General features: G+C 46.8%; 10 protein-coding genes across 19 annotated transcripts; 5 read left to right on the top strand and 5 right to left on the bottom strand.

Annotated features, from left to right (window-relative positions):
• Positions 1-64,753: 64,753 nt before the first annotated feature.
• Positions 64,754-68,594, bottom strand: pasi1 (septate junction component pasiflora 1). The gene is made up of 6 exons (XM_011147744.3): positions 67,928-68,594; positions 67,177-67,271; positions 66,969-67,068; positions 66,121-66,308; positions 65,974-66,024; positions 64,754-65,378 (listed from the first exon to the last, which is right to left on the bottom strand). Exons 2-6 carry the CDS (start codon positions 67,261-67,263, stop codon positions 65,295-65,297), a joined length of 510 nt encoding a protein of 169 aa, XP_011146046.1. The 5' UTR covers positions 67,264-67,271; positions 67,928-68,594; the 3' UTR covers positions 64,754-65,294.
• Positions 68,595-76,769: 8,175 nt separating this feature from the next.
• Positions 76,770-147,753, top strand: LOC105187133 (rho guanine nucleotide exchange factor 17). Its single transcript, XM_025300757.1, has 27 exons — positions 76,770-78,101; positions 95,207-95,393; positions 98,086-98,299; positions 98,438-99,009; positions 100,901-101,137; positions 102,330-102,906; positions 106,088-106,507; positions 109,001-109,304; positions 109,811-110,111; positions 126,917-126,994; positions 132,050-132,127; positions 133,096-133,200; positions 134,196-134,312; positions 135,866-136,152; positions 137,902-138,039; positions 138,526-138,620; positions 138,692-138,914; positions 139,481-139,572; positions 140,351-140,618; positions 140,760-140,867; positions 141,492-141,731; positions 141,811-141,878; positions 142,224-142,550; positions 142,954-143,127; positions 143,904-144,187; positions 144,538-144,564; positions 145,297-147,753. Exons 2-25 carry the CDS (start codon positions 95,226-95,228, stop codon positions 144,164-144,166), a joined length of 5,454 nt encoding a protein of 1,817 aa, XP_025156542.1. The 5' UTR covers positions 76,770-78,101; positions 95,207-95,225; the 3' UTR covers positions 144,167-144,187; positions 144,538-144,564; positions 145,297-147,753.
• A 3,666-nt stretch (positions 147,754-151,419) lies between these two features.
• On the bottom strand, positions 151,420-161,259 carry LOC105187127 (prostaglandin E2 receptor EP2 subtype). 2 transcript variants are annotated; one of them, XM_011147743.3, is made up of 6 exons: positions 160,387-161,259; positions 159,607-159,846; positions 155,290-155,464; positions 154,667-154,911; positions 152,662-152,890; positions 151,420-152,054 (listed from the first exon to the last, which is right to left on the bottom strand). In XM_011147743.3, the coding sequence occupies exons 1-6, from the start codon at positions 160,597-160,599 to the stop codon at positions 151,942-151,944; spliced, it is 1,215 nt and encodes a 404-aa protein (XP_011146045.1). In that variant the 5' UTR covers positions 160,600-161,259; the 3' UTR covers positions 151,420-151,941. The 2 variants fall into 2 exon arrangements, with proteins under 2 accessions (XP_011146045.1, XP_011146044.1); XM_011147742.3 differs by having other exon boundaries at positions 151,421-152,054; positions 155,290-155,467.
• Positions 161,260-164,150: 2,891 nt separating this feature from the next.
• LOC105187126 (beta-taxilin) lies at positions 164,151-169,753 on the top strand. 3 transcript variants are annotated; one of them, XM_011147741.3, is made up of 4 exons: positions 164,151-164,334; positions 166,182-166,268; positions 166,564-169,005; positions 169,252-169,753. In XM_011147741.3, the coding sequence occupies exons 2-4, from the start codon at positions 166,203-166,205 to the stop codon at positions 169,267-169,269; spliced, it is 2,526 nt and encodes an 841-aa protein (XP_011146043.1). In that variant the 5' UTR covers positions 164,151-164,334; positions 166,182-166,202; the 3' UTR covers positions 169,270-169,753. The 3 variants fall into 3 exon arrangements, with proteins under 3 accessions (XP_011146043.1, XP_011146041.1, XP_011146042.1); XM_011147739.3 differs by having other exon boundaries at positions 166,106-166,268; XM_011147740.3 differs by having other exon boundaries at positions 164,191-164,334; positions 166,109-166,268.
• A 1,940-nt stretch (positions 169,754-171,693) lies between these two features.
• Positions 171,694-191,386, top strand: mtg (mind the gap). Of its 3 annotated transcripts, none has more exons than XM_011147737.3 (8): positions 171,694-171,971; positions 181,700-181,834; positions 184,957-185,075; positions 187,175-187,609; positions 188,016-188,270; positions 189,367-189,680; positions 189,810-189,990; positions 190,801-191,386. In XM_011147737.3, exons 1-8 carry the CDS (start codon positions 171,932-171,934, stop codon positions 191,065-191,067), a joined length of 1,746 nt encoding a protein of 581 aa, XP_011146039.1. In that variant the 5' UTR covers positions 171,694-171,931; the 3' UTR covers positions 191,068-191,386. The 3 variants fall into 3 exon arrangements, with proteins under 3 accessions (XP_011146039.1, XP_011146040.1, XP_019698732.1); XM_011147738.3 differs by having other exon boundaries at positions 189,813-189,990; positions 190,801-191,385; XM_019843173.2 differs by lacking the exon at positions 181,700-181,834 and having other exon boundaries at positions 171,695-171,971; positions 190,801-191,383.
• Positions 191,387-191,394: 8 nt separating this feature from the next.
• LOC105187123 (thrombospondin type-1 domain-containing protein 4) lies at positions 191,395-215,116 on the bottom strand. Of its 4 annotated transcripts, none has more exons than XM_011147734.3 (14): positions 214,640-215,116; positions 209,486-209,770; positions 200,906-201,053; positions 197,848-198,014; positions 196,440-196,536; positions 196,319-196,358; positions 196,073-196,197; positions 195,847-195,976; positions 194,552-194,801; positions 193,127-193,327; positions 192,762-192,923; positions 192,431-192,607; positions 192,146-192,362; positions 191,395-191,996 (listed from the first exon to the last, which is right to left on the bottom strand). In XM_011147734.3, exons 2-14 carry the CDS (start codon positions 209,528-209,530, stop codon positions 191,860-191,862), a joined length of 1,896 nt encoding a protein of 631 aa, XP_011146036.2. In that variant the 5' UTR covers positions 209,531-209,770; positions 214,640-215,116; the 3' UTR covers positions 191,395-191,859. The 4 variants fall into 4 exon arrangements, with proteins under 4 accessions (XP_011146036.2, XP_011146037.2, XP_011146038.2 ...); XM_011147735.3 differs by having other exon boundaries at positions 214,908-215,116; XM_011147736.3 differs by lacking the exon at positions 214,640-215,116 and adding an exon at positions 211,425-211,698.
• A 12,122-nt stretch (positions 215,117-227,238) lies between these two features.
• On the bottom strand, positions 227,239-228,316 carry LOC105187132 (malate dehydrogenase). The gene is made up of 3 exons (XM_011147746.2): positions 228,150-228,316; positions 227,678-227,696; positions 227,239-227,565 (listed from the first exon to the last, which is right to left on the bottom strand). Exons 1-3 carry the CDS (start codon positions 228,314-228,316, stop codon positions 227,239-227,241), a joined length of 513 nt encoding a protein of 170 aa, XP_011146048.2.
• An 837-nt stretch (positions 228,317-229,153) lies between these two features.
• Positions 229,154-230,083, top strand: LOC105187131 (adenylate kinase isoenzyme 1). The gene is made up of 2 exons (XM_011147745.1): positions 229,154-229,286; positions 229,527-230,083. The coding sequence occupies exons 1-2, from the start codon at positions 229,154-229,156 to the stop codon at positions 230,081-230,083; spliced, it is 690 nt and encodes a 229-aa protein (XP_011146047.1).
• Positions 230,084-234,474: 4,391 nt separating this feature from the next.
• Positions 234,475-267,599, top strand: LOC105187122 (photoreceptor-specific nuclear receptor). Of its 2 annotated transcripts, none has more exons than XM_025300735.1 (9): positions 234,475-235,009; positions 235,511-235,677; positions 244,688-245,102; positions 251,604-251,707; positions 258,120-258,312; positions 264,800-264,915; positions 265,870-266,081; positions 266,390-266,678; positions 266,964-267,599. In XM_025300735.1, exons 2-9 carry the CDS (start codon positions 235,557-235,559, stop codon positions 267,200-267,202), a joined length of 1,689 nt encoding a protein of 562 aa, XP_025156520.1. In that variant the 5' UTR covers positions 234,475-235,009; positions 235,511-235,556; the 3' UTR covers positions 267,203-267,599. The 2 variants fall into 2 exon arrangements, with proteins under 2 accessions (XP_025156520.1, XP_011146035.2); XM_011147733.2 differs by having other exon boundaries at positions 234,477-235,009; positions 258,198-258,312; positions 266,964-267,202.
• On the bottom strand, positions 260,372-264,793 carry LOC109504203 (protein Cep78 homolog). Its single transcript, XM_025300736.1, has 2 exons — positions 263,498-264,793; positions 260,372-262,933 (listed from the first exon to the last, which is right to left on the bottom strand). The coding sequence occupies exons 1-2, from the start codon at positions 263,830-263,832 to the stop codon at positions 261,028-261,030; spliced, it is 2,241 nt and encodes a 746-aa protein (XP_025156521.1). The 5' UTR covers positions 263,833-264,793; the 3' UTR covers positions 260,372-261,027.
• Positions 267,600-288,358: the final 20,759 nt, after the last annotated feature.

The following is a 288,358-nucleotide window of genomic DNA, read 5'->3' as shown; positions in this document are numbered from 1 at the left end:
AGGTCGAATGTAGCGTAAAACTGAACACTTTTTCAACAATGACGTCAGCCATTAGATCCGCCATTTTGAATTTTACAAAATGCTTCTGATTCATAATCGCCGACATGTGTCTGCAAGTTTCAACAAATCAGATATATATATTTTTAAGAAATATTGTTTTAAATATGTATAAAATAGTGTACTTGTGCAAAACCCCAAAAATTTCCAAAAAATTGAAAAAATTAATTTAAGCTAAAAATGATAACAAATTTTTTCATATTTTGACATAAAAAATAACAATAAAAAATTGGAAACAAATCGGCGTTTGACGTTTCTCAAGGTTCACTTGTAAGAAGCGCGCTTTTGTACTCTTGAACGATAAATCAAGGAACGTTTCGATTCAGATTGACGGTTTGGTATTTTTCCGACGTGTGAAACACATTTTGGAGGTTAATAGAAACATGAAACATTTATTTACTCACAATAACAGGGGTTTCGTGGATCAGGAAGAGATACACCTACTCGTGGTACATCCAACTCACAATTGACCGATTAGCGCTGACGCCTAGAATATATTAACGAAATTGTAGCAATTGACCATCTACACTGGGAAAAAATTGTATTAAAATTAAACAAATATTTGTTCAAATACGATTGTGAATACATTCATTTAAATTAAGCAATTATTTTCTAAAATTCAAGAAAAAAGTTTACATTCAGAGAACCTCTGTATTTCATTTTAGAAATTAGTCGCTTAATTTGAATAATAAATGTACGCGAACAAATATTTATTTAATTTTCATACAATTTTTTCTCAGTGTATTCCCTATGCTCATCTATCCCGGACTTACCCTTATTAGCACAAAGCAAATGACGGAAATACGCGGCAAGTGAGCCGTAGAGTGTCTCGAAGGAATATACTCGTCTGGTCGCGCCAGTTGCTTTGTTTCCAGCGAAATCCGATTCTCTCACGGATATATAAATGCATCCGCTGCGCGGGCGAAGAGGCGGAAAAAAAAAACGGTTTCTCACAGTCACGAGCGGCGGCCACATGCGTGCCAGCCCGGGGCTCGCAATTTCGCAATGAAACCCCATTAACGGCTACCACCGACTGATTAGCCGGCGCGATGGAAACTAGGAAGAAACTGCGGAAACGTTTTCCTCGGATACTCCACGGTGTCATGTCCGGCGGGAAGGTTGGGCGAAATTACGACTGTAAAACGGCCTTTTCGCGGGTCATTAGGGAAATTTCCGTGAAAGTCGCGATTGAGTGTCTCGCGGCTGAATTTGTCCGGATGAATATTCAGCGACCGTGCGATTTCCATTTGAATTGAATCGCGCGTTATATACACCGTCGGCATCAACGTAAGTCGGCCGACGCGTGACCCAAACGCGTCGCTCTCGGGAGTGTTTCTCCCGGGAGATTCGATGAATATTTTGAGAGCCTGGCATATCTGAAAGAGTTATGGGACCTCCTCACGACAGGAACGTGACCTAACCCGCCGCCGAACGTCACCTAACTCTTACGAGAGAGACGCGAGGCAAAGTTCTCTCCTTCGACCATGTGCAAGCTCCGCAGACCCGAGACGCGTACGACGCCCGTCGCTCGATGGAAGGTTCACGCGCGTGAAGAACCTTTCCGATGCACGCGATATCTCCCCCCCCCCTCCTCCCTATATAAAGCGTATTGCTTCGTAAAACTACATGTCATCACCTCGATCCCCGGGATTGTAGGGAAGACGCGAACACGGCCGGAGGATGCGCGGACGGAACTTTGTCGGTGACGAGATCGTCGCGGCTCGACTTGTTAGCCAGCCATTAAGGCCCATTGTCAGCCGGGCCAGCCTGATTTCCAGCTGACCCAGAACGCGGTGTGAGAAAAAGAACGTCTCTCCGGACGAGGAAGACCGTCTCTCTCCGTCCAGCCGGGCGCATATATCCTGATACGTTTCGCGCTGGCGCGGTTCCTGCCGCGCATCGTCCCTCCCTTGTTGACGTGACAGCCGTGACTCGCTTAGCATAAAACAACGTTGTTTGATCGTAATTAGCATACGCGGCGCGGCGCGGTAGCGTCGCTCGCTCGCATATAGTATACGACTCGTGTAAAACGCGCTCGCAGCGTGTCCTACCGTTGACATCACAATGATGATATTAATTATGCTCGTAAACGCGCGGGCAGAGAGAGAGAGAGAGAGAGAGAGAAGGAGAGAGAGAAGGAGAGAAAGAGATACGACACGCCGGGCCGGCCGAAGCCTCGCTTCCTCGCAATATATCGTCCGCTCCATCCGCCACATCGAACGCACTTGTTGTGCCGTTGCAGTTTGATGAATTGGCCATTCGCCAGTCACGGGACGCTCCGCCGATTCTGCATGTGCGTCGCATCTCTCTCTCTCTCTCTCTCTCTCTCTCTCTCTCTCTCTCTCTAATGGAACTCTCTCGGTTGTCGGTTCACGCGAAATGGTTATTGCTGGAATAATGCACGCGGAAGTAACGCGCTTGTTGCTCATTTGCTTCCGGGTTTATTTTCGGGACGAGGAGCTCCGCGGAAGTAACGCGCAAGTTACCCGGTTGGTGATCCGGGAGCTGACGAGATAATCGGGTCGATAATGATACGTTTCGAGAAATGTCGAAATTTTGCTCGCCGCGTGCCGCTTGACGCGCGTTCGCTCGACACGATCGTCGTGTCGTGTTAATAATCAAGTTCCTTCCTCCGTCGCTTCTTGTCGCCGACGCTCTCGCCTTGGCGCCTTCGTCGCCAAGACCGTCGTCGGGACGTTCTTGCTGTTGCTCGCGTGTTCTCTTCCTCGCCTCGCCGGCACCGTCGAAGCGTGAAAATCGCGATACGACGTGGAAATGTTCCCCTCCTGCCGACTGGAAAGCCGCTGGTCGCGCGGCGCGACGTCGATAACCCGCAGAATGGCTCCCTAACGAAGGCACAATATCGGCCAATTATGTAGCAGAAGATGCAAATTTGCATCGCTAATGGCGCGCACAAAGAGCGATGGATTTCTTGCCACGCTCGCGCTACCGGCGCTACTTCTTCTCCTTCGCGGTACCCTCTTCTTCTTACGCTTTCGACGAAGCTTCGGGGCTCGGAGCGAGCAGCTGGAGCTGCCCGAGAGCGTGTATTTTCGAGAAGAGAGCGCCATTGTTATCCACGTTATAAATAGCAAAAAGAGGTGACAATTATACGGCCGACCGTTAAATCACCCTTCGCCCAGCACTTCGTGTTATGTAAATTTTATAATTCCAGTAATTATCCCGTCGCTTTCTTCGCGAAGGCCACTGTCGTCATTATCATTATTATATGTCATCGCATCATCCTCACTATCACGTCGTTACGATCATTATTGTTATTAGCCTATCAGTCGTTATTATCGTCGTATTAAATGTGTGTTATATTAAGTGCCGTATACCTGAAAAACTTCGGACGAAATCGTTCAACGACGACGCGTCTGAAGTTAGAAATTCGCACGAAATTCGCACCACGCACGGGGCCGCGCGTATATTTGAGAAGATGAAACTCTCGCGCTCTCTAGGCAGAAATCGATTTCGTATTTTACGAGTCCGCGGCGGTCTGTTTTTTTCTCGTCTCCGCACCGCGGCGGTGCAGCGCGGTGTAATAAAGTAGGTTGTTCTTTTATAATGACCCTGCACTTTCACGAGGCGCGATCGGGCCAATTGCCGGCGCGAATTATGAATTTCCTGTAGCAATATAATCTCCACGGAGCCTTGGCAACAGGGTCATTCATCTCGGCACGTATTCGGTATTGCGCGCACGCCGTTATTAGACTCTCTTGCGCGCGCGTGCGTGCGAACGTACTAAAGGCACAAAGGCGTCGCGACTGCGAACGGTATACATTGATAGCTCATTGATAAGCGGGTTTACCCAGATGTGGTAGCCGCGGCGGTATCGTCGCGACACGCCGCAGCTTGTACGCTTTGCTCACTCGCCCGCCCGCCCGCTCGCTCGCTCGCTCGCTCGCTCATGCCGTGCAACGGGCGGCGGCACCTGCAAAAATAAATATTAACGTGATAAATGGTTTATCGAGTGACTTCCTGACTGCGTGGACGCGAGTCACCGCAGCGAAGCTCCTCTACCGCGCGATTCACATGCGACGTGCCTTGCGAGTGAGGAACGACGTCGTCGCTGCGTTTCGACCGTCAACTTTCCATTATCTAGTCTCTCGTTATTAAGGGGACTGGAGAGTCAGATTGCTGAAAAATCGTGCTTGTTTTTGACGAACTTTATATAATATTTTGTGACGAACTGAATAAATGTGCAAGAATGAAAATTTTAGGTATAGTTATACAACATATGAAGAATAGAAAAATTTTGTTTATTAACAAATACTTGTATAAATGAACGATATATATGTAGCTGAAATATATTCTCCTTTTTTTTTTTCAAGTTATCGTTTTTGCAGTAATATCTCGACTCTCGGTGGTCCGATCAAAGCGAATTTTAGCTAGAAATCTTGAGGAGGCTTATCATTATCCGGTGAAGCACTAGAAAAAAAAATCGAACAAAATTAACAAAATGGCAACTATTATTAGGAAAAAATTCAAATTTCAGTTCTTTTACATTAAAAAAATTAATATCTCGAAATGAAATATTTTGACGGAGTTGTCCATGGTTCACTTGAGAGTCGCATGAACAAATATTATTGCTTTAAAATTTCAAATCGATACGAAGCTCAGTTTCGGAGAATCACTGCAAAAAGTTGAACCCAAAAATTTTCGAGAAAAACGCGTTTAAAATTTAAGTGAACGTATATTTATATGAGTATTTGTTTAAAAACAAAATTTTCCTACTCCTCATATGTTGTATAAATATTATATGTGTAAAATTTTCATTCTTGCACATTTATTCAGTTCGTCACAAGATCATTATCAAAAACAAGCACGATTTTTCAGTAATTTGACCCTCCCAGTCCCGTTAAGGTAAATGTCTCAATAATCGGACGTTTAAGTGTAAACCGTCACAAAAAATGCAATATATAATATTAAGAATAGTTTTGATATAAATATTTGCATCTATTCAAAAACTGAAGATTCCCTTAACTCCTTGACATACAATGACGAGTTAGGGTCGTCTATTCATTTCATGTGCCACTGTAGACTTTGACGAGTCTGACTCGTCAAAAGCTGTTTCAGCGAACGCCGTGCAGTATATAAATAAACTACGTTACTTCACTCGTGCGTCGATAAATAAAATGTACTCTTTCTCACCTTCCACATCACTGTTCAGTTGAGCGAAATTAAATAGTATTTTTCGGACGCATCAAGTTCCGTTTTATTTGTATGTCAAGGGGTTAAGTAGAGAAAAATGATTTAAACCAATGTACATATCTATTATTAATGAAATATTTATACAAGTAACGAAGTGCATTAATGTACCAGTGACCGGGCAGTTGAAATAGGTTGTGGCCCAATGTTCGGATATAATTTATCCCAGTGACCGCAATTAGAAAATTAGTAATGCTAACGGGAAATAATATAGATGCTACCTCTTAATGAATTTATTAACGATCGACCATTATTTCGCCAAACCATAGGTGCATACTTATTTAATTAATTTTCATCTTAATACAAAAGTATCCAATTGAGTATATTTTTTTCCAACCAATCGTCAGATATTGGAGCTTTTTTACAATAATTATTATTTTCATTCATTATTGCTAAAATAAATGGTAAATATTTGTTTTTTAAAGCGGTCGGATACTGGAACGTGCCCGGTCCATTGGGATGTTTACCTTATAAATACTTTATTTTATGAAAAGTGGATCGAAGTAGAAATGGCGAACGTTCAAAACTGCATTCCTCGGGTTCCTCTTGATCGATGGCCGGGTGTCGCCATTGTCGATGTATGCATTTCAGCTAGATTCATTTGCAAATTTGCCGGACTGATTAACGACTCGCTCGAGAAGTATTTCGACATTTCCTGCGAGCGCTCGCTCGCAAGTATCACGGTGGGTCACGCGTTCCGAGTAGATGAAGCGAACGCGATGCATGCACTAGCAATGCTTCCGGTGCGTTATCTAACGCGCCGATTGCGCGAGAGCGCGCGCGTATAGCTGCCGCCCAAGCTCGACGGAGCAATTAATTAATCGCGATATAAAATAATTCTTAACGTAACGAGGAAGTACTAAAAGTAACTAGCTGGAAGGTAGCGGCCAATTATAGGCCGGCGTGCCCCGAGGTTCTCGATGCAACTCCCGCGTCGTCGCCATGGCGGCGCGTATAACGACATGCGAGGAAGAGAGAGAGAGAGAGAGAGAGAGAGAGAGAGAGAGAGAGAGGGGGGGGAAAGAGAGGGAGAAATATATATGTATCGACGCTATATAAAATAAAGAAATTTTACACGTTCAGATGGCACTTCCAGGCGCGTTTTATTATCGTGTTTGTATCCTCGCGAGCACGCGTGTCTGCCGACCGTCGAGCCCCGTGAATTTAATCGCGCCGTGTTCTTCCGGCTCGCTCGCGCAACGTTGTGCGCAATTTCACATCGACACGCACGCTCCTTCAAACGACTTTATTATTATTCAAAGAAAAAGGAAGGGGCGAGGGTGCTTGTTACGACCGGCTCTCTTGATCCGATTTGCGGTGAAGTGTCCCAAACCGGAGCTTCGACAGTCTCCGATCGTCCCGTCCGATGTCTGTCGTCAAATGCGATGCGAAGCAACTCGATTGGCTAGATGAAAGATGAATAATAACCCGTTATTAACTCAGCCGTTATTAACGTTACGCAGAGATCGAGAAATTTGTCCGGTGTCGGTTGCGGCTCTCCCATCCCGATCGCCGGCGGGTTTCGAGTCGCAATTAATTAGGATGTAAAGTAATTCTAAGAGCAACGAGGAAGCAATAAAGGTGGTCGACCTTAACAACGAACACCGATGCATCGATGCAGCCGATGACGTAACGAGCGCGCAGTTGGGCCGAGCCAACTTTATCGGCGCGCCGTCTCGCGCAGCGCGGTTGTCGAGAACGCGACGTGACGATGCGACTAATTTGTAAAAGACGACGGGAAAAAAATGAGAGAGAGAGAGAGAGAGAGAGAGAGAGAGCAAGGGAAAAAACGAACAAGTCGACGACACAGCTTTGCCATTAGCGAATGCGCCGGCGTATCGCCTATACCATTGTGATTATTATTCTAGAACACCATAACTCCGTGCTTGAGGTGTGTGCGCGACTCGCCCACGCGCTTTCCGCCGTCTCGCATGACGATCGCGATTTTTACGTCTCATTCATTAGCCGGGGGTACCGCTACGCGGGTTAATGAGCGACAGTTATCGTACACGCTGCACGTCGATCATCGCGATCGTCGAGCAAGGTCTCGGCAATTATACGGGGAGAAAAATGTCCGCTTGAATGAAACAATTTTCTGGTCAATTACGAGAGCGGCGCGGACATTCCCCGCTCGAGTTATCAGAATTCGGTCTAAATTGCCGGGATTTCCGATCAACTTCGACGGAACCTGTACCGTTTTCGCTCGTTCATATTTCCCCGGAAAATTGCCTCGTTCAAACGAGTTATTTCCCGTCTCGGCGAATTTCATTCCTACGTGCCAAACATTCAAAGTCTCTGCATCTTGCGGGAATGATGAGACACCGATTGATGACCCAGCGAGTACACCTGCACTAACAACAACGTTAAATCAACGTTCCAGTTTCCCATTCGCATCGTCGACTGGAATGTTATAACGTCGCTGTGTCACTCGATGTTTATCGGCCATTGCGCTCATCCGTTCGGCGCAATATCCAACGAGACCGCGAGAGCGTCGGTCAGTCCGCGGCGCGTATTAACCCGGCAAATAGCCCGCCAACTCGCTGCGCGGAAACGGCAGCTTTATTCCCATCGCATGAATAAATTCGCCGACTAGATCCGCACGCGCGCGCGTCAGTCGGGACGTGAGTTAAGGGTGATTTACACGATGCTGCTTTTATTCGCTTTGAGCAAGCTTCTTAAGTCGCCAGCGAATTTGCTGGTGAAAACTTCTTCTAGATGCTCGATTTTTATTCGTTAGCGTCTAAAATTTGGAAGATCCGCAGCGTCTATTAGTCGCTATGGCAAAGTTGAATATGTCCAACTTTTGCCGCTCTCGTCAAGCGACATTAAACTTTGTCTTTTTTCTGCATAAGCGGGTGCACCTTTTTCAAAAGTTCTTCAAATTTCTCGCACGTTAATCGCAATACTTTACGGTATGTGCGGTTGGATCCTCCAACGCCAATTCTTTGAAAAGATTATTTGATGCTCCATGAGTTAATCTTCTACACTAGGAAAAGAAATTTAGTATCTCTAACCAAACTATTTAGTTGAGGCATTTTTTAACAGCAACCAAATATCTTGTTTTATATAACAAAATATTTAGTTGTCCCAACTAAATATATTTTTCTGCTTTGTTCTCTGGACCAAATGATTTTGTTCTTAGACTTCATATATAAAAATTAAGCATTTTAGTTATTTTATTTCCATAAAAATTGCATAATAACGAAATATGATTTTGCATTAACTAAAACATTAAGAAAATATTATAGTATTTTTAACAAAATTCATGTAGTTAAAGCTTTTTGGTTGCTATAACAAAAGTATTACGTTATACGAACGAATCGTAAACAAACAAGATACTTGTTCACAGGAACTAAATAGTTTTGTTGGGCATATTTTAACCAAATTATTTTGTTGTTACAACAAAATTTTGATTCACGCAACAATACATTTTTTCTAGTGTACCTATCCATTTACGTACCCACATTCTTTTTTTTTTTCTTGATTTTGTTACCGGACCACGAATTTCTGCTTGAAGAGCTCGTGCGCAAAGCACGACAGCAGCTTCAACTATGTCATTCCTTGACGCCATGATCCTTTTAACTGACCGTTTCCGCAAAATTCTCCTTAAAACGCTACCGACTAACCGCTGTTTATCAGCATCGTGTAAATGCTCCGACGCAAGCGACTTTGTTAGCGAGAAATTCGCTCTAGGAAAACGAGAAGCTGGCGACAAAAGAAGCCAGCGTCAAGCGTCAAAAGTAGCATCGTGTAAATCACCCTTTACAGCGGCCGGCCGGCGAAATAAGGACGACCCAGCCGGCGCGCGCGCGCGCGGCTTAAAGTACACTTTCCTGATTTTCGTGGCAATTTACCGCAATTTGTCGCCCACGCGCGCGCCAAATGCAAAGCGCACGTAGGCCGCATAATGCGCACCGCCGCTCTTTATAACGCATCGCCCGGCCGGGACTCGTGTAACCTACAAATCAGACAGATTCGCGCGCGCGCGCGCGCGTTCGTGGGCGACGATCGGCGCGGGCTCGATATGGATCGCGCGCTCGCGCGCGCGCGCGCGCGGCGACTCGCTTTCCCGCTAATGAGTCGCTCGTACATAAGGTGAATCACGAGGCAGCCACGACGCTTCGGCAGTCGATCGTAAAAGTCTCTGATCCCGCGTAAAAAGGCCGAGCCGGCGCATTAACGTCGTTTGACGTCGAATCGCGAACGCCGCGTCGTGCTACCTACGCAGACTTCCGCAGGAAAGCAGAATGTCCGATATGCGTCCGCCATTTTTGGCCGCCGAGAGTGCATTGTTCTTCTCGCGGACTCTCGTGGATGTGGTCGATCGTTCGAGCGAGTGGACGATCCGCTTCCGCGGCTGGATTCTCACACTTTTCCTCGTGTTTCCTCGTGCGTCTCTCGCGCAAGATTCGGCAAGAGTGTTCGCGAGGAGCTGAGATTTCTTCGTCGCGCAGGGACGCGGTGTTTTCCGGCGAATCGATCGCGCTTGACTAATCCGACGATCGCGGATTTACGGCTTTCCAGAGAAGGCGGGTAGACCTTCTATGGAAGGTTGCGCGGCATGCGAGATGTCTTCTGGTGGAACACGACTCGCATTCCCATTATCCGAGTCGCCTTGAACTTGATTCGGTCGTCGGCTCTTGCCGCCGCCGCCGCCGCCGCCGCCACCGCCGCCGCCGCCGACGACGACGAGGATGTTGTCGACGGACGAATCGACGGTGATCGTGCGCCGTGTCTGATTCATCGATCGGGCTTCGCCTGCGATCGTCGCCAGGCGCAAAAAGCAACGTCGCGAGGGGACTGAATGGGACTACCTGCCGGCGCAGTTGAAACACGCGTACCGTCGATGGTCGTTGCTGTCGTGACAATGGTCACGCAGAGGAACTCGCAGAAAAAGAGAGAGGGAAGGGGGTTTCACATAGACCGGTGATCTTGTTCGCCGGATGCTAGGAAGTGCTACTAAATTAATTAATAACAAGCACACTCGTCGCGCGACTTTCCACAAAGTCCATTCCGCAGCGAGCGACTTGGCGATTAGAAGAGAGAGAGAGAGAGAGAGAGAGAGAGAGATCGCTACTCGTCGAATACGCACATGGTTAAAAAGCTCAATCGGTGCAGACACGCGTATCGCGATTACGGTACGTCGTAATTCGATAGCGTTCTCTTCTCTCAAGGCGCGCCGTTAAGGTTTAAGGGCGCGCCCGGGGTCCCCGGCTTTGGAGGTTTAACGCGAATAAAGGCGCCCTAGGCAGGCACTTAAAATTACCGGGACGTTAAAACTGTAACAAATTAGTCGCCGGCACGCCGTACGACGTCGTTACTTCGGCCTGCCCGCCTGTCATTATTCTCCCTTTCATCGTTTAATCGCCAGTTCAGTTTCGTGCTCGCCGCTGAGGAGACGCTCCTTCCCCGCCGTTGCCGCCGCCGCCGCCGCCGCCGCCGGTGGCCGCCGACTCGCGTCGTTGGTATGCGCCGGAGCGTGCGGCGACCGCCTTGGGCCGCGGAAAGTTCACTGCCGACTGTAAAATCGGACCCGTGTCATTTTTGCGCTTAACTGCCGCGCTGAAATAATGTTACGTACGAAATAATGTACGCGCGGATGAGGTTCCGCCGTGGCCCAGTCTGCCAGCGCGGGCCCGTTAAGAGCTTTGAGCGCGCCCACGAGCGCGCGGGGGGAGGGGGGAGTAGGACTTTTCAGCGAGCATCGCGGATATGGACTCGTTAAACCATGTCGAGGTTGTAAAAGAATCATATATACATATGCGTGTATGATGTGTATCGGCAAGCTTATTCCACGCTTATAGTAGAGAAGCGCATTTGTGTAAATTTACACAAAAAATTTCTGTAAATTTTTGTGTAATTGAAGAGTAACATATCTTTGGTAGTTGCGCAAAACTTTCGTAGTCTGGCCGTAGTTAATTTGATGACGCGGAGGCGCGTGTAAGAAAACACAAAAGTCCCTTCGGCATCCGGCGCGTTAACAACATCTTGCGCGCAACGACGTTTCAGTAATATAACGTTCCGGTAATAAAATAAGAAGCGATATGGATTCGCGAGGCTCGAGACGCATGCAGCCGCCGCACAGTTATTGCAGGATATGGCGAAACTAGCTGTATCACGGTCGCTCGTTACCGCGACGCGGAGAAGAGAGAGAGAGAGAGAGAGAGAGAGAGAGAGAGAGAGAGAGAGATCGTTATAACGAAACGACTAAATTGGACGGCTACCGTTTGGAGATTTCCTCAATCATTTCATCAGCCGTCATCATCAAGCGCTCTGCCGGGCTCTCTCATGGGCCAGATCGGTCCCACGCGGTCCCACGGAGTCGCGTCGCGGCAAAGGGGCGAAATTACGCCGTGGTCGTCGTGGTGCAATTCTCAACGCACAGTCGTGTGTATCGTCTCGCCGACCTGACGTCCTCGGCGAAAGAGAAACCCCCCCCATGAGTTGCAGCAATCGCGAGAAATTGCAGAGATGCGTCGACAAAGAGCCGAACGCGAGCAACGAACGCACGTGATTCCCAGCAGCGAAACAATCGCGCGCGATCATCCCGACGCGTTGCTTCGCGATTAATTATTGACTAGGCGCTGTCACGGGTTATCTCTCGCGGACGGACACCTACATAAATTCAATTAACCCTTTAACACCTACTGCACTGAGAGAAAAGTACATGATATTTGGAACAATATAATGATATAGTAACTAAATTATAGTCCGAAATATCATATTTATAGTAAGTATTACCATAATATCGGTAATAATTACGTGATAGGCATAGTATAACCAACCATATAATATTTTTACTAAGAATTATAGTGAGTTAAACTAAAATTATTGTATGGATAGAAATATAAGATGGTAGGTGAAAGTAACTCTTTTGTATAGTCAATATTACCAGAATATTTGCTAAATGATGACAGATGTAATGAATATGAATATTAAAATATTATTTTACATAAACTAAAATAATGCCCAATGGATACTACTTTGTTTTTCTGTGCACTAAAATTTAGATTTTATATATTAAGGAAAAATTATAATTTTCAACAAAATTCATATAGTTAAAGCTTTTTGGTTGCCATAACGAAAGTATTACGTTATACGAACAAACCGTACGAATCAAACAAGATATTTGTACAGGAACCAAGCAGTTTTGTTGGGCATATTTTAACCAAATTATTTTGTTGTTACAACAAAATTTTGGTTCACGCGATAATACATTTTTCCTGGTATAGTTAGCATTGTTACTGACATCTAGAAATGCACTTTAAATGAATAGATTGGTATCTGTTATAATTTTACACATTTGGAAGCTTTCTCAGATGCAAAGTGTGAAATTAAAAGAATACAAAAATTCAAAATGGCGAATCCAATTATGGTGGCCACGAAAATGAAGAAATCAACTTACTTTCGTGAGACTTGGTGACCTACAATTTTTTATGCGGCGAAAAATGAAGAGACGATTGACTATCTAAATGGTGATCTATTCTGGCAGATATTCTTCTGAAATAGTAAGCTTGACGCTCTGTATGATAAACTTCGCTCACAAATATACGTAGTAAAGTTTCAGCTCCAAAATGTCAAGCTGACTATCAGAGTTATGTCATATATTACAGATTACCCTTCATTTTTCTCTGTACAAGTTGCTCATTTCGTGCATGCTTTTAGGATCCAAGCCATATCTACCAATAAACAAAAAACGAACGATAAAGAAAACCAATATAAAATTCTGATATTTTTTTTGCTTATCACTACTTATAGTCTCAGTTGAAAAAATTCAAAATTTTATTCTTAAAACACTTAGAAAAAAGTCGGGCGTTAAAGGGTTAAAGACAATGTGCGCCACACTTCCGTGACCTTGCTCGCGCACACGCCCCTTCGCTACGCCGCTCCGTGCATCTCGTCGTTTATCTCGTCGCTCACTCTGCGCATAATATACACCGACACGGCGAAGACACGCGTCTTGAGTTTGTTTTATGAAACTTTCGTAAATCTCGGACGGCCGCGGCCGCGCCGATCTCGTCGCCGGACGCGTTCGACTTTCGTGAATAGCGAAATGATTTCGCGTCCGGGGGCCGAGCAGCTCTCGCCCATTAATCTAATCGATAAAATCGCCGGTAATCGATAGCCGCGCGTAAGCCGCTCGCAGTCACGCTGCAACTCGCGGCGGATACTCTAATACACACGAGCGTGTCTTTAGGCATAAGTAACTGTTACTTATGGCGTCGCTTACGACCAGTGGCGTAGAGAGGATTGCGGTCTTCATCGCGACTTTTCCATATACAGGGTGCCTCGGGAAGCAAGGTCAACCGGCGAGGAAGTCGTTAGCCACGCGTGTAAAATCGTAAAACCGCGCATCGGCCTCGCGACGGCGACGCTACAATTCTATCGGACGTACGCTGACGGCGTCTGACAGATATATAAGGTAATTTCAAGTGATGGATTCAAGTGAGTTTCCGACATTTTCGCACTATTCGTACCGGGGCCGATCCACGAAACATTACATGTGAAAATGTTACACACACTAGGAAAAATGTATTGTTGCGTGAACCAAAATTTTGTTGTAACAACAGAATAATTTGGTTAAAATATGCCCAACAAAACTGTTTAGTTCCTGTAAACAAGTATCTCGTTTGTTTACGATTCGTTATTTACGTATAACGTAATACTTTTGTTATAGCAACCAAAAAGTTTTTAACAAAAAGCTCTTTAACTATATGAATTTTGTTAAAAATACTATAATGTTTTCTTAATATTTTAATTAATGTAAAATAATATTTCGTTATTATGTAATTTTTATGGATGAAATAACTAAAATGCTTAATTTTTACATATGAAGTCCAAGAACAAAATCATTTGGTCCCGAGAACAAAGCAGAAATATATATATTCAGTTGAGACAACTAAATATTTTCTTATATAAAACAAGATATTTGGTTGCTATTAAAAAATGCCTCAACTAAACAGTTTGGTTAGAGATACTAAATTTCTTTTCCTAGTGCATGCGTTAAACATCATATGCGTACATAGACGTGGACACTTAATAACCATACTTGTGAAAAAAATGCATCTCTGCGACCCGCAACGACCAGCTGCGATGGGAAAAGAGCGCTTATCGGCAGTTGAACAAGCCGCTTGACCGTTATCTCGTCTGTTCGTTATCAGTGCGATCTTCGAAAGTCGCTTCCTCCGGGAAAGCTTCTCTTTTCGCCTTCACGAGATCTCCTCACGCGACGATCGCGTAATTTACGCAACGCGACACGTCGAGTTTTCTCGATCGCATCTGGCGAGTTATTATTCTCACGACGGCGTGCACGATCCCCGCGACACGAACAAGTCTCGCGGCGAAGACGTTTCGCAAAAGCTTCGCCTTCGATAGTTTGCGAAATCGCGGCGCGACTGCGGAATCGAGACGCAACGTTAACACCCTCGACGAGAGCGCTCTCGACGAGAATTCCGAGGCTTTGACTCTGCGAGCGAGCGCTGATTGATCTTCCAATTGAACCAGCGCTCGGCGTTGCGAAACGCCGGCCGTGATTTCGCATCATTTCGCTCGGTCCGCGCGAGCCGTAATTCCGTTCTCCATACGGCGCGCGAATGAAATGCCGCATTGACAAGTCGAAGCGAAGATTGAGCGCTCCGCGATTATCGCCTCTTCAACACGAATCTTCGACGTTCCTCGGACGATCTGGTTTAATCCGCGGGAAAAACGATACATATCTGTATATTGCAGCGAATTCGTAATTAGTAATACAGTCAGGAAGATAACACGGCGATCTTTCATTGGAAGTGATAAAATCGTTTTCATAATCGCGAAATGAATAGTTCTAGTCTCCCCCCTCCCCTCTCTCTCTCTCTCTCTCTCTCTCTCTCTCTCGCCGCTGTTCGCGCCCGCGAGCTCTTCCCGACCCGGAGAGATATTATTAAAAGATCGAAATCGACTCGATCATCGTGGAATGCCGCTCGTGACGGAAATCGATAAGGAGACGCGGCGTACAGGATTTTCCAGGAAAAGCGCGTCGTTTAATTTTGTTATATCACGTCCGCGAACGGACGAGTTCGCGCGGGTTTCGATGATTACGTTGTAGCGATGATTAACGAGTGGCTTTCGGACCGCGTGTATCCCATTAATCGTCCGTCCCGAGCACGGAAGTTAAGAACTTACCGGTCATTACGAGGGGACATAGTAACCAAGTGGCTAATGCGGAATCCCCGAGGTGATTAATGTCGCGGTCGCGCTATTACCCGCCACGATGGAGATGCACTTTTGCGCGCTCAATGTGGGCCTCCGTGCGTGATGGCACACTTTCTTGCTGTCGGCCCGCGAGTTTACCTTACCCACTTTGTCGCTCCCCACGCTCCATCGCTTCACGCTCCACGCGATTCGCGAAACTGCGAGGAAATTGGAAATAACGCGCAGGCACCCCTTTGAAGAACGGCGATCGTCGGGAGACGAATCCTTGACAAAGAAACGAGCGACGAGTGCGCAAACTGGACGTTAAAACATCAACCTTTGATATCGGAACTTCGTGTTAGTCAGTCAGAGGCGACCTTTCGACATTGACGTGTATTCGCATCCTTCTCGCCGAGCGCGTCTTCGTGGCAGCGCGCAAAAACGACGCGAATCCTCCTCGGGTTGCGCAGCAACGAAGCAACGAAGGACGATACCGAAATCGCGATCAAACAGGACACGAACGGCATTTTATCGTCCGTCCGTCTGTCGGTCGGTCGGGCAAACGTGACATTCGTTGCTGGACTCGGCGTCCCTGACAACGGAAGTCTCGGAGGAACGGCGGCAAGTTTTTTGTGAAATTCTTGGGCCGCATAACGAGTGCGGAGTGTTCTGCGAAGCAGTCGCGGTCGAAGACGGCCGCCGGGCCGAAAGAAAGGGAAAGAGAGAGAGAGAGAGAGAGAGAAAGAGATCGCCCAGCCGGCGATATAAATTTTCATCGGCGCGAAAATTCCGCGAGATAGCCTGGAAGCTCGACGGGCCCCACTCGACGTGGGCACGCACGTCCGCGATTCCATCGGGAGTCCATTAAGTCCCATCGCCGTGTGGGCACGCGTGCACGCGCCCACGCGCGGCTGCGCGATTCTCGCAAACTTGGCGGATTACGCGGCGAGATAAAGCGGGAATCGCAAAATTTCGCTCCGCGAAATTCGTAACGCGCATTTTTGTTCCCTCAACTGAACGAAGCGGGAACGTTGCATTAAGGGGACTGGAGGGTCAGATTGCTGAAAACTCGTGCTTATGTTTGATAATATTTTGTGACGAACTGAATAAATGTGCAAGAATCAGAAATTTTAGGTATAGTTATACAACATGTGAAGAAGAGTAGAAAAATTTTGTTTATTAACAAATACTCGTATAAATATACGATATATATAGCTGAAATATACTCTCCTTTTTTTGTTCAAGTTATCGTTTTTGCAGTAATATCTCGGCTCTCGGTGGTTCGACCGAGAGCGAATTTTAGCTAGAAATCTTGAGGAACCACTTATCATTATCCGCGGTGAACCATTAGAAAAAAAAATCGAACAAAATTAACAAAATGGCAGCTACTATTAGGAAAAAATTCAAATTTTTCAGTTCTTTTACAATAAAAAATTAATATCTGGAAATGAAATATTTTGACGGAGTTGTCCATGGTTCACCTGAGAGCCACATGAACAAATATTATTGCTGTAAAATTTCAAATCGATACGAAATCGATACAATTTCGGAGAAATCACTACGAAGAGTTGAACAATAAATTTTCGAGAAAAACGCATTTAAAATTTAAGTGAACGTATATTTATATGAGTATTGTTTAAAAGCAAAATTTTTCTACTGTTCATATGTTATATAAATATATGTAAAATGTTCATTCTTGCACATTTATTCAATTCGTCACAAAATCATTATCAAAAACAAGCACGATTTTTCAGTAATCTGACACTTCAGTCCCCTCAAGAGGAAATTACAAGCGGGATGGTTGTTTTCAAGGCTACGAATTTTTATACAAAAGCGGTAAGATCAATGGGCTTGAAATTTTCACAGCGTATTCGTTATGTTCAAAGTATAAAATGAATTTTATTGAATCACAAGAACCTGAATTCAATTTGTAATTATAGATAAAAATGCTTTCAGCCGTTTGCGAACTTTATGTTTGCTGTCGACATAATTCCGGGCCTCTCATTACTCTGAAACCAAAAAATGAGAAAGATTTTTAAAATATATGGTTGCCAAATTATAGCCCGTACCAAAATAAAAGCAACGAAACCAAGTTTGGAAAAATAATGACTGCACGAAAGAAAAGTATCGGAAATGAAACTTCTCTCAACTTGTAATCATGTTTAAAAAAAAAATGAATAAAATAAAATATAACTGTGTTTGAAGTAGGGGCGAAAACCATATATTGTGCAAAAGTTTCAAGTTATTCGGTTCAGTAGTTTTTGCATAATCGTGTCGACAGTTTAAGAAAATGGTGTTTCCAAATAAACGCGTTTAAAATTTCATGTGTACTTTCCATATAGATGGTAAGAAATTTATTTTATACTTTGAACACTACACTGATAGAAAAATATAGTTGAATTAACTATAATCTCACTATATTTTATAGTTCATTTTGGCGTCAACCATATTTTTATAGTTGATGGAACCTGCAAAATATAGTGGAATAAACACAAATATATAGTCAATGATTGTCTTAAATAATTGTTTAGTTACTTTTACCACATATATAGTAATTTCTCATTCACAAATATAGTGAGATTTAATATTCATACAGATTACATCTGTCATCATTTAGCAAATATTCTGGCAAATATTGACTGTATAAAAGAGTTACTTTACCTATCATTTTATATTTGCATCCATACAATAATTTTAGTTTAACTTACTGGAATTCTTGGTAAAAATATTATATGGTTGGTTATACTATGCCTATATCGTAATTATTACCGATATACTTTTCTCTCAGTGTGATGAATACACTGTGAAAATTTCAAGTCCGTTGATCCTACCGTTTCTGTTAAAAGAGCCTTCGTTAAAAGCAGCCCTGAAAACGACCTGCTCCGCATGTAATTCCCCCCTTAAGACTTGAATTCTAATCGCGACCGCTCGCGTCTCGTCCGCGATCGCGCGGCTCCGCCGATGATCGAGCACCCGGTATACTCGCGCATCAAACGTCGATAGTCGGCAGTATCAATAAACACACCTGGCTATCTCCGCGTTCGTTTACTCATCGCTCGATCACCGCGGGATTTCGCGCTTATCGCGCTCGCGCGTCCCTCCCGCCGCTCGCTGCCGATTCCTCTCCGCCGCGGCTGCGCGTTTAATTAAACATCAGCTGCGTCCGTCCTGCCCTTATCAGGGGCGCACTTTGCTCCCCCTCCGATAAGGCCGCTTTGCGCTATTTCGCACGGCCGCTCGCTCGCAGCCAATGACAATGAACATCGCGAGCAGCGTGCGCGTCGGAGCATCGCGCGCGCGGCCTCTCAATACGCCAGGCCGCCGGCCTCGCGATTCTAATCGCGGACAGTGAATTATTGACGGACGATCGTGTTAGGTATCGCGCGCGCGTGCGAATGAAAGGCCGGATTGTCGATGGCAGCATTTCCCGAGTCCGAGCGGCGTGCCAGATGCGTGCCGGTCGGAATGCGGGCGAATTAACGACGACAAATTCCTGCCGGCCACCAGCAGCGTTCGCCTCGGTTTCGAGCGGACTTAGCTCGATCTCCGAGCTGCAGGAGGCTCGAGGTGACCCGATTTCTTATTATTCTCCGGTTTCACGTGACATCCGTCGTTCACCCTCGTCGCGTGCGTCGGGAAAATTAGGATCGCAGCGTGGACGGCGGACGGCGGACGGCTGTCCCCGAACAATGGAAAATGGGTCACGACGAGCGAGCGAGTGCGCCGATCGGATTTTTCAGGCCCCCGCGAGCGCGCGCGCGCGACTCTAATGTTGTGTTTAGTTATTACCCTCAATGAGCGACATACAGTCGCCCTCGGACAGGTTCCGTACAAGTCGTAAAGAGTTCGCTGGCCCCTCGGCTTGAGTGTCGCTCAAGCGGTGCATCAGGATGAATCACCCAGGGTCGGATGAGAAGGTGCGTCGGGTCCTGCGTCAGGATATAATCGTTTCACGCACTCGGCCGCTGATCGGCTCGTGCGTTCAGTTGCTCGCTAGAATCCATTCCTGGCTTCTTTTCCTCGCGATGTCGACGAATACGTTGACGAACCTCGTGATTACGTGGGAACACCGATAATCGAAGCTGTGTTTGGATCTGCAGGGAAAATATTATGTAGCGACGCGACAAAGTTTGGCAGAATTGTGCTATAAAATTAGCGCGCTAGAGAGAAGATAGAGAGAGATGATCGCGCATCACGCTAACGTGCAAGCGTTTGCAATAACGCATCGGTGCCGTGCGGCAAGGTGTAATAAATGGAATAAGGAAGATGATCGGGCGCGTGCATTAATCCGACCCTGAAATCACCTGGGCGAAGACTGTTTTATTATGCAAATACGCGGTGGTTTCGCGCGAGCCACGCCACGAGGATACTAAATGCACTCGGTGGATGCACACGTCGACGAAGCAGATGCGTTCATATCGGCAACGAGTCGATCGAGAGAGATTCGGAGCCGCGTCTTGTGGACTGCGCGGCGCAATGTACGATAAACTGCTTCAAATTACAGCATCGTGCGTCAAACAGCCGCGTGATAAGACGAATCTCTCCGAGAGAGTTTCTACAATTGATCGCCTCGTCGGATTTCTTACATTATCGTTCGTCGAACGACAAATTCGATCGCGCCAACGCAATTGTATGATTTCCGTGGCTGCACGGCGGTTTGCAAATGATCGACAAGTCTCCTGTTGATATACTGATAGAAAAATATAGTTGAATCAACTATAATCTCACTATATTTTATAGTTCATTTTGGCGTCAACCATATTTTTATATTTTATATATTGGTGGAACCTGCAAAATATAGTGGAATAAACACAAATATATAGTCAATGATTGTCTTAAATAATTGCTTAGTTATTTTTACCACATATATCGTAATTTCTCATTCACAAATATAGTGAGATTTAATATTCATATTACAGTTACATCTGTCACCATTTAGCAAATATTCTGCACCATTTAGCAATATTAGCAAATATTGACTATATAAAAGAGTTACTTTACCTACCATTTTATATTTGTATCCATACAATAATTTTAGTTTAACTTACTATAATTCTTAGTAAAAATATTATATGGTTGGTTATACTATGCCTATATCTGAATTATTACCGATATCATGGTATTACTTACTATAAATACGATATTTCAGACTATAATTTAGTTACTGTATCATTATAGTTCCAAATATCATATACTTTTCTCTCAGTGTATATATTCGTCTCTCGATAGAGAACCACCTCTGTCAACCAAGTCTCGTTATTAGCAACACTTTTTAAGGTGTTGCTCCGATTTTTATCCGATTTACTCGAGCTAAAGAACAATTAATTCAGGAGAAATGTCTCTGAATTTCCAGCCGCGGATAGACGAAGAGGAGCGAACGTGAGAAAAATAGCGCGCGCGTTTTAGCGGTCGTACGAACGCATTACGCGGACGTGAAAGCGCGAAAATGCCAAAGCGCTAATATAATCCGCGGTGTTTACAGCCAATTATCATTATCGCCGTCGCGCGCACAGGACGCGAGGACGTAATCTCCGGCGACTCGCGCCGGACGCGCGATCCGGCGTTGCGCGGCTGCGCGCATCCGTTCGAGTATCGACACGTCGTCGGCAGGTAACCGCAGCCAATCGAAACATGGCACCGTGCGGTTTACGGACACGCCACACCACGCGAATAATATTAAATGCACTTTGTGAATACTTAATGCCGTCGCGCATAAGCCGCCATGCCGCGGCGCGCGCGGATTCCTCGCGCTTTCACGCCGGAGATCGCCTGATCGATGTTTCATCTTTAATATTCGTCGACGGCTGACGTTTCTTTCCGGCGGAGCTCCCGCCCCCCCCCTCCCCCCAACGTGAGAACCCGAGGAATGCGGGATGGCTGTTAAGTGGTCGAGCGCTAAATGTGGGGAATATCGCAGATACTCTTTTCCCATCGCGCCGCGCGGCGCATTTGCATGACATCGCGCGCACTTCTCGCGTCTCCCTCGCTCCTCTCCGCTTTTCTTCTTCCCCCTTTTCGCCGTCAATCCATTCCAGCGATTTAAACTTGTATTCGCGGAAACTCCTTCGTGGCCGTGCGACGCAGAAGCGTAATTACGCTCTCCCAATGTCGAGACACACGTGCGAAATATATATTTATTCCAGAATAAGAAATTCGCCATTTGTAGAAATCTATTTTTTTATTTGTAATTTATCATTGTGTGTTATTTTCATTTTTTATTTGTAAAGAAATACTTTTAACGAGACTCGGAAGATATTCTTAGTGTACTGGGGGAAGAAACGCGTCTAAAGAATGAAAAATATTTAAATATTTCGATGAGTACGAATAACATATTTACTCAACAAAAGCCACAGATATGAGAAAGTGTAAATCTTTTTCTAAAAAAATCTTTCCTCGACGTAAAAATATACAGTACATTGGTACGAAGTAAATGTGTTATTAATATCCACCGACGAAATCGGTTTAATCGTTTGGTATTTTCTCCCTCGACGTAAGTAGTCGATCGAATTTTCACGAGCCTCGCCGAGAAATTTACGGCACAGAAGCGTCCGATTTCGAGCCGAGAGTAAGCTATCGACATACTCTTTTATGCGAAATAACGAAAAGTTATTGGACAACTCGACGAAAAAGTGTCAGCGACCCGACATTCGGCCGCCGGCGCGGGCGAGGGGACAGCTAATGCTGCGAATCGCACTCGTGCAACAAGTGCACAGTGGCTCTCTCTCTCTCTCTCTCCTCTCCCCCTCTCTCTGTCACCGCGGAATATATCGGCGCTGACTGCCCCATCGTCGCACTCGTCGTACTCGAATATTGACACATCGTCGATAGGCAAGCGAGAGGCCCATCGAGAAAGGCAGTTTCCGCGCTCATCGCGGTATCATCGAGTCCCCGGATGACAATGGTGCGCGTAGGCGTCAATGACGAAGTAGTTGTTCTTCGAAGGTGTTTAGAAATCGAAGGGGGGCGAGCAGCACCGGACGTGCGCTATTGTCTCTCAGCCGTTGCATCGGTGACGAAGCACCGACCGACGATTCCGCTGCGACCTATTGCGCAACGACGAGACGAGAAGGTAGCGTTAGACCGCAGAGACCGCCGAAAAAGGGCGAAGAAAGAGCTGGATGGAAGGGGAAGGGTCGGGGGTAAAAGTCGGTTGAGGCTCACTGCGGATCTTAATGCGAAGGAAGCCACTTTCCGAATCATCGACGGTCGTAACGATAAAACCCTGTTTTTTACGAGGATTCGCGAGAGGGTCCCGCTGATCTCCGCGCTCGTTCCGCGAAACCGTTTTGTTTGTCCGCGACGGGGTAATCGCGCGGATAAATTCCGCGCCGTTGATTCGCCTCCGCCCGCGCCGGATTTCGAGCGCCGTATTCGCCGGATTAAGCGAGGGAATCCGAATGGCCGCGATTTAATTTCATTTTTCCTTCTATCTCTCTCTCTCTCTCTCTTTCTTTCATCCCAGCCTCTTTGCATTTCTCCTCTCCGAGAGCTTGAGATACTTTCTAAGAAGGGTGGTGGACAGGAATTTAAAGAACCTTTGTACACACACACACACACACACGCATCCAAGCATGCATATGCACGCACCACGGAGAGATACGATAATTATGACGGAGGCAGAGAGGGAGATTTTCGTAGAGATAGGTAACAAAAGCCCTGTCGAAATTTCGTCTCGTTGTAATCAGCTCGGCATCGTAGCCGCGCGCCGTGCCACCTCGTAGAATTTCTACGCGATAGAAACGCTCGATACGCGCAGCGTCCTACAAGACACTTTATCGAAGTGACGCGCGCCCCGAGTGGACTGCCTATCGAGAGAGTCCATCGAGGGGAGAATTAAACGGCGGCAAGCGGCGGCACGACGATAGTCTATCAATATAGATCAGCACATAGCCGTGATTGCATATTATATCCGCGGCTATCGCTCCTTAACGATCGCGGAATCATTCCGGAGCTCATTGACGAGCACCATTGTCGAGTTCGCTGAACGATTCCGCTCTCGTTCCGCCGCGAGGTTTTCCTCGCCGCGCGCTGCTTTCAGGCGGACTGGTTTTTGTGACGCGCGAGCGCGCGGATCTCGTTAAATTCCATCTCGCTCTATCGATCGGCGAACGAGATCCACCGCGCGAACGGAGATCCCGCTCTCTGCGTGATGCGCGAGAGCGAGCGCGCGCGCGCGCACACGTGTGTGTGTGTGTGTGTGTGTGTGTGTGTGCCGCGTGTATATATGTACGCACATATATACATATGTACACGCAACCTCTCGCCGTTTGTACCCTCGCGTATATCGCAGGTGTGGCTTGCGACAGGATGTGTCAACGCTTGTGGAAGCCGGTCACGTAGGTGCGCGCGCCGCGATTGTGGCCGGTGCATTAACCCCACGAGGATGTAATGAACAAGACGACCTGTCGAAACCTCTTTCTTTCCTTCGGCGAGATACCTCGCCTTTCGGGCACCGCGAACCAGAGGGAGGGACAAACGGCGAGAGAGAGAGAGAGAGAGAGAGAGAGAGAGAGAGAGAGCGAGAGAGAGAGAGAGAGAGAGAGAGAGAGAGAGAGAGAGAGAGAGAGAGAGAGAGAGAGAGAGAGAGAGAGACGAGCCTCGCGTACGATAAATCTCCCAGGCGCGGTGCCCGGAGTGTGTCCTTCGGCCAACCGGCGGAAACCGCACGTCGCGGGACCAGACGAGTCGTGACGTCCACAGAGAAATCCCTCGCGCGCGTCTCAAATCCTGCCCCGTGTGCAATTTCCTCCGCGAGCCGGCATTTCATTTTCATCCTGCGCCTCTATCGACGCCGCCGCGGCCACGACGGCCGCCGCCTGTCTCCCGCTCGGACGTGATCGCGCAGAATTTTGCCTAATTATTCGTCACCGATGAGCGAGCACTGTGCGGTTCGCGCGAAAAGCTTCACTTGACACGTATAATAATTGGAAATTATTATTGCAATTTCATTACGATAATGTAACTATGCCAGATTGCCTTTGTTGCGAGGAGTCTGGCATTCTCTTTCTCTCTCTCTCTCTCTCTCTCTCTCTCTAGCTCTTTCTCTCTCTGTGTGTCTGAGAGGTAAGGTCCGTAAGGAGAGCGCTTTGTTCCTCTCCGGTCAATTCTGTAGGCCCTCCTCCCCCTCCCCCGTTTTCTTCAGCGCGGCAGACTCGCAGCTTCCCACGTTCCCTCTTTCGCCGGGGCGAGGAACGAATTTACGAATCGACGACGCGAGACCGTTTCGACGACAGTAGCTTATGAATGAAGCCGATCCGTTTATGGGCGCGAACGAGGCGGTACCCGAACGCGCGCGCACCGTCGATCAGGGTTTCGTTTAAATGCCTCCGAGCAGTCGCAAGATCTACGGCGGCTTTAAGCGAAGTCCGAGGTGCGAAGGTGCGAGGATGCAAATTGTGAGTATGCGCGAAGAGAAACGACGGCGGCCGCGCGATGATCGAGGGCTTTATTATGCGCTTCATTTGTCCTCCGCGGAAACCGATCGGCCGAAGTTTGTCCACGGCACTAAATCAGACGGGAGAGCTATTAAGGCGGAGCGATTAATTAATCTAGCCTTTTAAGCACGAATTTTAATGGGTTAAACGCGCGCACATGAGCTCAAGGCCGGCAATTAATTTCGTATTTAAATACGCCGTGCGCGCGCTCCGGGCGTTAAAACGAGACGAGAAATTACGAAATGAATTTTGCGACGCTGGAGGACGAAGAGGAGAAGGAGGAGGAGGAGGAGAAGGAAGAGGAGGAGGAGGTGGCGGTGGCGATGGAGAAGAAGGTGAAAAGTGCGTAGACTACTAACCCAAAGGGGTTACAGACGAGAGAGAGAGAGAGAGAGAGAGAGAGAGAGAGAGAGAGAGAGAGAGAGACGAGATTTCAGCACTGAGACCAATTTCGTCGCGAACACTTTGTGCGATTCGTCACGGCGCTACGACGATGGAACGTTAACCTTCCCACGACTAGATTGCGAGCTTTTCTTAATGGCCTACCCTTTCTGAGAAGCCGGTCTAATTCGGTCCCCTGTGTCGCGATAATAGAAACGCGCCGCTGTCTCGCACCTCTCTCTACTCTACTCTACTCTACATTGCATCCGTAGCAGTGTTGGGCATAATTAAATCATATTGACAATTAACAATTAACAATCGATTAATTGTTAATTGTAATCATGTAAGGACAATTAACAATTAATTATTTGATTATTTATCAATTTTAATTGTCAGTACAACATTAACAATTGATTTTTATCCTGATGGTGATTTAATGTCCAGATAAACAAAAAAATCTATGTAAACAGATTTCGAGCGAAGCCTGGTACAAATTTTTGGTACCAGGAAGGCAACAAATTTGACACACAGGGTGTGTTATATCGAATTATGTTGCCAAACTATCTCCGCAAATGCAACAGAGTCCGTTGACAGGCATTTCCGACAGGCATTTCCGACTGAATCTCGCTAGATTTAGATTTAATTGCAACTTTAATTGCAAACTGCAACTAAAAGCGTTAGTTGCGATTGAATTTAATTGCAACCTGCAGTCAAATTTCCCTGCAATTAAATTTAATGGCAATTAACATTTTAATTAACGGAGGTTACAATTAAATTTAATCGCAATTAACATTTTAATTGCAGGTTGCAACTAAATTTAATCAATTCAATTTAACAATTGAAATGCCACAATAAGATATTTAATCGATTAATTAATTGATTCAAAATTTAATTGATTAATGCCCAACGCTGATCCGTAGTAATCGCAAGTCCAATTCTCGGGCGACGATTTCGAGGCGACGAATTATCCGAGCGGTGAATCTTACTGCGACAAGATTGACATTTGCCCGAATCCGAATTTTTTCGAACGAGATTTTTTTTCTCCTTCACTTTTTTCATCCAATTAATAATCAACTTATCGCCTTTGCCTGCGGTGCGGTTTAATCGATAGTAAATTGGCATGTATATGTGCTAATGCGATCACGTGATCGTCATATAATGTAATCCGCTTGTAAATGCATCTACGAGCGCGCGTTCTCCTGCAATTCCCTCGAAGAAGGAGGCGTTGGGCGTGCCCGGCTCCTAGTCGGCTCGCGACGAATATACTTCGTAGGACATCGAATATCGTTGTTCGTTGCTTCGAGATAACGCGTTCGCCGTCAGATCTGACACTGAATCGTATAACGTTTCTGTTCTGTTTCCTCCGACGGACCTGGCGTTAATCGTCGATCGTGTGACTCTTTTGTCTTCTTCCGGTCCGGAAATGGAAAAAAATATAAAATCGCGTAGGATTTTTCTTTTCAGACATTTGCTGTTCATGTATAATTTGGAAGAAGTTTAACGACATCTCACTGTCGTAGCGATTACAGTATTTCCTCATCTCCATTCTGAGGATTCCGATTTTTCGAGATTTCGCTGAACGAAATCATAAAGACCAGCACGAACGCTTCAGTAACGCCAGCCTGCCGTCGAAGGTCAGTGTCTGATTGCGGGAGCCAAGAATATTCAAATTACGAGTCAGAATCCGACGTTGATGAGATTCAAGTGTCTCCGAGCATAATTAAATGAGACAGAAACATTGAGGGAAACACCTTCTCTCCTTTCGCACGTAGTTTCAAATATCTGAAGATATGACTGAGAAAAAAAGTATTGACGAATATTTCGGAGCGATATTATTCCGCAAGAAGCGGCATCAGGAAGAGCCCAAGGTTGGAGCTCCATTAATTCCCACGTCGAGCGCCTCCGGCGAGGACGCGGCGACTTGAACTCATTCGAACGACACACCAGGACCACCTGGTCACACACCAGAGTGTCCGGGGCCTTACGGCGGACGTATGTCGCGCGTAAAGGCTACTAAGGATCGTGATTGCAGTGCCGGCCGTGTATGAAGCTTCCCACGAGAGCGCGAACAACTCTCTCTCTCTCTCTCTCTCTCTCTCTGTCTTTGGCACGCTCCTCCGCGGAGGTGATCCGTGCGTCTCCGGAGGCCCAGTTCGCCGCGATACGAAACACGTTGCATTTGTCCGCGTGACAGATTTAGCACTGAACGTGGCAGTGAGTTTCGCTCGTTTATCCGCGGCACGACGTGAACGAGAGAGATGAGAAACGACTGACCGCGCGCGCGAGCGCGCGGTACCAAACGCCCGACGTCTCTAACGAAGTAAGACAAAAGCACCGATGTCGAGACACGTGCCCGTACAATTTCAACAATCTTATCTGGTCAGTAAATTTGTGTATTAAAAATTCCAACATGCATAGGATATTGAACACATGTACATTTTTTTTTAATATAAATATTTTTGAAATATTATTCTTAATATGAATTACTTAATATGAATATTTTAAAATATTTTTCATAATATTTAAGAATCAAAATAATAATGTCCCGGCGTTGCTACTTTTATCTTACACGCGTGAGTTGACGTCGGAACGAGGAGAGATGAACTCGATGGACTTTCATGTTCGTATCGTAAAGTTGCAGCAAAACGAGGCTCTTACCGTCCCTCTAATTCTATCCGAGCAGTTGCTCGGCCTCCCGTAAATAAACCCCGTAATTTTTCCGGCCCCCGCTAGAAAAGACAGTCAAGCAACAAATGTCAAGCAACGCCACATCGACGTTCTCGGAATGACAGAAAAGTGGCGAATGTAATTTCTGGAAACGCGCGCGGCATCTTCGTGTCGTTCGCCTTTCGCGCTCGCTCGTCGCTCGAAGCTCGAGGGGGGAATCCTCTTACCTCCCGCGATCACGGATAGACGAGCTAACGGCCTTTATTATTGCAATCGCTCGGACATACGCAGTGCCGTAAAACGCGCGTGATGGAATATAAGGCGTAAGCGCAATCTTACGGCCGGATAACAACGTGAGAGTCCGCGGGCCGATAAAGTTAAATACGGCGCGCGCGCGCGCGCGCGCGCTCGGCGATATCTAAACGGTTCTAAATCTCGCGCCGTGAGTTCCTATCCGGTGCTCACGAGAGAGGAACTGATATTCGGTGCTTTCCGCGGCAGAGGGTGGGTGGTCGCGGCCGATGTACGCTTTTATATAGCCTTGATATACTTTGTTATAGGCGCCTATCCGCCGGCGTAATGCCGATCGATGAGGAAACGGCGGGCACATTTGTTTTCGCAACGAATAGGGACCACCTTTGTCGCCGGCTTGCGAACGTCAACTCCCGCCGTCGCTCTCGTGTCGTGTATGAGGGATCATAAACAGCGCTACTTCAGTGCGATCGGTCGTATTAAATCACCACCGCGGGTGACAAACCGTCTCGCGACCGCCCCGGCGACGACGTTCCGCGCGAAGATAACGCGGCATAATTATTTCATTCGCGCGAGAAGAAAGTGCGCGTTAAGGGGACTGGAGGCGACAGATTGCTGAAAAATCGTGTTTATGTTTGATAATATTTTGTGGCGAACTGTATAAGTGTGCAAGAATCAGAAATTTTAGGTTTAGTTATATGAACATGTGAAGAGTAGAAAAATATTGTTTATTAACAAATACCTGTATAAATATACGATATATATAGCTGAAATATACTCTCCTTTTTTTTTCAAGTTATCGTTTTTGCAGTAATATCTCGGCTCTCGGTGGTCCGATCAGAGCGAATTTTAGCTAGAAATCTTGAGGAACTACTTATCATTATCCGCGGTGAACCACTAGGAAAAAAAATCGAACAAAATTAACAAAATGGCAGCTATTATTAGGAAAAAGTTCAGATTTTTCAGTTCTTTTACAATAAAAAAATTAATATCTCGAAATGAAATATTTTGACGGAGTTGTCCATGGTTCACCTGAGAGCCACATGAACAAATATTATTGCTGTAAAATTTCAAAATCGATACGAAGCTCAGTTTCGGAGAAATCACTGCGAAAAGTTGAACAATAAATTTTCGAGAAAAACGCGTTTAAAATTTAAGTGGACGTATATCTATATGAGTATTTGTTTAAAAACAAAATTTTTCTACTCCTCATATGTTACATAAATATATGTAAAATGTTCATTCTTGCACATTTATTCAGTTCGTCACAAATTCATTATCAAAAACAAGCATGATTTTTCAGTAATCTGACCCTCCAGTCCCCTTAAAGCGCCAAGTGACTTCCCGATCGACTGATGTCCGTTTCTATCGACGCCGATTAAACTTTAACCCGAGTTCAAATTCCTCTCGGACAAGAATTTGAACTCTGATCAGAATCCCATTGACGCTGATGGAACTGGCGTCTCGAAAATCGCGAAGCACTTGTTGTGCATAACCGGAAAAATGAGAAGGATGTGAAAGAAGATGAGAAGAACGTCTTAAGGACGATTAACGGAAAAATGCAAAGTACGAAATGAAGTAAAGTTTCATGTTTAGTCTAGAAGTTTGGTTAAATCTCGGAGAAAATGTAAACAATGATTCTTGAAAATGTTTTCGATGAAAAGCAAAAATTGGCGATTTGATTATGTTAGAAATTAACAAGGTATACGCGAAATTTATCTTACCGACTTTATATTTGTATCCTTCCGAAAGGTACAAAGTTACGTCGTTATCGTTGCTTTATACCTATAGAAATTGCAGTTTGGGGGGAGAGGGAGGGGGTAGCATAAAATGAGGTCCGCCATTAATCCGCGGAATCGGCTTTAATATGCGCGTAAACTGTAATTACTCCGCAATTCAGCACAGTGGTCCTTTAACCAGTTGCTCAGTCGCCGACGCGAGGATGCGCGTTCGGCTGTGATCCTCGTTTTTTTCGCGATCACGCGAGAGACTATAAGGGGTATTTGTCGGTCGGTAAATTGGTCGGCATGCGAAGGAGCCCAGAAAGCTGGCGCTGCTTATCGGGAATACCGGCGTTCATTCAACAATGGGCCACTTCGCCGAGAAAAATCGCCACACACGAAGCCGTGCGCGTCTCTCGTGCGGCGGAGCGGGGAGAAAGAGCGGGAAGAAGAGGTCGAAGGGACATTAACAAACAATGGTCCTGCTGGTTCGCATATATGCGAGGACTGTGACATTCGCTCTAGACGAATCCGGGACGTGGAGACGGGAGGATTAAGAAAAGAGGGGCAGGAAAGGATTAAGAAACGGAAGCGCAGACTCGTGTTCCGAGGGAGATAAGCACCGAAAAGGTCGATTCTTTATCTCGTCAAATACTCGCAATTGTTGTCTCCTGTGTTGTGAAATTATCTCGCAGTATTTCCGCTTGTTTCAATACGGCGTCGAATCAACTAAGTCGAAACAGCTAAGATGAAATTGATCTTCAAGTTTCTCTGATGTGCGTCGCAGGTATCTAAAAATTATTACCGAGAGTTGCTTATTAGAAAAGTAATTCCTGAAAGACAAAAGCATGGAGCCGCTTGAGTAATGAGAAGCACCTTTCGGATTCATCAGTTCCCTCCGACTCTGATCAGAGTTTATACAATGGCCTAAAAAGCGACGAGACAATATGCGCATATAAGACTTTGGAAGGGTATCTGTATGTGCGCGCTCGGATGCGTTCGACGAGGATAAAAAGGGACGCGCTGTCGCGTATGTGTAACGTCTAAGCGTGTGTGGAAGGAGCACTTAATCATCCCACGGTACGCAATTATTCTAATGAAGGGACCAGACGCGACTCACATATGAAGGGAGGAATCTTCGCCGAGACCGTCAGAGAGAGAGAGAGAGAGAGAGAGAGAGAGAGAGAGAGAGAGAGAGAGCCAGAGGCGGCGTCGCGGACGGACCCCCAGTGCTTTTTAATATGGCTCTTTACTTTGGACGCTTCTCGTACTTGTCACAAAAATAATGGCGGACTACAAGCAACAAGTCGCGCCGACTTTTTTACTTTGGCGGCCGCTCCCCGCGAAATTTTCGAGAGATCTACATTTCCGCGCTCGGTCGTCTCATCACTGGCAACACAATGTAACCTCGGCTATAAGAAATTTTACACGTTCATTACCACCGCGCTCAAAGGGGGAATTACATGCGGAGCAGGCCGTTTACATTTTTACGAATCTATCTGACAGAAACGGTAAGATCAGTAGACTTGAAATTTTCACAGTGTATTCATTAAAAAAAGTATACAATTTAGTTCAAAGTTCAAAGTATAAAATAAATTTTATTGAATCACAAGAACCGAATCACAAAGCTTACTGTTACGCTGATAGAGAAATATAGTTGAATTAACTATAATCTCACTATATTTTATAGTTCATTCTGGCGTCAACCATATTTTCATAGTTGGTGGAACCTGCAAAATATAATAGAATAAACACAAATATATAATCAATGATTGTCTGAAATAATTGTTTAGTTACTTTTACCACATATATGGTAATTTCTCGTTCACAAATATAAATATAGTGAGATTTAATATTCATATAATTACATCTGTCATCATTTAGCAAATATTCTGGTAATATTGACTATATAAAAGAGTTACTTTTACCTACCATCTTATATTTGTATCTATACAATAATTTTAGAGTAACTTACTAGAATTCTTAATTAAAATATTATATGGTTGGTTATACTATGCCTATATCGTAATTATTACCGATATTATGGTAATACTTACTATAAATATGATATTTCGAACTATAATTAGTTAGTTACGATATCATTATAGTTCCAAATATCATATACTTTTCTCTCAGTGTATAGATATAGGTAAAAATGCAATCATCCGTTTGCGAGCTCTATGTTTGCTGTCGACATAATTCCGGGCTTCTCACTACTCGGAAGGTAAAAAATGAGAAAGATTTTTAAAATATGCGGTTGCCATTGTAGCCCGTATTAAAATTGCCGAATGCGATGATCGACGACTCACAAATATTCAAGCTGTCTTTCGAGGATCGCTCGTCTCTTTCTCATACTCGCCTCCGGTGAAGACGCTTGTACGACCGATTACTCAGTCGACGCAGAAGCATTCGTCCCATTAATTTCCGCGATACAAAGGCGCTCGCATCCTCTTGGCTTCTGCTTTTCCTCCTCGTCCCTCCCCCCGTGGTTATTTGCGCGGTATTTGTCGTATTGTTGGCTGGCGTCGTCGTTTCGTTTCCGCGATAATTGCGACAACGAGGGGGCCACTTGACTCGTGCCACCGGGCCCTTAAAGCGAGGCCTCACTCCATTGCCCTTCCGCTCTAACTTAATGATACTGCGCGCATGGGAATCGTTATAAACAACATAATAATGAGCAAAAAACGTCAAATAGGCGCGTAAACGTGACTAACATCTGCGCGTAAAAGTGGCTGTGAGAAAGTGACAACTCGCGTAACAATCTCCATTATGTTTTTCACGTTAGAACTACCAGAGGAGTCAGAGAGAGACCTCTTTGTCACTTCTTGTAAGAAAAAGACCCAAGATACATATATAATTACATTAGATATTTTTGACGTTGAATGGAGGCAAAAAATAAGCAAACATTTTCCTCTCGCGGCTACGAGTACTTTGTCGAATACTCTCTCGCTATTTCTGCTGCTTCGGTAGGTCGTTAATCATCAGTAGTTGTACATATTCTCATTCTCCGGTTCATGTAGAACGAAAGAGGAAAAGCCGCAGGAGGAGCATCGAGACGGAGATATCGTAAGAGACAAGAAAGAGAAAAGAAACGGCGAGGGGGTGAGGGTCGGTGGACAAGAGCGAAGAAGGTCAAAAAGAACGAGGCGGCAAGAGAAATGTGACAGACGACGGAGAAGAAGGATGCGGCAAGAATACCGGACACATCAAACGCACCGCTGCACGGTAGGAGACTGCATTTCGGACGCGAATGGTAATGCGGGGGAAACGAGTTTTCGTCCCCGTCATCGTCAACATAATCGCGTTTCCTTCCGTTATTGCGGCTGATCCGACCGTGAGATAAGGAGAGACGCTTCGCGTCTCTTCGGCACGAAACAATCAGCCGCGGATTCAATCTTGAACCGTCGCATCTGACGCGCACCTATCAAGAGAGAGAGAGAGAGAGAGAGAGAGAGAGAGAGAGAGAGAGAGAGAGAGAGAGAGACAGAGAGAGGGAGAGAGAGAGAGAGAGAGAACAGCTGACATTCGCGAGTCGAGCGGATAATCCACGCGCTCGCTTTAACAGAGTTCTAACGCGAGCTCGAATATTCCCCGCTGAAGTACGGCAAGTTCTGCCGTGCAAGCGCTCGCTAGCGGTCGATTGCCAAGAATTCAGCCTGTATGGCGACGTTATTCTCGGCGCTCCGTCGCGCTGACAGGCATCCGAATAGGCAGAGAGACCGGCCGTGTAACTTTTCAGGCCCGCTCTCTCTCTCTCTCTCTCTCTCTCTCTCTCTCTCTCTCTCTCTCTCTTTCATGTCACGCATGTTTCGTTTCGCCATGTACGTATGTTGCACTTGTTTTCGCAGAGATTGAAAGACGAGAAACCGACAAGAATACCGATCCCTCTTCTTCGTCGCGCTTCCTTCCTCAGTTCGCGCTCGAGACCGAGCGCGTCCCGATTGAGGGATATTCCCGAGGAGGAGCAATCGCGGAGCCATCGTGATTGTCCGTTGTCGCGGCATTACGATGCGCCACGGCGACGTAATCTCCCGTGTCGCGGCTTATCAGTATCCCGTCGCTGCTCCGTCCTCGTCGGCCCGCCAGTCCTCGTCGCTTTGTGTGGCTCTTTACGCCGCAGGAGAGACCGCAAACGGGGTGTCAGTGTCCCATTGCGTGAGATAATGCATTGGCTTGCGCCGCGTTGCACTCTTACGCACAATGGCCTCGCCAGCTTTCGTGCCTTTGTAGGGCCCCCTCCGCCGCTCGCGACCGCCTCGCCCCCGCCCCCTCCCCCGCCCCCGCCCCCGCTGCTCCTCCGGCCTCGGTTCGCTCGTCCCGATGCAAACGCTGCATAACAATGTCATTCGGCGTGACCGGCCGCTGAATCACGAGAGGGGACGACGCGCGGCGGACGTGTTTCTATGATCGAGCTGGTCGTCGACTCCGCCGACGCGCGTAACACACCGCGACGGGTTCGCGCTCGTCGACGCTCGTTAATCACCGCGGCGCAACGCGTCATTATGCGCATCCTGCTCGGACATTAACGTAAGTGGACGTCGTGGAGGCGCCGCCACCGCCGCGACGAACTCCTGGCCCTTTTTCACGAGCTAAATATTATAGGTGACGTTTCATCTTGCTTTGCTCGCCGATCGATATCGCGTCCCGTGCCGTTTCCTTTATCTCGTGGCTGGCTCTGTGTGCGTGATTTAGCGGTCTTCTAGGCCGTTTTGTAGGCATGTATGGGCGAGAGAGAGAGAGAGAGAGAGAGAGAGAAAGAGGGAGAGAGAGAGAGAGGGAGAGAGAGAGGGAGAGAGAGAGAGAAAGAGAGAAAGGCCGATTAAGTGAAATTGTGCCTGAACATTCTCAGACGCGAGTCGAGCAAATTGTGAGGAAATCGGATGTAACATAAAAAAAAAGTATTCTATTTGTAAAGTGATTTTTCCCATAGCCTCATATTTTAAGCGAAGCCTCTCACAGGGAAAAGATCCTCTTTCGATAAAGCGATTAAAGTGAACCATTCATCTAAAATTTATCAGATATTATTCTGTTTTCCTCTTATTATTTCAGAAGGATTTCCTCTTATATTAATTAATTTTCCTTTTATATGAAGAGGACCATGTTGACTTGAATATCGGCTGTTTTTGTTCAGTCAGATTAAATAATCTGTGTATAAGAGGAAATTTATATTAAAATCAATAAGATTTGCGTTATACACATAACATATAATCCCTCTAACTTTAAGAATAATGTGTTTATATTTTCCTTTTAATCTCAAGAGGAATCCTCTTGAGACCATATAAAATCGTCTAAAATTTAGATAATTCCGCTTCCGTTCTGAAATTATTTTCTTTTTTGGGTGAACGTTTCATGTGCAAAATCGAAGAATGCAAAAAACAACTTGATCCATTGGATCGAGCGGTCCAGAGAAAAACAAAAGTAGATCGACTCGTACTTGCGATATTTACCGATCACATTTTGCCAATTTTGCATCACAATAATACAAAACGCCACGAAATTCCGCTCTTAGAATTACAAACTGAGGCTCCTTCGTTCGAACGAACACGCTCGCGCTCCTTAACTCTCCGCTCCCGAGGAAAATAATAACCGACGTATTTTGTCGCTCGGGAGAAAGAGAGAGAGAGGGAGAGAGAGAGAGAGAGGGGGGGGGGAAGAGAGGCGCGATAATAATTCATAATGAACGCGCGGTCAGTGGCTAGCGTGTTATTATTCAGATGTATACCGCGTTAGCTCTGTCGCGCGTGATTAGTCCGGCGAAGATGATTAAACGAGGAGTAACTTCCCGTCTGGGGGGAGGCCGCAATAGCGAAAGGGGCCGCGGGGGGCAGGAGGGGGCAGATAGAGGGAGAGACAGGGGAAAAAGAAAGCCGTGAATATTACGTCACGGGTGCGGGTTAAATTCCAGTCGGGGAGCTCGCGCGCGGGTTACATAAACCTACGTATCCCGCCGCCGCCGCCGTCGGATCGTCGACGTCAGTCAATCCCGCTCTCGCACCTCGTTGCGCGCGGTTAATTACGGTGTATTTCCGCGTGACGCGTGGGACTAAATGAAGTGTCTAACGGTGCCTCCTCTCGCTCGAGCCGACAATCCCGTGCGCGACGCGATTTCGTAAGCGAGCCGCCGCGCGATTGATGTTTCGGGGCTTAGATCGCGCGCGAGAGCGTGCGATCGAGAAAAGCGCTCGCGCTATTAATCCCGCGGCCGACGTGGCCGATGTCCATACGTCATGGGCCCACGTGTAAGGAATATTTAAACTTTCACCCGAGCGTTGCGCGTGTAACTTAAGTAAACAGACGATAAATACCGGCTGCGTACGGCTACTTTTAATCACGCGCGCGCGCGAGCTGTCTGAGTGGAATCGTACAAAGTTCCGCTAAAATATTAGAAAAGCGTAAACGACGTAGGTGGCTGATTCGAGACGTTCGCACACCGAAAAAATTGTGTTCTTATTTTAAGAATTTCCCACGTTTACGTTAGGATAATTTCTTCTAAAATAGGCACCGAGAACATTTTCTTAACTTAAGAGGAGAATCTTCTTAAGAATGTGTTAGTACTAGATATTCTTAAGAAATAATCTCAACGGATATTCTTAATGTATACTGATAGAAAAATATAGTTGAATTAACTATAATCTCACTATATTTTATAGTTCATTTCGGCGTCAACCATATTTTTATAGTTGGTGGAATCTGCAAAGTATAGTAGAATAAACACAAATATATAGTCAATGATTGTCTTAAATAATTGTTTAGTTACTTTTACCACATATATGCTAATTTCTCATTCACAAATATAATGAGATTTAATATTCATATAGTTACATCTGTCATTTAGCAAATATTCTGGTAATATTCACTATATAAAAGAGTTACTTTCTCTACCATTTTATATTTGTATCCATACAATAATTTTAGTTTAACTTACTATAATTCTTAGTAAAAATATTATATGGTTGTGTGTGCGTGTGTGCGTGACGGTCCAGAGCATCTTGAGCAAAGCAGTGTTTTATGATCTTTAAAGGTTTATTGATTAACTTGATTAAGTTGAAGAAGCTAATTTGTAGTCTCGAGTCTTCGTACTCTTGGTGCGGGGCGCATTTGTCGCTGTAATACTGATGAGGAAACTCGTTTTTTGTTACAGATCTGCTGGAGTTTGCAGCCACGCGATAACTGCGGTTATCGGGATGTAGTTTCGACGGACGCCGATGCCGCGCCGGAGGATCCGGTTCGGGCCGAGCAGAGTCGGCTTGAAGGTGAGGTTCACCGATCGTTTGTACATTTCTTCTTGATTTATTGCGATCGAAAACCGAGCGATTGGAATAAAAGCCGTTGAATTACAATGGCAAAGAGCCAACGTTTGTATCTGCGCGCGCGCGCGCGCGCGCGAATTAAACTCAACTTAATCCAACTTTTAACCTAACGGTTTAACTAACGAAACTATATTTTTTGTTACAGATCCGCAGCAGAACGCGGCTGACTCTGTCTACTGTGTATCGGTGAGTCAGAGAAAAAAAGACATTTTTATGGTGATGGGTGTTTGCGACATCTCGAGAAAATCAATGCGATTTAATTATACTTTTTTCACGCGTTGCTCGAAATAATCAGGAGATCGTGTTTTTCAATAACCGTATTACACAGACCGTATTAAACCGTATTAAACAGAATTTTTGAGATATAATATATAATTCTCTCTTTTATATTTACCCTCAATCATTAGAAGATACAGATATAAATGCTTTAGTTTGTTATTGTATTGAAATCAAGATATGGAATTATTTGCTGCGATTCGATCAATATAACTCCTGCTTCGAGTAGTGTGTGATGTTCAAATTTGATCAGAATTGCGTGCATCGCACGTGAAATTCACCATTATTTATCTTATTTGGCTTGATAAATTTTATGTCTGTCGGGTTTATCAATTTTCTACATTTTTCACGCGTGTCAGAAGCGATAATATCTCATTTGAAATTACCGATAAATTCGGTACGCGCGTTTATTTACATTACAACTTAGTCCTTACGAAAGACGTTACAAGACGTGCGTTTCTTTCGAATTATCGTTCGCGAAACAAAACATTTTCGTTTTTTCACCCTTGTCTAAACGTCGTAATTTTCATTCGCGATTGATTCTACGCGAGTCGCGTCTCACGTACACGTTCTCGGAACGTTGCAATTTATCGTGTTTGCTTCTTTTTGGGATAATAAATATGATATTTCGGACTATAATTTAGTTACTATATCATTATAGTAGTCCAAATATCATATACTTTTCTCTCAGTGTATATAAATATTAATACAACCATATACGATAGATCAGCAATAAGTAAAAGCCAACGCTGCTATCAGATCGCAACTTTAAAATGAAATTAAAAAATTTAGTGTCGCACAAAATTAAGGGGGGTTAATTAATTTAATATTAAAAATTAGGAATCAGAGTCTGCTCGACGCAGAAAGTTGATGAAAGACCGTGTATACACTCTCTGCGTCGAACTGATTCTAATTCCCAGTTTGTAATATTTAATTAATTAACCTCTTGCACTATTAACCCTCTTGTAATGCTACATCTTTTAATGCAATTTTAAAGTTGCAATCCGATTTCAATGTTGGTCTTTATTTGCCTTTGATCTATTGCATATAATTATACTGCGAAAGCTGTTTTTGAGATAAAAATAAAGCATACGCTTTTGCATAAAAGCATAATGCACAACGCATAAGGAAATTAACTAATCAGTCTTTCATTTCAAACGTGGCAACAGAAATGAGGATTCTGCTTGGTTCCCTTCCTTATTGTGTATTATACCTTTATGTAAGGGTGTGTGCTTCCTTCTTAATGACCGATCGACGACTTGTTTCTCGCTAGGCAGTTATTCTAAAGAGTATATTCTTAATTTTAGTATGTATTCTAGACATATCGATAAAAGGAAGAAAATATTCTTACAGATTAAGAATATCTGTTAAGAAGGCTTAAAAAGTATAACATTTTCTCATATTAAGAATACAAATTTTTCGGTGCACGCGCGCGCATTGACCTCTACGTTGACTAGACAAATTCGTACGATAAAGCTTCGAGCTTGAGTAGAAAGCACAGAGTACGTCGGCCTAACGAGCACCGCGGTAAATCGAGAGTCGAAAGGCGTTCTCGCAGCGGAAAAATGCGCGGCGGTTCTCCCGGCTCTCTGTCGGCCAGCGTACAAACGTGGGCGAATTTTATTTTCTCAACATACCCACGTCATTGAATTAACATCGAGCGTACGAGAGATAACGAATGACGAACAGCAGCCCGTGTTCTCTCTTTCTCACCGGGACGAGAGGTGACTCAAGTTTCGCAAGAGCGTGTGTGCCCCATCGCTCTCGCTTCTGCCTTCAATCACATCGCGCTCTCGGGATTCTAACTGTTTTTTAATAAAGATCTTTGTCATCTCTCGTGGCGTCTCCGAAGCGTCGGATCACGCGCCGGGGCCCGCTCTCGTCGTCATCGCGGTATACGCGCCGCTAATCGTCCCTCCATTGTCCGCGCGACAGGCGTGAATAAGTCGAGGGAGCGGCGGGCATTTTGAAAATATTTCTTTGTGCCTGTGTCCACGAACAGAGGGGAGTCGGGCCGCGCGCGCGCGCGCTTAAAGAGCGTCACAATGGGAATCGGAGTCGGTTACGGAGTGTAACTTAAGCGAGGGGCCACGGAGAAGACAGTTGTCGGCCATTGCGAGGCACTCGAGCACAGCTCGTCTGCATCATAAAGAACCAGTGTTATATAAACTTCAGGGGCACGCTGTGTGTGTGTGTGTGTGTAAGTCCGGAATCGCCGACGTCAATCCGCCATCACTCCTTCGCGCCGGAGTAGTTAATTACGGCGCATTATGCGTTATCCATTAGGTCGGCCGATTCTCATGCCGTGTACGGTATTAAAAGCCAGCACCGAAAGCGCGGCGGTCGCTGTGTGAACGCCATTTCGCCATACGAAGGTCGAGTAATGACTCTCACGGTGTTGTGTATCATTACTCAATCCGACGTGTCTGTTACGATATGCGCGAATTAATATCACAGACCGGTTGACATGTGAAAATTGGGATGAGGATAAACTCACGGAGAGCAGAGCGCTGTTATACGGTTTGAGCGGCGTAGTTGCGTGTTCACCTTCAATAACATCTGTCGATAATCTGCGCTAAAATTCTCGGAACTTTCGGTTTTCGGTTTCGAGGAACTACTCGAGACGATTCGAATTTTTCGTCGGAAACTTACGATAAGATAAGAAGAAACTTTATGTGAGGAGCGTGCAGAGTCTGTATACCGCGGTATACAGATTAATAATACATCTCGGGGAGAAATATTTAATCCGAAGCGAGAGATCACACGCGGTGATGGCCGACGAGGGACGAGTGAAGAAGCAGTCGCGGTCGGGCGAATCCCGATTTGTTATTGCGCTCACGTTCGCGCGAACACGACGCGATCTCTCGCGAGCTGTCGCAATACCGTCTTATAGATAAAGCCTCGGAAGAGCCTTGTCCCTTTTTTTCCTCGCCGATATTGCGTGAGCATAAAGTAATTACGGGCGGCATGCCGATCGGCAAGAAAATCGCCGTGCACGCGCGCGGTCGTTAACTGCAGGTGCACCTCGAGTAAGCTCGATCTGATCCCGAGGCGCCCGGTTCACTTTCGACGATCGGCATTCCGCGGATGCCGATGACGATCGTCGGATCGGCCGGACCCCGACGCCCCGTCGGATTATAAATCACACGAGTGTGTTTCCGAATTAAACGCGGCCGGAATGCCATAATTCGAGTTCAGAGGCCCGGCGAGGATCGTCGACGAGTGTCGGGCTCGGGCGCGGATTAACGCCGGAGACGGACTCGAAATCGTTCGAGGCTCGTCGCTTCTAAGCTCGCTTCAGCTTCGGGGGCAGGGGCAGGGGGGGGAGGATTTGAAGAAGGAAACTTTTATAGACCCTGCGATCCCGCCTTATATTTACACTGAGAGAAAAGTATATGATATTTGGAACTGTAATGATATAGTAACTAAATTATAGTCCGAAACATTATATTTATAATAAGTATTACCATAATATCGGTAATAATTCAGATATAGGCATAGTATAACCGACCATATAATATTTTTACTAAGAATTATAGTAAGTTAAACTAAATTAATTTTATGGGTACAAATATAAAATGGTAGGTAAAGTAACTCTTTTATATAGTCAATATTACCAGAATATTTGCTAAATGATGACAGATGTAACTGTAATATGAATATTAAATCTCACTATATTTGTGAATGAGAAATTACCATGTATGTGGTAAAAGTAACTAAACAATTATTTAAGTCAATCATTGACTATATATATTTGTGTTTATTCTACTATATTTTGCAGGTTCCACTAACTATAAAAATATGATTGACGCCAAAATGAATTATGAAATATAGTGAGATTATAGTTAATTCAACTATATTTTTCTATCAGTGTATGTACAAAATCACGAATTGCGTATGCGTAAATAAACTGTAAAGGAAACTGGACTCCGCCAAGTTCGGACGTCCCGAAAATCATATGAAGGAGAGAAAAAATGTGTTTACGAAGGGATTCCGCGATTTGAATCGCGACGATATCGCTGTGTGATTAAAGACGTCTGTTTCGGGCCTCACGCGACGGTCCCACATAAACGAGCAAAATTGTTCGCGCGCGCGCGCGCGCCACGTTTCTGATATGTTCGCGATATTAAGCGCACTCACGGCGCATTGAAAATTTGCTTTCATTCAGGCAGCGAGTAAACGCTGCATCTCGCTGCGCACCGAATTGAAAGCTCAGGCCCGCGGGAGGTGAAACTTCGGGCCTGACGACGCGCGTGCATTAATCCGCTGGAATATCTCGATCAACTCTCGGCCGCCGCGCCCGCGCCGGCCGAATTAGCTTAAGCCTTTATTTATTGACAAATTCGAAGCGACACGACGAACTCCTGCGTGATAATCCGCGCGGCGCGGCGGTCGCGCACCTGCTGCGTACAATTTGTAACGCATTAGCCGCGGCCCGCGGACAAGTCCGCTGGACTTTTACAAGCGAGAAACGGAGATTAATCGCGAAGAATTATAACACCGGTCTAAGACACGATGAAGTCGCAACACGAAAACGTTCCGCAAGACTAATATATTAATCTACGGCCGAGCGGGTCTCTGAAATTCTTCGCTCGCCATGTTCGTAGCTTTTAGCAAATCACTAGCGGTTAGTACGAAACGGAGAGCAAGAGGTGGAAGAGAGAGAGAGAGAGAGAGAGAGAGAGAGAGAATATAAATATAATATAAAGTGAATAAAATCATTTACAAACCTCGCGGAAATTCGCAGCGACCGATTCGCTTAATGTTTCGCGCAACATAACGCGAGCGAAACCCACCGCGCATTCCTTGGGAGTCACTGACTCACGTCGCTAGACTCACGTCGCGATTTCGACGTTACGAAATAGTCCACGTTGTCGGTGTCTTCCGGTAATTAAACATTCGACATGCGAGTTCTCAGCTTAATCCAACGTAACGCGCTAGCCTTACGCGGCTCGCTCCTTCACGTGGCTACCCGCTCGGTCGTCTTTCTTCCTCTGCCCACGATCCTGCTCGAGGGATCCTTCTCTCCTCTCTCTCTCTCTCTCTCTCTCTCTCTCTCTCTCGTACGGATCTCTCGTCTTTTTGAGGGATTTCTGGTTTGGGCGGTCGTAGGAAGTATCGCGGCTGGGTGGTCCTCTCGGTGGCTGCATTGAGACGTCAGCGCCGAAGTAGCCCGCGCCCGAAAGCCCCGTGTGCGTGATCCTCGAGTGCGGGCCCGGAGGCCCTTCCAGCCCGAGATTATCCTGTTTGGCGAATAAAAAAGGGAATACGAAGGCGACTCTAAATGAGTCCTCTTGCGAGCCGTTCGCGGGGACGCGACGCGGCGCGGGAAATAATTCACTCTTTCTCTCTCGTCTCAACGCGCGACAGCGATAACGCCTGGATCGCGCTCGCGTGCGCGCTGATAAGGAGCCACTACAAAAGAGCTTAAATTAGGAGCGAGATAAGTGAAAGACAGAGAGAGAGAGAGAGAGAGAGAGAGAGAGAGAGCGGAGGAAGGAATGCAGCGATAGAGGAAAGTGGAGCAGAAGAGTGCCCGAGATATGTCACGATGGCACGCGTTGAGCGCGAGATAATGCCGCAGCCTCGCGCGATTAACTCACAAAGCTCACAAAGAGACTTTTATATTTCCTCTCTTGTGCTTCTCTCTTCCTCTCGCCGTCTCGGCGAATTTGCGGCGGTTTTGCAAAATGCGACGCTGCATCGGGCAAGGAAGGTTGATCGGACTGTTGAGCGGACGAGGGAAGTGTGTTTTCATTTTTTCGAAGAAGAAACGGAATTTCCGTTTCTTCGCAACGAATCTTGTTTTGTACGAACCAAAAATCTCGTCTCCCGCGAGCAGTCTTTTTTCCCCCGGTGCGGGATTTTCCTCCGGGTTGTCGTGAGCTAATCGCAGAATTCCCCACGCCACGCCGCGCCGCGCCGCGCCGGGAGGAGCTTTCGTCGAGCGACGCTTGGCGATGCTCCAGGAGAAAAAAGGAACAGTCCGAGATCACTTTCTAGCCCCTCAAAGTTTCTCCGAAGCTCTCTCGAGAGAGCGAGCGCGCGGATGATAGAGCCGTGCGGCGACTCGCGTACGTGCGCGTCGCATTGAATATCGCTCCGCGGTTATGCAAATCGGGAGCATTACGGAAATGTACGAATTTCCATGGAACGACCGACTATGATCATCGGCCGACCGCTCGTCGGACGGAGCGGGCTCTCTCATTTAGCATACATTTGCAAACAAACTGCGAGCTCTGTTTACCCGGCGATATTATCGCGCAGCGCCGCCTTAAACGGGCTTACTCTCTTATGTAAAAGGAAAAATGACGCGCGCACGCGCGAGCGCGGACTGTTACTCCCTTACGTCACGCTATTAAGTCCGCGTATAAAGTGGCCGACCGCGGAGAGTCCCGTCCGAGAGTACGTACGAGAGAACGTTATTATGCGATTTGACACGAACATCTAATCATAATGACGGGGCACTCGACGTTAACAATTCGTAATAGCCTGGAATTACCTCGGCGATGGGCGGTGAGTGGGAGAGGGAGAGAGAGAGAGGGGGGGGAGGGGCGAGAGAAAGACAGAAAGAAAGAACACCGCGGCCACGCTCGAATAGTCAATAGTACTTGAAGCGCTTAATTTCGCGCGCGCGCGAGCGAGCAGTGCGGAGTTATGCAGGTGAGAGTGTAAACCGCCGGCGCAACAACAATCGGCCGCGCAACAACGATCCCTCGAGGAAGTAGCACTTAGCGGGAGTGGCGTCGGCTCTTCAACGTTACGCCTTTTGCAACGGACGCAACGAGCGCGCGTTGTTCTGTGTGTGCGGCGAAGCGACCCCGCGAATTGAGACTTTCCTCTGGAGCTTGATCCCGACCAGGTCCCAGGCCTGGTCGGGATCAAGCTCCATTTTCCGAGGTCCGAGCAAATTTAAACAGAAACCCAGAAAAAGTATTCCATTTGTAAAGTGACTTTTTCCACAGTCTCATATTCTAAGCGAAGCCTTTGGCAAAAAAAAGGATTCCTCTTTCGATAAAGCGTTTAAAGTGAAGCATTCACCTAAAATTTATTAGATATTATTCTAACTGTTTTTCTCTTGTTTCAAGAAGATTTCCTCTTATATCAATTAATTTCCCTCTTATATGAAGAGGAATATGTTGACTCGAATGTCGGCTTCTATTATTCAGTCGTGCTCTACTTCCAGACGTGAACGAAAAAATAATTATGTGCTCATAAGAGAGAATATTTGCTCATAAGAGAGAATATAAAAAGAGATTAAATAATCTGTGTACAAAAGGAAATTTATATTAATTTATATTAACCCTTTAACGCTTACTGGTAACTATAGTTACCAGAAACGCATTTAAGAATCCATAACTTAGTCAAAAAAGGAGATATTTTCATTTTCTTTGCACCACTGTAAAGGTGAATTCTTCTTCTAAAAAATGGTATATAGATTGTATGTAGAGATTCGGTTTAGTCTGTTTTTAGCTCAGTTTTAATGATAATACGGGGCGACCAGTTCACTTTGACAACAAGAAACTGAGGATGACCGAAGACATCAGGAAGTGTTACAACAAGCACATGCCTGTTAAGGAAAACAGTAAAAGACGTCAGTTGTGCAGCTCGAGAAGGAGGCAAATCAGGACAAAAATAATTTGCAAAACCTGTAAAATTCCCCTATGCATCTCTCGATGCTTTATGCAATTCCATTCCGGGTGAATAAAGATCAAGTTCTGAATATGAATTTTATGTTTCGAGAAATTTTTCCAACCATTAGGTATGATAAAATTATTAAAACTAAAAAAAAAATTTAACCGATCAGGCGTATTTTTCGCTTCTGGGAGTAATTTCTGCTTGGAAAGATAGTTTTTCGTAGATATAAAATTCTGATCTTCTTTTTTGGTTATCACTACTTACAGTCTCAGTTCAAAAAAACTCAAATTTTATTCTTAAAACACTTATAAAAAGTCTGGCGTTAAAGGGTTAAAATCAATAAGATTTTCATTATACATATAACATATAATCCTTCTAATTTTAAGAATAATGTATTTATAATATTTTCTTCTTGATCTTAGAGGAATCCTCTTACATAAGAATAAAATCTTTTAAAATTTTGATGATTTCGCTTGTTCTGAAATTACTTTTTTTGGGTGAACTAGAGATTCAGCAGTCTTCAAATACGCGAGATACCCGAGTTTCTCCGATATTTCTCCTACTCTCGGATTTACAGCAGAATTTTATTTCCTTCTTGCCCTGTTTCCCCAAATATTTTCCTTAGTCTTCGCGTCACAGTGAGATTTCATTTCTTTCCTCGATTTTTCATTCCGTCGAATACAATAGTTGGTGTGAAAATGGAATTGCCTGTTTGATAGCATAAAGGTATTGCCGGTTGAAAGAAAGTTCCTCCCAGCGAGTTCCTGCTTCTCTCACGACCCCAGGCAGAAAATTCGTATTTGGTACAAGAGAGCGAAGAAGAGACTCCCAGTTGGCAATCGAGCATACAATTTCGGGACAAACTCGGAAATCGCGATCGAAATCTGCGCTGTACCTGGGAAAATCCGGGGAACTTTCTACGCGGAACTTTTCGGTCGCTTCGTCGCCGCGTAATACCACGGAATCGAGTTGGTTTCGAAGCGAGTCGGAATCGAATGTTCGCGACGACGATTTCGACATGGTTAATGCGCGAGCCGCCAATGACAGTCACCGCTCTCCCGTCTCTCCGACGAAAATCTCTCCTTACGAGAGATTTGTTCCCCCGGCTTTTTTCCCTTTTTTTCCCGTCGCGAAGGAACGAGGAATTGGTAACGCGGGGACTTTTGTCGATGGCGCGAGAGATCGAACCGAATGAAGGAGACCCCGCGGCCGTCACGACTGGTTATTCTAGGCCGGCGCACACATGCGGCAATTTATTCGTCATTACGGCGAATGGCAAGAAATCGCTAATACTTTGGCACGGTGTGCGTTATGCTCTCGATATTACGTATCGAGTCGCCCCGCGACCACGCGTCGGATTAATCTCCGCGTCGCGTTTCCTTCTCATGTTCGCTTCGGAGGGATTTACATGTGTTGCCGTTACGAATTGAGGTCCTTTTTACATCGACACTTTTGCCCGCCGCTCTGTCGCTACTCATATTTGCCGTGGCAGTTGCGCTACCTGTTTGCCGTTCAACGATGCGTTGCGAGTTTCGACGTTTTGCGAGCGATATTCGACGTGGAAACGGCGCCTCCACACGGAGAAAAAGTGTCCAAACGTTTGAGAATATTTATTCGGTGGACACACTAATAACATAATAATTCACTTATATTTTTATATTGAGAGAACATTTTTAGCTTCTGTAGATTTGCATGAAACCGGTTTATTTATTCTACTTAGATGAAAGATTAATTTAGACAGATATGTCCGCACCTGCGGAATAAATATCGTTGATCATTCAGGTTGCTTTTTCTCTCGCTGTACTCGCGACGAATTCTCTGGAAGAACGCTAAATCCTGCACTGATAGAAAAATATAGTTGAATTAACTATAATCTCACTATATGTTATAGTTCATTTTGGCGTCAACCATATTTTTATATTTTATATATTGGTGGAACCTGCAAAATATAGTAGAATAAACACAAATATATAGTCAATGATTGTCTTAAATAATTGTTTAGTTATTTTTATCACATATATGGTAATTTCTCATTCACAAATATAGTGAGACTTAATATTCATATAGTTACATTTGTCATCATTTAGCAAATATTCTGGTAATATTGACTATATAAAAGAGTTACTTTACCTACCATTTTATATTTTATTTATATTGTATCCATACAATAATTTTAGTTTAACCTACTATAATTTTTAGTAAAAATATTATATGGTTGATTATACTGTGCCTATATATCGTAATTATTACCGATATTATGGTAATACTTACTATAAATATGATTTTTCGGACTATAATTTAGTTACTATATCGTTATAGTACCAAATATCATATATCATTTTCTCTCAGTGTGCGACATCCTTCGGATATCTGACATTTCCCCGCGTCGATTCCGCCGCCCCGCTGTGCATTCTATTTCCGCGGGCGGCGTGTTCTCTCTGCGCGTCGGAAATCCGCGGACTTTGACAAATGCACTGGCCGTGTTCGCCTTGGCGCGGCAGCAGCGTCGCGCCCTCAAAAACAGATAGCGGCGGCTCGTAGGATTAACCCAGTTCCTTCTTCCCACGAGCCGCGACGGCGACGGCGACGGCGACGGCGACGGCGTGCTCTTCCTCTCTCGAGTGCCCTTCGCCGCCGCGCCGAAATGCTCGAGGCGGCTCGGCGCAGAAGCTGCGGTCGCCTTGCACGTGATACTCGCGTTACCTCTCGTCCTTGTTTCGTCTTCCGCTAGGAATAATAAGCGGTTACACCCGCCTCTTACCGGATAAGGAGGCTCCCGACTGTCATTAGAGCCCGTCTTCCTGCGCGTCTTGCCGCGATCCAACGCGCGTGATAAGATAATGCACACCGTGCCGATCATTATGTTTGCGTCCGCATAACGCTTAATCGCGCCGGCTACGCGCGTTACGCTTAGAATGCACACGAGAGCGTCGCGCTGGCCGTGAGCGCGACCGGCGAGATATTAGATAATCCGCCTAAATGATGTACTAATGTTAATGCGCGAGTAATTTGGCAGGCTACTTGACTCGCGTCTCCTGCATTATGCATCTCGGCTCGCTGCTTTAGCGATATTTATTTGTGCCTCGATTACGCAAAGCCTCGCTTCTCGATTTGCCTCGCGCGTGTGTCCCCCGGCGGCCATCGTCGGCGGCTGTCGAAGCACACGGCAGAAGCGCTCGTGTGTCAGGTCAGTTCCTCGGGACCGAGTCCAGGTCAATTTCCGAGTCCCGAATCTGAGACCGAAAGAATCATTCCAATACAATCGTAATTCTCATCAACACCCAGAAAATAATAATTTCAGAACAAGCGGAATCATCGAAATTTTAGAGGATTTTATTCTTGTATGTGGCCTCAAGAGGATTCCTCTGAGATTAAGAGGAGAATGTTATAAAGACATTATTCTTAAAGTTAGAAGAATTGTGTTATATGTACAATGCTAATCTTATTGATTTTAATATAAATTCCCTCTTGTACACGGATTGCTTAATCTTTTTTTAAGAGGATTCTTATTATACTTTATTCTTACTGGTTACACTGGTCAATTTGAAAAAATTATTATAATGTATATAGCGAAAAGTAATATATATATATATATACAAGGTGCTTTCAAATTTCAAACGTGACAGGTAAAAAATCTCGAAAACTATGAAAGATATTAAAAAAAGCTAAAACACGTGTTCCATAATTTCGAAGGGGAAAGAGAATGGCATTATCAGTTTTTTATTTCGAGGGCATTTCCAAGGTCAGTTGAAGGTCAACTTAATTTTTTTAAATGGAAAGCCTAATTTTTTATTATATCTTCTTTTTCTACCAATTAATTTTAACAACTTTTGTCTGAAACATTTTTTTATTTGCCTAATATTGTTTTAAATATTTAAAGAAAATTTGGTAACATTTTCAACATTTAACTTACGATATCTCGCTAATTATTCGTCGAAAGAAAAAATAGTATTAGACTATTTTACTTTATTTATTATTAAAAATATATTACTTTAATAGTGCCCTAACTTTTGTTAACTTATCGACCTTTGGAAATTTCAAAATTATTAAATTAATAAAACCGACCTTGAAAATGCCCTCCAAAAAAAAAAACTGATACCGTGCTTTTTCCCTTTCGAAATTATGGAACACGTGTTTTAGCTTTTTTAATATCTTTCATAGTTTTCGAGATTTTTTACCTGTTACGTTTGAAATTTAGCACCTTGTGTATATATATATATATATGTGTGTGTGAAACATAGTTAAAAGAAAGAATATATTATTCAACTTGTTGCAATAGATTATAGTAAAATATAAACTGAATTTGACTAAATATGGGTAAATTATCTCCGTTATATGTTACAGCAACACAACATTATATCTAATAAATTTTAGGTGAATGCTTCACTTTAATCGCTTTATCGAAAGAGGAATCCTCTCTCTGCAAAAGATTTTGCTTAAAACATGAGACTATGGGAAAAATCACTTCGCAAATAGAATACTTCTTTGGGGGGAAATTATCCTAAAAATTGCACTGAAAATGCACTTGCATTTATATCAGGTAGCAATGCCTCTCGAGGGAAGCCGGACTTTGGCAAAAAATTATTCGAGCGCAGCGCGTATGCACACCGTCGCGCCAAATTCTCACCAAATGATCCTAAAAAGTGCTCGTCGAGCGATTCACCCAGATCGCAGCGGGAGAAATCGCTCACGTCGGAAAACGGCGGATTATGCAATCGATCCGTCTCTGTCGCCGTCGCGGAGCAGCATCGGACCGCCGCGCTCCTCCTCCGCGCGGGAACGTACCTGTTGGACGTCCATCGTACGCGCTCGTCCCTCGAACGTAGGTAAGGCCGCCGCCACGCCGGTCCAATGACGGATCGTCGAACCACGATCGGGATTAATTCCTACGAGACGGGGACGGCTTCGTGCGCATCGGCCGACGTGCACACGTAGAGAGGTGCCTTACGTGTGCGCCAGCTGCGCGCCGTCTCTCTCGCATCGATCTCGCGGTACGGATCGGCGCATTATACGCGAGGCGGCCGGGGCCGCTCCTAAGGCCCGCTACACGAGACGAGGCGCTCGTGACATTGCACTGTCTATGATAATACGACACGTAAACTCCATAATCCGCTCTACCAGCGTCTCTGCTCGCTCGTCGTGCGATCTTCCCGTCGCGAGACCCATCCGCGTGGGAGATTCGCGACTTTTACATGTGCTCGTTCTCTCTCTCTCTCTCTCTCTCTCTCTCTCTCTCTCTCTCTCTCTCTCTCTCTCTCTCTCTCTCTCTCTCTCTCCTCTCTCTCTCTCTCTCTCTCTCTCTCTCTCTCTCTCTCTCTCTCTCTCTCCCTCCCTCCCGCCGGCAGGTCCGTTCGTCTGGAAGTTTGCGGTTTATGCGGAAATCGCGACGATCGATCGGCGGCACGGAAAAGAAAGCCCGGCCGTGAGAGAGAACTCTCCGCGCGCACGGGGACAACGATGCCGTGATGATAATGAAATCGCGCGCGATTGAGTCCTCTTGAGCGCCGTGGACACATCCTGAAAGCCGTAAATGCTTTCTCTCCCTCGCTTCGCTTTGTCGAGCGGCCGCCGCGGTTGCCGCGCGCGACGCGACGGAACGACAACGATTTGTAACTGTAATTGCGCATTGATCGGATTTTTAGGCTGTCGGGCGAGCGCGGAAATTTCTAGCCGAGGTTGCGCGCGGATCGGACAGACTCGATCTCGGCGCGCCTCGGAGAGATACACGCCAATCAAATTTTCATTTCAAACGGGAATGAATTCAAACGGCGTCGCTTTGCCGTTACGAGCGGCACGGACATTGTCTCCGTGGCGCTTTCGAGCTTCTATATTTTCAGATACAGATCTCGATGCGTAAAAACGCGCGCGCGGCGCGAGCGCAGCTAATGGAGGACGCGGAATTGCCTCCCGATCGACTTACATAAATTACCGATTGCAATTGCGCGTCGACCGGATTTCTACTGTCGCGCGGCTGCGGAAGTCTCCGCTTGGAAATCGCGCAGATCGGACAAACTTGATCTCGCCGCACTGGCAGATACGCCAATCAAATTTTCACCTCGGACAACAAGACTAAAGGGTGATTTACACGATGCTGCTTTTACTCGCTTCGAGCAAGCTTCTTAAGTCACCAGCGAATTCGCCGGCGAAAACTTCTTCGAGATGCTCGATTTTTATTCGCTAGCGTCTAAAATTTGGAAGACACAACAGCGTCTATTAGTCGTTATGGCAAAGTTGAACATGTCCAACTTTTACCCGCTCGCGTCAAGCGACATTAAACTGTCTTTTTTCTGTACAAACGGATGCGTCTTTTTCGAAAGTTCTTCAAATTTCTCGCACGTCAATCGCAATACTTTACGGTATGCGGTTGGATCCTCCAATGTCAATTCTTTGAAAAGATTATTTGATGCTCCATGAGTTAATCTTCTACCTATCCGCTTACGTACCCACATTCTTTTCTTTCTTTCTTGATTTTGTTACTGAGCCACGAATTTCTGCTTGAAGAGCTCGTGCACAAAGCACGACGGCAGCTTGAACTATGTCATTCTTCCTTGAAACGCCATGATCCTTTTAACTGACCGTTTCCGCAAAATTCTCCTTAAAACGCTATTTATCAGCATCGTGTAAATGCTCCGACGCAAGCGACTTTGTCAGCGACAAATTCGCTCCAGGAAAGCGAGAAGCTGGCGACAAAAGAAGCCAGCGTCAAGCGTCAAAAGTAGCATCGTGTAAATCACCCTTAACAAACGGCGTCTCTTTCGTCGTCAGAAACAGCGGCTCGGCAGCTCAACGCACAGACGCGAATATGTTCGAGCTTCTATACTTGGAGATAGAAATCTCGATACGCGAGAACGCAAAATCCTCGCACGCACCGACCGGCGGACGACGAAATGGCCTCCTGATCGACTTACATAAATGATCGCGCGCGCGCGCGCGACACTAATTTATTGGGTGCGAGATTGATTCAATCGTGTATAACACTTGCGTTAGAGCGAAATTTAATCACAGTAATTCCCGCTCCTGCCACCGAGCCCGCTAATAATCTATGCCGATCCTCCTTTATCCTCGCGAGGACCACACACGCATACGCGCAATAATTCTTCGTCCGCACGCACCCGATACGTATAATAGCCCGGCACACCAGCAAGAAACGGAGTAGCTTTGATACACCGTGACACCCTCGGGCTCCGAATGATTTCAATAATAATAGGGATTTCGCTATTAATATCCCGCGTCGTGCTGCTCACATCCTCGGACGCCTCGAGAAGGAGAGAGAGAGAGAGAGAGAGAGAGAGCGAGAGGGAAAAAGAGAGAAAAGGAGAGAGAGGGAAACCGGGCTCCCTCTCTTCCGGGCGGGTCCTCCGGATCCTGTCGACGGCGGAGGACGACCAGAGGAAAAGCCTCCGTGGCCGATCGTGGGAAAGCGAATGACAAACGCGTGACGACTCGCGCGGGCAGCATCTTTCCGATTGATCGGAGAAGACCGGCTCTCCGGCAATTCATTAACTCGCCGTTTACTCGATCGCGAAGAAGGATGAATGATAAATCGGCCGGCTGGACGATAATCCAGCAGCGACTCGGCATGCGTATCGATTAACGGTTGCGCAATTGGGAGCGATCGTCGCCGTTGTATTCGGGTTACGGCAGCCCGCAGAATCGTTATCGATTACGCGTCGCACACGGCGGCGCAGTTTGCAGTTTACGAGCGACAGTGCGCACGTCCGCGTGCGCTCTTCTATTTACGGCGGCCATGACACGGTATTAATTGCGCGAGCGGCAATTTAGATTCGTCCTTGCGACCGTTCGCGTCGTATATATATATATATATATATACGGCGTCCAGGCGCGCACAGGTGCAGGCTAGATAACCGAACGGACGTGCCGAGCCGGCACGGTGTCGGTTTTGCGCAATGCGAAATTCGACACCGCCGACCTATTTGCGGCTTCCGGCAAAAAAGCGCCGCCAGGGAGTCGTTTGCCGGCTTACGTGGCGCGCGTCACGCTAATTGTCTCGCGTCACGGCCGCCGCTCGGCTGATTCACACGCTCGGATTCGGCTCTATCGGCGGATACTCGCGCCGATGGGCGTCTTTATCAACGCGCAACTTTATCAACAGACATGTTCGTCATAATGGTTCAAAGAGCAGCGGTCGGTCGCTTCGCGCATTCCGATGGCGCGGTACGTGCGGGCGCGCAATGTCCAGGACATTTCAGGAGCGATTTCGCGCAGCGCGAGATCCAAGTATTATCTCGGCCCAAGCGGCTCGTTCTTCGCCGCTTCGAGTCACGTCGCGTCATCCGAGCGGACGAATTCGTTGTTTCATAAATGTGATTCCGCGAATTTCATTTATCAGACGAATTACGCGAATAGAAATTGCGCGCTTGGCCCTGCGGTGTCGTGTCAACATAGGTTGTACTTAAAGTCCCTAGATTTATACAGTACCGCAATCCTCCGCCATTTTGGCTCCAACAACGCGGCACACTCAGAACGCAAAGATATGGTATTTTGTAAATAAAATAGGAAAATTGTTCATGATATTAGGTAATGTTTCTATTGATATCTTTTGGCCTTGTTAACATAAGATCTCATCGCAGCGCTTCTGCTGTTATATACAGTTTGCCGCTGAACAGTCAAATTGTCCTCTTTGAGCGAGAAATAGATACGTGCTATCACAAATGTTTCTTAGCAGTTTAAAAACAATGTTATGGCATCGTGGTACAAAATCGGTAGGACACGTTTCTACAAATAAATTTACAAAGTTTATCGGTTGTAATTTGTTGGACAATAGGTTCGCTTGGTTTTTTCTAAATAACAATTCGCATTTATGTATAATATCATATATTTTGCTGCTTGGAAAAGTTAACGTAGTTTCCTTATATTGCCGCAATTGAGTAAAAATGCTTAAATTATTATTTGAATTGCTCTTGCAATCCATTACTAGGGGATTATAACAATGGATTATAACAATGGATTATAACTATGGGATTATAACAATAGGGGATTATAACAATGATCACAATGTTTGAAGTACTTTTTAATCTTTGATAATAACGCACCTGTTGAGTGATACAACGATGTTTGCGTTATATCACTTAACTCAGTCTCATCTCCAAGTAATTCAAACATTGTCTCATTCCATAAATCATTTTCAATAGCCCGCTCGCATTCCACTTTTCGGGAAAATGAAGTCTAACCCTCAGGTTAGATAAATTGCTGACTTAATGTGTAGATACGTAATGAAAGTTGCACTATGTACACTTTTCAACGCCATTCTGGCTCCAAATTGTTATACATTGAATCTTATGGGTTGCGGTATTCTACAAATCCAGGGACTTTACGTTATACTCTACGCGGCGAATTATATCGCACACCTATTAATTATCCCCTGTTTGATTATTTCCTTATGTTTGTATTCGTTGTGATTTTTACCATATGTTTGTATTCGCACGATGCCACAGGGCGGTTCGGGACATTCCCCGGAGGGAACTCCGCACGCGCGCTTGCTTCCCCGTTTCGCCCGTAACATTAAAAGCCGCGCGGCCATTTGTACCTCCCGAGAGCGAACGCGCGATTTAGCGTCTCGTTACGTCGATTTAATAGCAACCGCGCGGCGGGCGGACGCGCGCGCGATCGGCGAGAGGGACTGCGGAGAAAAAGCGGCCGCGAGAAAACGACAATTCGTCCCAATTGAGGCGGCCAGTTAGGCGCAATTATCGCGGGCGGTACGCGGCTCCCTCGCGTTACTTGATAGCGCAATTAACGTCGGCCAGCCGGGGCTCCGCGTGTGAAACACGCGCCGGTGGACGCGGGCGAGCGGGCGATCGCATTAATCGTTAACTATCTCGTACGGCGCGGCGCAACGGCGCTTTAAGCCGCCTGTAAAGGCCGTATAATAGTGACAGTCGTAAAGCTGCAGCCGCGTCCAATTAATTCCCTTCCCCTCCTCGGCCGAGAGCGCGCCGGGGACGATCGTGTTCGCGCTGCGCGGCGCGGCGCGAGCGAGTCCTTCTTCGAGTGCCTGTTCTTCCTCACTCGCCTCGCGGAAATCCATGAAAATTAATTCGACGCCAAGAACGACGACGCGGATCCGCGACACGCGACCGGATGTGGGAGAACTCGACCCGCGGCTCCCTCCCTCCCTCTCTCTCTCTCTCTCTCTCTCTCTCTCTCTCTCTCTCTCCCTCTCTCTCTCTCTCTCTCTCTCTCTCTCTCTCTCTCTCTCTCGCACTTTTGTGGAGACGCTGTTCCGCGTGGAATCCTATGGGAGTGCCGGTCGCGAGGAGATACACGGAACGCGCGTCCAGTGGCAGATTTAGACCTTCGGAGGCCGCGCGGCAGCCGTTACCGTAAACACTGATTCGAGTTAACCGAGGTTTAACCGATCCCCTGGCCCTTCCTCCGGAGACGGAACAGTCGGGGAAGGGAGAGAGAAAGAGAGAAAGAGAGAGGATAGAGAGTAGCGGTTAAATCACAGTTAACCGTGACGATCTTTACGGGAATAGCTGTAAGCGGAGCAATACCTCGAGAGCGTCCTTCTCGAGAGATACGGAGATAAGGACTTGCCTTATTGCGGCGCGAACATAGGGAGCTTTTCAGAGCAGATATTATCCGCGCATTTTTAATTGTTATTTATCTCCTGCAGCCTGTCGGAGCATCGAGCGTTCGCTTAAATCGTCCGCGCGGATCGCGCGCGCGCGCGCGCGCGCGACCGGAGCGAAAGTGAATTTATTAAAATGAAATTTCGTGATATCAGATCGCGGTGTATAAAGGAGCGCAGGAGCGACGCGGGGGGGAGGGGGGGAGCGCTTGCTGATTGGGCGCCGAGAGAGCATGAGAGCTGAGCAATCATTTGCCGGGCGCGTCGGGAAAGTTAACGGAGTGATTCCCCGGCGAGATTCGTTGAATAAAACTGTAATTTAACGCTCGATTTAGTCGGCAATTTATCGCCCCGCCGCGCCGTGGCAGTGTTCTAATTAAGGCATAAAGAAGCTGAAAACGCGTCGCGGAACTTGTTACATAGAAACCGTGGGATTCGCGCGTCCGCGGCGCCGCGCCGCGCCGCGCCGGCGAGGAAATGCGCTCTAAGTCGGTCGAGGTCCGCGCGGGGCGCTTCCTCGTCGGCCGACGAGCGAGCCGGCCGGCGAGTGTATAACGGGTGGGATACAAAGTATGCGCGTGGCCGTGACGTGACAGGAGGTTCAACGAAGACACAATATCCCTCGCGACGTCCAATAACTCAGGCACTCGTTACAATGCGCTTCTAACAATTACAAATAACCCGCGGCGCAGAGTTCGCACGGGACATGATCTACGATCGCGTATCGTTCACAAAGGATCCCTCACGTCGCGACTTTTTGCCGGAGTTCCTCCTCGACGGAGCAACTACGTTGTCCCTGAATGCCCGAGGGACAAGAACGCTCGAGCGTTCTTTCTTCATTCGCGAATCTTCGATTCGCGAGGGAATGTGCCGAAAGGAAGTTTACAGCGCCGAACTACCGTCGGCGTCGTCTCATCATCAGCCGCGTTTGCAAAAACGATCAGACTCTGTCGATAAGACGAATGTGACGGACTCTTGATCTTCGTCTTCGCGTAGAGCTCGCGATCATCTTCCGATCGATCTTCCAAATGCCGGGGCTTCGGAGCTCATCCAGCGCAGGCAATCAGTCGCGCGCGATTCGACGCTGCGATCCACGTCGAAGCGTCGAGTCGCGCGAAAGCGATCGCGCGGAACGTCTCGAGATTGTTCGATTTGCGCGGGCGCGATGCCTGAAAAGGAGAGGAACGGACAACAACGCTGGCGTCGTACTCGCGAACGGAGAGACCCGCGTTCTCGCTCGCGCTCGGTCCATTACTGTGCAAATATCGCATTGTGCAAAATATACGTAACTACAATCAATGAAGCACACGCGAAAAGAGCAACAACGCGCGCTGCTAATATGGAGTCGGGCCGCAGCAGCCGGCCGTTGCGGTTTGTGCAATGCGGGATGCACTAATATGGTTCCGCGGGCCCCGATAGAAAGCGAGATACATACGTTATGAGGCCGTCTCTCTTTGCCGCGCCGCGCCGCGCCGCGGCGAAAATCCACGTCGGCGGCGGCGGCGGCGGCTCTCCGGCCCGGCGGGGCACCGTTGCGTCACGCGCGGGGGCGATTTCTTTTCTTCGTCGCAGGAACGATCGCCGGAAATTGATTAAACGCACGCGGTTAAAAATGCTCCGTCGTCGTTCGTCGGAGAGCAGACGCAGAACTCTCCCGCAGGAGGAGCAGAGGAAGATCGCGCCGTCGCGTCGGCCGTCGTCGATCGTGCGCGAACGGGGATATATTCGTTTGAATTGTCGCGCCTGTCTCCATTCCAGTCGTGTACGTAAATTGAGATTTCTTTGCGTACTGAACGTGTACCCAATTGATTCTCGGTAAAACTAGAATGTTCGGTCTAGGGATGCAACGATTAACCGATAATATCGAAATATCGATATATATATATATCCGGATTTCATACAATATCGAATATTTATCGATACTTTTTGGTCTCCGATCAAATCGACACGTCGATATGGATTTTACTGATTTTCGTATATTTTTCCGCCACAGCTCTGGGGGCCTATTACGGTTCTACGACCGAGATGAAAATTACAAAAGTGAGTGAATTCACACTAGAATATATATTATGTAATTGCTCGATGTCTAGTAAATTCGCTCACTTTTATCATTTCCACCTCAATCGTTGAACCGTAATCGATTTCCCGTTCCATGTATGTGGTGGTCTCCGGCAAATGACTGCGGTTCATTATATATTTTCTAATAAAAATTAAGGACAATTAACAATTAATTGATTATTAATTGCCCTTACATTACAATTACAATTAATTATTTAATGATTTATCAATTTTAATTGGCAGTACAATTAACAATTGATTTTTATCCTGATGATGATTTAATGTCCGGATAACCAAATCTACATAAACAGATTTCGAGCAAAGCCTGCTACAAATTTTTGGTACCAGGAAGGCAACAAATTTGATACAGGGTGTGTTACATCAAATTATATTGTCAAACTACCTCAGCAAATGCAACAGAGTCTGTTGACAGGCATTTCCGACAGGTAAATTTCGCTAAATTCAGATTTAATTGCAACTTTAATCGCAAACTGCAACTAAAAGCGTTAGTTGTGATTAAATTTAATCACAACCTGCAATTAAATTTAATCGCAATTAACATTTTAATTGGAGGTTACAATTAAATTTAATCGCAATTTAAATGCCACAATTAAATTTTTAATCAATTAATTAATTGATTAAATATTTAATTGATTAATGCCCAACACTGCCTACATGTATACAGTTTTTTTATATAAATATCGATATTTTTCAAAATTATCGTTATCGATGGTTCTGAACGGCGATAATATCGTTATCGATATTTATCGAGAGATCGTTGCATCCCTAGTTCGGTCGCAACCGCCGCAATTCTGCACCGCCGAGCTGGAATTCGTCCGAGCCGCTGCGTCGCGCGCGATTGACAGCCGAGAACGGAGAGAAACGCGTCTCGACGCGCGGCCGAACAATAAAATGGGCACTTGGGATGAAAATACACGCGCATAGATCGAATCCATTTCAAGTCGCGGTGAAGCGCGGGAGCGCGCTCCGCGAGGTTTACTCAAGCGTATCTCTCTCGGAAACGGTTATCGCTCGACCTCTCGGGGTGCCTGAAAACCTGACGCGAGGCAGCCCGTAACTTAAGTGTTTTTCTTCAAAAGTATCCACCTCCTCTCTTCGGCGTGCTCCGGCGCTCTCTCAGGTCGAGATGAAATCGGAGCCACCGAGTGAGAGGATGTTATTTTTTTTTCTCCGAGGTAGATCGGAGGATAAACATTGAACTTCGTCGAGACCTCAATTTCACACGCACGCACGCACGCACGCACGCACGCGCACACGCACGGCGAATAAAAATCCTCCTTCGGACAAGTGTAAATCGCGCGCACAAGTGGACCACTATCGGCATGCGTGCAACGCGCGTCGATAAGATTAATTTACAAGTAAACAAGAATCCCCTCGCTCGTTCTCCTTCGCGCCGCGGCCGCATTGGAAGCGCGATAATTTTCCTCTCCGCGCTCTATCGGCGACTTTTCCGGCACGCCTTTAATCCTAACGAACGCACGATGAATTACGCGCGCACCGTAATAATACCGTTTGCGCGTAAGAGACGTAAGTCTCTCTGCGTAAAGTCGCGACGAAACAAGCGCGTTCTGGGAAATGCCTAAAAACCAAGCGACGAGAGAGAGACACCCTTTGACGTATCAACGTAAAAGTGCGATCGGCGCTTTTCTAGCCTCGCGACGGGAGAGACCGAAGCAGACCTTCGTATCTGTCGAAACGGACGAACAGCTTGGAAATCAGCGAGTCATTAGACGACACACTCGTGATTGCAGACAACGGTTTCTCCTCTACCCTCCCCTCCCACCCGCAGATCGATATCCAACGGGTCGACTTATCCGGGCAGTGCGGTCATCGCGTCCCATCCAAGAGGACGAGATAAAGCGCGAGGCGACGACGAGTCGTTACACGCGGGATTCGTCGCGGGTTAACACGAGTGGCGAAAGGATTAATCCCCGTTTTACGGGGACGAATACCGGGCGCCGCATAAACTCGACGGCCACTTTCATGCGCGCCTCGTGATCTTTTATGAAAGCATAATGCGCGCGCGCGCGCGATACCCACGACCATTATGAGAGCGATTCCGCTCCCTTTAGCTCGCCCTCCTCCCCGCTTTTCTCTCGAGGCGCCGCGATACCTCAGTCTCCCGCTCGATTATTCGCATTTCACTCGGCGGAATCGTAAATCGTGAAACCGGCTTAACGAGCGGTGGACAACGGCTCCGGTGAAACGCGCGCTCCGCCGACGTCCGTGGCTCATTCGAACGGGCGGAAGGGGGGGGGGAGGCTATTGTAATTGGCGGACGGAGGGAGGGAAAAAGCCGCGAAAGTCCGCGATGTCCTTAAACGGTACTTGCGGGCGTAATTACTGTTAATCACGCGCAAGTACCGAGGGAGATACACGCGGACGATCGAATCGCTCGTTCGGTCTGAGCATTCGCAAATATTGCGCCATGCGCGAAAGCGCGCACGCGCACGGCGAGATTGCGGTGATAAATCTGCGGTTTACGCTAACGATCGCTACGGTTATTACGGTAATTATAATAGTAAATGTCGTTGCGCAGTTACGGGGTAGTAAATTTACCGTGAAAGCGGAGGTCCTCCCGAAGCCAGCAGGTTCGAAATCGAAGCTCCTTTCGAGGACGAGGTCGCGAAGGTTACCCTGGTAGTTTGAAGTTACTCTTACGATAATAATTATTTTTATTTTTATTGTCCTTAATCCGCGGTGTTTCATCGGACTCCTTTGTGTTGAACACTAATCCTGGGCTTTCTTCTGTGAGCGATTCTAATTATCCTATAATATCCTATACAAGGTATTTCATTTTATTCTTTCTCAGAGCAAACCAACAGAATTTAATTATTTTCTTTTTTAATGAAGTGGACTAATTATTATATAATACATACTATATTACAGTGTTAGGCATAATTAAACCATATCGACAATTAATAATTAACAGTCAGTTAATTGTTAATTGTCCTTACATGATTGCAATCAATTAATTGTAATTACTTTAACATGTTTTACATGATTACAATTAATTGATTGTAATCATGTAAGGACAATTAACAATTAATTGATTGTTCATTGTCCTTACATTACAATTACAATTAATTATTTAATTATTTATCAATTTTAATTGTCAGTACAATTAACAATTGATTTTTATCCTGACGATGATTTAATGTCCGGATAACCAAATCTACATAAACAGATTTCGAGCAAAGCCTGCTATTTTTAAGTACATTTTTAAGTAGTATAAATTTTTAAGTACCAGGAAGGCAACAAATTTGATACATAGGGTGTGTTATATCAAATTATCTTTGATTGCCAAACTACCTCCACAAATGCAACAGAATCTATTGACAGGCATTTCCGACAGGTAAATCTCGCTAGATTTAGATTTAATTGCAACTTTAATTGCAAACTGCAACTAAAAGCGCGTTAGTTGCGATTAAATTTAATTGCAACCTGCAATTAAATTTAATCGCAATTAATTTTAAACGCAATCAAATTTAATCGCAATTAATATTTTAATTGCAGGTTACAACTAAATTTAATCGCAATTGAAATGCCACAATTAAATATTTAATCAATTAATTGATTGATTAAAAATTTAATCGATTAATGCCCAACATTGCTATTATATTATTACGTATATAATTTTAATATATAAAATAGGTGTACACCCTCAGCCCCTTTCTCGGGGGTCGCTCCGAATACACCTGCGATTCGTTCGTCTTAGAATCTCGTCTCCTTCGTCTCAGCGTCACCCCGATCGACTCATCATTATTTAATCCCCCTTCCTTCACTCCCACCGTACGCTGCGCATCGTCCGCACATTGTGCATCCCGCGCGTGATTTAGAATCCCAATTTGCATGGACAAGCAACGGCGGTCTCCCGCCGGACTCGCGGCGCGTCTGAGACACGAAATAGCTGCGCGCCTGCCGATCATCGACGTCCCGTAGATTTACGGCGTGTCACGCCGTGAGGTCGTCGGCCAAATTGTTTCACATTGATTTTCAGGTCGGTCGGTAGGTCGACTGGCCGGCGAGAGACAGTGGTCGCCACGCGGCCGGGCGCTGCCCACACGCGATGTCTCCGCAGCAAAAGCATTGTGGTTTCCAGGCGCTTATTTATGCGCCGCCCGGCGTTTCCGCCCTTTCCGCTTGACGTTTAGGGCCGTTGACTCGGTGCGACTTGCTCGTCCCGGCGAAATCGCTCTGTCGTCGCTCTCCGCTCGATGCTCCGCCGGCTGTCACTTTCTCGGCCTCCGCCGAGGCTTCTATCGCGGGCAAATCTCCCCCCCCCCCTCCCCGGGCCCTCAGCCGCCCTTATCGTCGTCGCGAATCTCGCTAAAGACCAGACGCGGCTGGACAAGAACGCGGCAGATGTCGGCCTAGTCATGCATAGCGAGCGGGGATTTTCGCTGCGAATTCTGACCCAAGTTCCGCGAAGAGCGACTTCCGCGCTTGCGGAAAACGCGCGGTGCGCCGGGAAACGCGCGCGCTTGCTCAGCGGGCCGCTTGCTTTGAACGAGCCTGTACGCGGGGACGTTTGCCTCTGTCGCGCTATCAGCTCGCAAGAAGAATGTCCCATTCATACTTTTGTGCGCCGTTTATGGCGTTATGCACCATATCACAGTCTTATCAGCACTTCTACACCGCCTACAATTTCAACGCGCGCGCGTGTGTGCGCGCGCGCGGAGGTAGAATTATCGGCGCTGAAGAGGAGGAGACCGCGGTCGTAGAAAACGCTACCTGGCGATACAACAGTCGGAAACGTCGTCCTTGAGGACGATTCGATAGCGCGCTTTTGCGTGTCGCTCGCGAAGTTAGCGAGCGAACTGACGGATGCCGGTTGGAATAAAAATGCGGTTTCAAACGGAGATATTTTTCGTGGATTCAGTCGTAATGGAAGCGAATCCAGCTGATTCGACGGCAGTATCATTGGAAGCAACACTCGAATGGTTATGAGTCAACGAGATTTGCTCCGATCACGCCGCTGTCGGGCGTTGATTCTGTTGATTCGACGGCACCTCTTTTTCCCGAGTATTCACTGAAATCGAAAATAGGCAAATTAGACACGATCGTTCCTCCTTACGCTGGCGCTTCGTGCGCGACCGCAGAAGTAGACGAACGAAATGCGCGCGCGGATCCGCGAAGCGAAGACAAACGGTAACGGCTCTCTCCGCGAAATATCGACTCAACCATGTTCCGAGCGCCGCCAAAGGCGACGATATGGACACGCGCGCCGTTAATCCGCGAACATGCGCCGTTATTTCGCGAGGGGAATTTGTCAAGCTCTCGCTCGTTCGCTCGCGCTCTTTCCTTTCCTCTTCCTCTCTCTCTCTCTCTCTCTCTCTCTCTCTCTCTCTCTCTCTCTCTCTCTCTCGCTCCCTCTTTCTCCTTGCACAGGATCACGACAAGCGGCGTCGCTAATTGGATGCAAGATACGAAGCTACGTTTCACTAGGACGAATCCATTAATATCGCCTTCGACAGACGTGCTCGCGCAAACCCGGTGGTCCGACGAGGGAGGATTTCTCGCGTCGTCATTAATCACTGAAACAGGAACGGAGCTCGGGTCGCTTAGAAAGCGTCTGATTTCTCGCAAAGACATCGCCGCGTCGGCGAGGATCTGCCCCTCTCCCGCTTTTTCTCAACTCGCTCAGTAAATTAATCCCGCGGCGGAACGCAACAATTCCCGGCCAAAGCCGATATTCAGAGTAACGAAGGTACGCTATGTATGTGTGTGTGTGTGTGTGTGTGTGTGTGTGTTTGCGCGCGAATATCGGCGCAAACACATATTATGCGCGCATCAAAGTCTCTCGGTCGCCGGGCGATTCGCCGCAGGTGACATCGATGTCCTTTCGTCATTGAATGACAGGATATCAATTTCCACCGTTAGTGTCGAGCGAAGCTAATAACTTTGTGCATATTTTGATATCATTATTTTGTGGTTTAACACACACACACACACACACACACACAGTGTTATACATTTTCCGTCGTTTTATTTTTCTGATCATTTTTGCGCAAATTATTTTTTAATACCGTTTTTTAATACATGCGATTATTTTCTCGTACAGTGGTAAGAATATTAATTTATTACGAATTACTTTGAGGTGGCATATATCGATATATTATGTATAATACTATGTATAATACTATTGTGCGTGAAACTCCAAAGATTGCAAGGTCGTGGCATTCTTTTGCCGCTGCATTGTTCATTTCTTGCCACTTATGATATAATATAATATAATGTATCATCTGTAGGTAAATTTTCCTCGTGTGCGCAAAGTGAATCGTCATGCCATCTACTGTACAACGTGAATAATACATTGAACACTAAACACCAAGCAATTAGTTTTTCACAAATATTTCAACCATTAACAAATTTGCAACAATATAGGCATACATTCAAGCACCGTTATATTAAAAAAATAGGACAATGTGCGTGGAATGGAAGGGAAATACGAAAAGGAAAACGTTGCAATTGTCTTGATCACAAAGATACAAGAAAGTAACGTAAAGTTTCTTTATTCTAGTATACATCGCTCGTATATATATAAATAGAAGACATTATGATGTTTTCCTCTATCTCTCTTTCTCTCTCTCTCTCTCTCTCTCTCTCTCTCTCTCTCTCTCTCTCTCTCTCTCTCTCTCTCTCTCCCTCCCTCTCTCTCTCCCTCTCTCTCCCCCTCTCTCTCTCTCTCTATACATTATCTGACTAATCTTTCAGATAAAACATCTCGTACAAAAATTATATAACCTCTATAAAATGATATGAACAATCGCGGCCGTATAAAAAGTCGTAAACTGCCAGTTAACGTGACACTTATCATTCATGCGTCCGTTAAAGGAGATTCTAAGGTCCCACATAGCTTCTTCTAACTTACGGTAATTTGGACGGACGTGTTCTCCGAAAGGCCTCTCTCAGTCTTCTATCGGAATATAAAAACTTATCCTTTTAACGGTTAATTAGTTGTACATTATTGACACTTAAGTAAAAAGGCACTACGCGGCGTACAGCGTTAATGAGAGATTCGTAGCGATGCGCCGTGTTCAGCGCGGTCTAAAATTGCGACTCTTAACAAGCTTTACCGGAGGTGCGCATCTGACATTGAATGTAAATATATATAATATATATGTATATATATATATATATATACATACACACATATATATTTATATGTATATATATTCATATCATATGTCAAAAGCACGTACACGTTCGCAAAGATCTACATCTAGGGAAGATTGCGTAAAAGTACATGAATCGACGAGAAAGTCTGTTAGTAGTCAACTTATAAATATCCGTCAAAACTCTTTCAACTCGTAGGTACTAAAGCTCATCGGACTTGTCTCTCTCGTTATTTCCGCGACGGACACGCGCGCACTTTTCTCACGTCGATTTTTGCAAGTAAGCGCGCACACACAGAGATTCTCCCTTACTTTGGTTAGGTCAATTAATGTATTCTCCTATATATCGTCAACGCGTGCACGTGTCGCTGCTCGCGCACTTTCCCTCAAGGCCACAAGAGTTCTATGTTGGGCGACTGCAGCTTTGCGAATATTCTGTACATCGACAAGACGACCAGCCAACAGTATATCTGCGGAGAAAGAGGAGACATGACAGGTCAGAAATAGCGGAGATAACACACTGATAGAAAAATATAGTACAGTTGAATTAACTACAATCTCACTATATTTTATAGTTCACTTTGGCGTCAACCATATTTTTATATTTTATATATTGGTGGAACCTGCAAAATATAGTAGAATAAACACAAATATATAGTCAATGATTGTCTTAAATAATTTTAGTTTACTTTTACCACATATATGGTAATTTCTCATTCACAAATATAGTGAGATTTAATATTCATATTACAGTTACATCTGTCATCATTTAGCAAATATTCTGGTAATATTGACTATATAAAAGAGTTACTTTACCTACCATTTTATATTTGTTTCCATACAATAATTTTAGTTTAACTTACTATAATTCTTAGTAAAAATATTATATGCTTGGTTATACTATGCCTGTATCGTAATTATTACCGATATTATGGTAATACTTACTATAAATGTGATATTTCGGGCTATAATTTAATTACTATATCATTATAGTCCCAAATATCATATACTTTCCTCTCAGTGCATCGTGATGCTGCGTATTACGTATTCCGTCTGTGTACTTACATTGTACGACATCCAGAGCCAATTGCACAACGTCGCGAACACCGAGTCCAACTGAAAGCGAAACATCAGCCGGGGTCATACCGATTGCACTGATTGCGACGATAAGAAGATCACCGCCGAGAGGCGAGAGGACAAGGAAGGACTCACGTAGATGTAGTAGCCGCCCAAGAGCCACAGTCCAAACACAAGCTGGAAAACGCAAACGATGAACCACGAGATGAGCCAAGGTAACAACCAGCCGCGTACCCCTTCCTTCACGCCGTACACCATCAGCAGGGCGGATATGATCAGCAGCAGCAGGTAGAAGATGAAGAAGCCGCCGACAACTTGCATGGCTGAAAATCGCGAACGGTTTACAGCCACGCTTTCGCAAAGCGACGAAGATCCACGCGATAACCGAAAGCAGAGTAAACTGCGTTTATCTCGTCTCCCGAGACAACAAACGCGACGTTGCACGCTGATATCTTTTGCAAACGACCAGCGGAGAATGTTCGCATAAACAACGTTTTGGCATCATCAATTGACTGACATCTTCTCCGAGTAAAGTGACAAAAATGAAGTTAATCGTGATTACACACAAAGGTTCTTTCGAAATCGAACACTTTGATCTCCGATTGATTACACGCTGATTAATAGTCAATCTCATCAACTATGCCAGCCACGAGTTATGTAATGAGTCGATCAAATTACTTATAATTGCGCACACGAGGATTGACTCAATTAGCCGGTATTGTTCCAGTCAACAAAAAGGTCAATCTACATTGATGCCCAACATTGCGTCGTTTGTTTCGAAGGCAACGGAGCTAAACTAGCTCCGAAGATCCTGGCGAGAGAGCGAGAAGAGTCTGGTCATCCGCATCTCACTGAGAAAGAGAGAGAGAGAGAGAGAGAGAGAGAGAGAAGGAGAGACTCGCATCTCTCCTAAATTAGATGCCTGAATTGGATTAGTTGCTCTATAGTTGAGAAAATGACGAATTCGTGTATCGTGTACTTACAGCCTCTCACATCAGCCTCAAACAACGGATTGTATATTTGCGTGGAGTCGCCGCCGGCCATTTGGTAGCATATCAACGTAATCAACACTATACTGATCGCCTGGAAAGAAACGCAGCATCGATTATCCGTCGCTCCCTCGCAGCGAATACGTCGTGAATGTCGAAAGGCGCCTTTCTCCAAAAATACTCTCTCGAGAGCGATACTCACCACCGTGTAGAACGCTATAGCCTTGCAGCCAGTCTTGACGCTGTTCGACCAGACGCAGGGAGACCAGCAGGACTGCAGGATCGCCATTGTTCGCGCTAAAATCCAAATTCAAATTTGAGAGAGCGCAAAATGCGCGCGCGCGTGTACTCGTACGCAATCACCGAGCACGCGATGACGTTATCGAGCGGCGTCGCAAAAGCTGGGCGTCAACGCGTGTCAGAGTTACCAACGTAAACGCGCGACGACGCCGGGAGTCTCGGTGAGACGCGATACAGCAAAACCCGCAAACGTATTCATACCGCGAGAACGATCTTCCGCGTTCAAACGATCGCGTTAACGATCGCCAATGCCGCCACTTTCGCGGGCCATCCGTCTCGCGGAAACGCGGCGGGAGTTGGCGAAAAGTTGACAGCGCTGGCCGGCTCATGCTACACGAGGCGCGGCACGCGAGGCTCGTGGATCGGACGCGCATATCCCAGCAGCAGGTGTGTGCACGCAGGAGCAACGACGGATCGAACACGTGAGAGGACGCGAGAACGAGGCGCGTGTTCGCGCACGTCTCGGGCGAACGCGTCCCGTTGTTCTCGTTCCCAGCGCGATATTCGCGAAAGCTCGGATATCGGCGAAAGCGCGGAGCGTTCTCGCCACTGCCATGACACACGATGCGCGACGGCGCAAGCGAACGAGGCACGCCACCAGGCACGCGGACTTTGTTTTCAGAAGTGGCTTCTCCCCGCGGAGCCGTACTTACGATTTCTGTGGGAAGAATGCTTCTAGTCGGCACTTTCTCGTAGACGCGATTCACCGCCACGGTCGCCAAGATTCGAGTGCTCGAATCGCCTCGGGATCACACTGGAACTGGCGAGGAGTGCCATGCACGCGTCGGTGGACGTACGGTTAATGGCGTCGTGTCATCGCCGAGGATCCCCTCCACTCGGCCAGCAGGTCACGACACCGGCTGCTCCCTTTTTCCCGAAGCCTGCAACTGTGTCGACCTGCCGATAGCCCGAGCTGCAGCTGCCCAGGGGTTTGCAGTTTGGCAGTTTTAACGACATTCGTCGATTGTAAAACAATGCAAAAGTAGCGATAGCACTCGTAACCGCGATATTTGCCGCGACTCTGTGCCTGCCCGATGCGCGCTCGCACGGTCTGCGGTGAGGTGGGTCTGTCAGTCTGCCATCACTTGTGACGTCGTGGGAAGGTTACTCTTCGACCATTAAGTCCTGTTTCGTGCGCTGTTACGGCGCTGATATCGAAATTAATAGCGACGAAGTGGTGCCGGAGGCTCTCTGGTAAATAATTGGAGAGAAGATAGAGAGCCTTTTGGTGGACGTGAAGCGCAGGTAGAAGTCGGTGGAAGACGTAGGACCAGATGTGACGGTCCTGGTTCCAAAGATCTTCTCCGATAATTCGTACAATAGCGCATAAAAAGCACTGCAGCCAATTAGGGCTTACACAAAGGATCTTACCAATAAATGAGATATATTAATTAATAGTCCGAAAGGTTTTATCGCGGCTACCGAAGTTCCAAAGTTTCGTCAAACTCTTCAGACATTCTCGCCTCTCCTCCAAAACAATTTACAGCACCTGGTCAAGTCAAGCTTGCGATATAGGGAGGATGCGCGAGATTGATTAAATTAATTCAAGTGTGATCCACCTGGGGATCGGTTGAAACGAATAAAGAAGGGCGGAAGAAAGGTACAAACGAGGAAGAATAAAGCACCGTGTACCGTCAGAATTCGGGTCCACCGCGCGCAGTATCGAACTCACTCAACAAGATCTAAAGAACGCGAACAACGGAGCGAGTCGCAACAAACAAAGCCCCCGCGTACCGAGCATGAGGAAACCACGACACCAAGCGGGATGTAAGAGATACAAGTAGCAAAGACACAAGACGCAACGTCTTTTGCCAGGTAGAAACTATACACGACGCGATATACAGGGTGACGCAAACAGATAACGAGTGGTTTCCCATACGGAAGATTTTCGTCCGCAATCTGATCGCTGCGCCAATCGAATTTTCCACGTTGCCGGGTGGCGCGATGAAATTTTCTTATTATTATTCAGACTATTCCTTATATTAATTTATCGGTTTCCTCGTCGGCTCTCTGGCATCGACCGAATTATTACTGGTATCTTATTTCTTGAAAAACGCGTAAAATATTCTCGACCGGTTACCTACCTACGAAACATATTGCTTCACAAGAGGAACGCAGCGGCCACCTTGCGTGGGACACATGAAGAGTTATTTTTTCAAACGTCAATTTTAACAAGCAAGTGCGACGAACTCGATGTAACGAGTCCACCAAAGTCCGTGTGTGTGTGTGTGTGTGTGTGTGTGCATGGCGATTTACTATCTATTAATATACCGTGGTGCAAGGTCAAGCTGGCTAGGAATAGAAGCAGCCACGCTTAGATCTGCTATTAAGTCGCGCGTTTGAAGAGTGCAGAGCGGCGTTACTTTGTAATTTGCAGCGCGGCTTTGAGAAAAATCGCGAGGAGGGGCGGAAGAGCGGGGAGGAAGAGGCACCCCCGTACGATTGATGCGTCGCGCGGCAATTTCCACGAGGCGAACGGAATGTTTTCTTCTCCCGTGGATGAAAATAGGAACCGCGGCGGAGTCGACTGTATTCTTCATTATGCCTGAAAATAGACTAGGGAGAAAAGATCCGTGTGATCTTCGTCAACGCGATAGTCTGGAAATAAAGTCCGCCGTTACGGCTACGTACGCGCGCGCGCGCGTTACAGCGCCGCGCCGTCGGCGTCACATCGGTGATTAACCCGCGGGAAATGTAGTTCAACGGTTTCGGATTACCGCTCCGCGGTTTCCGCAGCGGCGGAGCGCCATTTTGGTACCGCAAAGGAAAACACCGTCCAGGTCCGGGTCCTGGACGGGATAAGACCAGCCGGCGATAATTCGCCTCGTGGTTCAGAAGGCGACTCTCCACTCGCTGCAGACTTCGAATCTCGAGGATCTCGAGGATCTCCCCATGTCGAGTTTGAAATTCGAGTCGGCAAAATTTCATCGGCAGAAGTCCTTCGGAGCTCCGACGGAAGAAGGAAAACACGGAGATCAAGTTTTTTCAAGATTGCACTCGAGCCGCAAGCCGAAATAATTTCGAATAGGTCCGAATTCGAGCGCCATGGGCTTTGCTCTAAAGTGGCCAAAACTGCGGAGAATTCATGTCGTCATAGCGTCAGATAGACTTTTACCCGGGCAAAAAATTGTTAGGGCCATCCTCGTGAAGCATAAGACCCCGATAAGGGACGAAACAATGCTTTAATATGGAAAACTGATGTGGGCCTTAAAAAGGATCTTTTAAAGATGCTTTAGATATACAAAATCCAATTGTGTTATAGAAAATTACTGAGATCTGAAGCGTAATAAAATTGTCATAGGTTAGTAGTGTTTTAGTAGATACTTAGTAGGCTCCCAGGTAGGCTTCGTCTGGTTCCTTTAAAGATTTCTTAATTATACCGCAATCAAAAACAAATTTTATTAGTTTTATCAGTTGCCACATTCATCACAGTCTCTTCCAAGAATTTTTCCAGTATTGCCTTCGTTTTCCAGTATTGCGTCCGTAATGCAGCAAACTTTAATAAAAACGGTAGCAGGATTTTTTTATATAAAGAATGTTATATTTTATTATAAAGTATGTTGTATTTTTAAAATAAAAAAATTCCTGTTATATACTAACAAGTTTATAAAGAAATAAAGAAATTACAGTCTATAAATGAATGTCTTGGAATATCTTGAAATGAAAAGAACGAATGTTTTTACTCAGGCAATAATAAGAATATTTCCTTATAAGGAAATATTACCCGTTACATTTGTTGCACACTTTGTCTTTCTATCCCTACTTATAGCCCGATTAATATTAGAGAAAAATAATCAGGCCCTATTAATTCTTCTACTCTGATACTTCCTCGCATTGATTTTCTTTTAACAAACGAGAAAAAAGCAACCGTCGGTACGCCACGTAGAATGCGCTTGATACGAGCGAAACGAGCCGGGAGTGACTCGAGAAGAAATGCTTGTTGTCGAGGAGTACCAGCGGAAGGGACAGTCCGAGCTGACTGACCGACTCGTTCGGAAGATTCCTTTTGTGATCCACGCGCGCTCACGCGACGGCCAGAATGGTTTGTTGATTGGCCGTCATTGTCGAGCGGCCGTGTGAGGAATCTCACAGGGCTCTATGAAATGATAAAACCCCATTCACCCCGAGGAGGACAGTGCCTACGCGCGTCTGTAAATCCTCACAGTCATCGGACGCGACAACGAACAGTGTAATGGAGCGACGCCGTAGACATCGACACGCGGGATTAACGTCGTCGGGATTAGAGATATTGCAAGTCGCGGGGCGTCTTCAGCGACGCGGAAGACGAACTGCGCTATGAAGAAACGGATTGTCGCATCGGGGAAATTAGCGCGGAGCGTTCCCAGGCGGCACTCCGGGAACGCGCGAGTCCGAACGGGATTGCGAGAGGAGGAGGAGGAGGAGGAGGAGGAGGGGGAGGAGCGACACGCGGGTGTTGCAAAGCATTAAGAACACAAGTTGCAGCGACGAGCAATTTCTCACCTGGATACCATCCGACTTGTTAGGTTTCGACATGAGCAGAGATCGAGGCGGTCTCTTCGGGAACGACCGGCTAGCGAACGGCCGAGACGGCGGTATTTTTTGCGCACGTGCTCCGCGAAGACACGAGGAGTAACTCGTTTCGCAGTTGACACACGGTACCGAGAAGCAAGCAAACTCGTTGCTGCAAGCGTATCTAATATCAAAGGCGTCTTCGAGGGATACCATGTCGGATCGGTGATCTCACGTGGCGGATGACGATGCTGGTGACGTCATACGGCGAGACGCGGTCCGACGACTCGCAGTGTGCGTCGCGCTGCATTGAATGAAACGACACTCGTCCGCAAGGGAGAAGGCAAGTGTTAAAAATGCTGTGAGATATCATTACGCGCGGTCTTAGGCGGAAAGGAGCGAGCCATTCGAGCGAACAGAGACCACCGGCACATTTTGCGCGCAAGAGCGAGCCGCGGAGGAAAGCACCTCGCAGCCACCACCTTGGAGAGAGAGAGAGAGAGAGAGAGAGAGAGAGAGAGAGTACTTTGTGCATTGGAAATTCAATTAGCAAAATAACACAATATCGCAAACGTAACGCAACGAGCGACCGCGCGTAGGCGCGCGCTTTCTCGAAGACGTGAATCATCCAGTCGCACGCGCCATACGGCCCCAAATGGCGTTCCACTTGGAACTTCCGGACTTCTCAGCGGACCATTGTCCTCCCGCGCAGAACCCCCTCGAACAAACTGTCCTTTATCGCCTCCCAGTCGCAACTGTGTATTTAACTCTCTTCAAGTTCCGAGAGCCGGTTCAGCGACAAAGGACAGACCTAAAGTTCGCCGTCCGCGCCATGCGCTCTCGTTCCTCATGGTCGAGCTAGCTGTGCACTTTCAGGACTCGGAGAGAAGCAGAGGCGATACACAGCGGCGGGACTCGCTGGAAGGAGCTTCGGCAAACGAAGCCGAAGTTTAGCCGCATTCGCACACCGACGCGCGCCTAAGTTCAAACTCTCCTCTCGGCAGCGCCGGGCTCTCTCCCGGAGGAGGAAGCGCCGCGTGCCGCGGTTTGCCGCTCGGCCGGCTAGTCTCTCTCTCTCTCTCTCTCTCTCTCTCTCTCTCTCTCTCTCTCGAAGCTAAAAATAAAGCGCCAAGTAAATGTCTACGCGCTCATAGACGTACGCGCGTCCCTCTGTCTGGCGCTCCTCCGTACGACCGCTCTCCCGGCGGCCTGGAGCTTCTTGGCCGCGCAGCACAGCCTCCAGCAGCGGAAGGCACTTCTCGATTTAGGAACGCGAGCGCGACGCTGTCAACGTTGCCGTACTGTCAAGAGAGACGCGCGAGACGGCACTCGATGGTCGCAGCTGTGAGGACAACAACACGCAGCCCGACTGGCAACGCTGCCGAGTCCTCGCTGCCGACAGTCGGCACGTGGCTCTTTTCATACTTCTCGGTCAAATTGAGCGGATCGAGTAATCAGTGAGCCGACAGCCGTCCCGCCGCGCCGCGCCGCGCCGCGCCGCGTCGCGCGATTTCGAGCACAACGCGCGTGACAGTGTCGCGTCCCGATTCGTTGTTTGCTGTCCGATCTTCCGCTACCCTCGCTACCACCCTTGGCCACCCCCTCGCGCTTGGCAAGTCGTGAAAAAAGCGCATTTCACGTAAGCATGTCGGCGAGAAGTGATGTGAGCTGAGAGAGAGAGAAAGAGAGAGAGAGAGAGAGAGAGAGAGAGAGAGAGAGAGAGAGCTTTGCTGCTTTGAGACGAGAGTACAAAGTAACAAAGCTTGAACGCTTAATTATGCGAGTGCAGCCATGGTGTGTCGCTTGGTTGGTCGGTTGAACTTGAAACGCACGCTGGCACCGTCGCTCACGAGAGGCACGCAGCTCACAACAGACTCCGAATGATTACCTTCGCGATAAACTTGTTATCGCTCGGCGCTTCGTCGTCGCGGCTGTTTAATCTCGCAGTCAGCTGGTCCCCGGCACGGGAAAACGTCTCGGCGACGGACGTTATCTGACGGCGGGAATGCGCGATTTTCTTCGGCTACCGAGCACCGAGTATTTCGGCGCGGCAGTAGACGCTCGAGTGAGCTTGGTGTGCTCGGAGCACTCGAGTCGCGCTCCGTTTGAAGCAAGTGAGTAGCAAAGCGCAAAAGAGAGGCCGGGACACGCATAGCACGTTCGCGATAACTCCGCCGTAATTCAACAATAAAGCACGCCGAACAATCGTGACTTGATCCCGGCAGGTTCGCAAACGTGCGGCAGAAATGCGAGCGCGATAATGCGAGAGTATGCACAGGACGTGTGCAGGACAAAACGGGGCGAGGATGAAGTTTCTGCTGGCTTTCGAGTATTCGCGGACACGAACTCTCTCGGTTATCGTGAATTATCTGCACGTGGAAACTCGAGTCTTCGCACGTTTAGCCGACGACACTGCGACGCCGAATAGATATGCGCTCCGAGTCGAAGAGTGATAACAGGATAAGGCTCGTATCTGGAGATTACAGCTTTGTTCGCGGGACTTGCATGTAAGCGCTAAAAGGGATTCCTTTGGTCTTCCTCCTTCTCTCAGAGAGAGAGGTGCTCTCGTACTCGGGAAATATCAAAAATATCTCGAGCGGTCAACTATTAATAATATTTTTTATATTAAACTCCAATTGCTGCCAATTGACTACGAATTATAATTTTCCGTTGAGTTTCCGCGTCGAGTCAAGCGTCTCTGAAATTTCTTCCTCTGTCGAAATATTGTTGATGAGGAGAGGATTTTCAAACTCGGGAATAATCTCCATATCGACATCTGTGTGAAGCTCTGTTCCACAAAAATTGAGGGGGGAATTACATGTGGAAGGCCGTTTTCAAGACTATTTTTACAAATTTTTTGGACAGAAACGGCAGGATCAATAAACTTGAAATTTTCACAGTGTATTCATTAATGTTCAAAGTATAAAATAAATTTTATTGAGTCGCAAGAACCGCTCCAATTTGTTATTATAGATAAAAATGCAGTCATCCATTTGCGAGCTCTATGTTTGCTGTCGATATAATTCCGGACCTCTCACTAGTCTGAAACCAAAAAGTGGGAAAGATTTTTAAAATATACGGTTGCCATTATACCAAAATGAAGGCAGTGAAGTCAAGTTTGAAAAAATAATGACTGTACAAAAAGAAGTATCGAAAATGAAACTTTTCTCAACTTGTAATCATGTATAAAAAAAATGAATAAAACAAAATATAACTGCGTTCGAAGTAGGAGTAGAAAACTACGTGTCTACTGTATATCGTGTAAAAGTTTCAAGTTATTCGGTTCAGTAGTTTTTGCGTAATCATGTCGATAGTTTAAGAAAATGGTATTTCCAGATAAACGCGTTTAAAAGTTTTATGTGTACTTCCTATATAGATAGTAAGAAATTTATCTTATACTTTGAACATTCATGAATACACTGTGAAAATTTCGAATCCATTGATCCTACCGTTTCTGTTAAAAAAGAAATGCTCAGAAAATAGCCTTGAAAACGGTCTGCTCCGCATATATAATTCCCCCTTCGACCGATTGTAATTAACAGTGGAAGGAAACAGAAGTTGATCTCAGAGGATGCTGAAACGCATCGCATACTTCGCATCATCAGTCACCATATTCCAAGATCGCGTGAAAGACATTTTACGTCGAAAAGCAACAGCGACGACGGGACTAATATCTTAATATATTCCGTGAAATATTTAGCCGGAGTAGCGCGAACGACCACGCGATGCACTACGCCGTTTGAATCCGAGACTTCTCCCGCCCAAGCGAAATAAGAACCTTGACTAAGGAACCTACGTAGACGCGTACACTCCCGATGGATTTCTCAGTAACGCCAAGGAAAAGAAATTCTCCGCGAGATTAAGCACATTCATATCTCGAAGAATAAAAATATTCAAACAAAAATAACATTACCCGGAGCGTAAAAGCGGTGGAGCCTAAAAGAAGAAACTTTCTTAACTTTCTGAAAAGATACACCCCCCCCCCGTACTCACCGGTGGCATACTCGCGACTTGGCGCAACGGACCGAGACCAGAGCTCTTCTTCTCGCTTCATCCACCCCACGCGAGAAGAGAAAACCATTTCCTTCCCGTTCGAGCAAGGAAAACTGATATTGCCGTCGGAGCCGGGCGCGCGCGTCGTCGACGAGGAAACTCTCGAGGGAAACGCGGGATCGCGCGCATGCCAACGCGACGGTCGGCGGTGGAAGAAGCACCTTTCGCCGGGCAGGAGTTAGCGCGAACAGGGTATATCGGGGCCCCTCCGGTCAGATTAAGTCCCGTGTCGGGCCGCTCTCGCTCGCGCTGTCGTTCGTTCGCGCCGTTCGTTCGCGCCGGTTCGTGCTGTCGGGTCCGCCTCGCCTGGTGCATGCGCTTGCGCGCGCGCGCGCGCGTCATGGTCTCTCGCGTCGAGTCGGGCCCCAGCTTCGTGGTACCCAGCTGGATCCGGACGGCCATTCGTCGGGCCCATCGTTAGGTCGCGCTTGCCGAGTGGAGCGCGCACGAAGAGCCGCCGAAGGAGCGTGTCGTGGCGCGGCGCCGTCATCGTGCAACACGACGACAAGCGCCGTGCCGTGCTGAGCCGAGCCGAGCCGAGCCGAGACGAGACGAGACTCGAGAACTCGCGGGACTCTCTTCGTGCTCTCTCTCTTTCTCTCTCTCTCTCTCTCTCTCTCTCTCTCTCTCTCTCTCTCTCTCTGATGTAACCCCCTCCCCCTGCACCCGCGAGAAACCGCATCGCGGCCGTCGTGTATCGCCGCGATTACGCGCGCACACACACACACACACACACACACACACACACACACACACACACATACACACACACACACACACACACACGCACGCACGCACGCACGCACGCACACACACACGCACACACACACACACACACACACACACACTCGAGCGTCGTGCCGCCGCCGTGCGGTCCCAACGTTCGCGCGATCGCCCGTAGATCGCCCGCGATCGCCTGCGATGCGTCCTCGCGCGCGCGCGCCGCCGCGAGCCTGCCGCCGGGACCGAGCCGCGCCGTGCTGATCGAGGCCGAGGCCCCCGAGGATTTCGAGAGTAGGTCTTTTGTGCGCGACGGTGCCTCTCTCGCGTGGCACCGGCTGAAGGACGCGAGACCGCTGAGCGAGCCTTCTCTGGACTCTCGACTCGCCGGACTCGCCGGAGGAGGCCTTCTGGATCTCGGGTCTTGTCGGCTGACCGGCCACGAGCTCTAGGGGATCGCACGCACGCGGCTGTGCACTCGGGACTTTCCCAGACCAAGCGGGATAATCAAGGACCTCATTCCCCGGCCCGTGGCCTTCGGCCACGCGTCGACTTGTCGCCCGTCGCTGAGGCTCACGGGGTCGTGTCAAGCCTCGCGGAGATGGATGCATCGACGCTCGGGAGGACCTCAACCTGTCGATGACTGTTTATATCCTTGTTTAGTGATTTACTCGTGCGGCTATTCCCGCGGCGGAAGGACGCGAGGGCGTGTGAGAACGCGCGCGGTGTTCGGGACTCGTCGAGGGAATTTTTAGCCGAGTGGGAAAGTGCGGAGTCGGCGGTCGCCGTCGCGGGGACGAGGACCGATCGCCGCGATACCACGCGCGTCGTCGTCGTCGTCGTCGTCGTCGTCGTCGTCATCGTCGGCGTATAGATCATAATTCACTCCGGAGCGTCGCGCTTCTCTCTTCCTCGCTCGCTCGCTCGCTCGCTCTCTCCGATCCCCTCTCTCCGTCCCTCCACGAGTCGGAGGCACGCGCATAGGGTCGTGGCGAATCGAGTCTCGGACACAATTCAGATCGGCCGAGCCATTTAACGCGGATTTAACGATCCATCGGCCGATCCGCGCGAGCGTGAAGCACAAACGCCGTGCAGCGTTCGTCGTAGCGGGCCGTAACTCACGGCTGCTCAGGTGCGATCAGGTGACAGAGGAGCCGGAAAGAAACGCTCCCGAGCGGCGGCCCCTCGCTAGAGGAAGTGAGATATCTGGATTTGTAGAACGGCTGGCGCGTTGCCGATGTGTGCCACGGATATACGTAGTGCCAGTGCGCGCGCGCTCCAGCAACGAGATCGGCACGGCGATTCGGCTGCGTCTCCCGCCGCTCGCGGACGCTGAGATCGGCATCGAAATCGCCGAATCGGCCGCGCACGCGTGCAGCGGACGGTGCACCCGTCGGCGAAAACAACTGCTGAGGGTCCGGGTGTCCTCCAGGTGCTTCAGCACGCGCTGCCCGCCAACGGATTTCGGACCATGGATCTGCGCGCTGTCGGCCAGCGAGCGTACTTTCTCAGGTGGAATCGCGCGGCGGGCATCGGCGAAAGTATTTTCGATCGTTTGCAGAAGTAAGTCTCGTCCCTCCCTCCTTTTATACTGCGCGACGCGCGAGAACGACCTCGCGGCTGTTGTCGAGCGAGACGCGGAATTAGCGACTTGCGGACGAGCGAGAGTCTCTTTTGGGCGGGAAGAAGCGGGTAACAGGCGGGTAACCTCCTCGACCGGTGATCCCGAGGTCTGTGTGAGACCTCGGGATATCACACGGAGAAGAGGGTTCGCTCTCATTAACGCGACAATGCGCGGAGCGCATGACACAACTCTCGGTTGAGGGAAACGAAATCTCAGACTCGGCTGGAAGAATCGAAAATTCTATTACGTCGGATGAAAACGCCGTTGCTTCGCTCTCATCATCGCGTTCGTTCAACCGAACTTTCTTCTCCGCGCGCGATCTCGCGATTATTAAGCGTAAAAGCGCGCAAATTCTGGCCACCTCGGGCTCCGCGGCAAAAAATGGGCTGGTTCTCGCGCGGCGGAATACTTTGCACTTGCGGCGCGACGTTCGCCAGCGCGTCCTTGATTTTCGCTCGCGATTAGTATCGCCGTTATTGAAGGAGGAAAAAGTATCGGGCGTCGTTCCGGTTGGCCGTTTCGGTTCAATGGCCCGCGCTTGAAATGGCTTGTACTTGCGCGGCAGCACGCGTTGGTTCGCGCGCGACCGAGCGAGCGCACAATACCGATTCTTTGAGCGTTGCGACGGTGCGGAGGAGCGCGGCTTCCGGGATTGCTTGGGATTACCGGTGAACTTTCACCGATCGGCAAAAAAGCCGAATGTTTTCCCCTCGAACAACGCGCGCCGCGGGACGAACGAGCGAGCGTTATATACATAAATGCCGGCGAGACGCTCGCCATTGTGCTTTGTAGCCGCGATCTGCGATTTTCGCTCGTTTTCTCTTATCTTTCTCTCTCTCTCTCTCTCTCTCTCTCCCTTACTTCAAACTGTCATGTATGAGTTCCTCTTTGGGAACCAAATGTGAGCCTGCCTCACACATACGAACCTCAACTGACGCTGCCGACTTCTTTCCCGACTGCCTTACAACATTGATGGAAAAATATAGTTGAATTAACAATAATCTCACTATATTTTATAGTTGATTTTGGCCTCAACCATATTTTTATAGTTGGTGGAACCTGCAAAATATAATAGAATAAACACAAATATATAGCCAATGATTGTCTTAAACAATTGTTTAGTTACTTTTACCACATATATGATAATTTCTCATTCACAAATATAATGAGATTTAATATTCATATAGTTACATCTGTCATCATTTAGCAAATATTCTGGTAATATAAATATTGACTATATAAAAGAGTCACTTTATCTACCATTTTATATTTGTATCCAATACAATAATTTTACTTTAACTTGCTATAATTCTTAGTAAAAATATTATATGGTTGGTTATACTATGCCTATATCTGAATTATTACCGATATTATGGTAATACTCACTATAAATATGATATTTCGGAATATAATTTAGTTATTATATCATTATAGTTCCAAATATCATATACTTTTCTCTCAGTACATGAAAGCTTTCGACCTTAACTTGGATTCTTTTCAACGAAATATTTCATATATATTTCTTTTTTTTTATATTAATTTCTTCATTTTGTATATCAGTGTTAATTATCTACTTTCTTGTAAACTATATTTTTAATTTTCTTTTATTTTGTAATTTCTGCCTTCGCGCTTGAGGGGACTTTGTCCCAGAGCGCTCAATAAATGACGCTTCTCTCTCTCTCTCTCTCTCTCTCTCTCTCTCTCTCTCTTTCTCGTCTTTCTCTGAATCGTCACAGGAAGAGAGACAAGGAAGAGGTTCACCACGCTGTGATCCAATTGTCGTACTGCGCTCCGCGAAAATGGTCACTTTCCTATTCGCCAGCTGTCATTGTTATTTTCGTATCATTTTGACGGACTAGTATGTGGGTCGTGTCAAATTGGTCTAAATTAGCGCCCGCCATGCTCGCGTCAAATTTGTTTTCTCAGAGTAAGCTCTCGCGAAGTATATAGTGCCGCCGCGTCGAGTGTGAAGTACGAACAGTCTCCGGGCGCGCGCGGGAGGACAAATAAGAAGGAATTCCAGGCGGTTTTAGCTGTGCGCGAGCTGGTTAGTTCGCAGTTGATTATACAAATGTGGCTCTCAAGCCTTATTTTTCTCACTGAGCTTATTGTATCTGCGATTACGTAAGCGTCTGAGGAATTTCGCTCGACAAGCGCGGCAATCAGGTTCATCACCTGATACCCCGCACCTGTATTAAAACAGCTGCGAAATGCGCGACTCAGATTTTCCCCGTTGCAGTTTTCTCCGCGCGCGTCTATCTCCAGAGAGACACAGAGAGAGAGAGAGAGAGGGAGGGAGGGGGGAGAAGGGGGGACGAATCTATATCTATCACTTTCTATCCTAACAATTCTCCTGGCGTGAGGAAGGGTGAGGAAGAGGAGGAGAGGAGAGCTATAATAATTAATTGAGCGGGACATGGAATTCGATATGACGTGGTGAATCTTCAACGACAACAATGAGACGACAAGAATCTCAAGGCTCGCCGACGTAAAATCCGCCGACGTGGAGAAGCGGCTCGAGGCGCCCGTGGAAAATACACCATATGTAATTACTTTATATCGAAAGCTGTAATCGCTTAGCCGCAAACATTAGATTAGATCTCTCGCGGCAATCTCCAGCAGCCGAGAAATGCACGCAGCGGGACGATGCGACCGAAGAGTAAAGGTCCTCGGTTTCGCTCGGTGCGGCTGATTAACACGCGTCTCTCCCTCTCTTTCTCTCTCTCTCTCTCTCTCTCTCTCTCTCTCTCTCTCTCTCTCTCTCTCTCTCCTTCTCTCTCTCTCTCTCTCTCTCTCTCTGTCTCCCTGCTTGTTTCTTTCCCTTCGTCTCCGAGATCTTATTGCCGATGAGGCTGTTAATTCCTTTTGCGGCGCGCCCTGCGAATTCCAACGGGCGGCCGAGGAAAATCAATGGCATCCGGTGCGTTTCGTCCGCGGACACGAAGAGGGATGTTCCTGGTCGCGGCCACTGGCTCTCCAAAGGCACGACGTATAAATACCACCTCATGCGAGCCCTCTCCTCTTCCCCCCGCCGTTTCTTCTCGTCTCCTCTCCTGCTCCTTCCCTCCTTGGCCTGCGGAGAGTCTATTTAGATAATCTTCCGCTTGGCGGGAGCGGCACTCGGTACGGCAAGGGAGCCTCTTCTTCGCGGTGGCTTTCACCAAGGTGGCATCGTTGTGTTCCTCGTTTGTGCATCAGCGATCTTCTCCCTTTCCCCTCCGCCTTTACCTCGTCCTCCTACACCTCCTGCTCCTCTCTCGTGGCCGCCATGTAGTCGCCGGTGAAACTTTTTGGCATCCGCCACGCCCGTGCGCGAACGCCCGCCTCGTAACTCGCGAGTGAGAACGGCCTTGGAGGGAATACCCCGTGGAAAAGCCCCGGATGACAAGAGCGTCTCGAAAGTGCGTCCGAAGAGGGCTCCTCCAAGTGGGAACCCTCCCGGTGGAGTCTGAACGAGAGTCTCGAGGAGTCGGGAAGAAACTCGAGCGGCGTCCTCGGGGAAAGCTCGCTCGCCGGAGATTTCGACAAGTTCTCATGAGCAATTTCTCCGCGACGTCCCAAGGTGGGGGGGGGGGACGCCGACGACATGCAGCTTTGATCCAACCGTGGAGTCTAAGCGGCAATCGTGGGACGCGAGTTCGAGGCGAGATGTCGCCGTGAAGAGGATCTAAATGTGCGGCAGAATGTCCGCCGCGAGCAAGTTCGCCGAATAGCGCGAAGCCGAGGAACCGGAGTTTGCAAGTCGATCCCGCCGCGGTAGCGGAAGTTGTCGCGAGTCGGACAACGTGGTGAACAGTGTGCCGGCGCGTGTGGGTGAGAGGTGATTAGACTCTCGAGCGGAAAATGCCGCCCGCGGTCGATAGTGTCGCCGATGGACGATGACGAGATTCGCTGAAACCGGGTGTCGCAGTCTTTGACTCCGTTGGTCCTTTGACCACGTTGCTTTGGCTCTCGAGGTCGCTCGAAGGATACTCGGATACCGCGGCGAGATCAACGGAACGGAGCGGCTGTCGCTTCTGGTGAGCCACGATTCGCCGCGTCAGCCGCGACCTTGAGATGCCTTCGCGATGGAGCAGCCAGATCGATGTGATTGTGTCAGTCGCCACCAAAGGACTCGCCGATAAGCATCGAGCGGAAAACTCGGTCGCGGGAACACGAAGATTCCTCTAGGAGGTTTCTGGTCAGTCGGTTGTTTCTCGAAGCTCGAGCGAGTTCTAATCGTAGACTTTTATGCATAGACTGCGTCTTCTTGCGAGAAGACGAGAGATGCGAAGGGCAGCTACCTTACCCTCTCGCTGTCCGCAGGTACGCCAGCTTCGTCAGACTTTCTCCTTGACGAAAATCGAATGTCTTTGGCACACACAAGCTGTCCCTTTCAAGATGAAGTCTCTGCGGTATCTCTTGGAGCGCTCAGTCCGTGTGTACAAGTCTATGAAAAATGTTTGGTCGAATGACGCGATTTTCCGCCGAAGTATCGGCGACGCGGAAAGTTCCAGAGTCGCGAAGTTACCAGAGTCGAGATCATCGAGACTTCTACTTAACTCTCGAACAGAGTTCTGGTATCTTCAATTGGGATTCATATTTCAGCAGAAAATTCGCGTTCATCCAACTGGACGTTTTTATCCTCCGCGCGGCAGCCACGTTCGATCGCAACGAGCGAGCACGCAATTTACCGAAAGCCGACGAGCCGATGATCGATCGTGGCCAGCGGCCACGCTTGGGATACTTTCTTTCGTCTTGTCTGCGAGATCCATCGCAGCAAAAGGCTCGGGAGGATAATCGTAGGCAAGCTAACCGCGTCCTTTTCGTCCCGTGAGAAAATCGCCGTTGCACGCGTCGTTGCACGCGTCTCCGGCACGGGCGTAATTCCGAGGGAAAGGAGCGGACACGCGCGAGCGTTTCGCGCGGAATTGTTGAAGAAACACTCGACCAATTGGCAGCCAATTGCAAGACCGCAGCGAGCGCCTTGTTCGCGAGATAATGAAGCCATTATCGACTTCGACGACGGTGCTTCGTGTTCGCATCATCCCCGAAGCTCCTCACCGCTGCATTCGCCTACCCTCCCTCCCTCGCGATAAAGGAGAAAAAAGACCGACGTGCATCTCGTTCTAGATGTCATTTCAGTGATCGTTAAAATAGCACACGAGAAGAAGAGCCGTTTTTCCCCGAGATACATCCGAAAATAGTTGTGCACTAGGAAAAATGTATCGTTGCGTGAACCAAAATTGTGTTGTAACAACAAAATAAGTTGGTTAAAATATGCCCAACAAAACTGTTTAGTTCCTGTAAACAAATATCTTGTTTGATTACGGTTTGTTCGTATGACGTAATATTTTCGTTGTAGCAACCAAAAAGCATTAACTATATGAATTTTGTTGAAAATACTATAATCTTTTCTTAATATATAAAATCTAAATTTTAGTGCACAGAAAGATAAAATAGTATCCATTGGACATTATTTTAGTTTGTATGTAAAATAATTTTTCCTTATTATGTAATTTTTACGGATAAAATAACTAAAATGCTTAATTTTTATACACGAAGTCTACGAACAAAATCATTTGGTCCGGAGAACAAAGCAGAAAAATATATATTTAGTTGAGACAACTAAAGATTTTGTTATATAAAACAAGATATTTGGTTGCTATTAAAAAATGCCTCAACTAAACAGTTTTGTTAGAGATACTAAATATTTTTTCCTAGTGTACGTCGCCGAAATTCCGCATCGCTCGCCGGCCGAGCGAGTCCGGGGAAGCGACGACTCTCGAACGATCATTTTATTCGTATGCGACGTCTCATCTGCGCGTTACTTCCTACGAAACTGGCGAGGACGCGAAAAATGTCCCGAGAGAGACGAGTCATCGAGAGAGAGCAGAGAGCGCGGCCCGAGCGGAGATATAAATACCGTCCACTCCAATTTTCTTAAGCAGAAGCGCGCGGTTACTCACCGCGGCGGATATATCGCGCCGCGTGTCCCGCGCGGTTAATAGCGATTCATTAACGACGCGGTGTCCGTCGAAAGCGGCACGAGCGGGAAATAAGTCGCGCGCGCGGGGCTTTTCAATCGCGGTATAAGACGCGCGCGCGCCATGGGAAAAGGATTACAGGAGTGCATGTCCTCCGGCCGGCCAGTTTCATGGGACGATTTATAACGAACGATTTGCAGTGACTTATGGGACGACTCTCGATCAACATGCAAATGAGGGGATCGCGCGCGCCTCGCGTTAGGGACCGCTTAGGGACTTAGGCCGCGAATTAATTTATTTGTAAGCACGCGCGCGCGCGGTCTTTGGCGAGGCGATTAGATCGCCTCTTAAATCGCGCTCGATTAATTAAGCAAAAAGTCGGAGATATATCGGCGGCTAATTACCGAGCCGTCGCGCCACGCCGCGCGGAGATCTGAAGATTCAGCAGCTGGATATTGATCTCATGATCTCGCTTATTTCGGTTTGCTCGTTCCTCGCGCGCGTGCAATTGCTGTCTGATTAAAGGGGAATTAGGCGCGATGTCGTCGTCGCCAGGCGTGTCTCACACATTGCAAGGCACGCGGGCACGCTTGCGCGATTTTACACCGTCGCCGTAGTATACACCTTTGTCTTCACGTTTTACACCGGAAGCCGAGAACCCGCTCTCTCGAAAGCGCCTTTCCTCGCGCGTTGACGCGAGCGAGAGACGCGAGCAGATGTTCATGCGACAATTAAAAGTGATTGACGCGAATCTGTCGGGCGCGCGCGAATCCCGCAGATTAACCCGGGGCGAAGTCGAGCAAAGAACGAGTCGGCAGTCACGTCGCGTCCGTGTAAAAGGTTAACACGCGTCTCTCTATATTTAGAAGCGATTCCCCGGGAGGAAAAAATTTCGAAACCCCCCGGTGAGAGGAGCTGCTTCGGGCTCTCTTCGCGTTCCAGCGGGATAAAGGAAGTGTTACGTCGGCGGATCGCTCGGCGCACAGACGGTCAGCAGCAGCCAGTCGCGAGACTAATAAGTCCGCCTCTGGCGAGTAAGCCCTCTGCTACTCTAATAGGAATTAGCATGGAAACCTATTTACGCGTCGGCTCATAATAGGAACTCACGACAAACAGGCAATTTACATTGGAATAACCGCAAGCGCTCGCAGAGATACGGCTCGAGGAAAGATACTCCGAGCCGAAACTTTTCAATTGCGTCGTCTCTCACGGCGGCCCGGCCCGGAGGTTTTCTCCTTCATGTTTGTATCGGCCGTTTGTATGTACAATGTAACGCCGCTGTGAAATTCTCACAATCACAACGCTCGTTCACCGTCGTGAGTCGTGAGCAGTGTTGGGCATAATTAAATCATATTGACAATTAACAATTAATTGATTGTTCATTGTCCTTACATTACAATTACAATTAATTATTTATTTATCAATTTTAATTATCAGTACAATTAACAATTGATTTTTATCCTGATGATCCTGATTTAATGTCCAGATAACCAAATCTACATAAACAGATTTCGAGCGAAGCCTGCTACAAATTTGTGGTACCAGGAAGGCAACAAATTTGATACCGGGTGTCTTATATCAAATTATGTTGCCAAATCCATATCTCCACAAATGCAACAGAGTCCGTTGACAGGCATTTCCGACAGGTAAATCTCGCTAGATTTAGATTTAATTGCAACTTTAATTGCAAACTGCAACTAAAAGCGTTAGTTGCGATTAAATTTAATTGCAACCTGCAATTAAATTTAATCGCAATTAACATTTTAATTGCAGGTTACAACTAAATTTGATCGCAATTGAAATGCCACAATAAAATATTTAATCAATTAATTAATTGATTAAAAATTTAATTGATTAATGCCCAACACTGGTCGGGAGGAATAACGAATTGCAGTTTAATGGGGGAATTACATGGGGGAACAGGCCGTTCTCAAGGCTATTTTTACGAATTTTGTTTCACAAAAACAGTAGGATCAATGAAATCGAAGTTTTCGCGGTGTATTCATTAGTGTCCAAAATATAAAATAAATTTCTTACTATCAATATGGAAAGCACACACGAAACTTTAAACGCGTTTATCTGGAAACACCATTTTCTTAAACTGTCGATACGATTACGTAAAAACTACTGAACCGAATAACTTGAAACTTTTACACGATATACAGTAGACATATAGTTTTCGTTCCTATCTCGAACACAGTTATATTTTATTTGATTCATTTTTTTTAAACATGATTACAAGTTGAAAAAAGTTTCATTTTCGATACAGTTTTTTTGTACAGTTATTATTTTTCCAAACTTGGCTTCACTGCCTTTATTTTGGTACGGACTATAATGGCAACCATATATATCTTAAAAATCTCTCATTTTTTGATTCTAGAGTAGTGAGAGAGACCCGGAATTATGTCGACAGCAAGCATAGAGCTCGCAAACGGATGACTGCATTTTTATCTATAATTACAAACTGGATCGGTTCTTGCGATTTAATAAAATTTATTTTATACTTTGAACTTTATACTAATGAATACACCGTGAAAATTTCAAGTCCATTGATTTTACCGTTTCCGCTGAAAGAATTCATAAAAATAGCCTTGAAAACGGCCTTCCGCATATAATTCCCCTCTTAATGTGTGCCGCGAACGAGACGAGCGTCTCGTTGGTCTCGCCTAGCGCGATATTTCGAGCAATCGAGTCTGGATTCTCGTCGCGGTTTCTTTTGGAACTTGCAGGAAGAGAGACGAGCGGAGTTGTATGTGGGCGTTTCGTCAGTTTCGAGATTCTGTCGCCCCCGTAGCGGCGATGTTACGAGCGTGGGCTAATTAAATTTGTAACGCGACGCCGGCCGAGTCGTGGAATTATGAGAATTTTCTCCAAGTAGGCCGGGGGTCTCCTTCAGTGATTCATCAAAAGACTTTTTATCGGTCAAACTGTGTATCGCGCAAATGCTCGAGGCGTCGTCGGCGAAATATCAAAACGCGTCACGATGTTGATTAATTTTGCCGATGTTTGCTGAGCAACACCGCGCGGTAATTACATCGGACGATTTGTCCGTTTGCTTCAAAGTTTCCAATCGGACATTAATTAGCGGCGTCTCCTACGTCCGTATCCCGAGTAACTCGACCTGCACTGATAGAAAAATATAGTTGAATTAACTATAATCTCACTATATTTTATAGTTCATTTTGGCCTCAACCATATTTTTATAGTTGGTGGAACCTGCAAAATACAGTGAAATAAACACAAATATATAGTCAATGATTGTCTTAAATAATTGTTCAGTTACTTTTACCACCATATATGCTAATTTCTCATTCACAAATGTAGTGAGATTTAATATTCATATAGCAAATATTCAGGTATTAATATTGACTATACAAAAGAGTTACTTTTACCTACCATTTTATATTTGTATCCATACAATAATTTTAGTTTAACTTATTATAATTCTTAGTAAAAATACTATATGCTTGGTTATACTATGCCTGTATCGTAATTATTACCGATGTTACGGTACTTTACTTACTATAAATATGATATTTCGGACTATAATTTAGTTACTATATCATTATAGTTCCAAATATCATATACCTTTCTCTCAGTGTAGGATTCTCTCCATCATCCGCGGCGCGAAATCATCGTGGACACCGCGGACGACGTTTTTGCGAATGATACCAGATCCTCTCGGCGCGCGCGTCGGAAACGCCGCGAGCGCCCGGCTGAGCGAAACCGTCGAAATGCACGCCGGGAATGCGCTTTTGACGCGCGTGCTTATCGTTTAGCAAATAAACCTCCTCGCGGCGCGCCGCGATGACAAAGCATCGCGAATGTTTATCGGTTATTTGCACTGGGACGAGTTGCCCCCTCTTGTGCAAATAACGCCCGGTCACACGGAATGCGGCTGCTTCTCTCCTTGTGCGACGCACAAGTCCTTTTTCGGGACCGTCGAGCCGCCAGCCGGTAATGTCGGTCTGAAATTTCGCGGTCGTTTGCGCTAAAATGAGCCTCGACAGACAGATGTGCGCGCTTCGTCGCGGGGAGAAGGAAAGAAAGGAAGAAAGCATTCGGCGGATGTGCGCACGTAGCGGGCAAAAGCGTACGCTCTTGTGCGCTTTTCGCGAGAGGAAGCGTGTGGTACGGTGCGAAGTATCGCGCGATGTTCCTGGATATTTGACATTAACATAAACGAAGAGCGTGAAGAGGGGAAAAGCGAACAGCGCGAACCGCGAGGCGAATGAAAGTTGTCAGACGCTGCTGCATCCGACGATCGAAAACGATTCCCGCCGAGTCTCTTCTTCGGGCCCGAGCGAATTGAAAGCGATTCATTCGATTGAAGAAGAAGAAGGACCGGTCGCGCGCGTGATTATAATAGAAGCGCGGCCCAGCTGGTGCTTGCGCGAGAGGCCGCGTTTTCGTCTCGGTTTTCTTACGCGCTCCGCGTACCGAGTCGCGCGATCCTCTTTTTGTCCGCGATCTTGATCTCGCTTGCCGGGGCAAGAACCCCTTCGATCAAATAGGAACGCGCGAAGATGCATTGCTCGCGCGTGTTGCGGCGACTTTGTTTTTCTCACCTTCGTGCTCCTTCGGCCGTTTCTCGCTCGCTCCGTCCGAGCTAGAGACCGCCGCCGCCGCCGCCGCGATGTGCGCAACATTGTCGAGTCGGCGAGATTTTACCATCGACGTTCCTTTCTTTTCCTTCGATGAAACGTAGAGCGCTTTCTCCGTTGTACTTACTATTCGTATGCCTTGTATCGCGCGGAGAGATTTTTCCGGGACCGAAATATACTCGCGAGCGCGAGTGAAAAGTTTGGAACGCACGTCGTGCGATAATTAATTGCGCACCACTCGGCGAATGCCGAGTGGACTGACTGACGATTTATATTATGGGGCGACAGGTTCGCGAATACATTGTGCACGGTTGCGCGGAGAATATCGCGATATGAATAAACATTCTACGAGACGATATTGGCTCGGCCTTGATGCAGTCTCAATTATTTGGTAGCGTGTTTATCGATTGGCTGCCTTATCGTGCCAGGCAGAAGCAGGCGAATCGCATTCTATCTTCTTGTCTGTTGACCGCGGCAGCCAACGCTGCATGTGCCGTGATAAGTTAATTGGATTTTCAAATTAACCACACGGTAAATCCTTCTAATTATTCAGTTCTGGCGATATCCTTCTTAAATTCGTCGCTGCAAGCGAGATAAGCGAGAACATGACAGAACAGAGTAGAATAGAGCAGAATAAAATAAAAATAGACCAAAAGAGAGAGAGAGAGAGAGAGGAGAGAGAGAGAGAGAGAGAGAGAGGAGAGAGAGAGAGAGAGAGAGAGAGAGAGGATAGAACCCGCTTTATTACGCTCTACGATAAATTCTACAAGAGCCACACAGTTGAGCCTTTGTTGCAATAATAAAGGCGCAAGAAGAGAGACATCTCTTTGAAGCAAGAGCATCGATATGTATCGAGAAATTGGTGACCTTCGGCGTTATCTCTCGTGTATAATCTTATTCCGTGAAACTTCCACAATCTTTATTCAGATTGATAAGGCATAATAAGATCGGAAATTAGAAAGTTGGAACAAACAGCAGCTGTCAATGGAGTCTTCGTTAATGGAAAGTCGATAGCCGGAGCCGCCGCGGGAACGCAACTTCACGTCGTCTCGGGCGAAGCTCGATCGCCTGTGCAATGTCGCTCCCCGGATTTTTCTCAAAGGAGGAGAGAGCTAATTGGATAGGCGAAGATAAGGATAAGCGTACAGGCGCGCCAGGAATAATCTTCCTGGCCGGCTAGCTCTGCATTGCCGGCAAGGCAAACAACATTCCTGTCCCGCCTCGCGGCCGATTTTCACCGACGAAAATACGTTTCCCGTCACATTAGAAAAATGCAAGCGACGCAACGTATAGGCGCCGAACGGCGTAACGTCGCCGACAAACACATTTTTCACGTCGCCCAGGGAAGAACGAAATTTTTCTCCTCCTCCTGCCAGACGCGGACCTCACCTTCCAGGCGGGCATCAACGAGCGTCTTGGCACGGGTTCAACGACTCGCCATGTCGATCCGTCATCGGTTACAGATGATGTGACGCAATGAATACCTATGAAGCTGCTCCGTGCACTTCACCTTACGGTAGCGACGCACGCGAATAGTAAAAGGTGCGCTCTTAACGGCCGACGCTGACACGCGACCTCGCTCGGCAAGCAGAAACACGGAACGCTCGTGCATGGGTAAAACGTCGCGAGCGAACGCGCTTGATTCTTCCAGATCTCCTAACTCCTGCGAATTCCTCTGGGAAATTCCAAGGATCTACCAGATGCGAACTGGAGATCTCTCTCCAGTTACAAATTCATGCGATTTTTGTTCTCAGAAAATGAAGATATATTTTTCTTGTATTTATATATTGCAATGCACATTCTTAATAATCATCTTTTAGCAAATGCACTGATAGAAAAATATAGTTGAATTAACTATAATCTCACTATATTTTATAGTTCATTTTGGCCTCAACCATATTTTTATAGTTGGTGGAACCTGCAAAATATAGTGGAATAAACACAAATATATAGTCAATGATTGTCTTAAATAATTGTTTAGTTACTTTTACCACCATATATGCTAATTTCTCATTCACAAATGTAGTGAGATTTAATATTCATATAGCAAATATTCAGGTATTAATATTGACTATACGAAAGAGTTACTTTTACCTGCCATTTTATATTTGTATCCATACAATAATTTTAGTTTAACTTACTATAATTCTTAGTAAAAATATTATATGCTTGGTTATACTATGCCTGTATCGTAATTATTAACGATGTTATGGTACTTTACTTACTATAAATATGATATTTCGGACTATAATTTAGTTACTATATTATTATAGTTTTAAATATCATGTACTTTTCTCTCAATGTGAAGAGTTACAATGTCCGAGGGCGCGTACGCCACTTTGTACGTAAAACAGCTATGCCCTTTTGCACATCTCTTTTGCAGCTGAGAGAGAGAGAGAGATAGTCGAGTTAGTTCCCAATATCCGAAAGCCCGTAGTCCCCTCGAAAGCCCGTAATCGACTTTGATTGGACACTCCTGATATGATATAGTACGCCGTAGGCTGGGATTTTTTGAATAATGCGTTTTCAGTCTGCCGGAACGAGGAAATGGCGTTCTATAAATAGCGGAGCTAATCCGAGAAAGGGCGTATATAAAATCGCGCGATTCTATTTTTTACATCCTACCTCTCGGCGAGTTCTATTTCCGCGGAACTGATCCCTCGTATTATCATTCGTACATGTTTCGTGACATTTTCGTGAACTGCGCAAACCTGTCGACGATGTCGTACATCTATTTTTGTCAATCGTACTCGTACGCTTCTTCCGCAATAATTTTATCAGTCCCGACTGCGTGCTTAATCACAAAAGACTACGATACGAAAATATCCCCCCGGCGATTGTAAATGTGTCCTCATGCGCGTTATACGTAGAAGAATCACGTGAAAAAATAGCTCTCTCTCTCTCTCTCTCTCTCTCTCTCGCACAATTTATTTTCGCAACTTTTAATAATCCCCGATTCAAAAGTGAGGACGCAAAATTATCGGTTTCCAACGCGCTTCCTAACGTATTTATTTTCATTTTAATACTCCCGAGAGCGGGCAAGTTCCGCGAACGCGTTGGCGGCGGCAAGTCAGCTCCGTGCCGGAAATCCATTCGGGACGAAAGAGGCCGTTCCGGGCGGAAGGAACCGACGATCGTTCCGAGTACATCGGTCCTCCGAGTGGTAACGCGATAATGCACGACGGCGACTTCCGGCCGGGAGGCGTCCCGTTCGTTTTAACGGTGATAATAAATTTGGCGCGGGTGTTTTATGCAAGGCCGCGCGCTCGCCCGCGAATTCCGGCGAATTTTCATCCGTTATACCTGTCAGCCGCGCGGCCACGCTTACCTACTCGAACGCGCGTCCATTAAATGCGCGATTTCTTTCAGCGCTCTGATATAAATCCGAGTTCTTACATTTCTCGTTGTGCTACGCTACGTACATATATACAAGGTGGGGCAATAACTATCAGGACCTTAAATATCTTCGAATCTATAAGGCCCGGAAGAAGATTTGATTTACTAACTTTTGTTAACTTGCTGATTTTTGGAAATTTTGAAATCATCAAATTAACAAAAATCAGGCCACTGTTGTAACAATGTATTCTCGAGACTAAATAAAGCAAGAAAGTCTAGTACCACTTTTTCTTCCGACAAATAGTTAGCGAGATATCGTAAGTTAATTATTTAAAAAATTATCAAGTTTCCCTCAAATATCTCAAAAAATATTAGGCAAATGAAGAAATGTTTTAGACAAAATTTGTTCAAATTAATTGATGGGAAAAGACAGTGTAATAAAAAATTAGGGTTCCCATTTAAAAAACGCAAGTTGACCTTGGTATGTCCGAAGCGCTTCCACCTGGACAAAAATTATTGTCACTATACGACAGCCCCCTTCGTACCGTGTAATTTTGGTTACACAAATCTTCTTCTGGGTCTTATAGATTCGAAGATATTTAAGGTCCTAATAGTTATTGTATAAACGTCGTTACTCAATCTCGAATAACTCGCGGCTAATCCCCTTAATACCGAACAGACTCGAAAAAAAGAAGGAGTACTCGAAAAAAAAGTATTCTATTTGTAAAGTGATCTCTCCCGCAGTCTCATATTCTGAGCGAAACCTTTGTCAGAAGAAGCATTCCTCTTTCAATAAAGCGGTTAAAATAGCAAAGAGGCCGCATATAAGAATAAAATCCTCTAAAATTTAGATGATTCCGCTTGTTCTGAAATTACTTTTTTTTTGGGTGAGATGAATAAAGAACCCAATCTCAAGGAAATCTATATAAATTTCAGAATGTCACCGAGCCTTTCGAAGTCGCGTGCCTGACATTTCGCGTGATTTTGAATTTTGAGAGAGCGCGGCGGTGCGGAAAAGCAGAGAAAGTATTTTAATAATAAATAAAATAGGATTTGCGTTCATCCGCTTACCCGTCCGTAAAATGTCCGCCCGCGATATTACGCGTCGCAAAAATATCTTGTTATTAGGAAAATCAACCGAGCGACAGTATCGGCGTAATAGGGCGACCCAGCGTGAAAAATCACGTGCCTACCGTCATCGCAAGCTCATTCGATCGAATAGTAATTTCATCTCTCCGGCTTGTGGGAGGATGACGTATGTAGCTGGCGGCTCGAGATTTATTCAGTGTAATTGCAATTCAGTTTTAATTACGTCGTTTATTTATACGCGCGCGTTGAGAGCGGCGGCGGCGGCGACTCTCGCGAGCGACTCCGCGCGAAACTCGCCGATTCGGAAAGCGCCGCGACGGAATTGCGCCGTAATAAAACGAACAGCCGATCCGATTCGAGACTTGAGATTTTCCGTCCGTCCGAGCGGGAAAAACCTAGTTCGGCCCGCAGGCCTGTCGTGTCGCCATCGACAGGCCTGCGGAAGACTGATTTCCGGCAGGAATAAAAAGCGAGGACGATTCAATGACGAAGGGAAATAAAAAAATAAAAAAGTAAAAGAAATACCCACGCGAGAATTGCGCACGAAGGAGAAAAATCGATTGAATGAACGATTGAGCGACAACAAATGAACTGAACGAGTTTCGAACGGGTCGAGGGAAACGGAATTTTTGGTTTTTACAACTGGGAATTTGGGTTTGGCGACAGCTGAAAATTCTGTTTCCTCCAACCAAGATGCGTTCATTCGACTTCCGACTTTCGTCGCGCACTCAAGTGCCGCACTGAGAGAAAGATATATGATATTTGGAACTATAATGATATAGTAACTAAATTGTAGTCCAAAATATCATATTTATAGTAATTTATAGTAATTTATAGTAAAACGTATTACCATAATATCGGTAATAATTACGATATAGGCATAATATAACCAAGCATATAATATTTTTACTAAGAATTATAATAAGTTAAACTAAAATTATTGTATGGATACAAATATAAAATGGTAGGTAAAAGTAACTCTTTTGTATAGTCAATATTAATACCTGAATATTTGCTATATGAATATTAAATCTCACTACATTTGTGAATGAGAAATTAGCATATATGTGGTAAAAGTAACTAAACAATTATTTAAGACAATCATTGACTATATATTTGTGTTTATTCCGCTATATTTTGCAGGTTCCACCAACTATAAAAATATGGTTGAGGCCAAAATGAACTATAAAATATAGTGAGATTATAATTAATTCAACTATATTTTTCTGTCAGTGCGCGAGTGCGCTCGTTCGGCTTCGCAAGTTCCATCCGCTCGTGGCGTGTTCGAAGCTCGAAGGGTCCATGCGAGGTATCGCGTCGTGCCGGAAAGTCACCGCTTCGGAAAGTCGGCCACTTCTCTCGGAGCATTCGAGAAGAGAAGCGCTCGCCATAAATACCCGCGTTACGGCAATTTATTTAATTCGCCGATCGAAATAGCCCGCGCGCGCCGCCGAATTCCCGAGTGGCTTTTCTTCTCTCTCACTCTTCCTTTTTTTTAACGACTCGCAGACTCTCGGGGATCGGAAGACCCCCCTCGGACGTCGGCGGGCGTCTCGTGTTCTCTCGCCGACCCCGGCGAGAGCCGGGAAAGAATTCTCGTAGCCATTGATCTCGCCGGCGCGGCGGTGGCCTCGCCGCTTCCGGTAGCGCTGCGACTTGCCGCGCGACTTTTAATGGTAACGGCACGCGAAAATTCCGGCGAGTCTCATTCATCGGTCGGCGGCGGCCGGTAAATAAATAAGATCGCGGCCGACAGTTATTGGGGAATGCGCGAACGTCCGCAGTAATTCACGCGACGGCCCGCATTTCGCGTGCGTAAGTGCGTGATGCGAGTCGCGCACTCGCGGGCGAGCGAGCGAGGCTCGCGTCCGCTCGTAACTCAAGCGGGATCGTTAATATCCCGCGGGATGAATCTAGCTCGTTAGTCCTCCGCGAGGCTCCCAAGGACAATCCGCAAGATTTGTCTCTCCCACCTCTGCGGGCTTATTTATGCGCGTCTCTTTTCTATTTTTTCCTTTAATTCGCGCCGTCTCGCGATTTGAATTTCAGGGTGAGGGAAGGATGAAGAATGCCCCGCGTCGGCGGAGGAGACGGGGGTAGCGGGCCCCAGAGGACAGGAGGCGCTGGCGGTTTCGGAGGATGGCTGGGGGGCGCCGCGAGGGCCATGACGGGCGGAGGTGTCGGCAGTGGATACGTCGTTCTGGGCGGCACCAGATACGGTCTTCGGATCTCTCAGGTATCGTACGGCGCTCACCTGTAAGCGCAGTCACCTGTGCACTCACGGTAGGTGTAGTAAGCTTTCGGTCCTTCGCTCGAAACCCGACGAAAACGAGCCGTCACTTGATTCTCGGCCGAAGGCGTTCTCCCCCCCCGCTGCTGCCCAAAGTCGTGTGATCCTGAAGCTTCGAGCGAGCTTGCCAGGTTTCAGCTGATCGAGGCAGCGTGGAAAATGAAAATTTCGGCCGGAAATTTATAGGGACTTGGAGCGAACGGCTCAAGGTCACGGTCCACACCTAGCACTGGCCAGGTCCAAGTATTGAAAAAGCGAAAAAGAAAAGGAGGAGCGAGATGCACCGAGCGGGAAGGGGAAGGCGACCGGTAAAATAGCATGAGCGAGACGAAGGATAACGACAGCAGAAATCACCGTGGCGTGGTTGAAGATGAAAAATGTCGTCAGACATGCGGCTGACGTGCCTTTTCGATTTGGAGAAAGGAGACCTATACACGTCCATCCCCGTTCCGTTCGAGTCGCCCTCACAGCCGCGCCGGGTGCCTAATTTTAGATTTATGCCCGACTGGGGATGGGGGAGGGAGGGGAGGGAATTAAATAAAATATTTGCCGCGTCTCGAGAGCGGGACAGCGGGAGCGTTACGCGACTCTCGGTGTAATATTCGTCGACGCGGAGAGCGCGTCGCGATGGAATTCCTCCGGTGCCGTCTATTTTCTTTGAACCCCGGCCACTTCTCGGCGGGGTTCGACCTTCGATCGCGCCGCGACAGCGGCGATTCGCGACAACAAAATCAAGACGTCGAAGGACCTAAACTTAGAACCGATCGCGTAAATAGAATCCGCCAGTCACTGACTCGAGCCGATTTCGCTCGAGCCGGCTCCCGCCTCTCTCGTCCCCCCCGCCTCGCCTCTCCGCCCTGACTTTCCGCCTCTCTTTTCGCGGTTTGTCCGCGAAATAATAAGCGCCGTTGACGTCACAGCCGACACGTACGACCGGCGTGAATCTCGCGTGTGACACGCGTTCTCGCTCGTCGTCTCCATCGCTCTTTTTTCTCTCTCTCTCTCTCCCTCTCTTTCATTGCCAAGCGCTACCGAAATTCGTATAAATCGTCGCTACTTGTCCCCACGTGGATCGATGACGCCATTATCGATGCCGGCCTTCCGAAAATATTACCTTGGGCGCCGCGATATAAAAAAGACCGGCCGGGATTTAAGCTCGTCGCGCGACGCGACGCGACGCGACGCGACGCGACGCGACGAGCAAGATTTACGAAACGCAACGCGCCCTCGCGGGCGGGGGTATTCTCGTCGTACGTCATTTTGTTGCAAGTTTAAAAATACGAGATGCGTCCGAGACAGCGCGAGGGGGATGTTAGGGGTGCTCCTAAGTTAAGGTGCCGAGACACGCGGGGAAAATGGAAGGAAACGAAAAAGACGCATCACCGGAGACGAAATAAAGCGAAATAAAGCGAATATGAGGACGTGCCTGCGAGATGCAAAGTAGTAAATAAGGAACGAAGATACATACCGGCCGTCCCGAGGAAGTTTCCCGGGAAGTAGCATAATCCTGTTCGAAGAAACAGCCAAGCCGCTCCTCGTCAGCGAGCATTTAACTCGAGTCTCTTCTAATATAATATTTCTCCTACTTCCAAAATTGAGTTGCTCGATTTTGGCACACAAACTCGTGCAGGATCTCGAGTAGAAGAATTAATAGGGCTCTAGTAAGGACCTGATTATTTTTTCCTAACATTAATCGGGGCCTAATAGGGATAGAAAGACAAGGACTTTACAAGATCTGTCACAAATGGTTTAACGGGTCCTTACAAGGCAATATTATATGAGGCTCTTATAAGGAAATATTTTTATTATTGTTCGAGTAAAAATATTCGTTCTTTTCATTCCAAGAAATTTAGACTGTAATTCCTTTATTTCTTTATAACCTTGTTAGTATACAACAAGAATTTTTTTATTTTAAAAGGATAGCATACTTTACAATACATTATAGCATTCTTTACACATAAAAATCCTGCTACTGTTTTTCTTAAAGTTTGCTGCATTTCAAAACGAAGGCAATGTTAGAAAAATCCTTGGAAGAAACTAATGAATATGGCTACTAGTAAAACTAATAAAATTTGTTTTTAATTGCGGTACAATTAAAAAATCTTTAAAAGAACCAGGCAGAGCGTACCTACTAAAACAATACTAGACTACGATAATTTCATTACACGCTTCAGATCTTATTAATTTTCTATAACAAAACTTGATTTTACACATCTAAAGCTTCCTTAAAAGATCCTTCTAAGGCCCACATCAGTTTTCCATGTTAAAGCGTTATTTCGTAAGATTTAAGGCATCCCTAAAGAATTTAAGATTTAAGTCCTTTTAAGGTCCTTCTCAGCTTTTCAAAGCCTTACCTCGTAAAATCTAAGGTGTATCCCTAAAAAATCCATCTCGGTGCCTGATGTGGTAACAATGAGGCATCCCTTTTTAGGGCATGCTGCTTTCAGCCTTATCGGGGCCTTATCCTTCATGAGGATGGGCCCTAACAATTTTTTACTCGGGATGTTTGCACATATAGGAATTCTCTTTCATAGTAGGCAATTCTCTCCCTTCGGTAACGTCGACGAAAGTAAACAAAGCTCACCGACGATTTTGAGATTTCGCCCAAGTATCGGCCGCGCTCGCCCGTCTGTTCCAGGAGAGCCTGCCGCCGGCCAACTCCAGGGAGGAGTCGCAGGAGCGCCGGCGAAAGCGGAACTCGCGCGAGAGCGACTCCCGGGAGCGGCTGACGGAGAAACCGACGGCGGAGAAGCCGTCGATCGACCTGGCGGCCAGTATCGCCGACTGCTGCTGCATCGGTCCACGCTCGCGGCTTCCGCTTCCGCGGCTCCCAGCGGCGATCTCGTCCTCTTCGACCGCGTCCTCGACGCCGACGGCGGCGTCGCTCGCGCCGCTGCCGCCACCGCCGCCGCCACCGCCGCTGCCGCCGCCGCCGCCGCCGCCGCCGCCGTCGCTGCCGCTGCCGCCGCCGCCGCCGCCGCCGCCGCCGCCGCCACCTTCGTCGTCGTCGTCATCGTCGTCGTCGCCGTGCCCTCCGGTCGCCGCCGGTGGTTATCCCTCTGCGGCGGATATCGCGAGCGTCGGAGCTGCCGGCGGTGGCGGCGGCGGCGGCGGTGGCGGCGGCGGTGGCGGCGGCGGCGGCGGCGGCGGCGGCTGCTCGCCGCCTCTTCCTGCTTCTTCCGCGGGCATCGCGGAGACGACGTTCGCTAATAATAGTCGCGGCGCGGTGCAAACGTCGGTGGGGAACATCGGCAGCACCAGCCAGCAGCAGCAGCAGCAGCAGCAGCAGCAGCAGCAACAGCAGCAGCAACAGCAGCAGCAGTATCACCACCACCACCACCATCACTACCACCAACAGCAGCAGCACCACCACCACCAGCATTATCCACAAACAGCAGCGGCGGCAACGTCGTCGTATTCGCCGCCGCCACCGCCGACGACGACGCTGTCCTCATCTTCGACGTCGCTCGGCTACTCGCCCGGCGTCCCGACGGCGACGCAGACCGTCTCCGTGCCGCGGCAGCTCGCGCAGTGGACGAAGCATCAGACGCTTAAGTTGCAGGTACACTTAGTACTCAGTCGATCGCGCGGTCGATCGGGACTTCGCATCGGGAGGCTTGTCCCGAGACGACTTGCTCTCGCTAGTTTACTCGGCCGATCGTGTTTGGTTCTCGTTGTTCCGAGTTGCTCGCGAGTGGAAGCCCGCTTGTCCCGCGATGGGCTCTCGCGGACGCCCTCGTCCATGGGCCGCATGAGGCCACGCGAGCTTCGCGCGTACACCTGGTGAGGTGCGAGAGGTGCTTGCAAGGGATACAAGGTGGAGTGGCTTAGGTCCGGAAGACTCTGTGTCAGCAGCCCCGAGGTAGGTCTCAAGGTCACCGTGAGCAAGTTTGTCCCTTCGAGCACCGCGCGACGGCTGCTAAGACTGCCAACGGCGGCCTGAAGACGACCTTACAGTCGGGGTAAAGGGGGAGAGCAGCGGGTCGCGGGTCGCGGATCGGGAAGGTTGGGCGCGCTTGAAGGAAAATTTAAACTTTTCGCCGCTGCTGCTTTGAGCGCGTCTGAAAACGTCTGAAGTCTTCGAAGATATATTTCTCCCGTAAGGCTTTGTGAGCTAAAAGTCGAAGGTGAACCTTTATTCGAAGATTTCGGGCGCTCGAAGGTCTCTGAAATAGTCACTGCGGCGTATTGCTCGATTTATGACACGATACGATTTTTCGGAATCATGCACGGGAGATCTTTATTAGCTTGTAGCGCGTCTGTCGAGATACAGCGAGGCGATTTCCTTTACTCCCGAAGCTCGACAATGAAGCCGCTCTCTTCTCTATCGGCGAGTGTTTTCTTTCTTTATTTTTACGAGACTATTAAAACGCGTTCACTTCGCCTCGAAGCACTCGCGGTCTCACGACGCCTTCGCGCCAGCAAAATTCGTCAGCTCACGGAGCAGCGTGCCAGAATTTACGCCCGATCCTCTCTCGCGCGTGCTCTCCCTCTCTCTCTCTCTCTCTCTCGCTCCCTCCTCGCCACGGTTTCTTCATTTGTACTTTTTAAAATTGTGCACTCCCGCGCGCGCGACTCTCCGCCCGATTTTTGGATCGTCTCGCGCCGCTGCGGCGCAGCACGCCGAGGGGGAAAGATAGAGACGACGACGACGACGACGACGACGACGACGACGACGACGACGACGACGACGACGACGACGACGACGAAAATAGAATATCGCTTCTTCTTCGGCTAGACACCTACGTACCCGCGCGTATGAGTTTTCGATGCCCTACGCCCGCCACTTCACGCCGCGATCACGCTCGCCCGCGTCCTCGTGATCGCGTGGTTTTATTACCGCGTCGCATTACACAAGCTGGACGCGCGCACTCGCGCTCGTCAGAAGCGCATCCGCTCGCGAATCGCAGGAGTGGCGTCTTTGTCGCGTAATTCTTGTCGCTGGTCGAAACAGAGCGGTACTTTGGAACGACCGGGAAAAGAACAAACGCGCGTATCGCGCTGACACTAGAACGCTCCTGCAAAATTTTCAACGGCACTCGCTTTTCCCTCCGCGGAGAATCTTGAGCAGCTTCGTTGTTTGATCACCCGATATTCCTATTTGCATAAAGACACATCCCTTTTTCCGTCGCGTTATTTATTAATGGCATAATTCTGTGGTGAATTTCGGGTGACGAGCTTTTCTCGTCGAAAATGTCGGGGCACAGATGATAAACGTAGTACAGTCTTGCGTCGCAATTATCGTAAATAACTCAAACGGGCCAACGGACTGAAGCTTGCGCTGTCGGGTCGCTCGGCGATGTTGTTTCGCATGATCGAGGATGGATAATGGAAAATAATGGAAAAGGATGGGAGAGTAGCTCGGTGTGCCGTGGGTTTTCGTCTCGCCGAAGCCGAGAGAGCCGTTGCTAGCCGCGAGAGAGATTTATTTGTTTTCCCTTGCCTGGCTACAGGAACCAGCAGTGATAGCGGTGGACCGACTGCACAGGTTTCGGTGGAGCGGGGGCGGAGGAGGAAGTGGCAAGAAGTCCTCTTCCGGCCCCCGCAGCGAGAAGGCCGAGCGCCTTCGCGAACTCACCGAGAAGCTCAAGGGACCGGCACCGGTCCCGCCACCGAGAAGACCGTCGCGAGTGCAGGCTTCCTCCCCTCCCCCGAGCGGATACCAGCCGTCGTCTCAAAATTATCCGCAGGTGAGGAATTCCAACGTCATGGTGACGAAAAGCCGACGTCTTCGGCTTCGCGCGCGCGCGCGCGCGCGGACCCCGCCGATGTCTCGCGTTACCGAATTCTTTTTCACGCTCTTCTCCTCGGCTTTTGCCGAGAAGACGAATGCCTCGAGCGCGCGCGCGCGACCTCGTTGCCGCTAATATTAAAATATTATTGTTTCGTCGCACAAACAGAGCGATATTGCGTAATTAGCTAATCGTTCATTCGCATAAAACGATCTCTACGTCATGGTGCATTCTTGAAGTAAAGTTGTCCCAATCGAGTGGAAGAAAGAGACTCAGCGTGATTTTCTTCAGTTTCTTCGTCGTATTTTCTCATTGCAAAGGCTATATTTTTCATATTCTGACGGCAAAGTTGTGCCGCTGAGAGCGAAGTAACGATCATTTTCCATTTTCGTATTTCCTGCTGGCGAAAATGGCCGGCGAATCGGGAGGAGGATCCGAAATTGATAAATCTCGAATTGAAGTTTGATCGTTATCTCGTCAATCAATCAAACGCGTCATAATACACGAAATAATACACGCGAGAATTCCGCAACATTCCGGGACATATGGGGATTTCTCCAGCACGTAGGGAAGCAATTTGTCGCATCGACTTTTTTTTATTATTAAAAGCTATTCCCTCTTCCGACTTCTCGACTTCCCAGGAGAGTTTCGGCCCGCGAGAACTCGCTCTTGTCGCGAGAATTCGCAAAAATGCTTCCCACGGCGCTCGCAACGATCACCGCATCTCTCTGAGCCACGTACGTACACAAGCACCGAGTAACATTTGTTATTCCGGTGTATATCGCGTATCGCGTGTCCCTCCTGCCCCACTCCCTCCCCTTCCGCCCTTTCCGTGCGTGTCGCCGCCCTCAGTCAATTTCCTCCGTTATGACGTCAGCCATCATACGTCGCAACAGGAATTAATGAACGCAACATCGGGTTACACAAATCCACATGACCTTTCATCCACGTGCCACGTGCGTAAAGTAAACCGCACCTTGACTTACTGCCCACATGAAATTAAATGCTCGGTTCAAATTCGCCCGCGATGCAAATGGGAGTTGTGTGCAAATACCTGCAGGATATGCCCTCGGCTTTTTCGCCGAGGAGATTCAAATCGACTCGCGCACGGTCCGGCTGCTTGACGGTCTCCTCTTCTGGATTCTTTCAGACGGCTACGAATCCCGGCTGCGGCCGTTGCGACGGTCGGCCGTCTCATCGCAGCTACACGTACAGCGAAGGCAGCCAACATGGCGGTAACAGTCAGCAGGCTCAACAAGCGCAACAGCAACAGCAACTGCAGCAGCAGCAGCAGCAGCAGCAGCAGCAGCAGCAGCAGCATGAACATCCGAAGACAATTGTCCGTAGTGAGAGTGTCAGTGAAGAGTGTCTCAGTGATCGCTCGGGGAACAACAACGCGTACAGCAGGAAGCCCTGCCACGACTCGAGGAAGTCCTCGAGATCAGGCAGACCCGAGAGAAACAGTGGTGACGTCAGTGACCTCAGGAGCGAGCCGAACGCCAGTGCAGAGGCGGCCAAGCACTTGAGACAGTATAGTGATTCCGTGGTGGACAGTGCTACGAGTGTGGACGATCTGTGCGATAATCTGAACGCCGCTTCCGGCGGCGGCAACGAGGGGGAGGCCCGGGACGCCATCACCAGGCTGGAGCCGCGTGGGTTGCTCGCCTTTCACAGGGCCGGCGCGCCCTTCAGGAGCGCCTCCTTTGGCCAGGTGGACTTTAATCAAGGTAAGCTTCCGCGTGTCACGAAGGCCGGCTGAGCTTGTTAGGAGGATCTCTCGGAGAGAGAGAAAGAGAGAGGGAGAGGGAGAGGGAGAGAGAGAGAGAGAGAGAGAGGGAGAGAGAGAGGCAGAGAGAGAAAGAGAGAGGGATTGTGCAGTCTAATTAAGCCCATTACGGCGTGAGACCGGAGTGTAGATTGCGCTCACGGTAAGATTTCACCTCATCGTCGAAGCAGGCGGAAGGGAAATCAAGGACACGCTCGGCCGCGACTAAATCGATTTTTTTCAGTTTTTTTATCGAGTGCTCCTGAGCTCGTCCTTTGTCATCGCTGATTAGTTTTGTGGACCTTGAGAAACTCCCGAGATGCCAGAATATGTAATCTTTATAATAATTGTATTGTAAAAACGCGTGAACCGTAGAGCTGAATATTTCGTTTTATACAACAGGAATATATTATTTCTCTCTCTCTCTCTCTCTCTCTCTCTCTCTCTCTCTCTCTCTCCCTCTCTCTCTCTCTCTCCGTGTCTCTTTCTCTTTCTGAATATGCATGCACACACATATATATTTTCTTTTACAATAAAACGCAGGATAAATTTTATTTGGAAATTTTTCGACATCATCCGCTTTCTTCGAAAAAATTAATATTTCTTTTGTGTTAGAACGCGTAGAGATTATTTACTGAATTTTTATCGCGTTAAAAGTAAACAGTCGATGGATTATCAGCATAAGACTGTTGGAATTAATTTGCGATATCGCGGATAATCCGACCTTCGTGTGAATCACTGCTAAATTCAAACACGAGCGTGGGAGAGATTAGGAAAACGATTATGGCTTTGACGTACCTTTTAATGCAATACGATCACACTGGATTAGCGACTGGAATAACGGAGATGATATTCCTGTGCTTTCGGTGACATCCCCCGCTGATCAGGAGGATCCCCGTGGCTCTTCGTAAAAGACCGCAAACCCGGAACTAAAATAACGCCACGGTGACAGCCTTGCATTAGGTTTCAACCCTGAACTACATAGCGCGGTAGTTTCGGTTGCATAATGGACGACTAGAAATAAGAAAGGTGCTAAGTGCATCTTTCAACGGGCTTCGAATTTCTAATGACAGTTCCAGCAACGAGGTGCCCTTGGCCTGTATGCGCGTTACTCGCTCTCAGGCCAGCTCAAAAATTCATTCGTCTCCGCAGGCTGATGAAGGGACTCGCATATTTGTAATAATCTACGAGTTAGATTGCAATTTTTATCTTAACAAATCAAGATAAAGAATGAAACAACATTCACTTATGAATAATTTATCATTTGTACGCGCGTGCATGTGTATTAGATTGCATCACGGTGGAATATCGTGAGAGGAAATATTCCGGCTAAAAAGACGTTACTCGTATAACGAGATATAAAAGACAGCTGGGATTCTCCGTGACGATATTGAAGGCGCGAAAAAGCGACGCCTCGTTGGCAAGCCGGAAACACTTCACGCTTCCGCGGCAACAAATCTCTCGAGACACCTTTTACGCCCGAAACGCGAGCACGGATAACCAGGTGCTCCTGAAATATCGCCGCCAGGATGTCCGCGCTCGCCCAAGTCACTTCTCTCCAAGATTTCGGATTGGAAGCCAAATCTATTTATCTAACGGCTGCTGTGTTTAACTCGCGCGAAGATTAAATAAATTTCGTCGAATACTTAACGGCACATGTCGTGTCCGGATTTACACGGTTCTTTGTGGCTCAATTTATCTCGAAATTGTCATTCGTCGTCTCGACTAGCAGTCAGCGTCAACCGTCGAGTGACTATCGTGACGGTATCGAATCAATCAAATTAAATCGGATCCAATCAAATTAATCGAATTGATACAATCTAACGATTATTAAGAGAGAATCACGAAACAAGCATGAGAGAGAGAGAGAGAGAGAGAGGGGGAAAGTGTCTTCCATTTCCTGCGTAAAAAAACGATCGGAATCTAATATATTATTTTTATAATTAATAATTAAAAATTTAATTAGTAATTTTAATCAATTTATATTTACATTCTGTAAACGATATCTATACTTGTGTGCGCATATGTGAAAAAAACGAAACGTCATAATTAATGCAAGTAAAAAGTTGTCTCGTGTCGACGGCGGCAAAAATCAAGTTAAAAAATTGCTTCTCTCTCTCTCTCTCTCTCTCTCTCTTTCTCGCGCGCTCCTCCTCGGCTGTTTAATCACACGGAACGGACTTTTGTATCGTACATCTCAATCGGTCGCAGCGCGTTCTCCGGAACTCCGCCAACGAGGTGCGCGCTGCCTCGCGTCTTCGAGATCTCCACTCGTCTCGCACGGTCTGTTTGTTATTATTGGAATGGTCCACCTCCTCGGCCTAAGAGCGCTGCCAAACTTACGTGACACTCGAGGAGGTAATTAGGACTTCCTCCGCTTCTCTCTCATCTCGCCTTCCCTCGCGACCGCGAGACGGCCTCACTGTTGCACACTCGGTGCAAGAGTACTTGAGTTATTATTAAAAACGGTTGCACGCGTAATACGCCTCTGGAACACGTCAGCTGGGGGATGTCTACTCGGGAGCCACTCGAATTTGCACGGATCATTTGCCTTTCCGCGATATATCGCAGTTATCAACGGTAATGTTTCACACGCTCCGGACCAGAGCGTTTGATCGCCTTGCATTCTGCAATTCGTTCTTTCAACTTATCACGCTTTAACTCGCAAAGATAAGTCCCTGTCGAGATCAATTTATGCTTCTGAAGAAAAAGTCTCAGCGCATGGAAAATCGTGTGTGACTGAAAAGTCACCGCCGAGGAAGAGCGCCGAGGAGAGCGAAGTTTCCGACTGATATACCGACTGATTACAATTTTCATCAAACTTCTCGTGAAGATCGATGAGAAAGAGATAAGGGTTGTCTATCTCACGCGATAAGGGACGAGCTTCGATTACTTTGTCGTCACCGCAAAGATATCGCTACTGAATGAACGTAACTGAATGAGAACCGACTGTTGCAAACAAAACGGAAAGAAGAAGAAGAAGAAGAAGAAGAAGAAGAAGAAGAAGAAGAAGAAGAAGAAGAAACCATTAGAATAATTTTAGAACAGGAAAGTGCAACACGAGCAACCTACACTAACCGCCGGCGAATCTCTGCCAGACGTAGATTTTCCTTTCAGCGCGAACTCGCACTCTCCTGTTGCAGCGAGCCGACAGAAGACCCAGCCGATCGCGACGTCCAACCGCGCCGAGTCCAAAGACGTGCGTGCGAGCACGCTGCCCCGTCGTCGCGGCGACGCGACCCCGGGTGGCACGACACCGCAGAACAGCCCCAATCGGCAGAGCCCGAGGACGTCGACGCCCAGCGTCGACAGCGCCGTCGGCTCCGCCGAGGGTCTCGGTGTGCCTCAGCAGGGCAACCTCGAGGAGATCCGGCCGAGGAGCGATGGCTCCGACAGCCTGGCGACCTCCAGCGCGCTCACCAGCCCGGAACCGCTGGTACCGGAGACGAACGAGCCACGGGTCGACCTGGTGCAGTCGGACGCCCCGGTCGTCGAGGTGGTCAGCCATGAGTCGGTCTACCCGCTGGTCGAGGGCAACACCGTCGAGGAGACGGTTCAGAAAGGTTAGCTCTACACCCCAAAAAAGTATTCTATTTGTAAGTTTGTTGACTTTTCCCACAGTCTCATATTCTAAGCGAAGCCTTCTACAGAGAAAGGTCTCCTCTTTCGACAAAGCGATTAAAGCGAACCATTCATCTAAAATTTATTAGATATTATTCTAACTGTCTTCCTCTTATTTCAAAAGGATTTTCTCTTATATCATATTAATTTTCCTCGCACATGAAGAGGAATATGTTGATGTTTAAATGTTGGCTTCTTTTGTTCAGCCACGCTAGGAAAAAAAATTTAGTATCTCTAACAAAACTGTTTAGTTGAAGCATTTTTTAATAGCAACCAAATATCTTGTTTTATATAACAAAATATATTTAGTTGTCTCAACTAAACGTTGAATAATATATTCTTTCTTTTAACTATATTTCATACAATTGGTTATGATGAACATCTTTGTAGCTATGAAGTCCATAACAAAACTGATTGGAAATTTATTTGTTATGATGTTCGTATCGTCTTATGTCTATATCTAATCTTTCATTCGTGCCTATTTATTGTAGAACTGGAAGTACATCTATATATATATATTACTTTTCGCTATACATAACATACAATAATTTTTGTCAAATTAACCAGTAAGAACAAAGTACAGTAAGAATAAATAATAATCTTCTTAAAAAAAGATTAAATAATCTGTGTATAAGAGGAAATTTGTATTAAAATCAATAAGATTTGCATTGCATACATGTAATATATAATCCCTCTAACTTTAAGAATAATGTGCTTATAATATTTATATTTTCCTCTTAATCTTAGAGGGATCCTCTTAAGGCCATACATAGTATAAAATCCTCTAAAATTTAGATGATTGCGCTTGTCCTGAAATTACTTTTTTTTTTGGATGTAGCTGAAAAGTTTGACTCTAGCGGAGTTTCTCTCGGTTAGAACCGCGGGTGCTTTCGAATTGAAGAGCCCAGGGAGGAATGCATTTTCTTCTCTCGGACGACGCTTCGTTGGTTTGTCATTGTATCGCTTTTGATTTCGGCGAGAGACGTGCTTCCCCGGCATCTGTGCGTTTCTTCGTTCGTTCGAAAGAGGAAGTTGCTTCTCGTCGGCGGTCGCACGCTTGGTCCCTTCCGTCCCGCGCTGAGCGACTCGAGATTTGCTGCATCGTTATATTGCATGTCTCTCCAGCTCCGTTAAAACTGCCTTCTCATTTGACTCGCACTTTTTTGATCGTTGCGTGACACAAGAATACGTTTCACAAGGCGGATCACGTCTGTCGCGTAGACACACGCGTGCACGGCGCGTCTCACGGGCGTAATCTCGGGAAAGAAGAGAAAAGAAAGGCAGCGACGGGGGGGAGGGGTGGGTGCGAAATCCCGAGGCAGTTGGAGAGCAAAGTTTCCGTCCGGCCCGTAGTAGCGGATCGATTGTGCGAGAGGTATCTCGGCAGGATATAAAACGGAAATACACTCGCGCGTGGGAGTCCGCGTGCGGGCAAGATCTGCACGCTCGAATTTCGCGCGGCATTGCTCATCGCGGTGGAAACAACGGTCGCGCGGCGGCCGAACGAAGAAGGCGAACAAGAAGAGAGCCGGGCGTGTGCTCGCCGCCGCTGCGTGATTGTCGTCATCGCTTGAGAAATGCGTGTCGGTTCATCATTTATTGTGAATAGCGGCGGCCCTCCAGCCGCCGCCGCCGCCGCCGCCGCCGTCGCCGCCGCGAGAAAGAGAGAGAGAGAAAGCGCGACGAGCGCGTGAAGTCATCAATGAAGATGGCTATAACTCAATGACGCTCAAACGTCTATATATATGTGTATATATTTCCACCCTGGCACCCACCGTTCTGAAAATAGTGCCGCGCAAAATAACATGGAACTTGCGTGCACCTTTGTACCCGTGCTCCTGTCGATGCACCGAAAATAGCCCTCCCTCCCTCCCTCCCTCTCTCTCTCTCTCTCCCTCCCTCCCTCTCTCTTTCGATTCTCTTTCTCTCTCGCCGACCTCGCATCACCCCTCGTCCGACATCGCGAAGTACATGGGCGTCCATTTCATTCGATTCCGCGCTAATAAAGCCGGCTCTCTCTCTCTCTCTCTCTCCGTTCCGATCGCATCCGCGCTTCGACGAGTTCTCGCTCGCGCGAGCTCGTCTCGTCCGGGCTGGTCGAAACGCCCCGCAGAACGGGTCTGGAATTCGAGAAAGAGATTACCGGTCTCGTCAGCGGCCTCTCGGCTCGGAATTAACGCGAAACCGCTCAGACGGATCTGTGGATTTTAATGTTACGTTTCACCGGGGACGCGTGAAAATTTATAGATCACGGCTACGGCTATGAAAGTTCCTCCGAAAGCGAATTGTGGCTGACGAGTCGTCGACGATAACATCGTCGAGAGAGAACGACGTCGCTCGGCGACGATGTCCCTCCGCTCCGTCCGAATCTCTCTCTAACGCAAAACCGTCGCGACAGAGCGAGGGAACGATGAGAGCGCAGGAATGCTTTTTAGAGACCAGGATAGAGCCGCACGAGGTGATCATCACGCCACCCCCGGAGGAGCCGCGCTTGAGCCAGGCGAGCGAGGGCAGCGAGGCGCTGAGCGAGACTCCCTCGGAGGCGTCCTCGCCCTCCGGCAAGGCGAGACGATACCGCGGCGACACCAGCAAGAGGAGGAAGGGCGTGTACATAACTCAATGGCCGGAGCCCTTGGACGCGGACAGAAACAAGCTGTCGGCTCAGAGCAGCGAGGAAAGAGACGAGCCACCTGCGACGCCCAGCGACCTGTCCGACTGCGAGGGCCACACGCCTCGAAGGTAACCGGAGAACCTACCCGCCGACCCCTTCGAAATAGAACGGAAGTGCGCCTGATACGTCGGCTCGACGCGTTCCTCCTTCGGTTAGGGCGAACCCTTTCTTAATGACAGCCCCGGTCAAGTAATTATGACACTCGACGGCCGAGTCGGATTATAATCAGCCTCACCGACTCTCCTCCACCCGGTTCTTCTTCTTCTTCTTCGCGCGGATTTTTCTTACCGTCGCTTTGACTTTCGCGGGCTAGCCAAACGTAATTCGAGCTTTTGAAAGCGGTTTCCTCGCGTTTGGGAATCGCGCGTGGTCTACGTTGAGCCGAAGACCTAATCTATATTAACCCACTCAGCTCGTCTCGCCCATTATTAGCGAGGGCTTCCGCCGCCGGTTTGATTGATCTCTCAGACGAGAGGGAAATTATCTCGCGACGAGGGGAGGGCGGAGGGGACGGGTTATAGGCCAATCGCTTGCTTCCGAATGCGACTACGAATCCTGAATCTCCGATGTCAAGGTACAGCAAGAGGCCCCTGCGTGGACCCTACGGGCAGATGCTGGAGGCCGAGATGGCGAAACCGCGCACCACCGACATCGCGCTCGAGGAGGGCCTGCGCCCCCGCAGGAAGATCTCCGCGAATCTCTCGTACAACGCGAGCAGCAACAACAGCGGCTCCGAGCCGCCCACGCCCTGCCACCACCGGACGACCTCCAGCCCGACGAAACTCGAGGGACTTCCGGGGCCGAGTCCCGAGCTGCTCGCGGAGCTGCTGAGAGGATCCTCGGAGAGGGTGGCTCGCGCACCGGCGCATCGAAACGTGAGTCAGATTATCTCGCTTCGATATAAATTGCCGGTTACAATGGCCGGCTCTACGTTTCGCCCGTTTTTTTCGCGATAAGGCCGCAGATAAGACGCGAGGGAGGCTCGTAAAGTATCGTCCGCGCGCTTCGTGCGGCTCGCGTTCGTTATCGAGACGTTTGATGCATGCACTCGGCTTGATTAACCGACGAACAATTTCTCTCCGGAGAACTCTCTCGGCTCTGTTCTCCCCTCTCTCTCTCTCTCTCTCTCTCTCTCTCTCTCGCTCTCTCGCTCTCTCGCTCCCTCTCGCTCGCTCGCTTCTCCGCTTTTTTCCTCTTACACGCCCGTTAAGAATCACGCGAGGTCGTCGTGTTTCGTTAGAATCTCAATCGAACGCGACGCGTGAGGCCGACGCTCGCGCTCTAAATTCGCGATGGAGTTCCTATTTTGAGCCTCTGATGAAGATACACTGACCTCGTGAGACTTGTTGAATAGTAAACATCTCTGTGGTCGTCGTTGCCGATGCTGCCGTTGAGGAGAGATCGAGAGTCGCACGAGAGTGCGATTTGTTGGTCGGATATTTCGTTTTTCGAGTTTCTCTGCCGCACCGACCGACAGGAGATCTCATTCGGCTCTTAAACTCTTGGCCGCGTTTTTGTGACTAATTCCCGGCGTATGCGGGAAAGACAGAGCGAGGTCGAGCGGCGGAGGGTGATGGAGGGGGCGGGGCGTTCTTCTCTTATTAAACGAATAAATCTCGCAATGAGACGGTGACATTTCGCGCTAAATGTGCTGCGTGAACGCGAGCCAAAGAATTTCGATTCCGCTTCTTCGCCGCCGGCGGTCGGCGGTTTCGTTCGTCTTCGGATACAAAGACGCTGAGCGTCCTTATCTTGTCGTATCTCTGGCTCGGCTATCGGCGCTGCAGCATCTGGCCGAACGATCACGAGGAGGAAGCGCCGCGCCGCGCCGCGCCGGCGAGCCGAAATCCAGCCGGTGCCTCGCGCGAAACGAATGGCTGAGCTCGCTCGCGCCCGTTCGACTCCAGCGCCGAAAACATAATCTAATAATAATGTACGGCCATATTTCTCGGATGAGTCCGTGCCTTGGCCAGTGCACTCGAGGTTGGTATAGCGTCCCTACGATTCTGGCACAGCGGGGGCGTGTACGTGGATATTCCTGGCGGGTTAGGCGTACCTGGGGACCGGTCTTCGACGTCGACACGATGGTTCGCGTGCCGCGGTCGTCTTGACGCAACCTTCGCGACCTTGCGCGCCGTATGCGCTTATCGGCACGGCAAAAGCGGACGCGATTCACGCGATTCACAGGCGGAGCCTCGCGACGAATCTGTCTCCGCGTCTCTGCGGCGAACTCGCGGCAGCGACGCTGCTCTCGATCGGTCGTCCGATGAGAAGAAAGAATTCGCGGAAATCTCGCACACGAAAGGCCAGGTTTGGCCTCACGATAGTCTTTTCTCTCGAATTTGCTCGCTCTCTTGTACTTTAGTATCGGCTGGGCTGTAATTTTCACAATTAGCCTCGATAGTAGCTCTCAGTAGATTCACTCACGGGCCGATAAACACGAAGAGGGGAGGACGGAGGAAAGTCCGTGCAGGAGGAAGTACCTTTGAAGATATTTCTGCATCCCAAAGAAAAGTAATTCCAGAACAAGCGAGATCATCTAAATTTTAGAGGATTTTATTCTTATACATGGCTAGTCAATTTTACGCAGATTAGGTCTCGCTAACCGATTCGAATTGGAACGGTTCAAGTATCCGTGTCGACGACCTCGATTTTCCTACGTTGAGAGAGAGAGAGAGGCGGGAGAAAAGGAAAAAAACAGGATTTCAGACGGAAACGAACATTGGGCGTTTCTCACCGTAGTTGATTGGTTTTGCATAGTCGCCTCCGCACAATCCGCGGTAGAAATTTACGCAATTCCGATGAACTTTCTTATGCAACGCGCGTGTCCTCTATTCGTCGCTGTTTGTCACCTGGAAAGAACAACAAAGAATCACGGGTGCGATAGGCACCGTTCTATCCGTCAGAGTCCTTGGCGGCCGCATATATATCACTTAAGGATGTTGCCACAAATTGGTCACGTTCTCCGCTCTCCGCAGCGTCCGTTAGCGCAGCCAGACGGATTCTCACGCCGATCGAACGATTCGTGATCGCGGAATATCGCGCGTGAAATGTTAAGACGTTTTATGTACCAACGGCGAAGCTCGACTCATCCCACAACGTCGCGGCGTCTCCTAGAGGTGTAATTTTTCTTCGAAGTTTTCATGTTCGAAGCTTCGAAGCTTCGATACAAATTATTCGACGATCGAAGTTTCGAAGCATCGAACCCTCAAAGTTTCAGTCTTTGAACTTTTTATTTATTTATTTATTTATTAATAATATACAGTTATTAATAATATACGGGTCTGACTCCTTTGGTGTACAAGGATGACACAGTAAGTGATAAACGAGTGAGAAAATTCTCATGCAATAAAAGTGAAAGAAAATACAAAATAGAATATATAAAGAAGAAATATATAGAGAAAAAGAGAAGAGAGAAAGAAAGAAGGAAAAAGGAAAGAAAAAGAAAAAAGACAACAACAAAAATTTCCTTATACCTTCCCCTCTCAGAACACTCAGAAATTTCGAGAATTCGAAAGTGTTCGGGAATCGAATCACGAGCCGATACTTTTGTTATCCACGGAATGTAAAAATATATATATGACCGAGATGGTCTAGCATGCAGTGCGTGCATGCAGAAACAAAGAGCGCAGACTCGAAAAAACGACCGCCCCGCGCATTCTTCGAATCTTCAAATATGTCGAAACTTCGAAGAGTGACATCCTCGAAGACTAGTCTTCGAAGCTTCGACGCAAAAAACTTCCAAGTTCAAAGTTGACTTCGAAGCTGCCGAAGAGTAACAGCCCTAGTATCTTCCCGCTCAAACGTGAGAACCGTGGAAGTCGGCGGAAAATGGCGAAAGCGCGTGTCGATGTTTTTCGTTCGTTTTACTTGTTTCTCCCGATTCTGTGTTTAGTATAGTTACTTCGTTTTACTTTTCGTCGACTTTTATCTCTTCGCTATTATTGCCACATCTTTTTTACCGGCCCACGCGTCCTTTTGTCTCGCACTCTATTTATTCCGTTCAACATTTTCCTTCCGCGAACGCACGCATTTTCTCTCTGAATTTTAATGTCAGCCACCATCTGACATTACTTGAAAAAAGTCGCTCGCGCACGGAAGGTCACGATGCGACGAGCGCGAGTTGGAGCGCTTCTCGGCTAAATGACGAGCTGGCGCCGCGGCGCATCGCGCAGGTACATTGACGAGTACGCGCGGCCGAGGTCAATAACGACGAATCGTGCTTCCCAGCGCACGAGAGATATTCGTCGAAAATTCGCGCGGACGTCTCGAGCGCGCGAGAATCTCCGTACGAACGCTCGCTCGGGATCTCGGCCCGCGGACGAAGATTAACGGGGCTCTTCGCGGAATTTACATCGCGACGCACACACACGAGCGCCGCGGAAATTAGTCACAGCGGAAGAAAGCAAAGTTGCATCGCGCGCGCGCGCTGAGAGAAAGCAGAATTGTTTACGACGCGAGGCGAAATGCATTTACGGCGATACTCGGCGCGCGCCGCTCGCAGTCGCCGCGCGGCGAGAGAAAAAGGGACGACAAGGGCGAGAGAGGGGGAGAAGTTTTTACGAATTTGGTCAAAGCCGCATTTTTACGCGCGTGATGCAACTCCGAGGTGCGCGCCAGGCCGAGTTGCAGCAGCAGCAGCAGCAACGCGGTTTGTACGCAGCCGCGTTTTCACCGGGCAGCAGCGAACTATTTCCTCCGCGAACCTCCACCGGCGACCCTCCGTCGACGTCATGTTTACCGCTGACGTCACGACGCCTAGGCGTCGTGAATTTTGCGTTCCATTCATGAAATTCCCGTCGAGCGTCGTGAATGACGTAATACCCGAGCTCCTACCACGCGGCCCTCGCTTGCGAAAGCTCGCCGTCGAGCGATATCCTCCCGAATTTTTGCCCTCCTCGCGCTATCAGCTTTCACCCCGCCGCTTTCGCCCGGCTCGGCCGTCCCCCCCTGCCGCGAGCTTTGGCGATCGTCGTGATGCGCGCGAAGATGCGTTGAGAGAGTTTCGGGTGAAGTCTCGCCGTCGCCGCTCGCAAGTGAAAACCGAGTGAAGCCGCGGGCGTGAACGATTTTGGAAATCGCAAAACCTAACGCTCGCGAGCGGACGTAAATCGACGAGTCGTTTATTCGCCGACGTGACGCAAGCGTGACTTGACGCAACGGCGCGTCGTAGTGATTCAACTCGGAGCAACTCGGCCGTGCGATTTCGCAAGTTATCCCGCACGCAGAATTACCGAAACTCGGCGGATATCTCTTGTCTCGCGTTTCCTTCACTTCACTTCGATGATAAGTCGAGATGTGACTGAAGAGTCACGTCGCGTGGAATGCGCGTGTGTTTCGCCGTCCAATTTTCACGTGGATCCTCGGCCCGCCGACTCCCCTCCCCCGCTATCGCTCCGTTCGGGGATTTAAGGAGGGAATTACACGCGGAAGGCCGTTTTCAAGGCTATTCTCACGAATTTTTTCCACAGAAACGGTAAGATCAATGGACTTGAAATATTCACGGTGTATTCATTCGAAGTATGAAATAAATGTTATTGAATCACAAGAACCGATCCAATTTGTAATTATAGATAAAAATGCTTTCATCCGTCTGCGAGCTCTATGCTTTGCTGTCGACATAATTCCGGGCCTCTCACTACTCCGAAACCAAAAAATTAGAAAGATTTTTTAAATATACGGTTGTCCTTATAGCCTGTACCAAAATGAAGGCAGTGAAGCCAAGTTTGAAAAAATAATGACTGTACAAAGAAAAAAGTATCGAAAATGAAACTTTTTAAAGCTTGTATCACCATGTTTAAAAAAAAATGAATAAAATAGAATATAACTGTGCCCGAAGTAGGGATAAAACTAAACAACTACGTGTCTACTGTATATCGAAAATGAAATTTTTCTCAACTTACAATTATGTTAAGGCAAAAATGAATAAAATAAAATATAACTATGTTCGAGATAGAGCCAACGAAAACTAAAAATAGCCTTGAAAACGGCCTGCTCCGCGTGTAATACCCCTTCCCCTCCCCCCTCCCCCTCTTAATATTGAAACGAAGCGAAGGAGCGGCTGCACACAGCGCGTGTCCGGTCGGCTCGCGCGTTCCCGGAGTGGCAAGTTTCCCCGGACGTGATGGAGCGGCGGCGTGCGGACCGGGAGCACAAATTCTCGACTTTATCGACAGCATTATCGGACGAAGTTTACAGAGAAAGAGAGAGAGAGAGAGAGAGAGAGAAACTGCGCGGACCCGGCGACGGAGATTCGAAGCGCGAGAAAGCGCGGCGGCGGCGGCGGCGGCGGCGGCGGCGGCCACGAGAGATACACGGACGCCGCGGAATAATGAAAGGCCCGTCGACCGGCCATAAACTTTCGAACAATAGCGTAATCGTGGTTCCATTGACTGTTAAGAGGTGCGGACGCGTCTAGGCACGTGGGTGGTATCGGTAGGTACCGGCGACTTTTATTACCCGCCGCTCGTATCAGTCTCGGGGAGCCGTAAAGGAATCTCGCGTGCGAGCGCGAGCGCCAGATATTCAATGCGACTTACGTCTGCGTTACGATACCGTTGCAGCGATCTTTCAGAGGCTTACGCAGCTTCAAGAGCTCTTTTTACGTCGACAGCAAAGAGGCGGGTATAAAAATGCTACGCGGGTTTCATCTGTCACTTTTCTACACTGATAGAAAAATATAGTTGAATTAACTATAGTCTCACTATATTTTATAGTTCATTTTGGCGTCAACCATATTTTTATAGTTGGTGGAACCTGCAAAATATAGTAGAATAAACACAAATATATGGTGTCAATGATTGTCTGAAATAATTGTTTAGTTACTTTTGCCATATATATGGTAATTTCTCGTTCACAAATATAAGTATAGTGAGATTTAATATTCATATAGTTACATCTGTCATCATTTAGCAAATATTCTGGTAATGTTGACTATATAAAAGAGTTACTTTTACCTACCATTTTATATTTGTATCCATACAATAATTTTAGTTTAACTTACTATAATTCTTAGTAAAAATATTATATGGTTGGTCATATCGTAACTATGCCTATATCGTAATTATTACCGACGTTATGGTAGTACTTACTACAAATATGATATTTCGGGCTATAATTTAGCTACTATATCATTATAGTTCCAAATATCATATACTTTTCTCTCAATGTACTCCCTCTTCCTCACTCCACTCTCATGCGCCGCGGCTTCGTGTAACTTACGAGTTGAGCTTTCTCGATGTTTTCCTTGCTTCAGCGTCAGCCGGCAGAATGTAACATGTATATAAAAAAATGTGAGACATGTTGATAAAATGTAATATGTTTAATATTCATACGTGCGATATATCGGAGAACGCAGACTGTAGCGTGTACGCGCGCTTTACGAGTCGCATTTCATCTGCGGATCCTCTCAAACCGTTCCCGAGATAAAAGATCTCGGCTTAAAGCCGGATGCGCCGCGGAATTTGATTTCGCACGATTTTTCCAAGTGCGCGTGCAGGAAGGACGGCCATAAATCAACGGCCGCGGCGCTTTCGCAACCTCCGTCGCGACATTTCGATCGGATCGAGGAACGATCGTGGAACAGCGGCACGATGCATTTATATACGCGACCGCGTGGTAGACCAGGATGTTGCCGGATAATCTATGAATAAACCGACGAGTGCAGCGCGCGAGCGAGCGAGCGAGCGAGCGAGCGAGCAAAGTAGTTGCAGCATTCGCCGCGGCGCGTTGCTGGGAAATATTTAAATATTTAACTTACACGACGTGTATAAACCACTTGGCCGGCAGACGCATGCGGTTTCGCAAGCGCGGCCGCTGCGCGATATTTAATTCGATCGGATCGACCTTAAGATCGCGCGCGAAACGCACGTCCGCCGGCGAACGGAATTGCGTCTTCGAGAGCGCATGTCGGATTTTTCCTCATTGCTTCCTTCTCGTGCTATCGCGTCGTGAGCTGCACTTCTCGCTCACTCACGAACCGACGCGATATAAAGTTCTTTTTTTCCATTTTCTACGCTTCCCATTTCCGCGTTTGCGAGAAGCATGCGAGATTCCGTGACGTCCCGCTGACGTCACGTGCCACCCATCGCGGATTTTGCGACGATTAATTTTGGATTTTTCAGGAATAATCAATTATATTTTCGCATATATCTCTTTGTAAAATTATAAAGGTACGATCGTTTGCACTGAGAGAAAAATATGTTTGATATTTGCTATTGCTACTACTAAAAATCAATGACGACGCTGAGAGAAAAGTATATGATATTTGGAACTATAATGATATACTAACTAAATTATAGTCCGTAATATCATATTTATAATAAGTATTACCATAATGTCGATAATAATTACGATATAGGCATAGTATAACTAACCATATAATATTTTAATTAAGAATTCTAGTAAGTTAAACTAAAATTATTGTATGGATACAAATATAGAATGGTAGGTAAAAGTAACTCTTTTATATAGTCAACATTACCAGAATATTTGCTAAATGATGACAGATGTAACTATATGAATATTAAATCTCACTATATTTATATTTGTGAACGAGAAATTACCATATATGTGGTAAAAGTAACTAAACAATTATTTCAGACAATCATTGACTATATATTTGTGTTTATTCTACTATATTTTGCAGGTTCCGCCAACTATAAAAATATGGTTGACACGCCAAAATGAACTATGAAATATAGTGAGATTATAGTTAATTCAATTATATTTTTCTATCAGTGAACGACTACAATTTTAGTAAAACTAAACATTTTTCCCTCTCAGCGTGAGGAACCCGAAATTATACTTATTACGCAACCCGATACATTCGCACGCATTCCTTTTACGTGAGTGCGCGCGAACGTCGGCACGCGTGCGGACCCTCGCGAATCAGCCGCGGGATTCGCACGAACGGATAACTTTGTTATTGCATCGCGCGTGTTGCGGCGGCCTGATAAACCTGTTAAATCGGCGCACGCGAAAAGCACGAGCGAGCATCCCGACACCCGTCGCAGGTCCCGGCGGCGCAGACTAAACAAGCGTCGTCGAAATAAATATGGACCGCGGGATGTTGCAAAAATGCAGCTCGCATAGAATAATTCAGAGGATGCGCGCGCCGAGCCGCAGCCGAGCGCGGACGCATTCCGTGCGAAGAAAAATCGCCGGAGTCGTTTCGCGCGCCTCTCGATGACACCCGACGCTTCATCGGGTCTTTAATGTTGCGATGTCCCCGATCTTCCGTTCTCTCTCGCGCAGTTCTCTCTCTTGTCTGCATCCGCAGATCCTCATAAGATATTTCTTTATAATTGCGCTAAGTCTTTTTATGCCGAGCCTGGAGGCGCCTAATTTTCGCATTGATTTTTTGCTTCGATTGTTTTCTCGTCGTAACATTAATCTTCCCGCTCCGCTTTCTCGATTTTTCAGTTTTCACGATATGATTATTAGTCCCGTAAATAAATAAGTAAATAAATAAATAATTATTTTCGTGCATTTTCGCATCGGCACCGAATCGCGAAGAATTGAATTAATTTCGCGAGAAACATGCGTTTATTATCAATTCCCTCCTGATATTTTATTGATACTTTAATCATAAGTTATAAAAAACGCGGATTCTATCCGCTTGAAGCAATTACTTGGTCAATTCCGTCTGTGAGAATGACGACGACGGCGCTCCGTAATGGTCAATTTTAATCGGAAGTCCCCCCGCGCGCGCAGGGTTGATCGAAATCACGATCGCGTTGCTTCCTCTCTTCTCGGCCCGAAGCCGACGACTCGACGATTGTGTCAGAGCGATTTTCCGCGAGCGCACACCGCCGCGCCGCGCCGCGCCGCGCCGCGGCGGAAATGGATTGCTCGCTGAGTAAGCGCGTAAGAAGGAAGCGGCTCTTAATAGACGTCTGTTTATTACGATGTATTCCGACGATCGTCGCTTCGCCGGGCTTATCGATCTCCCTCGCTCGTCGGCCGGTTTAAACGCGCGCGCGCGCGTAAAACCGCCAGCCCGGTCATTGTTCTCGCGGTTCAGCGCGCGGCTTGCATAAATCGTGCGTTCAACTTCTTTAACGGAATCCTCACGTGGACGAGTTTATTCGGGCGTGAATCCAGCCGTTGGCGGAGCGAGCGCGCCTCGGAGCGCTTTCGCCTGGCGCGAGAACGCCGCACGCGCTCTCGCGCTCTCGCGCGGCTATGAATTAGATCTGTTATTTGAAAGAACAAAATGTACGGTTATACGCGCGAACGACTTAAGAGCCTCCGGTCCCGGTCGAACGCCGTCGTAAAATCGGAACGTCTGCCGGCGAGCGCGCGCGCGCGCGCCACTTCGATTAAAATGCGAGCGGCGATCGCGCGCGCGCGCGCGCGAGCCGCTCGCGACGTTAATCCGCCCGTTAAATTAGCCTTTAATTTCGAGCGATGCAAAGTGTGCGCGCCTTCCAGTACGCACTGTTCGCGACGTTCGCTTCTATTTATAATGATTCCGCGCGATATCCTCTCCTCCCCGAATCTGCGAAACTTACAATCCTACTGCTGTTCGGCCGAACCTGCAGCTAACGAACAAGAGTCAGGTTCTGACACGCAAGATGGATCTCAGGGAGGCATCTGATACAAAGACCGGTTATCTTTCCATCTTTTCATCGGAAATACATACATTCGTGACTGGAAGGGAGCCTCTCTCAGGAACTTCGACGGCCCGGAAGTTGCGCGTTTCTCGGCGTCCTTCGCGTCCAAACTCGAGCACGCGATAATTGGAGAAAAATTCGAGAATCCACATAGGCACCGTTTTATCCAGCCAAGTCTCACATTAGGAACCTGTTGCACAGTAACAAGACTCGAAAAGCTTAGCCCGGCGGGATTCGACGCAAGGTCGCGCGACGAGGCCTCGTCTTCTCGTAGGACAAGGTCGCACGAGGGGTAGAATGGCGGCGAGGGCGGAGGCGGAGGCGGAGGCGGCGGCGGCGGCAGCGGCGGCGGCGGCGGCGGCGGCGGCGGTGGCGTCAGGACACGGCGCGGCGGCAGGGCGCGTGTAATCCACGTGAAAAGTACGCGCCGGCGTCCTGACGCCCAGCTTCCGTCCTCTCCGCCGCCGTTATTCTCTTGGGCATCGATCAGCTTCCTGGTGGCTGTGCGACGGACCGCCAGTTTCAGGCGTATCGCCGCGTCTAGCTGTTGCTCGCCGGAAAAGCGCTACGCGCCGGTCAGCTCTCTCTCTCTCTCTCTCTCTCTCTTTCCCCGTAGTCGTCTCCTCGTGTGTGCTCTCCGTAGTGCCGTCGTCTGCGCCGAGACGTCCCGGTCGGCCGTCCGGAAGGTTCCCTAGGATCTCTGCCTCTCTCGATCCGCCGATCTCCACGAGTCGCGAACAATAACGATCTGTGCGCTGCGATGCCGCAATAGTAGGTAGCTGGCGAATTCCTCCTCGACGGATGGACCTCGTCGCCAGGGTCTCGAGGTGTCCTTCGCGCGATCTCGGCCCGGCTCCCTCGTCGCTGCTTCCTGACTCGAGCCGGCCGCGCCGGCGGCGCGAGAACACGCGAGAGTCGCGACGCGAGTAAATAGCGAATGAATAACGGGCGAGTAATGCGAGAGAAAGAGAATAACGCTGCGAGGTGCCGATGACAGGTGCCGGGTCAGGTTGGGTCGGTCAGGTGTTGTGGTCGCGCTCGAGCCGTCTGCCTACTCGCGAGGTTGGACCTGCGGAGGAGACAGCTCACGGATCACGGAAGAGGAGCGTGTGCATTGTGAACGACTGAAATCGCGGCCGACGGACACGTCGCGTGCGTAAATTTCGACGCGACGCGCTCCGATGGGGCGATTTATTTGGCGCGCGCGTTTGCTCGCGCCTCGGCGGAGGCCCGCAGGTGGACGGCACTCGCCTCGAATTCATTGTGCGTCCGCACGTCGCCGGTGTCGGTCGAGTCGATTGATCCCCCCAGGTCCGAGAGAACGCGCTTCCGAAAATTCGCTTCCGTCGAAGGTGACGAGACGGAATCTCTCGAGCCGACTCCTGCGCGATATCGCGCGCTGCCGCGCGGCGCGGCGCGGCGCGGCGGGGCGCGGTGGGCTCGAGAATCGGATTTTTTCGTTTCTTCTTGAAGAAGAGAACGTGTGCGAGTGTGCGTGCGTGTGTGTATGTGTGTTTCGACGGGCTCGCAAACGACGCGGCAATAAAGAGCAACCTCGCAGGAAAGAAAAATAAAGTAAATCGCGTTTGTGTTAGGATCGGACGATTCATTCGTCTGTTGCGAAACGCGGGGGAACGGGAGCGGCGGCTAACGCGCTCGGCTATCGATCCCTCGATCGCTGCTGTGATCGTTTTGCGTTATATCACTCTCCATTTGCTTGTGCGGCGTTATATCATCATCGTGCCATCCGTTTGTTTCGATAGCCGCGTGGCTGAAATAAGCGAAACGCTGGTCGCGCGCTCGGGTATACGCGAGAGCGTGTGCGTGCGTGCGTGCGTGCGTGTGTGTGTGTGTGTGTGTGCGCGCGTGTGTGTGCGCGTGTGCGTGTGCATGTGTATGTTGTGTGTGTACATGAGAGGAGCGGTTTTCAAACAAGGTCTAGGTGCCGTTCCGCTCCGATTCGCGCTTCTTTCCCTTCCCGACGCGAATTGAAGAGTCAGCGGCCGGCCGCAATTACGCGCGCGTCACGACGCCTCCGTCGGGTGTAACAGGTTGTAATTTTATTCGTACTTCGTCGTCGTCGTCGAACGCTGTTGTTTACGCTCGTGATCGCGTGGCACTTGTGGTGGCGACAATGAGGCGCTGTAAATAAGGACTACCTGGAGGAGCCGCGCGAGCCTTTTAACTCGTTTCGACGAGGGAAAGAGAGAGAGAGAGAGAGAGAGAGAGAGAGAGAGAGGACTGTTAACGGTCTGGTGCGTCTCGTTAGTCCGCCATGGTCTCAAGTTTTTCTCCCTTCTTCAGGGCAACCGCGGGAGACGACTCTTTCGCGGAAAATTTCAGACGCGGTCGCTTTCGCTCTCGTCAACTTCGTTTCAGCAACTTTGCGAAGACTTGCGGAAGGTCCGTTGAATCGAACTGCGAGTTGGAGTAAATTCTATTCGGCTGCTCGTTGAGAGACGATGACACTTCGCCTTCGTGTGCATTCTGTATTCTGGAACAGCTTCTGATCGATCCGCACGTTTGTGGTGAAAGTTCAGGTCGAAGTGTCGACTGACTCTTCGCACGCTCCTCCACGAGGACGCGGTTGGGACTAGGGTTGCCAACTGCCGGGTTTTGACCCGGACTGTCAGGTTTTCAGAAATCTTGTCCGGTTCAGTGTCCGATTAATAAGTCAAACCGGACGTCATATGTCTGGTTTGTAAGCTATATCCGATCAGTGGAATAAGAGTTCAGATTTTAGCAACGTTTCTCCGTTTCAAGCGCCTACAAACGATCGAGCGCCACGAAAAGCCATCCAGTGGATGATCTGCCGATCCATCATTTCATATATATTAAAAAAGTGATAGTTTATTATTTTGTTCAATCAAATCTCGTTTATAAAATTGTTTGGAAATTAATATTGTAAATAAATTCGTGTCATATTTTGTATTTAATGTAACGTTATGATTATTATTTCGGTCCGGTTTGGGTTTGTTATTGTTAAGGGTAAGAAATGTCCGGTAATTTTAACTTTTGGATTTGGCAACCCTACTTGGGACTCATCGCGCGAACCTGATGAGAGAGGGGGGAGGATCTCGTCCAAAACGCGCCCGAGTCAGTCAGGACCACCTGGCTTCTCTCTCGGCGCGTTCCAGTATCAGGAAACGTGCGTTTCCTCTTGTCGACCTGCCGGGGAGAGAGCCACCTCTTCCTGACCTTGTCTCGTCGGATCTATTCGGAAGTTCGCAAACGAGCCGCGCGCCGTCGCTCAAGTGCTCCGAGAAAGAAGTCCTCGCGCTCCTCGCTACGCTTGATTAATCCCCCGCGTAATAGCGACTGCGATTTCCGGCGAGGACACGGAGTTACCTCGTTACGTGCAACAGCGACGTCGCCGGCGACGACGCAGTGCTTAGTCGGCGGCTCTCTCGACTCGACGACGGTAAAAGTCCGCGGCTCGGTTTTTTCATCAGATTTGTCGGAGCGGAACAATCCGTCAGCGGACGCGGTTCTGTGCCGCGGGTACAGTTTGTTCGTTTGTTCGTCCGTCGCCCGCACGCACCGAGCAAGACAGAGCGCTCGCGTAATGCGGTATTAACTTACATAATGGGATTACGGTTACGAGATCGAAATGAAGTCAACTGTATCGGAATGCTGTCGCGAATGCGATCGGCCGGATAATTGAGCGCGATAATCGCTGCTTTTCCTCCCTCGCAGGACGCCCGGCTTATCGCCGCGAAATAAATCGCGTTGGCGATCGAACGGGGCAAGAAGCCGAGCGAGCGACGGCGACGGTCGATTACGGCAAATATGGAGAGGGCACTTTTATCCCGCGATAATAGCGCCGCGCCGTATCGCGTAACTGCGGTATCTTTATATCAAAGTTCAACTTTGCGCATTAATTAACAGCTCGCCCGGGTAGCTCGTTAATTCTGCACTCTGAGAGTTTCTACCGGGCGCGCGCGCAAGCGCGCCCCATCTTCGAGTGTTTTTGATAATAGGAGTAGGGTAGTACTCCAGCTTCAAAGCTGGACAAGCTGACACTTTGTCAGTCCCAAAAGATTCGTATCCTCGAGAAAAATTCTCTCTCCATACGGGAGCGGGAGAAATTGCGCGAGCAACGTAGACCGGAAGAATAGAGCGAGCGGGTATATTCCGGCGAAACATTAGCAGCTTCCTCGTTGCGAGCTTCTCTTGACTCGCAAGCGTGCAGCACTCTCATCACCCTTCCTGATCTCATCTCGACGATCGCGGAGCGCGCGCCGGCTTCGCGAGATTACGAAACTCCCGAGACTACTTGGGCAACAAGGATAAACGCCGGCTGCGATATAACTGTGATATAACTCCGGCGGCTAATTAAACGGGAACTTGCGTAATTAAGCGCTCGCGCAATGGATCATCATTACGCTCGCGCGGCGTGACCGAAGGATGGGTGTTGGCCGAGCGCGACCTGATCGATCGATCTCATCGACCTCGCTCGCAATCGACTCCGTAATCGGCCGCGACTCGATGAAACGTGGAAAGACCGAAGGAGCGCGAAAAAGACAGAGCGCCGCGGATGAGCTTGCAAGCAGCACACACACACACACATACGCCGCGGGGGCCTTTAGTCACGGCGCTAAATATAACGGCCGGCCGAGCGACCGGTTCGTGAGCGAACGGTCGACGCGTTCGATGCGCGACGCTCCGGAGGCGCGAGAAGCGCCTCCTCCTCCGCAACGTGCAAACCGTGCCGTGAGCTTTTAAAGAGGCGCTGCCCGAGAGCCGAGCGCCGAGTAGGCGTCGAGAGACACGTCGAGAGAGACGACACGTCGCGCTCTTTTTTCCTTCCCCGCCGACGACACGTGCGCCGGTTCCGCGATACGACGCACGTGCGGACGGCCAGTCGTCCGTTCCTTCTCCATTTGTCCCGGGCCGTAGCTTACGTAACAACTCCCGGACGCCGATTTCCGCGGCGCGACCCCTTCGACGCCCCCGTTTTCTTCCCGCAGCTCTCCCTCGAGCGTTGATTTTGCCTCCGAGTATCGACGCCTCGGTTGTCGGCGCGGAAATTCAGCCGGAAAGAATCCGGCTCGCGATACTCGTGAGAAGTGCGGGAAACGCTAGTTGCGCTCGAGCGAGCTTTCAACTCGAGCTTGTCAAGCGAGCTCTCAAAGCGGATAGCTCAGGCCGATGTATAGGTTTTTAGCAAAGGCGCGTCTCTTTAAAGATTTTCCCCATTGCTTTCTCTCTCGGCAGAGCGTTTCTTCGGAGCGCGCTGACAATTTCACGGAATTTACTTATCTCGGAAACCTCATGTTGCGAGCGAAGAAATGCGCGGCTGAATTTCCGCGATACCTGCGCCCGTCCTCCCCTCCTCCCCCCCCCGCTCTCTCTCTCTCTCTCTCTCTCTCTCTCTCTCTCTCTCTCTCGCGATGATCGATACTTGCGTTCTCTCCGTCGTTTTACAAGCGCGTGGTACCTCGAAGCCCGTGGCGACCCGTGAGTTCCGTCCGCGCAAAAATTCCGGCGGACAGATCGCATTATATAACTGTCATTTTTCCCGAAGCAGCTCGTGTGGAAAGCGAGAAGCGCCTGTAGCGCGACCGACCTGAAGCTCGCGCGGCGAGAGAGCCCAAGAATAAAACCGCCCGCCCGCGAAGAGGGCAGACTTTCGCGGCGCGGAAACCCGGCGCGCGCGCGGTTCGTTTCGCCGTTTCCGCCGCGCGAGATCGGAAGCGCGGCGTTTCTCGCCGCAGCGAGACCGCGTCGCGGACGCGGTCGTGTTTGGTTTCTCGGCGCGTCTGCTTTCGCGCGGGATCACGCGTTGAGAGACGGTAAACTCGACGCAAGAGGCGCGCGCGCGCGCGCGCGCGCATTCTCGTCCGCGGGATCGCTGGGACTGTGCTTTGCGAGTGGCCGCTGTCCACGCAGTTGAAAGCTCGCAAGCAAAGGTGGCCTACGAGGATGACAATGAACGCTGATCGCAAACTCATCAACCAGCCGTCGGTGGACAGCGAGAATAACGAACGCGTCACTTCCGAACGCGTGGGTAGTTTCTCGTTTTTAATGTTTATACAGAGTAGGCAGGGCTAATTCTGCATGCGAAAAACATCCCGCGCGCTCTGAGTAAACGCTGAGTAAGCCCCGCTGACGTACTATATCGTACCAAAGTATTTCTAGGATAATCATTGCTGTCGAATTCACGTCCGATAGGTCAGCTTTTCTCTCATTCTTCCTCTCTCTCTCTCTCTCTCTCTCTCTCTCTGTCTGTCTTTCGCTTTTTGTTTCTCGATTTGATACTCTTGTCTCGACGCTAATGAAAACGTATAATACATTTTTCACGAGAATACGTGCTTTTGTTCGCCCACTCTTCATCGCATGATATTTGTGTTTCACTGCTGAAGATATGAAGAACACTCGCAGAAAACATTCAGACGAGCCGAGAGAGAGAGAGAGAGAGAGAGAGAGAGAGGGGGGAGAGGGGCGAGAGAGAGAGAGAGAGAGAGAGAGTGGAAGAGGAGGATGAAGGGAAGAAGAAAAAGAAGAAGAAGAAGAAGAAGAAGAAGAAGATGCAGCTGAGGGAGAGAGGAAGAGACCTACCTACGGATGATCGTTGGGATAACACGAGAGATGCAATGGCGGAAGTTCCCGGAAAGATCCCGAGTCGATACGTAACGCGGTCCATTAGTCGGCATATTAGTCGGGGATTAAAGGCACTACGCCTTTAATCGGCCTCTCCGACGCCGACGTCGGCGTGCATCTCGACGGCGCGACGCATTGTGCCCATTATCCTTCCGCGATTGCATCCGCGATGCGCACCTGGGGGCAACACCTTACGGCTCGTCGTCCGCGTTGCGTAACGACCATAATCAACGCTGGTCGCGTTGTACGCACGTGAAGCATCGCACGTGTACGCCTTTCGTGAGCGTGCACGTGCGGTCTTCATCACGAGACGACGATGCGATAATCGACTGACAACTGGCTTTCGTCTCCTCTCTCTCTCTCTCTCTCTCTCTCTCTCTACTCCTCTCGTCGGATGTATCTTTCTCCCGAACGTCGCTCGTAACAAGTTCTCACCATTGTCTTTTGTTCGTGTTTTGCAGGACACGAGGACCCACGTGGTTGTGGAGCTGTACGACACGGAACGCTCTTACGTGGAGGCGCTACAAATACTAGTCAATGTGAGTACGAGAACCGAATTTCTTGCGGGAGCTTGCCTCGCATCTTTCTTCTTTTGATTTTATTTTACGTATCGCGAAATGTGCGTCGTCTCCGCGCGTGCTTATTCCCTCGCGTGAGATTTTAATTTCGATCTCGGGCGTATACGGTTTCCTTCTTCTCGAGCGCGAATTTCAAAACCTGAGTCTGAGCAGGCTCGATTTGAAGATGATCGGCGATGATCGAGAGGGAGAGACAGCAAATCGCGTAAACGTTATTTGATCTTGCCTCCGAAAACGATAGTTTGAAGTGACTGCAAGGAAGTGGCATCGATCGCAGACCTCTCGCGTTGCGCTACACCGTCGTAATGGCGTTGCGCTGATGCATGTCGGAACTGCGATTCGTCCTTGCATCTTGTAAACAAACACCCTCGTCCGTTTATTCGCTCCGATCGAACAACAGTTCCGCTCGAGCGAGCTACTCCGCAAACTGTTGCTCGTTATACTCGAGCACGCCGTCTCCGCGCGTTTCGTTGTTTTCATAAAATCTCCACCCCCGATTTCTCTCTCTCTCTCTCCCTCTCTCTCTCTCTCTCTCTCTCTCTCGTGCGCGCGCGTGGCCACTTCTCGTTCAATACCGAAAATACACGCGAATACTGATCAGTGCTCGTTTAAAGTCGTGAAAAAATTCGCCTGCCTTCGCCCTCGCACAATCGCACCAACGAGTCAATAGCAACAATAGTACAAATGCCAAAAATCTGTGTAAATTTGAACGACGAAAAATCACGAAGGGTTCACAAACGCGTGTGATTAACATCCCGCCCGATTCGATCGACGTGAATATTTGACGAGAATTTATCTCCGTCGCGATAAAAATCATTCCCTCACGTATTATTCCGCGTCGCAACGTTACTGCTATTCGAGACTGAAGCGATTCCGACATAAAACCATTTCCAACAAATGGAAAAATTGATCGTTCTTGTGTCTCAGACTCTTATATGAGACTGACGAGATTGCCGAACCCTGACGCCGTTGTCACGCATATGTACATCTTCGGCGCGCGACCAACCAAAGAGCTTAACGCGCGATACCTTTAAATGAAAAAAATCGCACTTCGCAAACGGGCGAGAATTTGCGAATTCTTAGGAACGCGTCTGGTGGAGAGCGCGTGTCAAGGTCGTGTGTGAGATACGCAACGCGCGGCGCCCGACCGCCCCCGAAGGTCGCATTGTGCAATTTGATTTCCGCGCGGCGCCCTTGCGAAGGCGCGCGCGCGCACGCGCTCGCTCGCGACCTTTGCCGAATATTTTGTTAAACGGCACAATGCGCCGTTCTCATATTTGCCGAAGGATATTTCGCGCGACTGAATTAATCGGCGATGCGCGAGGCGACTTTGCAAATACGCGTGTCAAGACGTCGTCACGTCGCTCTATCGCGCGGAACGATAATAACATTATTCGTCTAAATCCGATTTCCGTCACGGGCATCTCGCACGCGGAATTGTCCTCTCCTCGCTCCGCCGCCGTCCGCCTCTCTTGCCTCGTGCCCCTTTTAACCTCAACGTTGTTAAAATTGAAAGCTAAAAATGAAAAAATTCCGCGAAGATCCCCGTGGGGATCTACCTCCGTCTCGTTCTCTCCTTTTCTGACAACTCTTCAAAATTATATATTGCGTAATTCGCAATTTGCATCGAGAGACGCGAGAAAGAAGGTAGGTGGGAAGTAGAATGAAATAAAGTAGAATCTCGCGACACGGAACCTCGAGTTTCGTCTTTGCTTTGATTCGTACAATTTTTTTTACTCGCGATCGTGCATGCAACTGGAATTTATTTGCATTTGACGACGTTTGTATTTTTTATTTGTATTACTTATATTTATGTATAGCAAATAATTTTAGACACAATTTTTATTTCATATGTTTTATTTATTATTTATTTTATCGCATCTGATCAAAGGCAAATTGAACGATCTGATCGAACGCTTATTGTGAGAAATCAATTGGAATTCTTCCGCGGTTGAAAACGCGCGACGGGCGTTTTCAATCGCGCGGGCGTTTTTCCACGCACCCGCCGCCGCGGTGTTTTCCGAACGTTTCTCGCTAATCGACGAAATAACCGAAGAAAATGGAGGGAAATTCCCGGACACACCTCGCTATCACTCGTGGCCGGAAGTGTCGGCCGAGTACTCGAACACGTGCGCGGCGGGAGGGGAAGCGGGTCACATTAACGCGCAACGTGCCCGCGTAATATTGCGTAGAGTGCAGTCGGCGCTTTGATAAGAGCATTGGCTTGCGTAAGTGGTCGGCGACGAGGCCGAACTTTGTTTAAAATAATGACGAGCGAGCCACGCGCACCTCGCGCTAATTGCATTCGCCGCCTGTCGCGCAGCGCAAAGTAACCGTAGAATCAAACAATTACGGTAATGCGCGTGATAACGCGGGTTGGACAATTGACGCCACCTCATCGCTCGAGCACTCCTCTTGTTTACACTATCGTTATCGATAGACGCGATCAAGTAATCGTGCCGCGGACTCGCGAGAGTTTCAGCGAGCTTCAGCGGCATTTTTCGCCGAGACGAATGCGTCGCGTGATGAAAGGAAAAACCCTCGCTGCAGCTTCAGAGAAACAGGCATGTTGACAAGCGCAGTTTTTTACACGAGTCCGAATCTCATTATCTTGCATTCTACGGACGGTAGATAGATCCGGGAGGGAGTCGTACCAGCAGGCTCGATCTATGACAAATACACCGAAGGGGAAAAGTATTTGACGTTTTTAACTATATAATCGCACAGTGAAAGAATTACAGTCAGAAGAGTGATTTTTATAACAAATATCACTGTAGCGTTGGCAATAATAACTACATATATATATATATATATATATATCGCGAATTTTACTTTTTCTAGAACAACAAGAAACTATGATCGAAAAATAAATGTTCGAAAATAACTATAATTTTCATAGCATTGACTCTACTTTTTCCTGTCAAGCGTGCCTTCAGTTTCTCGCTCGAAGCTCCAAGCTGCGCCGTAACTTCTGGCGAAGGACGCTTCTCCCGCTATCAGAAGCAATAACGTTTCCAGCTGAAGGATTACGACGTTCGGGAGGCGATTTCGCCGGGAACGAAGTCGCACAGCTCCGCGCGACTCCGGGCTGAAAAACTTTCGGCTGTCGCGTCTGTCGTGGGTCGGACCTGAGGGGAAGTTTCAGTCGCGTTTCGGGTCGCGGGGTTCAGGGCATCCGGGACACCCCATCGTTTACGCATCCGAAATAGGACGCGACGGTAGCTTCGGGGCCCGGCGCGTCGCACGAGGCGAGGCGATTTTTAACCGACGCAACACCCGCGGAATCTCAGCGTCGCCGTAATGGCGCGCCCGGCCGCGCTTGATTGTCATATTTTCTAAACAACGTCGCCGGCGCACAACGGCAGCCCTTGTCGGCACGCTTGCCGATTATTTCACTCGGCGGCCTTGGGCTCGGCGACGGCCCCCCCCCCCTCCTTCTCGCCTGCGCATTTTTCACGTTCCGTCGACGTGACCGTAGAAAAATAATAGGGGAGGAAGTCTCGCGCGAATAAACGGCGATGTATTCCTCGTCGCGCTCGATTAGCGAGTGTCCGATGTTAATTGAACTTAATTCATCTGTCGATACCGGCCATTGAAATTCTAGCGTTCAAGCTCGCTCGGGATCTCCTTCGCGTCCTCGAAGGGCGACGGAGAAATCGAGCGGAGTGGCCGCCACGAGCTTTCTCTCTCTCTCTCTCTCTCTCTCCCTCTCTCTTAAATCTTCCGGCAGCGCCTGATCATTTCCAGCTTCTCCTTTCTCATCACGACCGCGAATGGCGGATGAAAAGTATACTTCTTGCAGATCGCAGTTAACAAATTCGTCCTCATCGGACGATAAATGCGTTAAGGGGGGAATTATATATGTAGAACGCCGTTTTCAAGGCTATTTTTACAAATTTTTTCAACAGAAACGGTAAGGTCAATGGACTTGAAATTTTCGCAGCGTATTCATTAATGTTCAAAGTATAAAATAAATTTTATTGAATCGCAAGAATCGCTCCAATTTGTTATTATAGATAAAAATCCGAGACAGTCATCCGTTTGCGAACTCTACGTTCGCTGTCGACATAATTCCGAGTCTCTCACTATTCTGAAATCAAAAATTGGGAAAAATTTTTTAAATATACGGTTGCCATTGTACCAAAATGAAGGCAATGAAGTCAAGTTTGAAAAAATAATGACTGTACAAAAAAAAGTATCGAAAATGAAACCTTTTTCAACTTGTAATCATGTTTAAAAAAATGAATAAAATAAAATATAACTGTGTTCGAAGTAGAGGTAAAAACTACATGTCTACTGTATATTGAAAATGAAATTTTTCTCAACTTGTAATTGTTTAAAAAAAATGAATAAAATAAAGTGTGACTGTGTTCGAGGTAGGGCCACGAAAACTTCATGTCTACTGTATATTGTGTAAAAATTTCAAGTTATTCGGTTCAGTAGTTTTTGCGCAATCGTGTCGATAGTTTAAGAAAATGGTGTTTCCAGATAAACGCGTTTAAAGTTTTATGTGTATACCTTCCATACAGACAGTGACAAATTTATTTTATACTTTGAACATTAATGAATACACTGTGAAAATTTCACGTCTATTGATCCTACTGTTTCTGTTAAAAAAATGCGTAAAAATAATCTTGAAACCGTCCTGCTCTGCAGGTAATTTCACGTGATAGACAAATCGACAAACGGATTAATATTTTTATTCGCTAGAGCTGAAAACGATGACGCGCGCGATGTTGCCGTGTTGAATTCTGTCCAAATAATCGGCGCGAACGGAACGTCAGCTGAAAGCGGTGAAAGCATTGAAAAAAAAAGAAAGAAAAACCGTTGGGATACAAAGGGATACGAAGTTTCTCATTCGGAATCTCCTATCGCCGGAATGATACCAGTCCGGCTGATAAATTTCGCCGGTCTGCTCGAGACGCGGGTAGAGACGGGTGAAGCTCGGCGGAAGCAGAAAGACTGGCGGCGCGTTTGGAAAATATTGTGAAGCCGGTATCTTGCTATGCGTTCCAGAAATACCTGCAGCCCCTGAAGAGCCCCGAGAATGCCGGTCTAGTGGATTCCGGAACGGTCGACGAGATATTTTATCAGGTGAGTATCGCAGAGGCGGCCTTGTCTTCGCACGACTTTGGTCGTGCATGCGCGCGCTACTACGCTTATTATTTCCGCGCTGATCTCCTCGTAAATCCAGCCGTCGCTACGGCTTGTAATTCAACATCCGGACAGTCGCGCTCCCCTGCCTCCTCTCGCGTCTCGCAGCTCGCGGAGAGCGTTAGATCTCAAATGGCGCGCCGAGTCGCGCAAGACGACGGCGAAACGGAGCTTTACGGAGCGACCTTCCGACCGGTCTACTCGCAGAGAGAGAATTTCTTGAGGCGCGGCCAGAGCAGCGATTAATTAGCGGCTCGCTGCTTGTTAATTGGCCGTTGACGAATCTGCGGTCGGGAAGCGGTAAACAGTCGTTTGAGAGAGAGAGCGCGCGCGCGCGCGGTACGACTTCGACCGACGTTTAATCGGATTGTCATTTCGTCCCCGGCGAATATCAATCGCGACTGCGAGAACTGCAGATTTGCTATCTGTTATTGCGTTATTCTTCTCCCTCGTCCTTCTCCCCCGAAGCTTCCCTCCACCTCGCGGAAGACACGGAGTATTAACGGAATTAACGTCCCTCGATGGGGAGAGCACGCTTGTGCGTCTCTCGGCACGGAGAAGGTTCTCACCTTTGCCATTCATCGCGCGATGATGTAATGCAAACGCGTGTAACGACGATGTTTACGTGTCGCCCGACTTTTTCATCTTCTCTCTCCCCGGCGTACTTAATCCTTTTTTAGAACACGCACTCCTGTGACGCGACGCCGCTCGACGAACAACACGAGATACATCCCCGTGAAAGTGAATCCTCTCCGTGGCGCGAAGTTCGCCTCGCGCCTCGCGAACGCCGCACGCGCGTCCGAATTTCTCGTCGACGTCGCGACGCCCCCTTCCCCCCTCTCCGCCTCGCGGTATCGATCGGCTCGATCGGAGACAAAATTGCCGACGGCAGTGCTCACGCATTTCAGATCCCTGCGATCCTCAGCCACCACGAGGTATTCTTAGAGGAGCTGCGTAGGCGACTCGACACCTGGGAGCTCAGGCAGACGATCGGTGACGTCTTCCTCGACGTGGTGAGTTTACATTGTTACTAGGTGCGCAGATATTTCCTCCTCACGGCCCCCGCCCCCGCCCCCGCCGTGTAAGCCGGCCGGACACCGGCGATAAATTATTCGCGCGCGACCGTATATCCGTCTGGGCGCGCGTCCGTTAAGATTCCCAGACGATTCCGACGGGACGGACGGACGGACCGATCGACCGACCCCATAACGTTAATTCGCGCCGCGTTATTTTGCCGTTCGGGAGGTGTATATAATCCTCGTTAATAAATCGACCGTCGTCGCCGCTGCCGCCGCCGCCGCCGCCGCCTCCTCCTCCTCCTCCTCCTCCTCCTCCTCCTCCTCCTCCTCCTCCTCCTCCTCCTCCTCCTCCTCCTCCTCCTCCTCCTCCTCCTTGCACGTGCGTGTAAGCGCGGAATATATTTTTAACCCTCGGAATAAATTTATTTATTTGCGCGCGCCGCATTTTTTTCTCCTCCGCGTCGCGTGTTATCTAACGGATAAATCGCGGTGTTAATTTCGCGCTCGCGCTCGCGTATATTTCAGGATCTTCTCTCGGCGAGTTGCGACTTCGCATCGGGCGACAAGTTCCGCCCGATGTATCGGCGACCGAGCGAGCTTTCGGCGGCGTCGCTTCCGCGCGCGGCCTCGCTAAAGTCTGTTTCTCGTTTTCTTACGTCCAATGTCTCCCGCTGACGAGCGTCGTCGCCGAGAAGCCGCTCGGGGTGATATATACTTCCACTTGTATCTCTCGGGCGAATCTCTCGCCGATGAGATTCGCAAGGTACGTGCCTCGCGCGAGCGCCCCGGAGCTTACTTGAACGAGCTTCTCTTTATGCTCGGACTGAGTAGCGGTTTATTAAGGACCGATTAAGTGATGACTCGGCTCCCTTTACCGAGATAACACGCGCGCGCGTTTGGAGGACGCGGCGCGTCCCGCGTGCGACGTGCGGCACTTCTGCCGGCTGCACGTAGACGTGCAAACACAAAGAAACCGCGCTGCTTTGCAGTTCACGAAGCCGGTGGTGCTGGAGACGTATACCCTGTTCTTGGACAATTGGAAGTCGGCGAGGAAGGCGATTAAAACAACATGCCAGGCGAAGCCCGCCTTTGCACGATTTCTCGAGGTAGGCTATTATGTTGTGTCCGCTACTATTCACCCCCTCTCTCTCTCTCCCTCTCCCTTTTTCCTGCTCTTTGCAAAAAACACGAGGTTATTATTAAATACGAAACTTTTTCGCTCCGCGTCGCCTCCTCGAGCGCCGCGGTCAAACCTGACCTTTCGCAATTTTATCGATACAATTAACTCATTACTTGATTGCCGGCGACACAGTCGCCCACTTATCATTCAGACTCCCCTGAGACACCCCAGGCGCATCCTCGACATGCTCGGCGACCTGCGCCTCGGAATGCAAAGTATAAAGCACTCGGAACGCCAAAGTGCACTTAACGTATCGTCCCAGTGGCTTATCGCTCGGCTAACAACGCGTTACGCTAAGCTTACAGCGAAGCACGCGCGAGCGTCTAATTCTTCTCAAGTTCGACGTAATAACAATAACAATGACATTTTTGTTACGCGCACGTTTCTCCAGAGAAACGCCCCGAGCAAAAGATTGTTAGGGCCATCCTCACGAAGTGCAAGACCCCTGATATAGGATAAGGCTGAAAGTAGGATGCCCTAAGAAAGGATGCCTCTTTATTATCACACCCCGAGATGAATCTTTTAGGGATGCCTTAGATTTTGCAAAATAAGGTTTTGATAGAAAAAGCTGAGAAGAACCTTTTTAGAAGGATCTTTTAAGGATGCTTTAGATATACAAAATCAAGTTTTGTTATAGAAAATTAATAAGATCTGAAGCGTAAGTAGTAAAATTGTCATAGTTTAGTATTGTTTTAGTAGGTACGCTCTGTTTGGTTTTTCTAAAGATTTTTTAATTATACCCCAATTAAAAACAAATTTTATTAGTTTTATTCGTTGCCATATTCATTAGTCTCTTCCAAGGATCTTTCTGGTATTACCTTCGTTTCAAAATGCGGCAAACTTTAATAAAAACAGTAGCAGGATTTTCATCTGTAAAGAATGCCAAATTTTATTGTAAAGTGTGCTATATTTTTAAAATAAAAGATTCTTGTTGCATACTAACAAGATTATAAAGAAATAAAGAAATTACAGTCTAAATTTCTTGGAAAAGAACGAATATTTCTACTCGAGTAATAATAAAAATATTTCCTTACAAGGCCCTATTAATATTGTCTTATAAGGTTCCGTTAAACCATTTGTTACACATCTTGTAGGAGCCTTGTCATTCTATCCCCCTAGTAGGGCCCTATTAATGTTAGGGAAAAATAATCAAGCCCTTACCAGAGCCCCATTAGTTTTTCTGCTCGGGGCGGCGCGTGAGTGGGAAAAATATTCTCATGTCGGGTCAAGCTGATGATGATCTATGTTCGAGATAATAATAGACCGGAAAGTTAATCTCTATCGCAACGTTGTCATATAATAATAATAATATGATGGATGTGATAAAACCGCCGTCGCTTCGGAAATCTGAGTTTGCACAGTCGAGCTTAATTTCCCCGAGCCGAACGAGCGAATTCGTAAAGTTACATGGGGGGGGGCTAAGTTATACAAGAAGCTATCGATGTGGAGTGAATCACTGTGTGCTGTTGTCGCGTTCAGACGATGGAGCGCGAGCACAAGGGCAAACTGGGCTTGGACCAGTTGTTGATCAAGCCCGTGCAGAAGATCCCGCGGTACGAGCTACTGATCCAGAGGCTGCTGAAGCACACGGACCCGACGCATCCGGATTACGAGCTGCTGCAGGCCGCGCAGAAGGAGGTGCACGAGCTGGTCGTGAAGATCAACTGCACGGAAAGGGAGTCGCTCGAGTGGGAACAGCAGCAGACCACGTTGAGGGAGGTCCAAGCCCTCGTCGAAGGTCTCGCCGGCATCGTAACGAACGACAGGTAACGACCGCTGTCTCAGAGCGACTGTGTGTCGAGCGGAAAAGTTCGGCTCGATTTGTAGTTTGATATATATATAGGGTGTCCCATTTTAAATACCCCGGGCAAGTATCTCGAAAAATGTGGAAGACACGGGAAAACTGTTTCAGACAGAAAAGTTGCATGGTTTGAGGGGGGACATAAAATAACTACATCAGTTTATTTACAGATGGCGACACTTTCGAAATATTCACCGATCATTACTTTTCTTAAATGGAAATCCAAATTTTTTTATCGCATCATCTTCTTCTATCAATTAATTTTAACGACTTTTGTCTGAAACATTTTTCCGTATCTTTCATATTTTTCGAGATATTTGCCTGGGGCATTTAGAATGAGACACCCTGTATATAATATAATAAAGTTATCATTGATATTATTATTATTATTATTATTATTATTATTTGGTAGAGTTTATAAATTTTGGTCATGAAAGACGACTTTTGCTGCCGAAGGAGATGGAAAATCGAGCCGGACTTTTTTTTGTCTTTGCTTGATCATTTTTAATTAGGCAACGTAACGAATATTTGCCGACCTTTCGCGAGGAGACGCACACGGCGCGCGTTCCACGGTCGATCCACTTTTACTTTCGTCGAGAGAGATCCACTCGAGGCGGAAGAATCGCGTGTATAATTGCGACCGTGCCGAACATTTGCCCTTTGTCGCCGACTATACAGGCACGACGCAAATAACGGAGGCGCATGATCCTCGTTAAATTCGCGCCGCCTGCGACGAGCTGATACATCGTGCCGAGAGAGGAATCGATACGCTCGCGCGAGAGCGTATCCGTGCGCTGCCATCGACGATAGGTCGATCGACACTTCTGATGAAGCAAGTTCCCGAATATATTCGATCCGGCTTTGTTTTCCCCGACTACAGCTGGCACCGAATTTACGATCGATACACCAGCGGCGATTTACGATCATTTTCCAGCTTAATATCCTCGCGCCGGTAATACGCACCGGCCTCGAATTTATGATCAATGCGCGCATGGCGATTTATCGCGACGGGGAAAACACTGTCGATCGTTTCTCACTTTGCCGAGCTCGTCGACGGAAAGCGTAGAAATTCGATCGCGACTGAGTGCGCGGACGAACAAAAAGCTCGGCGCTTTTCACGAGGTAATTAATGAGGTAATTATTCTGCGGAATCGAAGAGTCCGCTCGATTTACGCATTCTTCGTGTGTGTGTGTGTGTGTGTGTGTGTTTCCAGATATTTAAGTATAAATGTCGCTGCTTCACGTTCGAGCGATAATAATGAAATATTAAGACCGAACACAGCTAGTAAATTTTTCCCACGTATTATCTTGTAAATTCGCCGACGAATTTCCCACGAGTCGAGTCGAGTCGAGCTTTCAGCGCGCCGTTTGATTTTACTTATTCACGGCACGGTTCCTCGCGGACGTCCCTCGGAACGGTCTTTAGAGGCACAGACGACCGTGGAAATGCAGACTGTCTTGCGCCGCGAGTGTGGTTTTCCAATAAATTGTCGGACATTGCTGTGACAGGAACGTCGTCCCACTTCACGCGCCTTTCAATCTGTGCCAATCGCGGCGTACGCGTTACATCGTTTTTCCGCCGGACTTATTTAGCCGTTGGAATCGGGCTATCGATTACCGATAATGATGCGTGCTGTGGTGGAAACTGGCCGCGACACACGACAAAAAGATCCATCGAATTGTGTGACACGTCCGCTTTTTCTCTCGCTTTCAGGGCCTTCGTCCGGCACGATCTGGTCACTATAGCGTCGAATCAGGGCACGCGGAAGGAACGGGCTTTATTTTTGTTCTCCGATCTCCTCGTCATCACAAGCATCAAGCGCAGGAGCGGCACGATAAGGAAGCCGTCGACGTGAGTACCTCGCCGGAACGTGTCGCGTGCGGAAATTCGAGCGCGCTCGAAAACTGCGCGTTGAAGATTGCGAATTCCGCTTCATACGCGAGCCGACGCATCTTCCGCGGTTTGTCCCTCGCTTCAGCGTGTCGTGTTTGGAGATTTAATTGGGAGGAGAACATTATTTTACTGTATATAATATCTCGTCGTGACATTAATTATAGTAGAAAAATATTGATTCTCATCTATTCGATCCAGTGAGCAAAAATCATTGGTGATGGAATATTTTCACAATATTTCACGATATCGTGTGACATTTTTTAATGCGTAAGCCTCGACGTCGTGGCGATGACATTTTTGCATATTCCGAATGATATATTCTTATCCGGCAATATCCGGTTGAGTTATATGTAAAAAATTTCAAGTGCGTACGTTTGAAAGATCTCGAGACATTTCTTTGTTTACTGGCTGAAAAATGTACATGTCACTTCATCATGTACGCAGGAGCGCGTGTCCGAACAGCCTGGTCGGCCTGCTCGAAGCGAACAAGTACAAAATGCTGATGCGGATCCCACTGGACGATCTCGAGGTGATGAAAGGTACCGTATCGACGCGTCGACTACGCAAACGCACTCGAGAGCTCGCGAGACTACTCCGCTATTGTTTCCAGCCAAAGATGAGAATTTAAGGCGAATGGCGCGCGAAGTGGACCACCTGCGGGAAGACTGCCTGACGCTGACTAACCTTCAGGAAATCGCCGCGACCTTGCACGGCCCGAAGCAACAATTGGAAGAACTTATCAAGGATATGCTGGGTCAAGCCCAGCGGCAATTGGCGGAGAGGAATGCGGCGGATTCGCAATTGGCCTGCCTGGAACTCACGCTCAATACCCAGTAAGAGAGTGAATTGCTCTTTCTTCCCGAAATTAGGCTGGACGAGCGGACGAACAGAACAGCTTGATTCGCGAGCTCAACAGTATATTATGACGCTTACTGCTGGCTGAGTCTTAGCCGCCGCGAATTCGCCCGAGGCGAAACACACCATCAAGATAATTTCGCGATAACGCAAAGCGCTTCTTCTTATAGTTCTTCTTATAGAACAGACCCGTGTCTTCCTTATTCGAGACAATAACATACAGCGAGCGGAATCAGGAAGTTGCCGAGAACAATGGGGGAATTAATTTCTTCATTAATTCAAGTAGATGCGCGGTAATCCGTTTGACGCAAATGAGAAAAAGATAATAAGAGGGAGAAAGAGAGAAAGAGAAGGAGAAAAAATTGACTGTATTGAAAACTAATAGCGGAGAATTTTCGCGAAATTGTGTAATAGCAAGAAATCCTTCGATATTTCGGCGAGATTGTTCTCGACCACGTTACCGGTACACGTGTTCCTCTGTAGATCCTTAAATCGTGATGCCTCGCGAACGTAACTCATATTGTCCTGCTTGGCATGTTTGCAGAGCCGGCATCGAGAACATATCCGTCATGTTCACGAAGCCTGACAAGCGTGCGAGTTGGGAGGAGAGCTTTAACGAAGCCAAACAGAAGCTCGGTGAGTAACGTTGCCCCCTCTCCCCCCCCTCCCCCCTCCCCCCGACGATGGATGTTCCGAGAATGTTACGCATTCCGCAAAAGGATATTCCCAAAAAGGGGAGACATTTCGACATGTCTCTTTGTCGCAACGTAGGATCGGAAAATGTCGGACGTCCCGCGGATAAACGAGCGATTCGATTAGCCGCGATTACTTCCCGCAGACTTTTGCACGAAAGTGGCGTCTGCGAAACGAGAAGCTGAACGGGCGACAGCCGTGACCTTGATTGAATTACGCTACGTAAAGCGAACGCGACATCATCGCGTAATAAAATTTCGATTTCGCGCTCGCCCACACTTTTCACACACGCACCGACGCGTAAGCTCGCTAAAATGGCGCTCTTTGCAATTCCGGCTGATTGAATCGTTCGCGTGAAACCCGCTCACGCTTTAATTTTCAAACGTTACCGCCTTCGTTCCTCGGGACTTTTAACTGCAACTGTGGAGTCTCTCTCTCTCTGGCCAGAGAATATTTCGAAAAAAAAAAAATATATATATATATATATACGTAAATTATCGTATATTATAATTATTACTCGTAAATTCGTCAAGGCTTTCAGATGCACGATCAATTATAGATTAGAAAAAAGCCAACGCAGAAAGAGCCTGCACAGGAGTTGCCGGTTGTGAAAGCCGCTGATAGAACAGGAACTTCTGCGATTGACATCTTGCGTAGGCCCTGATTGACTTTTTGTAGCGAATTTTCTCAATATACGTTTTCGCATTATCCTCGCGTGCAGCGCTGTCGGCCGACCGAAGGCCGTGTCCCGAGTTCGTGGGGCCGCTACCGATCAGGAAGACACGAGCGGGTCTTCAGTTCACCTGCGCGGCGCCGACGCTGGCGAACGGACAAGGCTCGAGGGACGTTTGGGTGTGCAACAGCGACGGTTACGTCGGCCAGGTGTGTGTGCTGAGCTTGAGCCCGGAACCGCCGCAGGTGACATCGTGTAACGGAGTGTGCAACGCCAGGATACTGTGCGTCGCCGGGATACCCGCTTGCACGCCTGGGTAGGTTGACGACGGTGGAATGGACAGAGTGATCGTAGAGAAACTCGGGATTCGGGACGATCGCGGAGCGAGACGAAGCGATTGTATCAAGATGAAGGAGACTATGATTACACGGTACAGCTGAGCGTTGTGTCTTTTCAGTTCGAACTCGTGCACGTCGAACAACAGTCCTTTCATTAACAGCAAAAGCGGCATAAGCATATCGGTGCAAGATGTGGATGCCAGCGGCGGTAACATACAGTTAGACAGGTAATAATTCTCCCGCGGCGACGCACATCCGACGAAATCCGCGATTTGGCAGCCGAGCGCCGAGCGGCTCGCAATATCGCACATAGGGCGTTTGATAATAACGAATTAACAATGGCCGCACTCGGACTCTTCGCTCGGCGAGCTGAGAAGCGGACTGCACATTTATCCAGCACCAACAAATTTATGACGCTTAAGTGTAATTTCGGTGTTCACCAGAGTCCACTTTGAGACTGAGGAAATTAACGATCGCGACAATTTTTTCCGCCGCTCGCCTATTAGGATTCTCGAGAAGAAACGAGGAGGAAACATTCGAAAGTAAAGGGAACGAACGTGAAGAAGAAAGATCGAGCGTAACAACGAGCGAACCAATCGTGTTTCGGTTGGGAGAAACAAAATTTTCGATCGACAACTGAATTCGATTCGTAAGAAGCAGAAATACTGCTTCTTTTTCCTCCAGTCGAAATGCATCCATTTTCAGTCACGTTAACTTAACGAAATTTCCTCTTTCTAAGAGAAAGCCTAAAATTTAGCAGTTTGCGAAGATATCCTTTTCATCAGAGATCACGACCACGCCCTTGCCGTGCGAGTCGCCTCACATTCACCTTTGACCCGCGCACTTTACAGTAGCTCGAGCTCCGACGAGTCGGACTCGGACGACATTCCATGCGCGGACACGGGCAGTGTGACACTGAGCGGTGATGTGTCGAGCATCGACAATACCGTCACAGAGGAGGACGTCAACCAGCCCACTATGTGGCTGGGAACTGAGGATGGCTGCATCCACGTGTACAACTGCAACGACAATATCCGAATCAAGAAGAACAAAGTGAAGATCCAACACGGCAGCAGCGTGCACTGCATCATGTGAGTCGGCCATTTGTTAGACTAGCGCAGCAACTCGTTGTAGTTAACGGCGTCGTAATATCGATTTGCGCGCTTTCAGATACCTGGACAACAAAGTGTTCGTCTCCCTCGCCAACGGAGACATCACGGTTTACGCTCGGGACCACAGTGAGTTGCGACATTTAATTAGTAGTAGTACTCCTCGCAGTTGATACGATAAACTATTGGTGTCAGTCGAGAAGTTCGATTGAATGGCTTATTTTCAATAAGCCATCTCCGATGACCGTGTTCTAAGAGAATGTTGCCAAAACGTTGGCGGAGAATCGTGGACAGTGACTTGCTTAAAGAATCAATTATTTATCTGTCAATTTGTCTCCATCAAAGACCTTCCCACTCGCGCCGAAACGTCGAACCGAACTTTTCGACCACCTCAACAATATCGATCAGGTTCTTTCTGCTTTGCAATTGTAATTCGGATTTCTACTTCTCGCCTACTTCTCGCTTGTGCTTCAGCCGGTGGATGGAACACTCCGGATCCAACGACGGTGTCCGTCGGGACGGTGGCGTCGCCGGTGACCAAAATGCTGTCCGTCTCCGGGAAGCTTTGGTGCGGCTGCCACAACAGCGTGAAAGTCTTGAACACTCACACGTTGGACATCGAGCACACGTTCGCCGTGAGCAGCGACACGAGCCGCGCCGTCTCTTGCATGGCGAACTCCGGGGGTTTGGGTGTCTGGATCTCTTTGCATAACAGCGCGGTACTGAGGCTCTTCCATTCCGGTAGTTACGAGTGCCTGACGGACATCAACATCGCGCCAGCAGTCACCAAGATGCTTGCCAGTAAGTCTCAAATCTCGAACAGCCAGCAATTTTAGAGGAATTATTGTCCCACGTGTAAACACCATCAATCCTCTTCGCATCAATTTGCTGTCGCAAGTTAATTCTTGCCAGTTGCAAGTTGGATTCTCTTGCAGCCTGCGAAGACGAAACGAGATTAAAATTAGCAAATTAAAAGATAGAAGAAAGTGTTTAACGATGTCGTCTTTTCATGGACTCTTAGACCTTGATTATTGTTATTGTCAGGCTTGAAGTTTTTATAAATATACACAAGTCGCTGATCTCAAAGCTATCAAGCTTTGTTATCGATCGGTCTAGCTCGGTTGATTAATCGACAGTAAGGAGGACCTCGTCGAAGAACAAGTGGCCCGGCACACTTATTTTAACAGAAGCGTTAAACTTGCTGCAGGTTGCGATGACATAATTCGCCAGCACAAGGCCGCGTGTCTCAGGGTCACCGCACTGTTGGCTTGCAACGAGTTGCTTTGGATCGGCACGAGCGCCGGCGTGCTACTCACCGTGCCAATTCCCCATATAAAGCCATCCACTCAGAGGATGTCGCAGCCGCCGATCGTGACTGGTGCGTATTGACGTCACGTTTTGTCGCATATATCGCCGTTATTATTGCCCGGCGGTATAATTAGAAGCTGGCTGACACCCCAAAAGCGCGCCGCGATCGCGCCGTTCCCACGTGGAAGGATGCAGGAGCGATCGATCAGTGTCGAGTCTTTTCGATACAGGATGTAACGCCATGACTCGCGCGCGAACTTATTAATCCTCTGCAGCCCCCTCCGGCAAACTGTCGTCTATGCCTCATTAGTCCCGGAAAATCAGACGAATTACAATTCGCCAGAAATATATTTCATGCGCAGTCCGATAAAAGACATTCTTACATTGTTGTGAAAAGAATATTAGATTAGCATTACGAAGCGTTTTTCTTGAAAAATTGGAAATCACGTACATGTATATATAATGAATTCAAATTCTGTGTGAACGATAACTGCGATTAAAGTTGAAAATAAAATTTTTGTTCAGATTTGTGACGGAAATCGAGTCAGCTATTTTTTCATACATATACACGCACACATAATCTTTTTATATTTCTGAACTTTAATTTACGTATGAAAAAAAATTTCTGGCTTCACTTGTGTATAACAAAAATTTTATTTTTCGTTTTAATTAATTATATTTTTTACGAAGTTCCAAATTTTATTAAAATTGCGAATGCAAAATTACGAAAATCGCAGCAGATGCTGAGATTTGCGCGTTATCGTTCTTCATATTTATAATAGCGTAAGAGTTTCGCCAAGTTCGTCTCTACGAAATTGAATGTGAAAAGCATTGCGTCTTGCGCAGGAATTCCTCATGGGCACACGGGACACGTGCGCTTCCTCACTTGCGTGGAGACGCCGAGCCCCTCGAAGCCGGACCCGCGTCCGAAGGTGAATCGCTACTCGTTGAAGTCCAACAAGACACAGCCGAGCAACATCAACCGTGGCAAACTCCTGGTGATATCCGGCGGGGATGGCTACGAGGACTTTCGCGGGCCTCAGGCGTCTGCCGAGTTGCAGGCAGGTCGTGAGGACTCCACGAACCACCTGCTGCTGTGGAAAGTGTGATACGATCTAGCACGACCCCAGGTAAACAATAAAAAATGTCTCGCGCGGAAATTTTACTCGGGAATGGCCAGGTCGAGCTGTGTTGTTGCGTGCAGGTTTCATGTCGATCTTGAATCCATCGCCGTTTACAAAGTAAAGAGATACTGGACAATGCAATTTTTATCGTACAGAGTTGCCTTTCTCATTGTAAAAATTTGTCGTTGATTTCAAGTGCTCGATTGGCCTTCTTCCTTACCGCGTGACAGTTCTGTTAAGTTGTTACTCGTTAAACATTGCATATTATGGGACGAACTACCGCAAGACTTCGGCACATTGTGTAAAGTAAAATTAAATAAGAAATAAAATTTTTCATCATGCTGAACGACGTTCAGGATGATGCGGTAACTACTTTGTATATAGTAAGTATTGCATCGTTTCCACGGAATATTAAGCATAGAATGTCCATCTGTCAAATCTGTGGACCACCTTCCGGTAGCATTTAGAGATCTCTATGGTTTGCCACCCAATCATTTTCAGTAATGACTTTATTACATGTTGCATTGATTTCCCCTCTTCAAGTTCTCTCTTCTTACGTTTCACCGCTGACAAAATTCCGAACACTTGTTTCTCGGCAAAGAGTAAGATTCACGTATCCTCTCCGAAATCTACGCGCGTTATATTATTTTCGGAGGCATGCTCACCTCTTCAGTGTCGCCGAAAGGCAGTCGTTGCCCTTAACATCAGCATCACCCGATTCCGACTGTTTCACGTGCTCCTTTCCAATTTTTAATTCACCTTCAACACCTTGTAAATAACAACCGATGACTATGGATCCATAATTGGGCTCAACGGGCGAATAAATCTCTCACTTGATGATATGGAAAATTTCCCGAGAAAATTTCAAAGGATACCAAAAGAAGCGTTCAGTCCATCAGTGCGATAATAGTCTTCGCCTCGAGCGTTCGACCGGGAATACACGCAAATATGCAAATGTAACGGGAATATAAATACAAGTGTCGTGTCCTCCCGGGAATGACCGGGGTCGAAGGTTCTCACAGTCGAGTGGTATGTCCCGCCTCGCGATGGATCTACAGTTACCGTGTGAACGATACTCGAGAGGCGTGAGTCTGACGAAACGGCGGCGATTGCAGGCAAGGGTCGCGGTAAACGAAAGCCGGCATGACACGCCGAGGGAATCGTTGTTGTACGCGCAGCACGCGGCCGGACGCCAGCACCGTCGTCTGATCGTGGCCGATCAGGACGCGTCGGCGCGCCGGGTTTTCAGGGAACGCGGGAAGGTTCTCTGGCTGGTACTAGCCGAGTGGATCAAGAGCACAATGCGGAGGCTGCACTACTCGCAGGACGTCAGGAAGTATCGGCTGCAGTTCGCGCAGGAGGCCGACGGACGGTCTCGGACGGTCTCGGACCTGTCTCTGTCGTCGATATGCGATCTATGAAACGGATCCACTGTTGTCTGGCCATCACCAGTCGTGCCAGTCTGATGCGACATCATTTACCAAAGACGAGTGCTCGACGATGGCGGCTTTCGTCGTGTTCCCCGTCGTGTTTGGAGGAATCCCACGCATCTGGGATCGCACACATCAGACGCAATGTTGTTATGTGCAGGGTGATTCTTTTTAAATTACCTGAGATATCTCGGAGGAAATGTATAGTCTGGAAAAATTTGCGGACGAAAGCTGTTTGGTTGCAAAAGAAGCAATGAAGTAATGACTTTTGCTCTGACTTTGTTCAGACTTGCGTCTGAAACTTTTTATCGGACCCTTCTTTCGAGATATTTTAGGTGAGCGTTTAAAACAGATATTACCCTGTATATTATTTAAATTTGAACTTTGAGAAGCTCTTCATTTTCCGCTGCATTATGACAATTTGCTTCTACGCGTTACAAGTAGAGTTCGCAACATCAGATCCAATTCGATTTGGTGATTGACGCTTTCGCAGCGTGGAATATTTGTTTGTTTCGATTTCCAGCTTGGAAGCGAACTTTCTGCCCAATTTTCTTCAGCGTCTCGTGAACGTTGAAACGTTCACTTCGCTGGAGAGGGGAGCAACCTGATATACTCCCAAGTTCCATTCGACTTAACTCTCTTTTTCTCACAGTATTTGTACCGATTCCTATTTCCAAGTCAGGCTACTTGAATTTGCATGCGGAAGCAATTGGTTTGGACGCAAATTTACAAGTTAGCGAATCAGCAGCTGTAATCTGCCAAAGGATCGAGTACGCGTCTTTGGTAAATCGTTGACCAGACGAATCGCGGAGTCGAATTCTACGTTGGATCTTGAGCAGGAGGAGAGATATGATTCTCGATATAACTTTCGATGTCGATGTGTACACGTTCATTATATCATGCGAATGAACACGTGATCTCAAGAGCGGCCCGTGAACTCGCGTCAGGCCAGCGTACTCCCAAACGACTCGAAGGTTCGAAAGGCGTCCGGAAAATAAGTGGTGCACCTCTTTCAGACATCGCTCTTCGGACATTCGCGTCGTTGGGGTTGATTCGCGCGCGTTTCCTCTTAGCTGCACTTTCTCGTGCACTTTTTGTGCGCGAAGCGCAATGAAGCGAGTAAATGAACGCTCAAGGGAGGAGAAGGGAGGAGAAGGAAGGAAAGAAAGAAGAAAAGATCGTCGAAAGTGCAGAGAGAGAGAGAGAGAGAGAGAGAGAGTTTAGCTAGACGAGACGGCTTTTCCGTCGCGGGCCTGATGACGATCGAGCGAGTGTCATCGACGCCGAAGAACCGACGTTAATGAGAAGTACGATACCTGGCAGGGCGTTGAATCGAGCTTATCTATGTGTGTATGTATCAACACTGGCCTAAATCGATTAGCGGATATAGAGATCTATATTTCTTACGACTACTACGAAGTGCCAAATGTCGAAGGTGAAAACGAATCTGTTCCACGTTTGTCGATCGACGCTGCGGAAGGTACCGACGTACTTCGTTAATTTCCGGTACGTGGTACAATGTAAAACTCAATGTGTTCGTGTTAATTGTTCGAGGAAGAGAGAGAGAGAGAGAGAGAGAGAGAGAGAGAGAGAGAGAGAGAGAGAGAGAGAGAGAGAGAGAGAGAGAGAGAGAGAGAGAGAGAGAGAGAAAGAGTTCACCGAGTCCATGGTCGGAGCGGATGTGAGCAAAGACAGGGATTTATTTATTCGGAGGAGAAGAAGGGTGACAGAGGAGAAGGGAGGAGTGAAGAAAGGGGGGAAAAAGTTGCGCGCCTCGCCTTCGTTCGTACGTCATTCGTGTTAGGTGACTGTTCGTAATATTCTATATTCGGATTTCATCACCCTCTGATTCACACAAGTACAAGGAAAGTGCCAATAATTCTTCCGTCGTCGACACGCCGTCTCATGGTATGTGCTTTTCTTCGCGCTCAATTTTTTTCTCGCTTCTCATCCACGCGCTTGGGGAGTTACCGTTCCCGTTTGAAAATCGTTTCTTCGTCTTCGGTGATTTAATTCAGCCAAATTATCCGCGATCGTTCCTAGTAGATGCGTCCCTCTTAGATCCACTTGTTTGTTGATTTTTTTATGTTCTCGGCGAACGATCTCGTCGTCGCCTTGCTGTGACTTGCAATCGGTAGAGCATCGTAAAATTAATCACGCCAAGGGGCAAATTCTAAAAGGTTGTGCAACGCTGATTTGTACAACGATGACGATAAACGACTAAGTCACTCTAGTCTCGCTGCTCGTGCAAGACTTTAATCTCGCGAAACCGCGCAATCAGTGTCGCACTGAGTGTCACGGGAATTCGGGAGCGTGTTCATCATCGTCAAGACGCCGAGATAATTCGCTAAAGTAAATATCGACGTTCGCTCCGAGCGCGGGGAAACCGCGCGACAATCGTCGCTTGTGAGCGTACAAGCGTGCGAGGAACGCAGCGGAATCGCCTGCGAAAACGCGCAGCATTGATTGCCTCAAGTCCGCGCAGCCGCGAGTGATTTTCATAGTCGACCGTGTAGTAAGCATACGCTTGACAATAATTAAACGGTAATATACCTCGAAGTAATTGTACACGTGACCAACCGAAGCCGTGTCGACGTCATCGGTGTTTCCGCTCGACATCGTTCGTGCCGTTGGTGAAAACCCGTCTGACGAGACGGCCGAATGATTGTTCCGATTACGTGCGAACGCAGTAACTTACGTGCTGTTGAATTTAGTTAGTTAGTACTCTCGATTGGTTTAGCGCGATGTGAGATTATGACTCGATCGAGAGAAGATATTCGCTGTCGCACGAAACTTGCCGGATCGCTGGGAAGAGAAATCGCTCCGTGAAATTCTTTTTTTTTTAGCGAATTACGCAATTTCGTTGTCCATTATTACTCGATCATACGCAAGCTCTTACGGGTGAGGAAATGTTTCGTTTTTTTCTACCGTCTTGGCCTTTCCATTCTGCTGTTCGTCAATTCTCTATGTATCATGTGTGTATAATAATGTCAGTTGTAATACTTAAATCGGGATTCGGAAGGCACTTGTTTATCTCGTAAAAATTATATTTTGTCAGAGAAGGAGAAAAATCGACATATGTTATCATCAAATTATATAAACCTTTGTCGAACTGAAACAAGGGAAAGTGTATGTATATGTACGCGAATGTATGCGCGAGTATGTGCGTGTATGTGTGTGTGTGTGTGTGTGTGTGTGCGCGTGTGTGTGTGTGTGTGTGTGTGTGTGTGTGTGTGTGTGTGTGTACGTGTGTGTGTGTGTGTGTGTGTGCGTGTGCGCGCGCGTGAATGATGTGTATCGAGCGTAGTTTCGATCTCCAAGAGATCGATCTCCGAGCAAATATACACGGTGTAACAAGAATTGAGAGCGAGAGGAGTGAGAAAACTGTTGTGGTGATTGCGATTTCAGTTGTAATTTGAGAATCGGTTGTTAATCGAAAGTAAATTATATTGAACGCGATGTGAGAGATTTTCTTGGATACATATACATATATATATATATATATATATACATATATGTACATTGATAATATTAAATATACATATATAACAAAGAAAAAAAGATTCTTAATTAAGAGCAGTTATATACGTCTGTTATTCAAGTCATAATTTTAATGTAACACTTCTACGAGAACGTACTAACACACGCATATATTGTATCTCCTTATATATGTTATGAATAAATTAAAATGACAGAGTGCAAACGCGCAATCACAATGACGTCTTCCCCAGGAGGTGATGATCGATGTGTTACATCTTGTATACGCGGACGATTCAGTAGGAACTTTAGTCGAACTCGCGCGCGTACGAGTCCGTGTGTACATTTCTCGAGAGCGACACTTACGCTCTCTCCTCTCGACGGTGAGTATACAAGTTATTACTTTAATGCGTATTGTTGATGTCCCGCGGCGAGAGCTACCTGCCGATGCAACCGCATTATGTATTATCCCGTACTGTATGATTTCGCTCGATTTGACTTTGATTCTCGCTGCGCTTCGATCAATGCAACTGCTACACACATGTGTCGGAGGAAAAACGCGCGACGCGACAATATCTCCGGTAGAAACCGGACGAGGAGGTGCGAAGTGTGTGTTTACATTCTCTATCCCTTTTGTACGTGCGAGTATACTTGTGCTGGTGTGTGTTTGTTCACCGTTTGCGCGGGCAAAACCGAAGGGCAAATCGTGATCTAGAGGTAATTTCGGATTAACGTTTGTTATTTGAGAATTGTTAAACGCGCGAACGCACTGCTCCGCGCGCTACACGCAAATTATTAACGTATGTATGTATGATATTATGTACAAATAACGATGTTCGTTTAAAATAAAGTCGTTTACAATTGTACACGATGGGAGACGACTCGCTGTGCCGCAATTGTGTCGCGAAATACAATAATAAAGTATATACCAGATGTTTCAGAATTACAGATAATGTCTTCACTATAGTTGATAGAAATTATGAATAAAAGCGGAGGAGAAGAGGTCTTGAGAAACATAAATCGGCAAAAACTGATCGTTCATGAAATATTCATTACTTTTTATCCTGTAATTGCGTTTTACTTTGAAATAGTCTCAACTTCAAAAAAAGTCCAGAGCGACCTAAATACATATTAATATCGTCCAGACTTTTTGGACTCATTAAATGTTTATTTCAGGTAACCGTATTATATATCAGACGAATTCATCGTTTTCCATCATTTCTGTTTTTTAATAACAATCTATATCGATAGATTCCGCAGTCACGAGTGAGAGAGGGTGCGTTGTATGCTGCGAATTTCCCGGCTGAGAATTAACGTTGGAACGCGCTCGTTTTCCTCATCAGCAACAAAGCAAAATAGTAGCATATTCGAGCGCGGGATTGCGCGCCGAGAAGATTGCTCTTTATTTCATGTCTCTACATCGATTCGTTCGCGAATTATGACCGCTTGAAGTTCCAGTGCGCCCGTGGTGAACGCGCTGCGCGCCGTATACAGCGCCCCCCCCTGCACCGCGCCGAGGTCAATGAACTCGCCATTTTGGCGAGCGCGCGCTAGCACGTGCGCGGATGGGGACAGGCCGTCGCTAGAGAATGGGGTTACGCAACGCGCGAGATAAGGTTTCATAGTGGAGCGTCTCCGGAATGCGGCCGCACTCCCACCCTCTCATTCACGCGACGTAGCAGGTGGTTACCTGCGCTTCGGCCGAACCGATCGAGAGGGCAGCAGCGTGTCACCGCCGGTAACTTCGCTCCTAGGAATCGTAGCGACGTGAAACAAACATCGCTGTAAAGCTGAAACTACTGCGCTTCCGATACAGACAGGATCTTCTTTCCTCGAAATCAGGATTAATCGGTGAAGGATCGGATGATTTCTTTTTTTGTGGGAGGAAACAACAACATGGAAACTAATATACCGCGAGAACAGATTAGCGAGTCCTTGACGTTGCGAAGCGGTCTTTTTCTACCTTTACTGGATATAAAATGCAAACGATTGAAGTGAGAGACATTATTTTTTCACGAGATTTTCGTGTCTCTCAAGATTGATCCGATTTGTCTCGCAGATTATACAGAGGAGAAACAATTAAACTCCGGTCGAATTGTGAACTCTTCGAAATATCAGTTATCCCTCAGTTTTAGCAATTTGTAATCGTAGCACAGAGAAACAGAGAGAGAGAAAGAGATTTTGCTTACGAAATGAAAGATATATTTCGAAAATTATTAATTGACGAACATCTGTTAAAACTTACCGGTTTCTTCGACGTCAGAATCCATATGTATTAACCATCCAAACCTTATAATATACTAAACATTTATAAAATAACTTTGCAATATGCTACATCTAAGATTGGATAGTACTCCACATATACGCTCGATCCTATTTTATATTTTATATTTCGAGTCGAAAATCTTCAAGAATATCTTTATATATTTCATATTTCAAGCCACACGCAAAGATAAATGTTTTAAGTCATGATTTACACGCACGTTTTACGTTTTATCTCTCGTAACTTATATTCGGAATACATTTCCGCGCAGTTTCGCCTGCTCCTTGATTGCCCGCGTGATTAGTTGCACGTTTTGACACGACTCGTCATTCTCACGTTCATTACTGACTAGAGACTTATACATATACATTCGACTATACATTCGTCTGTTTTATTTACATGTTAGAATTCTCTTTGTCCAAGTGATCTCCTTAAGTAATACTTAAGTAATAAACACCGCGCGGGCGGAAAGTCAACGTCGCTGTATCACTTGCCTGGCGCAAATGAACGGAGTTTCTGACACGATCGAAACGTTTACACCTCAATTGCGACGCGATCTATCGGTTTACGATCATTCGCAAAAGACTCCCTCAGACGGACGCTGTGACCAGATGCGATTCGTGTTCCTCGCTGACTGGTGTCGACGGAGCCTCGGTGATCGGTGTGGGCGGATCGCCGCTGCTGCATTGCTGGTCCGTCGTCCCTGCGAAAATCAATTTGGTAAGAATTTAGCATTTTCCAAATTTATCTTACTTGACGAGAAAATTTATGGTAATAATTTTATGACTGTATTTTGCCTGAAATCCGATTAATTTTTTCAAAGATATTGTCGCTTACTTTAAGTGTATTTAATTTTCAATAGACATTCGTCACGGAATTTCACAAAAGAAAGAGAAAGAAACATGATTGACAAGTGCCGCAATTATGTCGTTTCAAGATTAGATCATTATCTTTTGCTTTTAATAAATTCATCCCTGAAGAGGATAATGTAATTTCTGAGAAATTTTGCTGAACTCCTTTACGTAAATACATATATTTTACTCTGGTTTCATTCGAAGATTATTTTTCATCTATATATACAATTATCTTATATATATACAATTATCGTGTCAATTCATCACATTAACGAAGATTGTGTTCTTAATATGCACACACGATCATTTATGCACATAAATATTTTTCTCCGATATTTGATAAGAATTGTTGCAATTCTTGTGACTTTTTTTATGTGGAAGAAGGAAGCATGAAAGAGACTTCGTTTTCGCGATATTCAGACGTCCGTATTGTTCAGATCGTTCGTATTGTTTCACCTGTAAACGAGCCTGAGCGGCTCCGTTCCGGCCAGCAGATCCTGCAGAGTGGTTTCAGCAGTCTGAATCTCGGACGCGGCATTCGTAGAAGCACGTAGATGTACGGATCCAGAGTGAAGTGAATGCACAGAAGAATATCGGCGATGATGTGGAAGATGCGAATGCATTTTCGTAAAGTGACAGCTTTTTCAGACAGGCCCATCGCAAATTGCGCCAGTGGAATAGATATCTGCATGTAAGAATGATAAAAGAACAAATTAATGATGCTTGATCGCTTGATAAAGCAGTCATACAAAAATCACTCATTGCGACGAGATATGTCACGAGGAAGAAAAGTTCCCTCCAGTTGGGAAAATTTAAGCCGGCGGATGCATTACTATCGATTCTACCATTTCGCACAAATAAACTGCAATTCGCTTCGATACAATACTCATAAGAGAAAGAAGCAACAAATTCGATTTTCTCACGCACTTATAAGAGATTCATTTGGCTTTTGGCGCGCTTTTTTCGCACGACGATCGAATCGGTTCTCTCTATGAGTGAAATCTTCCAGCGCCATATTTTCGCTCAGCGAAATCGTCAACAGGATGAGATCAATTCAGTAACGACTAAAATATTAGCTCGCGAACGTCTCGATAGCTTGTACGTGAGACTATTCTCAAACAGACGTTTATCCTTCTCGAACTCCTTCGCTTGTTGCGGAAGCGCGCGATATTTCTACCCAGAATTCGACGTAACAGCAAATAATTATTATTATTCCTAACGTGCAGATGTGTGTTTTGAGCGAAAATATTTGTTTAAGTGCACAATTCGGTCATTTACCATGAGAAAATATATTTGTGTATCCTTGTAATATTTTAGCACTATTTAAAAACATAAGAGTATTAGAGCGAGACGAGATTTTATTGATTTTATTCATCGTTCTTATTCTCTTGCTATTATATCTTAAGATAGGCAGAAAAATGTTTCTGCAGAAAACAGCCGAGCGTTAAATTATATAAGAATTACATAAATATGTAATATTTAAATTTTATACAGCGACTATAAATATATCGATCGATATTGCATCGTCAATCACAGCAAAAAAAACTTACATTGAGAAACAATTTCTGTACATTACGATTGTTCTTTCCTCGTCTAGAAGAATATCGGAGAATAGATATCAAGAATATATTAATCGCGGATGTCGTAGACGTAGTAAGACTAAATCGATCGCTAAAATTATCACTTCGCATGCGAATCACGTGGGCCGCATCGTCGGCCTGCGACCAGCGAGTATCTAAAACTGCCGGAAGCGAACTGCCGCTTCTCGACGAAAAACCGGCAAGGTCGTAACTCTTATAGCGAAGATGACGAATAATGAAGACCTAAGCGGAAAAGCGGCCTCGATATTCCGACGGAGGAGATATTCCTTAATTAAAACCCAAGTGAGGGGGGAAAGATGGAGACGTCAACCTTCGCAAAAATACATTCCACATGCTGTGAATAGACCTTTACTTGTCATCAATCTACAGTGGTCAACCCACGTCTTCCACGTACTCCACTACGAGAGGGTGGAAAACCATCATCAGGTTCTTCTTCTTTTTACGCGTTGCGTTAAACGAGGAAGATCGAAGCTAAACTTTTCTTCTCGCGTGGATGAAAATGTCGTTATACTTACTCGTCCTCTAGACTCGTTCTAGACGGCGTGCTGGACGGAAAGTAATCGTCCATCAAATGGAAGAGAGATATATGAAATACACGCACGCGCGGCGGCAGTTCCTTTTTTTTTGTTTACAATAGAAGGGATGACATACAACAGAAGGGAGGACATACTCGCGAACGAAAACACACTTCTCGCAACTTTGCTGTCCTCGGACAGCCTTTTCTGCCGAATGAGGAGTGATGTCAACACACGATGGTTAAGGCAAGTGAAATTGGTTGTTTGACTCATTAATTATTGAACGGTAATTATCGAGTATGGCGCCCGCGTATACATCGAAGTTAATTAAATTGACAGGCTTACCATTTGCGGCATCCAGCATATGACGAACGATATGGACAATACGGCCATAAGCCTCGCGAATGCCCTCTCTTCGGCGGTAGCGACGATTTCCGGCCGACCTAGAGGTCCGGCTATCTTCAGCAGTGGTTTCGCTCTCGACGAAGCTCTGCAGATGCGTCTGAGGGCTCCTGTGCGACGACCTAGTCTACTCAGGGCTCTGGAGACCGCTAGATTGCACCAGACGATGGACAGGCACAGAAGCGTGCCTGTTTCAAATCGAAAGAAAAGAGAAAGAAGAATCTACAATAATCGGTAACGAGACTAACTGACTCTTTAGTTTCTGGCACTTTCCGCCGCGCCTGTCGCACATGTCAAAAAATTCACCTGTCGCAATTAACGCAAAATCTCTCCAGACATGATATGAATTTCTGATGAAAATTCGTCAGACTTTTTTCTTTTTTTAGTTAGTTTCAACCATATTCTCTTTCTCTCTCTCTCTCTCTCTCTCTCGCTCTCTCTCTCTCTCTCTCTCTCTTTCGTCACATATCGCGTACATAAAAGTACAGACCCATCTTTTAGGCGGCAAGTGTTTTTGACAGAGCAACGTGGCATTCTTCAGACCTTTTCCTGTGCGACCCACTCACCGAAAACGAACCACACGTAAGCGTAAGCGACGTCGCTCGGCTCGGTAGCCTCTCTGTAGCGGACGCAACGTTCGCCTTTGTAGTACAATCCGAAGCCCAAAACCGGCAGGCTGGTCATCGCCAACGCGGCCAACCAAAGCGCCAACATGCACCGCACAATTACCGGATACGTCACCTGCTGGAAGATACATGCGTGTCACCCATCGAGACATCGAAGTGCGGTGAATCGCTGGTCGATCTGCGATCACCACGTGACGAAGAAGCCGATGAAGACACAGCTCTAAGACTCGAGGCAGCAGGTCTGGACGTCTCCCCTTTTAGTTTTGCGTACGGCAGCTCTGTATCTCGTCGTACAGACAATTTATGTCACACGTCAACAGAAGCTGATGACGGCGTGCCGTATTTTGCAGCTTTCGCCTCCGATAATTATTGATATCTTTAAGAAGCACATTGCCGCGTTTCGAGATACCCTTCTTCGTCTGGATTTACGCATTTTTCGCACCGTTCACTTCGCAGCGACGCTTCGGGAAAGTCGCGGAGTCGCTCCCGGCGAAGAGGAGAAACCGGAAAATCCCGAAGACGATCGGACAAATAAAAAAAGGTAAACGACACCGGTCGCTGCTTTCCGCCTCTTCGTGCGCTCGCGAAGAAATGAAGCGGCGGTCTCCTCCACCTCGTTAAATAGGCCAACTTTGACGCGCGAGACATAACATACGCTCGCGCTGATGCTTTGCTTTGACGAGCTGCGTCGTTACGGACGTTTCGACAGCATCGTTCAACTGCTCGTTCTCATCCTGCCGGCGGAATCCCCGCGGAACTTTCAAGGGCGACGGTGGGTTCCCGCACTTGAGCTCGGCGGAATTAATACTCGTCTCGAATTAAACCGCGCCTGAGATCGGCCGGGAATCGAGCCAACGCCTATAAATCGATCGATTCTTCATCGACATAAATTGTAGGACGTGCGCGCGCGCGCGATAATCTTCGATAAAAATCGAAGATGTTGACTAGAGTTTCCAATCCCGGATACAATTTAGGAACCCCGGGATTTCGCGATTTTTTGGATTCTATCCCGGGATTCCGGGACTAGTCCCGGGATTATATATATGTAAAGAAAGAAACAAGGAATATTTACAAATAATAGAATTATTTTATTTATAGAACGTTCATAGACTTTTATGAACATTATGACAAACAAAAAATAAAGTTTCAGTAAAAATGAAAGCAACTTACATTAATGATTGCACAAAAACCGTTATAATTAAAAATTAAACTTTTTGTAATAAAAATAAAAATAATTATTTCTTCTTTTACACATTTGAAAAAGCGACTTTAAACATAATAAAACATAAATTTTGTTAAAAAATATCTGATCGAGGATCCCGGATTCGAGTTTATGTTGCGCCAGTTTATCCGCGAAATTTAAAATAGAAAACTCCCTTAATATTTAAAACAAATAAAAATAATACATGGAATTAAATTTAAAATATAAATACACACTTCTCTGGCAAATGCTCTAAAACATCAGTAATAAGTAATAATTATTAAAGTAAAACGTAAGTATTATAAAGACACTAAGCATTAAATTTTGAAATCCCGAAATCCCGGGATTTGTGATGTTGAATTTTTGGTCCCGAGTATTTTCGGGACCAAAAATTTGACCGAGATCCCGGGATTGGAAACCCTGGTTACGATATGCGATGAGAAGGATATCGCTTTACGACGAATCTTGCTTCCTTAGCGCTATTGAACGCGCTATTTCGGCTATGTATATTCTCTACAAGTACCAAATATAAAATATTTGATATATTGCTGGCAGGTTTTAGAGTGAAATTCTCGGACGTAGTCCTATTTTCGTGAATGCGCGATTATTTACAGACTCGGGCGACACGATGTCGTGAATGTCTCCTGTGACCATTCGGGAAAAGGGGTTTCACATGTATTGAATATCAATTATAGGGTACGTCGCAGTTAGCGAAAATATATACGAAATAGAACAGCGGGAAGCAATGGATTTCTTGATGCTATCGAGCGTTTGCTCGTACAAGCAAAATTGATTAGCTAAGGGAAGCTCTCGGCTGTAGATTGCGGCTTGATATCGTTCTAACTTAATATCGAAATACCGTCCGCAACACGCTTTATAAATCCAGAATCGCCGAGATGGCGAATTAACTGCGCGAAAAAGCTGCGTTGTGATTCAATGTGTTTTTACATCATGTTGGACAAGAAAGATAATGTATCAAAAAAGATAAAATGTCACACTGAAAATTTGTGTCTTGGCGCAGATTGAGAAAGCTTTAGTATACATTTAAACTGTCGTTTCCTTTTGGTCTTATCAGATCGTTATTTCGCAGCTATTATTCGCGAGTGAAACAAAGTCTGCAAGTTCGTCACGATTATACTTTAGCGGCGTGTAATAGCATATATGCTAATTAATATCGATCCTCGATTCTATTTCGTCGCGCGATCTTACCGAGAAAAGCGTTAAGAGTTAGGCGGGTATTTCCTGGAAAAGACAATATTTGAAGAAGTGCGACACAATAAAAGCATTACTCATCTCCAATTAATTACAATCGTCTGGGCTATACATGAAAATGGCCGCAGCGTAAATTGGCTCTTCATTATCGGACGTTAACATCGTGCATCGCGCGACGATCGATACTTCCTTGAAGAAAATGATTCGTCATTCGTGATCCCTACAGAGAAGAATATTCCCGGCTTGCTATTTCGTCGAATCTCTCGCGCGACTCGAGTCTCCATATTTTCATAATCATGCATCAATGTAATTCGCGCAAACAGATTCTCACAACTCGCCGATCGATCATCGAGACTCTCCGTTCTCTCGCGCCTTCCTCGTAAAATGTGGCCGTTCTATAAACGTCAAGTGGCTATGCGGCGCACGCGAATATATTTTCGAATATATTTTCTCACACGCGATCGCACGAAGCGCAACCATGTTGTGAATTATAAGGTGCGGCTTACTTTGGCAATGTGCTCAGTTCTTCTCGCGGCTGAGAGAATCATGCCGATATCATAATTTCCATTAATTTTCTCGCTTACTTTGTGCGAGACAAGGAGGAAGTTCGACCTTGCGTTTTTCTCATCCGATTCATTTTTTTCCTTTAACCGTCAAGATCATGATTAGATCGACGGTTCCTCGACATACACTGAGAGAAAAGTATATGATATTCGGAACTATAATGATATAGTAACTAAATTATAGTCCGAAATATCATATTTATAGTAAGTATTACCATCGGTAATAATTATAATATATTGGCATAGTATAACCAACCATATAATATTTCTACTAAGAATCATAGTAAGTTAAACTAAAATTATTATATGGATACAAATATAAAATGATAGGTAAAGTAACTCTTTTATATAGTCAATATTACCAGAATATTTGCTAAATGATGACAGATGTAACTATATGAATCTCACTATATTTGTGAATGAGAAATTACTATATATGTAGTAAAAGTAACTAAACAATTATTTAAGACAATCATTGACTATATATTTGTGTTTGTTCTACTATATTTTGCAGGTTCTACTATAGTTTGCAGCACCAACTATAGAAATATGGTTGACGCCAAAATGAACAATAAAATATAGTGAGATTGTAGTTAATTCAACAATATTTTTCTATCAGCCCCACCCAAGCCGTTGCCGAATCTTCCAAGCGACAAGGCTGAGACTGAAGAAAACGGTGGAATATCTCGACTTCGCAGACCGTTGAAAAGTCGGAACTCATGATTTCGGGCCGTTGGACCTTCCGCGACTCGAATTATATATAAATCGATTGTGATGCGTGCGGCTTTAGAAATCGCCGATATTAATAACCCCGTTTATTTTTAATCCCAGTTATATTATACCGTCACTATTCCTGAATTAAATGTATTATAATTTTGATAATAAATTACTAGACAATAGGATACTAACCCCAATCCATCCCAACCATATAAAATTCTAATTAAATTTGGACTTATAATCATTAAAATTATTGACAAAACAAATTATTTGAGCCGAAGAAACATCATAGACGCTAGAGTGTCATAAAATTCCTCAGCTAATGCCACGAGGCTGTACCAAAGATAAACGTGAACGTTCATGACTGTGAAACGTGAACGTCGGCGGGCTCTCAGCTGATTTAACCAACTGTTCCAGTTATCGCCGAGACAACGCAAACACGTCAGCCGCTTTCTGCGGACGGGAAGTTCCTTTCGCAAACTTCCGCACAATTGACTACCACTCGGAGCAGCTTTGAAGCTCGGGCGAGATTACGGCGAGAGGTTGTCCTAAAGCTAGGCTTACCTTCTGATAAACGAAGGGCCTGGTCAAGGCCAGCCACCTCTCCGCCGCCATGACGATGGCGACGCAGCCGCTGAAGAGGCCGAAAAGCCGCCAGACCACTCGCAATGAGCAAAATATTCGCGTGGACGTCACGTTACCGACGTAAATCGTCACGTACATCTGCACCAGCATCCCCAGCAAGGCGACAAGGTCATTGGTTGCCAGACAACGCAGCATCAGCAAATGCTTGCGGTTCCTCCTCTGAAAGCAGGCGGTATCAGTGAAAGCAACGCGCGACATCGTCTCATTGCTTTTTACTGCTGTAAAGGGAGACGTAATAACTCACAACCAGCAGAGTAAAGAGAACGAGCCTGGAATGTACGTTTATAAAGAAAGCGTATTTTCTAAGCCGTCGTATTGAATTATTATTAGATTATTAGAGATATTTGCTATTTACGCGAGAGCCTCACCGTATTTTTATTTGTCAAAATAGACTATGTACTTTTTGACGATTACGGATTGTTACGCGCGAGTGGAGCTATACCTGCATGGATGACGCGTGCTTGCAAACTTCGCTTCTCTCGTCGGCGAAGTCCAATTTCTGAGAACTCCGAGTCGACAAGCCCAAGCAAACGTAATAACTTGGGACATAATTTAATGGACGTCGACTCATCGTGAGATTTATGTACCACGCATCAAATTATAATTTACAGGCAAGACGTGCTTCCTAGTGGTCAACGACACCTGTTTTGTTAGCGAGGCGTGTCGACTAATGCGCGACTCCGTCTCTCGGTGGCTCACCTTATCTCGATGAAAGAGAATGACAAGAGCGGACACGTTGCCAATGACGCCGGTCATGTAGACGAGGGTCAGCACGAGCTGAGAAACGAAAGTCACGTGTCTTTTGGGTGCATCGCCGCTCATTATGCCGGGCATCGCCGTCGTCATGTTAAGCAGCGAGGTGTCGTTGAGCCAGTCCTCCGTCAACATGATGATCGGCCGATTTCCCGCCATTTTCCGGCGGACGGTCAGACTCAAAATCGAATTTCCCGGTGTCGTTCACTCGCTCAGCCTCGTCGAAGCTTATCCCGTTAGCGTGCAGCGCAACGTGGAGTGCAACGATGCCCTGACCTCATTGTTCGCGACTGCTCGCGCCAATTGTTGTGATACGACGTGGACGTCACTTCCCCTTAAGGAACATCGATCTCCTTCGATCGCAATTACCGCTCTTTCATCGCGCGCAATTCGTGTTTCCTGTTCTATGCGCGGCAAATAGGCGGCAACTGGTGTTTACGACGATGGCTGATCCAGGGTGATGGAGGCCGAAGAGGAAGATCACGTTTGTTCATGTGAGGAGTCTCGACGTGAAACGATACTTTCCACGTGCGGATTTCGGAAATCGCGGATTCCGGAAGTCTTCGTACCATCGACCCTCGAAGCTCGTCCAGTCGTTCGACTGTGGAGATTCTTCGCACTGGTGGATGCTAGCACAATTTATCGAGATCAGGTTGATCGAACCGGTCCTCGGCGCGACAGACGACGCCGATCACGCTCGTCGCGCTCTTCTCGTCGCAGGGTACCCCGGAGAGTCAGCGATCGACGACGTGAACCTGCGAGTCTCCCGATGACGAGGACACGGGGTGAACCTCGAGGATTCCTTCGACGAGCGCAGTCGCCGCCTGACTGATTGGAACCACGCGGTCGGATCCAGTTTTGTTTATTCCTGTAGGAGGGCTCGATCGCGCGCGACGTCGGCGATTGCGCTTGCGCGAATTCCTCAGGAGCAATTATTGCGAGAAGTCGCCGATCACATTAGTCGACGAAATTATTACGGCGACAGCGACGACGGAAACACTGAATATCGGCACAGGATAGTTCTTATTTTTACTAACAAAACTGGGAACATCTTTTCATTTTTTTCTTGCTATCGCCGAATATTAATTGTAGAACGCGGTTCTGCTTTATTATCTAATTTTTTTTTTTTTTTTTTAGTAGAAGCCTCCCGAGGAAGTTTGAGAAAATTAGGGTTCTCATGTTGGACTAAACGCAAATTTCGCAAGTTGACATTTCAAGTTTTTTAATGTTTACTGTTGCATAATCGCGTTATTATAGTGATTAAATTAATTGTCTCTTTCTCTGTCTCTCTAAGAAAATAGGTGCAAATGAAGAAACGGTAATCTCTCTTCCTACCTCTCTCTCTCTTTCTCTCTCTCATTTTTTTATTTGCCTAATATGTTTCGAGATATTTAAGGAAAACTCGGAAACTCTTTCAATATTTAACTTACGATATCTCGCCAACTATTTGTCGGAAGAAAAAATGCTATTAGACTTTTTTACTCTACTCAAGAATATATTGTTACAATAACACCCTGACTTTTGTTAATTTGATAATCTTGAAATTTCCAAAAGTCAATAAGTTGACAAAAGTTAGGGAACTATTGTAACAATATGTTCTTGAGACCAAGTAGAGTAAAAAAGTCTAGTACCACTTTTTCTTCTGATAAATAGTTAGCGAGATATCGCAAGTTAAGTATTGAAAAAGTTATCAAGTTTTCCTTAAATATCTCAAAACATATTAGGTAAATAAAAAGATGTTTCAGACAAAAGTTGTTCAAATTAATTGATAGAAAAAGATGATATAATAAAAAATGGGGGTTTCTGTTTAAAAAGAATAAGTTGACCTTGACCTGACTTTGGCAATGCCACTCAAGGTCAAACTGATAAGATCAGTAAATACAACGTCTTAAGCCTTATATCTTTTGTCTAAAATATTTTTCTGTAGAAATAAAACTTATATCTTTCGAGAATTTTAAGGGTTTCCATCTTTTTTCCTCACTCTGCATATTTCATCGGTGTAGAGATAAGACAGGACAAAGAAAAAGTTCGCCCGGTGGCGCGGCGCTCCGAAACAATTTCGCACAGACTCCAGTTCGCTGGTATGCGGGTGACGATGAATAATGCATGCTACATGTGCTTTTTGTATACAAGAGAGCGCACCGGTCGATAAATAATTTCAAGCACGAGGAGGATAATGCGTTAAACAAGCTCTGCCTGTTCAAGGATCCACAATGATGCGTCCTCCGTTGACGAGCAGAACGACGAAGAACTTTGCGCGGATTTGTCAAGATTTGGACGCGATCCAGTGATTGGGGAAACAATAGAGAAAGCATCGATTGCGCTGCTTGACAAAGTTCCAGTAACGCGAGCAAAATAAACATTGTTAAGTTAATTTTGGAATACGGGTTTCTCAGACGTGCGGGCGCATTGCGCCGAAACTTGGCACATTTTTATGACACTGGCAAGCAGTTCTATGAGCCACAAATCATTCGGCAGTTTTCGTCGAAATATCTAATTTGCTGCAGTTGGCTGCCTTTTATACCGCGCGTTCTGTTACTTTTTTCTTTTTTTTTTTACGAGCACCGCTGAGAGATGCCGTGACGCATTTCTCGCCGCGAATTGACAATCCGTATTCCTGCGAGTCAGGATGCGCTGCTTAAAACGAAGGTTCATCTCTACATGGTAATCCATAAACATACAATAGCCAATACCGTAGCTAACAAGGAAACGGATTTAAATAATGCAGTCGCGACCGGCGCCTTTCTTGCATAATGATCATGCGAATTGCAATGCACGCGACAACTTGACGATCCAACGGGATGGTTCTCGCATCCTCGCTGACACAACGGCCCAAATTAAACACCATCGAATTGATTACTGACGCAACGATCGTGGATCGACTCGTGCAAGTAGATAGAAATTACGCGAGATCTTCTATTACTACCTCAGAAAATAGTTTTCGGAAAAATCCTTTTTTCTTAATTTCTAGTAGACAACATAAATTGTAATAATTAATTAATCGAACTAACGTAAGTGAATTAATGAACTAACAGTGGTTTCCGGTGTTGTGATTCTCTCATACTCTCCTGGGACGGCGAAATTTTTCTAAAAAAATTGTGTGCACTCTGTTACTTTATCGCGAGAAGTCGTCGATCACATTAATTGATGAAATTATTACGGCAACAACGGAAACTGAATATTGGCGCAGGATAATTCACTTATTTTTGCGAGCAAAACTGGGAACGTCTCTTCATTTTCTTTTTTTTTGCTATCGCTGAATATTACTTGTAGAGTGTGGTTCTGCTTTTTTATCTAATTTTTACTTTTTTTTTTGTAAGTAAGAACCTTCCGAGGAAGTTTGAGAAAATTAGAGTTCTCACGTTGGACTAAACGCAAGTTTCGCAAGTTAACATTTCAAGTTGACACTTCGAGTTTTTCCTCGTGCGGAATAAAGGAATTCTATCCAACGAATTTTTAAGTTTTATATCTAACTTTCCAATTTTTCTGTCTCAGAAAATTACGATTGCTACAATTCTTTTCTTTTCTTAATTAGTCTCTCGTGTCAGCGTGAGATGCTATTCTTTTAGGAGCGAGGAGTTCTCGGTGAAATGCGCGACTCGAATTTCGCGATACTCGGGGAGTCCCAGAGGACGCTCCACGCTTGGATACCGACCTGAGGAAGAGCCGAGCGATCGGCATTACAGTTACAGCGAATCCCACGTAACACGCTTGATTCTCGGTGGCCAATTTGCTCGAGCGGTAGCCTCTCTCTGCGGGTCTAACTTTAGAAGTATTCCCGAAATAACCACTGAGTGCGTCGGCAGCTCCCTTTCCGTCAGCGCGCAGTGCAGAGGGAGAACGCCGTGACATTTTTTTCCCGAATCACATCGCAAGTCTGCCGTGTACTCGCAGGTAAGTATTTTCATCATCCCCGTTACGGTGTTACAGCGGCTCGCCTTTCGCTCCTCGGCCGCGGTGTCTCTCTCTCTCTCTCTCTCTCTCTCTCTCACTCTCTCACTCTCTCACTCTCTCTCTCTCTCTCTCTCTCTCTCTCTCTCTCTCTCTCTCTCTCTTTCGATCGCGATCGACGATGCCCGAGTAATCAGACGCAAAATCCTCGCAAACGTGGATCACGATCTGTCGATCGTCTTTCACGGTTGTCGTGGCAATTCGCGGAGACAATAATTTCGTACGGAGGTTGAAAGTGCTTTTAATCATCGACTCTCTCGCAATCGCGATATATATTCGAATGGCGGACTTTTAATATAGATACAGTACAATTATATGCAACAGTTGTGACGCTTTTTACACGAGTAGTCGGTTGCGAGAGGAACAATATTCGTATTAAATGAAGAACTCGAGTTGTGTTGTGAACCGTTTAATTACAGCGTTCTCCTTGCGAATGTATTTCCAATTAGAAGAGTTTAAATAACAATGAGACTCGTTGCTCGCGTAAAACGAAATTCTTATGTTGCAAAAATTGGGGTGATCTTAATTAAATTTATTCGGCTTGTTAATATTTTTTCCTGTTGCTTTGGTATCGAGATAAAGAATAATAGCGAAAGAAAGATCTACAAGCAGTGTTGTCTGCCTAATAAGAACGGGGTGGAGAGAGAGAAAGAGAGAGAGAGAAAGAGAGAGAGAGAGAGAGAGAGAGAGAGAGAGACGCAGGTATAAAAATAAATTTGCTGTCCGTGTATAGATGGAGCGGTGAACAGATAAATAGATAAATAGATAGACGATTTATTTAGCTCGTTTCACAATGACTCACCATGCGCGATAGATTGAAATAAAATTAGACGGGGATTAAATCGAATACAACAGTGCAAAAATACTTGATTTTCATTGTAGTTGACAAAATATCCAGGTGTAATTGATCCTCAACATTGGTGTTTGAAAAAAAGATTCAGTGCTCGATAAAAGTAATTAACGCGTCGATAATGGCATGCGTTCGCTAATAAAACTAAAAGTATCGTAATATTAAAGTTACTTAAGGGAACTTATAATAAAATAATAAATTTAAATTTGCAAAATAAAGTAATAAAGTTAAATATTTGCCCACATCTTTTCGAAACATTTTAATCCATCGCTAAAAGTGTGATTGTGTTTGATATTAAAGTTCGAAGCGAGTAAACACAAATGGAGGACGCGTCGATATGATATCGGTCGAGTCATTTATAAGCGAAGCTCTTAAGGACGTCGAAATGTAAATATGCTATTGAAGATCGAGTGTCACTCGACGTGATTTTGTTTGTATGTTATATCGATCATTCCGCTATCGCATTCCAAATAGTTTAATGACAAACAAAAGATAAGACTTCGGAAACATGAAATATCACATACAACTTAATGTGATACAACTTGTAATATTATTCGCAAAATGTAATTTCAGAATTATCACGTAATCCTCGAGTGTTCAATGAATGTGTTCACATACACGTTCAAGTATACACATATATAATTACAAGCTGATTTTCAGTCCCAAGAATGTATCATTCTTGATTGCGATTATATACGGAATGCGTATATTTATCATTACTTTATTCAAATTGATTTCAAATTCACGCGAATATATGCGGATTAGTGTCGTAAAATCGAAATCGCGAGTTTAAACCGTGATCGTTTCGAGTGACGATATCGATAGTCGATTCTGATGTTGTCATTGCGACGTGTTTGTTTTCAGTAGCGGTCGAATTGCCGCGACGTTGTATTTGCTTGTGTTTAACTATTGAGATACATAAAAAAAGTCTCGCTGTTAGAGGTCTTCGCATGCCGTAATAATGAACGAGAAGAACAACGACAACATTAAGGCCGAAGGGCCTGAAATGGAGAGGAAAGAGAACGAGGTGAGTTTCTTGGTGCACCGGGTCACCATAACCTCTACAGAGGTTTTAATCACTGGAATTGCTAGTAGGATCGTCAATTCGTAAAAGTACTTCGACTGATAACACGTCAGTCCTCTATGATATATTACTACTACATCATCAACATTCATGACTGATAGTATTATTTTTTTTAAGTGTTAAATATTTAACCTCTGTAAGATCAATTGCTTTGCCTTGGAAAACACTGACTTATTGCAAGAAGAATTTAATAGATTAGGAAAGAAAAAATATATATCAGACTTCATATGACTTTCAGGGGGAGTGTAGCACCAGAAAACGTACAAAAGAAGATAGATCCAAGAAGAAGGATGACAAGAGGCCAGCAGAACAGTATTCGAAAATTCTTAGTCATGTCTCGACTCCAGAAGAAAAGTTAGATGTAATATGTAAAAAGTATTCACAGGCAGTTGACGAGAATCGAAGACTGTCATTGGCATTAAAACACTCAGAAAAGAAAGTGGAATTGCTCCTGCGAGAGAGGGAGCAGCTTCAAATTGAACGTAGCAAAAGTATCATGACGAGAAAAAGATTGGAGAACCTCTGTCGAGAATTACAGAAGCAGAATAAGATAGTGAAAAATGAGAGTTTGCAGAGGGTCAAAGAACAAGAAGAGATCAGGAAAGACCTGTCGGAAAAGTTTCAAGGTGGCCTGGCACAAATAACCACTCTCATGAACCAGAACATTGAGAAGAATGCCAAGATGTACGAGGAAAATCTTGAAATAAATAAGAAATTCAAAGCAGTCTATGAGCAAGTGGAGCAGAAGGAGCAGCAATTGCTGAAGGTACATCAACAGATGAAATTAGACTTGCAAGTAGCTGACGCTAAGCTGGCCAAGGTGAAAATGGAAGCCACCGCTGAGAAGGAAGCGTTGCTGAAAGAGAAGCAGCAACTCCTACTGAAAATGACAGAATATCAGACTCAAATCAGGGAACTTCAAGCCACTGAAGTGGGGTTGCGAAGTGAGATCAGCATGTATACTGACAAGTACGATGAATTTCAAAACGCACTCAATCGAAGCAACAAGATCTATGGCGAGTTCAACGTAGAAATGGAGAAAATGACGAAAAAGTTGTACGCGCTGGAGAAGGAAACGAGTTTGTGGAAGCAACGTTGGGCTAATAGTCACGACGCGTTGCTGGCGATGGCGGCTGACAAGCAGTCGAGAGACGGGGAGATTGCGATGCTTAGCAAAAAGTTAACCTTGCTGCAGGACCTGTGCAAGATGTTTCAGTGCGAAAGGACGAAACTTCTAGCACAGTTGAAGACGCAGAGCAACAAAGCGCCTTCGCCGGAACCAGCTAGCACACCAGCATTGGAATCGCAGGAAGTTGTCAAATATATGAAACAGATGGACGAGTTACCGAACTTGGAGAACACTTTTGAGCAGCTACAAGCCTCGCTGGCGGATGTTTCGGAAACTATGCGAAAAAGTTCCGACGTAAGCTCCAAGGTAGCCTCAGCGAACGGTACCACGGAAGCAGAACAGAAGCCGGAGACAGCAGAAACCGAATTACATGAGAAGAATGCCGAACGATTACAGACTACGCCCGAAAACTCTACTGAAGACCCGAGCGAAGACTGTGCTTCATCCACTCTAAATGGGGATACAACAAAACCAACCTCCTACGACAGTTTTGTCACGTTAGATTACACGGTAGAAGCGCAGGAGGTTGAAGAACAAGTGGACGGCCAGGAATCGTTTAATACAAGTAAAAAAAAGACGACGGCGGTCAGCAATAATGAATCAGATGAGTCCTCCAACCAATCGGTAGAGTCTTTACCGAAATGTGAAGAAGTAAAAAAAGATTCCCATAAACTGACGGAATTATCGAAGACTGATGAAACAAATGAAGAGGCTAACGAGGAGATGAAACTACTGGAAAACGTGGAAACGAACGATCAGTCGGACGTTGCAGAGGAAAAAGCGTACGAAAATATTGAAGAGGCCAACGGTGAGACGACAATTGAAGAGTCTGACGAAATTCCTCAGGAATTGTCTGCATTTGAACTTGAGGCTCTTGAATTTCTAGGATCTATGTTACCACAGAGAGAATTCTCAATTAAAGAGACGGATTGTGTGATGTTGTTATGTGATGTTGCGAGTAATCACTTGGAAGAGCAATCGGAATGTCAAATCATCGAAAATACAAGCAGCAATAACAAAACGCATGAAAATGCAGTATGCGAGGATGTAGAAGCGGGCAAATACATGGTGTGTGCAAATTCAAGCGTCGTTTGTAATGAGATCGTATCGGAAGATTGCACGCAAAATAATCCAGTCGCGGCAGTCGAAGGCAATATTGAATCCATAGTTGAAACTAATAATAATAACGAATCTGCGACTGAGTCTATTAGCACGTTAGTTAAAAATACTTCCGAGGTCTCCAAGACCGCTGATGTAGTAGCTGCGGCTGAAGACACAACCTTGGTAGCCCAGAAGAAATCCGAAGCCGTAGCCGAAACTGTTAATGAAGTAGTCGAAAGTAGTTTCGAGTTAACCGACAATACTATCGATACTTGTGTCGCTAAAGACGTATTGTCAGTAGATGAAGAAAATATTTGTAAACTCGCAACAGAGGCTACCTGTATACTTGCAACGAAGAACGTTGCTTCGTCGAAGGAAGCGCCGACGGAAGCGTTGACATCAGAGAGCAATTGTGCAGAGGAAAAGATCAGCAAACCGACGTCGATAAAGGTAAGGATCGTAAGCTGAAACTGAACATCAAAGAATAGGGATTAGGAAATCAAACTGAACAAGAAAGATTCTGCATATATATTACTCAAAAAATTAAACAAAATTTCCTATCGTCCTTCACTCATATATTGTTCGATGTACTAATTTATCCATTTGGAATTTAAATTCGACAGACGAGGATCTCTGATCCTCCTCCATTTCGAGCAAGATACACGTATGTAATAGCGTTTCTGTTTTTTGTTCCAGAAGAGAAGAAGGAAATGAAACCACACACACAAGGCATCGGCGCAATTTCGTTCCTTGCCGCGTAAACCGGATGTGACATAGAGGCATGAAGATTGTATAGCTGAAAAACCAATCAAAACTAGATCTTTCCTTGTTTCGTAATAGAACATCCAGCTCTGTAGTGAGAGACGGGACGCGGGGACACGAAAACATTTAAAGACTTTATTAGGGATTTTTCACGCTCTGCACATGTGCATAAAAATATTTAAAGATTCCTACATTAAATCGATGTCATTTACACATCACTAGTCTTCGAGTGCATACACATTGAATACGCCCGATCCTATTCCCATTAAAAAAATGGAGCGGTTTCCGTCGTTTCGCTCGTTCCTATCGTTCCTCCTACGAGGTTCATTAATCCGCCCGAATGCACGTCGGTCGAGATTTTTGTAACTTTTATTAGTCATTACTCATACAGGTATCACGCACGCGCCGATGTTACAAGAAAAAAAAAAAAAAAAAAGACGGAGAAAGTTCAATTATTGCCAAGCGATAAATTGCTAAATCACTCGCCCAGATTATACATAAATGCGAAAGGATTAATAAAATATAAGAAACCTCTTGTCTCTTTTGTGTACGCGCGCGAATGTGACAATTGTTTTATTTACACACGATACAGAGCCGCGATGAAGATTTCTATGAAATTCACTCCTTTGGGTACGTTAACGTGTAGATATTTTATATATATATAAACACTTCTTTTATGTAAATATAAAAGAAAGATCCAACGTAATTATATCTTTTGTGAGTAATTGAAGGAAATAAAGAGATGCGAGTTCTTGTACGAAACGTCCTAACAAAAGACTCAATCAGGTTTTCTCACGAGCAACTTCTGTATATTCATTTTTATAAAACATTTTTGAACATTTTTGGTAAGTCATTTCTCCTCGACAACATTCTGAATTACGTAACGAAGGCTGTCCCATTTTTCTCTCTCACGCCTTATCATATCGATTAATCGGCAGACGGCACTTTTTCCGGCTTATATCCTGCGAAGATTGACCAACCGACCGAAATCGCACAGGAACACTGTGTTGCTATGAGCAGCGAAGTTTACTCAGTCTCTAAACCTTGACCTACTGTCGGCCATCACGTGGTCAAGTGCATTATAGTAACTTCAACGAACGACACAACCGGATGAAAGTGCATGCTGCATCCGACGAAACCTGCCTCTCGCCTTGAAGAAGGATCTTCCGCCAACGCGTAAATCTCACGCCACGCGAATCTCCGATGATGCGTTCAGTTTTCTCGCGATCAAGCACCTCTTTCCAAGCTCCTCCTCTTCCTCCTCCTCCTCCTCCTCCTCCTCCTCCTCCGCGGTCAGTGCGTGAGACGCGCGATTTCGTCGGAAAATCAGCGCAACGAAGTGCATTATGTCATAGATTGCAACCGACCGAATAGTTTCTGCTTATTAGATCTACTGTTGGCAACTTGAAAACGTGAGACCGATAAAATCTAACTGAATCCAATTATATTTTGCTTTCCGATTTATTACATCGCTTGATCTAACTAACACTTTCATGCGGCCGAAACAAAAGCTTTTCCACTTTTTACTTTGCGCTAACGTTGAATATGACTCTGATCTTATCTTCGCGCATTAAAAGTATCTTTTTTTATTTAAAAGCAAGGGGGATTTATTCATCCATTTTTTTTACCTTGAGGTGTAAAGGCGCATTTGAAATCAATCGGTAGTTTTTACATCCGCAGAAGAACGTGGCTGACGCCTAAACAAGATTTCCCGAATGAAAAGTTCAATCAGCGCGCGATCGATTTGGCCGTCTTTGAATGGACGCACGTCAGTCCCGTTATCGTTTCGTCCGAGTGGGTCACCGGCACCTTGCCAGGATTTAACTCCGTGCTGCGCGTGCATCGGACCTGTTCCGTGAACGGGCCGTTCTCGGTGAGGCCCAGGTGGGGCATACAGGGACGGCTTATTCTCACCCAGTGGGTCTCCCCTTACTTCGCACCCAATCTCTCAAAGGAAAATCCAAACTCGATCAACGAGGGTTCAAGACACTCGGACGCGTCCTCTTGGACTCAGTCAATTCGTGAGATCTCTCCTTTTCGCAAATTTAAGTTGGCTAGTTTTCTTGAGAGTTCGCGCCGATGTGGCTCTCTGGAGCTGTGCATCAAGAAATTATCACAGACGATTTCTCAAGCAAGTCCGAAGAATTGTATTATCGAGTTACCGAGCACGTGAAATGCACAAAATCCACGTTTCGTTTCGGCATTTCATAGTCGATCGGCAAAGTGGCAGGTACGTAAGCAACAACAGCGCGTAAGACATCACGTGGAAGGAGAACGTGCGTAAGGCCCCGATCCGCAAGCAGCCCTGGGGAACCAGATGAAGTCTGAAAGTGCCCCGCGTGCTCACCTTCGCCGAGCATGTCCATGCGCTATTAGTATCCTCGAGATCGTGTAACTTGTCGCACGTTTTCCCGTCGACCATCGTCGATCGCTCGCAACCAGGACCGGTCGGTTTGCCAACAAGTTCTGCTCGCGTGGTCCCTTCGATTCATCGAGCTCGCTGCTCACTCGATCGGTCGCTGCTGCGAGAACCGGTGGCTATCAGGGTCGCTTCACGAGGATCATTTCTCTCTTTGTCGAGTCCTTCGCGGCGAGCAAAACTGGATCGGCGACGATGAAGATCGCCACCACATTGTTCCTCTTCGTGGTCGTCGGTGAGTGACTCGTCTCGTGGCCGAGAGTGACGTGGCTGACGGCTCATTTAGCAACAGTCTTATCACGAGAGCGCTCCGGTATTTTGGTGGAAAATATACGAAGATGAAACGCACGCCAGAGTAAAGTTCTCGGTCGAACTCGGTTGAATTGTGAGGAAACTTGAAGTCGATGTTCCTCAGCGACGTAAAACTTTGTTTCCACCTCTATATTGTGAGATATTTCGATCGTCTTATCATAATTTTAGAACAACCGCGAATTAATTTAAGTCATTAAAGTGCCATACAAATCTTCAAGTTTCCTCATCGGAAATTTCACCAAACTAATAAATCCGTTTTCTTAGCTACGTCACTTCTTGCCGCGAAGAGACATGAAGAGACGAAAACGCACAGCTGACGATAGATATCGGTGTGCAGAAGCGCGATGTGAAAATCGCCTTTGTCACATCGGTATCTGCGTTGGCGAAGCGTCTTCACTTTGACTACATTTTTGGGGGTGCAGTTCGCGTCGATCGAGCGATTGAGAATGTGCGATCGCGAAATCCGCTTCGAGTATCAATAGTCGTTTGTTACATCAACGCGAGATATGCTGACATTGACTGGATATCTATACATCAAGTTTTAATCAGGTTTTAATATTAACATGAAAAATGAGACCTTGTACCCTTGCATAATAGTGCATACGCGATAAAACGTTGTTCAATCGTTCGATACGATAGGAGAATGTAGATCTTCATTAAATATGCCCCTGATATGTATAAATCGGTTTTCAAACCCGACGCGAGCACGCATGACTGAGTCGTAACGGCCATTATTCATTCTTCTTTTTCCTTTTTTTTCTTTTGCTCAAACGACGCTGTAAAAATGAGATATATATATATATATATATAGACTACATTTGCGTACGGTTGCCATTTACAGGTTCTGTACATTTGTGATTGTTTATATAAATTTAAGCACCGCGCTCGTGCGTTTCTCTTTCCGGCAATCTGTCTCACTCGCGCTGCTAGAAACACAAGTCTACAATCATCTAGAAATTTACGCACGAACTTGGAATATTACCCAACTGAGAATATTACTCAATTCTTGCTAAATTACTTCGCTCTTGGTGTCTGCGTGCACCGTTAAACAAACGCTGCCGAGCGAGAAAGAGATAGAGAGAGAGAGAGAGAGAGAGAGAGAGAGACCGCGCGCGCGCGTTAAGGTCGCGTTTGGAAACCGATTTCCCGTTCGAAAAAGCCGTCGACTTTTCTTACTGGGCGATTGCAGGTTGCTGGGCCTTTCTCTCGTTTTGTTATTCTCTCTTTTCGTTTCATACACACACACACACACACACACATACACACAGTACTGCGCCTTGTATGAATCGCATAATTTTATTCTGTGCTATTGACTCCGATGTCTCTCTACATCCTCGACTGACTCGCTGCACTTATTCTCACGCTGCTCCCCTCGATCGATTAATTCCTCGGCGATACTTCTTTCTTACTGTACTAATAGCCTCGTTCCTCGCCGGGCGGGGAAATCTCTCGCTGTCGGGCGACAGCGTTTTGTGTAAATATGTGGGTCTCCGTGTCTTGTTGCCGACGTGTCTTGCGCGGCGCGCGTGCGGCCACATGCCCCGCGGAAAGTTCGCGTTATACTTACGTGCGCGCGTGCCACGCGTGCAAGAAGGAGGAGAGAAATAATTTTCCGTAATTTCACGGTGCTGTTCGGAAGAATGATCTGAGCGTGACTGCGATGTGCGGTTACGCATTGTGAAGAGCAGCCGCGCTTTCTTGCCGGCCGATACCGCGGTGCATCGCACTCACTCCGCGCCGCTGTCAAGATCGCCGAACGGATCTTGATGATATTAATTCACCGTTGCGAGGGAACTTTCCTCCTTTTTCGAGAGATTTTCAAGCGGGAAGAATGCGACGGTCGATCACGAGCGAGGAATTTCCGGGGGAAAGTATTTCTTTGGAGAACGCGCGCTAGGTCGCGCGAACGAGACGAATTCTCGGCGAATATCACACGAGTGGGCAGCGCTCGGCTTGTTCGTAAAAAGGGATGCAACGATAAGTCGATAATATCGAAATATCGATATATCGAGAGGCAAATATCCGAATATTTATCGATATTCTTTGGTCTCCGATAAAATCGACATATCGATATGAATTTTACTGACTTTCGTATTTTTCAGAGTTACAGCTCTGGGGACTTATTACGGTTCTATGACCGGGATGAAAATTACAAAAGTGAGTGAATTCACACTAGAATATATATTATGTAATTGCTCGATGTCTAGTAAATTCGCTCACTTTTATCATTTCCACCTCAATCGTTGAACCGTAATAGATCTCCTGCTCCATATATGTGGTGATCTCCGGCAAACGACTGCGGTTCATTATATATTTTCTAATAAGAATACGACAATAAATTATATGAAGATAAAAATTTTTAAAAGATCTTTTCAAATTTTTCGTGCATACCCTTTATATGCATACCCCTATGTGTATACATTTTTCTATATAAATATCGATATAAATATCGATATTTTTCAAAATTATCGATATTATCGTTATCGATGGTTCTGAGTGACGATAATATCGTTATCGATATTTTGAGAAATCGTTGCAACCCTATTCATAACACAACTGGCAGTTTGAGAGGTATCTGTAAATAATAATAACGTTAACAGCGCGACAGTCTCTGTACAATATCCTCGGGGAGTTTTGTAAAAAGTACGCGTGTGTAAGATAAAGACGAATACGCATAATCTCTCTCATGCAGTTTTTGCCCAAGCCGTAAAATAGAACGGAAGTAATCGAGACCACACAATCGATGTATATATTACATATCTAACAAGTGTACATAATGTAAATAATGATAACAATTCTATGGTCATCCGTGAAGTAGCCTCTTCTCATCGATTAACCGTTTCACGATCTGTTTCACGATGCATTGCGAGAAAACGTTGCGCAGACCAACGTACGTTTTACGACTGACTGTATCGTCATTCGATGAGAAACAAGCAACAAATCGCAGTCTGAGAACTTTCACGTCAGCGTACTATCGGTGATTATTGTAAAAAAATGAAATATTCGATTCAGACATTTTTACAGAATTTGCCCGACATTCAATTTGTAGCAATCTTTACACATTTGCTTCGCGCGTAAATACAATTATCTCGCTCTTGGCTTGAGTGTTATTGAAATTATCCAGGGAAGTTGATAAGTTCCTCAGCGTCGTCGCTGGGAAAAATCTGATCATTGTACGACTTGATATCCCAAAGTAGCATTAAATGTTTCGAAAGAAGTTCACATAACGAAACTTGCCTTACGCGATGCTTTGCGCATAACAAAACGCATAACCCGCGGTCGATGGGTCGAGAATCGCCGGGCTTGTGCATCCAAGTATTGTCATTGACTTGCTCAGTGATGCAGGATAGAAAGTGCGAAAATATCGGATACGAGCACGCGCATCGCGGAATGTAGAATGGAAAAAATTGGAGCAGCGCGTCCGCGTCGAGACGAAAGTACATAATTTCAATCGCTGCGCGGACGAACGCGATTGAAAGCGATCGCAGAGAGAAAGGGATCGACGCCGACTACACTTTTTTACAACTGTAATCGCATATCGTCGATCGTTCTTGAGAAGAGCAACAAGGAGACAGAGAAAGAAAAAAAGAGACGGACCCGTCTACCGTCAAGACACCAGCGTCGTTACGTGTAAATCTCCTTCTTCCACGTAATACAAAGTGAACCTTACATTAGATGTGACGTAACGCACGATTAAAAGCGCGCGAGGACATTCATGGCGACTGTCAGGTGAAGCGATTTTATCAGACATATATCAAAACCGATGTCAGGATGTCAGGACGAGTCGAGAAGGAAGACTACGAATTTTGCCATTCCGACGAGTTTAAGGATAGCTGAAGATCACACGATTTTCGTCCATTGCAAAACGCGCTGCGGCCTTTTTGCCGCTGGCTATCCGTATTTAACAGCGGCAGTCAGCAGTTATTGTTCGCCGAGAGGAACATTGCTCCCTCGAGAGGTCCCTCGTATGCGTTGAATACGTTTATCTAAGATACCGGAGTCGTTATGAAATTAGCGACGTTCACCCAAAAAAGTATTCTATTTGAAAAAGTGATTTTTCTCATAGTCTTATATTCTAAACGAAATCTTTTACAGAAAAAGGACTCCTCTTTCGATAAAGCGATTAAAGCGAACCATTCGTCTAAAATTTATTAGACGACTTTAGATATTATTTTAATTATTCTTCTCTTATTTCAAGAGAGTTTCCTCTTATATCAATTAATTTTCCTCTTATATGAAGAGGAATATGTTGATTTAGATGTCGGCTTCTTTTGTTCAGTCATGCTCTACCTCCAAATATGAACGAAAAAATAACTATATACTCATGGATGGAGAATATTTGGAACGTTTTTTAAAAGAGGTATGTGTGTTGCTGTAACATATAACGAAGACAATTTACCCATATTTGATCAAATACAGTTTATAATCTGTTGCAAGAAATTAAATAATATATTCTTTCTTTTAACTATGTTTCATACAATTGGTTATAATGAGCTCCTTGTAGCTATGAAGTCTATAACAAAATTGATCGGACATTTATTTGTTATGATGATCTTATGTCATTCGTGCCTACTTATTGTAGAACTAGAGCCAAAAGTTTATCCATATATACATTATTCTTTGCTATATACTATAATAATTATTTTCAAATTAACTAATATAATCAGTAAGAATAAAGTACAGTAAGAATAAATAATAATCTTCCTAAAAAAAATCCTTAAATAATCTGAGTATAAAAGGAAATTTATATTAAAATCAAGATTTGCATTATACATATAATCTCGTATAATCTCTCTAACTTTAAGAGTAATTTTAAAAATGTGTTTATAATATTTTCCTGTTAATCTTAGAGGAATCCTCTTGAGGCCATATATAAGAATAAAATCCTCTAAAATTTAAATGATTGCGCTTGTTCTGAAATTCTTTTTTTTTCTTGGTGTTCCAGTTCAACATGTTTCTACGATCAATCGGTGTTCGTTTCTTCTCTATTCATACGCAGCCGAACTTTCATTAGGAACCCATGAAGCGGCCCGCGCCGCGAAAATAGGAGAAAGTTTTACGAATGATTTCGGTGGTCGGCTATATCCCGTCGAATTTAGGTTTCCTCGAAAGGATAGCCTCGATCGTTTCTGCCAATAATTCTTGCGCAAAATTCGTTGAACCTGTTTCGAGAGAATTAGGCCACGGTGTCTATGTAAATGTTTCATCTCTACACGCACGCTTTCTATTTAACGGCATCCAACAATGTCATACGCGAGATTTGCACTTCGGACACGCGCATTCGTTGTATCTCTCCTTTTCAAGCTCGGCCTTCCCACCTTCGGTATCGGAAAAAAGAGATTTAGCAAAGAAGAAGTCAGATAACGTGCCCGCGATTTATCTCGCGTCGCGAAGCAGCGTGCCTTCACACGCGTGATAAAAAGACAATAAAAAGCGCAGTTATTCCGAAGGATCGAATGTTCCACTTTCCTCCGATAGATCAGCGGTTTTGCCTTGATCAGCGATTAGCCACCGCCGGCGATAGATTGCCGTGTACACTCGGCTAAAGTCGAGGACGTTCAGCTTGACCGTCGAGGATTGCCGGTGTCGCTTTCTAGACGTCGATGATTTTCCTCCCATTCCGTTACCCGTGAACCGTTTTGATAACGGAGCGAGGACAATGGGGTAACAATGTCGGTCGACGGCGACGGCGGCGGCGGCGGCAGTCAAGGTGAAGGTCAGTCGCGGGAAAGTATCTTACGGTTCGCTCGTCTGCGACCATTATTATGTCGTTCGGCAGCGAGGATCCCGTTTAAAGTGAGAAAAGTGAACTTTGCCGTCGCTCGTAGGACTCTATGTAACTGCGCAGAATTGTGTCGTGACTGGGTTACATCAGGCACCTCAGTCAGAAGAGCGGGACAGTGAAAGTATAGGCCGGAATCTGCACACCGGCCACAGTCATCTCGTTCCCATTTTGACTCATCTATGAAAATAACGCGCGAATGGGCCGGTCTGTTGGAAATACCAGTCATCTAATTAAAACGTTTCTTAAAACAGCGCCGAAAGAGCGCAATTTGTCTCGCTGACATTTCTTCATCCGCTACAGGCTAAAAGCGTGCAGACTGTCCGATCTCTCTGGAATATCGATGATGTTGCGAACGTGCGCTGTTATTCCGGAATAAATTTGGACGAGAAGAGAAAATGTCGGAGCGAAGTTTTATTTGTTCGGACAAGAGCGTAGTGCAGCACAATATTCTTCTTCACGTCGGATCTCCCAAATCCCCCGGGATAATTATCTCTCGTCGCCTCTCATTATCGCGATGTACGAACGTATAAACGTAAACGAGCGACTCGACCGAGCGCGCGGCCAAGCGTTACGTCCAATAGAACGACCGGATATTTATAAGTAGCGACCAATTTACGTGTCACGGTGAAATTCTGCCGGTTCGATTTCTTTCGCTTTTCACCGTCGTGAGTGACGCACACGCGATGCGTCATTACCGGCGACGTTTTGGAAGAGGATAAAAAAGAAGGAGAATCCGGGATTCGCCCACCGGGAAGCGAACCGGAACGACAAAATTTCTACCCTCAGGTAATCTCCCGCATTATGAAACGCCGCTCGTCCCGCGGGGTTTTGTGTGCCACAACAATGCGACACACGATTGTATAATGAATCTGGAGCGAGAAGAGAACCGATCGCGTTTCGGTCGCCGTCCGTCCACCTCTCTTTCTCTCTCTCTCTCTCTCTCTCTCTCTCTCTCTTTGGCCGCGCAATATTCGTGGTAATGACAAAGTTCGTCAGCGGAGAACGAAACAGTATTAATAATCCGTCCCCGCTGTAATTATTAATCTCATTTGCCCGCTATACGGCAATTTGTGCCCTCCAGCGCGTACGCCGTCTGCATAATTCCTCTTTCGCGGAGTTTTATTAATCCCTATCCGGTGGCCGGGCTAATTGGGAAGGGAGAGGAACGATATCTCGACTGTCGACCCTCTCTGTGCAGCCCGCGAGTATGATTTATGGACGGTTAATTATTTTTTCCGCGATATTCCTTCCTTTTTTTCACAATTAGCCGATTCAGTCGCGAGGACACGCGGTGCGTATCGCGGCTTTCACGGCGAAAACCGAGCGGTGATTTACAAGTAGGCGCGATTAATGGTTATTGGAGATTTCTCCCGGAGATCCGCCGGTTAAATGTCACAGAAAGAGCCAAGGGGAGCTTTCAGCATTTCGGCAAGGAAGCACTCGCGGCCGCACGGTAGCCGCGCAACGCTTCGCGCTCGGTCAACGACAGGGCGTTTAGTCAGCCTTCAAGTGGGTCACTAGGCTATGGCCCGTCGGCACGCCTCGGATCCGGCGAACGTTCCTTCAACAAATCCCAGAAGTCCCGGTTCGCGAAGTTTGGAACAGCCATTCGTACAAGCGGTACCGATTTCATTCGCGTGATTAATGCGCATTGATTGTTTCGTCGCAATCGTGCCGAGCGCGCCCACGTAACGCGCAACATATAATAAAATATTCAATCGGTAAGAGAGTCGGGTGTAGATAAGATGGAGAAAAGCATAACTAAAGCGGTTATATATTTTATTAGTGTGCCCGCGACTTGACACACGGTTGCTGAGAAGCTTGCCGTCGATGCGTGTCGCGATTATGGTGGGAATAAATTATTAGAGAGGGCAGTCGTAGAAACCGCAGCTAGCAAGCTGGAGAACCACACAGCCTATTTGATAGGCGATTTAACGACATTTGGCCTACAAGCGTTTATTGCTACTTTGCCTAGACAAAGAGAAAACGCTTGGACATAAACCGCTATTATTTCCTCGTCATCGACGACAACGGAGTTACTCATCTTTGAACTCTCGCTGTCGGCCAATCTTCGTGGAAGGAGGTTGGAAAGATTCCATTAATATAAGTGCTCGACCTGCTCGTGTCCCTCACTTGAGGTTTGCATCGCGAGGATCATGAACGTCTGCCTGATAAGATATGCCCGATGATTGGCAATTTATTCCGCGCAATTGAATGAAACGAAAGGTGATTTATTAAGTTATAATAGAAAGTATCTGTCTTCGGGATGTATTACAAGTTAATCAGAAGCTGTCGACGCAAGTCGATCGCATTCGATTACGACAGCCAAAAAAAAATAATTGCAGAACGAGCGGAATCATTTAAATTTTGGAGGATTTTATTCTTATATATGGCCTTAAGAGAGTTCCTCTAAGATTAACAAAAAAATATTATAAACACATCATTCTTAAAGTTAGAGGGATTATATATTACATGTACAATGCAAATCTTATTGATATTAATATAAATTTCCTCTTGTACATAGATTATTTAATCTTTTTTCAAGAGGATATTATTTATTCTTAATGCACTTTATTTTTACTGGTTATACTAGTTAATTTGAAAAAATTATTATAATATACAGCGAAAAGTAATATATATATATATATATATATGTATATAGATGTATTTCTGGCTCCAGTTCTACAATAAGTAGGGACGAATGACATAAGATCATTATAACAAATAAATGTCCAATCAATTTTGTTATAGACTTCATAGCTACAAGGAGCTCATTATAACCAATTGTATGAAACATAGTTGAAAGAAAGAATATATTATTTAATTTCTTGCAAAAATTCGTGCAAGATTATAAACTGTATTTGATCCAATATAGGTAAATTGTCTTCGTTATATGTTACAACAACACATATACTTTTTTTAAAAAACGTTCCAAATATTCTGATCCATGATCCATGAGCATATAGTTATTTTTTCGTTCATGTCTGGAACATGTAGAGCATGACTGAACAAAAGAAGCCGACATTCAAATCAACATATCCACTTCATATAAGAGAAAAATTAATTGATATAAGAGGAAGTCTTCTTAAAATAACAGAGGAAAGCAGAATAATATCTAATATCTAATATCAATTTCAAATGAATGGTTCACTTTAATCGAAAAAGGAATCCTTTTTCTGCAAAAGGCTTCGTTTAGAATATGAGAATATGGGAAAAATTATTTTACAAATAGAATACTTTCTTTTTAAATAATACAAAGAAATATTTAATCGAAGGAAGATCCCTAGATTAGAAGAATCCTTGAGACCGGCAAGAGTCGACGCTAACCTTTTGTCCTCCCAATATCACGTTTATCCGCGCACGATCATGTAGCGCGAGAGTTCAATTCCCGGAGACGTGACGTCGAGCGACGAGGACGGATCAGTAGCACAGAACACGCGGTTATCAGTCGCGCTCGTTCGCGACTCACGAGTTATTCGGCTGCCCCTCGCGACCGCCAGCGAGTCGCTTTTCGAGCGAGCGCAGTTTCGGTTAACTTAACATCACTCACATTCATTATTCATTAACGCGCAGGAGCCTTGGTATCTCTCGTATTTAACCCACAGCCAGCCGGCGAGAAGGAGCAACGAGCCGAGACCGGGCGCGAATCGATGTAAGAAATGCATGGTGAGAAAAGTCGAAGAGCTTGACGGTCGTCGCATTAATAATGCGTAACACGCAGCGCTTGAGGCGAGCGATCGGTGCCGATCGGGTCATCGCGAGCCGTTGCGACCGCCTTGACGGCGCGTGTCACACGCCGTCCACTTCGGACTCGCTGGATCCAAGGAAACGATCCATGGCTCTGTTTCTTCCGGTTCTGCTTGCAGGATGTACGTGGCGAGAGGCGCTAGGCACGTGTGTGTTTCAGTCGGACTTTGGTTTCGTGCTAAACTGCGCATTCAAAAAGTCCGGCCTCTTCCGAGTGCGAAACCTCGGAGGTGTAAAGGGCTACGTCGGCCTGGGTGAGTTGAATCGTGGGAGCGATCGCGATCGCGTTCTCGTCGCGTTCGTAGGCCGATCGGTTGATCCTTACGATTCTCGACGCGATCACGGAGCGAGGAGACAATCGGCGGGTAAATCGCAAACTCTTCAATTGCCGCTGAAGTTGCCGCGGCGAGTACATTTTCCCGCGGTTAAAATCCCATTTAAGAAGTTATTCTGTGAAATGCCGGAGACAAGCCGTGGCATAGCGGCGTTTTAATCGACGAGTTGGGTAGAAAATAAATGAATACAAGTCTGAGCTACTAAATATATATCAAGTTTTCCAAAAGTAATGGACCCTCCGCCCTATCTCAGAATCTATGCGTTATAGGAAAAAATTACCCGAACAAAAGTTTTAGGGTTCGTAAAGTTCTGTTTTTTGTGACCTCAAATTTGACCTTGACCTCGACCTTGAAAGTCATTTGAAGGTCATCTTGCGTTTTTTAAATGGGAACCCCTATTTTTTATTGTACTGTTTTTTTTTACCAATTAATTTGAACAACTGTTGTCTAGAACATTTTTTTATTTGCCTATTATTTTCTGAGATATTCGGGGAAAACTTGAAAGTGCCCTGATTTTTGTTAATTTGATGATTTTGAAATTTCCAAAAGTCAGTAAGTTAACAAAAGTCAGAGCGTTATTGTAACAATATATTCTTGAGATTAAATAAAGCAAGAAAGTCTAGTACCACTTTTTCTTCCGACAAATAGTTAGCGAGATATCGTAAGTTAAATATTGAAAAAGTTATTAAGTTTTCCTCAAATATCTCAAAAAATATTAGGCAAATAAAAAAACATTTTAGACAACAGTTGTTCAAATTAATTGGTAGAAAAAAACAGTATAATAAAAAATAGAGATTTCCATTTAAAAAACGCAAGTTAACCTTCAAGTGACCTTCAGTCAGATCGAGGTCAAGGTCAAATTTGAGGTCGCAAACAAAACAGAACTTATGAACCCTAAAACTTTTGTTCGGGTCATTTTTCCCTATAATGCATAGATTCTGAGATAGGAGGGAGGGGGGTCCGTTACTTTTGGAAAACATGGTATAATTCAGATTGTTTAATTAATTGAATTTGTTAACAACCCTTCCGGCTTCCTCTGTAATTCGATACGTTTATGTAAATCTTGTGATTAATAATGATTCGACGATCCCCTCTTTCAATCGGAATGCTTTCGCCTTTGCATGCACTTCGTTAAAACTTCCTTTCCCCAAAGTATTAATTACATCGACTTGTCTGTATGACACGCGCCGAGCTAATTGCCCGTATAATTTGCTGCGAGAGGATTACGTTATGCGTTATTAAACGTACCGACTGTTCCACTCGTGAAAGATTTTTACTCGCGATTAAAACAACTCGCAACAAGTCCTCTCAGTTTCGAAAAACAAATAATGACTTTTATCACTCGAAAATTACTTAAACTAGTTCTCGCGTTCTCGTATCGTATGAACTTTGTTCGAATACACATACGCACGCACACATACACGTATGCGGACATACGTGCCTTTCGCAAGTGTATTGCAAAACGCTCTGTATATAACCGATAGCAGTGGCGAGTTTTCTAAATTATTCGTGACCTGCTTTGTATATAATTTTATGCGCAACTTTTAACATTTGCGTGAGATTCACGTCCCCGCTGATTCGTCTTTGAGATGCGCGAATGAGCATCTTCAGCGACTGATTGAGAAATAAGACGATTTGAATAACTCGAAAAAACTGCCCACACAGGCCGATACGTTATTTATATGCATGCGAGTCAATGTGTCGAAAAGCGCGAATACACGCGACGGGTCGCCGGCATGCGATTGTTGCCCAAGTATCCTTAAACGTGAAAAATGCGACAAGCGCGTGTCCGAAGAAAATAGGAGACTACGATGTCCACGATGTCATAACGACTGCGGAGCCGGACGTATGTAATTTTATTTGCCGTTTCCTATTTTCTCTAATTATTACGAATGTTATTACGAAGGAGGCGGAGGGGAAGAGGAAGAGGAAGGACATGCGATACCATTTCGCCGTGTTTCTCTCTCAACGGACAATCACGATCCATTTCTCGCGGGAAGAACCGATAGATCCCTTCGTGTTGACTGTTATTCTCTCAGATCCTTTTTAATTCCACATCCTTTTCCCTATTTTGTCGCGTTCACCTCGCATTTTTGTCGCGCCTTGCACGCGCCTTGCAAAAACCGGTATTGCGTGACCCATATAATTATTATCTATCGAGAATACGACTGTGACGAAAGGATACGGAAAAGGATGACGATGCGTAATCATTTGACCTGTCTTGCCCTCCGACTGACTCTTGCGATGTCTGTTTTTTTGTTTCCCACGTTTAAACGAGTAAGGGCGAGACGCTGATGATTTATTCATCACCTTGACTTGACACAGTCATTCACAGTCAGTGCATTCATTATCATAAAGAAACGTCTCTTCGACGAGGATGCAAATACATTTCATGTGCGAAAGCGAAAAAGTATCGGTGTTGTAAAAATGCGTAAAAGGGTGTTCGAGTGAGGCAATGTCTCTTGCGCAATATCTGTTGTCTTTGAGGCGCGCGTGACTGCTGTTTTATCGCCTTGCTTTCGCGAGAGCAATCATGTTTACGTATCGCCGCGCGCGTATTTGACAAAAATTCTGACTCGTGTAAAGACGAGCCAACAGAGATTTATAGTAACTTTCGTAAACGCGCATAAAGAGCGCTCAGTTTACGCAAAATAAATAGAAAGTCCTGAGAGCGAATTATGTTGCGTATATGTATGTGTGTACGCACATGGGTGTTAAATTATGTACAAATATAACTACAGAAGTAAAGCGTTGGGATGAAAATGGCAGGGTAAAGGTCGGTGCGTCGGAAATGAGTCTCAAGCTTGCGGTTTCTGTGGACTAACCGATCCTGCTCGCAACTATACTTTGCGTCGCGCGTCTCTGCCGACTTCCTAGAAAGCTTCTCTTCCGTTTCAAAGCTGCTTTCTTCTCCCTGTAGATTAGCGAGATTCGAGGCTTGTTTGCGCTGTGTTATCTTCATCACAAAACACTATCCGCCACCGTGCAGATAATGTAATCAATCAAGACCACATAATTTAAATCTCTCGCGCTTTCCATAGGATTCTCCGTCGGGGACGAGCTGGGCTTCAGCCAATCGCTTTCCAACTTGGAGAGTGCGAAGAGAAGGAGCGTGCAAGCGAACAGAGCCAACGGGTCCGCGTTTAATCCTTCGAATACGGTAAGCGGAAATTGAGCCAAACTCGGAAACTTCAATCGATCGCCCAGTTTTTCGCATCTAAATGAAAATTTCCTTGAATACGAATCGTGCATTTTTACACATTTACATTGTGATGTAACAGTTGCGCTTATCCCAATTAAAAGATACATATCGCGAGAATCATACGTGAAAAGTCGATTAAATAAACCCGAGCAAAAAATTGTTAGCTATCCTCATGAAGCATAAGGCCCCGATAAGGCCCGATAAGAGTAGGATGCCCTGAAAAGGGATGCCTCACTATTACCACATCAGGCCCCAATAAGGATCTTTTAGGGATGCCTTAGATTTTACGAAATAACGTTTTAACATGGAAAACTAATGTGGGCCATAGAAGGATCTTTTAAGGATGTTTTGGAAATTGTCATAGTTTAATATTAACATTTTAGTAGATACGCTCTATCTGGTTCTTTTAAAAATTTTTTAATCATCCAAGGATTTTTCTAGTATTGCCTTCGTTTTTAAATGCAGCAACTTTAATAAAGACTGTAGCAGAATTTTTATGTTTAAAGAATGTGTTATATTTTATTGCAAAGTATGCTATATTTTTAGAATAAAAAATTCTTGTCGTATACCAACAAGGTTATAAAGAAATAAAGAAATTACAGTCTAAATTTCTTGGAATGAAAAGAATGAATATTTTTATTCGAGCAATAATAAAAATATTTCCTCACAAGGACCCGATAAACCATTTGTTACACATATTATAGGACCCTTGTCTTTCTATCCCTATTAGGGTCCGATTAATGTTAGAGAAAAATAATCGGGTCCTTACCAGAGTCTTATTAATTTTTCTACTCGAGAAACGAACGAATAGAGCGATGGTTTTACTTTCGTTTGACGCGTGCGAGGCGCTTTGTTTCCCGCTTTTTCTACTTCCTTCCTTGTCGGCGCTTCCCGCGCCGATACTCATCTCAAGATATTCGCGCTCGATACTCTCGGGCCGAACGGCTTAGCGTGCATCGCTGCGTAAACGATAGCCATGCTCTAAACGACTCATGGAAAGTCCAGAAAGGGACCAGCGCGAAACTGTGAAAGCGTTCGCGCTCGTTTTTTATGGCACTGATATATCCCCTCTAGAAACCACTTTGACTGCTCATTCTTCGGTATGCAATCTAATTGCGTCGACTTTCTGTGAAGCTCCTTCGTCGCGATCTCGCTGTCGAGCGGATATGTGCGGCGCTAATAACAGTCGACGCTAATAACTGACTAAACTGATTTATAAAACGTGTCATTTCGCGCGCGCCTCGTCAGAGAAACGCGCCAGGAGATCGGCATTTTGTAACCGATATTTTAAAAGCGCCGCTTATCGCAGGATATAGTATTTTGTAATTAGACGACTTGTGCGTAGTTGACTTCTTAAGTTTCTTAGTTTCTCAAGTCAGGAGAAATCCTCATCATGAATATTTATTAATACAGCTATATAAAAATCTAGTATAGCGGGAAATGTTAGAAAGTTATATGAAAAACAAGATGTGTTGTACGCAAGACAAAATCTCCCGGGTGCACAATAAATGTCCGGAACTTTCTGTGCCGGTGCGACTTTCATACGGTCAAGGAGAAATACCGTTACAATCTACATCAGTCCGGCGATCGCGTTCGAGAATACAATGTTTGACGAGCCACCCATTTTTACTTATTACGTTTCTCCGTCGGGAAAGAAATTGCACCGTTGGCGCAAAGACGCCTGCAAGATATTGGCAAAGTATTGTCCGCGTCATCTCCGGGGGAATATCTAGGTCGACGCTCGAATAAGATGGATCGGTACTCGCGAGCGTCGCGAAAAAACACAAATTGATTGCCTATATCGGCCCTGCCGTAACTGGTGCGTGAATGTCGCTCCGGCTGCATTCACGTGCGCTGTGTTTACACGACTAGCTATGCGTCTAGCTAAATCGACGAGACGTTTAAGCGAGCAACGAGAAGGCAATCTTCGAGTACCGCGGTAATTTGAAGCCATTTCCGAAGTCAGCCATCCGTGCTCCGAAAGCTCGAAGGGTTGAAAGTTGAAGAGAGTTTCTCCTCTCGAGTGATAACCGAGTGATAACCCGTCGATTTCACAGGCGAGCAATCGCGATGACGCGCGTACGACGTCGCTGAACAACCGGTCGGTAGTGCCGCCTTTTAAGCCCTTGCCGGTCGGCGCGGCTCGTCCGATGGCGCAGCAACCTGAACGCCAGAAGCTGGTGGTGCAGCAGAACGCAACAGCCATCGGCAAACAAGGCACTTCAGCGATGCAGCCGCTGGTGCAGCAAGAAATAACAGCCCTGCGCCAACAGCAGCAACGGATGCACCAGGAGGCCAAGCTGAAGCAGCAACAGAGGATGCAGCAGGAGGCATTGGCGCTACAGGTGCTGAAGCAGCAACGACTCCAGCAGCAGGAAGCCATGAGGCAACAGCAGGTGCAGAAGCTGCAGCAACATCAGAGGCAACAGCAATTGCTCGCGCAACAGCCGCAATCCATGGTGCTGCAGAGAAAAACGGACCAAGCGAACTCGGTAATGTCTTTTTGTCTTTTCACTTTATCTCGTCAAGCTCCTCCTTACTCTGGTGTGATTAATTGCAGATTATTAAAGATTAACGTTGATATATCAAGTATCTTCTGAGGATTGCGAATTACGTTCACATAATTCTTATTAGCCAAACTATCGCATCATGAACTAAAGTAGACTTTAGAGTAGAATTCTAGACCACAAAATATGCCAGATTATGTTCTTCCATCGTAGAAGCTCGATTAGAAGCTCGATTATTATTTCAATCGATGTACTAATACGATGATTCTATAACGTGATAATTACACTTGATTACGGAATTACCTCCAATCGAATGAAATCAGCGATGATTTTTGGAACCCCTTCCACTCTCTTTTGTATTTCCAAAACTCAGTTTGTGTGTATTTCCCAGCAACCTCAAGTGATAACAGTGCCGAAGCTGCCCAATATCGTAGCCGCGATCCCGTCAGGCGGTCAGGTGGTCGAGGTCGACGCTCTTCCGTCGTCCAAGACAGCGACTAATATGGCCTCATTGAACGGTGCTTTGCCGCCTTTCGTCGCAATGCCACCGTCATCGGCAAAAATCACGGACAGAATCAGCAACAGTGGCACTTTGCTGCAAGACTCTGACAACGAGGTATCGAAAGATGACTACAGCCAGGTACAGGTGATTACATTGACCTCCCTCACTCACTCAGTCTCACTCTCTCGTGATTCTATCTTTTTAATAAATTATCCTTCCTTTTACTTGAATCTTAACAACATAATACAGGGTCTGCCAAAAGTTCCGGAACGGCTAATTATTTCAAAAAATAATGATTATTTAAAACAATATTTGAAACAAAAGGGCTTTAAAAAGGCTATCAGATATTGATAATTGTTTGACCTTGGAATGACCTTGAGGAACGTTATCAAGGTCGATATAAAAATCTTAAACATAAACTCCAATTTTTTATTACACTGTCTTTTTCCACCAATTTATTTCAACAACTTTTGTCTGAAACATTTTTTTATTTGCCTAATATTTTTTGAGATACTTAAGGATAACTTGGTAACTTTTTCAATATTTAACTTACGATATCTCGCTAACTGTTTGTCGGGATAAAAAATAGTATTAGACTTTTCTATTTTATTTGATCTCAAGAATATATTGATAAAATAATGCTCTATTTTTTATTAATTTATGGATCTTTCGAAATTTCAAAATCATCAAATTAACAAAAGTCAGGGCACTATTGTAACAATATATTCTTGAGACCATGTAGAATAGAAAAGTCTAGTACCATTTTTTATCCCGACAAACAGTTAGCGAGATATCGTAAGTTAAATATTGAAAAAGTTACCAAGTTATCCTTGAATATCTCAAAAAATATTAAGCAAATAAAAAAATATTCCAGACAAAAGTTGTTCAAATTAATTAATGGAATGGAAAAAGATAGTGTAATAAAAAATTGGTTTACATTTAAGATTTTTATGTCGACCTTGATAACGTTTCTCAAGATCATTCCAAGGTCAAACAATTATCAATATCTGATAGCTTTTTTTAAGCCCTACAACTTTTGTTTCAAACATTGTCTTAAACAATCATTATTTTTTGAAATAATTAGCTGTTCCGGAACTTTTGGCAGACCCTGTATGTACACGGTACATACTCGAAAACTCTAAAATGTTTTGCTCGAATAACCAAATATTATTCGCGAGCAAATTCCGATAATGCATTATGCTCATTTGTTAGTTATTAATTGTTATTTTTTCTCGCGCAGCTACCTCTGCCAAGCGACGAAATGGCTGCTTCGGTGAATGAGATGACTCTACTTTCGCTGCAGCCTGTATCTGAAAACGGCCAATCGTTACCTTTTCAGTACAACGATAAACGACAGACCATCAATATACCCTCTTTGGCTCCCATCCAAGGTATGGAAACTTCCTTGAAGACCCTCGCTGAGGCGAGTAACATTACTCTAGAGGCGTTGGAGACGGCGATTCTTCTGAAACAACAGCAGATCCTCAAGAAGCAGCAAGGACCAACGACCACGACGAGCAGCACGACGACGACTACAGCGGCGCCTCTTAAAAAGTAAGATACGCCCGTTCGACTTTCGCAAGCTTGATTAATTTCCGTTTTAAACAAATTACCCAACTGCAAGGATACAGAGTATCACTTTGCACGAGATGGACGAAAATAAATGTCTCACTTTGTGCTCAGCAGATACAACTCCGGAGCTACGAAGGTGATGAACGCACCGCGAGAGTACTATCCTGTAGGATACGACAAGAACTTCGACGACAATTTTGCAAGTCGCGTCGATCTGCCCGACACGAGCTTCTATTGCGGCGACCAAAAGCACTTTCCGGGTCTTTACGCCGATGAGGACCTCGGCTGCATGGTGAACCTATTATATATGTTATTTTTGTTAATTAGATGATTTTGAAATTTCCAAAAGTCGGTAAGTTAATAAAAGTTAGGGCGCTATTATAACAATATATTCTTGAGATTAAATAGAGTAGAAAAGTCTAGTGCCACTTTTTCTTCCAACAAATAGTTAGCAAGATATCGTAAGTTAAATGTTGAAAAAATTATCAAATTTTCCTCAAATATCTCAAAAAATATTAGGCAAATAAAAAAATGTTTTAGACAAAAGTTGTTCAAATTAATTGGTAGGAAAAAAACAATATAATAAAAAATAGAGGTTCCCATTTAAAAAACGCAAGTTGACCTTCAAATGACCTTGAAGGTCATGGTCAAGGTCAAATTCAAGGTCACCATCAAGTCCGTTACTCGATTTTCTACAACTTTTGTATTTAAAGTTTTTCATGAAAACTTGATCCTGCAAAATTATCCGGGGGTTCTAGTATCTTTAAGACACCCTGTGTATATATATATATATATATATATAAACACTCCGTAAATAATATTACGAAACCTGAAGAATATCGAGAAATAATAATTCGCGAAAAATTCGTTCAACTAATTGAATCAGAGGAAATTTCGATGCATACGCCTTTAGATAAAAATATTTGCAAAATAGTTGCCAATAATTGCAAAATATTTAAACACGTATGTTGTACAAGTTTGGAAAATTCTCTCGATGTAAAAATCTCAAAGTCATCCAAGATATGATTAGAAAAGTTTAAAGAAGAACGAAACAAAATAATTCGGCGATCAGAGTAATTTATAACATCTCGTGAGTTTTCAGGTGTTCCACGTTTGTGCACTGACGGACGACGGTCTGATCATGAAGAGCTTCTTGTGCCCCGAGTCAACCCTGTTCGACCAAACGATCCTCAAGTGCAACTGGTGGTTCTACGTGGACTGCAAAGCCTCGAAGAGCTTGTACGACAGTAATATACCCATCAGCAAGAGCTATCAGCTGATGAAGGCCTTGGCGTTCTTCTCGGCGTACAAAAATCACGACAACGGTACAAGCAACGCGGACGAAGCGAGCGAAGAGGACAGTTCATGAAGCGAGCGAAATCAAATCAAAGATTTGTTAGAATCTAGACGTTCGGGGACTGTCTCGTCTCCAAAATGCAACGTCTCATCTAGTTTGAAGCTCCTGTCGCGCGCGACGAGAGGCTGTATATATATATAATTTATTTTACTCGCAGGCGATAGTAAGAGTAGACCTTTAATTTAGAAACATTGTAAATAGTACAAATTCTGGTTCGTCTGGTTGTTGAATAATAACTTGTAACATTTTCGCGTAAAATCCTCTTCCTCTCCCTTTCGGTCTCCCATCGTTGAGATTGGCGCGAAGCGACGAGAAAGAGATGAAGGTGCAATGGGTGTAAGTAGGCGAAACGGGGGGGGAGTGTGAAAAAGCGTTCAACGTTTATTAATGCTCGGTATACAGTTTACAGTTATGTGAGCTCGGACCCAAATGCTGTGTGTCGAATCAATCGCGCGATCAATCGCGCGATCAGTCTCTTCATTAAATTTCTTTTCCTCGATTCAATATCAGACGGTGTCGACGTGTTCGCGGGCCTCGTATGAAATTACACATTGCGTCATGCATATACCTACACCTCTACACACGTAGAATGCGTACGTGAAGAAACGGAGGAGAGAGATCCATTATGTATAATATTAAGTCGTGAGGAATTATATCTGTAATTGTATATAAATGTGTGTGTATGTGTGTGTGAACGGCGAGGAGTCGACTTGTGATCATCGGCGGTATTAATCGGAGGTACTCTACGGCAGGCGGGTTCTTGCGTCAAGGTCATAGGGTGAGCATCTCATCGCCGCTGTGCTTCTACTCCAGATCGTGCTTAGCGCGAGAGCAGGAGAGGCAGCAGGACTCCTGATAAAATTGATAAGAGCAGAGGCGAGCCTGCGTGACTAAGTGGCAGTTGGGTACCTTGTCCTTGCAGAGTGGATTGTTCTCAACACCTGAAACGTACGCTGCGATGCAGAAGATGCAGGACCACTGTTTATCGCGTCGCATCCACGTTGTTGCAGAAGGTTAACACATGACAGCGATGAAGTGTGTATTTGTTAAACTACCCGCGTCCATGGAATTTTACAAAGTCCCGCTTTACCGTTCGATATTTCGGGCTCGTCTTGGATCTGCAGCACCCTGTGAGAGCTCTCCGGCGCGCGCAGGTCGTCCTTGCAGGGATAGTCGTTGCATACCCTCCGCGGTAGCGGACGGTCTTCCTCTCGGCAGTGAACCTGATGAGACTCCGGCAACTGGCCGTCCGGATTCAGACACCGGACCTCGCGCTTCTGCACACCCTTGCCGCAGGATCGCGAACACTGCGAGTCATAGTTTCGTTAAACGTCCTCCTTGCTGCCTCATTTGCTCTCAGACGGATGAGGCTTACCGACGTCCAGTCCGACACGAACCAAGCGGACACGCAAGGACGCTCCCTGCACGGCTTCTTGGTTTCCGGCTTGTTCGCGGGGCAGTTCATGTCCAGGACGACGCGCAGAGAACCACGGAGAGTCGTCACGCAAACCACATCTCTGATTTGTTCGCCCAAATCGCAGCTGGAGGAGCACTGAGGAACGTGAAAGCATATTTCTTTCTTAATATCGGCGAAGCCTCGTTTGCAAAGCGCCGCGCCGGCTTGCAGAGCTTGCAGAACATTGTAACTTTTATACGCAAAATTATTCTTTTATGAGCTCGTAGACGATCAGCTGCTCAAGACCGACCTCCGTCCAAGGTCCCGTGAACCATTGACCGCTGCACGTCCTGTTGCTGGAGCAATCCCTGGAGGTCTCAGGTCGACTCGACTCGTCGCAACGCTCCTCGTCCGTGCTTGTCTCGCACAAAACTCTTCTAGTCTGAACCCCAACTCCGCATTCCGCCGAGCACTGAAATCATGAATCCTCCCTGTTGGTTGCCGGCGGCAATAAAGTCATCGTGGTCCAATTGATACTTAACATAACGTTTGTGGTCGTCTGTGATGTTGTTGCAAGATATTTGTACATGTTAACGATGGTATTGATAGAAAGCACCACATTTGTCTGTTGCGCGTTTGAACTTGAAGGGAAGCTAGTAGCAGAGTCGCGTCTACCTGGTCAGACCACTCGGTGAACAACCACTGCGGGCTCTGCAGCTTCGCGGAGACGATGTTCAATGGCGTCGACTTCACCAGACACGGCCCCAAGTCGCAGCTTTCGTAGGCTTCAGGTTTCTCCGAGAGCTCGCAGGGTGCGCCTAGTGTGACGCAAGTCACGATCCTCGACCTTCTTCCCACGCCGCAGGACGCGGAGCACTTTGGAAGACGGGAGACATAACGAAATGTCACTCGAAGCGTTTTCGCACTTTTATCATTTAGACTATTGTTCACGGCACATAATCCGTGTGCCGGACGAAACACGCCTTTAAATTATCACGTCTGCTTCCCCAACACCCGCGCGTTTTATTAGACATCGAAACTCGCGCGTGCAGCAGACGCCGGTTACTTATGTCGCTTTCGCAATGCAGGATAAACGGCCAGGATAAACGTACAAATCGTTTCGTTCCGCCGAGACTGCGTACACTGTAAACTGAAGTGTGTTGCAATAACAAAGCTTGAAGCGTGTTAAAGTATGTCTCCACTTTAGACGTACAAAATCAGCAAATTAAATTAACACATATATGTATGTTAAAAGAAGATATTTATGTATAATCGTTTGTATGTGTGTTAATGGTTAGGTGTATTAAAATAACACACTTTCAGTGTGTTATGAAAGTATATTAAAATAATACATCTCAAATGTGTTATGAAGGAATATCAAAATAACATACCTCAAGTGTGTTATGAGGGTGAATTGAGCAACATTGCAAATCCAAGTGTGTTATTTTGAAATGCACAAGCGTGTAAATGAATGTGAATCTTTTTTACACATTTCTTCCATCGTAAGTCACGCGTTATCTAACATATTACGTTTAAACATATAATAATGAATAACATATAATTAATGATTTAGTCTGTAATAATATGAAAGCAAGTTATTATTACATTAATTTGTTCAATAGATGCGATACTTTTTTGAAGGCGAGTAATCGGCGGTGTTTCGTAATCGTCGATTTGTGTTTTTCTCACATGTATTTTTTTTTAATACACATATGTGTGTTCATTTAAACGTGTGTTAACAAAATTAGTGTGTTATCATGAATACATTACTAGTGTGTTACGCGACTTGATGTGTGATATATCATGCAAATGTGTCCTCAGTGTATTTCGATTATCATTCTGTGTCTAAATAACACACTCTACGTGTCTCACGGGATTGTTGAGGAAAAGTAACACGTTTCTGCAGTGTGTTATAAAAACATGGTGTGTTATAAAAACACACTTTTGTCACAGAAAACGAATTATTTTGACACTTAGTGCACTTAGTGCTTTAAGTTAAGGCACTTAGTGCCTTAACGCCAGCTAATGTGTCAAAATAACACACTAACACTCGATTTTAACACACATGTTCCGATGCCTAGTTTTACAGTGTAAAGTCACCTGTGACCAAACGCCCACGGTCCATCGCGGCGCCGGCGATGACGTCGGCGTCGACGTTTGCCTGGTCTCCTCGTGGCACGCCGGCATCTCGCACACCTCTCTCGTCGGCAGATCCGCCGGTTCCATGCAGGCACTGTCGGCGACCCGCATCGTCAACGACGGTTTCACCTCTTGGACACACTCGAGCTCCCGTGTGCGCACTCCCGTGCCGCAGGAAGTGGAACACTCGCTCCATGGTCCGCCGCGCCACCTTCGAGAGCGGACAGTCCCCGCGTGAGTTTTAGTGCAAAGTCCGCTGGTCGAGCGGTGACTCAGATGGTTAATCGTGTGAAATCGCCCACGATCTGAGAGAATCGAAAATCATGGGACATTGTTTCTCGGCGAAGCCCTCGCGGCGATTACCTCGCGGTCAAAGTCTGGCTAGGTACGAACCGCTTCCACTGCGTGTATTTAGTTCCTAGCCATCGCGAGCGAGCAATCGCAACTTGGCAGGATCCAAGCAGGATAGTCTTGAGATCTCGTCATTTTTATATCACTTAGCAACATCGTGAAACTTTAACCCTTTGCTGCATAGTGGTCCTCCCAGAGTGCCATTCAAGTTTGTTTTCCCAATAATTTAAATTTTTCACATATTTCTTCAGCATATTTGGTACCGTTAGGCTACTAAATCTGTTTCTCTAACTAATATGTCAACTTTTAGAGTTATTTCAAATAAATAATTTGTTATTAATAAACATATACTGAACAAAACTGTCGTTTTTAGAGAATAAATTTGTTTACATGAAATTTTAAGCAATAACGTATACTTCAAAATCATTATCTGCGGGTTTTCGGGGTCGCTGAATACAAATCCGGTGTGAAAAATACAAAATTCAAAATGACGGATCTCATATGACGAATATAATTGTAGAAATGAAACAATTCAATCTGAAAATGGCTATTGATTGGGTTTTCTTCTATCGTAGATATTCTATAATTGATGAATTGATGAGTGTGATTGAAGATCTTTAGCTCTGGCATTTCGAATTTTCGATAACGAATTTGTAATTCTATAGCAACCCTCGAAAGCCCTTAAATAACAAATTTCAAGCGAATTCGGCTGATTTTGAAAATTTCGCCCGCCATAGTAGATCCGCCATTTTGAATTTCGTATTTTTCATACCGAATTTGTATTCAGCGACCCGAGTAACAAGCTTCACAAATTATTATATTCATTAGAAGAAAACGGGTGCAACAATGGGTTAATTTGACTCATCTTCTGCGATATATTTCCTTGCGAGTGGAAATCGACCTACCTGAGTAGACACGGCCTGGCGTTGCACCTGAGACGAACCTCCCGTGGCTTCTCCAGCGCGTGGCACCTCTTCTCCGGTACCTGCTGCTGCGTGTGCTCTTTGATGCACGCGTGCCTGAGCACCTGGACACCTTACGTAATACACAGAAGCCCTTTTCAGGCCCGCTGATTCACAATGAAATCGCTATAAAGCAACATTTTCGCAAACTAATCATCGGCTCGTTTACCTCCGCCGCAGGACTTGCTGCACTCGCTGTAACCGATCGCCCTCCAGCTGAATTTTCTTCTCCTATAACGCCGCGGCAGATACGGCGCCGCTGTTACGTCGACCAGCGCGGGTCCGTTCTCGATCCTAAAAATCGAATGTCCGCTTGACAAGGTCGAATAACGTTTACCATTTATATGTATCAGGTGTTACAGTTAATACACCGAAAATAATTAATGAGTGTTTATCGGTTGAGTATAATCTTTACCTTCTGTTTTGCAAGCCCGGCTCGACGTCTTTATTGGTAACTACAAATGAACAATATCTTTTTCTTTTAATCTAATGAGTGACAACAATGCCAATGCTTGTTCGATGACGCGAGACAATACCTGCGTTATGCGCGAGATGACTGTTGCGCTGCAGATTTGCGTTTCCGGGAATTACGTATCGATAAACGATTCCAGGGTTCGGCTCCTGATACAATACCTGCGGCATAATGGAGATAACAATAGGGAGGGAATTTTAGCCTCACATCCGGAAGTAGAAATATACAATTTAACTCCACTCCAGATACACTGCCTACGTAATTTATCTCGATGTGTCGTGGAAAATCAGCGGTGAAAGGGTTAAGTGGAACTCGGTTGAACCTATTAACGCCCACGATTGCTCGAGCACAACAATGTTCCATATCGCCATTCGTGAGCCGTTATTGTTACGATCACGTTACAACAATATTTGCCGCTTGACCGACGCGAGATACTCCGTAAATGTATAATATGTCAAAGTCGTTCTTCGCGTGCGTGGGACGCTTTTATAGATATGTGTTAATTGAATCTGTTTTTCACACAATATGCGTTGCGTGTATAAAGCAAACGAAACGTACATTTATCGCGACGTACAATGTGCTTGGAATTTACAAAGCAGTTAACCCTTTCACTGCTGAATTAACTTCCCTTGAGAAAATTATTAAAATATTTGGTAGTCCTACGTTTTTTGGGTCGCTCATTACGAATCTAAAGTCAGATTTGTGAAATTCAAAATGGCGGACTCAATATCACGATCATGATGTACAGAATTTATGAAAATTCCAATTATTATTAAATAATGACCAGGTCGTAATAAGAACATATGATTCTAGACGATGGTACTCGATCGAGCTGGAAAAGATTTATATGGGAAAATGTTCAATACTGCATATTTATGCTAACTAGAAATTAAACATTCATTTTTGAGTAAAATAATATCGATAGATAATATAGATAGCTCGATAGATAGGATAAGATGGAGATACAGAATGAAAAACTAGTAAAATAGAGCTAGAAAGTGCAAAAAAATCAAATTTCGGCCGTTTTTGTAGAAATATTTGTTTAGAAAAAAAAATCTAACCTGCAAAAAAATACTGAAAAAAATATATGTTTTCGTACAACATCAGAAGAATATTTGGTGAAAATTTCAGACCTCTACATTCAATACTTTCCGAGGAATCGATTTTTCCCTAAAAAAAGCATTTTTTTTCAACTTTGATTTGTTATAAATAATCACAAATGAATAATTGGGTATAAAAACCTATTGTTAGAGTATGTTGAATTGTTGTGTATGATTCAGTTATCTGGAAAACTCAAATCCCCGATTAGTTCTTCAAAATTATGTGATTTACAACGCAAAATTAAATCAAAAAAAGGTGGGAAGTATACTTGCATATTTATGCAAGGGTTAAATCGTGCGTTGATCCCTCGTGTAAAGCGGAAGTCAAGCTGCTTTCAGGATTATTTATAAACATTCCATCGCGTTACTCACCATAACGTCTATCGACTCCTGCAACGGACCCGCGGCGGAAAAGCTCTCCAAATTGTGAGGGCCTTGACGAAGATAGACGAACGTCGTTCCGGCCGCCTTGTATTCGCCGGACCAGTTGATATTGTAATTGCCGTTCAACAAATAGCTGCCATCCTGCAGTCTGATCGCTGGAAATTCGTCGGTTCATCGCATCGCGCACTTCTTCAGGCACAGATATCGCACGATAAATTCCCACAGTCCTGTTCTGAGACGCGTCTCTTGTCTGTTTAACGGGAGTTTCACGGAGTGCGCTGGTGATTTTCTAACGAAACCTAACGTGTGTAAGCACTCGCGCGTAAAGCAACCGGCGTCCTTTTGCATTGCGTTAGAATGTATTTTTAGCGCGCGGCGCGCGAGCCCGCTAACAAAATGTATACGCGGTTACTTTGTGAATCTTAAGAACGTTGCAAAGGACGTGTCTGAACAGAGTTGAATACGAAAACATCACGATGACCGCGTTTGCTCGCAAATGAACTACTAATGCTGCTATTCATAGAGCGGCGAGATGGTCTTCGACACGTCGATTGACACGGATCACGCCAAAGCTGGCAATCACCGCCGTTTAAGCGAGACCTCAAGCGCACAATGGCGGTCGTTTATGAGCGAGTTTACGGTCGCGCGCGATTTATGTAATCCACGTGGCACGGGCCGGTGCATCTAATTTAGCGGGACTGCGCGGGTCCCGTTCCACTTACGACGCCGCGACTGATTAGATTACGTCGCCTTGCTGGACATACCCGGCGTGATTCATGTGACGATGAAGAGAAAAAGCGTGCCGTGAGAGATTCAACTCGCGATTCTGCGAGTTGAAAACTCTCGGCGGACGTCTTCGCGCGTCACACATTTCAGATCTTTCACTTTCGCGAGAGACAAGAGAAGAAGAAATGCATATTTTCCGAGACAAGAGGACATTTTAACTCTCACGTATTTCTCACGGAGAATTTTAGTTCGTTCGATACAACGATGCGAAAAATTTCTAAGAATTGGTCGAAAATTGACGACCACATATCATATATTATGCGGTTTTTCCGTTTGATTTTTATATTCCTATTGTTTTCCTGCGAGATGCATATCTTCCGAGAAAAGAGGAAATTTTTACTCTCACGTATCGTTTTCGGAGAATTTTAGTTCGTTCGATACAACGATACGAAAAATTTTTTTAAATTGGCCAAAAATTGGCAAAAATCCAAACGTCTGTCTTATGCAATTTTTTCGTTTGATTTTTGTATTTGTGTTATTTTACTGCGAGATGTAATTTCATGCGGAGCGATTTCTTGTCCTTTCCTCACGCGTCATTTATCTCTGCTGATTAGGTGCGAATAATGGAAGGCGCGATCGTGTCGGCGGTAATGAAGGTTCCGACAGCATTGTTAACGATCGCGACTAATCACATCGTCGGCTTATCGGCGGCGCGATCGTTTCATGGGAGACGCGTCGATTACGATCTGTTGTTTGCATCCTGTGAAAGGCAGTCATTACGTTGTTCTGATCGGGCGAATGAATGGATTCAGCCGACGTTGCCGAAGGCGGCAACGACGACCACCTTCGGCGTCGTGCATCGACGGGTGATTCCTGATCGAATTTTCAATTTTACATAACTACCGAATTTGCGAACCGGCGGTATTCATATTTTAAACATTAATCTACCGTTATTAATCATCACCTCCCTCTTCTATCATTTTATATTTTCCTTGTTGTCATTAATACATAATTGCTCTTGTTTTAATTGACAACGTTGACCTTTCGTCAATTATTGCCACGACTATTTTGTTAGCAACTCTCCAAGCTTTTCTCAGGCTCGGGAGGAAAATATCGGGAGGAAAAGGCTCGCGAGTTATTCGTCTCGCTAAAGCGATTAAAATGCGTTCATGTTTCACACGTGTATTAAATTCTTTAACAAGTATAATCTTGTCAAGGATCAAGAAACGCGCTATATAATTGTTGATTGCTTCATCTTAGAGACAGCGCGCAGCCTGACGATAAAGCGAGAAGAAACGAATCGATTGGTTCTCGCAAATTCGAGAGTCGTAACCGCCGATAGCGATATCTATTCGTTTTACGATAGGCAGTTATTATCCTCCTGCGAGGTCTTTCCTGCGAGTCGGCACTGGGACGCGCTCGATGTGCGCCGGTAATTAACGAGACAATTAACCTCGCCGACATTGACTCCACGTTCGCATTAGTTCCCGATGACCCTCGCGGACATCGTTTGCGCTTTGCCGTAAATAAAGTTTTTTGCAGTTGACAAAAAGCCAAGCGGCGACTCGGTAGTTCCGTCGAGTAGCGCGATTTTCATACCGGCGAGTGATTTTCGCTTTCGCAAGCGGAACGCCCGTTGCAAATTAATTTTTGCATGTAATCATCGGCGGGGCGGTGATGATCTTAATCGTCGGGCGCGGTCGCTATTTAACGACCACGCCGCGCCGCACGCGGAACGCAACGGGTCGCCGCGAACGCAAGACGGTGGCATAAAACGCTGAGAAATCGCGGTAGGTGGAAATGCATTCCTCGGCAACCGGTTGCCCGCGTTTTCCACGAAATCCGCGGCTGTGTGCCGCTGAGTTATTCTACCTGGCGCCAATCGCTCGATTAATGTTTGCATTGATAGGATCTGGAAACACCGGCGGGGGAGAAAAAAGTCACTAGTCACGATGCAACGTCCAATTTACATTGCAAAACACACACACACACACACACAGTGTGTTGCGGCATGCGTCGGCATCAATTTATATCCCGTAATAAAGCAATTACCGTCAATTTACTCTTCCTTCTCTCGTTCCGCTGCTCGATACGAGCGTCGTATACGTGTGTAATCGCAACGTCACGATTAGAACAAAAGAGGAGAAAAACGAAGAGAACAACCGTTGAGAAGGTGTTAAAATATCGATGACGCGAGCGACGATGGACGGACGACGCGCTCCGCGAAGCATCTCGAATCTCGCTCGCGAGTAAACGGAACAGCGCCGAGAAGCGGCCGTCATCCATATGGCACATTTTGCCAGAAATTTCTATTTCTTACCGAGATAGTTCTGCGTGTGACGGAGTTCGGTCACGTTCAATGCCAAGGCGCCACGCGGGACCACCGCCACCAGATTGTAGCCCGGCTCCAAAGTCGGTTCCGTGAAGATCCCATCTATGAGATGACCGCTGCCAAATCTAACGGCACACTGAAAAACGGTCACAATACGTGTATGCGAGAAATTCGCTCGTGGCAAGTCGCGGCCGCTGGATCGAGAGGATTTTCAACTTTCAGATTTCGGCGCGCCGCGCCGAGGGAGAGCGAAGTTCGCGGCGGCCGCGCATCGGACGGTCATCGCCGCGTGTCGATCATTCGCTGACGTCAAAGCAGGGAACGGAGACGCGCGCGAGAACGCGAATCACCGCGCTGATGCGGATCTGCGAAATGAATTAATAGGAAGCGACACACCCGCTTTGCGGTCGACGCTCAGACGGGCAGACAGGCGATGCGCTCGTATGCTCGATAAGAATCTCGATTTCCGTGTGCCGGATGCGCCGCGTCACAAAGAGGGACCGCGAAAATGGCGGCGAAAGGAGCATTCGTCGGAAACGGCGATTCATCTTTCTGCCGACCGGCGGGAACGCCGATCTCTCGCGCATTTCGCGATTTTTCCAGCGCTCGTCTTTCGATCGCGACCTTTTATTTCCAACGGGCTGCGCTTGGATCGGACGACCGGTGACAGAGCGGTGCGCGGGCTGGCCGAGACGGTGGAAAATCGTCGTCTAAATTTACGCCGTGACAGAGCCGCGATTTCGCGTTATCCCCCTCTGAACGTGCATTTTGCGATCGCGTGTGGCTCTGGAAATCCGTGCAGATGCGCTGAAACGTCTCTTGAATAATTTCCCTACAGATAGATTTTAATGTCAGCCATGAAATGCAGGAGTAACGACGCGACGCGCACACTCGTGCGAAGGAGTTAAAACCGAATTGGAATTATCGTGCAGGACATTTACCGGATAAATATGAAAATACAATTTGACACCACACGAGAAGCAAATAACTGATACAGAGAGAAATAAAGAAATGTAAAAATAAGCGATAAATAAAAGTTTAACAACCGTGCACCCAGAGAAAAAAAGCAATTTCAGAATAAGCGGAATCATCTCAATTTTAAAGGATTTTATTCTGGCCTCAAGGGGATTCCTCTGAGATTAAGAGGAAAATATTATAAACGTATTAATCTTAAAGTTGAAGGAATTATATGTTACATGTATAATGCAAATCTGATCGATTTTAATATAAATTTCCTCTTTGAAAAATCACAATTGCAAATTATGAATATTTCTTTTGGGTGTGAGGAAAGTTGCTATTAGGTGTGTGAATTAATTCGGTCCATCTGGCGGTCAATTGCTGTACTATGTAATTTTATAACCTCTAATGTCTGCAAAAGGCTTTGTTTTTTAGTTTTGATATCTGGCAATAATATTATTTTTGATTGTTGATAAACGTTTGGCTTTGTAACAATAACATCGTGTTTATCTGATTCGAAAATGTCGAAATTCGTGCCAAAAAAGCATCATTTCCGGGAAGTTCTCATTTTCTGTTTTCATTTGAAGAAAACAGCCGCTGAAGCTCATCGAATGCTCGTAGAAGCTTATGGTGAAAGTGCTCCCACCGATAAATCATGCAGAGAATGGTTTCGACGTTTCAAAAGTAATCAGTTTCAGCGTCGATGGCAAACCTCGTCCAGGTCAGCCGAAGAAGTTCGAGGACGAAGAATTGCAGGCGCTAATCGATTAAGATCCGTGTCAGTCGCAACATGAACTCGCGCGATTGTTGAATGTTGATCGATCAACAATTTCTGTGCGTTTGGCAGCCATGGGAAAGATTTACAAAGAGGGAAAATGGGTGCCATACGAACTGAAAGAAAGAGACATCGAGAAGCGAAAAGCCATGTCTGAAATCTTGCTTGCCAGGCAAAAAAGAAAAGGTTTCTAGAATCGTATTGTAACTGGAGACGAGGAGTGGATATATTTCGATAATCCCAAACGAGGAAAATCCATTAACGACCCAGGAAAACCATCCACATCGATACCAAAGCGGAATATTCACGTCAAGAAAATAATGATCTGTATATGGTGGGACCAGAAGGGTGTAGTGTATCATGAACTATTAAAACAGAGCCAAACCATCACTGCCGCATTTTACCAACAACAATTGATCCGTTTAAACAACGCATTGAAGAATAAGCGGTCGGAATATGCAAAGAGACACGACAAAGTGATCTTCCAAAGTGATGATCCAGCACGATAACGCTCGGCCACATGTTGGAAAGATTGCGAAGGCCACCTTGGAAGCACTTGGCTGGAACGTTTTACCTCACCCGCCGTATTCACCAGACATTGCTCCATCCGATTATCACTTGTTCAGATCAATGGCTTTCGGACCAACACTTCAACAATTATGAAGAAATAGAGAAATGCCTCAATGAATGGATCACTTCGAAGGACGAGTCGTTCTTCCGTCACGGAATGCAACAACTGCCAGACAGATGGGAAAAAATAATAGCAAGCTACGGCAAATATTTTGATTAGTGTTTTTCCTGTTTTCTCACACTAAAGTCCTTTTTCGGAAGAAAAAACGGACCGAATTAATTCACACACCTAATAATAAGAGGTCATGAGGTCGAAGTCATGCGGTTGCGCACGATTAATTATCGCGGAAGGGCAACAGCGCAGCCGACCAGGTGTCGAAGAAACACGAGAACGTGATGAAATAAATGTATCCAGATAAAAAGCGAGACACAATAGCTCTGTCCTTGCGGGAGGACCATATCGCGCGTCGTCCGCGCGATTTATTGGAGATACACGTCCGGCTGCGTATCCTATGTATATACGACGACCACCGAAATAGTTCGAAAGCGAGGTCTCCCGCACATCAGGGCGATGGAATGTTTTCGCTTCGCGGGGCCAGATCGCCGCGCGAGATCATCAAGGTTAATTAAGCGATCAAACGGCGGCTGGGGCTGCGAGATGCGCGATTCGGGCCGAATCGCGATCAAAGTATCATCACGCCGCGCCGTGCGCGAGCCACGTGGCCCCGTTCGCAAGCCGCCGTTCACTCAGCGCGACTCCACGTGAGCCACGTCTAATCTACACGCGAGCTTCCTCTATTGCCGGTATCTGCGGCAGTAAATCATTTCTCCAGGCGCGCATTCTCCACCCAACGAGTGACTCCCGTACCGCTCGCCGTGGCGTCGGATCGTAATTAATCTTGTTTATTAATCCCGGAATCCGCCGCTATCTGCGGCGCTTATCAGAAATGCCGTTCGCACTTCGGCAGAAATCTCCCAAGGAGAAAAAGAGGAAAAAATCCGGGCGAACAAGCGAACTCCCCCCTTCCCCCGCCAACCGTGTTCCAAGAGAGAGAGAGAGAGAGAGAGAGAGAGAGAGAGAGAAAGGACGATAGAGGCGAGCTCTCGCACGAGGTTCGTTTCCAAGCGAGTCTAATCGGCGAGCTGCACATCAAGCCGCGCCCAAACCGACACTCCTCTCTCCTCAATTGGATTAGCTCGGGATGAATGTCGACTTGCCTGCCGTTTGTGTACGCGGTGAGATCGCGCGAGATGTTAATTGTATGAATATCGCATGAGCGAATTTGTAAATCAGCGGCGGACAACGTGCGCGCAATGGCGTCGGGCGCGCCCGGGGCGTCCCGGCTGGAGACGCGAATGAGAGCGGAATAGAATTCTTCCGTTTCTTTTTTCCTCTTTTCTCTTTTCCCTTCTTTCTTAAGGTCGGACCGACGCTCCTCCGACGCAGGGACAGATTCAAACGCGAATATATCGACGCGCCCCCCATCTCCGGGGAGATTGAGTGATTCTCGAGAATTCTCAAAATCGACGCACGCGTCTCCGTTTCGACGCGGCTCGAGGCGGTCGCGCGGCGTTGAAAGCGCGATGTGAAGCGCGGCCTCGATGTCCCAGTGAGCTAATATCAAAATTTATTGGTTCGCATCGCGAGTCGTAAATAATAACGAACGAGCCATAATTCTGTCGAGCGCGCGTATGTGCAGCTCCTCGTTGCGGCCACATCAGGTGTTTACACTGCGATAAAATAACGCGCGCGCACGCGGAGCGCCGGAGAAACGTGTATGAATGCGCGACTAAGAGAGAGAGAGAGAGAGAGAGAATTCATCTCTTTCGCTCCCCTCTTTCCCCTCCCTCGTATCTCCCCTCACCCCCTGCTGCAATATCCTCGGAGATTACGCCGCGTTGTGTCGTTCCTCTTACCTAATTAACCGCCTCGCGTAACGCGCTCGGCCCGTTAATTTAACGTCTCATTAATTTAGCCGCGCCACGCAAAAATCAACGCGACGCAGCTTCCTCCCTCCCCTTCTCTCTTTCTCTCTCATTTTCTCCCTTTCTCTTCGTATGTCGCACGCGTCTCTTTGAGAAATTTCCGAGTCGGGCATCCTCGCGAGTCCTCCTGGACTTCGTCCTCCCCTTCGCGTTCGCGCGCGCGCGCCACTTTCGACTTAATTGACCCCGGATGAAGTTTCTCTCGTTGTGGACAACTCGAGCCAACGCTCGGAGAATAAAGTTGTAATAAGATGCAGAGGCAACGCTCGCGGTCGTGGTCGCGGTCGCGGTCGCGCGACCTCCGTCTCCAAGCAGAAGACTTCTACGCGAGCGAGTGTCGAAGTCGACTTTTTCCCCGTCGCGTTAATCCCCGTCGCTAACGAGTCCGCCACCAGTCGATCGCGGCGCGTGTATCCACGGGCACGGAGGACCAACGGCGGAGGATCGAATGCACTTCGTCAGGTTTCTAAGCGCCGGCTCAGCTGGATTATGCGTAATGTCACCGTCGAGAAGTTGAATGAACCTGGGGGGGGGGGGGACAACGTCGCGCCGCGCGCGTCTCCCTTTTTACGATAATCAAGATCGACGGCGTCGTGAGCCGATCGCCTCACGACGATACGCAACATCGGATCTCCTCTTGCTTAGTGCTTATTTTCGGTGCGTTATTTTCGTGGCCACTCAAGCCGTTAAATCCCCATCGCCCTAAATGCGGCACATAATGACGAGCCCGTTGCGTTTTATACATCGCGCCGCTCTTTTTATAGATCCGCTATTGGGTCGGCCAAGCTGAAGCTTCGGTGTCTTCTTTTCTCCTTTTTCTCTCCGTTTCTTTCGCTTTTTTTTCCTTTTGTTTCTCGATACCACCCCCGTGCTATCCTCGTTAGCAGCGCACGTTACTATTGCGCGTCCTTGTGCTGCTTTTAAGACGAAACCGATGATTCTCTCTCTCTCTCTCTCTCTCTCTCTCTCTTTTTATCTCTTTGCGCGAATATTTCGCAAATGCGAAAGACGCGATCGGGCGCTGGCTCTCGATAAGAAGCAAATTAAGCCTCGTCGTCTTCTGTAAAATTAGCGCGACTACAAACGACCGTGAGCGTTCGAGCGTCCAGCGTATAAAATCTTTCGGCGGGAGGAAGCGACTATCACACGCGGAACGTGCTGGAACGACTAGAACGTCGTTGTAGTCGCCTGCGTCGGCCGGGCAGATTCGGTTCCGCTCTCGATCCGACGAGAAATCTCACGAGTCATTAAACAAAACGGATATACAGAAAATAAAGACGTCGTCGCGCTTTTGGGGAAGAGACGGCCGCGTTGGCGAAGACGCGAGCGAACTTTGAGCGCCACGCTCCGGCAATAATGAAGACGAATAGCCGCCACATAAACATGTCAAATACGTTCAAGCAAGTGGAAACTGCAATCTCTCTTTCTCTCATTCTCTTTCTCCCCCTCTTTCCCTCTTTCTCTCTCTCTCTCTCTCTCTCTCTCTCTCTCTCTCTCTGGCTGGCCGTAAAAATTGTAACACAGCGGACCTGAGAGAAACAAAACTTCAGCAACTCGCGGGTTTCGCTCGCAACATATGACAAATGTGTCCATACTTCAACTTTCATTCCGCGCTCGCGACGCCACGGAGATTTAAGGCGAAGCTGATAAAAGCGCGATTTCCGTGAAAAGTTTCCGCCGAAATCCAACGAACGACGAGGTCACTCGTTAACTTTCACTTCTCTCGATACGCGATACTTCGATATTCGTAAAGAGAAATTTTCGGAGCGCGATTTCGAAGAAAAAGCGCGAATGAGAGACGTGACTTTCCACGCGCTCGACAGAGAATAACGTTTATACTTCTTCAATAATCTCGCACGCCAGACGCAGCATTTATTATGAAGAAACCGCATGATTTACGCCGGGAAAAAGGAGGAAAGGGAAAGAGAGACGCTCGGCGGTTAGAATTGGCGATCCGATTTCGAGTCACGTGGCAGGAAGTTGCACATTCTCTCTGATCCGATTATATTATTCCGCTATTCTAAAAATACACACCGCTGGCAACACTTAGCCGCAGGAATGCGTCGAGCGAGACTTCCTACTCAACAGATTCAACGCGCCACCACGCGATCCGCGATTACGGACACCGAAAACTCCGTCGTGTGCGTGTATTACCCGCAAGTTCGATTAATTTCGCCGGCCGCGCGTCCTTAAATTATCTATAATTAGGCTTCTCCTCTCTCCCCATCTCTCTCACTCTCTGTCTCTTAATTTATGCTAATAAAACAGCGTTTTACGCGTGAGCCGGAGCGATCGAGATGGTATTACGACATTATGACCATGAAAGGTTGGTCGTTTGTTCCAATTAACATCCCGCGATATCCTCATGACTTTTCCGCAGCAGAGCGATACTTTTGCCCCTCTGCCCCCTCTCTTTTCTTTTTGCTCGCGTAATTGCGATCTTCTCTTCTCGAGTGTGTTTGTCATTAACACGATCGCGGATTTAATGCGCCTTGTAAGTGCCACCGCACACACCTTGAATCTCGCGCCGGAGGGACCGGAAGTGTCCTTACGCGTGGAAGGACAAACACCGATTACGATCTCGCAAAGTACGCGAGAGACTTATCAACCGCTCGACGGACATTTCTGCTGTCTGCGGACACATGAGCGAAGGAAACTGCGAGTATCTCGAGCATACGAAGCATCACTAATATCGAAGATCCAATAAATTCTGAAGCTCCTGCGTGTTATCTTACGATCCAGTTGATATTCACACAGTTGTTATTCGCGCGCGCGCGCGCGTGTGAGTTCGTGCCTGACAGTTTCTCCGAAATTTATATTCTAACCGCCATGTCTAGCAAGCACGCGTCGGTGCATTAACCTCCGTCTAAAATATATACACGCATTTTCGGGGAATCTCCGTCGCGCATGTAGATAAAGCGACGCCCTCGAAGGAGACTCTTATCGCCGTGGGACGAGGAATCTGTAGTCGTGTAACACATTTTTATTACCTTGTAGAGAAGGAGCAGCTCGACGAGAGCTCTCTCTCTCTCTCTCTCTCTCTCTCTCTCTCTGTCTCGCTCTCGCTCTCTCGCTCTCTCTCTCTCTCGCTCTTCCTCGGTCGCTCCGATCGAAGAAACGTCATCGAACAAAAAAGGAAAAAAGCGTCCGATTCGATCGGTGCCTCGAAGAATATATCCGGGATGAATCCCGAGAGGCTTCTCGAAATTTCTATCTGTGTGTGAACTCTCTGCGGAGAGATGAAATACTGTTGTGTCATTTGGAATAAAACTGATCGAAAAGTCCGTCGTTGACAAGGGCGAGCATGTTCACTCACCCCAATCTTTTCACAAAATCGCATCAAAATCGCGATGTTTCATTCGGTATATTATTTTTAGAACGAAAGGAGAAGCCTGCGTGTAACATCTGCAGTTTCCACTTCGATATTGAAACAAGTAAAGCGACACAATTCAGCCACTACCGTTGAAGAATGAAGAACACACAAATAAAGAACGTGCGCATCTCGCTTCGGTATGACGGTATGATTAAATTTGACTTCTGGGCTCACGCAAGGAAAATGTAAGAGAATTTTTACACGCAAAGAGAATACCTCAGAAGAGCGAAAAGCGCAGCCAGCGGAAATCGCTGGCAAAAAAATCTTCGCGTTGCGTAATAACGCGTCGATTACCGCGCCGATTCCCATAGGTTGTTTCAAAACTTAACTAAAGTTGCTACAATCGAAGTTACGGCAAAGAGAAATGCGATTTACGATGCATATATATTCGTTGGCACATTTCATCGGCCGCCTGCCTATTGGCCATATATTCAACTTGTTATTCGCATTCGGTTGCGTCTAACGCGTGAATTAATGAAACGCGACGATATCATAACGGCCGGGTCGCTTCTCGGGCCGGTGACCCCTGCGGTGACAGGCGGTGCGTGAACCATATATGTAAAAAGTTCGAAAAATTGTCCCCCCTTCTAATGAACGTCGCTTCGTCGAGACCGGCATCGGCAAATGCGAAAATCCGCATCTTCCACCTCGCCGCGCACCGGGCAAAATCGACCGAGATCGACCTTAGCGGCCCGGCGCGATGCTCGTGACATGTGCCGGAACATATTTACGGACAATTTCGCCCACGTCTGATAAATGCCCGCAAGTTTGACATTGAGGCTGCAGCCGCAGTCGGTCGGTCGGTCGGTCGGTCGGTCGGTCGGTCGGTCGGTCGGCTTAATGGCGCAGTAAATCACGCGTCAATACATTCGTCGTTGCGTTGCGCTGCGCGCGGGTTATGCCTTACCGTTAAAGATAGCAGCAAAAAAGGAAGGACGAGAGGATGATGCATCTTGACAGATTTTCGCTCTCGGCCTCACTGTCGACGCATCTCGCTGCAGCTTCCGGTGAGCGCGCACGCTGGTCTCCCCGCGCCTCGTCCGCCTCCCTACGTCATTTTTCACCGCGCGTTAAACCGCCGCGCGTTGCGACAAATTGCAATCGGCTGCGGCCTGTCGGTTGGATGTTTCCTCGATCAGCAGTCACTGTTGAATTGCGGGCGAGTTGTTTCCTCATTGGCTTCTACAAACCCCTGTTCAAGTATCAAAAAATATCGGCGTGTTTAGTTTGAAGTTAATGTCGAATCCTGCTGTGTGTTGCTGAAGGTGCATATTTGGAGGACGCTGTGGATGATTGAAAACATCTGGGCTTTTTTTCAGCGAAGAAGTTGTCGATTATTCTCGTTTTCGTTAAAAGTTTCCTTTTCTCTTTGTATATAATTGGGGGACGATCAGTTTCTCGTAATCAATAAAGCAATAAAGCAAATTGTTTTTAAATAATATAAATAAATAAATAAATTTGTTTTAATAATGAAGCAAAAGAGCCTAGTGCGGTGACATCGCAATTATTGATTAAAGATAAGAAACATCTCGTCTTAAAATTTACTATTCGAAGAGAGAGTCGGATGTATCGATATCTTTCTTAACAAGCGAACCGCCGTGACGGTTCCATTATACTCGTACTCTCCGCGTGAAATCTACGGTATTATCGAGCGCTATCGAGGTTATTCACACGATATTTCACGAACAGGAACGATAAGGACATTACCACAGTAGCATTCCAGAGATAAAGCATCGCAAACATAAACGACGCGAATCGCGAGGAATGCAATTACATCATCGTCCCCATCATCGTTTCACCGACAAGCCGACAATTTCGCGAAAGTTTGATCGGACTGAACACTTTGCATAAACATCGCCAAGTCGGACGCGCGCAAAATGTCCGTCAAATGCCGACGAATTTATCAGCTACAGCGCGTCCCTTTCAATCCGATTTTCTGCGCCATCCGCGAACAATTCATCCCGTTCGTCGGAATCAAGGCGATAGAGAAATCCAAGCGGACGATTCAATTCAAATCAGACCGAAACGCGCCACAAAGTCGCCCGACTTAAATGTATACACAAAGTAAGAAAAAAAAAAGAAATACACACGCGAGCCGCGAGTGTCAACGTCCTCCCGCAGCGTCTCCGCAAATCCCGAGCGAACAGTTTCGCTATTTTTAAATCTCGCCTCGTGTTTTCTCGTCGATCGCTTCTGCAGGGTGCATCATTACGACTCGAACGTCACGATTCGACGGGGACAAAGGAGAGACCGGCGGGATTTATGCGAGGACGTTGCACGAAATATCGCGACGAACGCGCGGGTATAAATCGCCGCGACATTTTTGCAAGATCCGGAAACTCGCTTTGCGGAAAGTCCAGCCCGTGAAAAATCGCAAGAGATCACTCAAGTAGAGATCAAGTGACGGCCGTGTATGCCGAAGCAATTACTCTCCGGACAGCACGCGACCACCGAGCGCGCTCGAGCGCGATTAGAAACGCAGGCGAAAATGCAAATATCGCGCGCCGCGCGTGTCCCGGTGAATGCGCGACGGGGATTAATAAGGTACAAGCGACGCATTATGATAATTCGGCGTTAAAATTTCGCTTGCCATTTATTTAATTAATAGCTCGCCGCTTAATTATCCCGCTATTGCGCGCCGCCCGCTCGAGGCGGCTTAAACGATGTTTGACATTCAGATGAAATGTTATGGCGCGACGCCGCGCCGGAGAGGCTATCCGAGGCGAAGGAAATTGGATATTAGAGAAGTCATCGGCTGCGCGGCGCGCGCGCGTGTGAGCGCACATGCACGTATAATGCTTTCATGCTCCAGTTGCTAGTGAGCGTTAGACAAGAACCTATATTACCCGTACGTCGACCTGTCGAAGGTGGAGCAGCCCGGAGCTAGAATTATCGGCGAATTACGGCGAGACGGCGAGATCTCCCGCGACTTGCCGCGCTCCATTACTCGTTCCGACGAAATGTCCAAGATCCAAGTCCGAAATCGCGCAAACTCGGAATCGGGATTCGCCGGAATCCCGAGGGGATCAGGATGTGCCCTCGAGGAGATGCCCCCGCGACCACCGTGAAGCAGCCGCTTCCTCCACTTCCACGCGAGACCGGCTCGCGCGATTGTCCTTCGCGCAAATATCAGCCGATCGATCGCAGATAACTTCGGCCACGGGGATCGCGCGCGCGCGCGCGCGCGCCACAAATCACGGCGCAAGCGACGTCGATCGCATGCGGAATGGAATACGCGCCGTCCCCGCGTAAATCTCTCACGCGCGTGTCGCGAGATAAATTGCGCCGACAAAGGCCGCGCAAAGTTGCATCGCTAATTATGCGCGCGCGATTATGCAATCGCGCGCGATAAATCCGCCGCGGTCAGGCGCGCTCGCAGCGCTCTCCGCCGAGTCGCCCCGGAGAGAATTTGCTGCGAAACGGGGCTCGCGCGGGATCGGCCGCTCCGAAACGCGATAGCTATCCACGGCTCAATCTCGCGGCGCACAATGCTCGCGCTGTGTGACACAGTCATGTTCATAAAGTCGTGAAAGAAAAAAAAGACCGCCGATCCGACACGTGAAACGGGATCGCGACGCGCCGGTTATTTACCGGCCGGACGAAAGAGCCGGCCGTGCGATGAATGCAAATTAACCGGCGTGATATACGATCGTTAAAACGCATACGAATTGCTCATTAGCCTCACAATTATCGCGAGGCCGAGTGCATGTCGAATGCGAGCGCGCGCGCCTGCAAATCATACGCCGGCCGCGCGAGTGACGCGCAAACTATCCGGCAAACAATTTTATTAACTTCCCGTGCGTAAATATATGTGTATATATATTATTTATTTAGTTCATGCACGACCGAGTCAGCGAGCCTCGCAATTACGTGAAACGGCAGATTTCGCGCGATCGATCGAATTTCACCGACGCCGCGGGGAACTTGCATCGACATTCGCGACAGCTCGAGTGTTCATATTCAACATCTCTCTCTCTCTCTCTCTCTCTCTCTCTCTCTCTCTCTCTCTCTCTCTCTCTCTCTCCCATTTTTCCTTTTCTCTCTGCGACAGAGTTTCAGCGGCATGAACACTGTAAATTGAAGAGTGCTACAATAGCATGGCTGATGCGTGTTAAAGTATGTCTCCACTTTAGGCATACACAATCAGCAAATTAAATTAACACATATACGTATGTTAAAAGAACATATTTTATATATGTGTTAAAAGAACATATTTATGTATGTGTTAAATATAATCGTTTGTATGTGTGTTAATGGTTAGGTGTATTAAAATAACACACTTTCAGTGTGTTATGAAAGTATATTAAAATAATACATCTCAAATGTATTATGAAGGTATATCAAAATAACATACTTCAAGCGTGTTATGAGGGTGAATTGAGCAACATTGCAAATCCAAGTGTGTTATTTTGAAATGCACAAGCGTATAAATGAATGTGAATCTTTTTTACACATTTCTTTCATCTTAAGTCACACGTTATTTAACATATTACGTTTAAACATATAATAATGAATAACATATAATTAATGATTTAGTCTGTAATAATATGAAAGCAAGTTATTATTACATTAATTTGTTCAATAGATGCAATACTTTTTTGAAGGCGAGTAATCGCCGATGTTTCGTAATCGTCGATTTGTGTTTTTCTCACATGTATGTTTTCTTAATACACATATGTGTGTTCATTTAAACGTGTGTTAACAAAATTAGTGTGTTATCATGAATACATTACTAGTGTGTTACGCGACTCGGTGTGTAATATATCATCCAAGTGTGTTCTCAGTGTATTTCGATTATCATTCTGTGTCTAAATAACACACTCTACGTGTCTCACGGGATTGTTGAGGAAAAGTAACACGTTTCTGTAGTGTGTTACATGGTGTGTTATTGAAACACACTTTTTGTCACAGAAAACGAATTATTTCGACGCACTTAGCGCCTTAACGCCAGCTAATGTGCCAAAATAACGCACTAACGCTCAATTTTAACACACATGTTCCGAGTGCCCAGTTTTACAGTGAATATCAATTCGTCGCGCGGGTGAATCGACGAGAGACTTCCGCCTCCGCGAGGAACGGGCGCGCGCACACGTCGACCACTTGCGGTTCCTCGCTCGGCGCGTCACAATAATTACACTACGGAGATCGCGCGGACGGATTGATTCTCTCGGATCGCGAGCGCCGTTTACGAGCGCTTCTGCGTGCAACACACCCGCTGGAAATACCGCGCGGACATTCGGCGCCCGGCCGCGGCGCGGCGGATCGCGGCAAATTATTCGCGCCGTTTTCCGCGCGTGTGTTTTTTTAGCGGCCCCGCTGTTTGTTAGGCGCGCGCGCGTTACTTTATCGCAGCGAAAACACGGCGCGGGGCAGATGAGGGAGTCCTCTTGCGCAAGTCTTGCGCGCTGCGCCGCGTTTATTTGGACGATTATCGACCCGCCGCGGACTATTAATACGCGTTTACAACAGGCCGAATGGGCAAGAGGCGATTTTCGGCCCGGCGCGGCGTCGCGCGATTGCGACGAATACGCGACACACAGCTGGCGTAATCACAAGCTCGCGCCGAGGCGCTCCTTTTTTCTCCTCCTCGCCCCGCGCCAGCGCACCGGCGGCTTCGCGTTAACCGTCGCTTTGGCAATTATATGGACTTATGTGATAATTATCAGGGACGAAGGCAAAAACGTCGGATTAGCCGCAATCGGTAATTCCGTTCGATCGAGCGCCGCAACTCATGCTGAAAACGCGTTATTGCGAAATTCGCGCGGCTTTTGAAAAGGACCGCTAGCGGGCCCGCCCGGCTTCTGTTTGCATTTGCACGCAAAGCCCCGTTCAGTCTCACCGCGTATCTGAATTGCGTCCCGGCGGATTCAGATCGAGTCGTCTTGCAGTCTTATGCTCGCAAAGTGTCGTCGGCGCGGACGTTTTCACTCGGCCGGCGCACCGCCGCGAGACTCGACTTCATTCACAGTCGAAATTGGGAAACACGTTCATCTGCCGTGCCGCGGCGTTTAATTGGATCACGCCTACGATCGCGCTCGACGATTGCAACCACTTGACTAACCTGTTGCATCGAGTCCCGACTGCACGTGCAACCGTTGACGGGGAACGAGCAGCAAACACGAACACGGCGGCCAAAATCAACTCGCACACTTCGGTCACAGCCGACTCGCCGACAGCCGTTCGCGAAACCGTCGGGCGAGCCGCGCTTCCACCATGTCGCCGAGACTCATCTCGATCAACCGCACTCTGATAACGCACAATGGTAGAGCACGGAGAGCGAGGGTTCGCCGATTCGCAAGGCGAGGATCCTGTCAGGATCAGGTGCTCACCGGGATCAATGGTACCGCAGCCGGCGCGGAGCGGCGGGCGGCGGAATGAATGGAACTTCGCGCTTGGCACGTCGGTGTTTTTGCGCCCGCGAATCTGCGGCGACACGCTCGCGCCTAGAAAAATTAGGCGTGTCCGAGGCGTAGCGAGAGGTGCATGTTGCGGCCTAGACGAGAGAGACCGAGAGCCGAGTTCCTCTGTCAGAGGTGTCGTTTCGTACTGACGGCTCCCGTCGGTGGAGGACCGACTTTATACGTCCGCGTGGAGTCGCGGATCGAGAGCTTTGGGCGCCTCCGTCATCAGACGCGCGTCACCTGGCAACCAAGTATGAAGACGTTATTTTAACGGCGACGTTGATCGACCTTTCGTCGATGCAGGACGCGAGGTCGCACGCGAGAGACGGGAATCGCAGGTTCGACGGAAATTAACGGCGAGATCGATCAAACCTGTCGCGCGAGAAGAAGCACCTGGAGAGAGCACACTCGGTGCGATCCTCGTCGATTCGAGGATAAGAGATTCTGCGTTCTCACTGTAAAACTAGGCACTCGGAACATGTGTGTTAAAATTGAGCGTTAGTGCGTTATTTTGGCACATTAGCTGGCGTTAAGGCGCTAAGTGCGTCGAAATAATTCGTTTTCTGTGACAAAAAGTGTGTTTCAATAACACACCATGTAACACACTACAGAAACGTGTTACTTTTCCTCAACAATCCCGTGAGACACGTAGAGTGTGTTATTTAGACACAGAATGATAATCGAAATACACTGAGAACACACTTGGATGATATATTACACACCAAGTCGCGTAACACACTAGTAATGTATTCATGATAACACACTAATTTTGTTAACACACGTTTAAATGAACACACATACGTGTATTAAAAAAACATACATGTGAGAAGAACACAAATCGACGATTACGAAACACCGGCGATTACTCGCCTTCAAAAAAGTATTGCATCTATTGAACAAATTAATGTAATAATAACTTGCTTTCATATTATTACAGACTAAATCATTAATTATATGTTATTCATTATTATATGTTTAAACGTAATATGTTAAATAACGTGTGACTTAAGATGAAAGAAATGTGTAAAAAAGATTCACATTCATTTATACGCTTGTGCATTTCAAAATAACACACTTGGATTTGCAATGTTGCTCAATTCACCCTCATAACACACTTGAGGTATGTTATTTTGATATACCTTCATAACACATTTGAGATGTATTATTTTAATATACTTTCATAACACACTGAAAGTGTGTTATTTTACATACACCTAACCATTAACACACATACAAACGATTATATTTGACACATATATAAATATGTTCTTTTAACATACGTATACGTGTTAATTTAATTTGCTGATTGCGTATGCCTAAAGTGGAGACATACTTTAACACGCATCAGGCATGTTATTGTAACATACTTCAGTTTACAGTGCTTGTAATTGCGCCTGCGTGATTTCGAAATTTTCATTCCACATGGAGATACGGAATAAGCAATTTTTCTCTCGTCGGCGAGAGGATTGTCTCCTGCAGAGATTTTCATAATCAATCAGTGCTTTATGATTACTTTATAAATTGAAAAATAAGATATTTTTATTTTTACGCAAAAGAAGCGAGAGAGATATTTCTGTTTCGCGGAGACATTATAATTTGTTTGTCGCTTTCGACGACCCTCTCTTCGATAAACATGAGATGAATGGAAGAGTTGCTTTTAATATTTGTCAATAACTTTGCACGATAATTAATCTGCCGACGAGTCAATTCGAAAAAGAAAGTGCAACTCACAAATTTACCTTATTATGCGCGAATTTTAAATCGCCTTGCGCAATACGTTCGGCAAAATCGAGGTTTTCGACGACGGACGAAAGTTTAACAGGTTCAATTTAAAGGTAAACCAGGAGGAGATTTGTGATTTACGGAATTATGCGACATTATACAATTAGCCGAGTAGCATAATGCAAATTCCTTTCCGGAATTCTGCTCCTCCTGAAAGGATCCTGATCAGCTGATCAGCGATGACGAAACCACGCATGGAAACGAGGATTTCAACGAAGGTGGGGAACCTGGCCGGCCTCAGCGTTAGAAGAGAGCAAAAGGAGAACGCGCTGCATCGTGCAACCGGTCGTGAGTCAGATCTCGCTTATCTCGCTGCTGCGAAACATCAGTATCGATCAACCGTGATCGACCAGCGGTTCGACTTCGCTCTCCTCCACATTGTTATTAAACATTCACCTATTTCAAGCGTCTTTAACTCCAGACACTTCAAGCTGACATTAAATATCTTGCATAATATTTCAGTACAAACATTAAGAACAAGAAACATCATACTGTATTTTGTCACTTACTAAAATATAAACAATCTTATAAACATTTCTTAAGTACAGTAATCTTCAATATCCTACGATTAACATTTTACTTTTAATTTATTTTATTTTATTTTTAAAATAGCGATGTCTACATGTTTTTACCCAAATTTTCACCAGAAACGCGTTCGTTCGCGCCGTTTCGTCAATTTGTCGCAACACTGGCAAACAGTGGAAAATATTGTCGCACATTTTTCAGCCGTTGCTAGGAGAATCGCAGTCAATCTCGAGGGGAGGCCTATTGCTCTTAGCAGTTTTAGGAGGAAACGGTGACGGCAGCTGCTGTTAGCGCTGCTGATAATCGAAGCAGGACGACTTTCGTCTCTCGGAGTAGTTTAACATCTCGCTCGTAGCTTATACAGCGTCCGCGGGACAGCTTGTGATTAGCGGCCGCCCCGGTGGCGATCTAATACATTTCCACGAGCAAATTATCGAGTGGCGCTACGTAGATAGAATTAGCCACGTCGGTCTGGCTGATATCGCTAAATTGCTGCGTTCCTACGAGGCGTCCGGAGTGCATCTCGCTCGTTGTATCGTCGTCTTGCATCTCGGCTCCATTCCGCTCTCGCCGCCCGTTCGGGAGGTGTATAAATACATCGAGTCGTCCTCTCTCGATCGCACCGTCAAAGGATGAGAAATAATCTTCGCATGACGACAGACCATCTCCTTTAGCGAAACAACGATAACGGCGACAAAGCGCGAACAGACGCAGGACGTTTTCGAGGACTGGAGCGAAAGCAGAGCTCGATGTCTTTAATTGTACATTTTTCTCTGCAACAAAGTTGTATCTTGTGTCAATAATTCAGTTTAATTCAGTTTAAAAAACATTTGAATTTTAAGACAATTAATAAATTAATAAATTAGAAAGTGAGGAAGAGGAGTCTGGAATTGGAATCTGAAAGCGACTTGATAAATGGACAAACAACGATAAAAAATTAAAATTTTAATAAATTATTTTAATAATAAATATATATATATATATCTTTAAAATATTTATAAAGATATTCAGAGATGGAAGCAATTCGAGGGAGAAGATATCGCGTTGCGAGTGATATTAATATTAATAATAACGCCCGCAACAAAAGTGCCCGATTAAGCTGCCCGATAATAGTTATTACAGTGTATAATGATGACAATTAATGCGATTTAAATATCCATCGGCATTCCGTCACGCGCATTTAAATTCCGCGCGCAATGTTTCGATGTAATACGATGATTATAACGTAGCAAGTGGAGCTAATTGCACGACTCGCTAGCTACCTGCTTTTTTGCCGGCACCGCTCGCGGTGTCATTGACTCGATGACACCATTCATCAGGATCATTAACGTTGCGTCATAATTGCTCGATTCAGGCGATAACGATCGATGGGCCGTGCAACGTCGAACAACGTGCCCGCGACCATAAACCGTCGCTGTATGCAAACACGAGCTTTCGTCGACTCGATACCGAGCCGGTGCTCGCGTGTGTATTAACGTCGTCGCTTAAGAAAGAAAAACAAGAGGGAGGGACGAGAGGAAAAAGAGGAAGAGGAAGAAAAAGAAGAAGAAGAAGAAGAAGAAGAAGAAAAAGAAAGGAAACGTTATTTTGCGGAGCAATTCGGGCCCTCATATTTCACGCGCGAAATCGCATTTCTCGCGTCGTCGGTTACACCCGATAACACCGCGTGAAACACCACGATCGCCGTGACCATCGGTCTCCTCGACGACGACGACGACGACGACGACGAGGACGACGACGACGGTGATCCGAGAGCTCTTCTTCTCTTTCTTCGCTTCTCATTCTTTCTCTCCGAGCTCGCCTCTTGTACCACTTTGAGAAATACGTCATCCCCGACCCGGCCGCGGTCGCTCCAATTTTTGCAAGATTTCCCCGCGGAGAGACTGTTATTTATTAACGCGCGGAAATAAGCGCGCAATTCATTCGCGCTAACGGCATCTGGCGCGTACACACAACTTATCGGCAAAATACGCTCCGCTGCCGCGCAATGAGCAACGGTTTAATATTAGGCGCTGATCTGCGCGGCCGTGCATTCTGCAATTACGCAATGCGCCTGAGCGGACAGCTGAATTCTTTCCGTCGCGATTATCGGCGCGTCGGGCGCGGAAACGCGGGGATTTCGCAAGCCGGCGCTTCGGTCGTCCAGGGTGCGGCCCCTTAACCCGGCCCTTTGAAACGTCGCGCGCGCGCGCGCACGCGAGATAGAAACGCCTGCCGCGCGCGCTGAATTCTGATTACGATGACGGACTCGCGTCGTCGGCCGGATGCACTTGTATGTAAATCAGCGCGAAATAATGAGGCCGTAAATCGGCCGCCGCGGCCCGGCGGTTATGAGTTCGATTGTTTCTGAAAATTTTACCGGCCATTAGCGCGCCCGCCAATTCTCCAATCCGCCCAGATATTTACGACGCGCGCGCGCGACTGAAGGGCTCGTGCATCGGTGCACGATGCTGTTGCAAACTCGTGGCCGTAAGTTACGGTAGTTAACGATCCGACACGATTGCGCAGCGCGAGAATATTTCGTCAACGTGTCGCGTTGGGGAAATTACAGAAGTAAAGTGCGATAGCCGTGTCGGCTAATTAACGCCACTCTCATCTGGCCCGTAACAGGCCTGCAAACTTAACATTAGCGCGGCGACGCGTCGCGCGACCACTCGCGGCTGAATATTCGCGTATACGCGTGTTTACACGAGTAACGCGTTCATAAATTAGCGGGAACGCCGCGAGATGCGACTGCGATCGTCGTTATCCGCTTAATTTCTGCCTGCAGAGACACGCGACGTGTGTGTGAGGCGTCGAGAGATGTATGTTATATTTATAACAGAAAAAAAAAGATATATATATATATCAATAAAAATTAATAAAAATATATATGTTATATATATAAATATACATATATTTTTTATTATAAATATAACATGTAATTTAATATATATATTTATCGACCTTTGGAAATTTCAAAATTATTAAATTAACAAAAGTTAGGGCACTATTGTAGTAATATATTCTTGATAGTAAATAAAGTAAAAAAGTCTAATACTATTTTTTCTTTCGACGAATAGTTAGCGAGATATCGTAAGTTAAATGTTGAAAAAGTTACCAAGTTTTCCTGAAATATTTCCTGAAAAAATATTAGGCGAATAAAAAAATGTTTCAGACAAAAGTTGTTAAAATTAATTGGTAGAAAAAGAAGATATAATAAAAAATTGGGCTTTCTATTTTAAAAAATTAAGTTGACCTTCAACTGACCTTGAAAATGCCCTCCAAATAAAAAATTGATAATGCCATTCTCTTTCCCCTTCGAAATCATGGAACACGTGTTTCAGCTTTCTTCAATATCTTTCATGGTTTTCGAGATTTTTTACCTGTTACGTTTGAAATTTAGCACCCTGTATATATTAAAATATATGTTATATTTGTAACAAAATTATGTCTTTTTAGATACTAAACAGAATGTGTGGTGTGACCTGATTTCCTCTCAGTAAAATTCGAGCCTCTTTTCAGAGTCATTCGACGCTTTTATGCTTTCGCGAGATTCGCTCCGTGCCTCGCGATGGCGATTATTTTTAATAAACACCGGACGTAAATAGCGCGCACAAACGAGATCTCCCGGTCGTATCTGCAGTATTTCGCGCATCAAGCCTCGACTGTGACGATACGTCTTCATTCGCCGATCATTGATCGTGGCAGAATAAGGTCTCGGCAACGCGGATCCTCGGCGCGCGGAAATGCGACGTAAAACGGCCGTGGGAATCGCCGAACGGCGATTCTACGAGGGTAGTCCCAGAAGTACCTGATCTGACGTATAGATAGCGGTTGTTGTTTGAAAAGAATGACTATGGTAGAAAGTATCAACCTTATAAAACTTAAGTTTGAAATTTGACGATGCTACGTTGTTTAGTAGTAGTATTTGTTTGGCAGCCATCAATAGTGAACGCTCTCAATGAATTTGTAAACGTGGAAAAAATTGGTCATCGTTATGTGATACAATACTTTCATCTGAAAGGCCTCAGTCCAACCGATATCAAAGCGGAGCTAGATTCTACTCTGGGGGAGTCTGCTCCTTCGTTTACAACAGTAAAATATTGGGTGGCAGAGTTTAAACGAGGCCGTACGAGCTGCCAAGACGAACATCGAAACAGTGGTCGACCAAATGAGGTGACCACGCCAGAAATGGTGAAGAAAATCCACAAAATGGTATTGGATGACCGTCGACTGAAAGTGCGTGAGTTAGCAGAATGGTAGGCATTTCAAAAAGTGCTGTACATCGCATATTGAAAATTTGGACGTGAGAAAGATGGGTGACGCGACTGGGACAAAAACAGCGTCGTGAGGATATTTCAATCGAGTGTTTGGCGAAGTTTCGCAGCAATAAAGCCGAGTTTTTGCGTCGATTCGTAACCATGGATGAAACATGGGTCCATCACTTCACACCTGAGACGAAGGAACAGTCAAAACCACTATGAACCAAGGTGGCTTGATGGCTATTTTGAGGAGCTCGACGATTCCCACTATAAACAGGGTATCGAAGCTGTTGAACATCGTTGGGAAAAGTGTATTGAGCTATAAGGAGACTATGTAGAGAAATAAAGATATCATTTCCCAAATTTTTTGTGTTTTCTTTGTTAGGTCAAGTACTTCTGGGATTACCTTCGTATGCGGGTGCTCGCGCGCCCGATGCTGCATCGCGATGCATAATCGCCGCTTGGCATCGCCACTTTGCGGAATACCGGAGTCATTTACTTTTCGCTATTCGATCGCTTAAAGACCCCGCTTTTTTCTCCCTCCCCGCGCGACCTAGGGCGGCCGCAAGAAGAGCGAGCGAGCGAGAGAGAGAGAGAGAGAGAGAGAGAGAGAGAGAGAGAGAGAGAGAGAGAGAGAGAGACTGCCTTTCAATAAACACCGGCGGTTACTCGTCGGAGGCCAAGGGATTCATGGGAATCATGCCTTCAGGTAATTTCACGTTATCGCTAATGCGACGGTGCACCGTGGTTAACGTTGCTATCTCGCTAGTTCGTCCCTTTCCAGATTCTTAAATACCGCTACCGAACCTGTTCTGCTATCATCGCGCGCTCGCGGGGCACACGCTTATGATTCTATCGACGAAACGGGAAGCCGCCGGCGGGTACCGTCGGCGGCGGTCTATCTCGATCGGGAATTTGTTCATTGCATTCTTTCGGTTGGGAGTTGTGAAGAATCCGAATGTCCCTCGCTGGAGATAAGTCGCTCGCTCTAATCGGCACGAAGGGGTTATTCGGAAAATTTATGCGATTGAGAGCTAATGGTGGCGGCAATGCGGTCTCCATCGCTCTCTTCCACTCGTACGAAACTGATTATATTATAGTTAGAATCTTATTCCACGTATAATTATATTCTAGTAATTGTAGAAACAAGAGAGAGAGAGAGAGAGAGAGGGAGAGAGACAACTCGGCTCGACGTCGTCTTTAGGGATAAAATATAGACTATCACGCATTCCAGCGGAGAAGATAAAGACGAAAAAATCATATTCCTCGTATAAATATAGAAATATGGAATAATCTAAAATTTAAATTTAACGCGACACAACGCGACACATAGTTGACGCGAGCAACTGCGCGCGGCGAAATAAAACAAGCGACAACATGAAAATAACGCGACGGGCGGTGACGCGGCGGGAGAAACGCGCGCCGTGTCCGCGGCCGAGCCGCATGAATTAATCCCCCGCGTGGATCTATTATTAATTCACGAACTCCCTCATAAAGATTCGGCTCCGGCGGAAAACTTATCGCGGCTCGCCCGTGGTGAATTATGCAGTCGGTGCCACCGGCGCCGATATTTAAAGACGGCAATCACCGACAGATTTACGCATAATTCCAGCATGTAATTCCGCGCTTTTAACGAGCTAGCGGCCGGCGTCGTGCGTCACTCTTAATCCGCCGTGTCCGTATAATGCCGTCTAATCGCGATCTCACGCTGCGATCTAGTTCGCCGATCGAAACGACACTAATGTACCCTCTAATAAGCATTTTTAATGAGACTCGCCTGTCGAGCGCGCGCGCGCCATTTTCCGCGACTGCCCTAAAATATCGCATGCGCCCCGCATGCGATATTATCGCGATCGCTAATTAACGGACGGCAGTGAAACGCCACGCTCCGCGGCGATATTATGGCGTTTGCTAATGCCGGATGGAGCGAGCATATTTGCCTTTCGAGGAAAAATGAGACCTCGCGTCTCATCCGAAGTGGGTTACTGCTGGAAATCGCAATTGCACGCCGACAGGAGTAACACACAGTACTGCGAGAGAGTCTTTTAATCGCTGCTGATACGCGACGTAGCACACATCCTCTCCTTGGTAATAAGAAATTTAACGTTTACGTTTGCGCCATAAAATCAGCTCGCGGTATCGCTCTCGGAATTATAGCGGTAATAACGGATAAAAGGCGCGGTGGAAAAGCAGTAGCCTGACTGGAGGGAATTTTCTCGAATCCACAACGATATTAGTGAAGCAAATATGTTACGTTGCTTTAATAATTCGAGCGTCGGCTTCAGTGATCGCGCTATTGAATCAAGAAGATTCATTCCATTTTTCTCCGTACAAAACGTTCTCGGTGCGTCGTGAAGTAAATCGACGGTAACATTCCCTGTGGTGTGCGTGCAATCTGTCGCTAAAGGCGCCCACGAGAACCGTAAGCTCTCGCTGTTATATTCTCTCTTCCTATTTTTTTCTAATTTCCTATCGGAGCACCGCCCCGGGTGACAAATGAATTGCGTCATTGCATCATCGCGGCGATCGCGAACGAAATTGGCGGAACCTTTCGTGGGCGGCGGAATACGCCAATTTCCGCTTCGGCAGATAATATCAGCCCTTCCGAGCCGCGTAACCGATGCATTGGCTCGGCGAACGATCAATGGATCGAGATCTGTGTTATTTGGAAAATTACTCGCGTACGGCCTGGCCCAGGATCCGGTCCGTATCTTACAATGACGGCGTATTGTTACGGCGCGTAGAGTGCGGAAGCCTTCGAGCGATCGCACGGAGCTTTCCGTCACAACGTAGCGCGAGCACGAGCGTTTAATTTTTCCATCGATATCCCGATTAGCGGATAATTATCTCTCGTTAAGTCGTGCGCCTCGCAAATACCAGCGGGCTATGGCGCAACCGTAGTAATGGAGGATGGTTGCGATATTCACGTAACGGCATTCCAAATATTCGCAGTGTGCCATAACGTTGTGAGACTGTGAACTTTAGAGAGTCCGCCGCGCACGATCGTGAGATTTAATATCTATTATAAGAGTGAGAATCGATACGAGAGAAGTTCTTGCGAGGTGTCGAGTGTGCTCGAGAAAGCATGACAACGAGGAAGCTGTATAATTCTCTCTACCTGGTGGTTGTATTAAGGGAGGAATTACACGGCGGAGCAGGCCGTTTTCAAGGTTATTTTTACGAATTTTTTTCAACAGAAACGGTAGGATCAATGGACTTGAAATTTTCACAGTGTATTCATTAATGTTCAAAATATAAGATAAATTTGTTACTATCCATATGGAAACACGCATAAAACTTTAAACGCGTTTATCCGGAATCACCAATTTCTTAAACCGTCGACACGATTACGCAAAAACCACTGAACCGAATAACTTGAAATTGTTACGCAATATACAGTAGACATGTAGTTTTCGTCCCTACCTCGAACACAGTTATATTTTATTTTATTTATTTTTTTTTGAACGATTACAAGTTGGAAAAAGTTTCATATTCGATACTTTTTTTTACTCTTTTTTTACTTTTTTTACTTCTTTTTATTTTTTTTCCAAACTTGACTTCACCAAACTGCCTTCCATTTTGGTCCGGGCTATAACGGCAACCGCATATTTTAAAAATCTCTCTAATTTTTTGGTTTCAGAATAATGAGAGGTCCGGAATTATGTCGACAGCAAACATAGAGTTCGCAAACGGATGACTGCATTTTTATCTATAATTACAAATTGGATCTGTTCTTATGATTCAATAAAATTTAATTTACACTTTGAATATTAATGAATACACTGTAAAAATTTCAAGTCCATTGATCCTACCGTTTCTGTTAAAAAACCGTTTCTCGTAAAAATAGACTTGAAAACGGCCTCCCGCATGTGATCTCCCCCTTAAACGATTTCACTCAAGCTTCGTTCACAACAGAAAAAATTAGCTCGACATGTACTAACGAATTTGTGCATTATAAATATCGTTGGACATGTAAGGACATGCAAGCGAAAGACGGAGTTTACGTGCTATCTGCGATAGCAGCTCTACGATGCTAAAGTTTAACTTTGGGTTACATCACACACAAGCGAGATCACAAACCACAATGTGTTTGACAGACATGAAGAGATCGATAAAAGTAGAAAGCGCGGCGAGCACGTTCGGAAATCGTGCGTTTGCATTACAAATTTGCCATCTCGTTTGCGTTAAACGACAAAGACCGTGACTTCATTCCCGTAAATCACTTGACCTTCTTGGCAACAAATTCTTCGGCCATCTTGATCTCGACTTGAAGAGTCGCCACGACCCTGTCAGATGCTGTCCGAGCTTCGTGATCGTCCCGTAGCCGAGATTCTTTTGGATGCCGCGTGGCGCAAGCAACAATTCGTTGCTGAAGAAACTCGACTCGGTCACCGTCGACTCCACGTAAGCGGAAGTGAATCACGTGCGGTTCGTCGTGAATGGCGCGGCACAGGTCATGGACGAAGTATAGCGCCGCTGACGCCATTGAAAATGTAGAGCCGCCGGATCCCTTTCTTGTCTCAACAGAACAAATGCAAGATGCGTCTGGGTATCCTCGCGCCAATTACGTGCTTTAAATACTCTCATGCTGAAGACGAAGTGTGGGTTTCTTTTTCATACAACAATGGGTTATCTTCTAAACGAATTCCGCAAGATTTATTTTAACTGCTTAGAGCTGGAAAACTTGTAGCTGCGCGCAAAGTTCGGGACATTCGATATCAAAAACTGCAGGAATACGACGAGTTAGAGTTAGAGTTAGAGTTATATTTATTTACACTCCGGAGTAGAACCCCATAAAGAATACAGTGTTATACATAATATATTGTCTCATTCTCTAAGTAGCGAAAAATATATAATAATCAGTAATCCGTGGCTACTCCTTCCTAGAGATATGTAACCTGAATTTGTGCGAGCATGGATAACATCACTTTCACCAATATGAGACCATTCCAATTTCAATTACGCCAAGCAGCCCGCGACATGTAAACATGCAAAGTGCATGTGTCCTAGCATGAATCGGACTGAAAATGATTCACGTCAATGAATGATGCCCTCCACACACGGCCTCAGTCAAGTTTTATAGTTTATAATGTATATTTTATCTTTTACCATTTTACTATTTTACTATTTTACTAGTTTTATTAGACCCATCCACCATATATTATTGTAAAAACCTTTAATTTATCAACCTTCTCTACTCGCCGCTGCACTCATGCAGTCTAAATTTTTCAATCCACGTACATATGCATATCTAAATATCGTACAAACGATTTATAAGCAGTACTCAACCAATTAATCAAATTCTTTCACATATGATGTAAGTATATTCGCATACCAGCAGATGCTCAATAATACAATAGAATTAAGAACATGAAGCAAATATTGTAGGCAATTGCGCGACACATTAAATATTCAAACATCAGAAATAAATGAAAATAATCAAAATAAATAAGATACTCAAGCAGGTAGTACAGTTTGGTATGGTGTAATATGGTATACACCCACGCTTGCAGGCTTAGACCATATCGCCGGTTTAGAGGTAGCGATTTATAAAGATTGTTAAGTAATTTCTCCCGCCATAGATGCTCTTTCAATATTCAACAATCGCGTGAGCGTAACGATGAGAGCGTCTATTGCTCGCAATTACTCGCAATCGAAATAATGGTCATCTTACGACAACGACTCTCCTCCCGGCCTTTCTCACTAGATTAATCAAGGTCATGGTCTCCTTGACGGTTCGATCTCGCTTTGGAGAACAAAGGTACCGTGGTGGTCTCCGAGTGACCACCCACGACAGGCACGTAAACCTTTTTCGGTTCCTGATCAATAGCCTCGGCGTAGAAACGCTCCGCTCTCATCTGGTCGATCTGACAGATGCCGAAGAGCCTCTCAGGCCGATATACCCCGCGCTTCTTTGAGACTCCCGCCGCGACTGGCACCAACGAGTCCAGAGGGTTCGTTATTATGGCTATCAGAGCATCGGGACACATGTCCGCGCAGATGTTAATCACGTCTCTGCAGATCGCGGCATTAACCTGCAGCGGACGACGTAAGTGTACTTGAAGGCGAGGTCTTCGTGGGAGGCCAAGTCGTCTTAAATTAGACCTGTCTAGTATATTTCCCCGAACTCTTCTAAATCAACTCTACGGAGAAATCTATCACTGCACTGCGTGACGAAGAGTGTCGAGCAGAACAAAAAGATAATCCTGTGAGTCGACGAATTAAAACCGTCTTTATTCTATGTGTAGTTTGAGGATAAGTAATTTTCTCTGTTCCTTTCCACTTTCATCCCTAGAAGCGCCATTGATGGTTACGACTCCGTTATTTTCGATTTCTAATCTTTGCGAGGTCGTATCGTGCGTAATGGCGCGTCGAGATTGTTATTACACAACACAAGCCTCGCGGAATCCACAATTTCCCGATATTAACGACAATGGTAACTAGATATTTAGAATTATTATAATCACTGTGAACAAATGGTAGTCCTATGCACGTCGGGCTTTTTGGGGACTCTGGCGGTCAACACAACTATATCGATATCTTACAGGCAGCCAAGGACAGATATCCTGTCGATATCCTTAAACCCTCGAACGGGCAACTTTGTTGGAATACGATTCACAGCTCCTCGACGATTCCTTCGGGATCGCTTCGATTGCAAAGCCACAGCTCCGTCAGACCGCCCGGATATATCTTCAGCAAGTGCGCCAAAGACTTGCCGACTCCGCCGATGCTGATGATGGCGAGGCGACATCTCCTGATGTACTTCAGCTCGTCACGTTTCCTCATGTGACTGTTGCTCAAGTCGATTGACTGTCAACCATCTTTGGCCCCCGATCTTCGCGAGGAGCTTACGGGCGTCTGATCGAATTGTACGTCCCGCGATGGGAGGGGGGAGAACGGGCTGATGTGAGAATTATATTTTTATGTTCCTACCGTAAGACGCTCGACGTTATTTATACACTCAAATATACACCATTTGCAAAGCATATTTGTTTCCTTAAAACACATCACTGATGTTATGTGTTATTTCATCATTAATCGGATATAATCGCTGAGTTCGAAGTCTTGCGATCGGTGGAGATCGAAAGTAAAATCGAGCTGTAAATTCCAAGTTGATTTTTCCCATGAAACACAAAAGGATGGGAAATAAAGGTGCATTAAGTTGTACACAATTTAAAAGAAATAAATGCTGTTGAACTCAAATGGAGGTTAACGAACGCGCGACTAAGCTACCATATTCTCTTCTTGAGTGAAACGGGTTATCAACGACCGAGAAAGCAGGCGGCTGCTTTAGCCACGATAGAAGTCGCTAGCAGGCAAGTTCATAATCTCGCTGTAAAAACGATAACAGTAATTTTAACATTGCGAGAAGAAACTTGACTGATAGTCTATGATGATCTGTGATAAACTTTTACGAAATGTATCACAACACTGCCATGCTCGTGACATTTTTCGGATCGATAACGCGATCTGACTCTTTCTTGGATTTACGTTTAATTTAGAACTTCAACTTCAAGATGCTGAATATGTCACATAATAAGCGCATAACTGTACTATACTCGTCGCGTATGAAACATAATACCATTTCTAACACTTTTCCACTGACGAAGCATCTGCAAGAAAATGGGCAACTGCTTAAGATACATCGACCCTTCGTTCGCTGGCCTTTCAAGGGACGTCGGAGTCGACATCACGCCGGTTAAGGAATCCAGACTGCCGATTATCTTTCTAATCGGAGGCCCAGGAGCGGGGAAAAGTTGGTCGAGCCTTCATTTACAATTTTTTCCGAATACGAACCGTAAAAATCACAAGTTAATGAAGTTAACCTTAGTCTATCCTCGGTAACCTCTATTTCTCTTGCGCTTTACCTTACGGTGTAGATAAAAAAGTGAAATCTATAATGACTCCAACTAGAACTGACAGCATCATTCCACAAAGAGAATTTTCTTCTTCTCGCGAGTCACCCGGGAATCAATTTAGTCTCCCCTCTTTGCAGGGACACAAGGCATCCGGATAGCGCGGCACTACGGCTTCCTCGGCATCGTGACCAGAGACCTGCTGCGGGACGAAGTGGCCACGGGCACGCAGCAGGCCGTCACCCTGGCCCGCTTCATGTCGGAGAGCCGACTGGTGCCCTCGGACGTGATGGTAGAGCTCATCAAGGCGAGGATGCTGAGCGGCTTAGACACCGCGCGTGGCTTTATTCTCAGCGGATTCCCCAGAGGAAAGGAGCAGAGCAAGTACTTCGACAGGCACGTCCGGCCGCCGGACCTCGTCCTCTACCTGTGCATGAGGAACTCGGTGATGACGGACAGGATCCTAGCGAGGATCGTCACCGCCACCGAGCGGCAGGAACGCAACTTCGACGAGATCAAGAAACGCATCAAGACCTTCAGCAAGCTGAACAAGCCGATCCTAAGGCGCTACAGCAAGAAGCTGTGCGTCATCGACGGCGAGAAAGAGGAGTCGGTTGTCTTCGAGGACATCTGTCGCGCGATCGATAACGTTCTGATGAGCGGCCCGAGTACATCGCCGGCGAAAGAGACCAAGTAGTCTCGTGCACTCGACAGGATCGTGCCGATTTCACGGCACTCGGTCCACATATCTGTTTGCGCATATGAGTTATGTAATAATGTCGGGTGGATTGTTCCGATTGTTCGACGATGCGCACAGGCTCGCAACGATCTTCTCTTCTGCGCTTCTTTTTCCACGTAGCGTTGAAATAATTATTACACGCGGAGTATAGGGGTAATCATCACGCGCGGTTGTTGCAATCAACATTGCCTGAAATATCGTAACGAGCGGGCAGAAGCTGCAGCGGACAGATGATTTTGATTTGTTGCTTTTATACCACTTGTAATTACGCAACTCTCACCTGCACGCACGCACGCACTCACGTACAAATAGCCACGTCAGTGCCACGTACCTCGCCTTTGTGAAGCAGCCTAGTTTAAATTTCAAAAAGTGGCCTACGTGCGTCGATTTATCAACGCCCGGACAACTGCAGGCAGCAACGCGCTGTTGCTTTAACGACGGGTGGTTCGCCGCGCGTTCGCTCGTACTCGTCACCGATAAGTTATCGTTATCTGATACGGATGACGGAGCGCGAGATGTAATTTCAAGATGTAATTGATATACGCAGTGTGATGGATTATATATATTGTGTATAAATATATTAAATGATAAAGTTTCTCTCGCGTGAAAGTTTCGTATACCTAACGCGTATTTATCTTTACAGTATTTATTTTACAATTTCTTTGCACAGAATACAGGATCTTCATACATCGCGTTTCTTTTTAGTAAATAACATTGTTGAATCATAGCTGCCATTTTCTTTCAGGCATTTTCAAACTTTCGGGATTAATTATGTCGGAGCTTTGCGCTCGGAGAGAAGCCGCGAGGGACATCGTTTTCTCTTTATTACCATTTCATCGTCTTCTCGAGCTGCAAAAAGCGCCTCGTCGTCGAGTATAATTATTACATTGAAGGTCATGTGATTTTTTTATTAAGCATAACTCGGAGCATAATCTTGCATTACCACGTGGGTCGCCGTAGCGTCTGTGCTAAAACGGGTTCTTTTTCTGAGAACTTACATGCCGCGCGACACACACTTCTACCGCACATGCGTGAAAATCACGATCATCTAAGGAACATTGCACAAAAGACGCGCTAAGAAAGCACAAGCGTGTAAATTTGCGGGGTGACGCCTGAGATGTGCACGTCGATCGGAGCACATTCCCTTTGAGGTATTCACCGAGGGAGGAAGAGCAACTTCCTCTCCGCTGCTCGTTCTACTTTCTATCGTGGCATTAAACGCGGCAAAACGAGAGTTTGATGGATGTCTCGCAAATACTCGGTTTCTAAGAAATTGATCGCGCGCGGCCGTATCCGCGAGAACTTTAATTCTTCGGCGAGGATTACACACAGGACGCATACGATTACGCGCGCGTTGTCCTGAAGACGCCGCGAGACTCCACCGCAGAATTTTAAAGCTGAAACTGCTATATTTAAATCTGTATCGCACTGCCATAAAAAAGTCAATTTCGAATTGATACGATATTGAGCGCGTTTTGACGGATCGAACAATAAGGTCAATTTTATTTTTCATCATTCAGCTACTTATCGTAACAAATGGAAAGGACCATCGCGAATGAACCGACAAGACGGAAAAGCGAGAAACTAATTAGAAGCTTGCCGATACCTCCTAACCTTCCGAACTGATAGAAAAATATAGTTGAATTAACTATAATCTCACTGTATTTTACAGTTCATTTTGGCGTCAAGCATATTTTTATAGTTGGTGGAACCTGCAAAATATAGTAGAACAAACACAAATATATAGTCAATGATTGTCTTAAATAATTGTTTTACCACAGTTACTTTTACCACATATATGCTAATTTCTCATTTCACAAATATAGTGAGACTCATATAGTTACATCTGTCATCATTTAGCAAATATTCTGGTAATATTGACTATATAAAAGAGTTACCTTACCTATCATTTTATATTTGTATCCATGCAATAATTTTACGTTTAACTTACTATAATTCTTAGTAAAAATATTATATGATTGGTTATACTATGCCTATATCGTAATTATTACCGACATTATGGTAATACTTACTATAAATATGATATTTCGGACTATAATTTAGTTATTATATCATTATAGTTCCAAATATCATATACTTTTCTCTCAGTGCGATAATATCGCAAATCTCGCCTTAATTGCATCATATTAAATATTAAATATTATTGTATTTAAATAATATTAAAAATATCAGGAGCCTCTCTCTCTCTCTCAAACACAGACTTAATGATTCAACGACGCTGCATGCGGAGCGAAGCGCGAAAATTAAAAGCATCTCGAGCAGTTTTGAGTTAATTTCCGTCGTATTCGCGCGATAACGCGACAACATTGCGGGCAACATTTGCCCGACACATCGTCGCCCTCGAAAGAGCGTAATTTTAAGCTCGCGCGTAACGCTTTATCGTAAACACGTAATTTTATATAATGTAGACGTTTCCCTTTTTTACACGCAACGTATCCGAATGATTGATCACCGTCGCCGTGCCATTCCTACCTCCGCACACACACACACACACACACACACACACATCAGCCAAGCCATCGTGCCATCGTTCCATAACGCCAAGCGCATTCCCGTGTACCGCCACGAGAGCGCGCGCGCGCACCCCCGCTTCATCCCCGACTTTCCACGCGGCTTTGTACCCCGGCCTGCGACTGTCTGCGTGCTCACACGAACGACACACGCTGTGTGTGCGTGTGTGTGTTTGTGTGTGTGTATGTGTGTGTGTTTGTATGTACGTCCTCACACCCCCGTCCCATCATAGCGAGTCTACCCCTGCGGCGCGGGTGGATGGGTGGTTGGCTGCGTTTATGAGGCCGCGGGCCCGAAATTGAAAGGCATCTAGGTGACTGAGGGGTTGCGGGGGCTGGGGGATGGGTATGCAGCAGTCACCGACAAGCGAAAGACCGTATCAGAGGGTAATCCTATTGGTGGACGCCGGCGTCGCGACGTTCCGGTGTTATTGGTCCGTCCACGATTCGCGGGCGTGGCGACGTCGGTTTGGAGGGGTTGTTGCAACCCTGGCAACGATTACCAGAAGGCAACCGGGCTTCGCACGACGGCAGGAATCCAGCATGGCGGCAACCCCGGCAACCTCTAGAAGCGCTGCTGGGCTCCCTCATCCTCACCTTCGCCTATCGCCACCACCCCGTCGTCATCGCCACCACCACCACCGCCACCACCACTACCGCCACCACCACCACTACCACCACCATCACCACCACCACCACCACCACCTGGTCGCCACAACGACGTCGAGCTGTTACCGAGCACGGCGTCGGCCGTTACCGAGTGCTCGCTAACCCACTCTCGTGGATCCCGCTCGATTTGTCCGGGAGAACACTTCAGGAGTCGAAAGTTCGATCGACCGATTAATCGCTCCGTTTAGCGGCTCCTTTTGAGCGTTGACTCCTCGACCAGACGGCGACGGCGACGACGACGACGGCGACGAGGAAAATTTCAGAACCGGCCGGAACTTTTATCCTCTCGTCGGGCTTACTTCGGCTCGATTTCTACTGAAATCGAGCAACCGATATAAATCTTACACCGAGCATTTCGATATTTAATAACGCCATTTCGCGATTATTCCTGGCGATCAGCTTTGAGAATTTCATTCGTCATAACCATGTCGATAATGAAGTACTGACGTCTTATGTAATTTTCATCTTTCCTCTCCTGTCACCCACGCTCGAGTTACCGTGATTCCCCGACTCAGACGACGACGGGTCGCGCGAGTCCCTTTCACAGATTTGTCCAAACGAACCAAGTGAAACAGAAGCGATCCCCGTGACGCGCAGAGATTCTCCCTTCAGATTTCCGCGTCTCCGTTCAATCGGCTCTCAGCTAGCTCCGATTAATTCAGGAAGGGTAAAAACAGCCCCGCAGCGCTCTGTTTAGCGCATCGTCACTTTTTATCCGGGCGGACCGACGGCGACGTCGAAGCGGCTCGGCAAAGAGAGCGGCTCGCCGCCGTCGCGTAGCCAACGATCAACAATTGCACAGCGCTCAGGTAGGCGTCGTCTCCTGACACGGCTCCTCTCGTCTCTCTCTCCCGGTAGGGGTAGTTTGGTCCGGGTCGGCCAGAGTGGGAGACGCCAGGCGTCATCGGAGGGTCGGAGGGGTCGGCGCAAGCGCGTCGTCGCGACGACGGGCGTCGCGGCGAGGCGCCGCATCAAACGTGGAGGCTATAGGTTAAATCCTCCCGCTCCTCGTTTTTGTCGTTTTTCCGGCGTTGCCTCCTGATCCCGCCTTCAAAAGTGCCGACGGACCAATCGGCGCCGGGCGTTGCTCGCCCGCTACCTGCGACGGCACGGTGGCGGCAACCGCCACGACGACGGCGGCGGCGGCGGCGACGACGACGACGACGACGACAACGACGACGACGACGACGCCGACGTCATCCGCAGGTAACGGCGACTCGCCGTCGAGATCCCGGATCGGGACGCCGCAGACGTCATACGCCAATCCGACATCGACGATGTTCCGCCTACGCGCCGATCTCCGAGCGGGACGTCGATCTTGATCACGTGAAAGTGGACGACATCCTCTTCCTCGCAATCAGTCTCACTCGCTCGCAACGACGAGCCTCCTCCTCGAGCTCCCTCCGCGCGCTCAGGGTAACCGCGTAATCGCGCTGCTTCCCGCATCGCGGACGTCGTGACTTCTTGGGCTTCTTTTGCCTTCACCATAGTGGTGCTTTCGCGTGGCACGTTTAATCGCCGCAGCCGATCGGAGTGGAGAGCCAGCTCGTAGATCGTAGATCGAGTCGCTTGGACGGCTACCTGGTGATCGTGGATCGAGGAGGGTGGAGGAATCGGTGGTGATCGCGGGAGAAGTGACGTACGTGCCACAGTGCGGCTACGCCGGGGACTGGAATTATTCTAGGTGAGTTCTCCATCACCTCAGCAGCGAGCTGTGACGTGCGTTGCTTCGCGGAACTGATCTCCGTCACGGCGCTCTTTGTTGGGAAATAACGTAACTCTTGTCGACATCAAGCAAAGTATCGTTTGACAGGACGGGCAAGAGACTATCTGCAAATTTTGTCCGATTTTACTAAAGTTGCTTCGCTGAGACCAGCTTTTATTCAGCGAGCTCGATCGACGGCAGACAAGTCTATATTTAAATCAGCGGGACTATTTTCTTTTACCTTTTTCGTTTTCTTCGAGTGATATTTTTTCACACTTGTAACGAACTTTCGCTAAATACATCGGATTGAGCTTTTCGAGTCTCGCTGTATGTTGGGATCATCGGAGCGCATCTGCCGAGAGAGACCACGTTTCGATCGTCGCGCCCGCGCGTCCCCAGTTCGGTCAATAGATCATGCATGATGATTTGAATTTGCGATTAAAAGAAGCGACCAAGCGACTAAACGCGCGCCGGTTTCAGCGCACCGTTTCACATCGCCCTGATAACGAATGATCGAGGAGGCACAATGAACGGGGCAGCAACGGTCACGGCCACCGAAGATCATCAGCACCAGCATCAGCAGGGGCAGAATGAAACGAATTCGGAGCATCCGCGGAGTCCTACCAGTCCGCTGAGTGTCAGGCACGGTGAGTAGAGCGACTCACAGAGCGAGAGTCACTGACTCGAGAAGGGAGGAAAAAACAATCCGCTGGGTGCAAGTGTCCGGAACACGTCGAGGAAGTGTCCGAAATTTTCACGCAGCTGTCGCTCCTTCAGATCTCATCTGGATCTTCGATGTGTCGTGGATTCCCGAAATCCCGATGAAATCGGGAAGGATCTCTTTCGGAAGAAATCGTCGAGCTGCCGTTACTTGCGAAAATCCGTCGATGTTTCTTGAGACTTTCTTTTTTTTGTTTAAACGAATAATCGCATAATCGGACCCGTTTAATTTTTCCTCGCACAAGAAGAACAAAAGTCGTTTAAGAGAACATTGTCGCAAATCGCGCGTCACACAGCTTCGATTCGCGCCGAGTCCGAAACAGCCGATGTTTGCGAGCCGCTCTTTGTTCGATAAGAACTTCAATTGAACTTTGTTCAATAATGAAGCTACAAAAATGTAATGGCTACGTGAAAACGAGATCCGAGGAGTCTCGCGAGGAGGGAATTGCGGCCGTCGGCGAGGGAAAGCTGCCGCGTAAACGAAGTAATTAGCGCGTACGTAATTAGCGCTTTCCGCGAAAACGCGGATTACGGACGAACGGGGGAGGGTTATTAACTCCCTTACGACGTCGTCTCGCGACGACATTTTTCTCGCGCGGCGTCGCGCATAACGTAACAGCGCGAGCCCGCAGCGACGCGCACGACTCCTTTCCCCGCTCGCGGCGGGTCAGCCGAGATTTCATTATTCTAATAGCATAATGTCGTTGCCTGCGTGTGTACCACCCTCTTTTTCCACTTATCTCGCCCCCATCGAGCCTGTGACTTGTATAAAAGTCCGTCGCGGAGGTGGATTTCCGCGCACCCTACGCCATCCGTCGCGTCGTCCCTTCTTATTCAGTGCAGCGACGGACGGCATACGCGAGGACGAGGATCTCCTCGTCCCTCTGAGCCCTCTTCGATATCGTCCACCGACGCAAGACGTATGAAATATACGACTACGAGGAGAAGCGATCAGGATGCGTCGCTCGACGCAACGCATCTGACAGCGTCTGTTTCGTCGATCGGCGATGCTCACGAGTCACAACGATGGAAGTTCGATCTCCTCCCGTCGCTCTTATCGTTCTTCAACTTCGAGTCGCGTATGTTTATCCAGTCTTGTTTACCTGGCACGCATGCGGCGGATGCGCCGAATTCTGCTTCGCGCGATACGCGCCGGCTTTCTCAATCATCGATAAATTTTTGTTTACCGACTCGCGCGTGTTGTGACTCGAAACTGCGGCTCGAGCTTGAGACGAGCGGAAAGTAGGCTTCTGCCGCTTTGCTGCTTCGCGCGACTCGCTCGCCGTCACAACTTGCGTCCGTGTACTTGTGCTTGACACAAATACACGTAGGGAACAGCTGAGTTCAATACTATTCTTGCCGATGTTAAGGGGACTGGAGGGTCAGGTTACTGAAAAATCGTGCTTGTTTCTGATAATGACGAACTGTGATGTGTGACGAACTGATAATGACAACTTTGTGACGAACTGAATAAATGTGCAAGAATGAAAATTTTATATATATTTATATAACGTATGAAGAGTAGAAAAATTTTGTTTTTAAACAAATACTCATATACATATAACGTCCACTTAAATTTTACACGCGTTTTTCTCGAAAATTTATTGTTCAACTTTCCGCAGTGATTTCTCCGAAACTGAGCTTCGTATTGATTTGAAATTTTAAAGCAACAATGTTTGTTCATGTGACTCTCAGGTGAACCATGGATAACTCCGTCAAAATATTTCATTTCGAGATATTAATTTTTTTATTGTAAAAGAACTGAAAAATTTGAATTTTTTCCTAATAATAGCTGTCATTTTGTTAACTCTGTTCGGTTTTTTTTCTAGTGGTTCACCGGATAATGATAAGCCTCCTCAAGATTTCTAACTAAAATTCGCTCTGATCGAACCACCGAGAGCCGAGATATTACTGCAAGAACGATAACTTAAAAAAAAAGGAGAGTATATTTCAGCTATACATCGTATTTATATATGATTATTTGTTAATAAACTAAATTTTTCTACTCTTCACATGTTGTATAACTATAATTAAAATTTTCATTCTTGCACATTTATTCAATTCGTCACAAAATATTATTAAAAACAAGTACGATTTTTCAGCGATCTGACCTCCAGTTCCCTTAAGGGGGGAATTACATGCGGAAGGCCGTTTTCAAGGCTATTTTTACGAATATTTTTTAACAGAAACCGATAGGATCAATGGACTTGAAATCTCTTCACAGTGTATTCATTAATGTTCAAAGTATAAAATAAATTTGTCACTATACGGAATCTATACGGAAAGTATATATAAACTTTAAACGCGTTTATCTGACGACACCATTTTCTTAAACTGTCGACACGATTACGCAAAAACTGAACCGAATAACTTGAAATTTATACACAATATATACGGTAGTTTTCGCCCCTACTTCGAACACAGTTATATTTTATTTTATTCATCTTTTTAAACATGACGATTACAAGTCAAAAAAAGTTTCATTTTCGATACCTTTCTTTGTACAGTCATTATTTTTCCAAACTTGGCTTCATTGCCTTCATTTTAATACGGGCTATAATGGCAACCGTATATTTAAAAACCGTATATCTTGCTCAGTTTTTAGTTTTAAACAGTGGTTAGAGGCCCGGAATTATGTCGACAGCAAACACAGAGCTCGCAAACTGACTGCATTTTTATCTATAATTACAAATTGGATCGATTCCTGTGATTCAATAAAATTTATTTTATACTTGGAAATTTTATAATGAATATACTGTGAAAATTTCAAGTCCATTGATGCTGTCCTGACGCTTCAGTTAAAAAAATTCATAAAAATGGTCTTAGAAACGACCTTGCGCATGTAATTCCGCCCTTAAGCGTTATTTCTCTTCGTTGACATCGGAAACTTCTCCTTCGCTTGGTATATTTGAGGATGAAACATAATTTATTGCTTAACAAATATAATCACATCACATGTAACACAAAATTCGGAACGCGCGAGAATCGACGATAGCGCGAGCAAAGCAAACAACGTACTTTCAGCGAGATAGTCTTCTCGTCAGATTTGCATTTCCGGCCTCAACGAGCTTCTTCACACGCGAATCTCCCAGGGCGATAACGCTAACCGTCGCAGCTGTTAACGTGCTCGCAGTATCGCTCTCTCGATTACAGCTTTAGCGTTTCTTTCGCGGAGGATGCGAAGCGATGCGAACAAAAGCGCCGGTTCGCCACGCGACGCGCTAACAATCGGCCGAAATTAGGCGGCGAGGTGGTGGGGAGAGAGAGAGAGAGAGAGAGGCGAGCAGACACACACGACTATTCTTTTTTTGATCTTCCGACCGGCCCTGACCAACCCCGATCCCCCGGTTCCTCACAGCGCGCCCCCCTCGCTTCTCTCGATGATCCCATAATACGAGGGCGCAGGTGGCACCTTGCCATCCGCCAGCATTGATATGCTAATGAAATTTGACGCCCCTGCTTTCGCGCGCGCCACTCTCGGCGCGGGTGGCTTATAGCGGGTGTGTATTTTGTATCGGACCGTCATTTTTCTCCTCTCGTTTAACCCCGCGCGCGCGGCCGACAGATTGCACCGCGACGAGATTTGATTATACTAATGCCGTAATTTGCGAGCGCGTGTGCTTACGTGCGTGCGTGCGCGCGCGCGCGCGCATTCTTAGGCGACGTCTTCGAGATTGAACGCCGCGGCTTAACAATCGCTCGACGGCGGGAACGCCGTAAAATTTCGCGTGGTGCTTTAAAGATGCATTCAAGGTGAGTTATTAAAACGGGCCGGCCGCGAGAGAAATACAGTCGTCGGGGAAGTCGTCGATCTCGCGGGAAGGCGCAATCGATTTGACGCTAATCAGCGTTTTATCACTTCCATCGACTCGATCGTTATCGTCAAGTTACAAGTCCTCCGCCGCTTTGAAGATAAAATCAACGGCGTCGGGATACACTCGCTGGTAATCGACGAGATTAGGGGGGTGTATGTTAACGAGATCGAAAAGCCGCTGCTCTCACGCCAAGTCACGTGAGTTGAATTAATAAGACTGGCACGTTTTCGCATCGGCGTGGATGCGATAACGATCGGCAGATCTGCGATTTGCGACGAGATCGGACCGTCCTCGAGCGACCGACGAGTGTTCTCGCGCGAGAGACAGCGGCGCGAGAGCCGAACTTGCCGCGAGACCACGACTACGCAGGACATTTCGGCAACAGCGGGATATCTTCTTTTCCCGAGGACGAAATTACCGCTCGATAGCTTCTGACGACCCCCTACGGGAGCTCCGGTTCCTCCTTCGCGTCCCTGAAGGCTTACGAGGTGGATCGTGGGGACAAACAGTATTTACATCGGGAAATGAGTTTGGAAAAAGCTCAGGAAGTAAGGAGAGACGCTCGAATATAAATATTTATGCCAAATGAACGGAGGGAGCGCGTACGACTTCGCGGTGGAACAACCGTCGTCACGCGTGCACGCGGCCGCAGCTTCGCTGGCGGTTTGGAAAATTTATCGCGCGCTTCCCTCGCGATTCGTCGTAATTTTTGTAACGGACATTACACAGGGAGCGCGAATTAAATTGCCGCGGGAGAATACCTCAAGCATCTCGCGCGTGCGAAGAAGGACACGAGGAGGAAATATTTTCACCGCGTACACACACATACGGCGAATTATATCGTAGCGAGCGACACGTTGAATTCCGTTCCCCGGGCAGGGTGCAACTCCTGCCGCGAACAAAACTAACGAGGAAGAAAACTGACGCGGGATGAACGTTGCGCGAAAGGATGCGCTGCGACTTGGCGAAGTTGGGAAGGTTTGCGTGTGATTAGGGGTGATCCTTCGAGAAATCGGGACTTTCGATTATTAGGCGGAGGGAAGGTCCAGCAAAAATTGCTTGAAGCACAGCATATTTTTGTCCTTTCGCTGGTACATGACGTACTAAAAAAATGGTATTTAAAGATAAGAGAATCAGGACCGAAGAAACCGATTTTTAAACATGATGAGATAAACTGCAATGAAATCTAATATAATAACAAACGTAATGTAACACCCGATATTTTTTGTACACGTGAAGAGATTTGAAACAATAATTACAGACTTAAGTTAACTAAAACATTGCATTCCTGACTGCCGTCCTGCAAAGACGAGTTTACAAGCCCGTTCGCGACACCGGCCGACGCGATCGGCGAGATCGCGCGAGCGCGTTATGGCCATGAACATCTGCGCGATCAACGAAATGCGATTTCGCTTCTGCGCTCAGCTCGACTTTATTAGTCACACATACACACACACACACACATACATACACCGGCGGCGTCCTCGACGAGGCAAGGCGAGGCGAGGCGAAACGCGAGATCTCGCTCGAATCGTATTTGTCGGCAGCCCCCGAACTCGATCGAAAACTCGTTCCGGCCTCGTTAATGCCGCGGGGTCAGGCAGAATCCGCGCGAGAATTACCATACGGATTGACAACGGGACGGTATCGAGTTAGGGGACGCGCGGAACTTTCGTCGCACGTCCGATTGTTAAAGCACGATCGTTAGAAGCTGCTAAAAATCGCGCCTCATCTCGTCTTTCGATCTCGTCTCTGTCGCGAGACGTCTACCCTCGACCGGGGGCGATTTCGAGCGTTTCTTCATGTTTTTCTTTTTTTCACTAAAAAGCCATTAAAAAGCAGGTCAGCGTGTTCAGCCAAGTGGCGATCGCGAGATACGCAACGCCGTTCTCCAATCTGATTACTCTCGCACAGCGCGAGGGTGACCTCGCTGCTGGAGGGAATCCTTCAGAATCGCCTCCGCCGAGACTCACGAGAGGGTTTCGATCATCAACTCGAGATGATATCGATTCGAGATGCGAACGGCAACAAAGTGGCCCGTGCGTGATCTTCGCGGCCGACAGCACACAACGATCGAGCGTTAAATAAACGGCCGTGCGCGCAGTTATTTTATATGCGAGCGTGCCACCCCTGTTTCGAAATCAATCAAGGATGGAGCGGGGGTTCCTCGAGCCGCCAGTTGGGGTTGGGTCGCCGGACGCGGACGAGAGAGATCTCTGGGATTAACCGAAAGTAACGGCCAGCTGATGGAACGGAGGCGCTCGCAGTCAGGCTGATCGCGGAAAAATGACGCTCCGGTCGTAAATCTCGCTCCTTTCGTCGCATCGTTCGATCGCCAAGGAAGCCGCTCTGGAACATACGTATGATAGAATGGATTGCTCGCGTAGTCACAGAGATCTCTCGCTCGCTATATTTTCATTATTATATCGCATCATGCAGCTATCATGCACGTGTAATGATGAACGGATCGATTGGCCGAATTGGTAAAATCGCGAAAGTTTGCGACGCTAAAAGTTATATATATTATATATATATATATATATATATCATCTCTCGCAGAGAGAAATGCGCGATTCAGTCGACGTGAATGTCACAAATATAACTCGCGGTACCACAAATTGGGGCTCGTTATAATTAACGAATTTATTTTATTTATTTATTTATTCACGGGATAAATTCCCTTTTTCTATCAAAATAAAATTAAAAAAAATTAATACCGATTTTTATAATCGGAGGCAAGTCTTAAGATTTTTACATTTAACAATGACTGAACATTTCATAATAAGATAAACAAGATATAAAAATAATAATATACAGATAAACGATCGATGCAACGGTTTAAAAATTGCAATTGAGGAAGAAGAGTCGCACATGTACAAAATTCTATATGCGAAATCGCATATCCCAGTTGCATGGGGACCTTGTATATGCGTTAAAATTTATTAGTGATAAGAGATTCGGACAATCAGTATCGTGTGATATTAATGAAGAAACTAAGATTATAATTAATAACTACCCGACTAGAAATTTATCTCATGATCCTGATCAGGTTAACCTCATTTAGACATCAGGTCTCAATAAAGTAATACTATCGGGTCCTAGTAAGTCATGTAACGCAACGTGAATATCAGGACTTTAGTAAGGATTCATAGTCCTTATTGAATTACCTTATGGAATCCTTATTACGTTTTTTTTCTAAATTATGCCTCCTGATTACTCGCCACGGCTATATTGGATGATGACATTAGAAATAAGACATTAGAAATAAATGACACGCTGATAATTCTTCCATGTCATTTCCAAATAAAAAGATATTTGCATGAAATAATATTTTAGATCGCTTGAGCATACTTGTAAAATGTTTCGGAAAAGAAACATAAAATGAATATCATAAGATCATAAAGTATCACAAGGTGACAAGACATAAAGTAGTATTAAAGAGAAAAGTTGCATGTCACGTTAATTTTACAACTATTCATTGACTGCTAAAAAAAGGATAGTTTCTATAGCATTTTACAAATATATTCAAGTGATCTGAAGTGTTTTTTCAATGCAAAAGACATCTTTATATTTGGAAATGACACTCAAAAATTGTTTTGTTAAAACTTGATAATCATATTAGGTACAATGAAGAAGATCCCGACAAGGATCTGATTAACTGAACCATATTATATCATACACTAGGTTGGTACATTAAGATCCTAATGCGGAGCCAATCATTATAACCTTATAAAGGTCTTCCTTACTCATTTGTCGTTAGGACATTATAAGGACTGACTTACTTAGGACCTTACCTTTCATTCACTCTATTAGGTCCTTATCACTGTTAGGTGAACCTGACCAAAATTTCTAGTCGGCTACGGTATGAGCGCGCGAAGTGGAGGCGATTTAACAATCGGCCGTCGATATTTTCGACCAAGTCGCGCAAGGATCAAACAAATGTTATCAACGTTTCGAGCTCACCCTCCCCCCTCGTCCGCCCCATGATGTTCATGTCATCTGCATTCCACGCGTGTGTGCAAATACATCTCCGACATGTATAAATACACATTTAACGAAAATACGAATGCACCCGCGGCCGCATTGTCGTTCGTATCGGTCGAATATGAGGAAACTCGGGTCGAGTGTCGAGTTACGACAAATGGGAGAGTGCCCGGCTTCGGGCGGCCGGCGCGCGGATCCATTGAGAGAGAGAGAGAGAGAGAGAGAGAGAGAGAGAGAGAGAGAGAGAGAGAGAGAGAGAGAGAGAGAGAGAGAGAATTGCGAGGATGGGACCAGACGCTGCGTCAACATGCTCCCATTGAATCGCGGCCGTCGCTCGCAATTGTGCAAAGTCTGGCTACGAGGAAAATAATTGGTGAATGTTGACAACGCTGGCACGTCAAGCGGATAATTCGTGTTGGCCGATCGCTCGCCGAGTTATCTCGATGTGATTTCCTTCTTTTCGGAAGTGCAGCCGGCCGGAAAATTTCTGCCGATCGCGAGCGGCTCGTAATCATCGCACGACAGGCAGCATACGTCAAACTGCGCCGTCGCTGTCGCTTCTTTTTCGTCTTTCACCGCGCGCGTTTCCTCGTTGTCAGAGTGCGCGCGGGTCATTTACCGATAAAGTGCGCTTAATTAATGCGCGCTTTCCGAATCGATCGCGACGCCTTCCCGATACCCGGCGCGGTATTATTTCCAGCCAGACAGGTCGCAATTTATTAAAAGACCACGACGCGCGAAGTTATAAACATTTCGCGTCTCCGTACACAGTAGGTCTTCATCGCTCGCGCCTGCGGCGCGCTAATTAATCGAGCGAGATCCATTCACATCCGACTTACACTCACACAATTATCGAACAATTATACGATAATATCGGTCGCCGCCTCTCCTTGCGGCAGAGGAGCAACGAAACGAACGAGGATCATGCTACTTTGTGGCCAGAAATTCTCTGGAAACGCCTTGGAAACTTTAAAACAGAACATCAATTGCCAAACCATCAAATCAGACAAACGCGACGTTCGATGGTCAATCGAGAACGATGTGTAAATATTAAGATAATTATTGAACACCGCGATAATCCTGTCCCTCTTACGACGGACTTTCGAGAATAACGAAGGACGCACGAATCGCATTGCAGACTCCGGCGAGAGCAGCGTGATCTCCCCGGGCCTGCCGGAGCGTTACAGTCCTTTGGGGGCGACCGGATCCACGTCCAGCCACGATCCTTACGCCTCCCGTTCGGTCCAGGAATGCCCGGTGCCACTTTGCAGAGGGATGCCGACGGACTTCCCCCTCGCCCGGTCGCCGTACCTGACCGCGCTCGGGAACGGTCATCCCCATCTGCTGGGTCAGGTGCAGCATCAGCAGCAGCAACAGCAGCAGCAGCAGCAGCAACCGCAGCAGCCGCAGCACGGTAGCAAGCCACCGCGCAGCCTGGGACTGATATGCGTGGTCTGCGGCGATACCAGCTCCGGCAAGCATTACGGAATACTCGCCTGCAACGGCTGCAGCGGCTTCTTCAAGCGAAGCGTCAGGCGAAAGCTGATTTACAGGTGAGTTGGGGATGAGGCTCTCTCGACTCGGATATATCGATCGTCGTGGAAGTGACTCGGCGCATACGCTGCTCGACGGCACTCGAGAATTTCCACTTTGGCGTGGAGAAAGCGGAAACGGCGGGATCGAACGGGCAAATTGCGTGGTAGATTGGGACGATGTGAGCGCATTTTGCTTTGAGTTTTGATACCCGCTGGTTTTCGCGGAGATTTCCACCTACAAATGAGAGCAATTACTCGCGGGACATCGTTCGGGCCGCCGGTTCACGCGAGGGTTGTGTTTTGTGTTGTACTTACAAGGAAGGCATCCGCCAAGTGTGTCTCTGATTTCGACGAAATACTCGGCATATTTGTAAAACTAGCCAAAAATAAGAGACTCGTATTTTTTTTTTATTGGCAATGGCTCAGGTTTAAGGGGTGAAACTGCCCCTCTAAGTTTCATCCCCTTTGTTCTATCTCGATAATCATTGCGGATAGGGAAAAGCTTCTTGAACAAAAATTCTACAGTCTTTTATGCCGTACGATTTTTGTTTAAAACTGCCCTGGTTTCTTGCCCGCTGAACGTTTGTTCAGCGAGTCTCTCGAATCCAAGAAGGCGCGTGACTTTTCGCTTCGTTCATTAACGCGCGCTCTGAACCGACTCGGTCTCAGCATTCCTGAGCGAGACCCTCATCGATCCGCACCACCTCTCTCTCGCGGTCCGCTCTCTCGTATCCCCCTGATTTTACGGCAGCTCGGCAAATTCGAGATTGAAGAGGGTGTCCTATCTACCCGGTGGCCGGCGGTATCATTCGGGGTTAATATCGAGTTAAGCGTCGAGCGGAGCCATGTGGGCCAAGTCGAGTGGGCTCATCCTAATGCCGGGGCCACAACGCGCCGCGGCATAATGTCGAAGCCGCCGGGGGCCCATCGAGAGCCGGCGGCGTACCGTGCCGCGCGCGCCGTACGGCGGGTTATAGCCGGGTATTCGAGCCGGTGCTCGCGGCAAAGCCGAGTGGTGCTCGTTCGAGGAACTATTACCGTCCCCCGGGAACGGCCATCCATCTCCATCGGATCTCCCTCTCGCGAGCCGGGATCGCCGCTCTCGTCCCGGCTCGATTCTACGCGTAGCGCGCGCGCGCGCGCATAACACTCGATACGCAAACTATTAACCCTCCGTGGGCCGCCGCGGCGCGCCGCGCCGCGCGAGCGTGCTCTTTGAAAAATGAACAGGCTCGGTGCGCGCGCGCGCGCGCGTGACCGAAATGCAAAGCGCCGAGTCGGCCGCACGCTGCTGCGGCCCGCTCGAGGGAGCCGATACACGCGGCGTTACAACTTTTTGTACCCGTCCCGTTCCGCGGATTGAGTTGCCGGACTGTTAACGAGTGCGCTGATGAACTATCGCGCATGAGGGACGTTTGACCGTGGCGAATATCGTTAACCGATCTCACGGTCTATGACGCCTCGCCGATTCTTTTTCTTGCGCCACCGAGGGAAATCTGCGGTTCCTCTCGTTGCGGATCCGCGATTACGCGAGGGATCAAGGGGGAGTTGAAAATCGTCGTCGGCCAGGCGACGAAGACCGATACGTGAATGCGCTCGAGAGATGGATCGCATCTTACAAGTAAACCTCGGGGAGCCGTGAGACGCCGATTTGTCTCCAATTTTTTATAGTTATTTTTTATGTCAAAATATGAAGAAATCTATTATCATTTTTAGCTTAAATTAATTTTCTCAATTTTTTCGAGATTTTTCAAGTTTTGCACTATTTTATACATATTTAAAACAATATTTCTTAAAAAAATATATATATATATATCTGATTTGTTGAAACTTGCACACACATGTCGCCGATTATGAATCAGAACCATTTTGTAAAATTCAAAATGGCGAATCTAATATGACTGACGTCATTGTTGAAAAAGTATAGTTTAGTTTTACGCTACATTCTACTCGTTGGGTAATCTTCCGGCTCACTATCCAGCAAACAAGCTCATTTTAACGTCAAAATCTGATAAAAAATGAACAAGAAATGAACAAAAAATTTCAGAAATTTCGAGAAAATTGAAAAAATTAATTTAAGCTAAAAATGATAACAGATTTCTTTATATTTTGACATTAAAAATAACTATAAAAAATTGGAAACAAGTCTGACGTTCCCCGAGGTTTACTTGTTAGTGTTGCCTAAGAAGTCGCTTTTCGCGTTCATTTAGCACACGACTCGCGATTTGGAGCGGCATTTGTATCATAATGATTGATTTGAAAGCGAAATCGATCGTCGAGCGGAACTAAATCCCAACGAAGCGCTTCTAACAAGGAACATCCGTGAGGTATGTGTCTCCGATTTCGACGAAACTTGGCATATTTGTAGAGTAGCCAAAAATAAGAAACCCATCTTTGTTTTATCGGCAACGGACAATAATTCAACATCTCGACGCGGGAACGTACGGACGCCGTCGACCGGCGCGACCTTGCTTTCGTTGACGCGACCTCGCGACAATCGGTGTGTTTGCTTCAGCACCGACGATCTCCGAGCGGCTCTTTGTTTTGTCGCGTGAGAAAAGGGAAAAAGCCGCGGACGCTTATTTGCACAAGCCGACCGGATCTGTATTTGTATTTTACCAAAACGTTCACCTTGTAAAATGTTTGTTAACGGAAGAGCCGGATCAAGCCCCGTTTTACGGAGCGAGCGTACTGCATAATCTACGCTGTAATTTCCGTGTTTATTATTTCTTCGCGAGTGTGCTTCGTAACCCGGAAAGAAAACACGTCGCAATCGCGAGCCGCGTTGGCTGAACAAATCCTCCCGGGGAGAAAAGAGGAGGACGCGGACGGAAAATAAGACGGAGCTTGCAAACTATCGCGAACGCACACTTCACGCGCGCCTCGCGGGAGAACATCTAATACATCTAACGTGTCACGAAACGTGATATTCAACGCACCGCGTTCTGAAACAGACAGAAAGAAGAAAGAAAGAGAAAAAATTGTCGCGTCGTTCCACATGACGAAGTACGCAAGGAGCGCAAGGGAGGTCTCTTCGTTGTTGCCGGAATAGCGACATTTGCGCGCGCCGAGTTGAAGTGCGAGCCCCACGGGAACAGCCGTGCGAACATTTCGGCCGTTCTTATCCACGCACGATGCACTTAATTGCATCTAACCGATCCGTGAGGATTTGCGCTAATCCGGCGATTGTGGACGGCGCGCCGCGTCGTGGCGCATCGCGTCGGGACGCATCTGTCGCATCCTGTTCCCCTTCGCGGGTAATTGGTTATCTGTGCGGAGGCTCTTCAGTCTTTACCGTGTTACAGCTCGGCAGAAGGAGCACAGAGAGAGAGAGAGAGAGAGAGAGAGAGAGAGAGAGAGAGAGAGAGAGAGAGAGAGAGAGAGAGAAGGAGAACATTCTCTCTCATCGTCGATTTTATTCTCCGCGAGAGCGGACGACACGTCGTCGTCGTAATTTCGCGATACAGGATTCGCTAAATTCCAAACTCATCCGACGGTATCATCGTCGGGCGAGATCGAAATCCTGCGACCGGATCGAGTCATCCGCTTATCCTCTCCTCGTTATCCCGCTGCCGACGCTCGGCGGCGTCCAGGCCGATAGCGACCTTGCGAGTTCTTCCAGCGACGGCCGACGCTCACGGGCCGCTATTAGCGCGATTTGGACAAACGTCAGTCACAAGGAGGCACCGCCGCGCGCTATCTTGTCCCGAGGCGGTTTAACGCGAAGGGCCCGCTCGAAACGCTCCCCCGAAACGCGCGTCGTCGGCGGGGGGTCCGTCGCGCAAATTGATTTGCGTTCACACCCCAGCGGATACACAGGGCGCAGCATGCGAGAGCCCAGCCCCTCTTCTTCCCCAGGCCTCCTTCTCTCTCTCTCTCTCTCTCTCTCTCTCTCTCTCTCTCTCTCTCTCTCTCTCTCTCTCTCTCTCTCTCTCTCTCTCTCTCTCTCTCTCTCTCTCTCTCTCTCTCCTTCTCTCTCTTTCCCCCTCTGTTTCTCTATCTATGCCGCATTCACCCTTCAGAACCACATCATACATTTATTTACGCATCTCTCTGTTCTACGAGCGGCCGGCATTGTTCGCCTCATTGAATTACCGGAAGCATGTGTTGCCGGTTATCACGCCCGTCGATCGCCCTACTTCGCGTTGTCGGATGCACCGCGGACGCGTTGAATGCACATTGTTTATTGCCGACGTCGTCGGCGAAGCGGCAGCCTCCTTCCGACGACCCTTTAACCGGTGGCAGGTCTCTCGTGAACGATCTTTCTCATGGTAACGTGATGTTATGAATGCTAAGAGGAGGATAAATGACACGTATCACGCCACGGATCGGGAGGAATTATAAATAATTGGTGCAGAAGAAAAGAGCCTCGTCGTGTTAATAAAAAAAAAAAAGGAAGAAGAAAAAGAACATGAAGGTGAGGGTTCATAATGCTTCGAGTGGTCCGCTTCTTCGACTTACGTCATGTTCGCGTCTTTCCTCTCTCTTTCTCTCTCTCTCTCTCTCTCTCTCTCTCTCTCTCTCTCTCTCTCTCTCTCTGCCTCGCCGCGAGAACTACTACGTGACAACGATTGTCATTTGATTTTATAGTTTGATGCACTTTTCTACGCCTCGAGCGAGTGGAACCTTAAGAATAAAAATGTACGTAACGTACAACGCGTATACACAAAAGAAAGCACCCACAAAAAAGTATTCTATTTATAAAGTGATTTTTCTCACAGTCTCATATTCTAAGCGAAGCCTTTTACAGAAAGAGGATTCCTCTTTCGATGAAGCGATTAAAGTGAAAACCATTCATCATCAAGATTTATTAGATTAGATATTATTTCAACTATTTTCCTCTTATTTCAAGAGAATTTCCTCTTACGTCAATTAATTTTCCTCTTATATAAAGAGAGGAATATGTTGATTTGAATCGGCTTCTTTTATTCATGCTCTACCTCCAGACATGAACGAAAAAATAACTATATGTTCATGGGTCAGAATATTTGGAACGCTTTTTAAACAATGTATATTGCTGTAACATATAACGGAGATGATTTATTCATATTTGGTCAAATATAGTTTAAAATCTATTGCAGGCAGTTGAATAATATATCCTTTCTTTTAACTCTTTACGTTTCATACAATTGATTACGATGAACACTTTGTAGCCATGAAGTCCACAACAAAACTGATTGGAAATTTATTTGTTACGACGTCCTTATTTCATTCGTGCCTACTTATTGTAGAACTGCAGCCAGAAGTACATCTATATATACATATCACTTTTCGCTATACATTATGACAATTCTTTCAGATTAACTAGTATAATCAGCAAGAATAAAGTACAGTGAGAATAAATGATAACTCTCTTAAAAAAAGATTAAATAATCTGTGTAGGAGGGATAAGAGGAAATTTATATTAAAATTAATAAGATTTGCATTATACATGCAACATGTAATCCCTCTAACTTTAAGAATAATATGTTTATAATATTTTCCCCTTAATCTTAGAGGAATAGCCTCTTGAGGCCATGTATAAGAATAAAATCCTCTAAAATTTCGATGATTCCGCTTGTTCTGAAATTACTTTTTTTTGGGTGACACTATCATGTATCTTTGAAAGTTCATCTCTCTCCCTCTCTCTCTCTCTCTTTCTGCTCCGCCGACTTGTTCCAATTTCCAAGCCGCTTGATAATTATTTCACCGACTCGCCGCGAGGAATTCGTCGAGCCGTCCCCGGCCGCGGCCCGAGAGATCGATCGATCCTTGACGACGACGTTTCATCAACGATCGTCGCAGCTCTTGCCCCTCGCGGCAGGTCGGCAGGCGAAATTCAGGCGCACTTGTCGGGAATCCGGGGTGCGCATTCGGGAGATGGTGTTAAATTCGATTACTTTCATTGTTGGACTAACCCGGTTATCCCTCGGAGCTGACTAACGTAAAGAGGCGACCGTCCGGGGTCACGTACCTTCTTCTTATCCCTCTTAATCTCGTCCAATCCAGCGACAGCGTCCCCGCCACTTCGTGCCGCCCGGCCTTATAGGCGTCCTATTTTCTTTCCCTTGTTACGCGGCGCGCGATATAAAGATCGCTACTCGTCTCGGCCGATGATCGGAAAATTGTTTGCGCAATGCGCAATCGTCGGGCCCGGCGTTCACGCGACTCACTCGCTCTCACTAAAAAAAAGACCGAAAAAAAAAGTTCACTGGTCAAAGATACCATCTTTCATCATTATAGCCAATGGTGTGTTTGCGAGCCAACGCAGCACGAATGCGCGCGACCATGTTATACCAACGCGTGTTTTTCTCTCGATTATGTTTTTTGCATGTTTCATGTTTTTGCCTCTGGCGAGAAAGATTATAAAGGCGAATACTGAAAAGCGAGACGTCGCGTGTAAAATGAAAGAATCGATCCGTTCGCGGCGAAAGTTCACGCGCTAAAAAGCGTCGGAAGAAAACACCCGTGCGACTCTTTCGACTCTTACACGATTGGTCTCTGCGAGGAATTAAATGAGTATTGAATTTTGCCACGTAGATGTCAAGCCGGTACTGGAAGATGCGTCGTAGACAAGGCGCATCGAAATCAGTGCCAAGCCTGCCGACTGAAGAAATGTATGCAGATGGGGATGAACAAAGATGGTAAGTGGTAGCAGATTAAAAAAAACTCCAAAATCGTAGTCAATCGCACGACCGGCGAATCAGAGGCGATCGGAGATACACAAGCGGGACTTTTGCAAAATCGCCCGTCGAGAGTCTCGTCGGACTAAAATCCGCCGCTTGCAAATTAATCGGATCTCAAACCGCCGTTTCTGAGTTTTCACAGCTGATCGTCCGGCAAAGTGCAATTTATCCAGGAACCGCTGCGCGTGACGTCGCGTGACAATACCGAGTGACACGACGAATAAGAGATTACATCGTGAAACCCGAGAAACACCGTCCAAAAAATCCCGCACACACACACACACACATCGATATGCGCTCGCCGTTTCTGCGGAGGAAAATTGCCGATGGCTCGCGTTGTCACGCGCCGATTCGATTCAATCGGAAGGATCTCCCCCTGCGCGACACCGAGTTCGGCAATAAGAAAGTTATCAGCGGGACACGCGCGCGCGCGCGCGAGGGCGAGAGCCGGAGCGAGCGGCCTCGGAGGGAGAGACGGAGACAGGTGCGCGCGGCCGCGTCTCGTCCGGGAAGTATTAAGAGTTGAATCGGCGGAGGCTGTTCGGAGCGACGAGACTTCCGCTCGTGCGGGGCTTGGCCCCGCCTTATCCAGTTATTTATGTCGCGAACATAAAGGGCCCTCCGCCCGAATTCCGCCTCCCTCGGCGCTGATTGATTCCGGCATTACGGCCGTAACGGCCACGAAAACGGATAATCCGCCAGATCCATAACTCTCATTCGGCGACAATGTCTTCGGAACTCGCGACGGGTTCCGATATGCTGCGGCGACGGTGATCGACGCGAGGCGATAGCCACGCGTCGCGTCTTGATCGATCGATCAAGCCCGCTCTCTTCCTCTCGCTTCCTCTTGTTGAGAAAAATCCCCGATGCTCGGCTAATTCGATCGCGATCGAGTGCGAGTGCAAAGTGCGAGCGGGAGAGAACACGGTCTCGTGGAGATCAAACGCGGGCGTCAGGACCGTCTTGGCCGCGCAGTCTCTTATTTATGTGTATTGTCGCTGAGCAAGTAGAGGAAGCATGTTCGTTGATCTCTCGCTGAGATACCGCTGAATTATAGAAACTTGTCCCCCAAGCGAGGGATATATTCAGATTCGAATTTAGAGTGGGACGTGACTTTGTCACGTTGAGTTGCATCGCGATTATAACTGCAACGCAGAAGAGGACTAGCCTCAAGGGCAGCTGTATCGCTCTTCCACTGTCCGCAGGCACGCCAGCATCTTCGTCTAGCTTTCTCCGGCAGGAGTCAAGCTAGACGAAGGTCGAGTGAAGCCTGAGAGACGGCACTGGCCGTCCTCTTCAGACGCGCGACCTTTCCGAAGCGTCCAGTCTATACATCATCTAACCTTGAATTAAAAGCTAAATCTCTCATACGAGAGATAAATTTGAAAGGACGCCGGTTGACAAAAACTGAGGCGAGAAAATCGAAGATACGGCCACTCGCGACGGACAGACTATCGCAATTCTCCGGGAGCTCGCGTTTCGAGGGAGTCCACGGTGAAGGTGAGCGGAAATAATTACGGCGGGCCGTGTTAGCGCGGAAGACACGTTCTCGCGTGACAAGCGCCGAAAGGAGGAGAACTCGCGCGGCGCGGCGCGGCGCGGCGCGGCGCGGCGCCGCGCTTTAATGGACGCGCGATTAGGGCACTCATTGTCGCCGTAACGCGTGTAACGCCGGGCGCAATTTTTCCCGGCTTCCCTTTTAGCGGCCCGGGCACGGGCGCGCGGTAATTTCGTAATAATAAAAAGCGTGCCGGCTCGCTTTACCTCCGGCTTGTGCGGCCTGCTGGGCGGCTTAATGGGGGTCCTCTTGCTTCACCGGGCCTCTGTTTCTTCTCTCCCCTTTCGCCGCCGCCGCCGCCGCCGCCGCCGCCGCCGTCGCCGTGTCGCTCTTCCTCTCCGCCGCCGTGTCTCTCGCGCCAGAGGAGATAAACGCCCCCGTGCATTTTGTTTCTGTGTTTAATTTGCATGCACCTCGCTGCGAGAGGCCGGCCTGCTGCTTTTTGTCTCCCCTTTCCTCGACTTCTTTCCTCGCTCGTTTCACTGACGAACGCGCGCCCGTTTGCTCACTGATGCGTACGCTCAGGATTCTCCGCCGTTGTTTTTACTTGATCCTTCATTTGAACGGCCGACGTTCTCCAAATCTCCCACGCGAATCTGCATTCTAAAAGTCGGCGTAATTCCGACGAAAGAGCGGTATCGTCGTTCTTAAATCCCTTGCCGGTGTTTAGCTTTGCAGCGATGCGACAAATGCATTCCCCCCGGGACAGATTAAACTTTTTTTTAACGGCGAGATACAATTAACCCTTTCATTATCAAGAAATTGAAAACCTGCCATTAGTGCATAATATTCCGGATTAATCATTACTGATGTTGTCGCCCGAATAATATAAATTTATAATTTATTATGAAACAATTTTTCATTAATCCTTCGACGAGCAATTATTAAAAACTGAAATATTCTCATGTATGAAAGAAAAATGTTCGAGGATGAAGGTGTTAAGAGGGGAGAGCATTGATTCTCGCGATCTCTCGATGTCGTGAGTGATCGATCGAGCAGCAAGTCGCCAGCAAACCGATCGTTAGACCGACAATCGTCGAAAGCATTCTCGCGGAGCCAGAGCAATCGTTATCCCTCCGCGTCCGCGTCCTTGCAACCCTCCTCGCACGAGTTCTCGCGCCAGGACGCGCCGAGGGTCCCCGCCGCAGCGAACTGTTTCTCTCATTTGCATCGCGGCGGCTCTCCGCGGGAGAGCACCCTTTCGCGCGCGCGTCATCCTTCGTCCTGTCTGACCGACCGTCGTCTCCGCAGGCCGACGAGGTCGCGCGGAAGGGGCGGCGGGCGAAGGGTTCGCGCGTCGGTCGCATGTTGCATACGTTTATTTCCTCCAATTAACCCTTCGGGATTCGCCACGCGACCGTCGCTAACGACCGCAGTGTTTACGACGACGATGAAGAGAACGAGCGCCGCCGGCCGTTTCGCGCTGCGTAGCGCGTTCGCGCGGCGAACCGCACGAGCGTGCGTCTCCGATTGGCTCGTGCCCACAAAAACGCGGCGCGTTTCAACCCTCGCGGCTTGAATCCTTTATTTGTGCGAGACGATTGCGGGATATTCGCAAAAAGTCCGACATGTGTTACCGTTATCTTGCCTATCCTTCCGTGAGGATAGGTTGGTTGATTGGGAAAGCGAACGAAAATACGGACTTCCTTTTCAGTCAGAAATCGAGAGCAAATTTGAATTTTTCGATCGGCGGGTAAAACAATACCGACGCAGTCTTGTGAAACGAACTTGTATTAGAAATTTGGCTTCTTGGAAGCTACTTGCGAAAAATGGAACGTACCGGACACAAGAGCTTTAATACTACTACATCTCGCATTTACATTATTGTAATTTTAAGAGGAAAATCTTCAGAGTAAAACTCATTTGCTGATGCAGCTTGGATTTCAACAAAGTCTTATCGTTTTATCGTATATTCGTGTCTATCGATATTTCCGTATTTAGCCCCTGTCGAATTTTCAACGCTTTAAAGCTCCTTCGTGCTAGAAATGACAGCCTTCTCTTTACGCCCCAAATGTGAGCCGCAAAATTTGAAAAAATTCCACGGCACAAAACGCAGAGTTCCTTTAGAACAAGGTAATTAAAAAAGGAAAAAAGAAGAATATCAGAGAATCTGAAAATATTCGCCTGTGTTTTTAATGACTTATATTTAATATCGGCGAGTTTGAAAATTTGACGAATCCTCCGGACTCCCCAACGTCGGGTGGCTTAATTGCAAAACGCAATTGTGCGACCCGGATTGAAAACGTTCGCAATCAGAAGAATTACGCCAAATTTCTAGACAAAAATGAAAAAGGACAAGACATTGCACCGCGCAAGCGCGTGGAAACGGATAGCCTTACGAGCACCGATCCGCATTTCACCAGGACGTCGCGCGTCGAATGCGGAAGGCCGTTTTCAAGGCTGTCTTTCCGAACTTTTTTAACAGAAACGCTTCGGATCAATGGACTTGAAATTTTCACAGTGTATTCATTAATGTTCAAAGTATAAAATAAATTTTATTGAATCGCAAGGACCGATCCAATTTGTAATTATAGATAAAAATGCAGTCATCCGTTTGCGAGCTCTATGTTTGCTGTCGACATAATTCCGGGCGTCTCATTACTCTGAAACCAAAAAATGAGAAAGATATTTTTAAAATATATAGTTGCCATTATAGCCCTTACTAAAATAAAGGCAATGAAGCCAAGTTTGGAGAAATAATGACCATACAAAAAAAAAGTATCGAAAATGTAACTTTTTTCAACTTGTAATCATGTTTAAAAAAATGTTTAAAAAAACGCATAAAATAAAATACAACTGTATTCGAGGTAGGAGTGAAAACTACACGTCTACTATATATTGTGTAAAAATTTCAAGTTATTCGATTCAATAGTTTTTGCGTAATCGCGTCGATAGTTTAAGATAGTTTAAGAAAATGGTGTTTTCAGATAAGCGCGTTTAAAGTTTCATGTGTACTTTTCGTACAGATAATAAGAAATTTCTTTTATACTTTGAACATTAGTGAATACACTGTGAAAACTTCAAGTCCATTGATCCGAAGCGTTTCTGTTGAACAAATTCACAAAAGTAGCCTTGAAAACGGCCTGCTCCGCACGTAATTCCCCCGTAATTAATGACGACGGATCTTGCTCTTTTCGCAAAACCTCTCCGAGCAGTGTATTCGCCACAATGACAAGACTGTCGCATCGTCGTCGTCATCATCGTCGAAAGCCTTTTTCGTTTTCCACGAGCTTCTGCCGCACCGACGCACGCCGGTAATAAATGAAAACCTCGGGTGGTCGTGCGCTGCGTCGCGTACCGCAAACAATAAGCTCTCCGACCGACCGACCGGCCGGTCGGCCGGCTCTCCTGGCCGGCGTGCCCGTTAAATCCACGCGTGTCAGACGCAGGCCGCCGGCGTGACATAACGTGGCGTTACGTGAGTTTGACGAGAGGGCGGCAGACAACTGTTCCCGTTCTCCCCCGGCGGATCTTCCGGACCGACTAATATTTCAATAATATTTCAATCATCCGCGAATTCGACGGCACCGACGAGCGAGTGCGATGCTGCTCCCCCGCCGCCACCCCAATTGTTCGCTGTAGCAACGTCGAACGGCCCCGCGCCGATCGTTTTCGATACGCGACGTTCTCTCTCTCTCTCGCTCGCTCGCTCAAGAGATCCGGCCGTTCCTCCGGAAAAAAACGGCATTAAAAGGAAAAAAAAGGAGGATCGCGAGCGACGCGATGAATATGCATCGCAGGAGCTTTACCGCGCTTTGATTTTTCTCGCTGCCGATCAGTCGGAAAAAGCATTCGGTTTTTAGCCAGAGAGAGAGAGAGAGAGAGAGAGAGAGAGAGAGAGAGAGAGAGAGAGAGAGAGAGAGAGAGAGAGAGAGAGAGAGAGAGACAGACAGACAGACAGCACGAATTCCTCGATTCAGATGTTACATTTGATGCGACGAGCATGGCGCGCCTCTCGCCTTTGCGCCGCGAATTTTGCGCTGAAAGACTCGCGATTATCACAACGCGGACGAGCGCGAGCGTGCTGCGTCGAACATTGCACGGAAAAGAGCGTTCCCGGTAAGTTTTCCCGGTGAGACACGCGGAAAATTGATATCGCGTCATTCGCGAGAGTAATTCGCGCGAGTAACGCGAAATATCGCGATTACGCTGTTTGCGGACAATCGCGACGCGCGAGTGCATGTCGTGACTTGTCATCTGTGGGGATAACGATGAGAGCGACGACGCGGGCGGTACGATGATTCAGCAAGCGAGGCGAGTTCAGGAGGAAGTTTTCGGCGGCCGCACCTGCGACAACATCCAGTCGCTGTTTAAAACAGCGCGGAACCTGCCGCGCAACCTTCCCTCGGCAGATTGAGATTTCGAGCCGCGATATCGCGAGCGTCAAAGATCGAAACGCGATAAAGCGCCTTGCTCAGCCGTGTGCGAGTGTGATTAATTTGAAAAATATTGATCGATACAAGTCTGACGATCATTGCCGTGTCTCCGACTCCGTCCGCGCTTGCGTGCTCGTGCTGATTTCGCGCGAAAGCGCAAGAGAGCAGTCGGCTAGAAGACGAGGAACAACACTTGATACTTTTGTCACACCACAAACGGCCGCGTACTTTAACTCTTTATCGAGTCCGCCTCGACGAAGCGTCTCGTTCCAGCCGCTCTTGCAAATCGCTTCTGTACACGTCGATATTACAACATAAGTATGCTACTGCAAAAACGCGTGTCATCGCGTTAGCCAAATCGCGTTAACCAGATGCTGAAGCACTGAGGCAGACGCGAGCTACGCGATACCGTCGTGAAGCAACTGAATTTTCACAGATCGGCTGGAACGAAATGTCGGAGACAACTCTTACCGCAAAGGGTTAATAAACATCTTCAAAAATCGCGACATTGCAGCTGTCCAGAATGAACGCCAGCCGAGAAACACTGCCACCATTAGACCGGAAGCGCTCGTCGAGATGGACCAAGAGCGGGCGCTGCGCGAGGCCGCCGTCGCCGTGGGCGTTTTCGGGTGAGTAATTATCACAGCTTCTCCCTTCTATCTCGCACGATTATTCAGCCGACCCCCCTCCCCGCTCCCCTCGCTCGCCCCGCTGGGCTTTCGTCCTCGGTTTCGCGAAAATGCGCTGTAATAATTCCCCGACGAATCGTCAGGAGCGCCAAAACTCACGCCAGCGTCGCGAGCAAACGGCGCGGGAAACACGGAGTCGAGCGAGACTCCTCCTCGAGAGATTGCAGCCACGTAAAATCGTTGATTGCGGCGATCGATCGAGACGTCCGTTGATCAGTCGTCCGTGCGACGATCGATAGCGACGACACTCGCGAGGACGAGCGGTCCGAGAAGCACCCCTGCTTTCTCTCACTTTCTCTCTTTCTCGCGCGCGCGCGATTACGTCGAAAGGGCAAGAATGTTGAATGTTGGCCGCACACTCTCATGTGTCGCTAAAAGGCTGGACGAAATTTCAACCTAGGCGCACGGCCGATTAGCGGCAACGACAACGACGCGGAGACGAGACGATCGATAGTCACCTGTCGGCGAGCGCAACGGCGAGAGCAAGAGGGCCGGCGATGTTGTTGGCACGTTTGATCTTGTGCTGCGCACCAGGCTTAGCTTTCGCCGTTGTGAGCGACACGCCGAGCGTGATCTATCATGAAAAATTACCTTTGACTAGCAGCCCGAGTAGGCCGAGCGTTTTTCAGGTAGCCGGTTGCCCAGGTTGGAACTAATGGAAAATCCATAGAGCGCCAAGGGGTGAACGTTAAAAGCGACGACCAGCGTCGTCCTCGCGCGCGCGAGTTACTATTCTCTCTCTGTCTCTCTGCACGCGTTACACCACCGGCACGACGGCTCGTTTAATTAATGTGTAAATGATTATTAATCCTTTCGCGAGACGCGAGCCTCGCCGATCCCGCAGGAATCGATCCGACGTGGATTCGGCCTCTCGGCGCGTCCTTCGGCGCGAACAGCGCGGCAGGACTCGCGCGTTTGTTGCCGGTCGTCCCATCGCCCGGCTCCGTCCACCGAGATCGATAGATCACTCGTGAAACTTGCGCCGTGTGAGCGGTGTGAAAATATCGAAGAAATGTGACCTTAGCTCGAAATATTTCTTTCCTTTATATACTGACGTGTTTACGTCAAGTTGATCTGCACATTTCCGCGTGCGTTTCTGATTATATTTCAACGTATTTTTTCTCGACATTCTCGATTATTTCTCGATATTTTGAAGAAATTTGACGAGCGTACCGAGAGCGAGCGAGGGGGAAGGGGAAGGGACAAATCAGTAGAGTCGGGACGGAGCGTCGTTGACAGTCGAACGCGCGTTCGCGCCACCACGGGAATTCGTAGTTTCGTATTTACGTAATTGGATAATCTAGTAAAACGACTCCCTCGCGCGCTCCGGCTATTTGATTTCATGCGACGATTCGACGGCTCGGTTCGTGATCGTTTCTACTGGAATCAGCCGGTGCGCGCAATTACGCGAATGTGAAAGTTGGGAACTTGCGCGGGCCGCTTAATCTCGCCGGTGACGCCGAAATCTATAATTACATATCGGCGAGTTTCGCGCGGAGAATTTCGCCGCGCAGTTGTGCGAACGGGCCGCGCGCGCGGCTCATCTCGCGACGATCATCGGCGATTACAAGGGGAAGCCGCGCGGCGGCAAAAGTGCCCGCTGACAAAGTCTCATGCGTGGACGGGAATAATAAATCATGTTTATTTCATATACAGTAACGCGCTAAGAAAAACGTGGCTATTAGCGGGCTCGAGCGTCGCGCGCGCGCGCGTTTGTCGCGTGCGGACGAGCGATCGATCGATCTTGTCTTTCCGACCGTCGTCGGCCGTGTCGTCTTCGGGCGTCGTGGATTACACACTTTGTCGATCAGCCAGAAACGCTAACGGATATTCTTAATCCAGTAATTATCCCGATCACGTGTTCGCCCATTTCATTAGGCAATTTCCCGCGTCGCGTGGGATCGCTGTCACTTACATTTTGATCGGGGAGAGAGAGAGAAAGAGAGAGAGAGAGAGAGAGAGAGAGAGAGAGAGAGAAAGAGAGAGGGAAAGAGGGAGAAAGGGAGAGAGAGAGAGAGGGAGAGAGAGAGAGAGAAAGACGACCCACGACGGTTTCGACCTCCGCGCCCGGCAGACTCTTTCAGCGGACTCTTAAATCAGCGGCACGCGCGATCGCGGATTAACGTAACTGCTCGGCTTAAGCCGCGAGTCACTCGGGACACGGAAAAGAAAGCGCACTGCCGGCACCGATTTTGCCCTGTTCTTGCACCTTGCGAGGCGCACTTACGAAATAATGGATCTCGTCGGGAGTCGAGTTCGCCAGTCCGGCCGATGCGAAGGAGATGCGCATCTGAACTCTTCTACCGCGAGGGGTCGTCCGATATAATTACGTTCGCCCGTCCATTCCATCTCGCTGTTACACGTCGAGGAGAACGGAAGGTAGGAAAAAGCCGCGTCCTTCGAAGGACGCCGGTTCTCGCTCGCGCTCTTCTTCGTGACGCTCAATGAGTCCTGCGGCGGAAGGAGCGCGTTGCTCGCGCGAGTCGGGAAATGCCTTTCGCTGACGGAAGGATTGTAAGCGCGGCGTACGCTGCCAACGCGCACGTGTATATATATATATATATATATACATCCACAAGATATACATATGCGTCGCCCTGGAGGCACCCTTCGCCCTTGGAGAATCGGCCGTTCGCCCGGTCGATCCACGGCCGACTAGTAGCAGTCGAGCACGGAATCGCCGTTGACGATGCTGGCGAAGATCGCCCGGGCGCGCTCGACGGAGGACATGGGTTTGTCGCAGGTGGCGGCGGCGTTGCCGTGACGCCGACGACGCGCGGCGTTCTCCTCGTCCGGGCTCTCGCCGATCTTCCTCTCGAGCTGGACCGCCGGGATCGGCAGGCTCGAGCGCACGTCGCTCTCGGACTTGGCGAACTTCCGTCCGCTGTCGACGTTGTATCGCGACGACTCCAGCTTCTCCTTGCACACCCTCTTCAGGTTCTCCGACTTGGTCTGCCTGATGACGGACGCCAAGCGCCGTCTGATGTCCGCCTGCGCCCTCTTGCGCGAGTCCTGCGTCCTGGCGGTGAGGTCCGTGCCGACGTTCTCCAGCATGTCGAATAGTCGGTTGAAAGACAGGCAGATCTCGTCGAAGGACTGTTGGCTGACCAGCAGGAAGCCCTTGGTTTCGTAGTTCCTCTGTAGAGCGTCCTCCAGCTCCGCCATGTTGCTCTGCACCGATCGCAGGTTGGTCTCTGCGGTCTCGCGACGCGATTGTTCCTTGAGCAGCAGGAGGTCGACGCGCTTCGTCTCCTCCATGAGACGATCGTACTCCGCTTGGACTTCCGTCAGTTGTCTCAGGATGTTCTTCATCTCGTTCGAATCGTCTTGAAGATCCACGCTCTGCGTGGCGACATCCACCTTGGTCGAGTCCAGGCTGACTAGGCTCGCCTTGCCGGAGCCTCGAGAGACGTTCTCGAGTCCTGATCGGTTCTCCATCGGTATGTCATGGTTGCTGGGATCCACCTCCGGCTGAATGCGAGACTGGAGGTCTAAGTGAAGGGAGACCTTGGGCATCAGTCGGACGGCATCGAGCATCTGCGGCTGCAGGTTGTCTCGCTGACTGCAGGTGGTATCGCGCACAGGCGGCGATTGCGCTCGGGTCTTCTTCATCTTCGTTGGTGCTGGAGCTGTTCTCCTAGGGTGGATCACTTGGGACGGCCTTCTCGCGGGCCTGGTTTTCGCGAAGAGCGAAGTTTTCCTCTCCACAAGGAGCTGACAAGCAGCCCGATTCCCGGCCTGCTCATTCTCGCCTCTTGGAGCGGCAGTAGCCGAAGAGGCGGCGGTCCGCTGGTCTTTCGTCTGCAGTCTCAACCAGCGATATTCCGACTTGCCCTCGGCATCGTTCTCCTCCAGCCTGCGCATCACTTCCATCGCAAGGCTCTCGTTCAGATTGATGTTCCTCCTGACGTCGAGTACGGTTAACGTGTCGTTATGGCTCAGCAGCTCCAACAAGTCCGGGCCGATCTGGTCGGTCAGGCCGCAGTGCTGGAGGTCCAATGCCTTCAGCCAGAGACTTTCGCGTATCGCGTCGATCAGCTGCCGCACGGCGCAGTTGCCCAGCTGCGGGTTGTCGTTCAGGGTCAAGCGGCGGAGGCCTCGCATCGCCTCGAGGTTCGGTTCGCGGTATCTCAGCGACTGCTTCCAGGTGTCGTGGTACAGCGCCAATTTCTGCCGCGAGAGCGCGGACGCTAACACGCCGCCGGAGCTCGACGTGAGGTCGCAGTAGCTGAGGTTCAGCGACCTCAGGCTACGGGCGTCCGCGATCGTGCGGCAGATCAGCTCGCAGCCGTCGTCGCCGATGTAGCAGCGTCGAAGGGACAGGTGGAGCAGGGTCTGCGTGCTCGACAGCCCGACGGAGAGCACCGCGACGCAGTCCGCCGGAAAGGGGATGCCCTCGAGCTCCAGGTGCGTGAGGCTGCTCGAGTTCCTCATGCACTGGCCGACGCTCTGCGACAGCCACTCCAGCAGGTAGCGCGTGAGGACCACTGGAGCCTTCCCCCCCATCGCTCGCGCCTTATCCTCGGAGTTCACCTCCTCCAGCGGCTTGCGACATTGATACCTTGTAGGGATTTCACACACGTGTCAGTTGTATTGTACTCCTTCTTCTTGGAGATTTCGATCGTTAAAGGCTGCTGCTTCCTCGCCACGACCACTTGGAACTTTTTGACGCGAGAACTTTTAGAAGCGAGAAAGAGTACGCTCTGAAAATTCTTGCATTTAGAGTTTTTCCTTTCCTTTCCCTTCGCTCGAACAACTGACAAATTAACATGACCGAGTCACGAGGGAAGACAAGTTAAACGGGTGGATTGCACGTGTCGTGTTAATTTATGATCGCTAGGGCAAAAGAACAAGTTAAGCGTGTCGTGCAAGAACTTTTAGTGCAAGTATATCTTTTTCACTTCTGACTTCCGTCGTCAATCAAGAGCTGCGCAACGAGGAACCGAGATTAGCCCTTAAGACTAGGATTCAGGATTGTCGAGTTCAGGCTTGATGATTCAGGACGAATGCTGCGTCCGTCGACGTTTTGCAAAATAAATGATGATAATGAGCGGCTTCGTACGAAGCCGAAGAGAAGTCTCGGCGGGAGAGGAGAGAAGAAGAGAGAAATCGATCGAGTCTCAACCTGCTGTGCACGCTGATTGACCTGAGCGAGCGATCGAGGGAGAGGGAATTCAAGATCGGCCCCCAGTCGTCCATCTTGACGCGATCGGTGGTGAAGTCCAAACTGTGCGGCAGGGTCACACATATCACCGGCAACGGTCGCAGTCGTTGCTGCTTGCACAGCTCCATGTAGCAGCTGGCAAAGTTCCTGCCGGCCGGGATCGCCATTTTCTGCGGCGGAGCCGGTGCGGCCGCATCGATCTTCCGTCGGCGTCGCGACGGAACTTTACCCTCGAGCGTCGTAATGGTGCCGGTGGTTGTACCTCCAGAATTATGAACAGTCTCGTCCGCTGCCATCGGTAAATCGGCGCATTAGCAGACGCTCCCCATCACTCGCTCGCGCGAGCAGTCTCTGCGTGTTTTCCTTCGTTCTCTTCTTTTAGCACAAACGCGCTCGGAATTTGCTTAACTTAACGAGACAACGAAATCATTGCGGAATGGTAGATTGTGTCAAACGAGTCGCTTCGTCGGGAGGGGGATTTTCTTTTTTTACAAGCCGCGCGATGACACGACGTATCTCTGCATTTCATAATGTCTTAAAAATTTCACGCGACCATGAATGTTCGCGATCGGTTTTCGAACTAACGTCTCTGCATTTCAAGACGCTCGTACTCGACGTACGTCGAGGAGCTACTGCCCTGCCGGGAAATGAGAGGTGTTTACCTTTGCCGTTGTTGCTTCGCCCGAGGAATAACCGCGACGTCACCGCGAAACGTCATCTGCGTTACAAGCGATTTCCGCACGAGAGGTCGAGCTGGGGAAACCGGCTTCGTCGAAAAGAACGTCTCCCGGAAACATCTACGGCGTCCTCCTCGAGCGCCGTTCACGCGACCGCGATCGCTATTCGCCTACACCCGCGCCTACCCACCCGAGATCAACGTAAAATATCGCTGCGCGAGACACGACGAACCTACAAACAAAACTCGCGCGCGAGCGGACTGAAGGTGTCGTCGCTTGCGCGATCGTTGCACACTTTGATCTATCGCCTAGTCGAGGCTGCATCTTCCGAAATTACAGCGCGCGCGCGAAGATTGATAACCCTTCTTCCCTGCTTCCTTCTCTGCATCACTTTTCCCTTGGAACAAGATCATGGCTTGTATTGTATTCGGAAATGAAAACCGCATCTCCGAGCGGAACGCGGAAATTGAAACTGAATTTCAGCACATTCGACAGCACGTGTTCCTCAACACAGCCTCATACTCACTACTAGTCTCATCGTCACTCGTCATGAGTCTTAACTTTTTAACCACGGATTGTTTCGCAGACCACCGGTGTCTTTAGCCATGGCGAGATATACCACGCCGTTACCTCTGCCGACAGTCGCACCCACGACGAACTCCACGAACAACACGACGCCGCCTCGGCAGGATAACGAAGACGGTACGCGTATCCCGACAATTAACATACTCGTCCTACTTCGCAAAGATCATCAACCCTTAAAAGCTAGCGTAAAAAAATCACGTTTATGCTATCATGGATGAGATTTCATCCCGGTTAAAAAATATATAAAAGATATATATAAGATACGAGGGCAGTCTGAAAAGTTCTCGGTCTAACAATGAAAGAAAATTTGTTTTGCCGTGAAATATGTTTTATTTCTCAATATAATCTCCTGAAACTTCCAACGTCTTTCCAATAATTCAATACCATCGTTAAAGTGTGATTCCGGAAGGCTCTTTTCGCTCTGGTGTATAGTGGTGGAGTCCAAGTTTCATCAACAGTTATGAAACGACGCTTGAGATTCACTTTATTTTGCTTAAAACGACTAAAATGTGTCAAACACGCTTGAGAAATACGCATTCGGATGCGTTTTTGGTCAATTGTTAGCAAATATGCGGCACCCATCTTGCACAAAGCTTTTTCAACTGATGCTACTACTCGAATGACTTGACGGATCGAATAAAATTTTACATGGATTTATATCAGGGATGCCACTTTCCAATACAATTATTGTTTGACAGTTTCTAATGCCATGTATGTGTCAGGTCGAGAACTTTTCAGACTGCCTACGTATACAAAAAATATATTTTTTATCTTAAAAATAAAAAAAATCAAGCAAATGCAATTACGCGTTTTATTATTATTGAACGTCAGGTGCAAAAGTAGAGAACTGTTACTGTTTTTGCGGCGACTTTTGCGTTAAGTTTTGCGAAAACTTAACATTTAATACGAACGAAACAAAATTCGTTTGGAGTGAAATTTCACCCATATAGCAGCGTTTAAGGGTTAACATAGCTCTACGAGCGGCAATGGAGATTTTTGCCGAAATAAAATCGTACGTGAAGAGACTCGGTGTATACGTACGGGTGAAGAGAATTTCTCGCGTTTAAGCAGGAAACGCATCCGAGGACAGCATAGACGTGACGAACGAGGAGCCGTTGACACCTCAACGAAGCGGATGCGCGCAGCTTCCGCCGGTGCTTCCGTCGTTATATTCACCCGCGAGTGCCGAAACGGTCTACGAAACCAGCGCGAGACTGCTTTTCATGGCCGTCAAATGGGCGAAGAACCTTCCCTCCTTCGCGAGTCTACCATTCAGAGACCAGGTATTCACAATCTCAGTTTACCTTACGGTCGAGTAATTTCGGAATTTAGCGTGGGATTAGTCGCCGAAAAATGAATCCGATGCTCTCGCATTAACGCTCTTGATGAATCAATTTTCTCGATGATGAAACGTGAGATTAATTTTTCAAAGTGAGAGTGAAAGTGTCTCGTCGCCGGGAGGCGGAATTACCGGGGCGAAGCGAAAATGCGGAAGTATCTCTTTAGTTAAAACCGCGCGCTGATAAGATAACGAAACAGCCTAGGCTCAATTGAGCGAGTACTAAGTCGATCGATCGGACTTGTCGCGCAGGTGATATTACTGGAAGAAGCCTGGTCGGAGCTGTTCCTGCTGAATGCCGTTCAATGGTGCCTGCCGCTCGAGTCGTCGCCTCTCTTCAGCGCCGCCGAGCTCACGGCTCTCACCCTCTCGCCTCATCCGCACCCGCACTCGGGGATGCACTTGCAAACTACCACGGGAAAGCCGAGCCAGGTGGCGGCGGATGTCAGGCACTTGCACGACACTCTGCAGAGATACAAGGCGATCATGGTAGATCCCGCGGAGTTCGCCTGTATGAAGGCCATCGTCCTCTTCCGCCCAGGTTAGCGACTTCGTCTTCGACTTGTCTATCGTCGCGCGCGTCGCAAGTTTCTCCAACTTTCGGCAGTAAATTTCCGTTTATGCTGCTTCCAATTCTCGCCGATCGAAATTTCACGCGATAGAACAGATTCATTGGCGTAAATCGAAAGTTTTCCCAGTTCTCCCCTTTCTTCATAACCGATGAAATTCGTTCAATCTCGAAAGAAACGACTTTGCTTCGACCGAATGACACAGTTTCGCGATCTCGCGCTTTGAGGCCCTGGAGGACCCACTTTTGCCATTGCAGAGACTCGCGGCTTGAAGGACTCCAGCCAAATCGAGAACCTGCAGGATCAGGCGCAGGTGATGCTGGGACAACACGCGCGCGCCCAACAACCAGCCAGTCCGGCTCGCTTCGGCAGATTGCTGTTGCTGCTGCCGTTGCTGCGAGCCGTCCCAGCGGCGAGAGTGGAGCTGATCTACTTCCACCGGACTATCGGCAACACGCCGATGGAGAAGGTCCTCTGCGACATGTACAAAAATTAAAGCCGCCCCGAGCGGCAACGAGCTCTCCGCTACGAAGTGACGCGACGAGGACGATAACGCGACACCCGAAGGATCTCGGCACAAATACAGACGAAAGTAGGAAGCGTGGCAGGCGGGATCGGTCATCGAAAGTGCTTGGTGCAGAGGCCGAGAGAGAGAGAGAGAGAGAGAGAGAGAGAGAAAGGGAGGATATTGAAGGGCTCGAGCCTTGTACCGACACAATCAGGCCTAAGGACGAAGTCCTGTGTCCCTTCGACAAGTTCGCGAGGACTCCGATCGGCGAGCATTCCTACTACCGTACAAACGCGCGAGACGAAAACCGGCGGAATGGCGTCGCTAACGAATTCAACGGCAACTAAAAGTCGACCGAGGGGCACTGAATCGCGGCGTAAATATACACACATAGATATACATGTATTTATTTATTATAGACATATTTATCGGGCGTTAGGCCCGGCACGTTGATAGAACGTCCCCCGCTTCCGTCGCCGACGACGGATCGACGGATCGACGCGAGGAGCGCAGGGGCGTTTCGTTTTCTTCCTTTCTTTGTCTTTTGTACCTTGTTTTACGTTCGTCGTCAAGTTACCGAATTAGAGAGGGAAGTGACGGAGGGCAAGGGGCACCCCGTAGCTTGGTGAACGTCCGAGAAATGCGGGAGAATAAAGGATCTTTCGGGTGTATTCGTAAATTCGGTGGGATTACAATATTTTTTCCCCCTTTTTTTCTCTCAGCGAGTTCAAGATGAGTCAAATTGTGAATGAACACGCGGACAGGTACTATACGTGCGATTTGCATGAAGCGTGCAATCGATGAACCATGCTGACACTCGCCGCGAGATCGGCATATAAGTCGCGCGTAAAAATAGCCGAGGCGAGCACGTGAAATTGAATTTGGCACGTAATATCGAGCGACAAACGTAATTCCGTTCACGAAGGTGCGGGGGTTGGTTTTATCGGCGCTGTAAATGAACGCTCTTCCGCACTTTCTCTGTATATTTCGTGTTGTGATACTATTCGCTGTAAAAGTCTACGTACTCTCAGTCGGTGATATGTATTGTAACGAATACTTGTAATAAAAGTAAATCTGATTAACTCGGTTATCTGCCCGCCAACTCATTGTCCCGTTGTGCAGCTCTAATTTAATTGTGCTTGTCGTTTTAGGTAGCGCGAGTCGTTTGAGCTCGCTGTTATAGCGGAACGCGATTTCGGGTAAGTATCAACGAGAAACTCGACGCGGAATAAGCAACACTTGTCCGACGATGGAAAGTGCGCTGTCGCACAAAGAAACGAGACTAATGACGAATATCGACGAAATACAGTCGGCGATAAAATGTCGTGAAAAGTGGAAAGGAGGAGAGATTTGTCGGAAACGGACTTAAAAATTAATTAAAGAATTAATTGCTAAAGGAAATCAAAAAAGAAATGAAAGAAACACGAAGACCCGGGTGGAACACCGCGCACGAGGTCAAAGTTCAAAAGGTCGTCGGTGTATTTGACGGGGAGGGGTGAGAATCCACCCTGCGGTCCCCTCGAAACGCGATTTGACTTCGGTCGCTACCGACCGAATATACACACACACACCCCCGCAACCCCGTCACGGTGGTTGTTGCATAAACGTACATATTTATTTATCACCGCATAATCCCTGACTTCCCCTCCCAACGAGGGTTTTGCCACATGGCAGTTTGACGGTCCCCGGTGGAGTTACCCCCTCGCCGCCGCCGCTTATAAATTACATCGGGGCTCGAGCGAGGTTTAAGAGCCTGCTTAAGTTGTCAAAGCAATCGGGGAGTTAAACGCCCCGACGCCGGGGGTGAGCGTCCTTAATGCCTTTTCGAGCGGATCTCTACGAAACGCGCGGAGTCAGGCGGCGAACCGCGGAGAATAATTGGGGGAAATACTTTGTTTGCGAATGTGTGTGTGTGTGATTTGTGTGCATAAAGAAGTATTAGAATTTTTGATAGACGAGAAAAATGTCGAACGAGCTTGCTCCAACTTGCGCGCATTATATAAAAAAAATAAGTAAAAAAAATTCCCATCGCTACACGTGTCTTTAATTTTATTGGTCCATGTGATAGATATTTACATAGTTCGTGTTTAAGTGTTTAAACATAGAGTTTAAATATAGAGAAACGACCACTCTTTCTTCTCTGCCGAGAATTCAACACGACTTTTTTTATCATCAAATGTTGCGACACGTGTGAAAGTTTCGCCGAAAAAGCTCCTTCTGTGCGCTCGACAATTTTCAGAAAAGAGCATCGCGTTGATACAATTCTTAAGGGGGTGACTGTAAATTATCTGTATAGTGCCATATCGCTGGATGCGAAAAAGTACACGTTGAAGCTGCACGTTCTACGGATCTATCGAAATCTTTATCAAAATCGGAAGCAGCCGACTCGGCGAAGGCACTTCACTGGATTAATCCTCTCTCTCATGGTCGAACTCGCCACGACCGTGCAAAACACATCGCGCGCGCGTAACCGAGGATTAAAAGAACAGTTATCGCATTCGACGCGCTCGTCGTCGAAATGGGACGAATCAACGCTTCCTGAAAGACACCTGTATCGAACCCTTTCGCGATTAACCCTCCTGCCGCCGCCGCCGTCGCCGCCGCCAGCGTCCCTCCCGCCGTAAGTCCCGCGGGGGTCGCGCAGAGCTGGTAACGAATTTCGATATCCATCCTCCGGCGAGAAAGGGCGAGCGTAGGCATGGCGGCACGCGGGGGTGGCAGGCAGCGATAGTATTGACTCGCTTCCGCGGATGTGCGGGGGCGGAGTTTTCGACCTGTCTCCCCTGGTGTATCCCTCGCAGCATCCCTCCCTCCGCCCTCCGCCCTCCTGCCCCTCACGGCCCCGGAAAGCAGGGAAGCTGGGGTCGAGCCGGGCTCGATCGGATCGTTGGAGGAAGGGTAGTGAGACTGACTCTGGTAGCGCGGGGCTGTCAACCCACCCCCACCCACGCGACGACAAAACTCCCGCTGAAGGGTGACCCAGCAATGGCGGCGGGACTTGTTGTATTTCGCTTTCGAGGTGAGCTCTCTCCATTCCCTTCTACCTTCTCGATTCCATCCCGTAGACCGGAAGGGGACGAGTGACGGCAGGGAGGGATGGTACGAGTGAGTGTGGTGGATGGAAAGAGGGCGAGGGGTAGAAACAGAGGGATGCGGGGGCTTCGGAGGAACGAGGGGTAGCCGGTAGGAGAGAGAAAGAGAGAAAGAGAGAAAAAGAGAGAGAGAGAGAGGGAGAGGGAGAGACGCGGAGAGAGAGAGAGAGAGAGATAGAGAGAGAGAGAGAGAGAGAGAGAGAGAGAGAGAGAGAGAGAGAGAGAGAGAGAGAGAGAGGGTGGAGGACTATATCGCTCGGAAGCAGCAACCTCCATTTATTTTATTACATTATCATACCAACTAGGCGCTCGATAAGTGGGGCTTTAAAGCGACGGTTCTCAAATCGTTCCACGAGTGACTTCCGCGCGCGCGACTTTTGCCAACGGCGATGCTCGCTTCGCGCTTCACGCGAGATTCGAAGAGATAATTCGAAGACATCGATTTCCATTCTCTTGGGATCTTTAACTGTCTATATCGATGATTACACGTCGAGTGATGGAATCTAAAGCGCTCCGCTCGTCGGAACAGGAAGGCGACCGCCGTTGCGTGTCACTGGATTATCGCGAGGTCGCAAGTATCGCGAGCAATTAAAGTTACTATTAACTTCTCGCGCATATTAATTTATAATTGAAGCGCACCACACACTTCTCTCCGGTACTGTCTACTTTCAGAATTATTAGCGCACTCGCCGTTAACTCGTTGACTGTCTTTGCATGCGCGAGTGTCATGTAAGAACGTGTAACAACAGTAACAACGAGATCTCGACGAATGATAATTAGAAATAGATGACAAAATAAGCGACGTATGTTCTCGGTTCGTGATAAGACGTCTGATTTTTTCTTCTGTGAGCAACTTTGAGTTTCGAGCTTGTGAAAAGAAAGGAGAGAAAGGGAAGGAGGAATTCATTCGTCGAAAATGTTCAGCGGTGTATTAATCGCAAGTCTCCGTTTGAAATTTCCGTCGCGCATTGGCAGCGTCGTGTCGCGCTTTAACCGATTAGCCTGTCATTAACTCCGAGCCACTGATTCAATTAACGCAGGAGCCAATCCGAAATTTTTACCGCGCGCGAGCGCGCTTTTTCCGCGCCGGGCTTGACACGGAAAATTCGCGTGCGAGCCGCGGCGACGATGCGCGCGTGTTGCGACAATATGCAATCGCGCGGCCGGGACCGCGGCTTTAATTATATCATAAACGGAATTTGATGCAGCGCATTTTGTTTGAGCATTAAATCGCGCATCGGTCCGCGCGAGCCGCTCGTTAAGTAGAATTAAAACCGGCGGCGACACGCGTAGAGCAGAGGCGCTACGCGATTTAACGACCATCGATTATCAACGCGAGTTTAAATTGAGCGCGAATACAATTATCCCGGCGGATTTTACAATCTCGTTAGACATATCCTTTTCATTGGGCACGCGACCGATTTAATTTCGCGCAAACATTCGCCGTCGGATAATATCTCTCCTTCGCGCCGACGAGCCTTCCGGCGACAATTTTTCGCGTATAATTTCACCGATAAATATCTCTCCCCGAGCCGACATTTTTCTGCTTTGACGAAGATGAAGTTGCTGCCGGCAGGACGCGCAGAGTTGCCGAAACTGCTGTTCGTTTCACGGAAAATGTAAAATATCATTCGCGCGCGCGCACGCCCGATTTATTCTGATAGTTTATAAAAGAATATGTCCGAAAATCGAAGCCTTTTTTTCGAAGCTGTTTGAAAGGCAGGCAGAGGGGAAAATAAAGAGGGTCGAAGGAACGAATCCTCTTTCCGTTTGTGGATATTCAAGATGAAGTAGCCGCCCTCCTGGTCGAGGACGAACGCGAGCGTAATCCCGGGGAGTACGTGAGGCGGAAGTCTGATTTCTTAAACAGAAATCCAGAACTCGCGCGGGTGACTGGGTGAAAAATTCGCTGGGATCTCGCTGGGGTAGTTACCCTGTAAACGACGATGGAGTGCGCGACCGATGAGATATACACTGCGAGAGCGACCTGAAAAATCGTTAACCCCCATTGGACACTGATAAAGTCAGAAGACGCTCCTCGAGAAGGGTAGTTTTTGACGCACATTCCGACTGTCTTATTTGAATTGTGAATTGTGAGATGCTCGCACAGAAACATGATTCACGTGAAAATTAGCATCCCCCTATAAACGTCAATTTTGTTCCTCAGATATTAAGTGATGAAGAATGAAATAATGAAACACGCATTTTTCATTTCTTTTCTTTTTGTGATCTGTCGATTTTATTACTATTATTCCCGCGGTTTGCTTTCACCTTTATATGTGTGAAAAACATCGAATTCTCAATAGTACATCGCTTCACAAGCTTTCTAGTTTAAAAGCCATCAAGAGCTATCGTTTAATATCTACTAAAAGGGAGGAAAAGCACGGCGACGAAATTCCTGAGGGAAGGTTCGCCGAGAATGAACCCGCGGTGGTCAGGAGAGACTGTCGGACCACTTTCACCCCCGCGTCATCCCTCCATCCCTCATCCTCCCTCTTTCCTAAAATCAATAGATACGTCGCCGCCCGTCACGCTGTGCATTGTGCAACATAATTGCTGAACGATTAAACAATATACATTATAAGCCGCGCGGAAGCTCAATCGTTAATGCACCCGGTCGTGTGCGTTATCGACGCGTTTGCTATTAAATCATCGTGAATATCTATCCTGATTAATGACTAAGTTTCCCGACAGTAAAAATCTGTGTTTCGCTATCGCGACTTTAGCGTCGTACTGAAATCGTACCATGGCTGTGTATATCTCATTCGATAAAAATCTAACTTCGTGGCTTTTTTCTATTGTCAATGGAACTCGTCGATTTTGCTGCGACCGGATCTTAATCCATCTCATCGAGATTTAAGAACGAGCAGCTTGTCAAAGTGTCGCAATCAAAGTGCCCCGTCAGTCGCGGCGCGGGCGGGTTACAATCGTTACAATTATCTATCCAATTATTTCCTTTCCGCTCAGACAACGTTTGCTCGTCGCGCGCCGATGGCTTGTCATCCGTAAAGCCGCGCGACTCGTTCAGTGAACCGGCGACCGAAGGCTTTGTCTCTTTCGCGAATTAATTTCAAGGACGTGGATCTTTATGCGCGGGCCAAGCCTCACCGCACCGCGAGCCCAATTTATGCTTAAACAAGGAGCATCTTCGCATAACTTAGCGTTGCGTGAAACACGACGTCAAAGGGAGGAAGTTCCTCTGCCATGGAGGGTCCCGTGGATTTATCGAGCTTCAAAGACGAGGATGAAAAGGAAGAAGAAGAAAAGGGGCTTGTCGATTCGCTGCAGAAATTAATACGCCAACTTTTCGCTTTTCGAAACAGTTATGCAGAAAGCAATCAAAGGATTGTGTGGAATTAATCGGCCCATGCTCTTTCAATGTCTGCTGTTTCTTAATTTCATAATTAATTTCGCAGTTATTTTATCTAAATCTATCTAATATCTATTTTATCTAAATCTTTCTTCTATGTACGCGTAGAATTTTTCGACCACTTATGATCTGTATTGATTTTTCAAAATAATAATTTGAAAAAGAAAGAGAGAGAGAGATAAAACTTACGATACATTAATTTCTTATTAATACAACAGCACAAAACGCACGCTGTAATTAATAAAAAAACAGGATTTTTGTGTAAATTAATAACGCGTGGCTAAGAGATAATTCAGCGATTTTCTCAATGAACTTCCGAGCTATCGAAAAATTATATAAAATATTTAATGCGTACAGCTTTCCACGTGGTCTCTTTACTCGCTCTTGGATCAATATTTCGTCGGTAACGACGATCACGGAAACCGGTGAACTTCCTCTGGAAAAGTAACATCCCACATTACTGAATTTCACGATTGAAGCATCAGCGGAGGAGTCTGTCAAATTTGGATAAGCTTCAATTACTCAGATGGATTACACAGATGGAAGTCGGATGTGTCAGAAAGAATTTGATAATAGAGACTTGGCATACACGTGAATGTCATCGACGAAAGATTATTTAAGAAATTTTTAAATACCATCAGGTAACCATCAGGTAAATCCGATGGTTCCGAAGATAAATAAAAAGATAACAATCGTTAAACTAAGCAGCGACATACGCCAAGTCTACGTAGAGAATTCCAAAATTATCGAACTTTGGCGGTGCTTAATCAACGTGAAAACTGTAATACGAAAATTTTGAGCTCGGTAATACTTTTCGACTGATAAACGGTCAAAGTTAGCCAATGATAACATGTAAATTTCGCGCGCATCAGCTTGTAACTACGCGAGCACGTGTACCGACAAATCGTTCATTATTGATTTTTGCAGCTCAGCTAATACTAATATTACAATATGGCTGATTTTGTCTGTTCCTATTTGTACAGAAAATTTCTACACCAATTAAGCTCCTGAGTGTACTATTGAGTATCGTACGATAGTTTTAGCATAGACATTATGTGTATATAATTTTTAAACAGATAATTCTTTTCTTCTTTATCATTCTGATAAGGGTATCATGCAAGAAGACGACGTTATCAAGAGTTGGCATATAATCCATCGGCGCTACCAACCGCCGATTTTTCATACCTTACGCTCTGCTAAATTTAGAATATTTTCTCCACGGTAATCCCAATGGCTGATAAATTATTAAATGCAGGTCAAACAGCAACGAAAGCTCGCTCTTTCTGACTACAATTCTGTCATCAGCTGATGGGAGGATCTCTAAAAATGGTATAATATAAATTAAAGTTTTAAGAATGTATGTGTATGTGTATAACACATAATACTAAATATTCTGATGCTGTCCCAATGTTTATACAAACGTAATACTGATATTACTCCAACAAATTCAATTACGATATTAATCAAGTTGAAAGCAGCGAGATATTTAACTCTGTGTATGAATTTGCCATATAATTTAAGAAGCAATCAGAATATTACATAATTTCATAAAATTATGCTGTAATTATTCCATGTGTTTACACAAATTATTTTTAGTTTAGCTCTATAAACATATGCCAAAGTTGTTTGTTATTTCCTGTTCTCTAAGCTTCAAAAATAAAGAATTGTAGATACAAGATGAAACTAATTTATGTTTCAAAGATTCTCAATTGATACGCGCTAGTAAATATCACATTTTAATATGTAAGTCTTTAAATGACGATAAATGCCACTCGTTATTCCGCACATCTACAATCCGATTTGGGAATTAAGCAAAATGTCATTATGCGACCTAAAGTTCACGATGAAGCGGAAAACACATTTTACGTAAAGTTACGGGACATTAACCCCGAAGAATCATAGCATAAGGAAGGACAATTAACCACCTCAGAGAGTGTTTAAGAAAATATGCGTACACGTATGCGTGTGTGTGTGTGTACGTGTGTGAGAAAGAAAGAGAGCGCTCGAAATTATCCAAAGTTGCCTAAATTTCCGTCACTTTTTCATCGCGATTCGTCGCTTGCGAATATTTATTCGTGGAATAACTCGAAGCGTCAGCTCGAAAATCGTGGCGCCCTAAAATTACGGCCAGCCCTGCCTGTCGTCGACGAAGATGTTGTTTCCCTTTCCCCTCCTCTGTGTCCCACCTACGCCATTTCCACTCGGTTTTCTCTCACACACACACACACATACTCGCACATGCACACGCGCGCGCGCGCGCAAACACACACATCCTCGCAGCCTCACTCCAGGTTCTCACCCCTGCCACCCCTGCAAACTGCTGCTGCTGCTGCTGCTGCTGCGGTCGCTGAATGGCCGAAAGTGGGGGAGCCCCTTTTAGCTGCCCACGCAATCAATAGCAAGGCCTCCCGCTTCTACTGAATGGACTTGGCCGCCCCGCGCACTCCCCCGCACCAACCCCCTCCTCCATATTGATTACTACGCCGGAGGTGGGTCGGCGCGAGGGCGTGCGGGGTGTCGTTCTATCGACCGGGCCAGCTGTATTACTGTTCATTCATAAATTTTCGGTTTTCACTCATGATGTTGCCGCGGGCTGACTTCGCGTTGCTGCCGAGCAGAGCACTCGGCGACATGTCGGTGAGTACGGAACAAACGGAAACATTCGTTCTCGCGTTCTCAATCGGTTCGATTGATATTAACCAAAAACTTCGACTACGATTCTTCGCGCATCGTTTTCGTACGCGCGGATTAATAACGTTAACTGAGATTTTGCTTTGCTTCCCTTGATCAGAGACCGAGCTGGGCAGAAGGGTGGAATTGATCGAACGTCGGTCAACCGCAACTCCTTCAGGGAGTGAGCCTCTTCTTTTCTCGTATTCCTTGGAGAAGACACGCGTCGAAATATGTTAACTGAGATAGAGCTTTTACAGAGATAAACATAAAATCTGTTATTTATAAATACTGGCCGATCGCCAGTTAATCGAGTTTCTACCCGATTTTATTTATAAGGCGGTGGGGGTGGGAGCAATGCCGGTTACATATAAATTAGGTGAATTTCGACTGGCTCTTTTACGACGCGCAAACGCCTCTCTTGCTACGTGCGCGTCGGCGTCGGTAAAAGTGGCTTGTTAGAATGATCGTCCGTGAGATGAGATTCCGATGTCTATGTTTCATCGTGGCGTTTGTAGGGCGCCCGTCACTTCGCCGCTGAAAGGGTATAGTAACGGGCGAGTGAATGGGATCGGAGAGTGTGACTCGCATTCTAAATTACAAACTCGTACTCTGAGTCGTTTCACGATAGTTTCAAGCGAGCTCTATGGGCTCTTCTGATCTCTCTTTGCTTCCTCCTCCCCCCTCTCCGCTTCTCTCTCTCTCTCTCTCTCTCTCTCTCTCTCTAACTCTCTCCCTCTCTCTAACTCTGTCTCTCTCTCTCTCGTAATTTCAATCAGCGCGCATCTACTCACCGGAGGGAGTCGGGATTCTTGCCTTTAATTCGATTCACCATTCCATTTCATTCATCGAATATTACTCCACGTTGCCGAGAGTTCTCAGAGAAAGCTGCTCTCCTCCCTCTCTCCTTCTCCCTCGGATGCTTTCGACGAATCTGACCCTCAAGAACCCGAGAGACATACGACGGTCTTCTAATCCGGCACCGGAAAATTATACGGTGCTAAACTTTGAGATGACCAGCGTTTAATCTATCCCGAGCGACTCTACATCGTTTACGAAAGGCTTAAGACAAATTTGACGTCGAGGCGCGCAATATACGCGGTAACCAGGGGAGAAGATTCCAGAGAAACGTAAAACGTAAAAGTAAAAATTCTCGCGAGCGATCCACTCGCACTCGATCTCGAACACGCCCCAAACGCGGAGCGCAAATTCAACGGACGTCTGTCATAAATATCGTGCAGCACGATAGAGCATGACGTAAAAATCGGATGTCTGATTTAACGGAGTACCACAATGTACCATTTTTTCACTTGTTTGTCCATCTTCTGTAATTTGTGCGACACGTTTGTAAATCCGTCGCTGGTCCCACCGAGCGTAGCTACATCTTATCTGCGCGCTAACAAAATTGCTTCGCGACCTTTAACAACAAATCGCGGATCTACGTAATATTGCTCGCGCGAGGGCGGATCCCTCGAGATGCGGCATTAACCTTATTCCCGCAAAATTGTACATGTCGGTGTGTTGATCCTTCGTTCAGAATTATTGACACCGTACTAATCCGCAAGATCGAACCTCGGCTTGCTGCGAGTATCGCGTCGCACGTGGACCCACTGAGAGCTAGTAAAAGATGTAGTTTAGCGAAGAGAGATTTATGGGGCCGTAAGGCATGACAAAGCACAGGGATGAGGATGTACCTCCGCGAGGAAAGAGACTCACGAGCTGAGAGAATCCCCGTCCGTCGGTGGAAGAGAGACCTCGGGATACAAAGAGTTAATAAGTGCTTTAATACGTACATTTGTACGGGCCGAACGAGAAAGCGGGTGAGTAAAGCGCAAAAACTGCAGGTAGGAAGTTATTTCCTACTTGCGATAAATACGATTCTCGCGATGAAATCTACGCGATTATTAAATGGAACACGCTCGCAGGCGATTCGTCGCTTCTCGCGTGAAATGTTTTCTTTTCTTTTCTTTTTTTTTTTTCAATGTAAATATCAGCGAGAATTGTTTAATATAAATTTCATCGCTCTCTTGCTCTTTCTTTCCGAAAATCTTCTTTTATTTTTGCCACAGAACGCGTGTCGTAAAATCCAACTTGGACGAACAACTCGAAGAGGGCTGTGAGTCTCGCGCAGGATATTATTAGATTACGCAATGTCGGCATAATGGCGGTGAAACGAGTAGGCCAAAACGCACGATCGTTCTCTGCAGGCTGCAACGATCTAATTACACGACGTATCGCTATCACTTAAAAAGGGCAATCACGAGATCTCCGGCAAAATTATACCCGTATTTCTCCTTGACTTGCGCGCACGCGCGCGCGCGCAGAAAGTACCTAATACCTCGTGGGCGTGGAATTAACAAAAATTCATTTATTAAGACAATTCGCGGCATCCCCGAGGATTTTTAATTCGTTCTGCGCCCCAGCGACATGGATTTCCCGGAGGCAAGGGCTATTATCGTGCTGGTAATTATTTCCCAAGTGATCGTCGGAGATTCTCCGAAAGAGGAAACAGGGAAGAAGAAGGTCCCTAAGATTATATTTCAAGATAAAAGATAAATTCAAGCGCGATCGATTGCCAAGTGATTTGATTGAATTAATTGAATCTGATGGCACCACGGTGTATGGAGGGGCGGGAGGGGGGGGGGGCGGGGCGGTATACGCAGGTCGACCGCGAGATTTACGTAGGCCGAAAGCCCCGAAGATGCAGCCAACGCCCTTCGTTAAACCCGGGGGGTGGGAAATTAGCATCGGAGGAGTAGCACTCTCCGGCGCATCGACGTTCCTCCGCTGAAAGCGAGGAAATAGTTGCATGACGCTCGCATAATATCGCGTGGCCGTAGTTCTACCTTATATTGTAGCATACATCAAGTATGCCCAACATTACCAAAGGTTCAAAGGTTATCGCGCATTCTTGGAGATGCATGCGGCGCTCATTGAGGTAAACTGCGACTTCCGTCTCCTCCGTTTAAAGGACCGCCGATGGTCGTTTGCCGAGGCACTGTGTGTTGCATAAGTACGAATAGCTTATCGCGCTCGTTGAATTCGCTTAAGCGTTATTTTATGCAAATTATAGCGACCCGAGAGCGCCCCGCCGCGGGGGCTTTTAGATCGGTCGGCTATTTTCGAAAGTCTCCCCGCGAAGTAATCGCTTAATTTGTCTGGCCGAAAATAATTAGGAGCGAAACGCTCGGAGGAGGCTTGTAGTACGCCATTGAGTAATATCGTTAATAAGCGACCGCAGAGACGAAAGTAAAAGTTGAATATATCAACACAAGAGACGCGCGCGCTGTGAAAAGGAAAGAGAGAGGAAAGAGCTGAAACGATATATATAAAAATAAAAATACAACCGTATTATATAAATATAAAATATTCAGATATGTAAATATCGATATAAATCGCGCAAACGACGAAGCGATTGAGATCAAAAGTGCAAGCAGTTAGCGTGGAAAAGTCGAATCTTTTTCTGATAAATTCCACCATCGCTCTTTTATTTGCCGAATCGGCCAGGCGATGGCATTTTTGAAGCTGTTCTTTTAATTTCCACCCCACAAAACTCCGTCCGTCGATACGGCGCGGAGTTCTGCTTTGATAAATGTCCGCAAAATGGGAAGCCCCGCGAGAGGCACACAGCGTTTCGGCAGAGAGAATCTCGTGCAGTCTCGCGATTTCTTAACTCGGTAAAGTATCGCGCCAATTGTATGCCCTTAATTCACGTCCGAAAACCCTCGCTCCAGAAATTCCATACCCCGGCTCAGCAGGGGCTTCCGCGAGAACGTAAACTGCGAAATACGCCAAGTCGACAAGTTCTCGGAAATTACGAGAGAAATATCGTAATAACGGAAATATCCAATTTCACGTTACGTAGAAATCGATCGACCGAAACTTCGCCGCGATCTCAATGGAATCGCCGCATACGCCGCGTTGGTGTTTTTTGCAGAACAAAACTGCGACGTACGTCGGCTCATTAACGTGACGTAACTCGCGTGTTGTGCTCCGGCTCCGTACAACACCCCTCCGCGGCGGCGGAAACGCACCCCCGAGTCGAAATCGCGAACGATTCGGGGGGGGGAGGGGTTTGTGTCTCGAGATAATATGAACCGTCGATCGCGAGTTTTACGAGAATTTCGCGTGAATTGCACGAAACGTTTTTATTTATTTCGCGCGAGTTATACGAGATTTACGCAACGCGCAAATTCATACGATTCATCGGCCGCGCGTTATTCAATTACCACGCGGATATCTACCCTGCGCGTTGAATTTCGCTGCGTCCGATGCAGCCGATTTGCGCGGGATGTAGGACACACGCACACACGGACACGCGCACGCACTCACTCACGTGCAGCTTCGGCGTTGACGAATACACGGGCGAAGCCTGGATGGAGGCGTCGTCGCGTGTCAGCGGATCGAAAGTGCGAATTTTCGACGCGTACGATCGACTTGCTCGTTACTCGATGCAAATGAAATCGAGGCTCGTCGAGGCGCAACGACCGTTAAATTAAATATTCATTAAAGCGCTCGACTTGAGCGCTTCGAGGATATTGACGCGAGGCAAACATGTAAATCGTGGTGCATCGTCGTGTTTAGGGGCCGATGATTTAATAGGAAATTTGCAAATTGAGACGCCGGCTCGAGAATCGCTGTACGACACAAGTCAATAATCGGTCAAATCGCCGAACTCCCCGCCGATCTCGTCGACTCTACTCCTACTTTGGGACGTTTTTCATCACTTCTTCGCACGCGCGTATCGCAAGAAGCGCTGAGAAAAAGGACGGCAGGAAAAACATTAGCGAGAGGGATAAGAGAGATCGATCGTCAGAGAAGAATAATATTTGAAATTTCAAAGACGTTCCCAAGTTGACATCTCCGACATTCCAAAGTCGAAAGTTTCGAATATTCGCGCAATCGGCCTACGTGTAAATTCCGCTAAATATGACATCACGTGCTCCCTCATGTGTCTAAGGGGCTGAATTAGTGGCGCACGGGAGACACATGCACGCGAACTTTGCGCAAACTATGCACTTGATGTTTGCCGAAAGTGCGCGTACCACGAACACTTGAATGGACCGTTCTTGCCCCGATACGCCCTCGTCGTTTCTCCACCCTCGTCTCCACCATCCCCACGCTCTCTTCTACATGCCACCACTCGGTTTCTCCCTTTTCGTTTTCCCGCCCGACGAACTACCGTTCGCGTACACGTTGTCCCAAAACCTGACTGCGTGGATGTAAATCTTTTCTGTATTTACCCGTGCGAGAGTGCGTTTTCCCCTCGATATACAAATATTGTATATCCGATTGATATTAAAGGATCCCACGCGAAAGCGAAGAAAGAGACAGAACAGCGGCGTGTATTGTACGTTATGTGTGCTCGAGTGGAAAATATGGTTATATCCGGCTTTTCGCGCGTTTATCCTCCGAAGCGGGGAGTTAAATTGATTATATTCAGGCAAAAAGGCCGAGGACAATAAGTGGACGAGATGGCGGAAAAATTCGTTTGGGACACAATCTCTAAAATTAGACGCACAATTCCGACGTTTGTGAAAATAATCGAAAAAGAAGAATATAAAATCGAAGTAGACGATTAAACACGCGAGCGAGGCGATTCCGTGGCGGCGTCGCCGTCGTTACGTAACGCAACTACGCGAATTTCGGCCATGCGGATGCGTTTGAATCGTCCTATATAAGTGGATGCGAGTGTCTATAATCATATATATATAGCTTTCTCTCAGCGGAGCCGTAGTAAGCCCTTACACCTGCTGGGATACAAACGTGAGAGGGAGAATGCGGGACTGAATCGGCCAATCACGGAGCGACAAACTGTTGGCCTCCCCCCCTCCCCCCGCTTCAATCGTGAAAAAAGCTCGCCAACTTTCGATCTTCGCGAACTGCTGCCGTTCTATGCATTAAAAGTCTCCCTTCCCGATTGATTCGTTCTCGAGGATAGGAAAGATTGAACTGTGTTCGGAAGATTTCACGAGGAGATCCTCGAAAAATTTATCAACGAATTCATCAATTTTTTCGCAGGAGATTACACAACGTCGGCATACCTCGACGACGTGGATGATCGATGACCTCGGCAGCGAAAATATTTTAATCTTAACGAAATAACGCACATATATCGCTTAATTAATAATGAATTACGTAATAACTGCCGCAGAACGCGACGCTCTTCGCTGCGTTCCTCTCTTTCTCTCTCTCTCTCTCTCTCTCTCTCTCTCTCTCTCTCTCTCTCTCTCTCTCTCTCTCTCTCTCTCTCTCTCTCTCTCTCGGGGATATTTTATAAGTGTTAAAATTCACATGAATATAACACGATCAATCTCCATCGCAATTTAAGGGGACTGGAGGGTCAGATTGCTGAAAAATCGTGCTTGTTTTTGATAATAATTTCTGACGAACTGAATAAATGTGCAAGAATGAAAATTTTAGATATAGTTATACAACATATGAAGAGTAGGAAAATTTTATTTATTAACAAATACTCGTATAAATATACGATATATATAACTGAAATATATTCTCCTTTTTTTTCAAGTTATCGTTTTTGCAGTAATATCTCGGCTCTCGGTGGTCCGATCAGAGCAAATTTTAGCTAGAAATCTTGAGAAGGCTTGTCATTATCCGGTGAACTACTAGAAAAAAAATCTAACAAAATTGACAAAATTGACAAACTATTATTAGGAAAAAATTCAAATTTTTAAGTTCTTCCACAATAAAAAAATTACTATCTCGAAATGAAATATTTTGACGGAGTTGTCCGTGGTTCACCTGAGAGCCATATGAACAAATATTATTGCTTTAAAATTTCAAATCGATACGAAGTTTTGGAGAAATCACAAAAAATTGAACAATAAATTTTCGAGAAAAATGCGTTTAAAATTTAAATGGACGTATATTTATATACATGAGTATTTGTTTAAAAACAAAATTTTTCTATTCTTCATATGTTATATAAATATATGTAAAATTTCCATTCTTGCACATTTATTCAGTTCGTCACAAAATCATTATCAAAAACAAGCACGATTTTTCAGTAATCTGACCATCCAGTCCCCTTAACTCGTCCCCGAGATTTTGCATATCAATGCCACAGAGCTAAGCAGCTTGCCCAAACTTGACGTTTGCATCTTTCACGCGGCACGTAATCGTCGATATCAACGATCTCGGGAAGGATCGCTCTCGGATCTCCAAGATCGAAATGTCATCAGACACAGAATTATTCCCGTGTCGAGAAACGAGTCATCGAAGAGAAGGAACGTCGTTCGTTTACGCGGAGTCCGATCATCCGCGATCGATAAGTTCGATCCGATCCATCGGACTATTTCGAGGAGACTTTCAGGATGGCACAATGTGCGTCACTACAGCGTGACATCTATTGTTGACACGACACACATACATTGTCCCGCTATAATGGCTATCAGCTGCAAAGCACAAAGCGCCATTTTACAAGAGAGAGAGAGAGAGAGAGAGAGAGAGAGAGAGAGAGAGAGAGAGAGAGAGAGAGAGAGAGAGAGAGAGCGGGTGCGTGCGACTCGCGATTTCGCGATGCGAGCTTCAAGGAAAAATTGTCGATGCGACAAACTTTTCTGATTCATTTGCCGTGTGGGATCGGTAATTAATCATTGGTCGACGCGCGATCGACGTCGCTCGCGCGTCGACGTTCTTTTCCTCTCGCGGCGTAATGGCTGGCTGAAATTAACTCGTCTAACGAACGGGGCGTCGATACCAATAGGCCGAACCGATATCACGATACGAATCGTTATGGGCGACTAGCATTGATTTTACAACGTCGCGCTCGCAGGACGTTAATCGAGTGATGGACTTTATGATGCTTGAATACCGTCGTTAGTCTCGCGACAGTCATACATTAACTACATTTACACGGCAAGGTTAATCCGGATTAGTAACAACCGTAGTTAGTGAATTCTTTGATTCACGATTGATATATTCTTTTAGATCTAAAAATATACTCTAATTGGATTCGAGACTGCACTAACTACGGTAGTTACTAAGTCGAAGTTAGAAGCCGTGTACACTGTAAAACTAAGCATCGGAACATGTGTGTTAAAATTGAGTGTTAGTGTGTTATTTTGACACATTAGCCGGCGTTAAGTGCCTCAAAATAATTCGTTTTCTGTGACAAAAGTGTGTTTTAATAACACACTTGTCTGTAACACACCATGTAATTTACATTACAAATACATTTGGATGATATATTACACACCAAGTCGCGTAACACACTAGTAATGTATTCATGATAACACACTAATTTTGTTAACACACATTTAAATGAACACACATATGTGTATTAAAAAAAAATACATGTGAGAAAAACACAAATTGACAAAAACATCGGCGATTACTTGCCTTCAAAAAAATATTGTATCTATTGTAAACAAATTAATGTAATAATAACTTGCTTTCATATTATTACAGACTAAATCATTAATTATATGTTATTCATTATTATATGTTTAAACGTAATATGTTAAATAACGCGTGACTGAAAATGGAAGAAATGTGTAAAAAAGATTCACATTCATTTACACGTTTGTGTATTTCAAAATGACACACTTGGATTTGCAATGTTGCTCAATTCACCTTCATAACACGCTTGAGGTATGTTATTTTGATATATCTTCATAACACATTGGAGATATTATTGGAGATATGTTATTTTAATATACTTTCATAACACACTGAAAATGTGTTATTTTAATACACCTAACCATTAACACACATACAAACGATTATATTTAACATATACATAAATATGTTCTTTTCACATACATATATGTGTCAATTTAATTTGCTGATTTTGTATGTCTAAAGTGGAGACACTTTAACACGCTTCAAGCATGTTATTGTAACACACTTCAGTTTACAATGTAAACGTAGTCATTATCTAAATAACGTTATCTCTCTCTCTCTCTCTCTCTCTCTCTCTCTCTCTCTCTCTCTCTCTCTCTCTCTTTCTATCAACATTGGAGAAACTAAATATGACGGAGCAAGATTCAAACAAGTCTAAAGGCTGATCTAGCGTTTTATATTTATGTGCAACGCACACGTCACGAACTTTCGTCCTTGCCTCGAACGCAATATCCACTTCCACGTCCCGTTTTAAATGGCGTCTCGCCTTATTAACTTTCCTCGCAGCCCAAAGGATAGTTCCAACCTCGGAGCTCATGCCATGTGGCAAATTGTCACCGCGGATTAGTGTCAAATCCGTTGTGTCGCCGGGCGACGGACACCGTCGCGCAGACTTTTTCGCCGCGACGCAATCTTCGTGTCTGCGAGCGCGAAATAATTGCCGACGCAATCTCGTGATCCGCGTCGCTCTGATTTTCCCGCTGACGCGCTTTCATTTCAATATTAATGGACAGATCCGGCGTTGTCATGTGTGTCTCGCTTCGTTCGTCGCAACAACCGATGTTCGTTCCGCAGTTCGTTCTCGCGCGCAGCGTCGCGTTACACGCGCGTAGGCTGACAAACGGAATCTCGCCCGGCCGATGCGTAATTGATTAATAGCTGGTTGGAGGGGGGGGGAGGCGCTTCTTGAAAAATTCACCGGCATCTGCGATTTAGCAAAGCTCAGCAATTCGCTCGTTTCGCGCGCCGAATTAAGAGCGATCGCATCAGTCAGCGCCGACGAGCCGCGCGCTCATCGCGGCTGAGCGAATCGCGAAACGAATAAAATTGCGATTATTCCGCGGACAACACCGAGTGGCAAAATGAATCGGGACAAAGGGAAGGAGCGCGTCGGAAAGGACGCAACAACGAGATCGCGCGCGCGCGCACCACCGGCGAGAACAAATCCCGGCCACCCGGACGACGCTTTTTCGGGGGCACGCTATATGCGGTTGCAGCTCGATATAGCTTAAAGAAGCAAAGTTTCAGCTCGCCTGCGCAACAAGTATCCGGGAGTCAAAATCGTTATAGCTCGCCTCGGCGCGGCGCGGCGGCGGCTTGTCGCAGCCGGCGATTGAATCCCAGCCCGTGATGTTTCATCCCTTTAATCCCCGACTCGCAAACGTGAATGAATTTCGCAGCTCTCGCCGTTAGGCAGGGCTTGTAGTCACGCAGCGAGTCATATAAGCCGGCGACTTCACGTACTCGAGCGTACTTTAGCGTCGACGGTACCTTCTTAAGAGTGCCTTCTTCTTCTTCTGCTCTTCGCGGAATCAAAAGAAGACGAACAAGTCTGACAGCCGACTTGCGCGACTCGCGAGATTAAGTAACCGCCGATTCGACCTTCCTTTTTATCACTTTTTATCCGTCCTTTCGTTCACGGGCGAGATTAGGGCGGAAATCTCACGCCTGAAGCGCCGGCTAAGATGGGAAAAGTTCCCGGCAAGCACTTTGCCGCCGCCAAGTTTCCGCCGCCGCCGCCACCGCCGCCGCCGCCGCCGCCGCCGCTGTCTGTCCGTCTCATTGGCGTTTTTCGCTCGGAAGTTCGCGAGCTCCGGACTCTGGCCGCCTACCGGCACTCAGCCGACGAGAAGTTCTTCAATATAATTAAAGAGCCAGCAGAATGAAACGAACGTACATAAGTGCACGAGTTCGATCCAACCCTCTCTCGCTCCCTCGCCCTCCCCCCTCTCTCTCTCTCTCTCTCTCTCTCTCTCTGCATTTTCAAGCGGAACTTGAATTATCTCTCACAATTTGTGCCGGGAGAATTTTCGATAAGTGAGTTTGCCGCTGCTCGCGTTGCTCGACCCTTTTTCTACGTCATTTCGACGTGAACGACCGTCGCCGCGACGAGCATAGGCGAATAAGTTGGACAGAACTTGCGGAATTTGCGCACAGCTCTCTCTCTCTCTCTCTCTCACTCTCTCTTGCTAATTAAATCTTCCAGATATCCGCCTGCGAGCGCGACTCGTCACGCATGATTAATAACGCTGCGCAGCGCGAAGGACAAAGTGCAACGGCAAATGATAAGTAGCGAGCGCTTAGCGGTACGCTTCGCACCGCTTCGAATTAATCAACGTCGGATCGCACAGGCACAGGTACAGGATTCTAATGAGAATTCCAGACAAACCGGCGGATCACGCGGGAGCGACTCGCTTCCGGTGTGTCCTGCGGGATGCAATTCGCGTCTAGATTAAGCGAGGAACGTTGCATCTCCTGCGAGATTGATTATTAAATCCCGCAAAATCCACGGAAAACCGTCGGTCCGATCATCGCGCCGACAATTCCTCTCGTAATTTTATCTACATCCTACCACGGACACGTGGGCGAAAAAATATTAAATTCGCCTCTGTGCGACGAGTCGCCTTTGACATTTCATATGATACAGTGCTTTCCTGGACCTCGGCAGGAACTCGTGTAACCGGCGCTCCGCTTATTCCCGCAGAGCGTTTACGTCGTTGGCTGAAATATTTCGCCCGAGGTCCTCCGAGGCGATTTTCCGCCGCGCGACGAGTAAAATGTGTCTCGCCGCGGGATCGTCGTTTCTTTCACGCCCGCCCGGAAATGGAGAGAGAGAGAGAGGGGGGAAATCGCTTGTAACCGGACGCGACGAGGACCGCGATGAAATTATTTCGGATATTCTTGGAATCAGAGGACTCCAGATCCTTTTACCAAAAGGCTTGAAAATTAATCCTCGCAGCCTCTCCGCTTGCTTCTCGCGTTCTCTCGTTCGCTTCGCGCTATTCACGTCGTTGTTCGATCGATATCCGATCGTTCTCATTCGCTTTTAAGCGTCTCTTCGTGAGAGGCATCTATCTGTGTTTTGAAATTTTCTAAACATTTTCTCCTCACGTTCACTTCGTCCATGCTCCAGTGAGAATTAAAGAAGATATATCCCTATGATATATTCCTACCAAATCGGCCTAGTCTCAGCCAAGTGAGTTGCGAGGAAAATGAGAAACGTGCGCGTAATCCGCTCCGTCGCCTGCGCCTCTAAAGCCATACTAAAGCAACCCCACGCTACATCTCGGAATTATCGAGAGCGACTGAATGATCGAAGCTCGACACCCCGACGCGAAAGCCGAACGCGGGCTCCGCACCCGGCAACTA

This window comes from Harpegnathos saltator, unplaced genomic scaffold (assembly GCF_003227715.2).
Source record: "Harpegnathos saltator strain DR-91 unplaced genomic scaffold, Hsal_v8.6 scaffold381, whole genome shotgun sequence".
NCBI lineage: Eukaryota > Metazoa > Arthropoda > Insecta > Hymenoptera > Formicidae > Harpegnathos > Harpegnathos saltator.
The sequence above is the reverse complement of the archived record's forward strand: the minus strand, read 5'-3'. Positions and strand labels throughout refer to the sequence as shown.

Bases quoted from the DNA above. Each gene is read 5' to 3' on its own strand.
- pasi1 (XM_011147744.3), bottom strand. From the start codon at position 67,263: ATGGCGATCCTGCAGTCCTGCTGGTCTCCCTGCGTCTGGTCGAACAGC. The intron at 66,025-66,120 runs GTGAGTCCTTCC...TTTCGCTTTCAG, and splicing joins TGGGCGGCTACTACATCTAC to TTGGACTCGGTGTTCGCGAC. The intron at 65,379-65,973 runs GTAAGTACACAG...CTTTCTCCGCAG, and splicing joins GGCTCTGGATGTCGTACAAT to ATATACTGTTGGCTGGTCGT.
- LOC105187133 (XM_025300757.1), top strand. From the start codon at position 95,226: ATGCCCCGCGTCGGCGGAGGAGACGGGGGTAGCGGGCCCCAGAGGACA. The intron at 106,508-109,000 runs GTTAGCTCTACA...AATGCTTTTTAG, and splicing joins CGAGGAGACGGTTCAGAAAG to AGACCAGGATAGAGCCGCAC. The intron at 134,313-135,865 runs GTAGGCTATTAT...TGTCGCGTTCAG, and splicing joins CCTTTGCACGATTTCTCGAG to ACGATGGAGCGCGAGCACAA.
- LOC105187127 (XM_011147742.3), bottom strand. From the start codon at position 160,599: ATGGCGGGAAATCGGCCGATCATCATGTTGACGGAGGACTGGCTCAAC. The intron at 159,847-160,386 runs GTGAGCCACCGA...GCCTGCTTTCAG, and splicing joins TTCTCTTTCATCGAGATAAG to AGGAGGAACCGCAAGCATTT. The intron at 154,912-155,289 runs GTGAGTGGGTCG...GATTTGAAACAG, and splicing joins TTACGTGTGGTTCGTTTTCG to GCACGCTTCTGTGCCTGTCC.
- LOC105187126 (XM_011147741.3), top strand. From the start codon at position 166,203: ATGAACGAGAAGAACAACGACAACATTAAGGCCGAAGGGCCTGAAATG. The intron at 166,269-166,563 runs GTGAGTTTCTTG...TATGACTTTCAG, and splicing joins TGGAGAGGAAAGAGAACGAG to GGGGAGTGTAGCACCAGAAA.
- mtg (XM_011147737.3), top strand. From the start codon at position 171,932: ATGAAGATCGCCACCACATTGTTCCTCTTCGTGGTCGTCG. The intron at 181,835-184,956 runs GTGAGTTGAATC...CGCTTTCCATAG, and splicing joins AAAGGGCTACGTCGGCCTGG to GATTCTCCGTCGGGGACGAG. The intron at 185,076-187,174 runs GTAAGCGGAAAT...TCGATTTCACAG, and splicing joins CGTTTAATCCTTCGAATACG to GCGAGCAATCGCGATGACGC.
- LOC105187123 (XM_011147734.3), bottom strand. From the start codon at position 209,530: ATGCATCATCCTCTCGTCCTTCCTTTTTTGCTGCTATCTTTAACG. The intron at 201,054-209,485 runs GTAAGGCATAAC...ACCGTTTTTCAG, and splicing joins TTTTGCTGCTATCTTTAACG to TGTGCCGTTAGATTTGGCAG. The intron at 191,997-192,145 runs GTAAAGCGGGAC...CGTACGTTTCAG, and splicing joins CGAGCCCGAAATATCGAACG to GTGTTGAGAACAATCCACTC.
- LOC105187132 (XM_011147746.2), bottom strand. From the start codon at position 228,316: ATGAGGAAACGTGACGAGCTGAAGTACATCAGGAGATGTCGCCTCGCC.
- LOC105187131 (XM_011147745.1), top strand. From the start codon at position 229,154: ATGGGCAACTGCTTAAGATACATCGACCCTTCGTTCGCTGGCCTTTCA. The intron at 229,287-229,526 runs GTTGGTCGAGCC...CCCTCTTTGCAG, and splicing joins AGGCCCAGGAGCGGGGAAAA to GGACACAAGGCATCCGGATA.
- LOC105187122 (XM_025300735.1), top strand. From the start codon at position 235,557: ATGAACGGGGCAGCAACGGTCACGGCCACCGAAGATCATCAGCACCAG. The intron at 245,103-251,603 runs GTGAGTTGGGGA...TTTGCCACGTAG, and splicing joins AGGCGAAAGCTGATTTACAG to ATGTCAAGCCGGTACTGGAA. The intron at 251,708-258,119 runs GTAAGTGGTAGC...GAATTTTCACAG, and splicing joins GATGGGGATGAACAAAGATG to ATCGGCTGGAACGAAATGTC.
- LOC109504203 (XM_025300736.1), bottom strand. From the start codon at position 263,832: ATGGCAGCGGACGAGACTGTTCATAATTCTGGAGGTACAACCACCGGC. The intron at 262,934-263,497 runs GTTGAGACTCGA...AATCCCTACAAG, and splicing joins TCAATCAGCGTGCACAGCAG to GTATCAATGTCGCAAGCCGC.